This window comes from Gallinula chloropus, assembly GCF_964237585.1.
Source record: "Gallinula chloropus genome assembly, chromosome: 12".
Lineage (NCBI taxonomy): Eukaryota > Metazoa > Chordata > Aves > Gruiformes > Rallidae > Gallinula > Gallinula chloropus.
In genome coordinates, this window is record NC_140097.1 from 9,594,209 (window position 1) to 9,831,099 (window position 236,891).

Genomic DNA, 236,891 nt, shown 5'->3' on the forward strand with positions numbered 1-236,891 from the left:
AACTCACTCATGTTCTTCAAGAAGTTTCTGTACTTCTGTAACTAGAGTGTACACAGTTTGTATTATTCAAAGCTCCTACAGCAGCCCCATGAATATTATATTATTATTCTAAAATTAACTTTTACGTGCGTTTTACAGCAAGACAGTTGAGAAAAGAATATATAAATAGAGTTTAGTCCAGATATAGTAACCTCTTCTGAACATGTTTTGGAGACACCCAAAACATCTTGGGAGGAAAAAAAATAATTATTTACAAAAACCATGGCTTACAGAAAGCTTTAACAAATATTCTTAGCAGAGCACTGAAACCCAGTGCTTAATCATCACAAGAAATTAGCATTTCTTACTGACGTTTTGCAATAAACTGAAGACTAAAAATAATGCAGAAACTGTGAACCACAACATCCATTTCTGTGTAAATGCTATAGGTACAGTGATTGATTCTGATCTGACTAGCCTTATTGATTACCTATGGTAAGAATACAAGATTGGTCTTGGCCAGTTCTGTGGCTGCAAAACTTTGTCCATAGGTTTCTAAAAAACCAAAAAAAATCACCAAAATATCAAACATTCAACACCAAAACATCTTCCTGAACTAGTGGGCAAATTAGTTACAAGAAGTAACCATCCTCTTCAGAGCTTTGCTTTTTCCATTCTTACCACCCTACCAGTACAATTGTATCTATAAAGCAGCGTACAGCACGGACAAGTAGGATTTAATGATCCACTTAAAACCCAGAAGTGGAAGTGTGGCTGACACTTAATCTACCGTTTATTTACTCTAGCTCAAACCCAGGAAAGCAGTGTGGTAGCATTCAGCTCTGCCTTTGTTCACAGTAATATCATAAGCATGTGCTTAACTTGAATCACGTCATTGCTCTCATCCTGGATTTAATTGCTGCCTGACTGCAGATACTTTCCAGAATAATGTCTTTATGTCAGTTGTTGAGATTTATATGCACAGACTCAATGGACCAACTCCACACTTCTCCCTCAGTAATGCCAGTGGAGGGAAACGGTCACCGGAGACATCTGCACACTAGAAGGACTCTTCCTATCCCTCTGACAGCCACACACCCTGACTATCAAACTTCAACTACCCTGACAAGCTCTTTCTGGTGCAAGCAGTCCCTTCCCGTGCAAGCAGCAGCCTGGGGAAGAACAACAGTTCTGCCCTGCATTCAGTGCTGGAAAACCAGGCACACCCAAAAAGCTTCATTGCACACGCCAAGATAAAGGTCAAACAAGCTCATATTACTCAGTCCAAGCAGTATCTGTTCTTCTGATTGTATATTTATCTCTTGCTTTGACTATATTATCTTATTCCTTTTACAAACTAAGAAGCATAAAGCAAATGAGGGCTTATTTCATACCTAAAAGATCTGGGTGGCAATCAGCTTTTTGTTCAAGATATCTAACTGCCATAGCCTTTCAGAAAAAAGAGTGATAAAAGATGAAACCTAGATATGTGAGCGATCTCTCTGATGCCTGAAGTCCAGCCTTAACCATCTTCATCTGTTTCCCAAGAAAGAGCAACAATTATCTGTCCTTACTGAAGATGCAGTGTTTGATCTGTGCTGTGAAGAGGCACAAAAGCATATTTAGATTGTATCACACAGGCAGTACAAAGCTTAACATGAAAAGTACTTTCCACCAAAATCACTGCTGCTGTTAGCTATCCTTTAGGAGATACCAGAGATGTGCCCTGTGTTGCAGAAAACATAGAATGTAATTTAGCTTGTGCATCAATGCGCATATAAACTCAAATTAAGTGGATCACATCCTGCACTGACTTCCTGCCACATTGGGTGTTGTGGTTTAACCCAGCCAGCAGCTAGAACAACCATACACCAGCTGGTCACTCCCCTCCAACAGTAGGATGGGGGAGAGAATCAAAAAGGAAAAGTAAAATTCACAAGTTCAGATGAAGTCAGTTCAATAGGACAGAAAAAACATGATGATGATAGTAACAACCGAGACTATACAAAATGAGGGATGCACAGCACAATTGCTCACCACCCAAAGATAATGCTCAGCTAGGTCCCAAACTGTGCTGCCTCCCAACTAAGCTCTCCAGTTATACATGGAGCATGATGTCATATGGGATGGAATACCCCCTTGGTCAGCTTGGGTCAGTCATGCCCCCTCCCAGGTCCTTGTGCACCCCCAGCCTTCTGGTTGGCAGGACACTGTGAGAAGTCCTTTACTGCTTGGCAACAGCTAAGCCATCAGTGTGTTATCAACATTATTCTCATTCTAAATTCCAACTACGAGCAGCTAGGAAGAACATTAACTCTACCCCAGTGAAACCAGAGCACTGATTACCATTAACTGTATTATAACTGGAGTCAAGCTGAACTGAATGCAGATTCACACTGCTGACTGCTATGATACATAGACTGTGAAGGTAAAGGAACAGCTCAGCATGCCTTCATATCTCTATTTCTTTGAATTTCACAACAACAAAGTGTTTTTTTCTTTAATATCCTAAATAGCAAACAACTATTTGTTGGAGCCCATAAGATCTATTTTATTTCAGTACCATGGTGTTCAGATCTATTTACCCAAAATGACTGTTAACTATACCCTTTACTAAAGTATAAAGCAGTCAACTGTAGTCACGTACCAAAAGAATAGGGAGTAATAATCCTCCCTCAGTTCTGGCCTGTGCAGGCTGGACACTCAGTTCCTGTAACATTTCCCTTGTAAATCAAATTGTTCTTTCCTATGTAACTTAAATTTCTGTGTATCTAAAAAACAGACAAAAGAATTTAAGCCTTGGGAAATAATTTCCAGATTTATTGAATACACATTTCTCTCTGCACAAAAATAATTAAAACATTCAAGTATTATTCAAAGTGCACAAGAAATGGTGTAAAAACATTATATGCAAGGCATTAATTCTCTTATAGCTTCATCTGAATATGCTTCCTTATATGCTCAGACTTTTTCAGCTACATAATTACATTCTTAATTCTTAGCAAAAACTGTATCTGCAGTTATCCATTAAATAATTTTCAATTTTTAAATGGCAATTTAGGAAGAAAGATGAAAGCCTTTGTCCTTTGCAAGACCAGAAGGGACTAGACTGCATACTTGGGTATTTGACTTCTGGCACAACGTTTATGCAATCATACTGCTTCAACTAATGAAACACATGACTCTGCATTGCCATGCGACTTCCACTTGATAGAATGTAGTATGACATCAATGGCAAAAATGTCCAATTTTCCCAATAAGGCTATAAACTGATTATGCAGTAGAACAGGTCTGAAACATTTGCCAAACCCCTCCACAAAACACAGGAGTTCAGGTTTATGCTTAAGCGTTTCACTGTAAACTCTGAAGTGCAAACAAATAGAAATTCAGATCAGTCCTCTTAGAACGGGGAAAGTCTGGTTTGGACGTAGAGGGATTTTTCATTTCTTCACAAAGAGAACCTAGAAGAAACTAGACCCTACAGACACACAGCTGTTGTCAGCTGTACTTCTGAACATAATTCAAAGATGAAAAAACAGCAATTGTCCCTTACTGGACCAGTAACCTCTTCTGCTACTCCTGTTACTGTGCATATTTCCTTACATATGTCACCAAGCAGAGAGATGTTGGAGGAAACCTCCTCCCTCTCTCACTCCTGGAGTCACTGGCACAAACCTCCTGTGCCATTAGCTAAGCCTCCATGGGGGAAACAAGAGTCCATACTCCACCCCTAGCAAGAGAGGTGTTGGAATCTGAAAACTGTGGCCAAGATGTGAGCCTTTTCCCTTCATAGGTATAAGCTCCAGAGTGGTACAAACGCCTGTGTCCACCTGTCACGCTTTTGACCCCGGAGACCATGAGTTCAGCCTCCAGTACATGTTGACTGCCCAGGAATAGGTGGCTGCCCTGTGTTACGTGTGGATTTTCATTGCAAGACCCGTGTCAGCCTGGCACTGTTCACAAACCACCAATGCTGTTCTATCCTGATGACTGCTTCATTGCTGTGACTCTGATGATGAATGAGCAGTAAACATGCCACAAAATTAATTCAACCCTATGGCGGAGTATCGTGAGAAGCTGTTACAAAAATAGACTCATTCTTATTACAGCTTTAAGACTGATAGGTAAATCTCATTCACAAAAGGAAACTGTAATGACATGAACATAAATGTTAATGTGAGGTTCAAATGCAATTTTAAATATTTATCTTACAGAGGTAAACAGCCACAGTGAATATCTGAAGAGTAAACACACATTAAATCAATTCAAGTGCTTGCAAACTAATCTACTCTCAATTGCGTTTACTTAAAGGCAAAGAGTCTACATTGCCAAGAACACAGACAATCATTGACATCAAGACACTTGAAAAGTGTCAGCCTTTTGTAGGGAGGTGTATTCAACAGGTCATCTCTCTGCCCAGCAATCCGATTTCCTGGACCCTCTCATCACTAATTCTCAGGACATTTTCTTGTCTTTAAACTTGGGATTGAACATTTTTCCCAAGACTGCACAGAGGTGCCAAAACAAACAAACCAAACAACAAATAAAGAATGCTCCAAACTTCTCCCTGCTGTCTTTGAGATGGAAGAGAGTTCAAAAAGCAAAAATGTGGATCCACATTTGTACACCATTTTTGTTTCCATCATCAAAATCTTGGACTAGAACCCAGTGGCAGCATTTGATCTAAACCCCAGGAAATTCCCACAGGCTAAGGAAACACTGTGTGTTTCAATGGTTTTGACTTATTATTTTGATGGACAAATAGCCAAATGTTTCATAACTTACACCTCTGGAAACATGTATTTTTTACCTTAGGTTTTTCTGAGCTGTAGTTCTGGCACACAGGTGAAATACAGCAGAAAGTTTCATAAAGTGTGATAGTCTTCTGATTTAGCAAAACTGACAAATGTGGGGATAAGTCACCACTGAAGACAGTGAGACCTTCTGAAACCTCTACTTCACTTTCCTAAGCAAGCATGCAATGTTATCTTTCAAATATAACAGGAATTGCTGGGCACAGGAGTGGGCCATGGGGGACACCATTACCTTCATAAAGTAATGCTTATATTTTGCATACAGTAAAACCAGTGAGGTTAAAAGATGTACTAAGAAGAAAAAAAAAAAGCAGCTAGGGATTTTCAGACTGCTCCCTCCATGTTATCCATAACATGCTTTATGTGTCACTACTTAAAACTACAGAATAGAAGCGAAGCCTTAATACCTGTCTAATTTAAGTTAATACTTTGGACTTCTTTTTAGCACAAGCACCTTTTAAACTTCCAGAATCAATCCAGACATTGTCGGTATCTCTCTCTTCGCACACTTTCAGAGCTACACACTGCCTACAAAAGAATAATTATGATGTTCAAAGAAGACCAGTTAGAGCTCTTTGTAGTCCTTCAGTATGAGGAGGAAGATCTGGAAACAAAGATATCTAATTTTCATCTGCATAATTTAATTATACAACAATTCTTAGGTTAAACAAGTCTTGTATAAACATAATGCACTCTTATTTGTAGGGAATTCCCTTGGTTTAGTTAAGCAATTGCTTTTCTAATTCTTGAGGTATCATTAAAACCTTCCTAATTTGAACAGAAACAGATGTGTATCGTAATACCATTGTCAAATGTAACCCTTGATACTACAGTAAATAAATGAGGGAAAAAATTGTATTTTCCTCATGTGCTGCTTAATTACTTGTTATGAAGAGGAAATAACTGCTAATGACAAAATTAAAGGTTTCAAGATGTAATTTTATTAGGCTATGAGCATATCAGCACATAGCTTGGCTCACAGCAACATTTGTCAAGGTGATTTCCCATCCACAGGGAGCATAACATATTTTTAAAGGAAAAGAATCTAAAACCCTAGTATATTATTTGATCTTGGTCACTTCATAAAACAGCAGGAGATTCCTCAGCTATAATACTAAATGATGCCCGGATATGGAGACCATTGGCAGTTTGAACTCAAGATGAAGGCAGTTAATGGACCAACATCAGATGTTCTTAGATCATGAAGATGCTTATTTTACAGGATGTTATTATGCTAATAGATTGTAAAAGAGCTTGCAGGTACCTGGCTTTAATGTGTTTACCCCTGAAGACCATCCAAAACCCGCTTGGTAGGCAATACTCATGAATTATTACAGACCCAAAAAACAATTACTGTGTTATCATCTGTTTCAGCTTTCAGGTTCATTACAGTAAATGTACATACAGTAAAAACAGTGAGCAATCTAGTAGAAAATAGATCACTTACAAAGAGAGAATACGATAATGAAAGAATGATTAGATAAAATTAGGTAAAATTAAAGTCAGATAAATTAAACAAACAGATGCTTCCACCCCAAAAACAAAAAATAAGAGGTCTTTTAGCCTACAAAGTGTTTTCATAAGCATGGGGCTGAACAGCAGCCACTGGAGTTTATACTGAATTCAGCAAGTCACTTTTTCCCTGCGACCAGCCATGTCAGAAGTCAGTACCTTGGAGCCACCAGCAATGCCACCTCCCCTTTCTCCTTCCCATCTGTTTTTCTTGCATATGAGAAAAGGAAAACAGAATAAGATATACAGATCAACCCAGGTTGGCAGGCATCTCTGGAGAAACCAATCCAAATCAAAGCCTCTTAGCATCTGTTTACCAGGTCCCTTGGGGCAGTGAATCTCACTTGAAAATACCTGCCTGAGGACACGTAGCCTTCACGCTGTGACAAGGCCTGGGCCTCCTTAGACAGACATATGCTTCCCGTTCGCCTGCCACATTACTCTTAAATTAAGAGGTACAGGTCTTGTCAGGCACGGAGATGTGGTACATATCAGAGTTAGCAGGTACTTGCTCTGGTTGCAGACGGTGTCATTTTAACAACAGGTTTTTCTAAAACAAGTCTGAGGGTACCGTACAGCAGCCTGCTGCAGCAGGAACTGAGCTCAAAAGGCAGTGCTTGGCAGCGGATGCAGGTCCTGATACAGCCTCACTAGGCACAATTTATGGCTATAATTTTAAAATTAAAGTAATACAAAGCACTGAACTGAAAAGAGCTCAATTAACATGCATGAGGCCAAACTTCCTGCTGATATAATTTCTTCAACTTCAGTGGAACCAGAACAGAAGTGAATCTGGCTCATTATTTCCTATTCTTCTGAAGACATACAGATGATAGTATCTGTTATACCATTATCAGAGCACGGAAGGAGCTCTGCTATAGTGACCACTAATGCAGCATGCTGGGGAAAAAGATAAATGCTATTTCTTGCTTCCAAACAATGAACAGGGAGATTGTATCTGCTCTCACATAAGCTAATATTTCGGATAAGCCCTTACACTACACCATGATATGTGACATATTCTGACTAAACATAGGCAAGCCATGGATACAGTCTTCTACCAAAGCAAATGAAAGATTTCAAATACTGTTCTCAGGCAAAAGTAAAGAAACATAAAATTTAGTTCAAATCCCACTGCAGATGTGGGCAGTCTTGCTGCTAGTGATGGGTTTCTTCTCATGGTTCAGGCTTACCCAGGTATTTCATGACAAATCTCACACATTCCATTTTTTTAATTCTCATTTCAAAACTGTAGCCTGTTTTTCCTGTGCTAGGGTTAGGATTTAACAGACTGTCTTGGTTTGCTGATATTTACTAAGCTGTATGCCAGGCTTTCTAAAAAGAGATGAACTTGCCCTTTTAGGTCTTTTTCTGCACACTTGTTCCCTATACCTGCCCCACAAACTGAGAGTCACAAATAAAGAAGCATTTCCTATGCACTGGGACACCCAAAGGTATTGAAAACCTGTTACTCTGTGCTCTTATCTTTGGATTTTTTTTTCTTTCACTTATGCAAACATTGCCACAGAGGGCTAACCTGTGAACAAACACTGTAGTCAGCCAGGCTCAATGTCCTTCTAGCACTTAGTCCTTTTACTTTCCAGCAGTAGCAACCCAAGAGATTTCATTAGTCTCATTCTACTCTAGTCAAACATTCCCACTGAGGAACAGCAACTAATTAAGCACATGAAGATTAATGAAAAATATAAGAAGAAAAGATACTGCAGTTGTTAAATTTAAAATAGCTCCTGTGCCACTATTTAAAAAGTTATATATCAAATTTCATTACAGCCTCATTTGAAGAAACGTTAAGAATTAATATTAACAGCAAATCTTCATTACTTAGGTAGTCACTAGCAGCTTCAAGGCCAAATACCAGCAGTGTGATACCTTCATTTATTTGTATGAAAAATAAAAAACAGTGGCAACGCTGGACCGGAAAGATGAAAGTCTCTCTCAAGACATTCCCTGAGAAAACAGGCACTGATAGATCACAGTGAGTCAGATTTCACAGGTAGGTCATGTCCGGCCATCTGCTAATAGCATCACAGAGTATTATCAATTGAGACAGCAGGCACAGTTGCCTGATGAGACAGTACATAGCTATATAGCCACATTAGAAGAATTAGCCAGGACACGTCAATTTGGTAACCTTACTGTAATGAAATGATAGATGACCAACTGGTGGGAAAGGCCATAGCTTCCTGGGTGCGTGCAGAATTACCTTCCGAATCAAAGCTGACACTAAGTAAGACAGGAACATCTCTCCTCAGGTGGAAAAAGCCTTCAAGGAAGCCTAGGCTCTTGAAATAAATGTATAAATGTAAGCTCAGGAGAAACAGAACTGCAAAGAAAATCTTTGTGTTTAAGGAATCTCAATGTGTCCTGAAGTGGTTCTTCCTATAGCTTTTTGACAGGCAAAGCGACATCCTCTTCTTGCTAAAAGTGGCTTAAAAGAGTAAAGGAGATTTGCTTATGATTAAATGCACCACTGCCCAACAAGTAATGGCATTTACATAAATAAGTTGTCATTACTGGTGCTCTCCTGTCTCATAGATAAGTCCAATGTATATTTCCAAGTGTATGCATCCACAGATTTAAAACATCTTTGCTATGGACAAGGTGCTACCCAAACATTGCAGTTCATTTATTCAACTCATCTGCTTCTTAATTCCCTCATGCTGCATTTTCATCGGAAAACTAAAAGCCAGCCTGTTTAAAATGTTTTATTACATTCTAGCCTTCAGATCCCAGCTTCCTTGAAGCCAAAAGAAGCTTGGGATTTTGGATTAGGACATTGTTTTGCCATGGGATCTAACATGCAGCTATGGATTCCATCACATGTTGCTTCAGCCTTTACCAGAATTTGACCCTTTAGTGAAGCCACACATCAGCAAAAACTCTGTTACTCATTATCCCCACCAAATATCTTCCTATCCCCATGAATTAAGCTGCAATTGCTTTTCTCCCACCTTTGGAATATGCTACAACTGATACATGAATGGCTTGTTTCCTTGTTTCATATCCCAGCCCGAATCTGTTTGCATTAGAAAACTTATTTTCTCACAATTATGAAGGGGCAATGTCTGACCCTAATTCTCCTGGGAGAGAATTCTGGCTGCCTTAGAATGCATAGCGAGATAGAAGTACCACAGACACTGCTGTCATGGAATATTCAAAGGCTGCTCCTAAGACATTTTTGCAGCAAGCCCATAAAAATGCCTGTGATATTTCTGCTTAAATGGGTAAGAAAAAGGAATGCTTCCTGCATGAGCTGGAAATATGAAGGGATAATTAAATCAGCTCTCGATCCTGAAACAACACAGTAATGGTTTCTCTCTCCCTCAAATACACAAAATTCAAGCTGGGCTGACCTGATTACTGAGCCCAGGATATCAAAAGAAATGACCCAATGGAAGAAGAAACCTCCTGAACAACAGGAGATAAAGCTGATACATTGTAGGCTCCTCAGGAAACCTGTGTGATAGGTGCCACATACCCCCAAGTCATGCCCAGATCATCGCACACATCCTTTGAAACCTGTTTGTTGCCAACAGTTTTCTTTAGGAGCCGACTACCTGTTGGGTACCCAGAGAGGGCCCTGTGCATTCACCACAAGAAGCTGCAGCTCCGAGTTAGCCTGGAAGAAGAAAATGGCCATACACATGGCCAAATGTAGATTTCTATTTTATTCTTTTAGGTGACAGAAGGAATACCAGGCTTCTAAATCCATTTGTCACACCCATGAGGAACACTGAACTACCCCGGTGTTCATTAAACACAGTTCTCCATACTGAGCTTTGCTTCTGCTCAGGAGAATGACAGTAAAAACAGCAGTCTATTTTGGAACATATTTTACTCTGAGCTCACTGGGGTCAGCAGCAAACCTGTCCCTTCAGGAAGCCTTATTTTGCTTCTAAGGAGCTTGAATTGTTACTGTTGAAACTCTTGAAGGTCTGTTTCCTTCTATTAAGTCAGCAGTACAGGAGACTCACCTGGCATTACAAAACTTCAGCTGGCCTTGTTGTTCTTAGACTCTGTAGGACTAACACTGTTTACACTTGTTGCAACCAAAGTCAGGATAGACCAAGCTCAAAACCAACAAAAAGATGTCAGTCTTCAACAACCACTTCCCAGACTAAAAGTTCAAGTATACACCTGTTAAATCTGTGATGTGCATTAGCAGAGAAAGTCTATCCTATCAGGTCATGTCATTTGCTTAGGGAGATTTTTATTTTCTTCCACCAGATTAGACCCAGACCATAACCATGCAAATAACAGACATGCAAAGGGACTTTGCTCCTCGTGCTGTGAACGACATTAAAACACTAGTAACAGCAGCATTGGCAGGCTTTTGAAGAGATGCATACTTTTCTTAAACATTGCATTTCAACCTTCTAAGTGTTAGATTTGCCCCTCCAGCTCACTTTCATACACAAAAAGATCTAAGAGAGATGTCCATAAAATTGCTTGAAGGAACTTCCTGGACAATGTTACGCAGATCAAATAGACTCTTCAGCCTTGGGATCCAGCAAATATGAAATTTCTTGCTATATGGTAAAAGAAAAAGAAAAAACAACCCAGAACAGGAAAAAAACCCCAACAAATCACACAAAAAAAAAATCTCAAACCCACTACACACACACACACACAACCACCTTGCCCTTTTTTCCAGTTACACAAGCATGTTTATGCCTGGGTTTTTTTTTTTTTTTGTCTACCTTGTTCAGATTCAGCCCCTCTGCCCACATTGATACAACCGTGCTGCACACCAATGCTGGTGTTGTGCACAGCCCTGTGTTACCTTCTTATGGAGGAGAAAAATTACCATGAGGGTACAGCCACAAATCTGTGACTGAGTATTGTGTGTGCTGGTTATCAAGGTATCTTTATTATCACTAAGCAGTTAAATATTGACCATGAAGTTGAGCAAGGGCACAAATGCTTTATCTAAATTACCTGTGATCAACTGGTTTGGGGAAGTTGCTGAAGATAAAGTAGTCTACAGGGCTTACATGAAATCAGCCCACATACAAACTCATCTGCTGTGGAGCTATCAGCAAAACCCTCCAAGACAGATTGCAGTCTGATGGCCCAGGACTTATGTGCTTTGTAACTGGTTTATTGAAACACACATCCAGATACATTACCGAGGAACACTACCAACGTGCCGTTACTTACACGGAAAAAGGGCTGTATCAGCCTCTCCTCTCTCCTCTAAAATCATGAGGAAGAGCAAAGACGACAGGAGTGGACACAAGATCCTGAAGTCATGCCACACAGCAGGAATTCAACTTTACTCTGGAGAAATAAAGGGCAGTGCAGATTCCTAACAGTCCCAGTTACCTGTCTTCAGGACATTGCATCACCCCAGCAGGTATCCATACCACGAGATTGCCAGGCACCAGATAAACCAGGGAGGGGATGGCACCATCACCATTTAGTAGTAGAGTTAAAACCTACAGAAATTGATTATATTTTTCCTAATCTGACTTTTTCCTACCCATGTCTGCACACCACACATACATATACATCAGGGCCAGAGCAGCCAAAGTGGAAAATAAAGTAGTGAAGAGGAAAAGAAAGAAGCAGCAAAGAGTTTGGAGGGGGCTTTGTCTGCCCTTAAAGTAGATGTCATGACCAGCCCTCAGTGAATGCCACCAGCAGTGCACTGAAACTCCTCATGCAGCCTGTCCCCAGCTGCTAGCACAGAGCCAGAGACGTATGGGAAGAAGACATGGCACAACACTACATCACATCCAAGGGTGAGAAGCACACAGGGAGAAAGCATCTACAAGCATCTCACTTCTGATCCATGCAGTCATGGTCTAGTTTACTCATTGGCCTGATTTGCAGATGTGAGATTTAAAAGACAGAACAGATCAGCTTTCAGTAGGCATGCTGAGCTGTGCTGAAAGGTCAGACCCCTCCCAGCAGCATCCCTGGAGGAATGGCCACTAGGCTGGATGGACCGCTGTGCTGCTTCAGCCTCACAGCTCCCATGAAAATGACAGAGGGAAGCAGAGCACTCCAGTTACCATGGCATCCCCCACAGCAGTGTTCCAAACCTTACATTAACGATTTTGGAGTCTGATGTTTATATGCTTAGTTTAAAAGTGTAATGATTAGGAGCTGACAGGATTACACCAGAGTAAAAGAGAAGCATTTTGCCTCGAGGCTTTCTTTAGAAATTAGACATATCACTTTTAAATATCTAGCATTTTAGTGTACCTTTGAGATGTTTCTGCTCTAGTAAGGCATCTCAAAAGCCCAGGAAGATGAAGATCCAAATCTTCAACATTTTGATGGTAGGTGGAAACAGGGAGGTTGGTGTCCCAAGGAAATGGTTTGGGGCTAATGTATGGAATCACTTCGTAATTCAGGCTAATAAGACTATTATAACAGCTCTTAAATCTCCATGCCATTTGGTTGATAAAGTAGTAGTATCCCTGGGCAGATTGAGGACAACAGCAAACATTCTTTAAATTAAAGGGAAAGCAAGCTGAGCAAGATGCGACCCAAATAGCTGACTGGCAGTGTACAGGCAGCATTTCTTGTCCAAGCCTCAGGGAATTTGCCAGGCACTGTTCAAACATGCACTGCTGCTCCAGCAGGATGCAGAGGCCCTGGAACGAGAGGCACAGTGTTCATGGTTGCAGCTTCATGGACTTTTTGCTCAGGACCTCTTATTGTAACTGAGCCTGACAGACAAAACAAGGACCAAGCAGAAGATGCTAAAAATTACAGTTACAGCTGATGTTGCTTAAATGTTTAATTGTCACCATTATGGCTTCAACTTATTTTTGAAAGTAAGTTTCCCATAATTATTTCAAGGCTTTGGCCTAATTCCAGTGCAGACTTTAATGGGACTCATTCTGACAAGATATAGGATATTGTCCCAATAGAATCTCATTTGGATATGGGCCACCTGCAATTACCAATGAGCAGAGCTGTGCAAGATTAAAAGCACAGGCAGTATAACTTCTACCTTGTGTCCCAGGCTCTATGGATTTGTTACTCATCCAGCCTGTCCATCTGGGGAGCAAACAGCATGTACTCCTTGATGAGAAACTCTGGCCAACCGACCAGCTGTGAAAAAAATAGATTACTCTTGTCATTTTTTTCTCCTAGGTAATTTGCAGGGAGTAAAAATATAATTTCTTTGAAGGTTTGCAGTTAAAAGAAGATCCAAGGGATGGGTCTTATTTATATTTAAAGTCGACCACACTTTTATTTGCTAAATCCAATTTTGGAGATATATTGCTGATAGAACAGTTTGCCCTGTCATTTGGGACACAGGAAAAGTGAATTTCTATTATTCAGAGTACTGTCAAAGCCACAATGGCTGTTAAAGGAAAGAGTTCCTTATAAATGCACTACTGCACTATATGAGAGAAAGAGACATTATTAGAAAGGTACTAAGAAAATGATGGGGGAAAAAAAAAATAAAAAATCAGATGTTCCTGCTGCACCCAGGAAAGTGAACAGACAGATCTTGTCTTATTCAAAGGATTTTGTGCAAAATTCCATGGTGGGTCTGAAATTTTAAGTGACCTAGCACTGCTTTTAAAAGGCAGATTGCAAGTAACAGACTAAATGGCATTATAATATGAAAATTATACATTTTGGCTTATATTCAGTTGTAGTCACAGGTCTATCAGATAGCAGCTCAGATATCATGCTCACTAACAGATTTACTGTTGAGCTCAAGAAGCTGAGGGTTTTGCTGTAGCCTCTAAGACTTTCTCTAGAAAAACATCACAAGGGGCTGCCAGAAAAGCAACCTTTCCTGCAACAGAGAGAATACAAGCAAGTCCAGATAGCACTGTAGGTTTGAAAAGTATACAAGGGATTTTGGCTCTGTGTTTTTTTAGACCTTGAATCTGTTAAGACAAGACTAGTTAGATATGCATGTAAGGCTACTGGTCTTAAAATTTCCTCCAACACGCTGTCCTAACTACCAAATGATTTTAGGAAGTTACTGGTGATTAGCAGGACTTACTAGCCAGCAGCTGTCCTAAACTCTACCAGCCAGTTACGTACAGATTTAGGTCTATCAGTGGAAGAATCACCCTCTCAGGGACACTGGTTCTGTGCACGTAAATCATGTCATACACTTGAGAGCAGTGAATATAGTACAACCCCAAACTACATCATGAGAAGTAAAATGCTTTTATATCATCCTGTCATTCCCCACCACCTGCCACAGTTCCAAAATTTAAAAAAAAAAGTATATCCTATTGCTTTTTTTATACCTAAAGGAATATAAAAATTGCAGAAAAGCATTCTGAGAGAGAGGAAAGAAAGAAAAAGGAGAGAAAGGAAAAAATACCATTCTCCTTTATGATTCCCCTATTATCTCTGCTCCACATGGTATAAACAGCCTTCCTTTCCATGTGTACTGCACTTCCGATACGAGGTAATGGAAAGAGATGGATCTCAGTAATTAGGAGGAGAGAGAAGCCACAACAGGAGTATCAGCTCTTGCTGTGTGTAATACAGCAATCGCTAACCTGACCTGACTGGCAGAGGTCATGCAGAAGGTATGACTCCTGGGCTGTCTGATGCCTCTGACTTTAAGCACCAAACTCCCCCAGATAAGCCAGAGCTAGTCAGAACAGCATCTTCAATGTTAAAAGGAGAGAGCAGAACAGATGTGTTTCCCCGATTGAGAAAAATCTCTGATAACAGCTGAGCTGTCAAAAGGAGATGATGGCAGGGAACCTGTGCTACAAGCAACTGTACAGACTACTTACTCCTATGATGTCAAAGATGGAGCATCTCAGGGGACAGCACTTATCCAGCATATGCAGTACCAAAACATCGACACGTGCTTCTGTAGACATGACCTCAAGAAATTAAACTGCTTCCCATTCTTGTATTCAGAATTACCTTTGATCTAAGGAAATAGGAGAAACATGCCAAGAAGCATTTCTTATCTTGCCTTTAACATTTGTCTCTTTCAATTTATCATAAAGAAAACCAACACAATTCCTGGTGGCAGAGTGAAGTCAGATGGACCAGTTCACCTTTTAAACCTCAGCCAGACTTGATTCAAGTCAACTTTCAGCAGAGATACCAATGAAAAACACCTACAAACAACATCGAAGTTAGTGGTAAAAATCCTACCATTTTCAAGCACTTTTCACCCCAAACAGTTCTCCCATTCTTCTAGTTTTCCATGGATGCATAAAAGCAGGATGGATACACCCAAAGATATGCGTTGCAGTAGGCAAATCCAACACGTTTCCTCAATAGAGGAGTTCCATAAAGCAGAACAAATCCTAAGGCTTTGTATAGTAAACACAGCCTCAGCTTCAAAATGCACTTATACATACCAGTCATCCTCGGACCAGTCTTATGCTGTATTAAATTTAAAAATGCCTACAGATAAAGAGCCACCCTCCACTTGGGGAAATTCAACAGCATTTTCTAGAAAAAAATAACGATATAATTTTACTATCTTGAAGTCAATATGATTAAAATGCATGCAGTTACATATAAGTAGTCACCCCGATGGAAGTCAGTCCAAATAAGTGTTTATGGCAATTTTTTTTTTTAAAAAAAGAAAAGAACAAGACAACAATGTATGTTAATGAACATAAATTTTTCTGTTCTGAAGCACCAAATTTTACAGGTCTGGCCATCTAGAGAAGTAGATACATACACAGAGAGATAAATGGATATCTGAAAAATATCTATACATGTACATATGACATATACATCTTTCCTACCCAATATTTCAAGTGTATTCTTATCAATGATTTATCTTAACTAGAAGACAAAATATTTTCCATTCAGGATATAAACAGCTGTGGGGAACATTATAAAATACTGACTTGATATAACCTTTGGGTTCTTTTGACTGCACTGAAATATATCCAGTAGCCACTATCTCTACCACAAAGAGGGTCTGACACTGGATTAGGAGCCATTTAAGCCTGAAAAATTAGTCTTTATCAGGTCTGTGCACAGGAGTAAGTGTCACATAATGAAGGCAACAGGATTCAACTGCGCAGGACTGTGTTTTAAGTAAAATGGACAGAAGGCAACATGCCCAAAACCTACAGCGCTCTGCTACTACATGAGATAGGAGATATTTAGCCACATATTCTGCTGGCATACGGCCACTGACTTGGAGTCAAAGCAGTCATAGCAGTACAAAATCTGCTGACAATTAGCCATATTGATACACAGAGAAATATGTTGACATGAATACACACACACAAGCTTATTCCTCACACAGCTTCCAGATCACTCGTCTTGTGGGTACAAAAAGATACATGCTCATTTTTTATACAGTACATTTGAAGTTTGAGCTACAAAAAGATTCCTGCATGTGAACGTATGGGTACATTTCCTCTGAGTGGAGAGGTATGTCAGGAGAATATGATTTCACAGCCAGATCTGTAGCAACCACCCTGGAGATAACCCCAGAGGCAGATCCACAGCCAGCTGTTCGGAGTTCACAAAGAATTCAGGCAATAAGCCAGAGCCAAGCCCAGATGCTGCTATTGGGAACTTTCCAAAGCTTTACATCTGGATCCCACTTCTGCCAAATGCCCCATCTGCCTACGAGGTGATAAATTCCACCTCTCAGAGGACAAGTAGCAAGAGAACACAGCAGGGAAAAGGAGTGCCAATGGCACCAAATCGATAAGAGGGACAGTTAAAACTTGGTTGGAATTTTAAAAAGTATTTTCTCAGTATTGTCCTGTCCCACATTTCTACATCACTCTTCCACAAAGGGCCAAGTACTGCTTCATCATGACCTTCACATTCAGGAGGCCTAAAACAACAAGGCATATGCAAAGTGAGCAAGGGTATTACAAACAGTTTGTGGGGGGAGGTTCCCCCCAGGATAAAGAGAAGGCACAGGTAAGTCTGAAGAGTATACAGAAATGAGTCCCACATGGAAGCATCAGTACACGATGCTGCCAAGGGACAGGACTTTCTTTGAGAAAGGTTGTAGTTTTTAGAAAGAAAGGTTTTTCAGCAGAAAGAATGAATCCTCCTAAAGCTGGAATTGTTTTTACTCATGAACAGCAGGACAACACATCAGATTTTTGCCGTGGAGGACAGTATCATCACAGCAGGAAAAGAGGAAGAATTCAGTTCATGAGAAGTCAGAGGACTGTAGTCTGTTTCTGAAAATGCACAGCAAGGAGAGATTTACAAAAAAAAATAATAATGTGGAAACAGTTTAACATGCTTAAAGTTTCTATTGCACCCCTTTTAGGCACTTTCTCCTTCAAAACTGGCAGCAGCTCAGTTCCTTCTGAATTTCACAGAATCGTCAGCTCCTCTCACACTAAACTGCAGAAAACTCAGCTTGGGGTGGGATCCTCAGTGAAAAGAACTTTTCTGAAAAAAATCTATAGCATTATTTAACTCAAAGCCTTTGTAGCATCACTATTGTGAACGGCAACAGTTTGTACACAACCCTAGAAAACCACAATTATTTTTCAATGAGGTTAAGCATTTGAGAAAAGCTTACATGGCATGCAAACTTAAAAAGGAATTAAGGGCCAAAGTAGAAAACTACAGAGCTGTAGCACAGGCAAAGATCTTAGACTCGGTGATAAGGCAAAGAACAGAAGACTACTCGGACAGGCTTGCACATTGAAAGGTCCAAGAGGATTTCTAAAGGGGAGGTCATGGTCAGCAAAGCTTTTGTGAACATAACAATAAAAAGCTGTTGGGACTGAAGGTAGAAATCAAGGTAGCTGACTCCATGAATGCTTTTTATACCGTATTATATAACACTAGTATAGAGAGATGAGTAAGTATGGTGATGACGGCACAATTCACAGACAGGAAAATGAGCTCAGTACTACATCTAAGGTCAGCAGTTAGGAATAGATGGGTACAATTTGCAAAGAAGTGCCTTGTGCTGCAATCTGGCTTTGTGCAGGGCCCAATTAATAAAAAGCACATAGCAGCAGCAGCGCTGTACAGGCTGCAACTGAGTCTACTTCCCCTCTGTACATTCATAGGTGGCTGAAGCATTTAGCAATCCTGGAAAGACAGACACAAAAGCAGCTATATATTTAAAGAAAAAATAATTGGCAAGCCTGTGTCATACCCAATGATAATTTAACATTAAATACCATTGAGAACATAGTACTGCTTACAGGCTAATCATATTAATAACCCTTTGTGCAAGGTACCATGTAAACAGAATAAATATCATCCCCTGCTCCAAAGGCCTTATAACTGTGAGACAAAATAGAAAATACATGACACAGTGGGACTGACATTTCAAGAAGATAAAAGCCAAATAGCTAACATACTAAATAGACCACAGTGAGAATGATCCAGAGAACAAAGGTAAACAAAAACTGAAAACCAAACAAGGGGCTGGCAGCTAGAAGTTATGGAAGCAACCAAGGCTGAGATCTAAACACAACTGCAAACAAGCAACCAAGGAAATCTTCTCAGAAAGTTCCCGTAGAAGAGGTAGAAAAGGGTCCTAAAGGCAGGAGCTAAAACAAGAAAAAGAAATGTAGATACATATATATGCACGTGTGCATATTGACATATATAAACAGATGGAAAGAATTAGACTTTCCTGGAGACTGCATCAGAGCAGTGAGCTCACAGAGGCTGTGGGTAGGGCAGTGAGGAGCCATTCTACACTTTGCTGACTCCTGTGAGGCTGAACTCTCAAACTGCTACACAGGGTGCTGTGTGGAACCACTCACCCTTGGTCCATGCAGGCACAGGCTGAAGGCTGTGGCCCATCCACAGCTGATGGCATCTCTCCAACCCCTCTGCCAGCCCTCCCTCCCTTTCTCCACATACACATATTTGTCTTTGCTGCCAACAAGCACATCTGATCTAGTGGAAAGAAATAACCACTTCTCCACCATGGTGCCCACAGGAAACACAAACACCAAGTATCTCAGGTACAAACATCATCATCTTCATTAAAAAATTAATCAAATGTTCTTCTTTAAAAACAGGACATAAACCAATCCACAAGTACAAGGTTAAAATATACTATTTTTAATGAAACTGAAGCTCTGAACAGAAATATGAGTAACATTGCCCCTGTGGGACCAGTTCTGGTTTCTCCCAAAAAAAAAAAGAATTAAGAGCAGTGTTCCTCACTTATTGGCAATTTGGGGAGTTTTGTAGTTTGGGGTTTTTTTAGTCATTTGTAATATCACAAGAAGGGTAGACACAGAAGGACTGGTGGCACATCCAGTACCACTAATTGTGTCTTTAATCTAAATTACCCACTAGCAGCATGTTGCAATGCTCCTTAACTTTGCCCAGCATTCTTTAATATGGCACAGCACCAGCCTCAGTTCTGGCAGGGAGGGTTTGCCTCAGACACACTGGATACCTACACACTTATACAGCTTGACCTTTCCAACGGAACTGCCACCTCTTCCTAGGGAAGGATTAGAAAGATCCAACAAGCTACCTTCAGAAACAAGATGGACTTGAGCTTTGCAGCCAGATCAGGGCACAAGGCACACAGCTCGTGGCAGAAATGAGGTGTGTGTCCCTGCCCGACATTCACCTCCATTACAAGAGGAATGAAAGGAAGTAGTGAGTAAGAAAGAGTCCCTGGTGACAGTAAATGAGATGGAATAAAACAGTGTTAATGTGACTTGTGCTATTGTGATGCTAGATGAAGTTTCAGATTCCCAAGTGCACATCTTGATATAATCCCGCTGAAGTCATGGCACCCCTGACACCTGCCAGTGTCATGTTAAAGCCAAAAGGAATAAAAATTAGTCTTTTAGAATCACTTTCTACAATATACAAGCTATTCAAGTTGTCTTCAACCTACTCCTGGCACACTTCAGCTTTCTCTCACACGATACCTTTCTTGCAGTTTGTTACGACTTGGAGCTACATATAGGAAGGGACCTAAATTTCCCACACAAGAAACGATGGCTGGATCGTCCAGTTCCCAGGATGGGGAGAAGCAGTCGGGAATGCAATTCAGAGCTGGCAGCCTGTAGGTGGGAAACTCTATATGCCAGCCCATAAAGCAGCACGGAACTGATGTGACTTAATCCTGCTCCTCCTGAGGGATTAGGCACCTCACTCAGGGTTGCCAGAAGCATTTATGACACCTTCAGTTTCACGGCCATGAACCTACACCAGAATTTTGATACCTAAATTGTCCTTCTCAGACGGGAGCAGGGATCAGCCTTAAATCACTGTGCAGGTGGTTGCTACAGACACTGTCTCCACTAAATACACAAGCTGGGATGATTAAAGCAATAGGAGATTGGCAGCAGTGGATCAGAATCTGCCACACCTTAATGATTACCTGGCATTTCTCCAATACTTTTGACTAATACTCTGACTAATTCAGCTTTACAATGCAGTGATCTAAGAGAGTGGGAACAGCACTGGACTTGGAGCACAGAATCATGGCTTTTTACTATTTAATACAGCTAGATTCCCTCAAGTCCTTCTGGTTTGGGGGACTACTATAGAAGATTTTTGGCCCTAATAGTTGTTCCAGTGTTGAAAGCCAAAGATTTACGTGCATTAAAATATATATATAAATAAAATAAAAATCTTTCAGAAAGCAGCAACACCACAGCATGTTGCCAAAAAAAGCAGATCTGCTTACTGCCATGGCTGGAACGCATTTCTGCAAAGGACTGAGCACCACTTTGATTTAACAGAAGAGCGATGCTGCATTCCCTTTATCAGCCAGTGCAAGATTAATGCCTTCTGATGTGAGACTACGGCACACCAGAGAGAACTGACTGACAGGAGCATTAACTAATGTTTGTAACATGATGGTTTTACAATCAGTACCCTCGTATCTTTTTAACCAAGGGCTCCCATAAAGCAGTAGGCAACACCACGTGTCAATTTATTGAGCTTCCAAAGCCTAAATTCAGAATTGAGCTGTTCAGGCACACATAGGACATTTGATAGACTGTACATAGAAGACGAGCACTTATAATTACTGTTATGGAATTGCACAAACTGAGAGGAATTATTGCCTTTTAATGGAAAGGCACAGCACTATGGAACTAGGGGGGTTCCAAATTTTCCTGAGATTATCTGAGAACACTGGTTTATTTGTGTCATTTTCTAACAGAACACATTAAGTTGGTACAAAATCCTACCCCTTTACCAACCAGTAGGCATCTCAATTTACAGTAAACTCAAATATGGTTTACAAGCAGGAAGCCAAAATTCCAGCTTTGATATGTCCTTTACTGTAAAACTGAAATGGAGACATTTTTAGGTTAGAGATGAAAGAAAACAATGTGCTTGTAGACTCAGGCTCAATTCTAAGCAAAAGTAAAATAAAAACCAACAAAATTAATATTCTGAAGCCTGTGAACTCTACAGAGATGAAGACTTATCATTTATCCATTGCTGGTTTAAAAATTTAAGACACATGCCCAGCTTCAGCAAGACTAACATCAAAACTATTTCTACTTTTCCTCATCACCAATGCAGATTAATTCATTAAGAACTAAGCAAAGACCATCAATCTAACTTCCAGGTAATCAATAGAGTCCTATAGGTTCAAACTGACCCATCTCTATTTTCACTGGAAAACAATTAGTGGGTTGAGTGTTATTAGAGTATATTGGACCAATTCCGATAGAGATGTAATGAATGGAATTAAACTGATTTAATTAACACCTGCACATTGAAAGACATACAGAACAGGCCCAGCCAGAAATCTACCAGAAGTGTGATCCCAACCTGAACCTTCTTTTCAAGCTGTTCTCTGGGAAGACAACTCTGATCCCTTGGTTCCCATCTCTGCCCAGTTTGCTCTGCAGCTCCCCCTTGATCTGTGCAGTCTGAGAGGCTTTGCAGAGATCCGACTGTGAAGAAGGGCCCCTCTGCTGTGCTCTCACCTCTGAGAGGTGAGAGGTGGCAGGGAATTAATATGGAAATACAGCCAGTCAGATCAGTCTCACAGGACAGCATGCAACCTTGCTACAGTTCAGCCTACTGGCTGCTGTCCAGGTTCTGTGTTTGAAGAATTGTTATTATTCTTTTTCTTAAATCCTTTGCCCTCTTTATGGGTTCATAACAGAAATAAGTAGGCATCACTAAATTCTGCTGTAATCTTAGTTCACAACTAACATTATGGCAACCTGAACCCTGTAAGAGCTGCAGAACCCAAGACAAGCCATGCAAAGAATGCAACAGAAATTGCAGGAGAAAGTAGAGAACTTAAGCCATGGAACCTACATCCTTGCTCAGGTGACACTGCTTCAGTTCTATACATTTAAGGTTTCATCTCCCCATCTACAATGATTTTTTTCAGATATGTTCTCTGTGTCACAGCCAGATGATTTCATTTTGAGTTAATTTCTCATTCACATCCAGTTGTCTTTTTTGTTTGTTCATACATTAATAGTAAAGCAGGTTAAAAAAAATAAAGTAGGTTTATTTGACAGCAATGCATTCATTCTTTTTAAACTCGAAATACTGACACAGCTGAAGCAGCTACCTCACATCTCCAGGTTCCAGCAGACTAATAGAAGGACTAATAACCAGCCCACAAATCATTTCTATGCCTGTGAACACGTTAAATACAGGGTGGTTTTGTTCTGTGCAAAAGAATCTTTGTATTATCATCCTGTTTCTCCTTAAGACTTTTCTGCTGCTGCTTTTATGTTTCACTTCAGGTGGGGAGAAAAAATTAACAGATTTCTGTTCATCTTTTTCTCTATAGCCACAGTTCAGGAGTGGCAATAGAGCAGATAATGCATTTGACCTTGGGGGAGTGGTACGGGCCTCGGGGCACCATGCTCTTGTGCTCTCTTCCTTTCTTTGGGACCCTGCAAGTGATGGACAGAGGATTATGAGGAGATGAAAAGATTCCTTTTAAGTTTCCATTAAAATTAACTGATCAGACTCTGTCATCTGTGGGGTCTTGCTCTTCCTCTTCTTACACTCTCCCTGCTGTGGGAATGAAACTCTGCAAAGAGAACAAAAGTGCCACTCAATTCATCTGAAAGGAGTTCTCTGAAATGGCAAGCTGTTAATGTACATACCAAAGATCATCTCCCATTGTGCTTGTCAACCAGTTTGCCAATCATTTAAGCTAACATTATCTTTTTGCTTTATCTTAAAAGGCTGTGAGTTGCCATGACAAGTCCGGAAAAAATCTTAAATGCTTCTTCATCTGGAGGAAGATAATTGATGACATGTTAAACTTGGGTCTATAAAGGCTAAGTACCAATTCCTGCCTGTCTCATGACAGCGAGGTATGGACACTTGGGAAAAGAGCTCTGCAGAATTCAGACAAAACCTGGCTACAAAAGAAGAGCGAAAGAAGCCTTCAGAAGTTTGCATCAGGAATACTCTCATCAACAACCAATACCTGGAGCCCTACTGTGGTAAAAGACAGACCTAAGGGCAACATTTCCAAACAACTCATTCTGATGGGTAGGACAAAAAACAAACTCAATGCATCCACTGCAGAAACGAGTTATACAAGAAGGACAGACAGTATAAAAAAAGCAGCAGATAAATATTATACATCAAGACAGTCAACGTTTTGTGTGAGGGTCGCTATCTTTAGGTGAAGCTTTTAAAATGATGAAGTCCTGATTTGCATTAGGGCACACAGACAAGACTTCATACACCATTGGCCATAGCAGTTGAAGTGTTGGCATTGGAAATCTTTTGGTGACTGAAGGAGATGCTTATGATTAAGTCCTTTCAGGGTGGAACAATAAGTGATATTTTCTGCAGGAAAGGGGCAGGAGGTAGAGGAACAAGAGGAAAAAAGACCAGCTGATAAGCTAGATATCTCTGTGAAAAATAAATTTATTGCTACAATTTTTTTTTTAATCTCACCATCGCCATTTGAAATGCATGCTTCCCATGCAAAGGTGCAATCCAGTATAAATCTGGTGAAGACTATGCTCAGATCAATATTCATTTAGATTGCAAAAAGGTGTCATGACCTAGAAAGCTCTAAAATTACAACTGCTGTGAATAGAGGAATGTCCATTTGCAGACTCTTAGATTATGTTATCTAGTACCTGATAGCAAAGATGTTGAGTAATCTACAATGTTTGGGAACTTCTGCTATCTTTATATTATATTTGGCAGATGAGCTATAATACTTGAATACATGCATGCACACTGTTCATGCAAAAAGTGTTCAAGCTGAGGGAATTTTTGGACACTGAAGATTCTTTCTCTTCCTTTTTTACATACATATACACTACCTGGAAATGCACAAGACCATGCCTTTGAAAGTGCTGGGATTCCTTTGTAGCTAAGGCAGAAAATTTCTACTCAGAGTTACTAGCTCTTTAGGGAATACCTTCCTTTAAATTATCTCTTCTTCCTTTCATCAAGATCATTAATTGCATGTGTATTTGCAGTGCTATCTGCGACAGGTGTTGTCACATCTTTGCCCAACTCATTTGATTAATTGCCTCCAAAGCATGCCTCTGGCTAGGGGGCATGCCACCTTTTACTACAATCCCTGCCAGTCACCAGCAATTTATTTGTCACATGTACATACACAGCCCTAGCTAAGAACAGCAAGGATCCATGGTACCATGCCCATCTCATTCAATTAATTGCTTCAGTGGCAAGCCCCTGGCCAGGACAAATTTGGATAACTGTAGTGTTGAGTGACCCATGCAAACATCTTCCACATACATACTAAATCCATTTACTGGATTTACCACTCACCCATTTTCTGTCACCATACACCCCAGTCCTTGCCACTCATTTGAAGGTTAAATATCACATGTACAAGCTTGGCTCCAGCTGCTGATCCTGGACTCTGCCCTTTGCCCAATGTTCTGGGGCTAGAATATGCTTGGCGAGATATGGGTCTTCTGAGACCTGAATAGATTTCATTGGGTGGAAAGTATCAGCATTAAGCAGCTCCATGGTATTAGAAACATCATGTCAAATTCGTATTTTGTGGAACTTCCATTCCTTGTTGTTTCAGAATGCCCAGATAGATGCATCTTGCACTGAGTAGAGTCACCAAGAACTTCCCCTTGCACACCATACAGAGGATACAGAAGTCAGGATCAGGAGCTCTGGAAGCTCCAGCTCAATAAATGGCATGTGTCACTCAGGCCAATAAAAGTATTAAGTCAGAGTATACATGCCCATGGTTTCCAATACAAAAGACTGACACTATAACTGCAGTTGTGAGCAATGTCTATGTATCTGTGTATGAGGATACAGAGAGAATGTACTGCTACAAGTTCACAGATGCAGGAAATAGATGATGGGATCCCCTCAGCAGAGTCCCAACTTCACAAAACCAATGGGAGAGCCACAACTGTCATTAACCACACCAGGAATCCATCTTAGTCTGGCATACTTAACTGGTTGTACAACGTCAGAGTTGCAACTGGTACACATCACTTCTAATTTCTTCATAATAATGATTAATCACTAAACTCTCCCTCCCTCAAAAGTTACCCAGTAATGAAAAAACGTCATGAGAACAGGATTATAAATGCGTCTGATAAACAATTCAGCCTGACTGCCAGTGATTATGAGTTTATAACACATTACTTAACTTCAATCTCTACATTAGCGTCAGTCAGAAACATCTTAAGTATTAGGGCAAGTAATTTATGGAGCAGGAAGTAACATTTGAGAAAAAAAAACAATACTGAGAAAATCCTGTCGGTCTGGCATGGGTGAGTTGGTGCTGTAACAGAGAGGGACCTGCTGCATGAGCCCTTCATCTGTGATAGTTACACCCTGCATCTCTTCAGTCACAGAAGCACATGTGCTATACAGAGTCTGAATCAGGTAGAAGCTACACGGAGAGCAGTTATTCTCCAGGTTCACAAAAAAAAAAAATCACACAAAAGCTCAGCTATACCCTGGCCATTCTTCATTTAAGTCACCCACAGCGCCATGTGTGCACAGCAGATTTATACACCAGTTAAGCAACTGCTGTTCATTCTGGATGCAGGACCACGCTCAGACTAACTACTGCAGTATAGCTGTATGCATTGGGAATGATACTATGATTTCTCTGGATATCAGCCACATTTATGGAGCCTTATTTATTGATCCACCGAAGGTTTCTGATACAGTTGGCCGCACATTTTTGTTACAGCAATTTAAGCATGACACAGATTTTACTGTAGCTTTGTTTAGCAGCAATATAATTGGTCACTGCGTATTATGGGGGAGCCGGTGTTGCAACAGCTCTGCTGATTCTGAGCTGCAAGGAAAGGATGTTCTACCCCCCCTCCCCAGGTAGTTGGCCTAGTATCTTTCCCAAGCATGACATATTCACCTGCCACAATCTGCATGATTCCCCTGAAAAGTTTGTGATAAACACTGTCACTCATATTTTTGAATGGAGCCTGACCTCAGCTTGCAGCCTGGGCATACTAAGGGACAACACCACAACAGCAAAGACACCCTCTCTGCCTCTGCGATTTGGAGCTACATCAGGACTTGGAGGCCCCCAGTATAATCTTCAGATTCTCCCCAAATGCCCCAAGATCACCCATTACTTAGTTTTGCTGTCTCCCTAACCCTCATCCTAGCAGGTATCTTATTCTAGGACTGGCAGAGGGATGTGCAAACTCCCATACAAACTTCAGTAAGTGATCTTACTTCAGGTGACAGCAGTCTGTGTTAATACATATGTTGTATTTTAAAAAGTACATATATGAAATGAAAGAGTTCCTTCCATCAAAAGATGCATTTCCTGCTTTCCTTACTGTGCTTCCCAACTACCTCCAAAAGCAGAGTACTACACAAGAGAATCTCCTTAACAGAAAAACTGCATAGTATAACACAAGTTCCTAGCTAACATAGCAGTTCTGGTCTCAGAAGGCTTGCAAGCTGCACGCAGAGGGGAGAAGCCATGGCAGGACCATTACAGCTCCAGCATCTGGAAAAGGAATGAAGTCACCATTGCCAGGCATCATAAGACACCAGAGGTCTTAGTAAAGGGCATGGCTTGAACCAACTACTCAGCCAGGGAATGGAAGGGAAGGAGCACATCGGAATGGTTCTGGCAGGCCCTTTACCCACAGGGCACTGCAAGCAAGAACAGCCCTTCATTTTCCTCAGAGCTCAGCTCAACATTTGAAAAATGATCGTAATCAGCTCTTTTATTTCAGGGGCTATCTGATCACCTAGCAGAGCTAACAAAGAATTTGCTATCCTCCCAACTGAGCAGATGTACTTGAGTTATTAAGATTCCTTTACCTACAATCCCTGAAGCCTCAGAGATGAGCTGTAATATGTAGGGTACAGTGAAGAATTTTCTTCCTCAGGCACCCACATGTTCCTGGGTGCTGCAGGCACAGGTGGGAGGCTTACCCCTCTTTCTCTGCCTGTAACACATCTGCTTTTTCTAAAGGCTAAACTTTTCAGTCTAACTAAAATCACTGGGCTGAAAGTACAGACACGTCAGTGAAAGGTAGTGATGCCTGTAAGTACAGAATTTACTCAATATTTAAGATGATACAGTGCCCTCACGTCACCTTTAACCCTATGATGACAATATCTTAATAAGCATGCATAGCAGATTAAACTTGAAGTTCAGCAAGAAATACCATGGTATCTCTAAATTGAGCAGTTAACTCAATTTTTCCTGTGGAATATAAAATAAATTTTACTTTAAATGCTGTATAGCACTCCAAGATTAGTCTCAGATCACCTTCCCTCAAAATTCCTTTGCAGCAGTGATGAATTGCAAAACTGTTCCTCCACAATGCCAAGAATATAGGGAGACCACCTCTCCCATCCCAACAGATCCTGGAATTCCTTGATGGAACTGTAGACACAGTGATTTGTGTTAGTGTTGTAACACACGTGGCCAGAAGCTCTTATAAACTTACATGTTTTGCCCCCCTCCATGAAAACAGCTTTCAAATTATTCCATATCCTCAAAGAAAGCTGCTGTTAGTTTCCACTCTGCAGTATGTTTTGTTTCCATTCCAGTTCATCTAGGATGATATTTCCATTCCTTATATAAAACAGTGGAGCTGATCTCCCTTTTAGATTCTGATTAAAGACACTGGAATGGATTCCCTGTACGCTTACACACAAAATGGCTTAGGTCCCATTCCAAATTATATGTACTTACTGAAATGGGATCCAAAAAATGGATTGAACTTGAGATCACACATTTATATTAATTTTAATGTTCTCAAGATTAGTCAGAATTTTTTAAGCAAATCATTCATTTACTTGGATCCCTGTTTCACATTAGAGAGTATGGTTGTACTGGGATTTTAAATCAATTTTTGAGTCCTTTTCTACCGAGGATTAAGCTTGATGATTAAAGGGACTTTATGTTAATTTCAATAAAATTTTGCTTCCCTTTTCATTTACTGTTTTATCAATCAGTAAGAGAATTTTGTAGAGTTTCAGAGCTCAGCTCTTGAGATCTAACAACAGCTTCTCAGTAGGCTGTTTTTTCACCCTTTCACACTGACTATGATAGAGGACTTGAGCAACGATCTCTCTCCCCTTTGACACTAACCCGCTGGAAGGCCCCTAATGTCCTCTTCCCACCCCACTGTTCTCACTAAATATATTTTGACAAAAGATCAGGAAGGTGAATGACCATCACATCACTGTGGTGCTGTGGGTTACCCTCATGGCTGCTAAAGAGAACAAATACAAATCACGGTCTACAAGCAAAAGCCAAGAATAACTCACAGGCAGCACTGCTGGTGCCTTTAGAAAGCTTTTCACACGATAATGAAAATCCTAGATACTGATAGACAACATAGGAGAACAACAAACTATAATTCCAGCCCCAAGCTACAGCAATTATTACCAGAGTTTGCATTATGATAGCCCTGGAAGCCCCAGCCTAAAAAAGTTATATAAGAAAGGGCAATAAAAGGCTCCAGGGTCATAAAACTCATTCCCTACCCCAAGGCAGCAACAACATGCCTAGCCATTCCTCTGAAGTGTTTGTCTTGCCTGTTCAATAACTCTGCCCCCCTCACTCTAGATCTGCACAGTCAAAAAAGACCAGTCTCTTCACCACAACAGCTAATAGTTGAGAAAAAGAACAGAATGAAGGCAGAATTCATTCCTCCCTTGCTACTGAGGAGCAAGAGGGTCCTGCCAGAAGTGTAGCCCCAAATCCTTGAGATTAGTGGCTGTCTCAGCACAAGGGAAAAAGGTATCCTCCTCATTAGATAGCAAGCCAAAATACAGCCCTGCACATCAGAACTATGTACTCTGTGTGCACTTAACAGCCTCCAACTTCAGCAATGTCCTCCCAGGCTAGGATCTGCGCTCAGTTCACAAGGCACTGGGCCTCCATAGTCCTTTACAACACTGGGTGCACAGCTTACAACACAAAGCAGAGACTGGTGAAGCAAAACATGAGTCCACCTGAAAAGTCCTAGGGAAAGAGTAAACAACAAGGCTGGTCCAGAGAGCAAAAGCTACAAAGAAGGCTTTTCACCTCACTGGGAAAGATGAAAAGAGAGTGTTGGACATCAAAGAGCGCAAAGCAGTTTGGCCTTATACACAGAGGGATGAGCTAATAGCCTTTAAAAATAAGAACACACATTTGTCCTAACTCTAACTGTAATCAGCTCTGTGATGCAGGGCCAGCAACCTCCCCACGCAGCACCCTTCCTTTTCCATCTCTTGCTGGCTTCATCAGTTCCTCCAGGAACAGTCTCCCAGTACACATTCCCAGTATGCCATCCCATGTGGTCATGGGCTCAGCTGGGACTCTGTTCCCTATTTTCATGTAATTAATCCAAACAAAACCAAGATAAGCAGTGACTGCTTTTGACAGAATAGAGGAATTTTCTCTACATTGAGGTAATAATAATTTCCTACTTATTTTCTTGGCAATTTTCTTTGCTTAAAGATTAGATTTTGCTAATCACAAGAGAAATATTCACAAACACCCAACATTTTGTGAGACAAAAATTAAATTAAAACCTTCCTTTCAATGAAAACTGATGGATTTACAAATTGGTTTCATCACAGTAAGTTCCATTTTCACCAAAAACACCTACTACGGGCATAAAATACCATCCAGTTCCAAACACAATACCAGCTTTGCAGACAAAGAACTCAAGGTCAAGCTAGAGGTCAAATATCTCAACAAGTGGTGAGGGTTGAAAAAATACTCTTAGCCTTGTGATGCCCTCCATAGCATCTTGCTCCTGCACCACCTCATACCTCTTTGCTCAGTACCTGTATTGACTGACATCACTTATATTGAAAACAACCATGGACAGAACATATCAAATCTGTTTCAATTCTCTCCCTCACACCTTTTTAAAGTAAGTCTATCAAAGAAACAAGTCCTTCTCTCTGTAGAACACAGAATTTTCCCCATCAGGTGACAGGTTAGATTTAATACTCAACATATGATTCAGCAGAGCCAGAAGAAGTAGCTGTTCAGTAGCAGAAATGGAAGAATTTCCAATTTTTATTCTGAGAAGCATAGCATTCCCTTCTTCCATAAGTTTTCCCAAAGAAAGTGTGCCTAGAAAAGAGATTTGAAGTAATTTTTTGAAAGGTTTTACAATCCCACAGAGTCCTATGTCTTTGGACTCATGCCAGCACTACTGAAGGATTACAGTGGATTCCAGACATTCATTCTTCATCATGCACATTGCTAATTCAAACAGGAGTGGTTTGCTCTTCCTGCTTCCAATGGACATTGCCAAGCAACAGCAACACATGAAATGTTTTTGCTTATGGGACGATGACAGGCTTTATCATTGTTAATAGTTCTCCTACCTCAAATCAAAGATCTCAATAAAAATCAGTGCTCACCTTCCTTGACTGGGTGTGGGTTTACTGGTATCTCAAATTAGATCTCCTGGATCTCAGCCTTTGGTTAGTGTTCCCCCAGACTTCACCCTAGATCTTCTTGGCACTTGTTATTCCTGCCAAGAGAATCACTCCCTCCATTCCACATCTTCACTCATAGCAAATAGGCAGAAGCTGTCAAGGGTTGGCAACAGGTCAGTAGTGCTCTCCTGCTCAGCAGGCTGGGAAGCTCCTCAATGGGAAGGTGCTGACAGGTTGTTCTTTCCTCACCCTCTCAGTTCTGCTTTGCCCAAGCCCTAACATCCTTGTAGTCACCGTATTCAGAACAGAATTAGGACCCTTCCTTATGCCCTGGCCTGTTTTATGTCCCAGGAAATTATCAGGCAAAAAATGACCCAGGTCTCTCCCACAGCAATACAACATCCTTTACACATGCATCAACATACCCTTAGACAATTCTTCTCCTTAAAATTAAACCTAGAGGGTGCTATGCTGATCTATTACTCATTCCTATTCTCCAATTCTCACTCAGGCTTACTATTTTGTAAGGAAAAAAGGGTATAGAAATTGCGTTGCCTTATTCTTTAGATAAGCAATGATCAGCAGTTTGATTAACATGGTTACTGCTCAGTACAGACTCCAGAGCTCCTTTGAGGCACGTGAGGGTGAAAGGTTTGAGGAACCCACTGGAATTAGCCTGGGTTTAAAAACTAGTTTACCATGCTGATGTGACTAATAAATGCACAGAAGCTTATGGCTTCTTTGCAGTTGTGAATGCAAAGAAGCTAGAGACCATCTTTATTATAACAGAGATATGAAAATCCTTTGTGTTCATCTAGGGTTTTGAGCTCAGCCCAAGCTGAAGCCAACAATATCTTTTTCATGGTACAGGGTTCTTAAGGTGCCTCTGAAGCTCTTATCAGATATTTCAGCACACAGTTATTGAGCACAGGTGCCAAAATACTAGAGTACTTCCATCTCTGTCTGCACTCCTTGATGGAAGAAAACAGGTTCTCTGCTCTGTGCCACTGCTGCCATCCAGAGCCAGCAGGAATGGCTGTTTTTCAAAAGCCTGACTCCAGCAGCAGGATCTCTGCTCACATTTCATGCTGCAGAGTCGCTGGATTTCAGTTGCTGCATTTGCAATGCCATCCTTTCTGCCTTTAAACAAATTGACCATTAGAGAACATCCTTTGTGAAAACAACTCAGAGAATGCTGGCACTTTGAATGTTATGCTGGAGGATGGGAAATTTGTATCTTTTGATGGAACAAAGTCATTGGTTTTACTTTGCTGTCGCTTTTTGTTAAGCATGTGTCCGGCTTCATTTACATGCCTGTCAACATCCCTTTTCCCTTGCTTACAAACACTGAGGCCAATACCACAGAGCTCACACTGGAAATGGAAACACAAGGATGCATCTCTCTCTATTTTTACACTTATAGCCCCCGTGTCAGCACCAGTGGGCAGCCAAAAGAATACCCATAAATTTTAGCTATGACAGACACTTAAGGACCAGCTTCTCTGCATTTGGTGCCAAAAAGATTCAGACTTAGTTTTCTAAATAAACAAGGCAGTCTTTTCCATGCACTCAGAGTTGAGGGGCCGGGAGGGGTGGGGGGTGGGATATGCATCCAGCATTTTACTGCTGGATCCATTACAAGAGCCCTGTCCACTACAGTCTGTTCCCTTCTACTTTCTTAATTAAGACAGTTTCACAGCAAGCTCTCTGGCATGAAATTTTCTGCCAACAAACGTCAGAAAGACACAGCATGTTAGTTGTACAGGTTGGATTTAGTGCCCAAAGATGTCAGAGCTATACTTGTGACCAGAGCAGACACTGGTCTCAGCATTCACAGAACTGCACTTGCAGCAGAGGATGGTCACCAGAAATCAAGGAAAGGAGACCCTTTGCAGTAACATTACACCAGGACAAGGACCTGTATAGAATTTAAACACAACGAAAAGGTTTTTCCATGTATGATGTGATGCAGAAGAGAACCTGATAACATGCAAGTACTGCACCAGCCTAACCCAGGTGATGTCATTGAGGTTACTCAATCCACCATCTGCTGCAGCTTCACCAATACCTGCCACTGCTCAGAATGGTCCTGCAGAGTAGGACCCCAGATGAACCCCAGTTCATCTACTCGAACTCTTAACAGCATCAGCACTCTTAAAACGAACAGGATTATTTAAAACCAAAAATAAATATTAATAAAGCAGGCAGAACTCAGCCCATAAGGGCTTCAAAAAACATTAAGTATTTTTAGGCATTAGTATGGGGGCTGTTGTATCAAACTGCTGAACGCAGGAAAGGCATTCACTCACTTCACAAAATGACTGCCTGTCGCAGTCATTTTAGACTTATTTGACAGAGTTACTGGTAGAATCAGATTTTGCTAAATTCAGCAGGGAATCTCGCTTTGTTTGCAACTTTAAAACATCGGCACCTCCTAGACAAGTTACTACTAGAAGTGCAATTCAAATTTATTTTTGTACATCTCAGTCTAATAGTGGAAAATACATCAGGCCTATTTAACAGCAGGCAGAATTATTTTTGGTATGATTTTCAAGGGCTGTATTTTGTATTTGCACAGTGATGCCCTCAAAGATGAGTATTTAGTATTTTAAAATTGCACCCTGTGTCTACATGAGAAACAGCCAGGGTGTACACCTGTGCCTTAACTCAGGGCAAACTCCCACTTCATTAAGATGCACATTCCCTTTGAGAAGAAAGGTGTTGGGATGGGATTCACCAGGTGGCACTGTTACACATAATTTAACACTTTTAACAGGACAGGTATACTTTTTGATTTGGGAACTGGTTACATCTTTATTAGTTTTTCCAGTGAAGTTTCCATCTAGAGAGCAGGAAAAAGAGGAAAGCTCCTCCGAAGTCTAGGAAGTTTTCTTTGCTTTAATCTCTCTCACAGGAGGCAGCAGTTGAAGCAGAAGTTGAGGTGTGCAATGGAAACACTAGGAGACATCACACATTTAGACCATTTCTGTTTCAAGAACAAGATGTACATTTGAATAAATCTCACATCACTTTGAGTACAGCCAACATCTCTATTAGTTGCCAAAAGGGAGTCAACTCCCAAATATTCCTGAGTGACAAAACCTTCATATCTCTGATGCCCACAATGTTCAGAAGCAGTTATTAAAAAAAAAAAGAAAGAAAATTGTTAAGTATCTAATACTACTGTTTCTTGGCTGTAGCACCAGCAAGTCTACTGGTCTTAACACAAGAAACTTAGGGATACTACTTGAGCTCTACCCTTTTCTCCTGCCCTTGTATTTTTTCTTGAGTTAACTGCAGTCCAGGTCCAATAGATGATCAGAAAGGATTTCCTTTCATTATAATTGCTCCTTGGCTTGGTGCCCTCTATCCATAAGTATTCCTGCTGTTAGATGCCCCAAGAGGGATGCATTGATCTGTTGATCCTCACCAAGAAAGAGTTAAGCATTAGGAGAAGCCATCTAACACCAAGGAAAACAAATTTTCTTCTGTTTTACCATACAAGTTATCAACCTACAGTGGGAATTGAAGTTTTTCTCCTGGACACTACAGAAAGAGACTGTACTTCCAAAGATATGTCTACTCCTTCCAGTTAGCATTTGCCTTTTCAACTCATGTCCATTTATAAAGTTAAGTCTCTGGCACCAAAAAGAGCATCAACACTACACACAAGCTGCCCATTTGGGAATGTACTCTCCATTACCAAGATTCCAGTGACCTTCACAGGACATGGCTGACTTCCACGCCTGTGAGTTACTCCGATAGGAAACTAATATATGCCATTTGAAGGCAGCATGAAAGCTAAAGAAACCAGCAGAGAAAACTCAGAGACTGATTTCAGATGGGCTCATAGAGACTTTTAGTATGGCAGGACACGCTGGGCTATTCTCTCAATAAAACAATACCATCTGCCTTCCCCCTTTAAAAATTAAAATTCAAATGAAAGCGTAATTCTGACTGTTTCAGCCTTTATCAAACTCAACTGTTCAGCACAGCATTAAATAGTATGAAATAAGGACTCTTGGAGGACTGTGCATACTGCATGAAAGCATTCATTAAGTCTAAGTTATGGTTACTTCTGCTGTCAAGTCAACAATGCACAATCAGTGGTGGCTAAAATTTTAGGCTGGTACGTTAGACTAACAAACAGCTTTTTAGCCTATATAAATTCTGTTTCCTGCTAATGAGGACAAATTATATGCCACCATAGGATTAATTCCTTTCTTTGCACTAAACAAAATAACAGGAAGAAACTTCTTGCAGATAAGCTTTGTAAAAAGTTGTGATTTTTGCTATGAGCAGCACTTCTGTCTTCAGCACAAGAGCATACAAAGATGGGGCAAAGGCAACGACTAGATTTGGATTCAAACACATCCAGACTTTGAAGGCAAAGAACAAAAAAGACATTCAAATTCACATCTATACATGACTCTGAAAGGGCCACATGTTTGTTGCATAAAGATACGGAGTCACATGACAATGAGGCATCTCTGAAGCTTAGGGTGCACTGAATCCAAGTTTTATGACCAGGACCATCTAAGTTAGGAGACCATCTAGTTAGGAGAGTCACCCAACAGTATCACAGACCATCTTCCTAGTTCACAGGCTGCTCCTTGCTGGCTTGACAAAAGCCAACTCAGTATCATCCAAATCAGCATGGCAAAACAACATCCCCATCTCATTTCCTGCTGACTGTATCATCACCACCACTTCATGCCAGGCACAAAACCTTGTCTCTCCCACCGGGCTTGCCACAACCAACCACCACTGTGTCTCTTGTAATTCTACTGATATCTGTCGAGCCAACACCTCAGACTATATTCTTTATTTTCTACTTCAGCATCCCAACAAGCCCAGAGAAATTCCCAGTGAACAGCCCACCTTCCCTCTGCTGTGATGCACACAAACAAGTCGGGTGCCAGCATAGCCTGACAGGTACCTCATGCTCTAACTACAACTATAGAGTTCATCACAGAGACTCTTCATCTGCCCACATCCAGCTGCTGCACCCTCTCTTCTATTCCTATTACCTTTTGAGCCAGTTCCTTTGTATTTCAGTACCTAGCAGAGCAGAACATTAGCCCAATACAGACACTACCTCACTGCCATGAATGCTGCTAGTAAGAGTCTCGATGTTTTGGTGAAAGAACAGACTACTAGACTAGCAATGTATCCAAAAAAACTTTAAGTAAATCAAATCAATGTAGAACACCAGTAATAAGAGATCCTAAATACAAATTAAATACATAGCATATATTCCAAGACTGCAGTGATACAGTTTTACATTACCTAACTTTATGTTATCACTTTAATACTAGCTATGTCATTAATGTACCATGTTTATATTGCACTCGGTGTCTTCCAGACAGGATTGCTAGCACTGAGAGCTGAATTTCCACAGATTTTTCAAGTTTATCTAGAAATTGTAAGGTACATGGTATTTAGAGCAAGAATTAGGAACACCACTGGCCACATCACCATGGATCACACGAAGAGCATATAACTCCTCACATAGGACAAAGCTTATGCCTGAGGGACGAAACAAGAATCACACAAACATCTTAAAGTCAATGTGCTCCCTCAGGATCACTAAAACAAACAGAAAAAAAACAAAATCATGTTTTTCAGTCAAGACCATGCAACTGAATCAAGACAAAATGGCCCATTACCCCAGTAGACCTGTACTTATCTGGTGGGCAAAGAACCCCAGAAAACAAGCTCTACACAAGGGCAGCAAAGCACACAAGTCAAATTGTAGAGAAAAGAAAGGCTGGCTTTCCATGTAAAAGATGATAAATCCTGCTGAAAGTCACTTACAAGAAAAACCACAAATAGAATAAACCTACCTTAACCTTGCTTTGAACCAGAACAAAGGTTAAAGTTTACACAAAGCAGCCCAACAACAGCTTCAAACTTCATCCTGTGATAGTAACACTCCTGTTCCTCTCCAGAATGAAAAACACCTGAAGGCATTAGGTTGATAAAGGGAGTTTAACCTCTGACCTTCAGCCTGTGTGCTCCTGGGAAATGTAGTTAAGTGCCAAAGTCTATGAATCAGAGTGAATTACAGAATGTGATTTGCATGCAAGAGAAGCAATGAATTACTTGATGCCTTGTGTTATAAAAGATTAAACCAAGTGTTTTCAGGTGAAAGGACTCAGATCTTTGGGTTATTGCCAGAGGCTAAATTCCTTCTACAAAGTCAAATTAACCTCAGCCCAGGTGAGGGAGTTGGGATAGAGTTATCTTAGCAAGTGGCTCCATAAACTTTGCCATGCTTATTGTTATATTTGAAAGGAAGTTCTACAGCCTGAACTGTGTAGTCTTAAATATTTCATAGCAAGTCTTCTAATATTTTCAACTAAAAGATATATTTTTATCCATCTTTCCCATTTCTCCGGGAGCGAGCCTGCCAGTCACAGTTGATTCCAGATTTCCCAGTGCCTCAGAAGGATGTCATCCCCTTCATTCCAAACCAAATCCTTTCTAGCATTTCAGAAGACTAAAATAAAATGATCTACTCACAGTTTGAGCTATAATAGTTCTGAATAATTTATAGGCAGAAAGAGATGGAGAAGAGATGTACAGCATATGACTGATCATATTAGCATAGTACAGCCAGATAAAATGTTTTCCAGCAGAAAGGCGGTTTAGTTGCATCTTTGTAAATTATACTCTGAAAACTGAACAAGCAATCACTTTCAAAATGTAAACATTTCTAATGAAAGTGCTCTGTGTGAGAGTAGCTTCTCCTACCTTATTGCATAAAGTAGATACTGATTATTTTTCCCACAAAAGCAGAAAAGAACTATTTGACTGTTTGTCAAAATTCCCATTTGATTAGGGGAAGGTGCACTGTGGTATGGGTCTGAGAGGCATGAATTCAGGTCTCACCTATCCAGCTCACTGGTCTTTCAGAGGCAGCGATGGATGGGGCATCCTGCTGAAAGTCAGAAGACAAGTTTTGTTTCCCAGTCCCAAAGTGATCCTAGACAAGACACTTGTCCTGTGAAAATGCTATGGTCTTCACAATATAACATTAGACTTCTATGGCTTAAAAATCAACAAGATATGAAAAATTTGCTAAGTTTAGTGAGATGAAAAATAAAAGGTACCTGGTACTTGTTCTAGCATGAAAGAATTAGTGATTTGCCCAGATAATTACATATAATTACCTATTCTCATTAACAAAACACATGAACTCTCGCAAACAAAACCCACAACACTTGTCTATCTCCATGTGCCTTTCTAGGCTGGCATCCCCATTAGTAATAGCAATTTCCCAACATATACCTACTATAGACAGTACTAGGAGGTGAGTAGGTCCCTGGGGATCAGAATAGTCCCTTGCTCTTCTACCACAGCTTCATAAATGGGACATTTAGAGTTTAAAAGGCTCAGCAGATGAGGCAAATCTCACCGTTTGACTCTAAAATGTTCCCTGATTGTTTCATTAGTGGAAAGCCTCCCACTGGGAGAGAAGAAGTAGTTGTGAATGAGGAAGACTGCTTGTCCTGTACAAGTACAGAAAACTACAAGGGAAGAAGTTGATGTGAAAAAAATGAGTGAAATGGCTGAAACAAGACAAGAAGGAGCACACTATCATTCACATGTTACTGTGTGCCCTCTGCTCCCTAATAGCATCAATCACAATGGTCACTGGAGTGTACACGGTGGAAACAATATCGTTAGACACTATGAGAAGCCTTTCTACCATTGTGTCAGACACCTGAGAGAGGAAATAGCACAAGAGCCACTTGACCAATTCCCTGGGAAGGGTAAAAAGCACTGCCTTTAAAATTTAGTTCAAAGTGACTGCTCTTCCATTTCTTTCTTCTGAAGCTGCTTAACTGGGAAGTGACAGCTTCCTCACCCTCATCCTCATCCTGAGCCCCACTTGCACAGTGAACTCTGGCAGGAAATAAAGGTGCTCAGCTCCTATTTGGACAAGGCTGGTATGTCTTAGTAACCCCACAAAGCAGGCTGTATCGCTGTCACGTCTTAGCTGGTCCCTGTGTAGGGCACTGGCTAATGGAAAACAGCAAGAGAAGCGCTCTTGTGCCTCTGTAATAGCAAAAAACACAAGTCAAACTTAGCAAGTCACAAGGAAAAGTAAATCCAAAATTGATATTCAACTTTTCAGAGACTTTTTACATCCAAGGAGGTCTCTTCTAATCACCTCTGATACTTCTTATTTTTCAGGAATCCTAGACACTGCCATGAGGAAATGGGTAATTGATTGGGGCCTCAAGATTTAATGTATTCACTGAACCTTGGTCTACTAACAGCTCATATTCATCTCAATAAGAATTGAATCAGCAGGTCACACCATGCCACCAGGATAATTACAGGCAGAATGTATGAGATTTTTAAAATCCACTATTTTTTATGTAGTTTTATTTTATATCAAGCATGAATGACAAGGAAGGTCCAAAAGGTTATAGCAAATGCTCAGCACAATAAATGGACAGCAGAATACTATGATATTCAGACTCATTCCTGCTATCTTTAGTGAGTCAAAACACAGTTATTTTCAGTGGGAAGATTGATTTTTTCAGAGGGGTTTTTTGCCCAAATAACAACTGCGAGATTTGGCCCTATTCACATCTGAACCCAGAGGCACTTCATTACAATTTATAGTGAAACTCAGAGAGCAAATACACATTTAAAAGTATTTATAAAAGCAATCACTTCTACAGTCCACAATTTCCACACTTCAATTTGGATCTTATTTCTTCACATTTTGTTATTTACTTAGTAATTTCTGTTTATCCAAGAGTGCACTGCTCAGATGTAATATCTTGCTTTCAGCAAGGCCCTGCTTCTTACCCAATTTTTCACAGCTAAGTTCACTGGAGTAGAAGAAGGTCAATAAGGGACTCTCAAAAATCTCAATATATAATGGAATTATTTTATGCATTTTTTTACTTGATGGTGTGAAGGATTGATGCTACCAGAGTCAGATAGACACACTGGAAACAGATGTTGAAGGCAAACCCTTCTGGCTCCCTGGTCTCTGGGTGCTGGCCATTGGCCAAATGATAGAACTCTTGTTCATCCACACGAGGAACAGCTCATTTACTGAGCACCTATACTCACTAAGCTACCTCTCCAGCCTAACTACTCTGACATTTCTGTGTCAGAGTTAGGTACCTACATGACTTTGCTGAATCATGACCAGGATCAACACTGCAGCAGCTCTTGTGGAGCAGCTGGTAAGGGCTGACATTTCCATTGTGCGCATTGTTAGCATACAAGCAGGAGAGACGATGTTGTCAAAGCATTAGGAGCCAGGCAGAGCCTCCTAATATTACCAGGCACTCTCAGATACTATGGAAAAAGAGCTTACTCCTGAAGAACAGTGTTTGTTATAACTTGAACTTTAATGTAGGCAGATAAAATTGTGTTTAATGACAGGCGAGCTGAAAGGAGGTAAATCCTACAAGAATCAGAGCTCTACTGACAAGAAGTCACACTTAGTAAACTATTAGTTAAACTATTCCTTACAGTTGTGTTAAAATATGGTCTAGTTTTTTACTGAAGAGCAGTATAGACTAAATTACGCAGGTGAAAGGTAAGTGATGAAGTAAGAATAAATCAGGAGAAATTATCAGTAAATCGGGAGGAGAACAGCTTCTTAACAGCTGGTTAACAGTAACTCTCAATGAGTCCTGTCCATTGATGCCAGGTAAAATAAAAACATTCCTGTAATCTTTCTTCATCCAGAAAAATCCTTGCTTATCCAGTCTTTGGTATTTCTGAAGGAAAGATAGTCTTTTGCACATAGAATCTGCAAGAACTACAGTCAACACTGACATGTTTAAGGCTAATATTGAGACAATTATTTTGATTCTTTGTGCAGCTGAAGACTCAAAACATACCATACTTCTTTTTAATATAAAGATTTTTCAAGGTCCTTCCAGCATGCAAGTATAGCACTTCTTTTGATTTATCCTGTCTGGACAAAGTAACAGAATGATGACCACATTTAGAGGATTAAAGGTAGGACTTTGATGTTACTGTAATAGATTTAATGGAGCTGAGGGAACACTATGCAGAACTCCTGCTTGCTACCCTTTTTGCTATAGCTGAACAGCCTTCTCTACTGAAGTGCTGAACAGTTTATTCTTTCTTGGGACTTTAAATAAACAGGTGGGAATTAAAATTCCAAGAGACTGAGTTCCAATAGAAAAGTACTTTTGAATGTACACTTAAATCCAGCCTCTGAAAAACTTAAGAATGCATTTTTTAGACATCACTATTATGTGTACACTTTGCTGATGTTTCCAAAAGAATTTGTGTTTCTCACTCGACTCAGTTTCTTACTGCCACACAAAGATGCACCCACGAGCTGACAGATGCCTGCAGTACTGGAGTGGTATCAGTAATGACTCCATGGCTGGGGAGGTTACACTTTAATGGGAACACAGCCCCTTTTGCACTAATGACACAGCAGTCCCTGTAATGGAGCATCATATACCTCATAGTCATGGGTACCACAAAAGAATACCACAGTCCCTCTCAGGACAGCTAAGGATTATTCAACTGGTGTCTTGATAAGGAAAGGCAGGCACAGTAAGTGGGACAGCATGGGAGGGATATGGAGATAGACAGACTAAAAGACCGAAGTCTCTTACTGCCTCAGACTAACAGCAATGGCTGTTTCAATCTGAAAACTATGCATATCCCCATGCCATAGGAACAAGGGTTGTATAATGAGATGACATCTATGATGCTGTGATTGCCATAAACAATCAAAAGAGGTAATGAGATACAGAAAAACAGAGCAGCAAGGTTTATAATTGGGACCCCTGAAGTCTCTTAAGTCACTGAAAGAAATGAAGGAGACCTGCAGTAATGTGAAAACCCTACATAATTTGACTACATCACAGGGACCAAGAGGAATTCCTAATGAGGACAGGAAAGCCTGGCCAGCTTTTCTCCTAAAGAGTGCATCATCTGCATTATTATAATCTGTCATTTGTTCACAGTTAAGCCAGAATAGCCAAATTTCCTTTGAATATTCCTTCTTCCCAAAAAGACTACCAACATTGTTTCTATGCCTTGGTTAGAGTTTAAAGCCATGCCTGTTCTCTGTATGCTTTCAGAGATTCATTATAATTTATTATCTTACTTCAAGTGTTTATCATTTATTTGTACTAACAGTCCAATTCTGTGATGTAAACTTGTGTGTGACATTACTGCAGCTGATGGTAGGAATTCAGCACTCCACTGTATTAGCTGAATCTGCAGCCATGTGAGTGAGAAAAAATAATCCTCTTCCTTTTGTACCTCTAAATGGAATGACCACCAAATAAACCTCTTGCTATGCCTGGAAAAAAATAAAAACAATAAATTACATTGAGCTTTCACTACAGGTTGATGTATAATGTAAATGACAAGTTCTCTACAAATAAACACCACACTATGCATTCCCACTGTGTTGGATGCTTTACTCAAGACATGGTCTCCCGAAACCATTTAGTTGACAATGTCTGCTGAAAGTTCAGTGTAGAGTAAACTTCAGCTTGTATGGAGATTTAATAACCATGCACCTCATATACCTTGGAACCTCATACCTCATATATGGTATGAGGTTCTCCTCCAGAAGATACCATATATAATAAAAAATAAAGTTCAAGAATAATTTCTCTGAAACTCTTCACAGCTATTGTTCACTCCTATGTCCACAGTATGTGTGTGCAGGGCATCACACATCTGGGAGGACAGCCACTTACCACATTGATTCACTGCACATTTTTTACACTTTCAAAGTGCACATGCATGTGTATCCCATGGGACAGTGCTTCCATACGCCTAAAAATATCAGATAAACATTACACTTTCCAAAAGTTCATCAAGATTTTGGCAGCAGCAGATGATGGATGTATCTAAGAGCACGCAATATAGTTCTGTTCACATGCCAATGACCTCTAGTAAATAAGCCCTAATGCCTGGGCATATTAGCACAAAGGTAGCAAAATATCAGTGAGGTCATTCTGCTTGAGACCTGTGTTGGTCTGCACTTGTGCAGGCTGAACATCTGCATTTTGCTCAGTAGAAACCCAGGCTCCAGCAGAAGGTGACAGTCCCCATTCCCTGCAGAAGGAGGGGTCTCCACTCATAAGTTGCAACTCAGCTGGACTACTGCCAGCAGTTCAAAATCAGCCCACCTTCCTTTGCTATATATGCTGCAATTGCTAGCACATGCCCTTGGCTGCTACCAGCGAGTTAGGCCAGTATGATTTGTTGCCTTTTTTTTTTTTCTGAGATATCTTTTAACAGTTTTAATCCTAAAACTTGTCCTTTCTCTCCTTATACTGCAATTTTGGGGTGCCTACTCTAAAATTGCCATGTGTGTGGAATACTACAGTGAACAGTGGTGATTAAACATAAACAAACCCTGTAGTTTGGTTCAAAAGTTCAGCTACAATTTGAATGCTTTGGAGTAAAAAGTGATAAAAGAGCAGAGGAAAAAAAAAGTGGGAGAATATAGGATGAAAAATGCAGTTGAGTGGAGGAAAGAGAAAGTTGTAAATGAGCATAGAAGCAATTTAATTACCATATACAGCACACTTGTCAAATGCTACATTTCCCTGCTTTGATGTCTGATCTACAGAGGAAAGCTGTTTGCTGTTCCTTCCAAGGCAGTTTGGTTTTGCTTTAGTGATTCAGCAGATACCATTGGATCCTTTGCTCTGGACTTCTGCCAAATGTAGCCCAGAGAATTTCACCAGTTGATTCCTGCACAGAGCTCAATAACTTCTTGTTGAACTGGAGCACGTCTTTTAGGAAGACATCTGTTCCTGACTGGATCCATAGGTGAGTTGTTTCAATTACTAATTTCCCTTGCTGTTAAAAAATTTGCACTTTATTTCCCATTTGAATTTGCCAACCTTTGTTGTAACAGTCACAGGTTTGTACCCTGATGACAGCTCATCTATCAGTTCAGCATTAGACAATTCATATGTGCCAACACAGTTATTGGGAAAGGGACAATTCTGTCTTTGGAAAGACTTTCCTTTAGAGGGGGCAAGAAAAACAACCTTTAATAAAAATTCCTCAGGAAGAAAAACAGCCTTTAATAAAATCTCCTCTGTAACTAAAGAGTGAATCACAAACTACAGGGAGAAACGATACAGGGAGCAATCAGTAATAGCACTAGAAGCTGGAGTGACAAGCTTGAATGTGTGCAGCCTGAAAGGCAGCTGCTCAAGCAAAACTAGAACACCCTCCCAATGATTTTTTAATGACTCAGCGGTCCTGTGTTGGACTCTGCAAATCACCCCTAAAATTGAAGAGATGAGGTGCCCAAATTGTCTATCACCCAGAGAAAGTTACTGTAGCAAAAAGTTCCTGTAGTTACTTCTTAATGACAGAAAAAGGGACTTTCAGAGTTGGTGACTTGCTACTTTTAACTCCAAGCCAAAGTGTGTTGCTGCTTGGGAATATACAAACACCCCTAGCACCAACACCAGAACAAAGAGTAGCATCAGGAACAGGGGAGTCACTACCTATGGACTCAGCACCAATAAGTGCAACTCAGCTTGCTGAGGAAAACAGTCGTGTGATCTTTTGTAGGTTTAATCTACTGCTGGCAAAGGGGCTTGGCTGAAGAACACCACCTTGCTAAAGCTGGCTCTGCAGAACAAGGGAGTTTCACCAAAACAGTCACCCTTCAGGGACACAGGTGACTTTAATGTATGTCCACCTTCTGAATCCACAAGGACACAATGCAACTATGAGAAATATTAGTGTGCTAATTGTGCCAAATGCCATAGAGGAAAGAGAATAGAGAACTACCTTGGGGGAGGGAAACACATTTTTTATAAGATTAAGTTACTGGGAGGAAGGAAATTTGTATCAGGACAGCAGAATCTTGTCTATACCCTCTAGGGTCTCACCATCTTTATTTTCCCAGTTCTCTATGTGCTAAATGCTTTCTTAAAACCTACCTGGAAATCCATGCATCCATCTCTTTACTCACTTGCAAGCTCCGCATTATCTTTCTCCTTCTTACTATATAAATATATATCTCTACAGTATGCATGTATGTATGTGCTAGTTTAATTGCAGTCAGTACAGCATTCACTTTTTATGACAGAGGGTGATTTCTTGCATTCTCTATCTTACAAACACTCCTTCTCTCCATTTGAGTTTTATTTCAAACCCACCTTCTTTTCCAGGTAGAATTGTTTTGTATTGCACGGATGGAAATGTCTGAAGGAAACAGAAAGGCTGTTATTTCCAGAACCACGTAGCAAGCTGACCCAATGTCAACCAACACTCCCTGTACGTTCCTCTATTCTGACATGCTTAATCTGTGAAATTTAAATGCACACGTGAGATGAAACAGCACTTTTTGACCTCACATGGAGAGCAGACAAAGAAAAAGTGTTTTTCAGCCAAAACAGTTCACTTTTTACTCTGTGTATCAGGCATGAAATTAAAAATCACCAGAGCCATGTTTCAAGAACGAAGTTCAAGTTTTCTTGCATGCATCTACAGTCTTGTTTATGAGAGAGTGGCAGGTACATCACTGAGCACTGGAAGGGCTTGAATCAATATATGCTTCTGACTGACAGATGGTCAACCATATAACACAAAAGTACTCCACAAAGAGCCTCCTAGAAATTTTACCATAGCAGCTAAATGCTTTTCAGGTTCATGTGGAAAAACAAAATGGAAAGGCCAAATGTGAAAAGCTGCGTATGAGCCGATTACTGCTCTCTTCTCTGTGGAAACTCTCTCCAGAGGTATGGTGGGACAGGTAGTACATGAGCTGGATTGCAAGCAAACTGTTAACTTCACCCCCCCACCACCACCACCTTTGAAACACCAAAACAGGATGAATGGCTATCATACTGCAATTTAGCTTCTGCTCAGAGCACTTGTCAGATTGTGCTGGCTGACCCAGATTCAATTACGGACAAGCTGGCTTCCAGGAAGATTCACCATGAAGTCCAAATCAGTAATGTCAGATGAAAGGTCAGCAGTGGGAAGCCAAGGCTGATGAATGGCAGGCAAATACTGACAAGCACCGTATGTGCTTGTTTTATGATGGGCTGAAGGGGGTTTATGGACCAAGACAGAACATGACAATGCTGATCATAACCAGGGGAAAAAATATGCTGATCACAATTGCCAAGGCAGAAGGGCTCAACACTTTCAGTATTTCTTTAGCAAAAGCACAGGCACCAGTAGAAATGTGTTGGACTGACTTTGCAGGTGGTTCGGTTGAGCTACCAGCTATAACCAAACCAGCAACACAACATCATCAATGCAAGATGGTAAATGACTTCATTTCTTGAAATATAGAGTGTAAGCTGCTAGGCTCTGACTAAATGATTGCACCATCATTTTTATTTTTGTTTTCAGATTTGAGATGCAGGTATCAATCTTATTTCAAACACAGAAAGATCATCTAGAGATGGAAAGAGAGGAAAAAAAGGTAGCATGTTTGCCTATGTGCAGCAAATACCTACAAAAGGGATGCTTGTGCAAGTGCCACTTGCTGGCTAACCCTCTCAAGACATTAACTGCAAATAAGTACCAATGCAGTGGCAAAATGAGGAAAGGCATAGGATGTTTGAACAGAAAGGACGTGTCTTTGGAGAGAAAAAAAGGTGTAAAATAAAAGACACACAGCACCAAAAGCAGAATGGCCTAAATAATGAGACTTGCTAACCAAAGAAATGTTTTGGAAAAGTTTACAAATAGCCCCAATGCTGTTGAAGTTATGCTCTAGATTAGGACTGTATTGTATTATGTGTGGGTAAAGTACAAGAAACTGATTTAAAACACACAGATGTTCTCTCCCCACTCAGTGCATCTGCAGCTGTTAGGCTCCCTCAATTCTGGAGTGCATCCTCATCAGCAAGTTTTTCTTTTTCCCAGACACACACTGACCTAGAAGAAAATTCTCAGATACACTGTGTGCTGCTGTGTACCTACATTGGTTTTCTTTTATGATTTGTAAACTTGATTTAGAGAAGAAAAACAGTTGATTTGTGAAACTTGTAATTTAGCCATCTCACACCAAAACCAAGTGGAGGGCTTTCTCAGTGTAGGAATCTGTTCCTTTGTCTCAGCTCTCAGTTCTGCTGACCAACAGAAGCTGTGACACACTTCTTCCTTTTCATTTCTACACAATGGTCACACTGGGCTGCAGAGGCAGTTACCATTCTTCCAAATTTTAAAAAATACCTAACAAAATTTGCTTACTAATTGTCATTATGTCTCATAGAACCTGGTCCTTTTGTGGTTGCACTTGTGTGAATACTTTTACATTCAAATTTTAGATGAAAGCAGTTTACAATCTAAATTAAGAAGCCCAGCTGGGATAAGGTAATCATATACAATGATGTTATCAGCTCTAAACATTGCACCTACAGCAGGTCTGGAATGGGAATCCTCTTGAATACCTTTGAGTTTTGTGGGAGTAGGAATTTCATTATTAAAACCAACCAGCAATTGTTCTATTTCCATAGATGCTTTTCCTATCAATGGGGATGCTTTTCATAGCATAGAGGGTTCACAGCTCCCTTTTGCTGACCTATTCATCTGCCCTAGAGCTGCACTCACCTATGGGAGAAAAAAGGGTTCTGACATTTCTATCTTCACTCCAGCAACAGGGATTGCTTATATCAGGCTACTGAGTCAAATAGAAAATTATCTTTTAATTTAGATATTCCCTGCCCTGATCAGTGCCATGAATCTAATATGACAGTATCCACAGTCATGTACTCTCATAGAATCTTCTGAGTTGGAAGGCACCCATAAGGATCAAATCCAACTCCTTGCCCCACACAAGGCCAGACAAGTCAGAGAATGAGAGTCTAGAAAACAAAGGCAGCAACCTGCCTTTGAAAAAATATGAAAAACAGGTAGAAGAAGAGAGATTCAGCAACAAATAATTGAAATCCACCCTTAAGATAAGGACCAAACCAAAATTCAAACCACAACTGGCCAGTTTTGAATTTGGAACCCTTGTTCAAATGTAGTTTTTCAGTTTTAACGTTGCTTGCCAGTTCCTGAATTGTTCTCACTATGGCTATAACATTATCATAGAGCCATTGCCATTCCTACAAAATAATTTCAAGCTCATGGGCTCCAGGTGGCTCCCAGACTGATTTTGTGGAGTCACATCCATGCATACCCATAGACTCTCGCATACCTCACGAATTAATTCCAAAGGTACAAGGCAGCACCTATTTTTACAAAAGTTAAAAGACAGTCAAGCTTGGCAAATTATGTAGCTTACTAAATCTTTAGTTAAGATTCCTAGTGTGTATGCTATTATTATTATTATTATTATTATTATTATTATTATTATTATGACTGCTACTGTTATTATTGCTACTGTTATTATTACCATTACTACTATTACCATTATTATCATCATTATCACTATCACTGCTGCTGTTGTTGTTGATATTTTAATTATTGTTGTTATTATTATTGCCTATCACTACTAATTCTGATGCCCTGGCAATACTTAGAGGCTCCATTCCAGCAGAGCTGTGCTGTGTTAGCCTCTATACACATTTGTAAGCAGCTCAGCCTGGCCCAAAGGACATTGAACCAGAATTCTGGATCTTTCAAGGTCTGTCCTTCTCCTGTATTACCTTGGTTTCACATTTCACTTTGCATTGGCTATTCCATCATTTTTCAAACCTTTCTGGTTATTCTACCTGTCAAGGAAATGTGCATTAGCCTTCAACAGGAAAAGGCCGTGTACCTGTAAGTGAAAAGCAATTAAGTCAATAATGAAAACAGTCAAGGTTTGTGTAGCTCTGTCAGAAAAATGAGAGATTTATTAATGGTACATTGGCTGTGGAAGAGAAACCTTAACTCCTGTTTAGTTAACTTGTATATGCTTTGTACGCATTTTGCTTTTGTAAGAACTGGGGAATTAAACTGTATTAATAGATGCCTATTAAGAGGGCAAGTTTGTGTTCATGGAACCTTTGACCCACCAATCAATATTCACTAGTCCCAACTACACATTGATATAAATGGAGCGCGAGCTTTTTCTGTTGCAGTGAGAGAGCACTTGCACTTATGAGCTGTGAAGGTTTAAATAGGTTTTCAGCAGGTGGGGAAGAGAGCATGAGCAAGGTCATCTACAAGATGCAGGAGTATGTTTGAATTTTGTAGATTTGTATCAAATAGGTCAAAAAATAACCTGCTGTGGGCAAACTGAGTGCTTGAAGATAGTGGAAATCTGGATCCTAGGATTAATCTCTTAGGAACTAACTTGTCATTGCCATTCCCAGGCTATTTTGCCCAGCATCCACAGCAACACAGCAACTTTATAGCACATTCTCCCTCCAGTTTAGCTCACAGTATAGCTCTGTACTAACAAAGTTATACATCTTTTAGCTCTGGAAGATAGCCTGCATATTTTACACCCTTGTGATGACTCACAGGCATCTGAAATGTTTTCATTCCTTCTGTCTAGCAAAGGAAATATAAACAGCCTAATCCTTTCCTAGTTACCTTTCAAGTCCTAGTAGTGGGTGACAGGTAAGGGCTTGCTAGAGATGAGGAGGAAAAGACTGAGGTGCACTGCTTACTGTATTCTTTTACCACTGGAAAATCTCATGGAAGAGGAGGAATCCTGAATGCAAACCAGAGCAGTCTTGAAATCTCTCTGACTCATTGCAAGTCTCGTAAGTATCAAGATATCTCAAAAAAACCCAGTGCAAATACGGCCTAGAGCCACCTCTCCCTTTCTGCATTTGATTTCCTTTCGGATTTTATTATTGCACTCATGTCATGGTTTCACCCCAGCTGAAGTAAGCACCACGCAACCGCTCGCTCACCTCTCCTCCCACAAATGGGGTGGGGAGAATGGAAAAAACCCCCTCATGGAGATAAAGACAGTTTAATAAGGTAACAAATAAGAGGGAAAAAATAATAACAACAGCAATAATATTATAATAAAATAAGTGATGCAAAAATGCAATTGCTCACCACCCATGTGAAAAAAAACCACCAACAACAAAACCACAAGAAATACCAATGCCCAGTGAGTTTCCAAGCAGCGATACCACATCCCAGTTCACTTCCCCAGTTCAGTACAGAGCATGATGTTCTGTGTTAGGGAATATCCCATGGGCCAGCCCAGGTCATCTGTCCTGGCTGTGCTCTGCCAGCTCCTTGTGCCCTTGGCAGGGTGTGAGAGGCTGGGAAGTCCTTCACTTAGTGTTAAGCACTACAACTACCTAGCAACGACTCCAAACATCAGTCTGTGATCAACGTTATTCTCATACTACATCCAAAACACAGCACCGTACAAGCTACTAGGAAGAAAATTAACTCTATCCCAGGAAAAACAGGACAGCTGGCATAAAGGAACAGGGATATGATGCTGAAGTATTTGTTACAATCCATGAGCACTTGAAATTAGAGCTGACTAATAAATAAAGTGGCACGGGCAGATTTCAGGTAAGCATATCTGATTTAGAGACTACAATGCTATGCACAGAAATACCCTTGATTAGTAGACATCTCAATTTAGTAGCTGCCTACTTACAGCACAGTTTATAACAGACTTAGCCTTCATTCATTAGCTGCTCTTGTTTAGTACAATATTTGCTCCTTTATCACACACACCTTTAAGCAAAGCTGCAGGGGAAAGCAATTAAATGCAATCGAAGCAGTGCCTTCTAAACAAAGATATACAGGATGTTCCCTCTGCTAACATAGCTGAAGGCCATGATTATAACTTATAACTAAACAAATGCCCATATGTATGACACTACAAGCTCTGAATCATAATGTGCAGGTAATGAAACCGTACAATCCTTATTTATGCAATGAAACAAGCTGTTACTTTTACTGCAGCTAGATAAACCCTTCTTCTGTGCTGTGTGCAGGTGCAGCTCCCAGCAAGTCAAGCAGGATTTGCAAATGCACCACAGTGGCAGGTGAGGACTGCTGCCTTAAGAATGCATTTGGGTTTTAAGCCTTCATACTGACAAGAGACACCACATTGTCCTAAATGCTTATAACCAAGCAGTGCAAACTGGTTTGAAAACATTTTGTAAAGAAAACACAGACCTACAATACGTTTTTACCCTGCCCTTGCCCCACTAGTTACCTGTAAAAGAAAATGTTCGGTCTCCTTTGTAAAGCATTTTGAGTTCAAGGGATGCCAGGTGCTAAGTACTGCAATATTAACAAGCAGTTAATTGCATTACTACAAATTCACTGTCATTAACAACCACAAAAATTATTATTATGAAGAGTGATACGTTGAATTGGGTGCAGCTGCCTATCCTGCTGAGCTATCTCCTGCTTACAGCTACCAAAAGGCATGGAAAGTTCCCTAAAAGGCCTTTTCTGTTACTAAATTAGGGAACAAGTAGAAAGATTACTGTCTCTGCACTGTAGCCACAAAACATGTAACTAGAAGAAGACAGAAAAAGTGTCGGTGGGTTTTCTCAGCTGCTGTGTGTGTGGCAGGCGGGCTCCCTGCGCACTGGCTTGGGATGTGCAAGGAATAACTTCATGATCCTTTTGTAAGTCTTTGGCCAGAACCATCTGCTTCCTCACAGCAGCTTAGAATGTCATCTTGTGTTACTGTCCTTGAGTATAGTCAGCACTATACCCTTGTATTACACCCTCGTCCATCCCCATTTCTATGGCTGGTACTTTAATCCCAACACTTTTCTGAGGTTAACTTTAACTTCAGTTTCTGCAGAACACATGTCATGAGGAATTAATACTGTTGCATTTAGCAATTCAATTAATAAAAAATATTAAAATTACAGTAGTAATGAGTGAAAAACTATTTAAATCTTTAGCAGTGTCAAAACTCCCTAATTTCAGTAAAAATATGCAACCTTAATGAATTAATATTAACCCTGGTGCCTGAGAGCAAAATTTGTATTCTTTGCCATCCAATCACAACTCTGCTCTCGGCCTAACCAGTTATTAATAATTTCTCCGCTGGTGATGAGGGTTATTGTGTAATTTTATTTCATCAATTTCTAGGAGAGCAAAGAGGATATGTAGTTTGCTTCCATTTTTCATCTCTAAAGACATGGGCAAATTATCTGTGGATGCAGAATTTGAGCTTATGACATCTAAATAAATCATTTTCTCCTGTAGAAGCGATAGTAAACAAAAGTCAAATTCCTATTGATCTTCACCTCACATTGCCCATATTGGATCACAGAATTGGCTTCCAGAATCTGAGTGTGAAATACATATTCTTTTAGCATTATGATTGTAGAGCTAAGCTTGAATTTAGACAGCAACAAAGCATATGTCACAGTTACCTGTCAGCATATGTTGATGGTTTGAATAAAGCTCTAGAGGTGTCAGCTGCTCTACTCTTCATGACAGCCAGGCAGACCCCACAACGCTGTGGCTGTGCAGTGTGTCAATTATTTAACACATATAACACAAAATGTTTGCTATGAGGATTGCCCTGCTCCTGGCACAATGTGATGTGACTTCCTGCTAGACCCACATGTTCTTGGTAAAGCTCTCCATCTTTCAGGGAGAAAGGCTTGGAACAACATGAGGATCAGTTGGGAGGCAATGGAGCAGCCAGGAACATGGCTTAAAAAGCAATCTCCAAGTCATCACATACCTAAAATAAAAGGAGATTCTATGTTGGATTGCTGAAGTAACAGCATTTTAGGAGATGAATAGTGATGTTCTTTTGCAAACCAATGCTCAGAACCCAATCTGCAAAAAACATTCACTGCCCAAAAATAATCCTTTATACATTTTATTCCAAATAAAATACTGTTCTCAAATACAGGACGATAGATGTGCATGTTCTGGTGATAGCAAAAGAAAGTGAGAATACCAAACGTACCTTGTTAAAGGAGACAATTTCAGACAGTAAGACATTCTGGAACTGCTGATATCTAAGGTAGGACCTAATGCTGCAGCACATGATTCTGTTTTGCCACAGAGCCTTCGCTGAATTTAGTAGCTGCACAGGAAGAGATTACAGGATCTGATTTAGTTGCATCAAGATTTTTTAAAATATAGATGAAAACACATTGAGTAGAAATGCCAAAATCCATTATGAAGTCTTAGTAGTGGTAAATGCAAATGGTGGAAAGTGTGTTTTGGAATATTCCTCACACTTCTTCGGATGATGGGTGGCAAAAATATCTATTTGGCACAAAAGGAAATTAATAGAAAACCCCCCCTTTTTTTTTTTAAATACTTTTAATTAGAACTCAACATTTCCAAAGCACAGGAAATGTTTCAAATACAGTCATCTAGATTCTTTTCAGTAGGAAATTTCCCACTGGTAGTCATGGAAGCAAGCCTGGACCCTAAATTTACAGAACATTTGCATTCTTCATTTTAGTAATTGCACAAAGTTCATCTGTGTGGCTGAATGACATCAAGCAGCCATGAGAATGTAGCAACCAAACAGAACCAATGCCAGGTAAGTCTGGCACATTTTGCATGATTAACACTACTACAATATACAGAGAGCAGCTTTGCCAGTTCCTTCAGACTCCCTCCTCTTCCCCTCAAAAGGAAAAAAACCTTAAATACTCAGGAAGGGACAACAGGCTGGTGAACCAAGACACTTGAGTAAAAGATCTCGGGCACCAGACTTTTAGCTACACAAACCAGCTGTCATGTATCAAAGTCAAGATGTATTGAGGCAAGAAACACCCAAAGGGATAGGTAGTGTTTTAAGCATGGAAGAATGAACAGCCCGCAGACACGTGTGCTGTATGTAACAGTGTTTCTGAGCTGGGGGAACTGGAGTCATGTACATAATTTGCCAATCTTAAATGTGAGCAGTGCTTTGCCCTCCATGTGAAGCAATGTACTTTCACAGGTTTTATCTTCTGTAAATATGTTGGACCTTCAGTGAGATTTGCAGGACACTGCTTCCCTCCAATGGTTCTGTACTTCACCTATACAGCACCCAGGGATTAGTTTTCTTAAGCAGCCTTACAACTTGTTCCATGACCTGACTCCAATGAAATTAATTCTACAGCCCTTTTTAACTTAATCCAACAAAGCCTACTCATCCCAACGTGGACTCATGGATCATTTTAATACATACATTTACACTAGTAAAATTAGTATTATTAATATAAATTAAATGAGAACCATACCACTTATTTTATACAGAACAGAGATAGAATAATTAAGGCCAGTGAGCATTAGAATTGTACAAAATATCTTTGAATATTAAATCTGATGTAGGTCACAGTTGATGTAAGAAAAATTTACTTTCTTTGTGATTCATTTTACATAAGTAATTTTTTATTTCCACATACTTAAATACATATGTGGAGAATGGTTTATAAAATATCACATTGTTAAATCCCCCCTGAGTGAAAATTAAAATCCTTAACAACAGACACAGGTTTCACTTCCTTAACCTACCTACACACCTGCACGGCTCCACTCCGCCACTACCCTTTCTCATAGAGGCTACCTTACATTTTTACTGCAGTGACAAAGACCTTTGGCAGAGCACTATGTCTCTGTGTCATCAGAAATGCCAAAGTGTGATAACAAGGAACTCTTCCATCCAGTATTTAGTACAAACTCAATTCACAGAGCGTTGAGTTCTTTTTTAGCTGTACCCATCTCCCTTGGAGTTGCTGCAGCTTTTCCAGTGTGTCTGTATCCCACATCTACAGAAAAAGAAAAAAAAAACCCAACAACCTACAACCCTTTTTTAATCTGGACTTTTTTCTCCTCATTTTTAAGGCACAAGCATGCCTTCACTACCTGTCCTTCCAATTACCTCTCCTTTCCTTCTCCAAGAGACCAACTGAAGAACACCTCCTACTTCAATACCAGCAAGGGCAGTCACAGTCAGGGGCTGAAAGATGAAGCATCTTTGTAGCACAAAATAATATCCTTGGCCACCTTAAACTTCAGGAAGCACAAGGAACAATAGAAAATTATAAATTATCCTAAACAAAAATCCAAATACATGGAAGAAGTAAGAATTCACAAAGTTAATGGAGCTTTATAAGCTCAAAGTGTTGTTCCATTCTGACTGTCAAAAAGGCTAAAACTGGGTACAAAATTTTATTCAAAATCCATTTTCATTTCATGTTAATTCCTAAACTAGCAGTGGATTTATTTTAATGGGTTTTCAGATAAATTGCCACAAGAAGTTTTACTGAATTTTCTGTATAAGGTAAAGGCTGAACTTTTCATTTAAACTCAAGCACAGATCCTAACCATAAAATCACCACGAGCACTTCTGGAAATCTCTACGGACAGATTTACTGGTGTGGCAAAACTCATACTGCTACACCAAAACTAACAGAGCCAAGGAAATCATTATGTACTTGAAACAGTTTTCTGCATAAACTGCAGCATCTTTGTGAGAAGTGGAACTAGAAACGTCCTTTATCTTAAAGCTTTTGCTGGGAGAAATTACTATGAAATATGTTTTTCTGAAACCAAAAGGCAAGTGCAAATATCTAGTAATTGGTATATCACAAGTCCATGGTAAGAAAGAGGGTTTCCTTGTCAAGAACTGTACAAAATAACAGCTGTGTTTAAATTAGGGACAGATACCTTTCAGCAAAAAAGGTAGCCTGTGATTGCAGGGGTAGAAAACATTCACCTGACAGATTAATTATTTGTGAAGCTACAGCAGAATGAACGGATTAATACGCAGAGCTCTCTATCTCTACACTTCTGTAACGGTCACATTAAGTAAATTCCATTTCCCTGAAAAGATTCAGACTTACTGAAAGGTCTTTTTGTACTTATAAATGTGTCAACAAGAGACTGGGAGGTAAGGGTTTCTAAGAGGTATTACTGAAATGTATATTTGATAATGAAATTTGCTGGTTAAATTAGCCAAGGTATAAAGGACTAATGGGCTTAATCTACCATTCAAAGCAGCACACTCTTCCAGCTGTAACAAAGATATGATGGATGCTTTCTAGAATGGTGTGTCACAAGTACCAAGGACAGAGATGAATTTGCCTGTTTGCAAGTGAGATATTTTTACGAATACTTTTTGCCATGAGCATAAACTCTTCTCTTTGACAAACCAATCCCAGTTACCACATTCACCAGTTGTAAAATAAATAAATACATAAATGCATAAATCTTTTATCTGGATCATTGCATCTCGTCCACTTCAGGAATCCTGTACTGGATGTTCAAGGGTCACCAATCACTCACATCACAAGGTACTGCTACTGTTCTGATTCCTAACAGCATTATTGAATAAATAGAAAACATGTCCATTCTGAACATTTGGATACTTTCGATTTGTACTGAAATTAATTATATTTTAAGATTTGCAATTAAGGTGAGAATTCACAGACTTCTGGGAGCTCTTCAGAATGTATACTTTGGGAATTTTATGTCCCACATATTAATATAAATCAAACTCAAAGCTTCTACTTACCAAAATGACTTCAGATCAATCTTATTAATAGTTGATTAGCCATACCAGCTAAGCAGTTGCAACTCAGTGCTACTTATTACACTGAAGAACAGCTCTGTCTGAAAGTGGAAATCAAGATCTCCAGGATTAAAAACCGCAGAACATTGGGGAAGCCGTTTGACCAGCACTCCTTTATACAGCCAGATTATCTGATGAGTGATTTATAAGGAATGATTTGAGGGTCAGAAATGTGTCATGTGCTATCCTGGTATGCTATTTAATATGCATATCACTTCTGTTACCTTGGGTCATTGTTTACGAAAAGGAAAAAAACCTAGTGTGATGTAGCTAAATGCTAATGGTATATTTATGCAAATACAACCTTCTCATTAAACTTCTCACCAAGCAAGATGAATTACAGTTCATTCTCAACTTGAGACAAATGATAAAATATCAGAATATTTTACAGTTTTGCAATTATTTTCACCTGGCAGAACCCAATCTAAAGGGATGATGTGAATTAGTGGAGGGCTCTGGGACAGAGTTTCTTTAAGTAAATACATCCCATATTTCTGCAAAGAATTACCTCACATTTCAGAGTTCTACATGAAATGAAAAAAAATCCTTAAACTTTACTAGTATGTTAATGGACTTCATCTTCCAAATAGGTGCCAGATTTATATTTCTCCTTATGAAACACAACAAGTCCTTTCAGATTCCTTCTGAGGTGAAAAGAATTAATGTTCATTTCTGGAAGTGTGAGAAATTATGCTTTATCTGTAAATATAATATCTTTAGAGATTCTAGTGTGAAATTAATACATCACCACTACACAAAATGCATAATTCATGAACTGATATGCAGTCAGATGTAGCAGCCATGAAAACTGAGGCATCTGCAAATCATCATCATACACCTGGAAAACAAGGGATGTCAATAATCCCCAAGGTGGATTTTTTTTTTTAAAGTAAAAAGAATTCACTGCCTCTACCTCTTATCTTTACATTGTAAGATTAAAAAATTGAAATAATACTTAGAAAATAAGATAGAAAGCCTTTTTTGAGAACATCCAACAAAATCATCATCATGTATAAATAGGAAGCAAATGAGTTGCTACAGACTCTAGAAAACAAACAGCTATGTACCATGAATGCAATTATGGCACCATCTCTTGGAGAATAGTGGGGGCATACATTCAAACAATGATGTAGCTTCTAAGTGTTGCTGAGAGCAGAATTTGGGAAATCTACAGTGGCCAAATCAGGAGGTAGTGAGACACAATGTAGGCAGACCCTCAAAAATTCCCATTTACTTGGAGTCCTTTGTTGTGGACCTGAGCGCAGAGGGCAAAGGCTCCTCCCCCTGCACATTTGGGAGGTGATGGATCACAGATAGGGTCACCAAGGGCAGATTGCAGGGGTGGGAGACCAGGGATGTGTCGAACAGATACAAAGCAGCAGCAGGAGCAGCAATATTGGTATTGTGCTCTTTTCTTCTCAAGCTTTTCAGACTTCACCTACATCGACAATTTCAAGGATAGAATGGGGAGAGCACTTCACATTTGCTGTCAGCTTAGATCCTTAGCTTCTTTTCTAAAACTGCCCAGGAATGCTTTCCCTCCTGCCACATAGGATGAGGATTACTGTGTTGTGGGCAACTGCTAGGCAGAAATTTGAGTAACTTTGCTACCACACGCAAAGCATGTTTCTTTGAATCAGACCCATGCATTTATGATATATCAATGTAAGAATTACATTGTAAATATACATTATTTGAATTATTGTTCTGTACCAGGAATACTTAATTATGCATTGTGAGGAATTGTAAGTTTAAAAGAAATAATTTTTAAATAGAAAAGAATCTTAATTATATATCCTAGGGGCTGCTGATGCTAAGGAATACTACTGTTCTAGACAAAGTGCCAAAAAAAATAAGATCTTTGCTGAATTCCACTTGATTAAGATTACTCACTATTGCAACGTTTCCTTCTTGGGTTTTACCAACTTCAAATATTCAAATATTTATTCTGGTAAGATACTAAACTCCAAGTTTTTCTAATGCTCTATTTAACTTCTATAACTGTCCTAATCACAGTACTTCTAAGGTGTCCTCAAGGGTCTTATTCATGGCAAGTGCTCAGCTCTGACAACGCAACTGATCAGGGGCTGGGAAGCTGGAACTGATATTTGAGGTGGGCTTCAGGACTAACCAAAGGAGAACATGTCTTGTCCTGCAGGCCCTATTAACTCCTCAGTGGCAGTCTCCCCAGGGCTGAATCTGGAAAAGCTCCATCTAGAAACAATCAACCCCGGAGTGACACAGCTACAACATGCAACATTATCCTTTAAAATGCAGTCTGAGAGACTGCTTTCTTCTGGGCAGATGCACAGTCTCTATGTGAGGGTGACTGAAGCCATGGAACATACAACACACACTACAGAAGCAAAAAAAGCAGCATGTAAATTTGTGTATTACCTTAATTGTCAGTAATTTAAATGATGCAAAGCTAGATATCCTGAATATAATTTTATGAACAAAAAAAAAAGAAAAAAATCCAAACCAAGCCAGAACCTGTAGAACATATTTACTCAGAGAAGGAACTGAATAGTTTTGAGAGAGAGTGTGGAAAAGGTGCTTGGTGTGATGTAGGGGATATCACAGCCACAGACTGAAAATGAGGAAACAAAAATGCCTTGCATCTGCCATGGCTGGAGTGCCAGGCACTCCTGTTTGTCACAGCAGGAGAAACAGGAAAAGCCAGTGCAAAATGCCTCTTGGTTTTGTAGCTCTTCATAGAGATCTCTCTCACGTTTCAGCTCTGTGCCAATGGCCCCACATAACCATTCAAAGAATGGCCAGAAAGGCAATTGACTTTGTTGACTGACCCTCAGAGTATTCCCCCAAAGCATTCCTACTCATCCTTAGGGGAAAATACTGATACAATTTGTAACTTCTTGCACAGAAGCCACAGGAGACAGAAACCTCACTCTCCTCTCAAAGACCTCAGGCTATCTCCAGAAAAACCCTTTCTCACGTCCACTGAGCCTGATCTGGCTTTGCTCGCCAGCTGCCATTCACTAGTCTAATGACTTCAAGCAGCCCCAAAGCCTGTCAGCCAGGCACTGGCGAGCAGCCTTCCTTGCAGATTATACATTCCCCCAGGAAAGGGGACACTTCCAGTGCGCCCTGAAGCTGCTGCAGTCCTGAGCGGACAGCACAACCTCTGTGGGCACTGGCAGACATGTCATGGGAGGTGTGTTTTCACTAAGGAATGTCAGCAGAAGTTGGATTGCTCCAGGGTACTTGTGGCATAAAAGCCAGCCTTTATGCCACCTTCACATGCAGCCACAAATGAGGGTCTGGCTCTTTGCATGGGACTGAAACATAAAAAGGATCTTTTGAAAAGCTCCAAGAGCAAAGAAGCATTTTGTACTGGCTTGTCCTGTTCCCCCTGCTGTGATCTCCACACATTGGCATGCTGGCCGTGACAGATGCAAAGCATTTTGTGTTCCTTCACTCTCATTTTGCAGTGGTGGCACACTCCAGAGAAACACTGCGAATGTACGAATCGATGACTCTCGAATAGCCAGCTCCTCCTCGGAGCAGATGTCCCACAAACTTGTCACTGCACGTGGCAGGATGTCTTTACAAGGAAAGTTGTCTAGTTGCTTTTACTTGTTTTAAATAAAGAATTAGCAGTACAAGCTGCACATAAGGTTTGAGGAGTGATCAGGACTTGGTACCATTAGATAAGAATAACTTACCAGGCATCTTTAAGTAATAAATAAGTACACATGGTGTAACACTTAGCTGTTTTTTAATGCCTATACAAGATCAGGTCTTAATCCCATATGCATGAAATTGAACGGATATACAACTTTACTCTTAAGAAAAAAAGAAGACAGGACTTCTTGGAATCTAGTCTGCTCCTCATGTGCCCTGGATAGCCGAAACCAGGACACCATAGAAGCCACCACACCGCCATAATCCCATTACATAATTTTGGCTTAAAAGGCATTACAATTATTTTTGCCCCCACATCTCTCACAGGAAAGCTGTTCCAGAATTTTAGTTCATCAACAGCTAAAAATGTCCTTCTAGTTTCCAAATTTAATTGTATTCATGATTGCTTTATACTCATTTGTCCTTTTGCCAACATTGCTCTTTCACTTCAGCACTTCTTTTGCTTCCTCAGTCATTTCCCATACATGAGCTTGCAACTTATGAGTCTCCAAATGCATGACCTTGCACCACGCAGCAGTGAATTTCATTTGATATTGACTACTCCAGGTCCTAAGTTCATCCAGTTCTTCCTATCTGACAGGCTGCTCCTATTCATAGTTCTGTCATCCATATATTTTATGAGTACATATCTCCTTCTTGGGCCAATGATATCAACAAAAATGAGAAAAAAAAAAAGTGAGATGACCAGTCCTTAAAAATTGTACCTACCCCTTCAGCTAAAACTTTCCAGTGTCTCCTGCAGTTCTCAGACCTTTACATCATTCTTTACTCACTCTGCAACTTTCTTCCTGATGAGTATTATCTCTAATTTCCCTAAGAGATGCCAAATCACATACACAACTACAGTCCAGCTACAGGAGTCCAATTGAATTGTGTTACATAGAAAATGAGTTATCTTATCAAAGATGTCCCCACGGATTTATCCTCAATGTATTCCATCAAATCAGTGCTGAGCAGTGGCCAAAAAGGCAAGTTGCTGAAAGACTGTTTGCTAAAACACCAGGTGCTGTGTTTTTTATCCAGCCCAGTTCACCTTCATTGCTCATAATCCAAACCTCTATTAGAGGCAAATGTGACGCCCGTGCCAATGTTTGCCACTGCTGAGATAAACTAAATTCCATCATCGCTTGGACCTGAGTAACCCTATTTATCTCAGCAGCTACCCAGGAGCAGAGAACCTCCCCATCTTCCCTGTCTCCAGACTGACATTGTATCAAGGTGCTGCATATCCCATAGTAGTCAGAAAATTACATCTTTAGCAGTAAGCTCTGAAAAGAACAAAAAGTTCAGTCAGAGAAGGGACAAGGTAAAAAATTATCTCTTTTCCCGGGTTTGTAGCAACAATTCATAAAGAAACAATAAACACATTTTTACATCATCAGGATGTTGTTGGTATTCAGGACTCCTGTGAAAAGTTATCTCCTGAACTATGATGGTTTTATTTGTCCTAGGTACATTTGTTTCTTTGGGATACTTCTTTTTGGGAAGAATTTGGAAATACAGAGGAAGGTGATAATGAAATGTAGAATTACTGCACACAGTGACTGGCATGCCAAATTCTTCTGCTCAGTGGCATAGCCCCCTGAGCTGAGAAGATGCTCCATCTCTACAAGCACTCTCATGTGTACTCCAAGCTTCTACACAAACCAGGGCAAACACAAAAGAAGTCAAAGAGACTGAAAAACTTTTCCTATTTTAGCAATTAACTCCCAAAAGCCTATTTGTCTATGGTTACTATGCATGTCACTTTATTCATAACTCCTAATGATGAAGGCATACAATCTACACTAGCAGAGTTCTGCTAAAACTCTATGAAAACTCAAAGCCATCCTATGCTTTCACCTCAGAAATGGCTTCTCCACGGCTAACCCACAGTCCTTAGTTCATTAGTTTAAAATGAAGGTTAGAGCAATTCTAGCTATGCTGCCTTTTTTCTTTAAGAGGAATCTGTTAAAGTCATAAACAATTCATGCTTTGGAAGGGAAAGATGTATTTGTATCACATTGTCTACGAAGTCTCTGCAAGTGAGTATACAAACTTCCAAAATGCATGTCACGTTCATTCCAGTAGGTTTGAGTTTGTTCATGCTCTCCTCATGACAGAAGAATTTGTCAGCTCCCTCTTAGAACTGTATAGAAATATTTGGTTTAACTTGTTAAAAACAAATCTAGTGAGAATGTGTTGAAGACATGGCCCCTGTCCTTTCCACTGCTTACAACAGAAATGGAGCTGACTGTATCAGAAAGAGGAACACAACTTCAATCTTACCCAAGTTGGAGTTTAGGATATCCAACTGCTCAGTCATAACACAGGAAATGTTAATTTATATTTCAGGGCAAAGATACAAACTAAAGGCTATAGTCAGTTAAATTCTGGAATATACTGTATTACACAGAAATGTAAGACTTTAGGTCAAATACTCCCTAACAAACAGTACTCAAAATCTTCCTCTCAATTTTTGTGACATTTTTTATTCTTGCTTCACATGGAATATCCTAAGGTATCAAGTTCCTTCAAGTTTTCTGAAAATCAACAGCAGGGTGGAGAACAGATGTTATCCGTGCTGCCCTTAGTGAAAGGTGGGAAGAATTATTCCTTTTCTTTGGCAGGGGCTGGGCTACTACACGCTTACTGGCTGTCCACTCAGCACATCTACTGCAATGGACACACCACAGCACATACTTACTTTTCTGGCTGCTGAGCAGAAAAAGCACACGGATGACTGAGCACATGTGGGAGCTCTGCACTGGGGGAAGAAGTTTTTAGGAAAACAGAAACTGGCTGAGATACAGGAAAAGTAAATGTAGGAATGTGAAAATACAGAAGAAAAGTGGTGGTGTTTTTTTTAAGGAGAAATAGAGGAAGTTGAGGTGATCAGACTAGAGGAACAGATCTGTGTGAAGACTTTTGTTGACAGGACAATTTCATAAAGCCAAAATGGGGAACAACACTGCATGGAATCCAATGCCTCAGCCCAAAGGAAATCATCAAAAACAGCAGATGCTCTTTGTTTCTCGAAACTGGTACTTGGGTTTGTAGGTTTATAATCTGTATTCCAAATGTGCAAAACTTTATAGTTGAAAGTACTCATATTTCTGAAAAACCCAACATTCATTTAAAAGGATTAATTTAAGAGATATCACAACAGACACACTTACTTGCAGTGCTTAAACCCTAACAATGTGAATGCTAAATAAATGAAAAACAGTACCAAAACACTAAACGAAAACCAGAGAAGTTGGATGAGCCATGTCAAACTATATATTGAGTTCTTTTTCTGTCTTGTCAGTACGAATAAAATGAAAACTGGGAAGCATATAAAAGCCCACAGTAAACAGAATGAATAAAGGCTCTGTTTATCCTGTCTCAGCACAAAAGAACGCAGGAAATGTCAGGATAGAAGAGAGCATTTTGACCTATCACAACCAATACCTTGCCGTCTAATACTTCATGCTACTTCACAGGTAATAATCTACGGCATTCTACTTCATTGTACAATCTATGTGATGGAGAGATGAAGAAATTCCTGTGAGTCCAGAAAGCCATTGGTTTTAACCCTGAATCACGAGGCTGCTTATGAAATTGCAATTTTTATTCTTGTCTACGCAAGTTATTAGAACTTCTTAGTCATGATAAACTACCTGCCTTAAGAACATCCCAGTAATAGCAAATTGCGGTGGTTAAAATTTTATGGTACACATATACATCACAATCAAGCCGATAAAGGCCATCAGTTCATTTCAGAGGTGAAATCCTCTGCAAGTACTGAGACTGGTGCAGAGATGGTTTTATTCTGAGAAGAGCGTGAAGCTGGTTTCATTCCAGACTAAGAACACTATCGTCCGATTTACAATAGATAATGTGCTGAGTGCATAATATAGAAAATGTAGAATGATTTCTTAAGAAACCATTGGCAACTTAATTGTATTATAAAAATCAATAGTTTATCATTTAATGGCTTTACTGGACAGAGAAGAGTGGCTATGCAATTTAAAGTTCCCAGCGGTCATCCAGAGGCTGTTTTTCTTTAATCCTTTTCAAAAATTCCCTGAATCAAAGAGACATTAGACATAGTCTCCTTCTACACTGTAAAGCTGAAACAAAACAAACCACAGATAAGTATAGTTTGGGGTGTCTGAAGACGATAATTACTATAAAGCACAATAGCAGGTGCAAAGAGAACTTTTTTCACTTTAATATAATTTGCCAAACTTAAGCACAGATTGCTTCACTACTATAGCAAACCATGGCAGGTTTTCACTTTTCCTATACACTTTCATTGTTATTACTTAACTTTAATGAACTACTCTGAAGGAAAGAAGGGCATTAGCATATTTATTGCATAAAGCTGGTAAGTCTTTCAGTTAAAGGAATTTATTGCCTTTTCTCAGATGTTATCACATTTATATTATCTGTAAACAGATACCAGTTGCCCCATATTAAACCAAACAAAGCAAAAAAAAAAAAAAAGGAACAAATTAATAGTCTTTTTAGCTCTGTGCTCGTTGTCTTTCTACATCCAATGCTGCCTAACTAGTTAGGCATTCCCATCAAATACATCTTCATGATCTTCAGGGTTTAAATGCCTGCTCTGAACTGAAATTTGGCCAACCAATCACGAGTGGATTCCTATAAAGTCTGACAAGTCATAAGTAGACAATTTTCCAGTTTCGAGTATTACTCTCTGAGAACTCAGTGGTTTCTGGAGTGGTGAAGCACATTTATTTCCCAGAATGAGTATGATCTTTTGTACACTTCATGAACAGAATCAGTCTGGTGATAGTAGGATACTGATGTCTTCAGTCTCATCTCAGCACTGTCCAGTGTGGTGTAAAGAAAAGACAGACGCAGAAGAAATGCCTCCGCAGCTTTCCCATCCCTACTGCAGGTGCATCCAGCCCCTTGAAACTCCCTTTGACCATGGTCCTCCCTAGAGTCCTTTTCCAAGCCTGAGAAACAAGATTTGCATTAACAACTTGTATTAAAAGTGAGAGGAAACTTGATGTCCAGTCTTGGAAGCACCCACTACAGAAATTAGCCAACTATGGTTTTCGTTACTGTCCACAATCCTCAAATAAGAGTTCTTACAGAATCTCTGTCAATTAAGTGTTTGTGGGGCTTAGGAAAACAGCTTGTGAGTTCATTCTCAATTTTAACATATTTACCCAAGACCTGTCTCCCAATTGCTGTGTTTTCTGAATCAAAGGTGTTACTCCTACTGAAAGAAAAGCCTTAAACTGATGAAGAGATTATATACATCTCACAGACAAATTATTGTGCTCTAGAAGTTGAAATAAATGCAGCCAGGATAACTAATGAATTCCACTCTTGTATTTATTTGAACAGTATTTGTATCAGAAGATCGCTGTACAAATGAAAATGAGACAAAATTCAGGCTCCATGTACATGGCTGAAGGAGGAAGCATTCTGCAGGAAAATTTTCAAAGCTCCACAAACAGAAGCGATACAATGGTGACCACGCAGTTGAATTACCCTGCATGACATAATCTTGGCAAACATGCCTGTAGGAAGGTCACTGGCTGAGGAGGAATGCTCAAAGGAAATGAAGACTGGTCTGGCACTGGAGTAAATATGCCTCAGCTCCACAGCAGCTGTTACCAAGTGAAGGCTAAGCAGGCAGCAAGGCACACCGTGTCTCCTTTCATTTAAGTCAAGAATGGCAAAAGGGATCTACAGAAAATTTCATAGGATGGCTGTGTGACTTCTTTCTTACCTTAATTAGTATTTATAACACTCTCAAAACATAACATAGCATTTTACAAAATACATTCTGAACTAGAAAGATGAGAGATTTCCAGACTACATAAACTGACAGTCTAAAGAGGCATAAACCAAACCAAACCAGAACAATACAACACAGAAAAGACTGGCATGGGAGCTGAAGTGGAGCTTTACACAGAAGGGAAGGGAGCCCACCTGCAATGTATCATCTGGATGGCTGGTCCAAGTCTGAGCCATAGTATATGATATGGCAAAGTCAGGAATGGATGAAGGAAATACTCAATACAGTACTATTCCTATCTATCTATCTACAATCCTATAATATGAACATAAATTCAAGCTATGTCAGTGGGGTACTTTGAAAATGGCTGGGTTTAATATCACACATCAAATATCTGGTGTACATTGAATACTCTCATAAATTAAATCAATTCAATTCCCAGCATGACACTACTAACATCTTGGTATTTTAATTTAAGACAGGAGACCTAGCCACACCTTGTGCTTGGGACATTTATGAGAAGGCGGCATGTCCATGTGTTCCAATTTCCCACTCCAAGATACAATAAAAATCTCTTCCCTAAAATATATTGTACCATGTAAGAGGTTAGGTTCAGAACATAGAAATGATGTATTATAAGATAAATGTATATGAGTTCTTAGTTTTCCCCAAATTATGACCCAGGCACTTGCTGAAGATTCATCATGCCTTTCCTGGGCTTTAGTAGATGTGCACTGCATAGCGGCATAAAATGTTTAGCCAAATTAAAATGCATAACCCAGAAGCTCAGGTACTAACCACAGCTGATCTACAGATACAACCTTAAAGTTTAAGTCAGTGTAACAAACATGTCAATTGTCTAATCACTACTTTTACAGTCTTTCCTATATGCCATAATTCCAAAACAGACCATGGGAGTACAATGGACTCTGGCCATATAGACAAGTGAAATATAATGACACAAGGTTCCTTGCTATTTTTACATTACCTGCAATTTTGGAGTCATAGTGTCTGCACAAAATGGTATTTCTTTTCTGTAAAACTGGAACAAACAGATGGGAAAACTTTCAATATGTCTAAACCCAGCTTTCTCTAGCAGCTGGCAAAGGAGACTTGTGCAGCCTATTTTTGCCCTGAGCAGGCAGGTAGCTGCTCCCGCACATTACACTTACAGCTGGATGCTTTGTGTACCTTCATAACTTCAGGTTGTTCAGCCTGAATCTGTTTTTAACTGGAATTTCTCAGCTTCTCATATATTAGGATAACTCCTGTTACAAAAGATTTGGGCTTTTTCAATAGTTCCATGTAACAAATTTCAAGATGACTTCAGGTTAAACCATATATAGTGAAGTATGTAGTTTCTGTTGGCTACAGAAGTCCCCAATAGCCTCTTAACCTTTCTTTTGCTATCATCACCTCTCTTTTGTCCCTGTTCTATTAACTGTTTCTATTTCATAACATGTAGCTCAGCTCTAGTATTATTGTTTTCCTTATCTGTAGTACTCATGAACTCTAATCAGTGTAATCCAGCATATGATAAAACTACAGTGGATCTGATTTCTTTGAAAATCCCAAACTAAAATGAGAAAGCTAAATAAATCTTATAATTGATTTAACTCATTCCCCTCTTTTGCAAAACCATGATAATACCTTTCAGGAGCAAAAGCAAGGAAGGAAGACATGGCAAGGCCCATCAATGGTTCAGGACTTGCAGTTCACCTAATGCTGGGATGGGTTATGGGGTTCTTAGTTTTCTTTGTAGAAACATTAAGACACACTTTGAGAAAGGAAAAGGTATTAAATTACTTTTTTGTTAAAAGGTTATAAAGTTTCACAAAAAAACGCTGTGATCAAACCCACAGTCACTTCAAGGAAAGATCTTTGACTACTATCACATTAGAAAATCCAGGATCAAAATTGGTTCCCTGTGACTTTCTTCCCTGAGGTTTTTGAAGCCGTAAGGAGGTGTTTGCTTGTCTTCAACAGCGATGTTGAACTAACAGGGCTGTCCTTCTCATTTCCTTCTCCTAGAGAACAATGGCAGACCTGCAAGTCCCTTCTAATCTCTTAAAAAACAATTACTTTGGTGTGGCTGCTGCAGCTCAGAGCTGCATACATCCTTCTCAAAAAAAGCCTTCACAACAAAGCCTTAAGGAGTAAATGACAAACTTGTTTCACGAGTTCTCAGCAGGATTTGCACTCCTAACACCTCCACAGGCCCCGGGTGACACAGCACCGTTTCACATGAATGTCCTCTGTCCTGGGTGCCCCGAGGGACACCCTGCGAGGGGGACACCCTGCGAGGGGGCCAGCGCAGCTGTCGGGGCCAGCTTTTATTCAATCAGTGGCCACAGGCACTCCGACTACCACCGGGAGAAGAGTACTCCCCCGCACCCCTGAAAAGCTGCCTCCACTACAACCCGAACTCGCGGGCAAGGGCTACACGCAGGTGAGGGCCGCCCGTCATGATTGATGGCTCGAGCCACGCCCCGTGCGCCGCCATTTCAATCGGTTACCGCCCTGCCTCCGCCTCCGGCGAGATCCGGGTCCGCCCTCCTCGTAGGGAGGGCTCGTCCCCAGGCACCCTCGCACAGGTGAGACCCGGCGGGGGTCTGAGCTCTTCCGGCCGAGCGGCCCCGATTCCTCTGTGCGACCGGTTGGGATGTGACGGAGCGGGGGGGGGCCGGGCCAGCCCCAACCTCAGCGGCGGGGGAGCCGGCCGGGCGCTGGGGAAGCGGCCTGGGCGGTGCAGGGAAAGGGGGGGGTGCTGGTGTTTGAATTGTGGGGTCTTGTGTCAAAACGTTTTGCGAGGTGATTTTAATAAAAGTAAAAAGGTTTCTTTAAAAAACCCGAATTCTTCCCAGTTCTGCGAGTTGTATGTAGGGGCTATGCTGCTTTTCACACAGGAACACCGGTAGGCTTGGTGTAGCTTATTAATGGTCTTTCTGCCCATTTATTATGTTAACTTGCATTTTGAGAAAATATATAGCAGTGTTACAAACCCAGCTTTAAATATTCAATCTGTGGAATTCATTTGTCTGGAAGATACTAAAACCCTTCATCAGTGATGAACTGCTTTCTCTGGTGTGTCCCAGCCTACCATAAATCAGCCCTGGCTTTGGGCCCACGATGGTGAGTTATATGTATGAACAGTCTTGGGTCTACGCCTATGTTCCCTGCCAAAAATAGTGGGTTTGTTTCACTTTTCAATGCAAATTAATTTTGCTTCACACTTTTGACTTTGAAATAGAAAATCTTAAGTAAACACAGATTTTTTTAGCACTGGGTTGTTGATCAGATAAATCCTATACTTACGTAAATAGACTCGTTTAAGTCAAGGGACTAGCCATGGCTACAAAGGTTTTTAGGACTGCACAAGTCTGTCTATCCCTGTCACACATTGGGATAGGACAGTGGTTAGTATTAAGTAATACAAAGAAGCATGAGGTTCTGTTTGAGTTAATCACTCTTTGCAAATTCACTGTTTGTGAAATACTTTTTTGCTTGTGACTTGCTAGTCACCAATTGTTTGAATTGTGGGGCTACACAAACAAAAATAATGTTGAAATACTGAATCTGAAACATTCTAGTTTGAAGAAAAATTATATATACGGAGATGTCATCGGATGGAGGTATTTTTTGAGGTCCTAAGTGGTTTGCGTGAATGGAGGAATGAGAGGGCCCTTTGGACTGCTGCTACTTGATTTTTTGGTGTAGGCACATCATTAATGATCAAAGTCAGTGCACAAATCAGGACCTCACAAGGTAAATCCTGATAGGAATCTCTTCTCAAGTGTATTTCATTGTCATTTAACCTTATGAATGATGTTCTTGATGGTTTGTCATTGACTGACACATTAAGCCTTTATTTCCAGTTGGACAGATGTATAAAGCACGTGGTTCAGTGCAATAAAAAAAATAAGTTTGATCTGTTACTGAAACATGAGGGAACTGGTGCTTTATGGCATTCTATAAAAATGTCATAAAATATCTATTTATTTGACAAATATGCGAAGAATTGAGGACTTGTATTTCAAGATACTGTTGGTTTTTCTAAAATAGTCCCTCTGGATTTCAAGCGCTTTTGACTTTTAGAATGTCTGGAGAGGCTAGGAGGAAGAAAGACTAAAAGGGGAAAAATACTGCAACTATCAATTTTCCAGGCTGTTCTCTTGTTCTTAAGCACAGGTTAACTATGTGTAGGTTACTGTAACTAAACAAATAATACTTCATGTGTAATGAAAGCACTTCTGAATATTATCTCAGTAATTACATGTTAATTATGTTATTCACCTAGTGTTTTATTAGCTACAAATCTTAATAGCAATGGTAATTTCTGGTTTTCATTTCTGGTAACTTAATGGAAATAGGGAAGGTACAATATGTGTGCAAAAAATGTGTTGCAGTATCACTTGCAGTGTTTTTATGGAAAGCAAAATGATGTTTCACTGATACGTTTACAGTATTCACCTTTGTAGTATGAATGAGTTGTTCTGACACAAATGCTTACAAACTTTGGGTCTAGTTTACCTTTCACTAAAGTTAGGAAGAGCCAACTATCTTTTTATGGGTTTGATAGTTACAAGGGTCATCAGTTTCAAGAGTCTGTATAAAATATGTTCTGGGAGTTAGTAAATAAACTAGCTCAACCATATGTATGTCAGTTAGAAAAACAATCTGCATTGGTGACAAATTTAAAGCCATATTGTAAGAGAGAACTTTATTTGGCTGGTTGAAGTTTGAAGATTTTTAGTCATGAGATTTTTGCATCCTTCACTATTTTTTCATCATCCCATGGGGGGGTGGTTCTATTTCGTTTTACTGTTGCATACTTCTTAGATGTTATCTCTTTGTATATATCTACCCTTTCTGTCATCCATTAGCATACTGAATGAGAACTTTGCAGTTCAGACACCTCTACTTTAAAGTGACAAATTAATTAGTAGCAGAAGGGGGGTTTTGTGTGATATAGATGTGTGTCTTCAGTGTTTTACCAGTGTGTGTATGTTTTTCTGTGCTCAGAGTTAACTGAGAACTATTTCCATACAATGCAGTGTGCAGATAAATTAGTGATGTCAAGGCAAAGCTAATAAGCAGTGCTGAGAGGCAAAGTGTATTAGCACAGTATTGAACCCAAGTTAATATATCTACGTGGCTTCCACTCCCTTCACAGTGTATGCAGAGCTGTTTGCATCTTCTTTCAAACCTATGTCGTGTGCTATCAGTGGACTGGCTTTAAGGAAAGCCAGTTCTGCTTTGGGAGAAACCAATGAGGAAAACAAGGTATTAAATTTTATGGCCTACATGTAATTCTGATGACAGCAGTGTCTGCAAATACTGTAGCTGTCCACCATGCTGAGTAGCTTTAGCCTTTCCATCCTGACAGATGGTGTAGTAATGAACTTACTGCACGTTAAGATATAGCATGATTATAGTCAGCATAAGACTTCTGACCAGAATATTAGTACTAGTCTCTGAAAGAGATGAGTTATTCCTGTCAGTCTCAGGGCTTTGTACTTTCTGTACAGTGAGTCTTGCATTGGGCTCCCTCACATTTATTTTGTGTTAATCTTTTTCCCTGAGATGCGGTAAGGCAAACAGAACTGTAAGTTAGAGTTGTGTTAGGTAGGTGGTGCTTGGCAGATCTGGAGCTGTTTTTTAAAGCAAAAAAAGTAAATGAAACAGCTTTGCTCCAAGGAAAACACAGGGTCTTCACACCTCCTTCACTTAAAGAATAATAAATAAAAACTGTGGACTGGTGAGACACTTAATCCTGGAAGGACAAGTGCCCGACCCTGCAAGTTACAGCAGTAGACTTACTGTAAATGTGTGCTGTAGGAGGGCATGGCTTCTGCCTCTCTTTGACTGCTGGTTCTTCACATTTAGCTCTGGCAAAGTGAATCAAAACAGTAGGTCATCCTGTGATTAGTTCCATGTTCCATTCCTTCTCACCAAGGCATGAATCCTGCAATTTTGAGTAGTTCTGGCTTGTTTAAAGGTTGTCTGTAATAGCAGAGATAGAGCTGACAACCAAGTGAGTGGTGATTTCCACAAGGATTTCTCTCTGTGAAGTGAATATATACAGAAGGAAGAAAGAATATGCTTGCTTTAGAAGTGTGTTCTTTAAAAGGCATTTCCAAAATGTCTCGCTCATAATCTAGAATAGCTCAATAAAGCTATTCATCTAGTCATTCTTAAAAATATATGCTAACTGAAGAAGTGAGAAGTCTGTGTAGAAAATGGTCCAAAGTGCAGAGAGTAATGCAGCTGGTGTACTAGATGTGCAGTGGCAGTATTCAAGTAATATAATCAAAATGCTAAGTGCATTTTTTGATAAGCCTGTTGCAAATACTGTGGTTTCTGAATTTAATTTTCCTTATAATTGAAAAGTTTAAAGTGAACTAATGTTTCTGAAAACAGGTTTGGATACATTGCTAATATTTGGGGCTTTTACCATTTTTATTTACAGACAACTGTAGGAATAAAAATAAGTGTTGCTGATTAAAATTGTGGTTAAAAATCAACAGATTTCATTGCATTTTTCTAAAGTAATGATTACATACTTTTAAAAATAGAATGCTGATTTAATCCTTTAATTGTGTACATTCTTTCTGAATTCATGCAGGTTCCCACAGGGGTTGCAACTAGATGATCTTCAAGGTACCTTCCAACTCTAACCATTCCCATTGTCACTGAATTTCTAATCAATTTGCAGTCATAGCTTTTTTCATAAAATTTCTTTTTGTCACTTTCTGGTTGTGAAAGCTGGACTGTTTTTTGAGAAGTTACACCTATAATCTCCTAGTCAGCATATTGGTTTTAACCATTATGTAAATGGTATCAGGCTCATAGAAAATCCAGTAATTAAAAATAATTTACTACTTTAAGTGGTCTGTGCCTCAAGTGAAGCAATGAACGTAAAGTATGTCAGATAAACAAGACAGCCTTGTGAAAGGATTTGTCTGTGGGTTCACAAGCACTTTCAGTTCTTCCAGTGAAGGTTCATGTTTTCTCCTGACTGGTTCCACTTGTCTGTGGAAGTTGACAACTACTTTTTATATTCAGGGTGCCATCACTTTCTGTTGACTTCAGGTGAAATTGCAGACGCATAACATGATCAAAGGGATGTGGAAGGCTTCCAGTATCCGTCCCTTCACTTTCTGTGGTTCTGATTATCCAACTGCAGGCACCTCTTAATTCACACTGACTTCAGCAGCCCTCAAATAACTGAAGCGCTTGGTTTGAGTTGTGTACTAATCATCCTCAAAGAAGACTGCTGAATGAAAGAAGATAATTTGTCTCAGAAGTCTCTGCCAAATATCTCTAGATAGAGTGGTTTCTCTTGCAGCTGTTCCATATGTTTCTCTCATTCTATATTCAATATTAATCTTCTTTTTGATGGTGTCTGTTTTCCAGTGGGCACTCAATAACAATAATACAAAAAAATGTGTATTAAAGTTGATTTCCAACCATTCTCAAAGCATGAGAAAGCCTTCATTGTTAAAAATAAGGCCTGACATAAAATTGCTAGGTTTACTTGAAATGTAAGGAAAGGCAGCCTTGAGTACTTGATGCATGAAGAGAATGCTTTCCAAGACAGCATCAATATTAATATTTTTTTGATCTTAATTCCTTTGTGGTAGCACTGTGATACAGTTGATATACATTCTGTACTCATGAAAACTATTTCATAATAGTATTCGTATCTTTAGAAAAGTGGTTGGGTTTTCATTATGGGGTTTTTTTGCATGTCAAAGCCTGTATAAAGTTTTTTGGTTTGTGTTTTTTAGGATGGTCTATATGTATCTTTACTGATTGAGAAGCTGAAATTAATTTTTGCTTAAGAAATCTGGAAAATGTTCAAAAACCAGTATCAGGTAAAACAGAAATAGCTTTATTTTTTCACCCTCTTTCATTTCACCTCTGAGAACTCAATTAAAATGGGAGGGGAGGGGAAGGGCAGGGCAGGTGGTGTCTGTGGCAAGAAGTCCAGGTACAGAATTGGTTTGGAATGTCTCATTATTTGGTGTTTTTATGGAAATACTATAAGATAGTGGGTAGCTGCTGTTACCAAGAGCTTTGTGTCTACTTTGACCCTTGTGGTCCAGGGAAGGCATGCCATCTACTCCCAAACTCTTAAGGTATAGTCAGAAAAGGAGGGTTGCTTTATTCTCTTGGTTCAGCACAGTGTTGTGACAACACTAGTCACATCACTTACAAACCTTATCCTTCTCACTGTTTCCTGACTCTCCTTTTCACCATGCATTGCCTCCCCTTCTCCAGAGGTGATAAAGCCTGCCCCCCCCACGAGCCTATGGCTAGACTCTTTGATGCCTGATAAGGCACACGCTGTATTTAAGGCAGGGGCGTTCATACCATGCAGGGGCATTCATAACCTTTTTCCAGTATTTTCTGATGCCTCATGAAGGCTGCAGCATGAGTGCAGCCCTTGGGTTTTTACAGTGATACTGGTAGGATCAGATCTACTACAAGGCCACTTAAGTCATCCCAGAAAAGACAGTAGATGTTTGAGTTTCCCTGGTTGTTTGGTCTAATCATGATGGAATTTGCTAACTAGCAGCAAAGTTTCTGGGAAATGTCTTTGACATACATATGTAGACAAGGCCAAACATATTCACACATGTAAACAGGTTGTGAAAACTTCCACAGGAAATCAGACACAACATCCAATCTGTAATAATTTTTAGTTTTTAGAGGTATGTTTTAAAACTTACTTTAATTTGGTGAATTGTAGAAATAAACCATTTCCAACTATAACTTACTTTTAGCCTACATGTTTTTAAAATTTTTTACAGTAATTTTGCTTTTTAGAGAATAACATTATAAATAAAATAATTTAAAATATTCCACAATATTCCATCAAATTTATGTTCTGATCCTTTAGTAAAGCCAAATAGTGACTATATGGATTATTCTGTTAGAGTAGTCTAGAAGCTCTTGTTAATATTCTGCTGACTATGGTAACAGTCTGATGTGGGGAGGAGTTGTTCTTATGCATTCATCTTGACCATTGATTATACAGTGCTAAACATTGGGTTGGATAATGTATCCTTAAACCATTTTATCACAGGGTGGCCCATGTGTTGAAATATTCAGTGCTCAAGGCAAGAACCCAGGAGCAAAATGGAAGATTTTTGGCAATCCATCAGCTATATGGAAAGTAAGTTTTTAAAGAAACTTATAAAATCTGGAGTATAAAACAGAAGAATGTGAATGAAGCTTAAAATTAGAAGGTAATGAGGGCTTTGACCTGACAGTGGAGTTGTCACTTGCAGTTCTGTCATTATGACAGACTAAATGACTACTTTAATTAGTTCTTTACGTGTTCTTGCAGACTAGGTTGGTCACAGCATAATTTTGTAGTTAAATATTTAGGAAGTGATTTCTCTATTCTGGTAACTAATGGGTTGTGTTGGGCCTATTGGTTTGTGAGTCCTGTTCATCAACATTACTTGTTTATAAAGCAAGTGAGTAAAGGATATATTTCTATGGATTATATTATCATATTTGAACTACTGTCATTCTTGCAGTGCTCTGCCATTTGTGATTTTTAAAAATAAGTAATTTTGCATGTTAGTAGCATAGTTGGCTGTGAGAAGAATTATTCTAACAGAGTGCTTATGTTTGTTTATTGTTCCTTTTTGAAGGAATATGATAAAGAAGTAAAAGGCTTTGTTTTTGTACTTGAAGGAAGCAGTCAAATCAACAAAATGCAGCTACCAAAGGAAACTAGACAAACTTGTAAGTATCAAAGAATTAAATGTCTGTGATGCTCTCATTATTAAATCAGACTTGTGTTGGAATGTGAAACATTATTCTCCCTTATTTGGGCATAATTCAACATTAGCCAAGTGTTTTTTTCATTATCTTTCTAGTAGCTCAGTTACTTTAACAGGGCATTTCTATACCTTTTACTTAATTCTAAGTGCTGTAGGGAAGATCCTTGTTGATAGGTGTTTTCATAGTGCTGTGTAACTGATCCTGCTACAAGCTGATGTCTGGCAAATAACTTCTGACTCCATTCAGCACTCCCTAAACAGTAAATTTATTGGCATTAGAGAATGTGATACAGGTTGCTGACCCCTTTCTTGTTTTACTTTAAAAGTATTTATGCTTCTGTGTACAAGAACATTTACCTAAATTTCAGCTGTGTTTAACCATTCTTTGATGAGCAGTGTAGAACAAGTTTCTCCAGGTTGTCTATTACTCGTACCAGAATAAACAAGAATCAGAGCAGTCTGTGTTTCTTAGGCCATACAGCAATCATCATCATTTATGCCTTAAACTCCACTGCAAGATACTGTACCTTATAAGGCTTGTAGTTATGAATTGAGCTGGTTTAGAATTACCTGCTTGCTTTTTGGAAAAAAAAATTGAGATGGTAATTTTAGTCAAATGTAACAGGAATCTTCTAGTATGCTTCTCATACAGGGTATGTAGTTACAATTCACTTTTTTCAAACAAATGCAAAAGATAAATAAGAAAGTGTATAGCCTGCTCATGTGCTGAGGCCTTGAAGATTAATCTGATTTTATAGAAGAAATTTACTGTCTCAATATAATAAATGCTAGTCTAATGTATCTTTCTGAGAAATCCAACTTTGTTTATTGCCACTGTTACAATAAACTGTTACAGACTAAAATGAGGATTGAGAATTAGTGCTGTGGGTTATCACTGCTAAGAATAGTCTGGTTATGAATTTACTTCAGCTAGTGCTGCAGTACTACAGTCAAATTTCCATCTGTTACCATGTTGTCTTTCTCTGTCTCTTCCTCTCTTGAGGTGTATGTACCTCAATTATTTCATTTATGTCAAGTATACAGTCTCCCAGTTGTACTGTAATCTTTCAATACTTTTCCAAAATAAAAGATGTTATATATTAAAATATAATTTGAAATTTTAGTGTCATTTGACCCACAAAAGAAGGAAGTTCTGAATTGGCGTTCTTTAGAAGAGGAGCTAATGTTGCTGTGGAGTCTTGTTAAGTCAATGAGTAGCAACCTGTGCTGTCCCTGGTGGAATAGCTAAAAAAACAACATATGGTTCACTTCAGACAGCTTTGTACTATCTTTTTTCCCTTGATAGGGAGCTGTGTGAATCCTGAAAGATTTCTTGTGCTTGTTCCCTAAGTTAAGCTCATTTACTTTTGTTCTAAAAATCGGAGGCCTCCATTGAGCTTTGTTGTCATGGTCTGAATCCCATGAAAGAAAAAAAAAAAACCCAAAGGGTTTTTGAATTTTAGTGAGGTGCACATTGTCAGAAACACGTGTGCAAGCTTCATGACTATATGATAATCTTCATAGGAAAGTATTACTTCATTTTGTAATCTGTACGGGATATTTGGTGCCTACATGGTCTTGGAACACAAGAATTGCAAATAAAAAAAAAGTTCCTTTTTTTCCTGAGCATTCCATCAAAGCCACAGGTGAGACTTTTAAACTCACAATTCTATTGCAGTTTGAATTGGTTTTCTTGTGTTCATATGTAGTGTGAACCTTTGGAAATAGTGATGAAGGAGCATATCTGTGTGGTACAAAATTTAAATGCTCGATAGTCAAATGTGTATCTGCCTGTACAAAGCACATGTATTTAATTATTCTTCTTGTTTCTAGTGGGACTGGTCCAGCGATTTCTGACACTTCAGATTTTTGTGCCATTGGGACGAGACTTCTCTACTGAGTTACTGTAAGATGCATAAAATTTCCTTGAATACTTCATGTAGAGTGAATGCCTGATTGCAGCCATTAATTGTGGTGGCAGGTTTTGTATTAAAGCATGGTGACTCATCAAGTTAATAAGAGATAGTTAAGCTAATGAGATCATTTGCTGGATGCTTTGAATACTGACATTCTTTTGAAGACAGAACAAACTCTAAAAATCTTGAAGATGGTGAAAAATCTGAAGAAATGAGTTATGAATTTATCAAACATTAAAATACCTGGTCCATGAGGGTTTCTTGAAAGTTTGCAAGAGATTTATAAATAACTATTCCAGGGATGTTTTTCAGGGCAAGAAGAAATACATATTCAAAAAATGGGAGAGAAATAAACAACCAAACAAAAAGCTAGGATGACAAATGGAGTCCTCAATCAGTGTAATTATGTCCATACTATAAGGAGAGATATAGCTGCAACAGACTGTTTTCATTAGTTCAGTGTGGAATCATAGAATGCTTTGGGTTGAAAGGGACCTCAAAGATCATCTAGTTCAACTCCCCTGCCATGGGCAGAGACACCTTCACTACATCAGGTTGCCCAAAGCCCCATTCAACCTGGCCTTAAACACTTCCAGGGATGGGGCTTCCAAAACCTCACTGGGCAACCTGTGCCAGGGCCTCACCACCCTCATAGTAAAGAATTTATTCCCAACATCTAATCTAAACCCACCCTCTTTCAGCTTGAAGCCATTGCTCCGTGTCTTATGCCTACACTCCCTGCTCTCGATGCAGCGCAGAACACCGTTGGCCGCCTGAGCTGCTGGCATGTCCTGACGGCTCATGTTAAGCTTTTCATCAATCAGCACCCCCAAGTCCTTGTCCTCAGGGCTGCTCTCAATCCATTCTCCACCCAGCCTGTAGTTGTGCTTGCGATTGCACTGACCAACATGATTTAATAGAGTTGGGCGGTTGTCCTTGGACAGTATTTCACCCCTAGTGGCACCAGCTGTTTGACCAGCACAACCCATTCAGCTTTGTAGCCAGTACAACATCAAAGATTTGGATTAACAAAAGAAACATGCCATTGGGAATCCTGCAAGAAGGGATGGTTGAATGGTATGCAATTCAGCTGAGTAAAGTCAGTGCAGAATTTTATTGTTTGGTCTTTCCTTAGCTTTACATTCATCTGTACCTATAGCTGTCAGTGTTTCTTGATTGTCTGAAGTCTCTTGCTTCTAGAGTAGGGGGAAACAACTATTGTAGGTTTAAGTCAAAGATGACAAAATGAGATGCTGAGAAGCTATCATTCCATCTATACTTTAGTAGAGATAGGGTGTTCATTGTGATGTGAATAACCTATTTCATTAAATTAGGATGGCGTGCTATTATATGCTGCTGGGTAATTCTGGTTTTTCCTGTGCCTTCATGTCAGTAGAGTCATATTGTAATATTTTGTTATTTCTACAGAGAATACACTAGTGTAAATTGAGTGATATTTATTAACATTTCTCAGTAGATTTATAACAATCCATGCAGGTATTCCAGTCTCAGTGGTTTGTGAGTTAGTGGACATTTATAACCTACATCCTGTTGGTAATGTTATATGTTCCTCTGTGACAGGCTTAATTTCCAACATGATTTATAGAATCTGAACATTGAGAAAATCTTCAAAGGATAAATTAACTTATTTAGCACAGATTTTTATCAGAGAACTTTTTTGCTTCTCCACAGAACGTGGAAATTTGAAAGAACACAGCTCAAAATACTTGTTTTAAAGGCAATTTTGACTTCATATATCAAAATCTTGGTGCAGCGAATATAAAATTTTTTAAAGTGAGAAACTGTAGGCAGGAAAGCTGGTAGTTGTTGAGGAGATCAGAAAGCTGAAGGTTCACAAGCAACTTCCCTTTCTCTGTAAGTTCTGTTCCTATCACAGCTATTAGCCGTTTTCTTTTGTTTTCCTTTCAAGGTTCTTCTCTTTATTTCTTACCTCACTTTGAATTTTTTTTTTGCTTAGGTATTAAGGTGTATCTAAACAAGCACAGGTGACATTAAAGCTGCCCTTTATTTTTTTTCCCTGCAACAATGTTGCAAAGAGTGTGGCAAATCAGAGTCTTTTCTGTTCTTTGATGGATTCCCTGAGTGTAGCTCTGGTTACACTTTCTGCTTCTGTGGTTTTAATTGCTGCATTGTTTCTAAAAGTGCATCACAGAAGGGACAAAACAAACAGGATTTGTTCATTTATACAGTAAACAGAATGAAAGCATATAGACTTGCTTCCCGTAGGCTTTCTGCAGACAGATGGCAGAGACTTAGTTACAGGTATAGGAATTCAGTATGTATTGAGTTTGGTTCTTTTGTGTGTTTTTCTCACCCATTTTTAGCTCTTAACAAGAACCTGTTTCTCCACTTTTATTCTCATTTTATTTTTTTCATCACTTGCAGGGTAACTGAGCACTCTTAATTTTCTACCGTTTCTCCCACCTTTTTTTTTCCCTTTTCTTTCAGCTTGGATCAGGACTTTGTATTTTCTTCCTCTTTTTTTCCCATTCCCACTACTACTGTGTCCCTCTAGTTCTATAATATTCTTATGCACTTCTATACATTTAAATACATGTATTTTGTATTTTTATATATATAGTTTATGTCAACACACATTATATTACTATATTTACTATATTTAAATAGCTTAACTTTTATATTTCACTTGTTTCTTTTTTTTCTTTTTGTCAACTTTCCTGATTCTAAATCTGATAAAGCCTGATACAAACTGTAACTCACTCTACTTCATCACCACAGACTCTGAAATCACTACACTGAAGAGAAGGCATCTCACTTAATACATTACCATAGACTTTTAATAAAAGGATAGATGTTAAATTCTGTGTAACTGTTTCATTATTTAAGTAATTAAGTTGTAATCAAATCATGCTCATTCTGATAATTACGTGAGTTCATCAATGCATTCAAAGTAACTGGAACTGCTTAAAGGTATATAGGCCTAAAAAGTGCAATCTCATTTGTTCCTCATTGAGTGCAACTGTATGCAGAAGTTGATTAAACCTCTTTAAGAATAAATTTACTATTAAGCTTTGTATTAGATACCTGTAAACTCCATTAAGACTTGCAAAATAAGTACTATATTTTATCCTAGGAGACTCATGATAATTCAGTAAATAATAAAGACAAGTCCTTCTTGCTTCATATGACTGCCATTCAGTTCTTTTCAGATACTTTGAAAGGAATCTCTTGCTTGTTTATGGACAGAATATTGATTGTGCTGGTGCTTCCTGGAGTTTAATGTTCCAAGATAGTTTCTTACATAATCTGACTACTTACAACTGAATCTTAGAGTAGCTTCAAGTGAAAATTTATAGCATACCAAGTCATCAAATTTACTTTATGCAAAAAACACTTTGGCAACTTCTATAATAGCTGCACATGATGCTTCATGGAGCATTTCTTCCTCTCCCATTTTGCACAGAGATAGAAATATTAATTTAGATTTAGCTTCACCCTCTCTTTTGCATTCTGTTCAGTGATTGATCTGATCAGCAAACAAGGCCATCCATCACTGCTGGCATCAGCAGAGCTAAACCTTCTAACATTTGCTATCAACCGGTCATGCAAGATTCTTGTCATAAATACTGGATGTGAAAAAAACTGTTTAAATTAGCTGGGTTGCCTTTTCTTTGGAAGAAATTTCAGTAGAATTTCAGATACTTAGTTAGGTGGAGTGATTAGATACTGCCACATCAACAATCAATGTATTGAATCACATAAAAATGTGTAAATCATTTGTGGATTAAAAATTTGGTGAGGCATAATAAAATCACAACTAAGGCAGGAAGCATGTAATTTATACAGCCTCTTTAAGGCAAATAATAGCTAAGCTGTTAGCAATGCTGAACATAGCCATCTGTTGAAAATGTAGTAGCCAGTTGTTAAATCTTCAGTAATACAGGTTTTGCAATGTTTCTGGAAAAGCAAAAGTAACTCAATTTGAAAAACTGGTATGTAAAAGAGAACAGCATCTTGCCTGTATTGGCATTCTTGTTTTAAGTCCCAATGTATGGACACATGCAGGTGATAGCACTTTGTCAAACACACGAACATTCATTCTTAGTAAATACTGTAATGCCAGTCATTGTCATACTTTATTTCTGATATGTTTATTTTCAGTGTTAGGTATCACATGAAATTCGTACCTCTGTGTTGTAATTTTTACAGCAAAGGAGTAGAGCTGTTGATGTGAGAAAAAGACCCTCAAGTTGTACCATACCCTCAAAAAAAAAAAAAAAAACAAACTAAAAAAACAGAGGTCTGAGGTATGAACAGGGATTGGAAGCTCTATTTCTGGTTATGTACTGAAATAAGACCTGGTCTTGTTTGAGTCTGTAGGTTTCTCAACCTTTTTTCTCCCCTGTTCTCTCATACAAGTTATGTCAGTATTGTTTATCAATTTGTATTGAAAGTATATTATAAAGAGTTAAACAATTAATTGTTGTAGGATACTTTTAAATATGCAAAGTGATAAAAATAGGAATTATAGTAAATCTGGTAGCAGATCAAGTTTGTTTACATCAATATGCAGGCAAGTGTGTGCCAATAGTACAGATTTAATATTTGATATATTATCCTATCACAGAAGAGAGGTCAGTTTAGGGAGATTGCCTTTTTGATGAATAACAGAAGTTTCCCAGTTTTGCGTTTTGACATTCAGACAGGACATAAGATAGTAACAATAAAATGTGTTCAAACTAATATGTTCAGCCACTCAAAATATTCTCCAAAGGAGGTCAGTATTATCTGTCATGGGTAGGGCACTGGGGGATTTTTTTTGACACAAGGAAACTAAGTCACAGAAATGATAAAGTGATTCAAAAAGGTTAGTGGCAGCACCAGGTACAGTGCTTACTGATCCATCGCTGCAGCTCTTCAGTCATGCTGTTTATCTCAGTGACAGCCAACTCCATGGTGCTTCAAACTACTGCTTTAAACCTTTGGATAGTAATCGGCTGTAAATCATATGTATGTAACATACTTTGTAACAGCGGGGGGGGGTTGAGATCTCCCATAAGGTCCTGTCACCTCTGACATGAAAACCCAGATAGCAAAAATACACACAGTCAGTGCTAGCAGCTAGAAACATATGTCTGTAGCTCAGGGCTTGGTGTCTGATATTAATGTGCCATGGGACTCTGCCTTGTTGCCACTTCCTAGAATTACCCACCACCTTATGGACCATCCTGCTAGCATGAGTGTGCTGAGGATCACAGCATGGTTGCTCATTCACTTTAATGTGAACTGTGTCTCTCTGTTCTTCATAATGCTTCAACCTTTTTTTAAGGCTCAGCTGGCGAAGTGTTTATCAACAGGTTTGCTCAGTTAGTATCCCACTGTTCATAGTCAGATTAGTTTTGCTTGCTGCTGGCCTTCAGCTCCAGAAGGCATCAATGCTCATTGCATTCTGAGGGGAACACAGAAGGCTTTAGAAATATTTATATTAATAAGGAATGATTTTTTTTTAAAAGAGACTAATCTTACAATATGTACTGTGTTGAGTTATCACTTTATCAGATGGATTGCTTTATAACCTTATTTATGTTTCAGTTTAAAACCTTTGTATTTAACATCTAGCTTGATTAGGGGTTCTTTACTTGTTAAAATTGATCAGAGTTAAGGCAGATGCTTGCTTTTTGTTCACATATGTTTTTTGCTGGGGAAAACTTTAGAAAGCATGGGAATAATCAAATACAGCTGGTAGGTATTAGCTTTAAAAATTCAGCATTTTCTGTACAGGATTAGCATGACTTGAAACCAGTTGTAGCTTATTTTCACTCTCTGAGGAGTGATGGTTATGATCGTACATAGAAGCTTAGTGGGTTTATAGTACAGAGATGCTCTTGATTTATTGGATGAATGGGAACTCTGGTGTTTCAAACCCTGGAACATACCTGATAAGGCTTAAGGAGTTTTCTGTTAAAGTTTAGCTAGTTATATATAGCTGTATCTGCAGGGGAAAAGGGCTTAAAATGTCCACATTCCTAAAGTAGTTAGTTGTTGCTAAGACATTTTATTGCAAGGCTTGTGGACAGCACAGGAGAATTTTTATGCCATATTTCTTATTTCAAACAGTTGATTCTGTAAATACAAGTTTATTGCTTTCAAATTTTTAATAACCAGAGCATATTAGATTTTACATGCATAGCTAATTTATTCATGACACCATAATAGCTTGAATTTATGTGAATTACATGCTATCATAATTAGTCATCATTTTAGCTTTGACAGAGGTAGGATAAATTATTCATGTTAATCTAAAGACCCATCATGTTTTCAGATACAGAACAATCAAAATATGAATCTTGGTTAGTCTTGCAAAACTTTGTCCTGCTTCTAATTTAACAGGTTATTCTTAGATGCTAATTCTATCATGTACTTTTGCAGTACTTGAAGATTTTAGGTAGAGACTGAAGGGAAACTTGATTGAACAGGTTTAGCTGGAGATGTTATTTGACATTCTGATGTTTAGTAGTATGAGGCCTGCTCCCGTTGTGAAGCAGGAGTGAAGTACAGAAGTTTTCTTAAAAGTATTGGGATGTGTTAGATGCCATCATTTACCAAGGAGATAAACTCACATATCTGAAAATAAAAATTTTTAAATAACTCTTTCAGTCATCACTTTGCTAGAGTACCAATGGCTGGCAATTTAGGAAAGAGATTTAAAAGAAAAAAAGAAAAAAATCCTGTTAACAGGTTGTCTTGCTTCAAGATATAAAAAAAGAATTCATGCAGTTACTGTAGAACTGATAACAAAATACACAGTCCTGGATTAAAATTGTGTTGCCAGTTAGATTAGCCACTTGCCCAGAAAGAATCTTGATATTTTTTCCACTTGGCAGGATCAATCTGTAACCCTTATTCTACAAATATTTCTAATTTCTCACATTTGATGATATTCTTTGCTTCTGCAGCTATAAAACTGTTCAAAGTCATTTGATGTCAATAATTTCATTGCTTGTTCAATTAACCAGTATAAAAAATCAGACATGAAGAAAGACTTTTTCTTCTGTTGATGTAGAATGTGTGAGCTTGCACACATAACTTTCTGCTTGTTGAAGGAATCTTTTTATCCTTGCCCCCAGAACTTCAAAAATACACACTTCTTGTTCTTTTTTTTTTAATTAGAATATGCTGGAGTTGTAATTACATTGAGGATGTAAGGAGACTGTCAGTGTGGTATCATAATCTACTTGAGTTAACCCCTCAGAATTTCCTTTTAGTTGACTAGAAGCCAGATAGTTACTGTTTGCCTTCACGTGACTGTTTATGTCTAAATAAATCACCTTTTTTTATTTGCTCACATTATAGACAGTTGCATTTGCATAATGATCTTGGTGTAGAGGTTTTAATCTTTGACCCTTTAAGGAAAGAAACTGAAGTAATGGTGGAGCCACCCCTTTTCTTGCTGTTTGAAGAGATAAGGCAGAAGGATCGTTTGCCATAACAGCTGTCTTGGTTGTGAGCTGACATAGAGCAATAGTGATGTTATATAAGAAGAGTTAATGAGGTACACAGTGACTCAAGGGTTTCCAACTTATGCAACAGCTCTCTCCATACTGATATTTCCCTGTATGTGCAATTCCTGTTTTAGAGACATCAGTAAGACTTCAGAAATTCAGAGTAAATGCCTCATGAAGTTTCATCTGGTTTGAGATGTATTCTTGATAGGAGGTGCAACTACTTACATTTCAGCTTGCTTTCTGGAAATGCTTGCTCACATATGGTAGGATGTGCAGCCATTGAACTGCATGACCCACTCTGACTGGATACCTGCAAGCTGTCCTGTGTTGCTAGCTACCTAAGAGTTAGGGTATGGCACTGCTAAAAATGAGGAGTAAAGCAAGCTACTGAAACAGGCAGCTGAATGCACGTAGCAGTAAATGCTCCACAATACAAATATAGAGGTGGATTCTGCAAGAAATTAAAACTGGGAGGATGGGAACTGTTTTCTGTACCTTTATTCTTAGCTTAACTGGGTATGATCCTTTCAAGGGGGAAAAAAATGCCATATAATTGATTCAAATTAGGATAGATGATTCCTTGTACTTGTTCAGTCATGTCTTTACAGGCAGGCTTTCACCATGAGCTTGGTACAGTTGGTAACATTTTCCTAAATCTTGCCACTAACATTTAGATATTTTGTTTTAGGTTGGTACACAAGCTGATTTTGGGCTTGTATTGCAGTTGTAGTGTCTGCAAATGAACAGCTAGTGTAATTGGGGTTTTATAAGTGCAGTTACAGGCACTCTTACATTGTGTATCACAATACCTTCAGTTCAGTAGGCTGCCTCCTCTGTACATTTCCTTCTTTTTTTCCACTAGTCAGTTCAGCCCAAGATAAAAAACATTCTTTTTCTGTGTTGCAATATTTCTGTGTAAATTTCAAAATGCCCTGAAAGTATTTTCACCAGAACTGCTTTATCTTTGTTTAAATATATCTTGGATCTGATGGGAGAGAGGCTTTGTTTTAAGTTTTAACTTTATAGGAAGTGAGTCTATTTTAATCTAATGAATAGAATAAATCTTATCACAGTGTTAGATGGTGTCCTGGTGATATTACAGAAAAATTACTTTCAGGACTTTCTAGAGAGTAAATTGATCCACCAACTGAAATATACCTAAGAGTAGCGTGACATGAAGTAAAATTAATCCTGTTTGTTTGGTAGGGAGGGTTTGTTAGTCAGGATCTTCATATGCCTCGTAAAGTAAATGCATGGTCTGGTGTTAGCAAGAAAACTTAGGTTTGCCTTTTTTAAAGGGCAGACCTTTTAGCAATTCTTTGTAATTAAAATAAATGTTTTAAATGTGAGGAATATGGCTGTACTTGAGAACTGCTACTTATAGCAGGTGCGAGCATAACTTTTTGTTTGTCTTTGTAAACGTGAAAGGACAGATTGTGTCTTTAGCTGAATAGCTGAATTCATGGAAGAAAAAAAGTAGAAAGAATAACAGCCAATAAACTAAAGAGCCAGGAGAGTTAGTTGCAGGGATAAGGAACTGCATTACAAGGGTAATTCATTTAGATTTGTGAAAAGAAGTAGGCACTAAACTTTCAACATATTAATACTCACTGGAGTACCTTGTATTGAGCAAATTAAAAACTATTTTCTAGAATTATGGTTTTCTAAATGATTTGGCACAGTTAGCCATGCTTCAGAGGACCATATTACCATGCCTTAAAAGAGAATTTACTAAATACTTGAAAATAAGAGAAAGATGAACTCATTTGCAAACCAAGGATATTAAAATATTGATAGAAGTTCCTACAATACTGTGAATGTTAATGACCACTTCCAGAAATATTTTTTTAACCTGTAGAATTTTAAGAGTAGCTAAACTTAAACAACAGATTATTCTTGATCAGTGACAAGACCAGGTCATTCTTTCAGTGGGAGAGTTGATGGCAAATATGTTGATACTGTGTAAGGAGAGCCCGAGAATCACCAGTTGTTCATAACGGCTCCTATTTGGAAATGTATTCTAGCTACTAGATTTGATGATTCGTGTTTTATACCTGCCACTGGTATCTCTGCCTCTATAAGGATACTGTTTAGGATGGGGTTTTTTTCCTGAATTCTTTCTCAAAAAAAAAAAAACAAACCCAAACATTATCATCAGAAAATTCTGGTATATGAAAGTAAAGCTGGTTCTTCAAGGCTTGTTTTTTAGGTGACATCAGTCTTCCTCTTTTCTTATTCTGCAGAGATTTGGTTGATTTTCAGTACAAGTAGGTCTGGTTTTATGAGGCTAGAATATAGTGCCCCCGATTTCAGATGTTCAGGCAGCCAGTTCAATAATGTAGTATCGATTCACAAGTAGCACATAAAACAAAACATACATGAAGTACAGACTGCTCCTGAATAAGGTAACTTAGGAATCTGTGTGGAAAATCAGCTGATCATTGTTATTCCTTTAGGTTTTTGTCTTTCAAATGGAGATGATGATACTATCTAATGTTTCTGAAGCTTATACTTCTTTATAGGTGAAAATGGCAATACATTTGCTGGGTACTAATATACAAACACTAATAGTTACGCTTTACCAGGGAGTTCTATCTAGATTTTCACCAGGATACTAAGATTTCCATTAATAATAACCTCTATGGGAGTTGCTCTTTGCTTAGCAACATCAATGAAATACCTTCTTTCATGTTTGGTAAACTTGCAGTTTAAGTCATTTGTAAGGAGAAAAACACTTTCATTTTAAGAACAAGCAGGCCTGATAAATGAAGCGTCCCTTCAACAGTCGGACATCATTTTTTCTGAGTTCATTTTAAGCCCTGAATTGAACATTAACAAATGGTTATAAATTATTATACATACAGAAGCAAAGTGAATAGGTAATCTGAGAAGATGAGTTTATCTGTACTGTTGGGTAGTTGCTACCATTTACTTGCAATCTCACTATAGTTGCCATTGTGAAGAGAATAGTCAATCAAAGTTGAAGATATAAAATAAAATTGAAAATTGAATTGGAAGGTAATTTTACTTTCAAATGGTTTGCAAATGTAGATGTTAAGTGTGAAATGAATGCAGTTAATGACCATAGCTGGGAGAGTTATGCACCTGCTGATCACAGGAATATTATTATAAATGAGGTTGATTTTCCTGTTGACTACCTCATTTTTCTCAACATGGTCTCATTACTTTTCTATCACATGTCTGACCCTTAGATATAAATACTCAAGCACAGACATAATAAAAATACATTAACTCCTATATAGATTTTTAAATGCATCTTGGAAAATCAAGATATGTGCTGCAGCTGTTTCTTGCTTTTGTGGGTTTAACATAGGTCATGCTTTTTGATAACAGGAAGAAAAAAGGTTGCGTTTCATCACAAGTACTCGAGTCATTTTGCAAGTGAGTTCTAATTGTTCTAATTCCCGTTCTCTGAATTACTTCTGAGACCCTTGTTTTAGTTTTATTTTCCAAGAAGCAGTGTAACTGAAGTCCTGAAGTTACACCAACTCTCAAAAAATTATCTTCTCCCAGGGAAGAAATTATATTTTATATAATTTTGGTACCATCTTCATTCTACAATTTTGTCTCTTCTTCAAATGTTTCACTTTTGCCTGTAGAATATAAATATTTTTTATTGTTTTAAATTTATTTACTGAAATATTAAACTTCCTTAGGTATGGTTATAACTATATATCTTTGCTGCTGCTTTACTGCATACGTACCATCACAAAAAAAAACATTTTATTTTAGACATATATGACAGTCTGATATAAATGCATGTGCTGTTACCTAAATGAATGTGTTTTGTATTGCACTTTGCAATCTAAGTGAGCTATACACTTACTAATGGCTTTTTTATTGCTAAGGTACCCAACGTTTTTCAGGAGGGAGAAAGATAAAACTTTTCCTATAAGATAAATAATAACATTTAAACATATTGAACTAATACTATAAAGTGAACTAAAGTTTTTATTGCCAGTTGTTTGGAGATATGCAAGAAGATATGCTTCTGCTGCTTTGTCACAGCATCACTTAGAGCAACATTCTCCATTGGGAATTTTGCAGTTTGAGTTGCAGCAGGAACAGAATTTTGTTTCATCTCTCAGGTTACCACAACTACCTGGTTCCTCAGTGCAGTTGCACTTCTCTACATGTAACCAGAAGATCTAAAGGAGTTTCAGGCAACTGCTATTCCAATTCTCTCATGTTCTTTGGTGCCTTAATTTCTTAGCACTTCAAGATTGGGAACAGAGCAGGGAGTTTCTGCAAACTGCATCCTTAGGTTTTTCATCAGGGTTTATATGAGAAGCAAAGTGACGGATGGAACTCAGCCTTGATCTGGGACACAGGCTTAGTTACGCAGCCAACTCGATGATGATCTTAGAATAACTATTTCATATCTTGCTTAAATTTCTTCGAAGTAGGATCAAGGCCAGAATGCTAGCATTGTAAGACACTTCGAGTCTGGTGATGAAATCACTGTTCAAGGATGTGATAGTATTATTCATCCATCCATACATGTGCAGCTGATACTGAAATCTGCAATGTCAAGTACTACCAGTGGTGAATATGATGTTCTTTCCACTACACAGTAATGAGTCCTGCCTTGAAATGAAGGTTGCTTTTGAGAACAACTGCTAATCTTTCAAAATTAAACAGCTAGTAGACTCTTCCACTTTTTTTTGATTTGCCCACCCATGTTATGATGATTAATAGATTAAAGATGAGATTGTCTGTAAGGGACAGCAAAGAACCAACGAGTTTTGGAAAGCTGGTGGACTTTCTGCTTGCTTTGCATGCGTAATAGTCTTGATAACTATGGGAAAACAAGAAGCCACTCTTGTGCTTTTCACCGCCTGTATTAGTGAAGCTTTTTGATGTTTACATATTTCCAGGAAAATTTTTTGTTGTCCTTGGTTGAACTCTCAAATTACAAAAAAGAGCTCAAGTAGGTAACTTGCTCTAGAGTTAATCTCCTTCCAAGGTTACCTAAGGAATCTGAAGAGCATTTCAGGGTGTTTACCTGCGAATTCTGTGTTACAGTGTTTCATTAGCTAAGCTACAGGTAGTCCTTATGAAAAGTGTTTTCAGTAATAATAAAATAAAAAATCATCTACTGGGCAGTCTCACAATTTTAATGTAAAATCCAGTGTTTAAATGTAATGATTCTGAGTAATTATCTTTAACAACACCAAGTAGTGACAGGAAGTTGTTAGTTGTAATTATTTGTCATCTTCTCAGAGGGGCTGCTAATTAGAGAGAAATACCCATCTGTTAGAAGAAGGCTTGTTCATAAATAATGGGTAAATTAATCATTATTTCCTCATACAGGCTGCAATCTTTAAAAGTAATGTCTGTTCTCCGGTACACTAAGGTAGGACTGCTGGGGGATATCAAGGTTGTGCTGTGTTGTGGATTAACCCCAGTAAGTAGCTCAGCCATGCCAGCTGCTCTCTCCCTCCCTACAGTGCGATGTAGGAGAGAATCACAAGGGTAAATGTGGAAAAACTCATGGGTTGAGTTAAAGACAGTTTATTAGGTAAAGCAAAAGATGTATAGGCAACCAAAGCTAAATAAGGCACCTGCTACTTCCCCTTTCAAGAAGTGCAGGACTTCATCCCATGTGACAGTTACCTGGGAAGATAAACACCTTAACTCTGAACTTCTCCACAGCTTTCATCATTGAGCATGATGCCACATGGGCTGGAGTATCCCTTTGATTGTTGGGGTCAGCTGTCCCAGCTGTGTCTCCTCCTTGTGCACTCCCAGCCAACTCGCTGGGCATAACAGCCCTTGGCTCAACAGGAGTGGAAACAACCCTGTGTTACCTAAACTGTTTCTAGCACAAACCCAAACCACAGACCCATACTAGTTGCTATGAAGAAAATTAACTCTACCACAGCTAAAAACAGCACATCAGCCTACAAGACTTGAAGGAAACAGAACATAAAAATAAGCCTCTTTATCTCTTTAAAGAAAATCTAATCTTTGTTATGGCTGTGGTCTGAATCTATTAGGAATGTTCAAATTCAGTGTCGCTGGTGTCACTGTGAGATGACCTGAATAAACTTCTGTATTATAATTCACATTGAAAGATATGTGCTCAGGAAGTAAAACAGACAGACAATGTCTTGTGTCTATCTTTAAGCTGACAAAGACTCTATATAAAATGGCAGAGGCGTTTTTAGGAAAAGGAAGCAAATAATGTTTTTCTAGTTAGCAGGTGACAATGTGTCCCGAGATAACACAAGCTTAAGGGGCAGAAACAAGTGTGATTATTAAAGGCTACTGGGTTCTCACTTTGTGCAAATTGAATTCTTTCATAGTCTGAAGGGCTATGGAAATCTAGCAAAGGGTGTAGACTGTTGAAATAAAATTAGCATGTAAAGTGATTTTATATATGCAGGAATATAGCCACCAAGTTTGAATATGAGAAAGAAATCTCATTACTCATCTTGTAAAAGAAGTAATTCTTAAATTCCATATTTGCTATCACTGACATAAAGGTTCTGCATATGAATAGTGTTTTTTTATTATTGCCCAAAGACACTGTGTTATTGAATTGACAAGATCTGTTCCATTCTCTCCTGCTTTTTTCTTTTATAGGATAACTGATTTAGGAAATATTAAAAGAAGATTGTATTTATCAACAGTCCACAAGGAGTTGTCTGTAACCCCTCTGCATGCAAAAATTCCTCTGTTTACAATCAAGCGCAAAGTAGTAGGTATCTTGGGAATGTTCCTTGAACTGTGGTTGAGCACACTTTTTGTATCAGGAATGTTCTAAGTTTATAGACCTGTTGAAACCACTGGTTTCAAATTCAGTTCCTGCCAGTTCAAGCTACGTGTGTACGTCCCCTGCACCAGATGGTATCAGAACTGCTTGTTCTTTTAGCTTTCTTCTAACATTAGTTCATTCCCCGTTTTCCAAGATTAATGCTGTTTGTGTTTCCCTCACTTGTGCTGTCTGTTCAGCCTCTGCAAAGTTCTCTGTGTCCCTGATGCTTCTTTGTTCTAGCGCTTTGGTTCATGTGTACCTTCTCCTTTTATTATGGTCACTGGAGCTGCAGGTAAATTGCAGCTGATGGCTAATTTCATCTGCTTCAGGTTCTTCCAGTTTCTGGTATATATAAATCAACATATGAGTCAAACATGAAAGTAAAACAATAGCCATCATCTTCTCCCTATTCCCTTCTTCTGGGCCCAGCCACATTGTATGGTGATACGATGTATGTCAGGATACAAAACCTGATGGTTGCCATACAACCTTGTGAAGACTTAAATCTCAAAAACTGCTTTAGAAAATCATTTGGAGATATGAATAGCTAGATTTCAAATATTTTAAGATACAAGTATGCAGCAAGAGAACTAGGTAACAGTACACCAGGCAGCTGTTGATTTAAGGCTAGACACGAGAGAGAGTATTTGGAAAAAGACCTGTAAAGTTAGAACTTTAAGATAGTTCAGTTGAAGGCAGCTGGAATAAATTTAGATTTCAGGAGTTTTTTGTGTTGTAGGAAGAAGGGGTTGGATTTTTCTCAAGTGGATATGCATCAGATCATACCCCTGAAGTTGTCATTAATTCAGGACCCACTGAAAGGAAACTATTTTTCTTCAGTATAAATTCAGTTAGTTGGTCTTGGTGTCAGGCTAGAACAAATGTTTTAGGATTAAAGTATACCTTAATGTACACCATGTTAATTTCAATCAGAATATGAGCTTCAGTTATGTATTTTAATTTAGGCAATAAAGCATTACTTGGAGATCTAAGTGCTCTGATCAGTTATAATGATGAAATATTTTAATTCCCTTAACACTTGACCAACCCTAAAGAGTAGGTCTGTATTGCTCAGTATACCTGTCGTCCTTTAAATGGTTATCTGCCTTTTAATTGTTGCTTTTACTTAAAGGAGGAAATTTGCTGCTTTCAGTGATTAGAAAGATCTTTTTTATGGCTCTAATAGTTTATCTTATTGTATGCACAAGCTGATCATTATTATCAGTAAAATTGATTGTGAAAAGGATATAGTATGTTGTTTGTTCCATCAGTACATCAGTTTACGTTTTCATATGTTAATTTCCCGTGTTGCATTCTTACAAATGATGCTGTTTTCCCACCTCAGTAATAGAAATATCAGTTATAAACAGATACTGCATTTTCTGTTCCAATTCTTGGTATCTTCAAAGCAAGTATTCCTCTTCCAAATTTCCAGACGTAGGAGCTGAATAGTAATGTATGCATCAAAATTTAATCTCAAAAAAAAATTACTAATTGGCATTTAGAAGCTAGTACTTTTTCCTTGATTTTGTCAGGAGATGAGGCATGTACAATCACAATGTCTTGGTATTCTTCTCCTTTAATAGAACTGCAACCTATTGGTCAACTAAATTTTACACATGACTAATCATATCAAATATATTACAGTTCTGCAAATTTCATTAAAATGGTTACATTTCTCCTCAAGGCCATCTCTGTTTATTTCCCAGTTATAGAAGATGTGTTAGCATCACATCATCCATCATTACATATCTGAATTGACGAGGAGAATTGTTAGGAACACTAGAACTATGAACATACATGATTATAAACATCAGAGGCTCTAAATGGAAAACAGAAAGCCACAAAGCTAACATATTTTGTTACTTGTTCTGCTTGTGGTATTATTGTGGTTTTATATGAAACTTCTATTTTCTAGGAGGGTAATGGAATTGCAATATGGTTCACATGAAAAATAAATACTTGTAACTGCACTTAAGTTGCAGTACTACTGAGTAACAATTTTTAGTCCCTCAGAAAACCTTCAGCAAATGTACTTTCTTGCAAGTTAGCTGCTAACCTTATTGTTAACAAAGCTCACTTGGGCTGGCAGACATTATGTCAGGTGTACTGATTTGTTTGTATACATAATCATAAGTGCAAATACAGCAAAATGTTATGTATTGTGAATTACAGCCTGTGAGAATCTAGTGCTGCACAGAGACTTCGTTTATAGAGAACTACACACTAATACTCTTCTGCAATGATTATTGTTTGGGTTTTATTAAAGAGTCTTGTTTCTCTTTTCTAGTGGTGCAATATGTGTATTGATTTGGTAGCATTCACCAGTGAAATATTCAGAGGAGCAGTCTTCCAATCTTTGGATGGAATTAGTGTTTCAGCAAACTGTAAACTGAGAAAGATCTTCACTTTAAAATCCAAGCCTCAAGATACAGCTGAGGAAGATGGTGTGTGATAATTACTATGTAGTCTTAGTCATAACTGTTCACATTATAAAATCAAAAGCTTCTTAGTCATCAGGTTGGCAGTTGGAAAGGTGACATGATTTCCTGAAAATTAAAGTGGTGGTACAGCATATTAATTCTGCTAATGTTGGACTTCAGGTAACTAATTAATTGTACATGTACTCCTCTTTAGAAGTATTTTATTGAAGAAATTCTGGGAAGATTTATCAATTAGAGAGCTTGTTTTAATGAGGGTATCTTATGCTGATAAAAATGGTGTTTTGGCCAAGAAGAGAGTGTCTGAAAGGAAGAAGAAATATTTAAATGTAGCAGCATTTGTTGTTTGTTTTCTTCATTTTGGATGTCAGCAGCTGATGAGGTATTTATTCTTTAAATAATCCAAGAGAAAACTGTAACAAAACAGTATTCTATAAGACAGAGATATGAACTATCACAAACACCTCTTTGTTATCTCTAGTCAGTTTATCCTGATGTTTCCTTGTTCATTGAGAAAGCAGTATTCTTGGTGAGCTGAAAAATGAGAGATTATTTTTGTAATAGGGCAGGATACTGGTTAAAGATTTACCAGTCTCCAAACTAGCATCATAATTCTGAATCATTATTTTCCAAAGGGGAGAACTTCATTCCTTTCCGATATTTGCAGTAATAGGGGAGGAATTGCAAAAGATCAGCTAGCACCTTCTTATTTTAGAGGAAGCTTAGGCACAGTTCAGCTTCAGTTTCATTCAAATTTTCATTTTGTGGCTTTTAAAGAACACAGATGAAAAAAGATTTTTGATTTCTGAAGGAGGGATAGTTACCAGTATTGTAAGTGTAACAAAATATATCTTCCTTTTGGAAAACCCAAACCAGCACGGGTTTGTTTTGGTTTGGGTTTTTTTCTTGGTAAGGTTGGAAGAAATATTAATTAGAAAAATTACTACAGAGAGAATCTGGCAAATTCTCAGTGGAAACTGCAGTTAGAGACCTCACTGGCTTAAATTTCATTTAATTCTACTGGTACATTGTCCTCTTCCATTTTAAATAGTTATTGAAGTGTGTGTAAATGTTCTAAATTAGTTCAAAAATTCTAAATTGTAGCTAACATAATGAGTAGACAGCTTTAATAAACTATATGCATGGTAAAATGTTTCACTTTTAATTACTGGATTATCAATTCTATTATTATTAAACAGCTGGTGGGCATTAGTATTTTCTGTATGCTTATGAATTTCCTTATCTAGGCAAGTCTTAAAATTACATTACAGCTCAAGGTTTGGCTGTATTAAAATTACTCTATACTTCATACCCAATTACAGAAAAAAAAGGCTAGGGTGTTTTTTTGTTGTTATTAATTAACTTTTAGTTAATAATCATGATTTGATAATTTTATTTTCCTCTTGTGATTGGACCAGTTATTTGAGCTCCACTGAATGCAATGACATTGCAGCTCGTAGTGAGGGTCAAGTTCTTTGCTCAATCCTCCTTGGTAGAGGAAGTAGTGATTTCAAGGTGCCGTATGTGTTACTGTTTCTTAGTAGCTCATATACCATGTGTTTCATGTCCTTAAAATTATAGCAAGTGTAAAGGAGAAACCACATATACTAAGAAAATATTTTTGTATGAGTTCATTGAGATAGAAGAGAAAAGAATTAATCTTCTCTGCCCCATGATAGTGAGGCGCACAAGCTTGATATATACCTAGTTTCTGGTTTCCATAGTAATCCCAAGGTTACGTATGAGGTTTTTATCACTAAGTATTGTCTTATAGTGGTAAATGATGTTCCAGCTTGGTGGAAAAAAAATGGTTCCTAGCATTTATCTTAGTTAAATAAATATGCCCAGTACTGAAATATAACATGGGACATTTAAATTTTTCTGTTCGGATCTCAGTACTTGATCCATTATTCATGTTGGGTTTGGGGTTATGTTTTCCTTTTCTTATTCTTGGAAAAAGAGGCTAATATTCATTAACTTAGTAGATTCAAGTTTTACAAGGTTTGGAATGACTTGGCATCAAAACATCAGGAATAGTTCTTACTCAGGATACATTTCTTCATAGAGAATAACCATTATAAACCCAGTCTATATTAGTATCTTCCAGTCTTGGTATCTAAAGGGAAAGCAGAGACAATCAGATCGCATTCTACTAGTGCTTGATGGCACAAGAATAGATAAATTGACAGCTTTTTAGTTTATCATGAAACTGTAATGGTGTCCAAAGTTTGGAATCAATGCTTGTCAAATTCTTTATTGGCGTATACAGGATATCTCTATTTGCTCCTCTAGTCTCGTGACTCTTAATATCTTTTTCAGGGGTTCATTTTGTCTGCAAATCAGTATACCAATATTAGAAGTAAGTTGTAATAAAAAGCAACAAAATGTATTTTGTGATTTTGCTGCTTCACTTTCCAAATCAAAGTCTTTATACTATAGCTATTCTAGTTATTGGTGCATATTTCTTAGTTTAAATGTATTAATTTTTTTTCCCCAAAATAATACACAGTATAAGTTTCTTTTCTCGAAAGTCAACAATCCCAGCAAATTTTTCAAGTTACCATAATGTATTAAACTGTTATAACCATATGAACTAAAATATATGTAACCTAACAAACAATATAAGTCAAACTTAATTCAGTTGTATCATCTGAGTGAAGCTCACAGGGTTTTTGTATTCCAGATACGTGTGGTGTTCCATTTATGCCATATGAGCCCACAGAAGTTATTCCTCGGGCCTGCCAGCTAAATACAGATGTACCACAAGTTACACAATTGCTGAACCTGACTAAAATTCACAAGGCAGAAATAAAATGCAGGAGACACCCAGCAACAGGAGAAGAAACAGGTATTCTGTTGTATTAAAACACATTTTATATGGTCTATACATATGTGTACAAATAACAGGTCTTTTTGGGGAAAGCGCATGTTAAGAGTTCCAGTGTCTTAAGATAAAACATGGCAACTCTTGCATGGCTGTTATATCTGAGCACTTAGACACATTTCTGTTCTATAGTTTGAGATATATGTGCAGACTAAAACATTCTAATTCAAGGGTGATATTTATACAATTTTTGAGGATGTCTTCTGAGTGTAGTTATTACACTTCTTTTTAAAGTATGTGCTCATGAACGAAACTCTTTTAAGACTGTATAGTGTAGTATAGTCTCTTCAGCTTATACTTGAGAGAGGAAATCTTGTCTTATTGGTGTCTTGGAGTTATTTTAATGTTTATGTAAGCTGTAAGATGAGAACAGGTGTAATTTAAACTTTGACGGCATTATGTAGAAAAGATTTGTTAAAGAAGCAAGGCAGTCATGTGCCAAGGTAGAAGCTATTGACTTGGATAAAACCTAATAGACAGAAAGGAAACAAAGCATCAGATTTTAAATCTTTATTATAGCTGCAGGCTAACAGCAGGAGGCCTCAAAGTTTTTTGTTCTTGGCACTGTATCTTTTATTGTAGATAGAAATAATCTTAAAAGAGAATTGAATCATGTGGGAGTAAGTTCTTCATATGATAGAGTTACTAGGTTAGTAAAGAGTGGGACATCAGACAGTTTTAAAAGTGTACGATTAGCTGTTCTTTAGGGATTGCCCAACGTGCAGGGAACCTTATATTTTGTTAAACAAAGTTTCAGATTAGTACTTTTATTTCTTGTGGCAAATATTTTGAAAAATTGAGCTGTGGATCACTGTACTAGGTAAGCATGATAGCATTCAAAATCTAGCTCTGATAAAGGATTGTGCATTGGGCAGAAATGTTAACTACAGTTAAGCTTTAAAGTGTCAAAATCAGATGACTTTAGAAAGGAAGGTTATCATCACTGTACATATAGCTCGGTGGAATTCTCAGATTAATATTAGCCACATTTTTAAAAAACTGAGATACTGGTATCTCATATGAATTAGCTGTATTTTATATGAAATAGGAAAAGGAATCAAGCCTTTAAATCAGTTTTGCATTATTATCTGAAATACTTTATACATTATTAGTTAAATGATCTCAGAAAAGATTTTGCAGACACAATTGTTAGAGAGGGAAGCAGCGTGAATGAAAAACTGTCATGAAGACTTGCTGAAAACACTAAAAATTGGCATAAGGGAATTTATAAATTAACTAGTGGTACAAAGCTAAGTAGAAGCTGTTTTTCCTATCTCATTGCACAAAAGCAAGACATGATTTGATGTGATACTGCAGTTGAAAATTAAGAAACAATAACAGAAAATACTGTGTTACACAGAATATGATTAAAGCATGGAATCCACTGCTACAATAACCTGGTGAAGTAAAGAAATTTGTGTGATTCCAAAATCAGTTGTTGTGTATGAGTAAGAGTAATGTCAGTGCTTTTGTATTTAGTACCAGCAAAAGTATGAATGAAAAATTTCATCTCATACTTCTAGGATTTACCAGATTTACTCTAAGAACTGTGTTGAAGACAGATTATTTCATAAATCCCTACTGAAAGTACCTTGTGCCATTTCTGAAGCATTTGGGTTTGCCTATTGTTTGAAACTGGATTGGCCTCTTCTACAATGCCACTTCCTGCAATTTATATTTAAATTGGCAAGCCTGTCTGTGTAAGATTTATAAGCCAAGAATCAGTAGAAACATAAATGTAGAAGCAAATAACAAGGTTTGAATGTTAAAGTTGCTTAAACAGACTTAGGTCACAAAATTGGCTGGTCCTTTCTAAAGCTGTTACGTTGTTTTAAAGCTGTTCATTGCTTCCTACCTGCAGTAAAGTCAACAGCAAAATTTCACTAAAGCCAAATGTCTTTACAGTCCTTAATGTTTTGATGGAAAATAATGAATATCCTTTAGAACAATATTATAAAAAGATAGATCACATTTAAGTAACAGCAATAAAATGAAACATAAATTGTTTGTGTTCGTTAATGGAACTCTGCAGTTGTAAAATTTTACATAAACAGTTGTGATCTTTAAAGAGTGATCTTTAAAATATAACTTAAGGCAACTATGTAAAGAATGAAATAAAATTTTCAGCTATTGCCAGGTTTTATTGTGGCTGGACAAAATCAGGTTATTTTTAAATCAGTTGTTGAGTTTTGGAGACATCAGCTACATTTCCAATGAGGAAATAAATCATAAAAGCCATATTTTTCACTGGCAGGATATTTTATTGATTGGAATTCTAAACACAGCAAAAATATAATTTTTTTACTCCCAGGATATTACTAGTTTTGTAAATCCAGTTGCACATAACTAATCTGTACTCTCCTCTATTTTTAAAATTATTCTGTGGATCCATTTGCAACAGTAAATATCCTGGAATATGTGCAAGCACCTCTTAAAAAGGAGGGTTATAATGGATTTTAAAATGAGAATATTTTGTATGCTCTGATTCATGTCCTTCATGGAGAAGTGATAATTTCACCCCTTTTAAAATGTCGAAGTGATTGTTATTTTCAGCTTAAACTTAGGAAGTATGTAAACGTCCTACTGCTACAGCTTAGAAAAACACAAGTGAAATCTCTTTATAGGCACTCTTTACTCTTTTGTTACATTATTGTTGTGAATCACAGGACTGAGACTTTAATTTGGCCCATATAATAATTACGAAGTCTTACTGAAGGTTTTCTTTTTTTTCCTTACTGTGTAAAACCTTTTCAGTCATTGATTCATCATAGTAAAACAGGGTAGTTGAAGATCTTTTGAGAAGAAAGTAGGTCTGAAGTAGCTTAGAAGTGGGTCTGAAAAAGCAAATTAGATAAAGAATCCGTTTCCAATACATCTTCATCAGTGTAGGCAATGTTAGAAGTGGTGCTGTAGGCAAGGAAGATACATTTTTATTCCACTGGTTTTAGTACTTTCTCAGTCTTAAGGATTCTCATCTTTGGGGCTTGAACTCAGTAAATAATAATTTCCACCATTTCTGTGAAAACATTCTGGAAATACACGTGAAAAGTATTGAGTAAAGCAATAAGATAAATTACATGGAACCATAACTACTGCTGAAGTTTAGTACTATAAAAGACAGGACTATTACAAGCAACAGCAGTATTTAAGGTGCAGTGTCTCATGAAATTCTAAACAAAAATAAATTTTGAAAGTCATATTTATTTGAGAACAACCTTCATGATATGAAATGCTTCAGAAAATACTTTAACTTCTTTTCTTCTACTTTTACCGGTACATGAAAAAAAATAAATCCCAACTCAAAGACTTTTAACATCTTCACTGAGCTACCATGCTGATGCTTTTTCAGGGTAACTTTTGTTCTCTCTTGATATAACTCATTAGTAATGTCAGTCTTCATCAGCAGCTGAAATGAATGGGAGGGGGTTTCAATTCTTGCTTAGAGTAAGACCCTTTATACATTTACTGATGTAATTATTCAGCTTTTTTCCTACATACAAGTACCTTTTTTGCAATATTAAAAGGCAAATAATATTTTTAGAGTCCTGTTGACATACAAGTAGTCGAGCCAAAGTTTTGTTGTGAAGTTTGACTGCAAGTTTGCTTCCAGAGGAAACTCTGGAATTTAGTTTCTGGATGACTGCATTAAAAAAAATAAATCATTATTTCTTGTCAGGGTTGTCAAACTACAAGGGGCTGTAAAACTTAAATGAGTACAACGGTGGGAATGATACATCTAAACGGGAGAATGAATGTTCATTTAAAAAATGCTTTCGGTTTTATTGTCTGGACTACAAAGATATGTAACCCTTTGGTATATATAGTAAAACAATTAATGATAATATCCCTGACCTGCATGAAAACGAAATGCCTTCAGTTTAAGGTTTAGTCTTGATTTTTAATCCCATCTTATAAAAATAGCATATGTTATTACAGACATGCTTTACAAATTCCAGAAATTTGTCGTCTTGAAAATGCAAGTTTGGGTATGTTTAAGTACATTTTAATTGGAAAGTGTTCCTTTTATATACTAAACTTTTTGTTTATTCGCTAATCAAAAGCCCAAATTATTTTTAGCATCCTCTTTTAATTACACATATTATTTCATTATGCCATCAACACGCTGTTATATGTAGATGTAGGTAATTAATTGCAGTCAATTAATGTGTTCATAAACAGAGATTTTCATGCAAATCAGTTTTTATAATTGGAGTTAACAACATCCCAAGGTAGTCTGCAAATTAAAGAAATTGATGTTAAACCAAGACAGGTCATCTAATCTTGTGAAATGACAGCTGTTAGCAGCAACCAAATGTCACATCAGGAAAAAGGGAAGAAAGTAATGGCACAAAATGACTTCTTTTGGGCTTCTGAGTACAGTAAATTGTGACGTTTGGTGCGTAATGCATGATCTTTTTTCATTTCTTTAATGCTACTGGAAATAAAGCTGATCATGAATTTAAGATTAAATAATTCTATGAAAAATACATAGGAGAAATCAACAATTTTTTTCTATTCTTTACTGGTTTATGAAGATACCAAATCTCAAAAGTGAGATGGCAATTTAATACTGAAGTTGTAGCCAGAAAAAATCTTCAGACATTGGAAATTTTAACCATAAATTAACCCTTTTTATCAGCTCTGGAAAGGAGAATTGACTGACTGACAATCTTGGAGAATTTTGTTTTGTTTTGTTTTTAAAGTGGAAAGCAGGTATTGCATTAACCTTGGCAACCCTGCTGATAAAGTTCATACAGGTCACCGGTGCGATCTGTTCTAGGGAACCTGCTTTGGCAGAGGGGTTTGACTGGATGAACTTTGGAGGTCCCTTCCAACCCCTACAATTCTGCGAATCAGTGCATAACTAATTTATACTCTTTCAGTTTTTTTTCTCAGATCACTCACCTGTGTTCCATATTTACTTTGTTTGGCTTCCAGACTGGTTGTCATTTTATGTGCTTGAAAAAAATCATAAAAATATGTTTACATTTTAAACAATTTTGAAAAGTAGTGAAGGGGGTAGAAGACTTCACAGAAATATGTTGTTTGCAATATTAGGGCTCAGTGCTGCTAATACAGTAAATTCAGTAATTTCAAAAAGCCAGCTAAGCTTAAATAGTTATTCTGAGTTGTGAGTGATACCTTGACAGTTTTGCCTATTTTCTTGTGTTATTTATCTATTATTTACTAATTAGAGTTGTTTTTCATTTCTCTCACAAGTTAAGTTTTTCATTGACATTCTAAAGAAATCATACAACAGATTTTTTTTTTATGAAGATCCCCTTTGACAGAAATAACTTCAAAGGAAGGAAATTAGAAATAGTTCTATATAATAGGCCAAAAGTTTCTTGCTTGTGTGTTGAAACTTTTATAAAATGTGTGTCTGGTATTCCTACATATTTCTGGGGATTATGCTATAATGGAACATATTTTTTATGTATCATTAGTATTAATAATTCTTTTATTTAAGTTTATTTGGAAAATATTTGTTCTTTGAAGTAGTGTAATTTTAAATTAAAAACCCTATTATTTTTCTTAGGTAGCTTGGCTAATAGAGAACAAGGCAATACACACAGCAGTAAAACTCAGGATGTATCACATATTGCATTTGGAACAAAGATCCTTGGGCCACCTCCATCTTCAAACAAAAGGGTCAGTACAAGGATTTCTGGAGAGGTGAAGAGACTTAAGTTACAAAACCGCTGCCACTTACACAAATTAAGAGATTGAGAAGCAGAGGAGTCCCACGCTAAAAGGTGTTTTCAGAACCAATGTGAGGCTGTGTCTGAGTTTGGTCCTGGGCCCCCAGTGTGAGAGAGATACTATAATATCTAGTGGAGGACAAGTAAAATGCTTGAGCGGCCCAGAATAGCCACAGATTTCACTGCCTTTTTATGGTGATTTTTTTTTCCTTTTGTTTGCCTTGTTTTCCTTTCTTCCAGTAGGAAAAAAAAACCCAAAACAAAAACCTCCACTGTCTGTTGGTAGGCTGTAAAGACTGGAGATACCACACAGAACTGTACCTACCCTAAACTTTGCTGAAAAGATAGTATTGAGGAAAAAAAACAAGATTTGGAAACTTGTATTTGAAAATTGAGTTTAAATCAAAATGTATGTTTGCCTCTAACTGTTTTGAAAGCTGCTACATTTTTATCTTTCATTAAGAAAATAATGTCTTTCAAGGTAACAAAGGTCTTGGGTAGCAAAAGTAATAGATCATGCCGACTTCAGAGTTCGGGAAGGGGAACTGAACCCATACAAGACATTGAGAGATTGGAGCTATCGTTCTCACCATGTGATGATCAAGGAGGCAAAACAAATACTCACCAAACAGCTAAAGATGTATGTCAAAATGGTAAGAGCATAAGACAAAGAGTTCACCAAGTTCCAAAATTTTCACAGGATAAACACCTATTCTGCTTTCCCCCATGCTGTGTATATAGCTGGGCTACTGCAGTGGTTCTTGATTATTTTGCAGACTTTTGCAAGCCTGTTTTTATGGTTTGCCCTCCTTCTGTAACTAGTGTTAAATTTTTACCATTGTGACTGACTGATTCCTGCTGCCCTACAGAATTCCCATGTTGTTGGGAAGATGTTTGTGTCCCAAGATAAAACTCTGTATGGTGTTTTTCCATGCCTCAAGTAAGAAAATCACACAATGTGAATGTTAACCCACATTTCATAAGTCTCTGGGTTCCATTTCAGACCCTGCAATTCAGACTCAGAAAACCTCTGGGAATGGAAGAGCAGATTTTCAGCTTGCTTCAACACAAGGACCAACAGCAGACATGAACAGTCATAGAAGATTATGTCTGAAAAATGCAGCCAAAACCACGTGGGAGATAACCAGTGGTATAGTGCTCGTTTTATGTTGGTTTACAGTTGTGTGGTGTGGGGGAACTATCTGTTGTAAATTTGAAAGGACTCAAAAGCAGTTCACATAAAATATAAATGTCTGTGTTGTGGGGGATTATGGAAATCAAACACCCTGCAACAGAATTGCTTTTGAGCATTGATAAAGATTTGCAGGATTAAGCAGAGTACCAGAGCAGTGAATGAATAAAAAAAGAAAAATTCCATGTTGTCATGATTAAAAGGAAAGAACTAAAAATAATTTATTCTTTAAATCCCTATTAAATTTAACACTAAAGACTCCAAACATCAAACGTATGAGATACTTTGTTTGTCCCAGATAAGGGTTTAGGATAACAATTATGGTACCTATATAATATCAGGGGGGTTTGGTGGTTTGGTTTCTTTTAAGTTGTGGTGATTATTTTTTTCCTCTTACAGAAAGACACCTCACCTTATGGGGTTTTTTTACTTTCACACTTAGCTACCAAAAGGTGTGGATATTTTTGTCATACAGGGTCAATTGAGTTGCTTTGCATGTGTCAGGAAAAGGCATTACTGTGGGGAAAATAGCCCTTGTCTCTATGAAAAAGTAGTGTTACTTTCTTTTAAAAGGCATGGCTGTGAACTTGTAAAGCAGGCAGACTACTCAAATCTGCTCAAAATTGACCAAAGACATTTTCCCTCACATTGTGAGATGTTTCCATCTTGTTTAAACTTAAAGATGTTTAGAAGCAATTATATGCTATGACAACATCAGTAATCCATAATTGCTATTATGGCTTTCATAATTTGACTGAAACAGATGCAGGATGCTAAGGCAAGTAGAGCCTTCTGCAGAATTGTTAAATTACTTCCTATTTAGTTGAATTTTGAGGATTCTGAGGCAGGAATCACTGTCTTATTTATTCTTCATCTATAACACCAGGGCCTCTATCTAGTGGTAGAATTTCAGAAAAAATAAATCAACACGTGTTATTTTATGTAAATAAAAGTGATAGAAAAAGACAGAGCACTGTAGACTGGCATGTCTAAATGCCCAATTGTAAATTCAGAAGCAGCAACTGTGTATAAACACTGCTATTTTACTGTTTGTGAGAACGAGAACTGTTTCTATATAGTCTTAATTGTGTGTACAGGCAGAGAAAGGCACCATGAGATCTTCTAAGCTACAATTCTCCAAACCTTTTTTTTCCCCCCCCATATTTTCATTGCTTGGCACTTGCAGCTCAGCTGGCAGCTTTCAGTTTATTTGCAATGCATGAAAACATCTAACCATGAGTAGATGACTTAGTGGTCCCTTTATCTTGTACTACTTGATTCATATGTGTTAAAGAGTTTCCTATAGGCAGCCTCTTCATCAAGGAAAGTCCTCTGCTTTGCCTGCACTTCTTCCAAAGAGCAAGCTTACCTGGTTTCAGCCTCCCCATTTATACTTTGGGCAAAACAAGTTGAATCAACAATAATCTATCATAGGCTACTCTTATCACCAGGAATTTAGTAGTATTGAGCCCCATGGTAATCCTGGGACAGTACTGCACCTTGTCTGCCATTAGCTTGAGTAAGTAGTAGTTTAAATTTCTTGGAGGGAGGGCAGCATTTGCAAGTAATTGCTCTTATCACCTTCGAGGTTAGTCACTGCTATTTATAATAATATCTTTTAGATTTATTAGAGACCTCAGATCAGCACGTCTTCTGTGGCAGATGTGCAGTACCTGTACCGAGGTAAACTGGTTTTAGGCAAGGGAAAAAACAAAATGAGGGAGCATTGTTTATAGCTCTCCAATCTTATTTAGGCAATGCTGAAATTTTCATTAAAATGTTAGGCTGCAATTAGAAGCTTTAGCATAAGTCTGACTGTGTAGAAGAACTAATTAGATGTTTAGGTGATCATTCTTGCATTTATCTTGTTCGCTGCAGTGTTGTGATTACATAGTAATTTGCATATTTTGCTAAGAAGATGCTCCAAATTGTTCATTACAATTGACATGGAAATGCTAAATTAAAAAGAAATTTCAGTATAGTTTGTGGTGGAGAGATAATGGGATTTGGTCTGGTCCAAAACACCCCATATCTTTCACTTGTAGACTGTTAACAGCATGCTGCACTGACTACAGGTTACAGAAGTTGTGGGACTCCATTGCTAGCATAGAATGGCATCTTAAAGCCTTACAGGCTTTTCTGTCTTCCCCCTGCCTATTTCATTAAGCACTGAGGTATACAAACTAATATTTGTATTTAGCTTATTATTGAACCAAGTATTTTCCTTCAGTATCTCTGGAAACTAAAGTTGTTATTACAGAGATTAGACTAAAAAAGCAGAATATTCAGGCTGAAGCTTATACAGCCACTAAATCTTGTAAAATAGTTCCTTGTTCTTCTGAAATATCTTTGATCAGGTGAAGCCATTGATTCAGAATGGTGAGTCAAGTCATGTGTAAGAAGATTTTTGGGTGTTTGTGCCAGAGTTTATACTTCTGCCTCCTCTCCTCTAAGCACTTGACAAAAACTATTACTTAAGATTTCTATTTATATTTTGATACTTAAATCAAAATTGACTTAAAATCACAAAACCCAGATGGCTTAATGCTTTCTTTTTGCTTCAGAATTAATTATAAGTTTCTATCTATCTATTTACCTTTGTGAATTAAAAAGCAACATCCACCTGTTCTAAAGTACTAAAGGAGTATATGTTATACATCTTGATCTTAGTCAAGCCACTGCCATTGAAATCTAGTAGAATGAGTCCATATTACACAGGAGAAGGGTGGGTGCTGGGCTGGTCAGAAGAGTTAGAGTCCTAAGGTAGGAACAAATGCAAAAACTCCAAAAATTTTCTTAGGTAGGTTTTGAAGATATTTTTTGTTTTGAAAAGTGCAGCAAGTTGAAAATTTTAATATTGTTGCTTTAAAACCCCACAAATTATAAGGCTATTTTTAAAGCTTTGAATAATTTCAGACATTTCTTGAAGCTCTTTTAAAGCTAGTCCAAAATATTTGTAGAATAAATGACACTACTTGTTCATCTTGCAAGTCTTTTGTTAATTAAAAGCAAAGTGAGATTTCTATATATTTACAAAACAGTTTTTAATGTTGTAAACCAGCATGGTGATAGAATATGAAAAGATTTTACCTCAGAAGCCTATGTGGTTCTGTGTATAGCTGGTCTTCATGTAGAGAGTGAAAAATTATATCTACTGGAACAAGGAACTGCAAGCCATGGATCTACAAGACATGTTAAGTCCCTGCTTTTCACTTGTCCCTAGAACAAGGTACTATTTAGGATATTAGCTGGAGTTTGGTAACTTTACTAGCTATCTTCAGCAAACTGGAAGAATCACAGCAACCTAGGAAGAAGACAGCTGCTTCTCCTAGTGTTCTTGTTGGTTTTTTGCCTACTTTTATGGTGGTTCACACTTCCTCACATCTCCCCCAAACTGCTGAATCTGTCTGAAGGGATAATTACCTCTACCAAAACTAAAAAGAGTAGAATTCCATAGTAAGCTTAGTGTGGTCTGTGACAGCAAGCATTTTATTACTGCAGTGTGACTTTATTATTACGTTTTTAGTATTTTTTTTATTGAGCCTTTTTTAATACGGTTGGTGGTAACTTTGTTTTATGGAGCCAGAAGGTTTCAAGATCTAGTGAATAATCCACACCACAGTACCTTTAATGAAGATAAGGGAGTATTGCATACTTGAGCAATTCTCCTTTTCTCAGATGCTATTTGAGATTGGTTTTAATCAATCAAATTGACATTTTTTTCTATACCATCATTCCAAACAGTAAAATATAAGTTAACAATAAGAGTGTAAAAATGGCCTTTTCATGTTTATCTGGTGCATTCAATCTTTAAATCCATTTCTGTAGTTTATTGTTTGTTTTAAAATTGGCAGATTAGTGCTGCCTGTATTCAGGGAAACTTGGTGCAACGGATATCTTCATACATTTTTCATGTCACGCTATTTTTCTTCAGAGCTGTAGTTTGAAATTGAGATTTAAACCATAAGTTCTGTACGTAAAAGAAAGTGTAGAATTTCAGCAATAAAGAAACAGCAGATTGTAGTATGAACTTTCCACCAGCAATGTGTGATATTTTTTAAATGTCGGCCACAATAGATGCCTATAGAAAAAGATCAATAGCCAAATTTAATAAAATTATGTTTTCCTAGAATGAAATTCAGTGAAACAGTTTCAAATCTTTAACAGCTGAATGGTTTCAGATTTCCAAATTGCAGGCTTGCATATTGTACATCGTAGCTTGTGGATTTTTTGGCTGTCATTTGGAAATGTTTTGATTAACATTGCCTCACTTAGGAAGCAGCCTGATCTTTTTGTTGCATCCTCATTACTCTTCCAGCTATATAAATCTGATAAACAGAATGTCTCTCTATTAGAAAAGCTTACTCTGCTGTAAAACTTCCAGAGGAAAAGAGAGTGATCAGGGTACAACACAACTTACATGTTTGGCATTAAAATTAATGTTGTATGTTTCAGATGAATGTGTGTTTCCAGAAAGTTCCACTGAGACTGTTCAGGTGGATAGGAGTGAGCAGTTCGTAACTACTGCGGATTCAGCCTGCCATAAGTCAACGTCACCACAGGAAGCCTCTGTTCAACATCACAGCAAGGAAGCAAGTGATCACCAAGTGAATAATAAAGAGATTTTCACATTTTCATCAAGACCTCGATCAGCTCCTCATGGGAAGTCTCCAAATGTGTCACCAGAATCTTGCATTTTCCCTTTGGATTTGCAGCAAGACAGTAATGCAGTACACAGGAAAACCCAAAGTGAAGATAACTTTCAAGGAACTGACAGCAGTGAAGAGGTAGGCCACTTTGTGCATTTAATTCTTGTTACTCTGTATCCTAAAACTCCTAGGATGAGATTTTGTCTTCAGTCTAGACAGAGAGAATAAATCATCTTTTCCACATACACCTACAGGTAGATTTGTCTTTGTCAGGTTGCTGTGTCTAACTGGATACAGGAGGGAAAATGCAGGGATAGCCTCTGTAACAAGCGGAACCTGATTCTCTGTCAGCCCCTGTGCTAACAGAGAGGTGTGAGTACCATGCATCATTACAACAGAAAAGATTTTGGGAAAGCCTGCATCATATATTTGAGCAAGATCCAAGTTCGTTATGGTTGAGCAATAGTGCAGTAAATAAAGCTTCCTTGTGCCTTTTGAAACTAACAGTAAGCAGGGAACATTTTGCTCACCAACACTGTCAGAAGTGAATTAAGAAATTTCAGTTTTTTAATGTCACTTGATTGGTATTCCTGCTTGAGCTGTGTCAGCATCACCAGCTGTAATTCTTTTGCAATGTGGAAATTTTTCTGAGATAGTGAAAGAAAAATATTTTTTGACAAATGTATCAACTGATACTATATAGAAATACACCAAACTTTGATCATGCTGAATAGTTACATTGTGTCATTACAGTAATTGCTAACAGTGTCTACCTTTATGAACATTCTAATGTATTTCATTTTTAATTATGAAATGGGCTTCTTGGTATTCTAATCTGTTGCTCGTCAATGAGAAATAAAATACAACCAGGTTACATAATAGCAAGGTGGACTGAACTGAACAGAAATACTGCTCTGTCGTCTGTATTTCTGAGAAACCAAATTTCTGTTGCTATGTATAGGAAACACAACTTTTCATGGGCTGGTTTTTTTTTTTCCATAGTTGTGGGGTTTTCCTGTTATCCAGGGCAGTGTGTTATTTATTGACATAAATCTGTAAGACTTTATTATTTCAAACAAAGTTCCAGAATTCCAGAGTTAAGCAAGACAATAATTCATGAGCAGAGCTGTATGGAATACTATTCTAAAGATAATACGGGACTGTTTGGATTTCAAATAATTTCTTTGTTTGTTATGCTCATGAAATGCCAGAGAGGTTCCTGTAGAAGCTAGGTTAGGAAAATATTTCCATAACACAAGAATTGTGGAAGCTTTCCAGCACTTTAGTCATTTACTCAGCTTCAATAGTTTCCAATTTGATTGCCATTTTTATTCTTTTGGGGAGAGGGGGTGTATTAAAGCCCTTTGTAAAGGTATCTCTCCAAAGCAGGGCAGAAACAGCAAATGAAAACTTCCAAAGAGGTACAAACAGTAAAGGCCATGCTGTAAGTGAATAAAAAGAAAGTGTCTTTCAAAACACGGTGTGTATGACATACTTAAATCATGAACGATAAAACAGGAAAAAAATCTATAAATTAATCAAAAGCTAAATTAATCATCGAGCACTGCTGGTGCTGAAGCCTTTACTGAAGGAGATTGCTAACCTTCCATCCTGTTGTCCTACCCCAGAGATCCAGTGCCAAGCACACAAAGAGAAAGCAGGTACTCCAGCTTTTACAGCACAGCATTGGGGCACAGTATTAATGGCCATTCTAGATGGCTGATGCAAGAGAGACTGATAGAAGATCCCTATTATCTTTTTAAAAATTTAAGACTTTATATAAACTAAGGAACTTTTCTTTGACTGTGTGCCAGAGGTGTGCTGGGGAACAGCCTTTGTTTTATTCATAATCTTTGGATATAAGCTACATTAAATAGTATCAGCACTGCAGCTGGAAATACATTAGACTTACAAAGCTAGAAGATAAGTACATTAAACAAATCTAAAGCATGCTAACAAATTATCAAGAGAGGTTTTTTTCTCAGTCTAACTACTACATTAGTAATTCATAGTTAAGCCTTTCTTTCATGTGAAAGAAGTCACTGAACCAACAAATTACTTAGCATTCATATTTTGCCCATATTCATCCACTTCCTTGTACAGATACATTCTGTGTTGCTTCTTGAAGTCAGCTTTGTACTGATAGTCTGGATACACATTTAATATTCAGATTCCTCTATTTTGCATTACTGAAGTAAACTAAAAAGGAGTTTTATTTCCAGCACTGAAAATACAGTGAAGAGGATCCTGGAAGAACCATGATAGCTGAACATAACTGCTAACTTAACAGTATCTGTTTTAGCAGAGTTTAAGGTATCTTTGCAAAATTACAAAGAATCTTTAGCCCAGCCTCAATGTGTTTCACTGTTGATTTCACTTATATGACAAAATATTTGACTAAGTTAAGCTGACTCTTGCAATGCCTGTTGAAAACCATGTTAATCTTACAGGGTGAGATAAGCCACATTGTTACAGGTTTTGTAACAAAGATATGCATAATAACTGTGCTGGAATTATATGGTTTGTGTAACTTTTGGCTTTTGGGGAGGAAATGTTTTAACCTGCTCACTGAAATTGTTCAATGCTGTTGTTCAATTATCAGAGTCAAGTAATCAGTAAAGGATAAAAATCTAAGCTTCTCTTGGAACCACTCACTGTCAAGTGACTTACTTTGTAATGATATCAATGTCCACGCTTTCAGCTCAAATTTCTGTCAGAGCCTTTGTATAATTAAACTTGTCATGGCAGCATTTACTGACTCTGTCAAACCCAGAGCAAGACCAAGAACTCTTGCTGTTTGCAGAGTTGTGTGGCTGTGGCAGGTGTGACCATGTGTCACAGAGGCCTATCCAAAATACTGGGTTTAGCGTAACTGGTAAGTTCGTCGGTGCAGCCTTCAGTGAGAGTTTTTCAGTCCTTATATAATTCAAGGAATAAGACAACAGCTGATAGATCATGTCACTCTGATACCTCAGTATTTAAGCTCAGTGTACAAAGGGACTATATCCCACCTGCTTCTGGTAGGTGGCCCTCTACAGTCATTACAATGATCTTCTTAAAATTACAACCCAGCAAGAGCAATCAGTTTTATGTATCCAGAACTGTCCATGTGCATGTTCTTTCAGGGAATACAATACAGTGAAATTGCTCATTCCTCAGGAAGATCATTCTCATCTTCAGTTTACATATGCTGCATTATATTAGGCAAACTTAACGGGTATTTCTGAGACCATTTCATGATTTAGTACTTAATAAATTATTCCAGAACTTAAATATGTGTGGTTGAAAGGGCATGTAAAGGTAGGAGGGAATCTAAGCTTCAGATAAATCTGCTATCCATTTCTCTCGAATGTGTGGGGAAAAGCAGTATTTTCTTTAGTAATCTTCCATTTTAAGTTAACATGGCTCAATATGAGTTTCCAGTACAGATTTTAAGGTAATTTATGCCATAAAAAAAATCCATGAAGATGAAGGAAATACAGATTTTTATTTCAAGGAAATTACTCAATGTACTGAATACGATACTCAGTGATATTACCAGAGGTGAGCAAAGTGATCTCAGCAGGAGTTATTTTGTCTACGTATAAGTTGTTTGCAGTGTAAAAATATAGAATAATAATAATTCAATGGAAAGATATCGTTGTTGTGGGCTCTTTTCTTACTTCTGGTTTACAGCTGTAACATATCTTTTTGAAATTAAGATTATCATGTGACACTCAGGTTTGGGAGGTTACCAGCGTTCTAAATTTGAGCTGACATTTAGAAAAGTATAATCCTGTATCCCTCTCCTCTTCTTCCTACTTCTCACTACTTGAGATGTAAGAAAATGTTTATCATATACTCAGCTGGCTGCCAAGAAGAGCAGCTGGTTTTCAGAATCCTTGCAAATGTAGAATTACTCAGCAGAGATCAAAGAGCCATTTTGAAATGTTAAGATTATGTAAAACTATTGCGTGATGATGAGAGGGAGTCACTCTTATTTTGTTTCCTAAATTTAGGATGACAACAGTGAGTTTATCCAGGGTGCTGAGAACCAAGGAACATCTGATTCAGCAGGTTTTAAAGAGATCCCATCACTGACGATATCACTGAGAAAAGAACACTGGAAGAATAAGGGGCACAGCGAACATAACCTTAAAGAGACCTTCTTACCAAAACCACAGAGTTCCACTGTGAGAGAAACAGATTCTGTTAGCTCTCTGAAAAGCTTAAAGCCTACCTTTTCTCTTTCCCCAACTGGAAGTAAATCTGAATTCTTTAAAGTAATTCCAAATGAATCTGAAAAAACTGAAAGATATGAAGGAGTTCCTGGTCAATTTAAAAGGTCTGTCGATATAAAGTCTCTCCAGAAAATCTCAAGTGAAAATTCCTGTCTGACAACACAGACTCGTGTAAGTGATTTTTATGGTTGTATAGAGAATCTGTATTAGATATACCCATTTGCATGAAGTGAGAAATAATACATCTTCCATCCAGCTATATTCTGATTTCGTCATAACAATATTTACTGAGCTCAGTCTGTTGAAAGTTGATGTCATAGGGTTTTGTGGCACACAAAATAGTACTCCAAATAAAACAGAATCACAGACATTTATGGGTAAAAAGAGATGGCGTTGAGCAGCTCACATTTTGGAAATACATGAGTTAGAAAGCAGTTTGTGGCTTAAAGATTATAGAGGAAAATTGGCAGACTTTGAATTGATATATTAACAAGTGACCACAGAAAGAGCACTAATCTAGGTACTTCATAGACTCTGTGACAGCCTTGAAAAATAATAAATTATGGGATTGAGAGCCAGCAGTAAGGCTGTGTCATAGGGTAAATTGCCAGGCTAGTAAAGGAATTGTTACATTCAGCAAAGTGTTGTTTTGTTCCTAGTTTTTTTTCTTCCTGGATTGCCCTTATGGAAACATGCAGTAATTCAAAGAACAAGTTTGTCTGAAGCTAATTATGTTCTTAAATTTCTCTTAATAGCTAATTCTTGTATTTTCAGCTTATAATGAAGAGCTTTGAATTGTGCTTTGAATCAGGAACTGGAGCTTAAGAATCAAGTGCATTCTGTAAATCACAAATGAGACAGTGTGTGACTGTTACATGTTTTTTGATAGAATTCTTTTGGGCTTTGAGTTACAGCAGATCCATATCTTTTAACACGTGACCTCTTCTCTAAATATGTTGTAAAGCACATTAGATTTATTCCTGAGCATCTTAGAGTGGAACAAGCCAAACTTCTTCCTCAGGCTTCAGAGATATCTTTTTCAGAAGTCAGCTAATACCTTACGAGCCTAAAGAGTTACATAGCCAGCATCTTCTGTCCAGCAGCAGTCAGTCATAAACGGCTAGGGGAGGAAAAGCCAGTGACAAAGAAAGCATCCAGCGGTACCTCGCCAGCATGCCCTGCAGGCTTCCTTCCAGCAGTCCACAGCTTAGCAGTTTATTCAGGGAAAAGTGTTGTCTTTGTGGTAAATAACTGGTGGTGGAATTTTTTTTGAGCAGTTGCTCATTGTGTCAATATGGCCTTTGCCTTGTGACGGTGAATTTCAGAGTTTAACTGCTTTTTGTTTTTTTTCCTTTTTAATACATTATTTCATTCCTGGTGCTTTCTCATTCTTGTGTTCATGATAAGAAACAATGAATAATCTTTATTATTATTACTTGTTAAGTAAGTGCGATAATATTTACTATTTGATGACTATACATCATCCAAATTGTTTTTTCTACAGGTCAAGGACTTCTGTGTGGTATTTAGTTCCAGGATTGCTCTTTTGTGACATTTTTTACCCAAGGATGTTGAATCTAGCTATTGCATGATCATTTATATAGTAGCATTTTTTGGATAGCAGTGTCTTATACCAGGTGCTACACACTGCTGGGGACCAGAAGAATAGATGCTTCTCTTTTTTGTGGCTCTATGAAGCAGTTATGGAAAAATTAACTTACAGTAATGTCTTGCAATGTGACATATACCTCATTTGCATAAAGGAAATGGACATCTTCCATCATTATTATGTTTCTTGTCCTGGTAACTTTTCCTATCTGCTATAAGATATCAGAGTCACCATTGCACCTGGAGAGAAGTAATGTCACTCTGCTGTGGGAATTTTAGCCGGTAGCAATTCTGTTACTTGTTGAAGCAGTTAATTTTGGCTCTCTGATTTAACAACATCTGTGAAAGGGGAAGCAGGAGTGACTATTTCTGTGGGACGAGGGTGCTGCTGCTGGGACAGAGTCATTGTGCAGAACAGTTCTACCTACCTGCTTTTGGCTGATGAGGATGGACTGTGCTGCAGCTAAATGGGGATACAGAAATCTGGGCATTGGGCTAAGAGCAGCAATCCAAACTGGGCATGAGATGAAAGAACAGCATCTAGGAAAGCATCTGTTCAGCTTTTCTGTGTATCTTTGGTAGGGAAATGTGCATACTGCAATGCCAGTGATGCTTCAGTGCTGCTTTTGTGAAATGAGTCTCTCTTAGTACTGGTGTAGGGGATGGGTTTTATGTGTCTCTCAGTCCTGTGAGATGTGATTGAGGGTTCTAGAAATCTCTTCCCATATTCTGCAAGTAGCTTACTGGATTGTGTAATGGCCTTGAACTTTTTCTGATAAAAACAGAACATCCCTTTCCATTAAGGGTCCAGAGACTGGTTTCCCTTGGGAAGGCAGCAGATTAGGGGAAGCAAGGGGAATGAAATGCAATAATGCAGCTGAAATCCAGAAGCAGTGCTGAGACCTTGTGGTGATGAAAAATATCAGTGGCTGGTGATCTTAAACAGAATAGAAAGAAAACTTTTTTTAAAAGGCACAGAAAATCCTACCAATAGCAGCATTTGTAGCTGGTGTTGTGCTGATGTAGTTAGGAACACTGAGAGGGTGATTGGGCACTGGAACAAGCTCCCCAGGGAAGCGATCATAGCACCGAGCTTAACTGAGTTCAAGAAGCATCTGGATGATGCACCCAGTCCCAGGCTCTGACTTGGCTGGTCCTGTTTGGAGCCAGGAGTTGGACTCAATTGTCCTTATGGGTCCTTTCCAACTCAGGAGATTCTGTGATATGTTTTATGTATTTATTATCTGGAAAATATGTTAGAATTGCCACTAGTGATGTAGAAAATGTGGAAGAATGCAATGCATGTGTTTTTCTGTTTTGGGATGAATATATGCTTCTGTAATTTTTAGTTATAGAAAACTGGATAATCTGTTTCTCTGTTTTTCTGTATGTGTTAATACCAGAGTGTCTGCCTATAAGTGCATAATTATATTATTTTACATTTTACATTCTCTTTCCCTCCCACTTTTATCCATAGGTTATTTTTTTCTAGTTTCTAGTAACTTCACATTTGTGTGATTAAATGGATTCCCCCCTTGTTTCCTAATTGTGTTCAGTTTTGGAAAATTGTTTTGCTTAAAACTCAGCTATGTTTATTACTAACCATAACTGTAATCTGTGCATAACAAAGGGAATATGTTGATTACTTTCCTAAAAGATGTTATCAGTTTTATTGCAATGATCAACTTTTTCCTGTAACTAAATACAAACTACATATGTGGATTACAGTTCAATTTTTAAACTGATATATTTCACAACTTTTTTTTGTGATACTTTGTTTCAAAAAATGAAGGAAAAGAGCTGTCATTTCCCCTCTCCTCCATAGTTGCTTACTAAATTAGACAATAGGGCTGTTACCACACTGCACATGTAAACGTGTCACGTGTAATTTATTGCTTGTGAGGATTGTTTGTGAGAACAAAGCCTCTTATCAATGTATAGAAACTCAGGAGTGACAGACTTTTGTTTCATTGCTACAAAATATAAATTGAAAGTATCTGTCAGATTTAGCTCTCATACTTGATTTGATCAAGTCATAAAACTTTCCCATCCAGAAATCTTTTCTTGGAGCTCTGTACTTGTCCACAGTCAAAATTGGAAGCCAGATTTGAGTGCTGCCGATGGCCTTTTAAGCAGTGTTTATATCAGAACGTATGTTCACCTGGCACTTGTAGAATAGAGTAAAATATGTATTTTTATTAATTGTCATTAATATTTTCAATCATTTCAAAATTACTATAATAAGCTATTTGAATCTGCTCATTTTCTGACCATCTGCACATGTAAAGCTTTCTTTTCTATTTGCTGGAACAGTTTTGCAGGAAGAAACTAGTGTTCTAGGTACCTACAGGCTTCAAGAAAAGAAGTGGTGACATAAAATACTAAATACACTGGTACAGCACTGGAGAGTTTTTTTGTTGGCTGTGGGCATGTAATTATTTTGTTTCACTGTTCATTGTTTCAAGAATTATATATGAAAGAATACTTTTGTATGAAAAGGTGTTAGAGTGAGAGTTTAGAGAAGTAGTCTCTTCTAATCTGCTCATATGGGGGACTGGTAAAGAGAAAAAAACTGCTTAACCAACTCTTCCTGCAATCAATTTGCTAGCTACTTAATACACTTTAAGGACCTGGTTACTTGTAATGTTTTATTCATGTTTTAATAGAGTTCTCTATTATTAAGTTCAAATATTTTTAATTAAGAAGGAAGTACAGCCCTCTGGGTAATATTGCGAGCATGTAGATAGCTGGTAATTAAAGTTTTCAGCACATATAACTACATTCAAACAATTCTGAGTAAATCATTTGAACGTAGAAGAATGCAATTGTCATTATATATGAAAAATATTCTTTAAACAACAGGTTTTGTCAATCTAGTACAAGTTTTAAGTGCATAATAAAAATACTTTATCATAAAGAGAGGATATTCAGAAAGACAAAATAAGATTTTAATTACTAAAAGAAATATGAAATTTTAGACAAATGTACAAGTATTGCAAAATTGGTTCTTAAAGCAAAAGTTTCTTCTAAATTACAGAGTTAACTTAATCTCAAATTCAATTTTCAAATTCTCTTATTGGAAACTAGTTAAGACATTATAATATCTATACTAAAAACCCTCTGTGAAGAGGGTTTTTTGTAGTAGTCATCTGAAGCTACAGAATAAATAGTCCAAAATATTTATCCTTTATTACAAGGAGTTTATTGTACAGGAAGTTAAAGACAGAAAGATGTCATGAAATCTCCTTTCTAAGTATGGAATTTCTAGAGTGACACCACTGCAAGAAAAGCAAATAGAGTGAATATTTCAAATAAGGTGAGGAAAAAAAGCAGCAAATGTTTTCAGTTATTTTATAGAAATTCCAAAAATCTATACAACTTCCTTCATAGATGTAAAGGAAAAGACAGCCAAGGTTGGCCAATGTTTTGCCTTTATTAGAAGAAAATAAGAAAAATGTTTTCCAATGCTTAGTGCTTTTATTCTGCATAGCACTAGTTCCTCTTGTCATTGTAATGACTGCATACAATTTTTTTGGTGTATGAGGTAAGAAAGATAAGCCAAAGACTCTCTTATAATAATCAAATATATGCAGAAGGCTTCTATATAGGAAAATTAAGAGGAACTCATCATCAGTTAGATCAATATAAGTTATAGAAGCTATAGATCTGATAGAATACTGATACATCAGAGAAAAGCAGACTTTCCAGCTGTAACATAGCAAGCTTCATATGGAGGGGACAAATAGTTAATAGTAACTGAGTTGTTAATTTATGGTTAGTAAGGGTCTAGAGAAAACATCATGTATTATTTTAGGATTAAAAATGACAGTAATAATCACATTATTCAGGAATGACGCTTGGACCTCAAAAGCCAGAGGTAAAAAAAGGGATGGCAGCTGTGCTTAATTTCTGTCATCTTATACTTTGTAGAAAATGGCAGACTGAGTTTATCTATACCAAAAATCCCATTTCATGTGATATATTTACCTCTGATTGTCAGCTTGCAGTCAGCCTTCCCATCAAAGGTAGTTTTACTTCATTATTTCAGTGCTAATTTTCTTTTTGACCAGTTATTTGCAATAGGTGGCTACAAGTGAAATCCATCATGGTAGTCAGAATGAAACATCAGAAATACATGGCAGAGTTGCTGCTGCCAAAAACTTGTTGGGCAGCAATCTTTACTGAATTGTACTTAATTTCTTAACTAGAATCAAAATAACAAGTATTATTTAATATACTATTGAGGTAATGACTGTTGATTTCTTTTATGGCAGCCATGAAGAAATAAAACTATGCTACATGGTTTTTTTCTAAAACTCTTTTTGCAAAGCCTGAGCTGAAATCAAGTTTCTATTCATTGCATGATGCCATTGCAGGTATTATTAAAAAAGAAGGTTTTCTCCATCTGTCCTTGATCCAATATTCCGTTCCAGTATGCACTGTATTGCACGTCCTGTACTTGGATCAACACTGTGGATGAATCTATGAGCATATCCCCAGTTAAACTTCTGGAGAGGAAATAAGTAATGTAGTATCCTTCATTATCTGCTTTTGCTCTGATCCAAGGACAAAAAAAGCTGGCAGGAAAGGGGATCAGACAGACAATAATGCTTTTCTGATTCCCAGAAAATATATTTTTATTAAGGTATAAACCAGTAAAAAGTACTGTGTGTCACTAAAAAACTTCCTGGTTCAGCAATGATGTAATTAATCTTTCTAGTGCAAGTGAGCACTTTGCATGTGAAATGCTGAGCAACATATGTGAAAATCTAGGACATATACATACCTTTTTGCATGATTTCCTTAAAATAAAGGAATCAAAGTCCAATATATATCATCTTCTGTGGGGTGTATACAACCTCTGTGGAGCTGATTAATTGAACCTATATAATATTTTATTAATCACGTATATTCATGAGTGGCTTTTAAAGCAAATGCCATGTTTCTGTGTTGTTTGTTTGCTTGAAGGTACTGAATGTTGCTCTACTATTTCTCTTCCTAAGCTGAAGCTGCAGTTCAAGTTTTCCTGTGTCTCAGGTGTGACCAATTCATGATTACAACCCAGATAGAAGACCTAGATACGTGTTTCTATCCATAGGAAGAAAGCAGAGGAGGTTGTAGTAGTAATTCCACTGTGTAATATTTGAGTGTGTTTTCTGGTGGTAAGGTGACTTTTGTACCTCCAGAAGACACGCTCAGGCTGAATTTCATAGCAGGAAACACTAGCAATTTCATCTCACTAGTGCTGCTAACTTGTGTGTGTGTTCTTGAGGTCTTTGGTTACCCCGTACCTCTCCACACACAGGCTGCAAGACTGGAGAACTGCTTTGTAATTCCATTCAGAACAGAAAGTAGAGGCCTCAAGTGTTAGACCTGTTCCTTTGTGAAACAGCAGTCTGTGTGGAACCCTAAAGGAAGTTTTTCTTTAAGGAGGAGTTCTTTAAGCAAAGATGATGCCACAAGAGGTTGAATGAACTTGAACAATTTTATAGTGAGGTGTTGTGTGAGGCAATGTGTGAAGCATGAGTGCAAACTGCAAAATCCTTAATACATGGGTTTAGCCTGTTGACCAATTTTGTTATAACAACATGAGTTACATTAACAATTCAAACAATGAATATAAAGAAAAATTAAAATATAGTGATGTTTATTTTAAAATGTATAAGCTAGCAAGTTACCAAAATAATTTTTAAAATTTAGTGCTGATGTGTAGCTTTCCAGAGGAATTTTTTGCTGTGCTTGACAGATAACTAAATGTTTTGTTGGTGGTGTTTATGATACTACGATAACTGTGTGATTGGGCTTATTTCAAGATTTGCATTTAACGATTAAGCAATTTTAGCTGCTGAATTTTTGAACTTCTGAAAAGCTGATTTTATCTTTTTGTAATTGCAGTGAAACAGCAACTTCACCAAACACCCCGGATCCAAACTACAGTGTGTAGCAGTGTTTGCATTCTTCCTCCTTCCTGTGATCATGTGTAAATATGCTTCATGCTCATAGCTGGACAGAAATCTGTTAACTAATCTTTTCTAATAAACATATTGTTTCTCTTTTAATTTTGGAACTTCACTTGAAGATTACCAAAGAGATTTTCCAAGGTATCCAGTTTCATACATACATCCTGTTCCAGGATCCTGTTTGTATTGTTGACTTTTCTATTTTATTTCACAGGAGTATGACTGGAAAACCTACCAGTCAAATAGACTGAGTCCATCTGAACTACAGATGCTGGCCAGCATGAAGAGAGAACAAAATGAAGAATTAAAGGACACTGGGATTTCGCATGGGCTGAGCGCATCACAGATAGACAACTGCAATGTTAGCATAAGTACAAGCAGTGATGATACAACAACCTGGAACTCTTGCTTCCCACCAGTAAGTCAAACCCACAGTATTTTCTTTACATAGTTTCTATCACTTCTGAGAGTTTGGGGTCTTGAATTTTAAAATTTCTTTGAGAAGCTTTGAAATTTAAGGTATCGTTATCAAATGCTTTTTTAGAACTTAATGAGTACAAGACACAACCAAAACACATGCACTTCCAGCAGGTTCTAGAGTGCCACTGTGGACAAAGAGCAACTCTATTTTATGTATATATTCCTTCCTAGAATCCTGAATAATCACGTAGGCTGTACAGCTTGTCACAATAGTGGCTGAAAACCTGCAGGTGTGTGATATAGTACTTAAAAATAGTTCCAAAATGAATGAAACCCAGATATACCAGTCAGCAACTGCATTCCAGTGTGAGTAATGGAAAATAATTGCTTCTCACGATAAAGTCTCATTACTGAAAAGCTAACTGTTTAAGGGACTGAAGCAGAAGAACAGCAGCAAAAAGCTGCAGTAGTTCCAAGCACTTAGTATGTGATCCTTCTGTATTTTGCACCTTGTATCCTCCTTTGTCCTGGCACAGAATGGTACAAAATCACACACAGCTGCACTACGTGACAGAACACTGTTGTAAGGAGCAGGGGAGTATTTGTTACACTCCACCGAAGAATATTGAGTGTATGAAATCACAGAATAACATTTCAGCAACTACATAAAGGTATTTGCAGGAGCTGCTGTAAAACTAGATAACCTTATACTCCATTTATACCTCAGCAACACAGTTCTTATTTTATTATAGGTGAAACAATAATAAATAATGAATGTGGCTTGAGTGAAGCACACGGTACAGCTCTCAGACAGATGCAAAGTTAGAAGAGGAAACACTGCTGTGTTTTCCCAGTGTAATCTATCTTAAATACTCTCAAATGAGATCTGCAGGGCCCACACAGAGGCCTGGGGTAACAATCTTCCATAGTGACTGATCAGCACTCTGTTGGAACTTTGTTGTATGCTGGTAGATGAGGTTTTCAGTGAGAAGAGATGCATTGATAACTGGGTAATTGTACAAGTAAGAACTTGCTTTACAGTATTTTGCAGGGTATCAGAGAAGCATTAGTTGGTTTTGACTATTTGAGATACATCAACTTCACACGTTCAGTTGATTTTGTCATATTTCCAGTGTGTTTTCTCAGTGTTCACTAAATAATCAAACATCACCTAAATCTGCAAGACTGGAAAAATGGAATTCAATTAAATAAAGAGAATAGCAGTCTTATTAATTTTTTAGTAGTTTAATTATAAGGAAATTGATAAGAATATTTAGATGTGCCCGGGTTGGTTAATGAACTTTTGAAGTAAAAACTACTGCTCCTGCTGGAGCAGTGAAGCACAATGTGATTGCAGAGACAGTTCTTTGATCTTACTGCCTTGATCAACCTCTGTGTCTTTAGACTACGCTAAAAAAGTGTATGGATATAATAGGTTAGTTATTTAAATTGTAATTTAATATCACTGTAGTTTTTCATAATGGTCTTTTGTGACCATCCCTTTCTTCATAAATCAAGTGCAAAAAGTTACATACTTGTCTTTGAGAGAGACATTTTCAAATTTCATTCAGCTGACCGAAGTGTCAGTGGCCTTAAACATACAGCTTGTCAGATTTCTCCTCTGTGTCTTGGACAGTTGGCATTGAGGTTTTAAGGTTTAATGGCAAGAACCTCATTCCTAGGCTGAGTTAATTAAGCAAACCTAATCTTTCTCAGATAAGGACTAACCACTTAGTCCCTCCCTACAAAAAACCTGCTGAAATTCAGCTTTTGACGTCTTCCCTACCCTTGTACCTCTGCCTTTATACAGAGCGGCCCTCTGTACCAGCACAATGTCACTTAGTCCATGGCAACTGTGATTAAGTTTTCCTTTCTGAAATAACTGTCACAACACCAGCTATTCACAGATGTGGTACAAGTTTTTGGAGTATGGACTTGAGTGTTTAACCCTGCTTCATCTAATTCTGTTCCTGTATTTGGGAAAATGTGGAGTAGTCACATGAGGGTGATAGTTCCTTTTCTAGGCTTTTGGTATCTAAGCAGGTTATAAACAGCATTTACTAGGGAAGGTGATTTAATCATCCCCAGTGGTTTAACACAGAAGCTTTCCTAACAGTAATTGGAGTAAATTTTGGTATACTGGTGTTAAATTTTAGTATATTTTTATATGCCTGCAGTGTTTCAGAAAAGAATAGAAGTGCTGTGCCAGTTTTTAAATGGGAAGTTGAAATGAAGAAGTTAATGTAGGACAGTTATTCTGATCTCATTGTCAAAACAGTGACAAATCTGTTGTGGGATTCAGTTAACAGAGATTTAAAGGGTGGTAATATGGCAATGATAGTCAAGATCATTGTATAGAAAATATGTCCTATGCAAAAAAATCTAATTTTCTTGCTAAAGTTATACTTGATAAGGGAACTGCTTACATGTAACATGCCAAGGCCATTGCAAATATCTGTTTTAAAATGAGCAGCATAACATATCAATAATTCACATTTTGAATGAATTTAGAACTGGTTAATTGCCAAATACCAAAGCATTCAGGAGGGAATTACCTGTGAGCAGAGTATATTCAGAGTCACCGGCTTCACAGTTCATTCAGTTATAGATCTGATGTTGTGCAGCGTGGTTTTTTTATTGGTGATCTACAGTGTAAGAGCCTGTGACATACACGTGGTCATCAGTTCATCTAATTCTTCCTACTGACTTTCAAATCTATAAATCTGACAGATAATTTCATATAGCTGTTTTCAGTGAATCCCCACCCACAGCATTTACACATGCCCTAAATGTGTTACTGCACATTTACACAGGTAATGGACATTCCTGAGAGATCAAAATGCAGCTTAGTTGATTAGAACACATTCAAAGGTTGTTCCTCCTGGATTTCAGTCTTCTGCCATGCATCATCTTGATGCAAGACCTAAAATGAGTAAAATTGCTTCTTCAGCTTATTTTTTTTTACCAGTGAGTGTTCATATATAGAAGGAATATACATATATATATTATATAACAATATGTATCTGTAGAATAAAAGCAAACATGCTTTTATGTCACGGATTGTGTATACCACTCTCACTTGAGATGACTGAAGAGAACTTGCAAATGATCATTCTTTCCAAAACCAGATGTAAGAACTGCAAGAAAGTTTGTATATACCTGTAGCCATCTTCATTTGTGTAGGCAAATGATTTTAGCAGTGCAGTATATAGAGAAGAAATAGAAATAATCCTCATATTGTTGTTTGAGAAACTAAGGACAGCTTGAAATTCTTGCAGTGATTAAACTTTCATGCTTACATGTGTTTCCAGGTTGTATCTTTCAGATTATTTAAATCTGTAGTATCTATTGCTTTCTCTTATGTTCCTCAAAGATAAGTAAGAAGCATTTTTACTCCAAATTTTTGTTCATTTTATACATTTTTGTCCTTTAGTTGAATCTATGGCAACAGCACCACCAGAAGGCAGCTTTTTTGTGTATCTTTCATTTTGAAATATCAGTTTGTAAGGCAGGGCAGGATATAATCATGTTAGATAGTGAACTTATGTATCAAAGAAATATTTTATATATAAACCACATTTTCAGTGATTTTTTTTTTATCACTTGCCATTGTTAGTCTGATTTCCCAGACGTTGAAAACTCTCAATTTACTGACTCTAATGAAACTCAGAAACCCTTCTGAATGCGAAGGCACATAGATCAATCATATTGCTAAGTTGCGGTTAGAACAGATGTCCTTAAACAACTATAAAACAGATATACTAAAACTGTATTTTATAATCTGTGATCTTTTACCAAGAACTGAATATATGCTGTCAGAAGGAATCGTTGAAATGTAAGTTGTTTAGCAGCTGCTGTAAACTATGACAGCCAGAAAGGAATAAAATAGCTTTGAATATTATACATTACCCAGCATAGCTATCAGTTATAAATATGAAAAACCCATTTTAAAATGGATTTACTTTGAAGGGGAATTGTAAACCCTTGTAAAATGTGTGTGGGGCACAGTTCCAAATCAATAATATGTGTATGTGGAACTAAATATTTTTAAAGGCTTTATTTGATCATATCTTACCTGAATGTTTTCTTAAATCTAAGGCCTATAAAATTCTGTGTTAGAAGAGAATTCAGGATATCTTCTTACTTATGGTCCCTGATTCTGTTAGAAATGCAGAGGAGAAGGAAGATTCTCCAAGATTGCTCTTAGATACATCCTAGAATCTTGTAGTGATATAATGTTCCATTGGCAGACTCCAGCATATGCTCACTGCTAAGTCTTGTCTTTCAAGTAAGGAAGAGAAGATTACTTGTTGCCCAAGCAACTTCCTAAATAGAAATATCTGCAAAATATCTGAAAGGATGCTTTCAGGTTCATACCCAATTTGTGGAAGGTCTTCTGGCCTCCTTTGTAATGATTCAGAAAAGAAAGCCACTTAACACAGAAATGGTCTGGCAGAACTGAAGTCTGACAGACAAGAGAAGTGATATTTAAACCCGGAATTATTCCAACAGAGAGCTCAGTTTGACAACCCCTGGAGGGATCTGTTCACATCAAGTCAAATTGCAAAACTGAGGCAGACTATTCTTTACTATGAAATGAGCCTAAAAATTATTTAGACAGATATTCTGGTTCATAGACCAACTAATTCACTTTCTGTCTCATCCTCAGTCTTCCACTAGCCATCATTCGGGAACTACACTATCCACCGCCAGGCAGTGACTCATATTTGGCAGCAATTAGGATGTCATTCATCCTGAGCATATATTTTACAACATCCCTCCCTACTTCCTGAAGCCATGAGAACATACTCATTTTTATATTGATTTCTGTAAAAAAGCAATTGCTTTCATGATGCTTAGTGTTTATTTTCAGCATTTAATGTACTAAGTTATACAAGTATTGTTAATGTATGCTTGTGTTTTCACTTCTTTTGCATTTGCATTAGTGATTGTTTAGAACTGGTTTTGAGGTGTGTGATAATGGCAAGGGGGGGGTCTCTTCTAGAACTACAACATACATACTGAGAGAAATTGTATTTCTGAATCATCGTACCAGTTTATGAATATTTATCTTTCTTGCAAATAACTGTTTTTAATGCCATAAACCAAATGTAGTTTAAAACCTTTGGGGAACATTCCTAAAATGGGTAGGTAAGATTTGAAGACTATGCAAAATTACCATATTTTGTATGAATATTCATACAGTCCACCGTCAGCTATTTATGAACAGCTTAATCCAGGTTTCAGATTGGGAAAATGAAGCATATGTGCTTCAACAACCTTCATTTGGGACTGCTAAAATAGTTGTTAATGGTGCTTCTGAGGAGAGAGAAACCATGTCTGCGAGCCCTGTTAGCTCTGGCTCACTGTAGTCTTAAGAATGGTTGGTTCTGCACAGATCCAACTAAGAATCCATGCACTGTGCTTCCTATACTTGTATGATCCATGTATCATCTGTTAAGCTGTACTTTTGCAGAGGTAGGATCTGAATATACCATTTAAATTTCACAGATAAGAGGAAAGACCGTAACATTCTAGTATCAGAAGCTGCAAGTGTGTATACTTGTAAAGATTTCTTTTGTACTTCTAAACATTCAGCAAGAATATTTGCAAAGTTCTTTTTCTCACTATTATTTTTTGTTTTCCACAGCCCGTCAGTCAGGAGCATCACTATCAGAAGGAAATGAGCCCTCTCTCTCCTTCCAACCCACGGTAAGATTCGATTCATAGCCTAGGCAGCAAGGATTCAGTTAGAGTGTTCTGAATATTAAATGTGACATTCTTTGATTTAATCTTAAATCTCTTTTCAGTTGCAACCTTCTCTCAGAGGGCTTTAGTATTGCCATTTTAGTCACTGTCTGCAGTTTGTCTGTGTTGTCCTGGAGTGCAGAACTGAATTCTGCATGTTTTGGATGAACCACTGTGTAAAGTAGCTGACGTAGGCCTTGCTCCTATGCCCATTTTGATGTGTGATTCAGCAAGTCTGACACACATGTACCTCTTTCTTTCTCCCTCTCTGCTTTTAAGGCATAGAACTGGAATACTGTATGACTGTTGGTGTCAGGGAATCCATTTGTTGCAAACGATTTTGATGTTGCTATTTAGAAAGGACTTTTCAATAGATAGCCCAGTCAGGAGAGGGTGAGACAGTACTGTGGGGATGGTTCAGAGGGATCCTGTGTACAACACACTTTGGCTGTTAAGTTTTTAACTTGACCTGCTTTATCTGGAATCCCTGTGACTGGAACGTAAGGTGATACTGGGGACTGAAGACAAGGGGAGAAGGTGATACTGGAGAGAAATAATCAAATTGAGACAATCAAAATTAGTTGTGCGGTCTTAGATCTGCCTTGTACCTGTGAAACTCCAGCATCACTTTGCCAGTTTTTTAACAGCCTGAACAAGAGGCATATCTATTTCAAAAAGTAGTCCCGTTTCATTTTCACTTGGTGTGATTAATGTGGATCTTGCATGCTGAAGTTTTAGCTGGACAATCTATGTGTGTTGGCTGGGATAAGAGGAGCAGACATTTCAGATACTGCTTCTTTTATCTTTTATCAACAGTCTGAAGTGTCTTATAGTGTACTGCCAGTCAGTTGAGCAGGATAATATGCATTTCTCCTTACGCAGATGCTTTCAGTCACTTGTCTCACTTGTCATCCACGTTTTTATTATCTTCTTGTTAGATTTTATGAAGTGAGCACTATGAAACTTGCTGTGCAAGTTCACCCAGACACATCAGTTATTGCAACATGCAGCCATATGCTTCCTTGTACACACAATATATTACTAGAATTAAAATATAATCCTAGATTCCTGTTCCCTTGCACATGTAAATCAAATTGCTCATGCTGGTCCAGAAAAGCAGCACCCAAGGCAGAGAAGTTATCTGTCTATTCTTACAAAGTGTTACAATGGCTGAAGTGGACAAACACAATTGACTGTAGTCCACAGAGTAAGATATCAGGTACCTTATGACTGACACTTTGTCAAGGACTCTTGATTGCAGAATCAATTTATAATTCTGATGGCATTAGAATTGCCTATATTTTAGCACAAGCTACAGTGTTTGTAGTCTTTTTCCCCGTATATTGGTTGAGTCAGGTTTTATTAAGTTATTTTTATGCATGTGCTAAAGCAATTTGGTACTCAGTACATTTTATATACTGAAAAACAGAATAAACACCATTATCTGTAAAAATAAAGCCTTTCATCATATCAAGTTAATACGATCAACAATGAAAAGTTGTATTTCCATATAATAAAATTTAAACCAAAATAGTATAAATTATGACTTAGTTCTTATGCTCTTTTAATCCAGTACACACAGTAGACTTAAATTTCTCTAGAAATCATTTTCGAGAAATGCAGGCAAAGTATTCATAAAATACCTGACTTCCAAGTGCCTCATAAATTCAGTAGCCCTTGTGAACTGCCAGAAAAGCATTATTGGGCTGTAAATACAGAAGATGACAAAATTATGAGGTCAGTTTGCATCATGATATAAAAACTGGAGATGATGTGACTTGAATACCATTATTCACATCATTACCTTTCATTTATCATGGAAAACTCTGTAATGTTTTTCACAGAGGGTGTGTACCTAAATGAGGGGGAGATAAAAATAATGGTAATTCTATAACCTAGTTCCTAAACAGTTTTTAAAGCCAAATTTAACAAGTATAATGTGTGAGCAACTGGAAAATGTCTACATCTTTCTAAGCCTGCTGTAGCTATATAGGGGAACACCCAGAGTATTGGAAAACTTGGTATGTCCTATGTAGATGAGTGGGTGAATGCCATGGCATGGAGGCATTTGTGATGCACTTACTGAAACAACAAATAGTTTGCTGTAAAGAGTGATAAAGAATTTGACAGGTCTCGAGTAACTTTAAAAAAGTATAGCAGTGATATTTTATGGGAAATGAAGAGAAAGCAATGTGGAAGCTATTGTCCAGTAAATGTAGCTTCTGTCCATAACAAGATAAAAGAACAAGCCAGGAAAGAAAGCGCCTGTGAAGATAATGGAAATGCAGTCAATAAAAAGACCCAGCCAGGCTCATTTTCCATTGGTTCCACTGGGTAAAGGTCATAAGTCTGCCAAGAATATTGCTACTGCGATACAAATCACCTCCACATCATGCTGCTTTGCAAGGCGTACAACCAGTTAATGAAAGGAGACAGGCTGGCTGCAGAGGCTGCAGAGCCAGATGAGCAAGATGATGTGCAGTGTTTCAAGCCGTAGCTATGCACTTCCCACTGAGTGATGTGCTGTGTGGTCCTAGCTGAACTTCAGAATAGCTTTCTTCTCTCAGAATAAGAAGCTGTAACTATCTGTGTTAGAACTTTCTCCAGTGCAGGGGCTGGGAATTGCTATGTACCCTGCAACACACAGGGTTGACTCCTTAAGCATCTGTCCTCCAAAATATTTGTGTATCATAGAAAGTTTGTAACCTTTATTAAAGGAAATGTTGAAAGAAAAATAAGTATTCTAGAGGAACTTCAGCCATACCAAACTGCAAAATGTGGAACTGCTGTCTGAAAAAGATCACTTGAGCCTAATTGTATGAATAGATTTTCTGAACTTGGAATCATAGAATCGTAGAATGCTCTGAGTTGAAAGGAACCTCAAAGATCATCTAGTTCCAACCCCCAACTTCTACAGAGGCTCTCCAGGAAATTTGTTTCTGATTGAAGCTGGTTTTTCCATCATTGAGAGATGATTTTTTTTTTTTACAAGTTGAAACCTATCTTTATAAGCATTGCCTCACCAGATCGTCTATTGGCATCCTACTTAACTCTTCCCAAGCTACCAAATAAAATTTGTTCCTCTGAAGTTCAAATAGCTGTTCCCCAGAAACAGCACTAAAGTAGGAAATGAGCATTTCAGCATTTCATTGGGTAGCCTTTTGCAAGAAATATATTTTAGTTCAGTAGTTTCATTCAAAATGTACAGAGACAAATTTCCAGTTAGTTTTTACCCAGACATTTAACTCTACATGCTGAAAAAAATGCATTCCCATCATAAGTTGGGGCAAAGAGATTTGATAATAGTAAATGCCTGATTTGGACTATAGCCAAGGAGAATGTAAGGTCAGCACAAACAGCATTCTATGCGAAAGTCTATTGATCAGTGGTCTCAAACCAGACGAGGGGTGATCAAGCTGTTTCATTCACAAATTAAAATAATTGTTAAACTGAAGTTTAATTTGTTGTCTCTATGTTCACAGCTCTAAATCAAAATCAGGTTCAATTTACCCTTTCCAAAGTCATCTTCTCTGTGACACTCTGACCTCCTTCCACGGAGAATATTCTCTCTGTATGTTTTGCTGTGAAAAATGAGCATTATGTTTGCTCTGAAGCAGTAGGATTCAGGACCTTAAGCCAGTCCCATAGATAAATTGCAAAGTAAAATGAGGTTTATCTGCTCTGTGCATGCAAGTCAGTTGCTTTTTCAGTGGGAATTTTTTGTGTTTAAGTTCCATTAGTGGAAACTAAGGTGCATATGAGGTCCTGAAAACTTTAAGTAAATACTTCATATCATTGATTTTCCTAAAATTGCTGAATGGAAATATGATGCAACTGGGCTAACAGTTTGTGTAGATTTATGTTTTTATCTGTAAAAAGTGTCACCACTGTACCATGGTTTAAGTCCTTTGTAGCTTCACCACTTCTGGATGTGATATAAAGTTCCTTGTATCTATAATTGGCAGATAAGGGCCCACAGTCTTTGACAGATGATTAATAGTCACTGACCTCACTTCACATGGGCTCGCTAGGGGCTGATTAAAGCCAGCTGTCTTGTCATTGTACCCTGTACGCGTTACATTGGACTGATCAGAATGTCATCATTCTTCTTTCCTCTACTATCAAAAAACAAACCCCCAGAACCACGGCCAAGCAAACACAAATAGACCAAATGAAAAAAACCCTCAACAATCAAAAAAAGTACCTCTACCAGAAAAAGAAGGACATGTTCTCTCACCAATTATGTTGTAGATTTGAGGTTTAGCACAAAAGAAATGTTTTGTTGATGTGGAGACTAACCTGTTTGAGGAGGACATTAGCTATAAATTTTACAGGAGCAGAACCTATATCCTTAATTACTCCTTTATCAATGTGATTTTCATTTTGTTGTAATGATACACAGGCACAGTCATTCAGATAATTAATCATGAAATAAACATGTTCATTTAAATATTGTCTAACTTCAAACTTGATTGTTTGGGACATTATGGTATATTAGTTAAATATAATGAACCCCTCTTTCGACGCATAACTCTGACCACTCTGTTGATTTTGGGAAGTAAATTATTTCTTTCACTTTTTTTACAAGTTTCTGCTAGTAGAGGTGCTTTTTGTAGAATCTGTTGTTGCCATAAATAGTGTCGTTATTATAGCACCTGAAATTTGCATAATGCATCGATGATGGAGCACAAGAACACATCCACTGCAAACTCTCATGTATTAAAAATATGTTCTGCTTTGAGACAGCCATTCAAGTGCTCTCACCTGTCCCAGATGAAAACTAAACATCTCAATAGCTGACACATGTGTTGTTATACCACTGAGAGATTCAGTAAGATTAAACTCACCTACGCTGTGGTGCAGTAAAAGGATTGTAGCTATAACATGTATTTGCACTTCACCAGGACTTCAACATGCTTGCTGTGAAATACAGACACCACAGGTCTTTGTCTCCTGTATTTCCAAGCAAAGGCTTAAATAGCAGAACAACTTAAGAATTACATTTAAAGATTGAGTTTTGCAAACAAAGAACCATATTTATTTTTATGATTCATTACAAGATCAAAGTCATACAACTCCATTACTGCTGCAAAACAGACAATATTGCGTTATGAAGTATTATAAAATTACACAAGAGTTGTCAAAATAAGTGAACAAGAACAATGTATCACAAAATGTACTTTGGTTTTTCATTGTACTTGTTCAGTTACTTTACTCATCCACAAAATAGAGTAATTTGCAGTAGGTCCCCCAGTCGTTAATCTGAATTAGCAAAGTTCTGCTGCATTTGTCAGGTTATAATATGCATGAAAAAGAACATGACAAAAGAAGCAAATGGCACAGGAAACATCTAATTTAAAGGTTAAATTTTTTAATCATGATGGTTAAAGCTTAGCTGCAGAAAGGTTGTTGAGAATCAAGTGGCTAACACGTAAAAGCTTGTTAAAATAGTCTGAAAATGGCTTTCCCTTGTATGGGAATCTGAGAACATGAAAACATGGCAGTATATACACTAAGTTTTTTAATATAAATTGTGGCAAATGCTTTCAGACATGCTATTGCATCTCTGTTAATACAAGGTAGTTCATAAGTTGCTGGGGGGGGGGTGGGGGGGTGGTAGCTTCAGGTCTTCCTGAGAACATCTTTCATTGGTTCCATCCTTTTTCTGAATATTCCTGAGCCACTCAGTGATGTCTGACCATGCTTATATGTACAGGTGGAGAACAGGCAGTAAAAGATTTTATGTGACTCTCAGATCCCTTGGATTGAAAGGAAGAGATAGGTGTTAGCTTGTACCAAGTCCAGATTCTCTTGACAGAGTGCTGCAGTCTGTCCTTCAGAACTCAGCTGAACTGTTGCTGTTGTGCTTTGCCAGTGTGTCCTCTTCCAGCATCACCAGTGTTTGCACATGACAATATACTTTGGTCCAGCCACAAGCCAGTTTCTGAGGCCTGAGTCCAACTCCTGACAATTCTTAGAGCATTGGGATTTTAGGGTTGTTCCCAGGGCGGGCAAGCTTCCAAATGAGTTTGTACTAGTTGTATTGTTCTATTTTCTGGAGAGAAGCTTGCTGCCAGTAACCAGCCCTCATCTGTGGAAATGCGTATTTATTCCTCCATCCTCCTTCTGCACTGGAAGCTTATTTAAATACAGACAAATCAGACTCTCTGACTTCCATACCATATGCATACAAGTTTCTTACAGAGCACAGTTGTCTGGGTTTCCACACCTTCCTTCCTTTCTATTCCGGTATCATTTGTGCAGAAGTGTTGGTTTTGATTCCTTTATGGTTTTGACATTTGTTGGTGACAAAACTTGATGGTTTTGAAGAATTAGACTGAGGTAGCATACTTCTCACTTTGTAATAATGATTAAGTTTCCAGGTTCATGCTGTACCATTCATTGCATTAATATACTAAAAGGTCAGAGTTTTCTTGTGGGTATTTTTTTGACTTTTCTGAAAAAGAAAGGTAGCTTTCACAGGCTAGGAACATCCAACAGCATCACCTTTATCAAGTTTGATAATATTAAAGTTAGTGCTCTGTTGAGTCGTGTCCCTCCATTGATTTTTAAAAGCCCTCTGGCTCCATGTCATCCATTAAAAGTTAAATGGGATGCAGTCTACATCCAGGATGGGCAGAGCAATAGGATGTTGTTGGTGGCTGGCTGTGGAGAAAAGGAATTACATTAATTGCAGCAATATGCATGAGGTATTAGATTCCAGTGTTGCCTGAACTGGTAGAATATTAAAATGCAAATTTAAAAATGAACTGTTTATTTAATTGTTAAAAATATGTAAAAAAAAAAAAAAGGCAGCATGCCCTACTTAACAGACACTTCATTAAATGTGAAAATCCATTGGATTCACTGATGAACAAGTATCTGATGTAGATATTAGAATTTATTTGCTTAAGATTAGATTTATATGAAAGGGTTTTAACACACCTTTGCAAATTCATTACTTTCAATTTATACAGCTGATCTTCTGATAAATGAATCAAAGCTGGCAAAGAAGAGCAAGTATTTTATTTAAAATATATAATAAACCAGTTTTTCTCTACTGATGTCATGTATATTGCTAGTGAATATTGAGACTATAATCTAGCCAGCAAGCTAACATGGTGATGAACTATAGATTTGGTCTTTAAATAAGCTCCACTGTTATTGTTGTGTAACAGAAGAAGTTTCATGTATTTAACTGAATTGACCAAAGAGCACAATACATTAATTACTAAGCTGTTAAGCCTCCAAATTCAGGTCATCTGTATATTTAGACTGATGCAGATTGTTGTGTATGTTTTTAATAACCTGCATAAATTTATCATTTGAACTCTGGTAATGAAAAAAAAATGGTATAGCAATAACAGGTCAAACTTTCAGCTAATACCAGTCAGCACGATTATGCTGCACGCACTTGTAGTACCACCTTATGCTATGTAAGTATCTTGTTTAATAAGTAGAATTCACATTTCCTTTGTTATCCTTGAATCTAATCAAGGCTGAACCCATAAGCCAGTTCATTGAACAGATTTAAGACTAAGAGGAGCAGATTCGAGTCTTTCATGCACAGTTGCACTCGTGCTTTTTATGATCTCTTTTTTAGTTACTACTTCATTGAAAATTAAATCCATTAGTTTTTAAGGAGCCCTCTCTGCCTGCATTAGAAGGATGCTACTTGGCTGGCTGGACTTGCTCAAGTGGTTTGGAGGAAGGGAAAAGTCATTCCGTAAATATGCTCATGGTTTTCTAAATCTTAGTGCTAGCAAAAAAAGAAAGTTCTGGTAAGGCATAGAGTAAATGAAGATATTATGTATTAGGGATGGAATGAATCTGTCACTTTGACGGATTGTGAGGCAAAGAACAGATTAACAGATTACTCATAGTCAGAATGCAGCTCACTGTGAAAAATGTGCAGGAAATGGTAACTGTTGGTTTGTGCTGATTTAATGATATTTTGAAACTACAATAACACTCCAGGAGAATAATGCAATGTAGCTCATGGCTTGCATTTTTTTTAATCATCAACCTTTTGCCAGATTGCCTTTAAATGCTTGGGAAGTTTCTTCTTAAAATAGAGCTTTCAATTCATGCAAAGTCATATGGGCACCTATATTTATGTTGTTTTTCCAGATGTTTTTTTTTAATGTACATTAAAATGTGCATTCAGAAATCCTTGATTTGTATTTATAAGCATTCCCTGTATTCTTTTGGTAGTATATCATCTTCTTCTTCTGTATACTCATTCAGATTTCCATTATAAAGATACTGGTTTTCCCACCTGGAGCTGAGCAGCACTGAACAGTTATTGATGTATAAATTAATATTGAATGTTTCTTGGTTTATGGCATATTTATGTAAGAACTTTAAAAATGTTCAAAAGTTGAAATTATTCAAAGCATTTTAGGTGCAATAATGGACCATTTAAGGCTGAAATGACTTCACAGTTATTACAGATACGTAGATTGCCAGGACGTTGAAATTTGATTTCAAATTTTTCCAAATATGATTGTATCTATATGTAACACAAGGACATCTTGCTGCTAATAGCCTATGAAAGACCTTGCTTCACTGCTGAAACTATTACTGAAGGGTTTATTTCTATAGAAATACTAAAATATTCAGATCTGCTAATCTAAAGTAGCCTAACAAGTAATAAGTGCTCCAAAAAAGACATAGCATGGCATGCATGAGGGTTCTTACAAAGCTGGGTGAATTTATTCATTTATCTCAGAACTGTTAGTCTCTAGCAACCAGCCTTAAATAGATATAATTAAAAATCCAAACAAGAGAGAAAAATAGGTCTTCATCTTAGCTAAATTGGATATTTAGCCTATTCTGAACCATACTTTTGATATGAGCTGGCACTTTGCATTCAGTGGATCATAAGGCCTTCACCACTTTGAGCATTTACAGCAGAATTTGCTTCAAGTAGTATTAAATATTTCTAATGCAACAGAAGTATATGCTGAGATCTCATCTGATAGTTGCACAAGCTGTCAAGAATCAGTCTTTTTTTCCTTAAAATATTTCTATACTCTTGATTCATACATTGGCATTCTCTGGTCCTCCACAGAGTTCATCAAATTATCCACTGTAAAAAAAAAAAAAATAGTTCAGCGAATGTTCTCCTGTTGTTGTCACTCAGGAATAAGCCCATTCTCCTCTAGTATTCATAAAGATTTACTAAGTAGTTTATGCAGTAGTTTATTAAATACAATCTTTTGTGTCCTTTATTAATTGTACTTTTCAGGTACATAGTCTGTCAATGTGATCTGTTCTTAAGGGTGCAAAACTGATCTTGTTTTTTTCATTCCCTGATTTGCTATAAAGTTTGTTGGGTGTTTTTTTCATTTTTTAAGTATGCTGCCAAGCTGACCACATAATTTGAATATACTTTTTAATTACCATATAGATATTGGACAAAACCATACTAAAACTTTGAAGATAAGATAAGAATGGGGATTAAATTATCCCATTGGTTTAAGTAATACAAATTAAATCTGATCCAAGAAAAACATGATGAAGTAGGCTATATCAATTCACAGGAATGTTACAAATCTTTACCCTAAGTGATTTTAAATTTCCTCAGTCCAGTCAGTAGAATAGGCTAAAGAGCAAATATATGTTAAAAAATTTATGTTCAGTAAGATTTAAATCAAACCACTCTGAATCTTCATATTTCTCTTGGTCATAATTTTGATAAACTGTCATTGATAAGTGCTAATTATTAAAGCATCACTAATTTTCTCAATAGATTTTATTAACGGATGCCATTGTCTACAAAATTTAATATAATGTCATAAAACTAAAAACACAATGTTCATAAGTCCAAAAGATTCTTTTGCTTTCCCTCACAGTTCAGGGATCATGATATGTGATAGTTATTTGCTGAAAATATTTTTTTAAGAAAAGACCATAAAACCACAAGATTTTTTAAAATTACTTTCCATTCCAAAAGATAGCTTTGAGTAATTTCAGTGTAAGTATTAATGGGGCATTATACTTTGAATGTGTGTGAAAGCTACTCTAAGCCTTCAAACAGTGCAGCTCACAATGTCAAAACGCCATACTTAGCATTCCACGTTGTTATCAGCAAAGATCTAGATAGTTTATTGCATGCTGATTGTATTGATTACAGCTGGAAGCATTGATAGCATAAATAGTCTTTAATTAGTCAGAATGTGTGACTAGCTTTTCTGTTTTAAGATTAAATTCTTTAAGAAGCTTCCCAAAAAATATTACAGTCTGAATAAAAACACAATAAATGGGCCAATGTCTGCACTTCTCAGCCCATTTCCAATTTCTCAAACTTCATCTTTCAGAAAGACCTTACAGAGATGAGACTTCAAACTAAAATTCATAAATTTCCTGAATAATGAGAAGTATTAATTTAACAGAAGTACTGTTTTAATGACACATGATTACCTCCCTCCCTCGATGTTCTCTAAATGAATTGTCTCTTTCTTTTCCATTGGAGGTAATTGACCTTATTATCTTTCATTTCTTCTTACTTCCATCCTCTCTGCTTTCCAGGAAATTCTCTGATACATATTTTACATGAAAAACACATATCTTTAAACTTCTGGTTTGTACCAGACCTGTAGAACTATGTATATACTCTAAAGCTTCTTTACTTTTCTAAATCCATTTGTAGGTCTGAGTGAGATCATTCTCTTTAGAAGCAAGCACTCTTTTTCCTCTGTCCTTGTGGCACTTGTGCTACAGGAGGCTTTCTAGCAGAAACACTTTAGTTCTTCTCCGGATGTCAAATGTCAGTGTCTCTTTAAAAAGCTGTAGTGAATTAGGAAGAAATGGTACCGTGGGAAGCCAAGATGTAGATTAGCACTAACACTTCTGCATTGCCTTCTCTTAATCACCTCTGTTTTTCCAAGAGGTTGCCTTTGCTGACACTGTGTTTCCGTGAAATTGTAAAGAGTCAGGTAAGTGATACCACTTTGTACACTCTGGCCAGAAGTTTTAGGTTCATGGTGGCTGGTTCTGAGTCAGCACAAACCACACATGCAAGCAGCAAAAATGGAAAATATATTCTACCATGTCAGTGGATATCATAGCAGGCCTTTAACTGCTATTCCTAAAAACATTTGAAGCTTTTGTGTAAACAGAGCCTTTGACTGTGTTCAGGGAGTGCAAATATGGTAAGAGAGAGCTAATAGTGAGATGTCCAGGGAAGCGTAAAGCTGCGTGAATTAGTTGTACCAGTTCTCAGTGGCATTAGCTGAACAGCAGAAAGGGAGAAAGATTGGTTGTAAAGTTGGCCATATATGTGGAAGTAATATGATGGTATAAAAAAATTTTGAAGTATGTTTTTTACATATTAAAATGATGGAAAATTCAATATCTTTTCCTTTAAATCTGATATCCTGCTTGCTGGATTTCTACACCAGCAGTTCTGTTTCCTGAGGCAGAAAATTAGTTTTTTCCATTCTGACTGCAAACAGATAGGGGTTGTCCCCTGATTCACCCCAGGTTACACGTACATGCCAACAGGAGATGATGTGGAATCAGTAACCAGTCCAGAAGTAGCAGAAAAACTAACCAAAAATAAAAAAGCCATTGGTGTGTTTTAGCAATTATAACACATGACTGAGCCTTGCCAAATCTCTCTGTCCAGAAGCAAATCTTGCATGAGATCACAGGACTTTTCAGAAAGAAGTGCATTATCTGTTTACTTGGTGTTGGACAATTGAGTTGAGACAATTGCAGCCTGACAATGTAAATAAACATGTCAAGCTTTGGAAAATTTCATCCCTTCTAGAGGAAGCCATGGATTCTGAAGTTACCTCTACAGCTCTGGCTAATCTTCCCGGCTTCCAGCACAAGTTTGCATGCATTATGTTGAAACAGCCATGGCCCGTAGTAAGTAGGATTGACCAAAGTTAATTTACTCTGTAAAGCTGCGCTGTTCACACCAGCATGAAGCATACAGAGTGAATTTAAAGACCCCTTTTTCCTTCAGTTCCCCTTGCCTTGCAATGAAGTAGGTTGGTCAAAAAGGATGGAACTGGTTATATCAAAGTGAAATGATATCCTGAGGGTCCCTCAAATTCTGTGTTCAAGTGTTAACTTGCAATTATTTAGTCTAATTACTGGTTACATGGAAGCTTTAATGTGTTTAAACTTTTAACTGTTGAAGAGGAGAGATGGGAACTTACAGAAGCATCAGCTTTGTACACTGTACAAAAATTAGTTTCATGCATGAAAAGAATTACAAGATGTGGTCACCTACACAAGGAATGCCTTAACTTTGTGAACTAGATGTGTCCTTCCAGGGCTATCTTTCTCAGATTGGTAGTATAATATGAGACAGATTTTGATAAAAAACAAAATCTCCAGCTCAGTTTGCAATAAAAAGCATTAACAATAAAACCAAATCCTTTGAAGTGATTTTTAATAATAGAAAGAGTTAGAACAAATATAAACATGAAATGTGCTTTTATGAATGATATTTTGACTTGTATTTTTCAGAGATTGGTTGAATGTGTTCAGTCCCCCAATCGTTTCTGGAAGCCAACAACTGGAAGAGCACACTAAATCTTCAACAAATCAGAGTGTTCCAGGTAGGAAATTATGAACAAAGTGAAAAGGACCTGGGTAGAAAGACATTTCTAAATGCTGTTTCTGTAGCACTGCCCTTCTATAGTTCTCTATGCTGTTACATTTTGGCTCCTAGTTCTCTTAATTTATTCTGACCTCAAGATAGCTGTTTTCCATGCAGTATTATGTGCCTCCGATAGAAGAGTAACTTATGGAGTTGCAGTTTCCTAATAGTCAGGCTCAATACAGATTAGTTCATAAAACATGCATCTTACTTGTTTAAAATATGGAATTTTTGCTAGTGGGGATGGTAAACCTATGAAGGAATGTAAAGACTAAACAACCTTGTTTCAGAAGCACAATTACATTCACATGATACTTCTCTCTCATGAAGAAAAATTTCAGATTTAGCATTAAATGAAATCTCAGTGTAATTTCCTGAGCAGAGACTCTTGTCACAACCTAAAGTGCCACAGGTTTTTGTTTATTAATCGTGTTTGTTTAGAAAATGGCAAAGAACTTAGCTGAAACTGGAAAGTCAACAACAATAAAATAAAACAAATACCTTGTTTTCTTCAAATGCCCTTTTTTCTCATCATTGTCTTAGGAAACAGAGTAGATACCTTCATTTTTCTTCAAGTCTGGGGAATTCAATGTGAAATCTCATAAATCTGGCCTGTGTATTTTGGCTGCCCGAGGGATGAAGATGTCTTGGTGATTTACTGTCTAAAATAGATTATGCCCCTCAAATTGGAAATGTTTTCATAGATGTATATTTGCGATTGTTTATGACAGCAAAATAGAATTTTACTGTCAGGAGGGGACCTTGCTTTGAAGAATCAAATAATATGTTTTGTTAAGGGTCCTAAGTAAGCCAAAGAGAATTGGACAGGAATCCTTGAGTAAGAGGCGTGTTGGATATAAATTTGTGATAGGTATCTCGGAACGTTTTTATGTTAGTATTATGAAATTCAAGGCTTGCTGCAGTAAAGCTAGGATTTCTGTAAATTTTAAAAAACAAAAATAAAAAACAAGTATACTTTAATTTTTTAATTTCTTCTGTTCACTAGAATTTCCAAAATGTTTAGTGAATTATTCCTAAACCCATTTTCCCTTACTTTGCCAGCTGACAATATGCAGCATCTTCGAGCAACTCCAAACCTTCCTTTCTGATTGTTTACAGTCTTTGGAAAATAATCTCCTTGTGCTATTATATTGAGAGAAAACTGCCATGGTTTTGATCACATAGGAGATACACTCAAGCTAAACACAGATCTTAGGACATGATGTGCCTGTGTGTGAGAATGCCAGGCCATGTAACACACGCCTATCGGATTAGATTGTACTCACCAAATACAAGAATCTCTGGGTTTTCATAGACACTTTGGTTTAAAGCTAGTACTAGCTGATAGACTAGCTGATTTAGAGTATCTTTTTTTGAAGGAGATGCTAAATAGGTCTTGTTCTGTCATATGTCTCTAGCACTTTGCAAAACAACTTTTTTTTTTCCCCCGTAATCACTTCACTTGGGGTTAGTTAGTTGTGTGACAAAAGAGCTCCTTTATTACTGGCAATTAAGTGCCAGATCTGATCAACAAACTCAATGCTGAAATTTGTTCAGGAAAATTCTGTTGCCCTACTCGCTTTCTTTATTTTTTTTTAAAATATCACATTAGAAAATAAGTTCTTTCTCATGTTGGGAAGTGAATTAAGTGTCACAAGATTATTTTTTGTTTCTATTAATTTTTCCAGTATTCCAAGTATCTCAGGTTAACAAAAGCATATTATCAGTACTGAAAAGCTACAGTGAGTCATAATGTATTAATTTTATCTAAAAGTATCATTTAAAAAATAGTATAACATTAGTGTGTTAATAGTATATATAAAATCCTTTAATTCTTATATTTAGGAAAAAAATCTTTATGTTGGAGCATAACTTTGGGGACAAAAGGTGATTCATTTCTAAGATAGCATTTTACTGTATAGTTCATTTCTTAATGTTTGCACCATCCATGGTACATAGTTAAATGGGGAGTTGTAATGAGAAGTAGTCTTCTATTCAACAGTCAAGAGGAAAATTTAGACTCATAATTTTTCATAGATTTTTTTTTCCCCTTATTGAGCATTGATATTTCAGATTTATAGATAATTCCATTTATCATGACAAAAGAAGTCATGCAAGAAACTTTCCACAGTAAGTTACAAAGGCAGAGTCATCAATTCTCTGGAACTTATTGTATCTTGTTACCTGTCTTAAGATTATGCTCTAGGAACCACAGCACTGAACAGTCTTTCTTGGACTACAGCTGTTGACAAGAGTCATATGGTCACCCTGCAGCACAGAATTACAGTATAGATTTGAGGACTGTAGTTCAATGTTCAAGGATCATATCAAAGAAAATACTAGCAATGTTCTTTTTCAGCATCCTTTATGCTGACAGCTGATCCAGTGCGGTTGACTTATATCAGGGTCAGAGTATGATCCATGTATCTTCAAGGGATAATATTAAAACCCAGAATATATTTCTGTGAAGAGGGAAAGTATTAATATTTGTTCTCCAGGCTGTCATGACTATGTAAACGATGTTAACATAATCCAGATCAAATAACAACACAGTTAATTCTGCATTTCAGAGGTTGGAAAAAGCTGCCCCATTCCTTGTTATCCAGGTTTAGACATGTTGAGCAAAGGCCTTTTCTCCATAACAACAGCTGCCTTGCTTTCACTGGGGCAGCATTTCATTTAATATGGCATTCAGAGGTTCTGTCTGTCTTCGATCTTCTTTCAGCTCAGAAAAAAAAAATACTCCAACTTGAGTTTTAATTTAAAATCAAGCTATTCTCTAACCTAAAACATTGTCTAATTTTATAGTGATTTAAGAACAAAAGCTTTGATTTTCCTTTCACATAATATTTGCACTAAACTGCCAAGAGGTGCTTTTTTTTCATGCAATCCTGAGCAATGTCAACCCCACAAGTGTGGATGGTGGCAGCATAAGCAGCTATGGAAATTTTCATTGGAAGTGATGATTTCATCAGTTACCTTGTCTATGGGCAGTTCATTCCTAAGTATGGTCAGGTTGTGCACAATATAACATTTGAAAGTAGAAAGATGCCTTCTAATACAACCATTGTATGTTAGTTGAGCCTTACAGACTAATGTCACTTAATTTAATTGGTACTTCGTTTTGAGAAGTAGAACAACAGAAATGAGGTTTTCGGGAGTTTGGGGGTTTTTTTCATTTGTTCAGAATTGACTATTCCATGCTACCATTGCAACAAATCCATTGCAACATCTAGACATGCCTTAAGATGCACTTGGGGATATTGTGGGATGCAAAAAGAAAGAAGCCTTATTTTAAAAACAAGATACATCTAGAAAACTAAGTTGTTTTCTTGATGACATGAAAATACACGCAGGAAATTATTGCTGTAAAGGTATAAATCTAGGTAGTCCTGGATGCAATCTGATTCTGATTGGGTATGAATTCAAGGCATGCACAAAAGAGTCTGAAGGATTTCTTGTTCCTAATTCAAACCAGAGAGTACGTTGAGAAGCCAGTTCTGAGGTAGATGGGGAAGGAGATTTAAGCTTAGAGAACAAAAGAGAGTAATTTTGAAGAGAGGCAGAGGCAAAGAAAAGCAAAATAATAAAAGGAAGAATCACAAATGTAAGGCTATGTGAGGGAATGAGGCATGAATACCTTTTCTTGTTTACTATGGTCTCAAGTGCAGAAAAAGACGTTCAGTTCTGCGCCTTCTCTCTGCATAATTTTTCACAAGAGCCATCCAAACAAAGTACCTCACTTAGCTGCATTTAGCTTACCAGGCCTGATGAAGTGCCCACAGCACGGAGGTCAGCAGTTTAGCTTTACCTTTGTACCTTTCCTTACAGTAAGAGACAATCCCTGTCTGACAGCCTTTGTTAATGCTACTGAGGAACAAAAATTAAATCCCTTCCCAAACGATGAAGCGCGCGCTGCTTCTGTATGCGTTAAACGCACCAACCTACTTTCTGGTCTCCAGATAATGTAACCTATATATCGTTGTGTGATCCTGGCTGTAAATAGGTTCTGAGTGTTGTGAAACTGCTGCTGTTAGCATAACAGGCCATTACTTATTATGAAGTGTTAGGGCATACAAAGCATTCGGCTTGCATTAGCAGTCTGGGAACCAGGTGAACATTTATGATGAAATTCGAGATACAGATTGCCTTCAACTGTGAGTTATTCCCTATCAAAAAGCTATAGATCATATAACAGATTTAGCTTATATGAAAGATAGACAAGTTTAGGAAAGGAGCTACAATATATAAAGCACCTGTAATAAAGTCTGTATGGCTTTATCAGTGTATTTTAGGCTTAAGGATTCATTTCTGTTACCTGAAAACATTCTTTCATTTTACATAACCTCTGAAAACCAAGATTTAAATTTTTTGTTGTCTGAATGAATCTTATTTTCTGTCTGGTATTGAAAATTCTTTTGTACAGATTTGCCTATACTGGACATCTAGGTGACATCTTGGATATCAGACATTCATATTTATTCTTACAGGCCTTAAGACACTGGCTGCCTTGGTTTGTACTAAAACGTTATTCTTTAAAAGAAATATCACTTAGAAATACTTTGTTCCACAATCAGTAAAGGTACTTCTGGTGAACTGCTCCATTGGACTTCTGTAGAGTGCAGTTGTTAAGCAAACTCTGACTGTCGTAATTTCATCTCAGCTAAATACAGGTGTTCAGAAATACAATAAAAACATGAATTGCTGTTATCTTGAAGATAACAGTTCAGAATTCAAAAGATTATACACTTTAACGAAAAATTCTGTCAAATCTTGCAGACGTGGTGTTGTCTAAGTGAACAAGAATGATTTATTCTTACTTTTCACACTCAACACAGGTGAAGATGACCTCAGTGCTGAAGAAGATGAGGAATTTTTGACTCTTCTGTATGATCCATGTCTGAACTGTTACTTTGATCCGAATTCTGGGAAGTACTATGAATTGGCATAGTCGGATCATAATAGGATATCGATTTGTATTCAAAGTAGGTCTATCTTTTAACTGTTTGCAAAATGTAACTGAGTCTGTAATTTATCATGCAATTTAAAACTCGAATTAAACAGTAGTTTTTCAAATTAATATATTTTCAATAATGTCTTATTTTTATAGTTTTGTATTAAGTTGTAATGCAGTGGAAAATCACATAACATAAAAGTTCCTTATGTCTGAGACATTTATTTGTTAGTCTAATTTATTTCCAATATTCAAAGGTTCTGTATAGAAACAATTGAAGTTGAATCATGAGGGTTTGTGGTGTTCAGCTGTGAGCTGTGGTTTTACTCAAATAAAATAAGTTTTTTCCATTACTTGCTTACCATGTGTTTTTAATTTGTTCTGAGCGATCTTCTTTGTACTCTACAGCACACACTGTGATGTTCAAAGGCCTCTCTTTCATAAGCCCAGTCTCTCCCTTTAGTCACCAGCAAAAGCAGTATTTTCCTTACCTTCAAGAAATTCTCTTCTGTTGCATATTATGGTAATGGGACAAGTCAGAGCTGTAGCACAGTGTGTACGGCACGGTGTGCTTTAAGGTGTGTGCATGGGCAGTTGATACATCCAGACCACAACAGTAAACATGGCAGGCTCTGAGACTACCAGCTACTGTCTGCTTCACTGATGTAATTTATCAGGGGACTGAAGAGCAGTAAGAGTGATTGTTTCAACACTCAAGAATGGGACCCTTGTTTCATGTAAGGTGAGAAAGTGTGTGTGTGATTCATATTAGAAGCTGTGCTCAGAGTCCAGGTCTTGTGTGTTTGGATTAGTTTTTCCATTACACCTTGCAATAAAAGAACGTAATTTATTTAAGCCATCTGTATTGGTGAAGTTACCAGTGAGGGTCCTAAAGTCCCAAGTTAGAGATTTAAATTGCTTGCATCACTCTGCTTTTTTTTTTTCCAGTGGTACATAAAACCTCCCTATTGACCATGGAGAAAGACTATAGATATAAACCAAATCACACATAGCCTTTGAAAATAAAATTGACATATGAAATTAATAAAATCCTGTGCATAGTGCTGCTCTGTCTGCTCTGAAAACCAGTTAACCCCATCCTGGTGTTTCTGCATTGCCATGGCTGTTACTTGGCTCTGATCCGTGCCCGGCGTTTCCAGCCCCAGAGCTCGGGAGGTTCTGCGACACTGCGCAGTGCTGCTTGGCACTACCAACCCCCAGCCAACAGGACACTCACTTAAAGGGTACATAAAGCATTCAAAAATCAGCTGCCTGTTGTTGAAGAAAAGGTGTGGGGCAGGGGTTGCCCATGAAACAACAAGTCCAAGGAGCTGTGTTGGAATGGTGTTGCATGAGTGGAACAGCTTTGGAGCCCACCAGTTCGGTAGGTAATGGCTTTCTGGAGACAGTTGAAGGGAATGTCAAAATCCCAGGGTAAACGTGATCTATAGGCATTTCTGGTGATTCTTGTGCTGAGTTTCTGCTTGATTATATCCAGTGCTATTCCGCCGTAATTATTTGCAAGCTGATTACTTAGTGAATTTTTAAGAATAATGTATTTGAATGTCATAAAGTGCGCTTAGTAAGCTCACTGGCAAGTGATTTAAAATGATATGTCTGTAAATTATTTGTAATTATGGATCGCAGTTAATGAATATCCCAGGATCAATTGGAAATGCAGTTGTTAATAGCGGCTTGGCATAAGATCAGATTGTGTATTTGGCTTCTGTGGCAGGTACAAACATATCATCACAAATTGATTCAAGTAAGAGTAGCACTGAAATCCACAGGAAGACAGAATCTGTGTTGAGATAATTTACTTACCCTGCCATAGCCTGTTTCTCCCAGAAAGATTTGTACCTGTTCCGGCTAATGCCATAATCAGTTTAAAAGTTCAATGAAATCATAATTTTGACCTTCACAAATCAGATGCTAGCTTGTACATGCTTGTGCATATCTAACCAATTTCTTTTTTAGCATCATTTAGTGATAAGGACCGTGCTCCTTGTATCTGTAGCAAGGGCTATTTAAATTGCATCGTTAATTTTCCTTTCACAGCCCCGTGTCTCACAGGAGTGGCCAGATGTCCTAGGGCACCACAGTGAATCCAGACCAGCCTACTGATGCTGCTGAGACAACAACTCACCTGGGGAGAAAAAAGCAATGCCAAAAGCAGTGGACATCCAAAGCTTGAGCAAAAGGGAGTCCTCGGAGACTCCACACTCGCATCCCCACCTTCAATGGGAGAAGGAGGCAGGAAGGTTCAAGGTGAGTCTGTTGCTCCAGACAGGTTCATAAGGGAGTCCAGATACCCTCAGTTTTCCTGTCACCGGCACAGTTGTATTGAACAGGTAAGTCCTGCCTTTTCAAAATCAGCAGTTTGGGGTCTTTGCCCTTTGTGTTCTCGTTAGTAGCTTTATGGCTTCAACATCAATGGGAACTGATTGTCATAATGCCGTGAGCGACGCCTGTGAGGTGAGCGGTGTGAAAGGCTTAGTTACGAGGGCCCTTAAGTTTTCCTCACAGTGCTTTTCTTAATGATCATCCTGTGAACCTAGGACTAAAGCACTGCTGGCACGCAGCAGGCTTTTTGTTTAGCTAATTTGTCAAAGCCTGCATTTGTGGCAAGTGATGAAGGATGCAGAGATTTGCTCCTAGCTCTCGTGCAATGTTTCGGTCCATGAGAAGCACATGGTTCTCACTAGAGCATGCTTTTCGACAGATAGAGACCCATGTCAGGGCATAAAGTATCATGTTAATGAAACTGCAGGGATTTATTTCTACAGACCCAGCAGCAATTTATGCTTTTTGGGAACAGAAATGTTGAAATGCGGTAAATTTTAGTAAGGCTTCATTAGCGTTTCTTGGATGTGCACTGAAAACAGAGGAACTGAAGACTGGAGTCCACACTTCCCAAGTCGATCAATTGGTCTCTCAGGCCTTTCTATGTTGCTTACACACATGAGGTGTGACTAACATCTCTGCTTTGTTTCCAGTCACTAAAAACACTGTCAACTCGCTATACAATGGTTCAGGGAGAAGAAGGCATCTTTAAAACCCTTTCTAGCCATAGCCCCAAGTGCTGTGTTTGTGTGTCACTGGAATGATTCTCCCCATTTCTCTCATTCCTTTTGCCTTAGGTCCATTAGGTTTTTCTCCAAAGGTTTAGGTTTTTAGGTTTTCTCCAAAGCCCACCCAACTAACCAGGTTTCAGCCTTTAGATCTCCATGGGCTTGAAGCAGCGTCAAGTTGCAGGTCACAGACAACCTGGTGCAGGTGAGCATGAGCACAGACACCTCCAAGCAGCTGCTTGGACTTTGTAATGTCTGATATCACAGTACTGTCACTCGTACCCATGTGCTGCGTGCACATGGGAGCCTCATTATGCCAAACAAAGAACACGCTCTGTCCTAAGGAGCTTACAGTAGGACATCAATATTGATTTTTTTCCCCTCTGCTGCCGTGGTTACTAGGTTAAAAAAAAACATGAAAAGCCATGCTTTATTCTTCACATACCCTCCAGCCATAAAGCATTCTGTTCAGGGCTGTATCCTCGAAACTTTGGGTCAGACAGGAAGCTTGCACAGGCTGAAACATCCTTGAAAACAATTCTGCATAATATGTTTCATATTCAAGTTTTTTTTCCACAGTATTACTTTATTTTAGAAAAGGGCTTATTTTTTTTTTAAGCAATGGACTACATGCAAAACGAAGACAACCCAGTCTGTCTTTCCTATGTGGTATTGCTGATAATCACCACTTTTCTCGTGGTTACTATAGTAACTTGGCATCCTTATCTGCCACCTTTTTTGGCACCTTGGAAAAAAAACTATTTAAATTCAGTTCCCTGATAAACTGAAAGCTTGGCTTCACGATACCCATGGGAGTACGTAAGTGTAACAACAATACTTGTCATTTTTTCTTATTCGGTGTTTAACTAGCTTGTTAGCAGCTGTACAGGCAGCTCTAGCCATGATGTCTGGGGATCCTGCTGCAGGCATTATAACCAGTGCAAACGCCCTGGATGAAACCCCAGAAACAGCCATGCTCTCCCAAGGGGTCACATGCAGCAGCCCACGATGCGAAGACCTGAGCAGGATTTTGCTCTTATGCCACTCTAAAAGCAGTTCTGTTTCCAAGCTTTGACAGTTTTCAAGAGGAAAAGTAATCTGCAGTCATTGAACTACATGGTGAGAATTATTATGAAGGTTCCTGTGGTAAATCAGTAGTGAATCAACAACCTTGTGATGCTTTTAATCCCTTTACAAGTGTGTGCCATCCAGTCTGCATGACAGATGAGTGTGAACCCAGGCCGGGGATGCTGGAGAGCTGGGACATGTTTCTGGAGGTGAGTTCAAGGCCAACGCAAACACCAAGTGCCCCAGCTGAGCGCGGGTCCCCAGCAGTTCCGCCTCTTCTGTCACTCTAAGGGCACCAAAATTGTGTTTGTGATAAAGGCATTTTTCTAATTCTGTCAAAATGTGGCCCAAATACATCCCTCTGCTTGCACAGCCCCTGTGTTGGTGCCCTTAAACCTCTCTGCACGCAAGTACACTGGCAGAGAAAAGGAGAGTTGACACCTGAACAGCTGGTGTGCGCTCCCGGCCATCGGGCACCGCAGTCCAGCGTGTCTGCAGAGGGGCTGAATATCTGCTGAAGCCAAACCATTTGATGATCTGTCCCTGCAGCCATGGCCTCTTCAGCAGATCTCGGGCCCTTCCTTTTGTTCCCATGCTCTTTTGCCAAGAGTTGGGCAGGTTTGAAAGGTATGTGGTTGTAAAACAAGAGAGGAAAAATGCCATCAAGAGCTGTTAAATAAAAAGCGATTTCATTTCTGCAGGGTGGCTGGAATGTTTGTGGGTCTGACAGCACGTCCCCCTCCCACTCCTCATAGTATCTTTCCCTGGCTGCTGCCTTTCCTCTGTGCTGGCCAGGTACTGCCCTGGTAAAATACTCTTCACAAAGGAAACCAGCTAGGCTCCTGGTACAGCTGTTACTACACCGGTACTACTGCTGTACTTCAAACAATGTTTACATGACGCTGCTTTAGGGGCTTTAGGTATTAAAAAGTTTATTGTTGGATGATTGTGCATTTTATCTGTGTGGGAGACCAAAAAACCTTAGGTCACACAAATTACAAACGTCGTTCTGGAGCACTGCATATTTATTAGGCCATCTGCTACCGCAGTGCTCAAGGCAAAAATCTTCATACAGGCAATCTATTCACAGCTACTGTTTTACCACCTGACGTGCAAAATATCAAGGCTCTGGATGCATTTATTATTGTGCTGAGTAATTTTCTAATGAATTCCTAAAGCTTGGGAAATGTCCCATGCAAGAGTTTCCTTTACGTTAGGCTGCTGGTTTCTCACCAGGGCTTGAGAGGGGCCTCTGAGAAGGAATCCTATTGTGTCCGTAGGTTTGTTGTGCTGAGAACGTGCCTAGGTGGCACTGCATTTTCTTTCTAACCTCAGTGAGATGGATTTTGGCTGTAGGGCCTGGTGGGTACCTGCATGGCTTTCGTGTGTATCCAGGTAAAGCCCAATTAAAAATAGCTGTTGCTCACCCAAGAAAGATTAAAAAAAAAAAGTAAAATAGCTCTCAGAAACAGCCAGTTCCAAAGCAACACCAATGTCTGGGTGAGCCACTGATGTTCACAAGGAAACCAGATGATGATCCAGCTTTTGGGCTGCTTCTTTTTTCCTTTCTAGTAACCAGAGAGCCTCCATGACACATAGACAGCCCCAATCCAAGAGTAGCTCACAGCCTGGGCATCTCTGCCCCTTTGTGGCACAAGCGTCTTTACCCAAACACGTCCCCATGTCCTCTGGGACAGAGCCAGGATCGGACCAACTTCTACACTAAAAATCACCCTCGGTGCTGTTCAGAGATACGCAGACCCCACAGCATAGCAGTGAGAAAGTTTTGGCACCACTTGGATGGACAGCGTTACTTTTCCAGGTACCATTCTCTCCATTCCAGCCCAATTTTCTACCCCATTCTCCTACCTGCAGCCATAAATCCCTTGAAGCAGGGACAGCTGCCCTGCTCTCCTTCCTACGCCGAGTCCACCAGTGTTTCATGTCACCAGGCAACACTGCTACTGCACTTATGCTTTTCCAATTAATGTGCAATACTCGGTGGTGAATGATGGGGATGAAGCAAAAGGGCTAAGAAAAGCAATGAAAGGTTAAGTTGGTAAAACACAGGCATGCCATCTGCATGCACACACAGACAGCCCTGCACTCAGCTGTCTGTACGCAGCACACCGTGCTGCTGGGACAGGGCAGAGGAAACCAGAGGCTATGTGAGAGCTCAGCAGCCATGAAGGGTTCCCACCCCCTCATCCCCCCTCAGCAAGTCACTGGTGTCCTGTGATGCCTCACAGTTCCCCACACACTTCAGGGGTCCCAGGGCACCCAGACCCACAGCTGCCTTCTCTGGAGCAATACCAAGGGGAGCAGAGCCAAACATCTGCCTTGCTGAGAGGCTCCTAGACACAAGCCCAGTGCAGCGTTCCCTGAGCAGCCATGACAGAGGTTATTCAGACTCTCTTACAGCAGCAGACCCTTCCCCTGCTCTGTGCACACACAAGGCTGGGACTCTACACTCGACTCTGTGCCAAATACTGAGACTCCTCTATCTTCACGCTGAAACAGCTTCGTCCTGCCCGTGGGTGTCTGCGCTGGAGGTGAGTGCCTGGCAGCTATTGTGCAGTTGATGCATTACTTTACAGTGCCCTGCTCTCTCAGGGTGCATTATGCCTTGTTTAGTACGGTCTGTAAATCCTCACGTGCCAATGGAAGGAATCGTCTGATCGGTCTGTAAGGTGCTCAAAGGACACATCTTTTACTGACATCTTCTGTTAACTTCCAGCTCGTGAGCAAAGCCAACACAAGCCAGGTGCCGAGACACCCGAGAGGAGCACGTCAGCTCGCATCGATCCATCACTCCATCTCCTGCTGTGACTTCCCCTCCAGAGCCACCTGCAAGCCACGCACGCAGACAGAAGGTATTTATGCCTCCCTCCAAGTGAGACATGGGGATTGATATTACTTTGTGCACTGATCATGTTGAATGTAATCGTGGGAACACTTTGGCACTGTTAGAAGTTAACGATGCATTGTTTTAAGTGTGAGAGAGACGTTTACAGCAAAATTTATAGCTGGAGTTGCAACACTGAACCCCAGGCAGAGTCTTGGCGGTGCTGAGCCACGGCAGTGATGCCATTGCCCATGGCAGGGCAGCCGTGCTCAGCCCCGGCAAGACTGGTAGTCCAGGGGAGCTGCTGCCCTGGCCTTGCTCCCTGGGACACGCTGTACCCCTCCTCGGGCTCTGTTGTCCCCAACCCCATTCACATGCACCCCAGGACACCCACAGCCCAGCAATCCCAGGCCACAGGCATTCACCAGTTCCTGCACAAATGGCCCCAGTGCATCCAGAGCAGCACAGAGAAACAAAGGTAACAGGGTAATTCATGAACTTCCTTCCCCATGCTGGCTTTCTGACGCCTCCAGCTCTGCAACCCTCTGAGCTGCAAACTCAGTGCCATGAGATTAAAGTGTACAGCTGTGTGACATGTTATAAACCTCATAAATACGAATTGGCAAGGGCCCTTAACAGCGAAAGACTTTGCACAAAATCTTCAGGCACTATTTCAATCTCAGGGCTCCTTCCATTGCCATGGATATGTGGTGCCGTTAGGAAACGCTGACTGAATTATAACCTTCTATTCTTCTAAGGAATCGTTGGGGGGGTTTCTATCTATCTGCAACAAGGTTTTATTTTGACCCAATCACGAACACAAAAAGCGTAAGAGAGAGCAGCGATGGCATAGTGTGCTTTGGAAAAATACACTAGGAAAACAGCTATTAATTTGGAGGCTATTTCAAAGCTAGTGGCTAATTATTATTCTGCTGGATTCTTGTCTTCCACTGGTGAGTTTAGGCTGGTGAACAGCCCCTTTCCTTTGCAGTGCTGATGTTTCTCTTCCCCAGCGTTACCACGTTCCCACTCAGAAGGAACGGCTGTGCTTTTGGCTTGGAATTTTTCTTCCACATTTTTGACAATTGTTTTTTATGCCTCGAATAAATCACCATAACACATTATAAAGTCAAGCACACTCAATGCCTGTGAATAGTTAAGTTACTGTTGTGCAATAGCCCATAACCATATTTTAAAGCGGTTACAGCCTTTTATCAAGCCCATGTATTGGCGTATTTTTCTAACTGGATTACTGAGCATACTCTAACAACTCTTAAACAGCTCTCATGGACTATCATGTAAATCCTTCTTAATTCACGGTTTATTGATCACAGTGGTTCTGGGTGAGCATCTGGTGCCAATTCCCTCCCGTGGGCAGCGTGCCACCTGCTACCATGGAAATTCCCAAAGTGTGCTGCAGACCACCACCAAGCCGTGGAGGTCATGCTGTTTGCAGTGGGTTGATGAACAAAACAGCCCCCAGCCAAGCAGGCAGAAGCCCCTTAGTCCTACTGGCATCCTACAAGCTCAGAGGAAAAGCCCTGGGTTTGTGTGGGACAAGGGAGCGGGAGTGCCCCATCCCCATGAGCAGGAGGGCCAGGTCCTGGGGAGATGGGAGGTGACACCAAACACTTGGGGTCATTTGTGGCTCTAACCAGCCCAATGGCACCTGTGTCCCCAAACCTCCTGGGCATCCCAAATCAGCATATAGCATCGCCCAGGACGTCATTTCTTCAGTGCAATCTGCAGTCAGCGTGGGTGGAAGGGGGTTATTTTGCTCACTTTATGGGCTGATTTACAGCTTGTTTACTTGGATGCCTCACCCACATTGCTAATGCTGTAATTAAACCTTGTTAAAGTGCTCAGGCCTCCTTCAGGGATGCGGTGTAAGGTTTTTTCTCCCCTGTAAAGATGATTATTATATGGGGGAAAAAGCCACATGGTGAGGAAGGGTGTCAGGCAGGCTTGGTTGTAATAAATACATACCTAGCCAGCACAGGATGTTTAGTCCTAAATCAAATTGTACATTAAAAGTGGAAACTGCTGAGATTGGTGTTTACCTGTGAAACCAAAATTACTTTGTGAAGAAAATAACTCTAGGCACTAGCTCTCAAAAAAAGCAGTTGTGATCCTTCATTAAACAGAGCCGAGGCATTGCTGTAAAGTGCACCATCAGCACACTGTGTGGGTCAGTGTGGGGGGGTTCTCCATGGCAGATGCACATCAGTGGGCTCTATGTGTGTACATACCCCATAGAGCTCTACCCCACATTTTTCTGTCACGTTGCCTTCCAAGTTTAAGGTCTTCTAGGAGATAAAGAACCTTGTGAAGTAATGTTAGATCTGGCAAAACAGGGCACAAGGGAGGAATCCTACTACCAGAAAAGGCTGATGAGTTCAGGGAATTAGTGGGGGAAAAATGAAAATTATATTAATAATAGTTGTTTATTGCCTGCACCCAGGCACCAAGCACCCTAATGAGCTGAGTACGGAGGCACATGCTTACCCTGGCCTGCCTAGCAGAAGCCCTTCCCCTGACTTTAAAGCAGCTTCAGTTCAACTTAACTCAGCACCAGGGTTCTCTGTTCAGAGGCAGATCCAGCAGCTACTGCCAGGAGAGAGCATCTGCAGGTGTGTCTCTGTACAGATACTGGCACAGCAAGGTGTGTGTGAGCAGCGGTGGGCTAGGCAGGAGAGCTGTTCAGATGCATGTGCAGCATGGGAGGGGAGGTGTCAGTGGCCCCACAGCAGCAGGAAACCCCACTATGTCAAGCAAGGATGAATTTAAGGCTCTGGCATGGCCAGGGAGCTGCTCACTGTTTGCCTGAACCCTCTGTCCTCTGCAGACACGGAGCCGGGAACAGGGCAGTGTTGGTGGCCCCTTCCTGTAAGTCTCCTCCAGTGTTGCATCATGAGACAGCTCTTCCAGGAACGGTCTCCTCGCCTCCGAGCTTTATGACTGAGGAATGCTGGAAGCTCACCAACAGATCACTTGGATGTGGGCTTGTTTCAGCCAACCCTGTCCGAAAGCAGAGTCCTTCTTGAAATAGCAGGCGCTCCGCACGGAAGAGTGGTTTGAGGCCAGATCTGAGAGGGTCACTTGAAGAGCAAAGATGCTGACAAGCCTTAGGGAAACAATTTGATGTGAACTGTGTGTGCAGTGTGGCCATACGGAGTGTTGCTCTCCAACACCCATCACTTGAAGTGCCGGGACATCAGTTAAGACACTGTCAAGCTGCCAGTGTATAAAAGTTACTGTTTTGGGGCATGGATGGCATCAGATGAGGCAATACGAGCATCTTCAGTCTGGATTAGCACTTTCCCCTCCCGTGGATGACAGAGGTGTGGTGTGAGAGACCCTTGGCAGCCCTGAAGCCTCAATTCTTGCTGCTCCACTTCTCCATGCAGCTCCTGGATGGACACTCAGGGACTGTCAGAGGTGAGAAGAAAAAGGAGGGGGGGGGGAATCCAGATTTTACTTGTGGAACTGCATGAAAAAATTTCTTTGAGTTTTTCAGGCAATTAGCCAGCAGTACCAGATGGCAGGTGGAACCGTTCCTAAAACTGAACTGGTCGAGGTGCTGCCCTACATAGAAGTTAATGGATATTAAAGCCACAGAGTTTTCAAAGAAATGCAGACAGAAGTACAGGCAGTTTGCAACCTGCCTGGCACAGCTACACATTATATGTGTGTGTGTGTGCACTGATTAAGAAGGGCCATTAGCTTTGGCACCAGCTCTCTGGAGTCAAACACAGGAGACCAGCTGTAAGGAGCACCCAGGAGTGAGCTTTTGGATGCTCCAGAAGTGCCATTTATTGATGGGCAAACAGCATCTTGCACTGTCTCAGTCACGAGGGGATATCCTTAACGTGTGTTACACAAGTGCCCCTCATGTTTGGGCAGTCTGGCCTGAAAACCTCTGGAGCAGTGGGCACCTTTGCAGCTTTTACTATTTTCTTTAGTAGCATCAGCCATTCCCTCTGGCACCAAACTGTGTGATGGCTTTGAACTGCACTGCTGATGAACATCCTCTTGTGTACAGCAAACCTGCTGGGAAAACACAAACTACTGAAATATAGCAGGCAGAAGAAAGACTTTTCACTCTCTGAGACCATGAACCTTGAACTTTTGATGTGTTTCCACTGTAAAGGATGCTGGAGCTCCAGCACCGGGCTTCCTGCTCTCTCTGTCACCTCCTTCAGAAAGTGAGGAAGACAACCTCAGCCTCTCACTCATCAAATCCCTTAGTGTACTTATCTTAACCAAGAGTAAAGGCTAAATAAACACATCTAAACAACTGAAAAGCACGTCAACAGCCAACTTCAAAATAAAAAGCAGTGAAGTGTGAAATTATACCTTTTATTCCATAAATCTCCAGCAACCAGCACAGTTCTGTAACTTGCATCACGCTTTAATACTGGCAGAGTTTAACACACCATGCAAACTCCATAAAGTAATTACATTTCATCTCAACAAAGAAACAAAATCCCAGCTCGTTCAACCCCCTCTGTCTGAGGAAGGATTATAGGCATCTCGGTGCGTGTCGATTTTTCCTGGTGATAAATCCAAAGCAGGTCACCAGTGGCATGGCAATGTGGGTTCCCAAGGCAGCTGATTCATGGGGAGAAATAGAGATTTTTATTTGGTGTCCTTCCAGCCAGTGTCACCTGGCTTTCTGAAATTTCCTGAGGCTTATCCTCTATTTAAAAGAAGCTTAAAAACGCAGGAGTTACCCTTTTGCCTGTTTCAGCACATGGCAGTTGCCCCTCTGTCAGTTGGCGATGTGCTCCACACCCAATTCCCACTCAGCTTTCCAAGAGTTACTTCATTTTGCAATAAATGGAGTTATGTGGGTGATGGTGGCGATGATGATGGAAAGCCAGCAGAAGACAGTCACAGGTCCACAACTTGCAACACCAACCATCAAGCCCTAGGAGTTCAGGCCCTCCAGACCCATGAGTCAGGTTGGAAATATTTGTCATCAGAGCATTTGTTGGCTGCCCTTCTGAAAAAACAAGGGTATGGCTGTGTGCAACAAACCACAATTAGCTTATCTGTTAGCTGCCCTCAAATAAAGCCTCCAAACTTTAATTAGCTATTGTGATTAAATGCAATTGAAACCCTCAGAGCAAGTCAACATGGACTGCAGGCACTGACTCCCAAAGCCCTAGCACAAACACATGCAGGAATGGGCGACTGTTTGTGATGGCAAGAGAAGGCTTCTCCCTACCAGGCACAAAGCCATGCGGCACCGAGGACTTTCTGCCATCCCTGGCTCAGCTGCTACAACCAGGTGACGTGAGAGGGGACGCCTGGCAAAGCAAACAGGATGCAGTGGCCTCCTGAAGGATGGGGACAAGAGGCTTAAGTGTCCTAAAAGGGCAGGCAAACACAAACTGCACGTGAGCACGTTGCTGTAGTTGAGCCTTGTGCATGGAGAGAGAGAAGGGAAAGCCATCGTGATTGCTGAGAGAGAGAGAAGGTGACACTGGGCAGGAGCAGCGGGAAGGATTAAATTATGCTGAGGATCACCTGAACACAGAGTGGGCTTGGTGGAAGACATAAAATTTGATGAGAAATTTTTTGTATCAAAAAGTTCATGACCTTTCTACGAGACAATGAGCAATGGAAGACCAGAAGGAGGCAAAAACCTGAAGGTAAGTGCTGGTCAAGTTACACGGGGCAAAGAACTTGATACTATGATCAATTATGATAAAACAGGCAAGAAAAAACTAGAAAGGTCTCTGAGAGGCCGGAAAATGTCACTGGGGTGGGGAGCAGCAAGTAGGTGAGCAGCAAGCAAGAAAAATCAGGTTTCTATACACAAACCTGAGCCAGGTCCCTTGTTCCAGCTCTGGTCATTTATTTTTGCCCTTTAGACTTTTCAAAAAGCTGACATTATGCTCTAACTGTAACAGCCCCAAATCATTCCTCCTAATGGCACCTGTATTCAGATTTATATTCTGTGGTGAGCTGGAGTAAAAGGAGGGTTGCAATAGACGCCCCGTGGCACGCCGGGCACCGCCGCTCAGTGTGTGTATGGCACCGAGAAAAACCCAGCAGGTGGAGAAGAGTTCCCCGAGTTATTTCCTATTCTCTGTCTGGCAATAAAGACACGGTTACACCGGGTGGTAACTCTTAGCAGATGGTGACTTTTTAAAGTTGATTGCTGTATAAATGATACTTTCTGAGTTTGTTCCTTTTAATTCAGGTTCTCAGTAGTGTGTTCAAATGTCAGGGAGCATCGTGTTTCTATCTTTTATTTCCTTTGTGAGCAGAAACCTTCTTAAAGAAGTCTAGGAATTACAGCTTGGGAGGAAAGGTAGGCTCTCTTGGTAAGTGATCTGCTTTACAAACGGTGCAGCATGCAATAAAAACAGTAGATGCAAAAGGCCCCACCGGTTTTGCTCTCAGTGGAGAGTTTTAATTTCTATTGCACTTTTTAAAGAGACACTTTGTCAGCGCTGCAATGGTTTACTGGGTTGGTGAAGTCCATTAGCAGCACAGAGGCAGGATTTCCTCCACTGCAAGGACAGGGAGGTTGGAGGGAAGGTATCTAATTAATCCGCTAATACTGTAGACAAACATAAATATTAGGACAGCAGAATGAGTACCTTACTCAGCCCCCTGCTGCTTTGCAGTCCGGAGCTGGGGTAGCTGTGTGCCAGACCCCCACAGCACGCAGAGTTTTGGGGCTGCACGTGACCCAGACTGGCAGACACAGGTTTAAGGCTGCACTTTAGCACAAACCAGGTTCAGGGAGACCAGAGCCAACGACATACTTCGGCCCCAGCTGCAAGTCTGAAGCCTGTGCAACAGCACCCGAAGGCGAGAGGGGTGTCATGCTGCTCCGAGGTATCCTGCACCCCTGGCTGGTGGGCTTTCCTGCTTCTCCTCCCTTCTTTAATCATCTGAGCAAGGTGATAGTCTGCTGGCACGATGGTTCTGAAGAGCTATGCCTGCACCTGGGAGCTGCATCTGGAAAACGTTCCTGGTTTTCTTTCAATCCTTCAGACACCTGTGGATAAAGTGAGTATGGAGCGTGTATATCTTGTCTTTTTAATTGTATTATGGCTGGAAATCAGATCCCCCCACCTAATCCTTGTAGCAAGGGAGGCTGTTCAGAGCACTGAGGGCTGCTTAAAACCAAATTCACTTGCCACCCCAAAGAGGAGCCCCCCGCAAGGACGACTGGCTCTGAGCCAGCCACCAAAGGGGTATCTGTCAACAACTGGGATCTATTTTACTGCAATTTGCTGCCCCCGCTGCCAGTGCTGGGTGCCAGCAGCCCCCACACAGCCTCGCTGTGTGCACCAAACCCAGCCTGCACAAGCTTGTGCTGGGGGGGTCATAAAGAGACAAATGATAACCCCCCCAAAGGCCTTCTGAGAGCCAGTCAGCATTCTAGGGTCTTCCACATCACCCCACAGGGCTTCCTGCAGGGCTGGGAGAGCAACCAAGGACTCAGTGTCTGCCCCTCCCCCCCCCCCAAATTACATCTCCACGCTCAATGTCACCGCATGTCCCACTGCTGCTCGCTGCGTGAGGCAGCCCATAATGGCTCACTCTGCCTAATTACAGCAAATAGTGGCAGTTTTGGAGCATTCAGATGATGCATCCCCACAGTCCTGCTCCACTGTCACCGATGAGCAGATCTGGCCAGCCAAGTGCCACAGTTACCATGTGGTCCCTCCAATATTGCTTCACAGTGGCACCCAAATATCAGAACCAGCCAGAAATCAGCTCACCCCCTGGCCCAGGGCTGAGGACTGCTGCCTCCTGCGAGCTCTGGGATAAAATACAGGTGCTGAATAGGTGAAAGCGCCTGTGTGATTCGTGCCATTGCAGCCCCTTGCCACCCCGGGACAGGCCCTGAGGCTGCTGTGCCAGAATTGGTGCATCATAGCAAACAGGGAAGGAGGATTCTAATCTGCCCTCTACACCTTGCCACCCTCAGAGTCTGTCTTAGCTCATTTATTTACTGCACCTCACTGGCAAAAAAGGAAAGACATCTCCTGGCCAGAGGGAAATGTCCCAATTAAAAAGCGAACGATGCAGTAAAACAGCAGAGCGTTCTTGAGAGCAGCGGTAAAAGTGGCCACCTCTTGTCCTCAATTTATGCTGCTCCCATCGCCCTGGGCATTATATTCCTGCTGACAAGGATCAGTTTAACCCCTGCCTGCAACCTAATAAAAAGCTGGTGCGGTGGAAGCGTGCATAATCCTTCTTCACTCTCTTAGGTCTGGGTGCAATAAAAAAACTTCTGGTGCTGCTCAGTGGCTGCAGCCGCTGCCTGGAATAAATAACTCCCTGCCCGATGCCAGCAGTGAGAAGTGCATCAGGCCACAGTCTTCTTGGGCCTTCCTCCCTTTGTACCACCGCAGCCCAGGGTGAGCAAATCACTTCAAAATACATAAAAATGCCAGAATTGCTGTGTGGGTCAGACTAAAGGGTCTGAAATAACTCAGGAGGCCATGGCCTGCGGCGAGGAGCCAGTGAGCCCATCCGCTCCTCCTCTCCCACAGCCGTGGGGCACCCCCAGCACATCCATAAGGGCAGTGCTGTGCTCCCCCCCAGTCCTTCAGCAAGGAAAAGGAAGCAGTCCCAAAGGTTCTGCCATCAGTGAACAGCGGGATCTTCCCCTCTCTCGCCCTTAATTGAGGGAATCGTGCTGCAGCGCTGCATTCTGCTCCGCTACGCTTTTTAATGAAATCACTGCCTGTGTGTAAGAAACAAATTTAATGATATGATACTAATAGGGTTAGAAATTTCCCATGCAAATATTAATAATTTATATCTACTTTCATTTTTTTAATACTGCTTGTGCTCTGGAACAAGACGACTGAGGTCTCCCAGCTCCTCACGCAGATCTTGTCTGGAGAGGGCACAGTCCTTATCGGGCTGGAGACAGAGGTCCCCAGCACCAGGTTGCTGGAGGCACAAATTAGCATTTGGGAATCAGGGCCTGGCCTGCAACCCTATTTCAAAGGAGAGACAGCACTTAAAGCAGGAGCAGCACTTGCATGGCACCAACTGGCAACAGGACACCACTGCAAGTTTGGTGCTGCCCTCCTCCCTCCTCCCCTTGGGCATCTCTGTGACACCCACACCGGGAGCCGGGGCTGCTGATCAGATCTGCAACGAACCTGGGCAAAGCTGCAGCCCAGGGGGTACAGCTCACCCCAGGCGCCCATCTGTGATCTGAGGCAGCCAGCAGCAAAAGGAGCAACCCCTGGGCTGCAGAGCCAGAGGGGGCCGAGGCCTGAGGGGGAGGATTTTTTTTTTTATACAAGTAAGGAGGGATTTGTGATAAACATCTGCTTTTTCAGCAGTAAGAAAAAGTATCTGCAAGGAAGGGCAGTGGCTGGGGCCCCGCGGGGTCGGAAGAGAAGCGCATTCCCTCGGACAGGCGTAATTGCTGCAATTCAGAATGCTAAAAACGCAAAATTAGGAATAATCAATGGCTGTTTATGATCTGTGTCTATACTGTGAATTCAGCTAATATGGAGTAATTACACTCCGCTAATTCCTGGTATTTGTCATCGTTGGGCTGCAGAACAGTCCTGCGAAACAATAAAACCAGATTGGCTGCGCTGGGCCGACCGGCCGGGGGCTGAGCACTGCGCGGGCTAATTTCTCTTTTAATGGTAAAAGCGGTTATGATTTCCTTTATTTATTTTCCTCTCCTAGCAGCAAAGCCGGCGTCAGCGGACTGTGCCGAGCGCTGCCAGCGCTGCGGCGGGCGCAGCGGATGCGCTACACAACAGCACCCCCAATAGCCGGCACGGGGAGAGAGATACCGGTACGTACACTCACCGAACACCAACCACCCTTCTCCCCTGAAACGGTGGGTTTCACCTTTTTTGTCCAATATTGTTGTATCACCCTTCCTGTCAAACTCTGCCCTCATGTATTTCTTCTTCCTGCCCATCTGGCACAAGGTAACCCCGACAGCATGTCACCCAGATGTGCGGGCTGCGCTTGGTCCCCGAGATGCTGCTGAAACCTCTGGGATGGGTCATCGGTTTGCTGGCATCATTCACCCTTCGGTCAATGAAGACCTGCTGTTTACTGACCTAAGCAGAAGTGGGAGAGCAGGGGTGAGTACTGGTGCGGCGTGCTTTATCGGTGGGTGAAGAAACCCCATGGCAGCACAGGCAGGAAGGTGCAGGCTGTGGGAGCAACCCTCACCCTCCTGCACACAGCGTGCAGGAGATGCAGATGGTGATTAACACTAGATGAACCGAGAGGTAAAAGACTTTTTCCTTTTGAAGGCGCTATGATCTGTATCTGTGGTATGTGGGTGAGCCCAGCACGAGCAGTCAGAAACCATCAGAGCCACAGCACTTCTCATGGCAACTTCTGCAAAGTGGCAGTAGCCAAAGCTCTCTTAGGAGCAGCAGAACTTGTGATTAAACTACCCCAGTGAGCACCTTGCAAAGCAGAGCATCCCTGCAGGGCCTGCGGAGCCCTGCAGACAAGGGGTCTTCAGGGGTAACCCCCCCAGTGCTGAGCTCCTGTAGGAAACTGCTCCTCAGAGGGACAATCCTGCAGCCACTGGGATTTTTGGGGGGAAAAAAAAATCCCAAATAGCTCCCCACCACCCACTGAGGTCCCACATGGGACCCATGTAGCAGGCACAAAGAGGGAGGAGAAAGAAGAGGAGGAGAGCAGCTCCTCGCCTGCCAGCTCACTCCTGCTGTTCCTACCATGGTGCTCATCGCAGTGCGGTGACTTTGCACCACAGATTATTCATTCCCCAGCCTGGCAGCTTTTTGATACCACATACATTATTTCTTTTTTTTTTTTTTTTTTTTGTAATTTCTCTTTCTCTGTATCACACAGAAGCCTCCCTGGGGGAGCCTGCAGATGAGCCTGATGTAATTCCATTGCACTGCACAAGTTAATGATTTGCCCGGTTCCCAGCACTTGATGCATTCACTAGTATTACGCGTGATTTAAAAGCGCCTCTTCCGTGCGCCACGGTGGATGGACACAGCCTGGGCTGCTGCAGGGCACGGGGACAGGACACAGCTTGGGCTGCGCCACAGCCACATCCCACGAGGGAAGCGCACGGCTCCCCATCCTTTCCTGTGGTTTCAGGGAAACAAACGTACAGTTGCAAAGAGCAGAAGCACTGCACTCAAGCTCTCTTTGTTGGGATGGCAAGGCCTCTGGCCCCAATGCTGGGGTTTTTTAGCTTGTTTCCAGCCACATCTCCATCTCCACAGAGGACCTCAGATCCCTTGAAGCAGGAGGAGAAATTCATCACAAAACAGGCATCCCCCAGTGTGCTACAAGCCCCATGCCATGGGCCAGCTCCTGTGTGGGCAGGAAGCAGGGAGACGAAGAAGAGACGCATGCTGCAGCACGCCAGGGCTTGGGGCGCTTTGTTATTGAGCAGAGCCAGTTATTGCCAGCAGCTAAACAAACTAATAGGAAGGATATTTCCCCGGAGAGGGAGGAGGTTTCTGATTTAGACTGTGCTGTTTAAGCCCAGGCTCTTACTGCAGCTAAAATTTCCTTCCGAGGGCAATAATTATCCCAATGCAAAGCCCAGGCCTGTGTTTGCTTTGCTGCTCCCTGTCTGGAAGGATTCGGCGTAGAAGCTGTGATTTCCTCTGGTGCACAACCCAGCACCCCCTGCACCAGGGCCGCATTCTGCACCCCATGCCCAGCACTGTAGGGGGGAGGCAAAGAAAAGCTCAGCACACGGTTTTCTGCAGAGAGCACCCTCAGGTATTAAGCTAATTACTGGGGAGCAGTGCTGGTCCTGCTGGGGCTCTGCTTCAGCCCTTCTCAAGCAGCAGTCCCAAAGGCAGCTCTGCCACTGCTGGCCCTGTGCCTCCTCCGTTTGCCTCTTGGATGAAAATTGCTTTAAAAAGCTCCAGGAGAAGCTGTTTTGTCCCTCTGAGTGATGGGAATGGAAAAGAAAAAGGAAAAAGGAATGGGAACGCTTTTGGTTCTGGCTGCCAGGTAAACGAGGTTCAGCTTTGGAAAATGTATAGGGCTTCTCATGCTAACTGCAGAGCAGGAGTCTCCAAGGAGTGATTTCTTCCTTCAGAAACATAATAATAACAATAAATTATTAAAAAGGCCTAAATCTATATCTACAGTTAACTCAGGACTCCTTCAGAGTTCAGGACTGTTGCTGGATAAATAAACGTGCATCTGAGCAGGGAACCTCCAGCCCCTTGCAAAGGAGAGGCAGCCAGGCAGCACTCAAGGCCAGCCCACACACACATGTGGTGCAGCCAGGCAGAAAACCAGCCAGATGGGGTTATTCCGGATTTAGCCCACGCAGGGGCACAGCAGTCCCAGCTTTGCGCCCACCCACTGCCCCCCATATCAGACATGATGCGCTGGGTCAGTGCAAATGCAGAGGGTCAGGTTGGTGCCCACCCTGGGAGAGGTTCTTCCTCCTCTGATAACGGCAGGACGCAAGCACCGAAGCGGAGAACACCTCCAAAGGAAACACACGAGTTCACAGCCACACAGGAACGACTTTTTGGTTTCGTTCCCCTCCCCTGAGACAGCTGCTCCCACCCCCTACGCCCCATGGGGCGGCACGCTGGGCAGCAAGATAAGGCTCGGGGAGGTGCCGTGAGTCACGGAGGGCAGGGACGGGACAGGCTGGGCAGCCTGCACCACCACACTGCCGGACACATGGTGCCCCAGCTCCCCGGAATGCCCCGGTGCCCACACCGCCTGCAGAGAGGGACGGCACGCCCAGGACACTGACGGGTACGTAGGCTTGTCCGGTCCCCGCTGCTGCGCGGAGGTGGGGTTGGTAGAGCATGGCTGCAAGAGTCGCTGCATGGCTGCAGCATTTCTCCTCTGACTTGTGGGCAGGTTAGAGGGTTGCTCGGGATGGAGTTGTTCTTCTTCGTAGCGCAGAGGGGAAAGGGAACCCCCACGCACTGGCCCACGTTCTGTGGGGTGCGGCTGTGCCAGTTGCAAAGGCAGAATTAACGACTTACCTGTGTTAACAGCAGGGGTTAAACCTGCATTTCCACCCGTGACGGGATATGTGGGGTGTGATGCACAGCCCAGGTCAAAGAAAGACCTTTATCCATCATGGCTCAGGAAGAATTGCGGGGTGTTCTCAGTGCAGTGTTCCAGCACACAACCCGACTGTGGGGACATCTCCCCAGCATCAGTCGGGTGCCCTCAGGGTGCTGGCACCCAGGTCTTTGCAAGCTGCCCAAAATGCATTTCAGGCTCTCCCATTGGTGCAGTTACTAAAAACCAGAGCCCTTTGCTGAGCCTTCCCAGCAGTGGGACTGCCCCCAGGGCCCACACATCCCCTCTGCTTTTGGCCCTGAGCAGCACCTCTTCCCAGCAAACAGCTAGCTGCCAGCCCTGAACACCAACACTGGTGTCCCTCCTTTTGCCCTGGGGTTTTGGCATGGGCCAACCTGCAATCCCCAGCACAGGGATGCCCACTGAGCTGCCGGCCACCATTCCCACACCTGATCGTTCCTCTCTACCTCTCACTGCTGCTGCAATTCTGGATGCACTGCTTGGGGGAACCTCACTGGAGAGGCAAGCTCATTGTGATTTAGTTTCGGGCTCAGTGAGATGTACAGAGAACCGGACAAGTGGTTGCCAATGACAAATAGAAGAACAAGCCACCAAGTCAGTAGCAGCCATTGATGGATGATGTTCCTCCAGCAGCTGCAAGCAGCTGAGTGCAGGACAGGACCATGCCTGCCCCAGAGCAGGCAGTGGGCAGGGATGCACCTGCAGCAGGTACTAAAAGTCACCTGTGCCCTTGGCACTGGCCCCACGGCCCGGCTTCCCCAGGGGCACGTCAAGGTGACACGTCCACTTTGGCTGCAGTCCTATTCCCAGATGGGGCTTGGCCACCATGGCCAGCCCCACAGCCCTGCCCATCTCCATGTGCATCCCGTTTGCCTTCCGTTTCAGGATCAGGGCCTCACCCTGGTTAACTATTGACTTGTGCTGGGGGCAGTGTCACCATAAGATGCCCTCGCCAGCAGTTTGGTGGGTGCAGCAACTGGCTAAGCATTTTTATGGCTGAGAGATTTACAATGCCTTTGACAAATAGTGCTTTCCCATTAAGTAACTTGACAAAGCTCAGGTGGATTGACTCCTTTGAAGACTAAAAATGGCTTTGAGGTATCTGTCACAGAATCACAGAATCACAAGGTTGGAAGACACCTTTGAAGATCATCGAGTCCAACCATTCCCATCCTAAGCTAAACCATATCCCTAAGTACCTCATCTACCCTTTTTTTATGTGGTGGCACCAGCCCTGGACACAGGGTGGATGTATGCCCACCCACCACCAGCCTCTGTCTGCACCCCTGTGTTTAGTTTTGCAGGAAGACCCTGACTATTAGAGTGGTGACTCATTAGGTGTGGGCACGGGTGACATCTGGCAGACAGCTTCTCTGGAGCCGCATCCCCACCCCTACCAAACTGATGGTGAGGGACCTGCTGGGAGAGAGGGGGGCGTATGGGGCTCAAAAGCAGTAAGAAAAACCAAAAAACAACAAGGCCAGAATTGTCTAGGGAAGAGAAAAGTTTTCCTCCAATGCTGGGAGGAAACAGGAACACTCACCTGCCACATCCTGGAAAACCCACGAGGGCAGGGATCTGCCGCAGTTTCTTCTTGGCAGCAGTAACTCAGCAGGCTCGGGGTGGAGTCTTGGCCTTACAGTGCCATGGAGCTCTTTAGCAATATTTGTCCGACAACCTTTTTGTTCCTGGAATGGGTTTAAAGCAAATATGTTTCAGGTTTATTAGACAAATAACTCGGTTTATCACCCACCACAGTTCCTTCCTTTCTCTATGTCCTACGAGTGGGGCTCTGGCAGATGCCAAAGGACAGCCATCTTTTTAATCCAGCACAATCTTGGCACCAAAAATAAATAAATCTATCCAAACAATTAAAAGATAATATAATACAAACCCCAGGACAGGGCTACCCACTTGTAATGCAATCAGGTTCCAGGAATTCCACCACCCAGGGACTTTGCCCAATAAATTTTACCTGGTATTAAGGTGAAGATAAATAGCCCAAATAAATAAATGACTTCCCTAAAGCAGTAGGGTTTATTGGTTTATTTTTCCATTTCTCTCCCTCTGCAACAAAATCAATATGTGCATAGAAAAAAAAAAAAGCAAATTTGGCAAAAGAGAGCCCTGTGCAGCAAGCCCCAGAGAGGCCAGTGTCCCCAGCATCCACAGGGACCAGGCAGGCATGCTCTGCAAACCTGGGTCTGCGTCTGAACCTTCACCAGCTCCAGGCTCCACTCATGCCATTTGGAGGGGAGCAACAGGCTCCAAAAACAAACCCATACCAATTATGTGGAGTTGCCAAAGGGGATTTTCCAGACTGTTCTTCTACCCCCCCTCACCAGGGCTGAGGATCCAGGTCAGGGTAGCCACTCCCTGTACTTCAAAAGGAAAACAAGCAGAAAGGAGCAAAAGGCAAGAGCCTGGGGCTGTCCCAACCTGATCCAGCCACGGGCAGCATTTGCCCTCCAAAAACATTAAACTGTCTGTTTTCAGGTCTGTGGCCCTTCTACCAGCCCAGTGAGGGGTTTGTTCATGCCAGCTCTGACATGAGTCTAAAACCCATTTCAGGGATATGTGCCAGGGGGGCTGGCATGGGCCAGGACAAGGTGGCATGAGGAAAGGCTGTGGGCACCGCAGACCCCCTGTGCCACCTCCTGCTGAGACAGATCCCTGCTCAGGGCCACTCACCCCAGGAGGGATACCTGCAGAGAGAATGCTGCTGGGAAGCACGCGTGCTTAGCCCATGCCCTATCCAATACACGTTGCCTCGATACGCCAGGGGACACAAAAACCTTCCAAGGCTTCCTCTAAAATGCAGGTAAGCCACGAGGCCACTCTCCCTGGGAAGCTGCTAGACCCCACCAGAGCAGCCCCTTGCCACAGCCTCACGGCAGACTCGGGTGCAGTGGAGGGTCCTCGTGGGCAGCAGCGCTGAGCTCCAGCTTCAGAGAGCTGAAACCTCACTGCCAGGCTACCATTGCAGCTGGGCATGGCCACCCTGGCCAGCTGCAGACTCCCTCGGGGTCACAAGCCAAGCAGCAGCTTGCCTCCTGCAGTGCAGGTCGGCTTTCTAGCAGTCCCCCGGGTACAGGGAAGCATCCTGCTTAGGGGGGATGCCAGGAGCACCCCACCACAGTGTCCAAGGGAAGATGCATCCCACCTGGGGTGCCCAAGGAGGGGGGGAATGCTGCATGGTCAATCGTGTGGCAACGGACATTTTCCTGAACTCAAACCTTGGGAGGGAACCCAGAGCAGGGCTGGGCAGGAGACAAAGCTCTCCTCTCCTTCCTTGTGACGCAGCAGCCTGAAATCAGCTTTCAGCCCAGCCCTGCTACAACCCGTTTCTCTTTATTTACCTTTCAAGCAGGAAAAGGCACCCTCAGCATGGCTCTTTCACAAATTTTCTATGCCAAGCCTCACTGAAGGGCTTCTTCAGTTAACATCAGGCTCTTTAACTCTGAATGCATCTCCCAGGTGACAACTTGCCTTAGGACGCGGGTGGTTTCCAGGACAGACGTTCATCAGGCTGCATCCCTGAATTACAAAGGTAGGAGTGGGTCCCCAGCACCCCAGGATCCCAGTGCATGGGGTGGCAGGGGACCATCCCATCCTTAGGGCTTGGCAGCAGGAGGGAGGGAGGCAGATGGACTCGCTCAGGTAGGAAATACTTTACTCCCTAAATTACAACCACTCCCCATTCGCGTGGGTGAAGACACTGAGGGATTTGGACAAGTGGAAACATTTCTGTTCTTAAGTCAAGTGTCCCCAAACTTGTCTCCTTTCTCCTTCTGGTTTTAAGGAGGACAAGCTTGTTCCCACAGATTCCTCTGATGGGGCAGGACCAAATTGCAGCTTGTCCTCAGACAGCATTTTGCAGCCCCTAATGTTTGAAACCTGGCTTTGCATAATCCCAGGAGGAAATGCCGCAAGGCTGTGACTAAACATGTGCTCCTTGAGCTCATCACAATAGAAAGTGTGACCCAGTACTGAGAAAACGACCTGCAACAGGAGCGCAGAGGGCAGTGGACAGGCACAGTGAAGAGTTTAGAGACTTAAAAAAGGCAGTGAGCTCCATGGGTGCAGCCAGCTTCACAGGATGGGAGCCAGGGCTTCAGCATCAGGGTGGGAGCAAGCACATGAGCCCATCAGGAATGTATACGTCTTTGGTGACCTCTTAGTGGAACTATGCCTGAACAATGCAATTATGTTTTTAATCTACTATCTGCCTGGCTTGGGTGGTTACAGGTATGCTTTATGGTATTTCCTTCTTTGTCCTCAGGGTAACTCGTGACCATCGGCCACCCCCTTGGTTGTTCTCTCTCATCACCAGCATGCGAGTGGCAAGTAAGGAGGGAGACAGTGGTTTACTTTTCTCTGCCCTTTTCTCTACAGCTCTTTATGCCTTCTCCTCATTTCCATGACCCCTTCAAGCCCAGCTACCCTGACCTTCCCCTGCCAGGGCCATGGGAAAGGGCCTTTGTATAAGCATCAGGTTTTAAAAAGATTTGTGTAGATTTCCGTCTGTTGTGTTTTTCCCAGTGAAACCCTCTGTGGCTGAGAAGAGATGGCTATTGAGATGTGCCTAGTTCCATAAGAGCCATTCAGCTGCAATATAAGTATATTTTCCCACTCTCTTTCCATGCAGGACTGGAACGTTTTGCTCTGATGAGCGCTGCTTTAAAGCCAAATGCCAATCACAATTGTATTAGCAGCTGCTCGACTGTAGCTAGTGACTAATTGGGGGATAGCAACCTTCCCAGTGCTGGGAACGTAAGAAATATGTGGATTTACATAGCTTTCTGACTAATTATCAGATTTACTTTAATGCAGACAGAAATAGGAATAGTGCCTCCCAGTAGAAGGGTAATGCCTGTCTGAGCATCGTCACACGCTCTAGAGATATTAATTAAAAGATCAGAGTCCTTTTAGAGGATGAAGAAAGGAGTGGTAGCTGCCTTCCCATGCCACACAAGTGCTGGCTGTCACCCCGTGCCTGGTAACCTTGGGATATCACAGACCAAGTCCCCACGAAGCCAGAGGGACGGTCTGATCCCCAGCCCACACCGCTGCAGCTCTCACCTGGCTCCTCTCCACCCCTGGCAGGCGTGATCCGGTACACGGCTCTGCTGGTCACACTGCTGGGCACATGGTTCATCGTGGAGACCTACTTCAATCATGGATGGAAAGTCATCAGCCTGCGGAGCTGGCTCGGTGAGGCTCAGCGAGGGAGGGTGTGGGTAGCCCCATCCTGAGGCAGACCCCAGAGCTCCAGGCAGCTGCCACAGATATTTGCACTTGCAGTCCCAAGCCAAGGCTGTAGCCACCAGCTCTGCCCATCAGGGCAGGGAGGGGACAGCGTGGTGGGAAGCTGCACCAGGGCATATGGCTCCCAGGGTGCTTGCAGCCGCGGGGAGAGGTCCTGGTGAGCCGGTGCCTGAACAGCTGCTCCTGGCTTGGGGAAGAGCCCACAGCTCTCTGGGGTGTCTAACCCTCCTGCTTTGTACCCACAGGTGCCACCAAGCAGCCCAGCAGTGAGTACCGCTCTCAACTTCATCTCCATCACACACCACCACTCCAGGAACAGGCTGCCCAGCACTGTGACAGGCTGCCCAGGGGGGGTGTGGAGTCTCCCTTTCTGGAGATATTCAAGGCCCATCTGGACACTGACCTGTGCAATATGTCCTGGGGAACCTGCTTTGGCAGGAGGGTTGGACTTGATGATCTCTAGAGGTCCCTTCCAACCCCTACAATTCTGTGATGGTGGAAGCTCAATAGCTGCCCTCGAGAACCCAAGGCAAAAATCCCACCTTCCCAAACACAGGGGAATTTCATTCCTGTGCACAGCAGCAGTGTCTTTGGTGGGCTCTGCAAGCACACAGCATCAGCTGTGGTGTCCCATGGCTCACACCCAGTGCTATGGCCAGTTCATCCCACCCCACCTCAAGCCTCAGCACTGTAAATCTCAAACAATAAGGTGGTCCCAGCCCCAGGACAAACCTTGTTCATGCAAAAAAATCCAGTATAGGTGTTGCCCCTTTAGTGGGTGACTTTGAGCCAGTGCCAGCCATGCTCAGCCCCTCAGGGACATGGCCCATGTCCCCCCATAGGGCCAACCCCATGGCTTCCAGCTCCACTCCTCTCTCACAGGTGAGCAGCTGCCCCAGCACAAGTGTGGGAACAAGAAGAGCTGCCCTCACTACCATTTTGCCTTCAAGATCACCAGCGGGGCTGCAAACGTGGTGGGACCCTCCATCTGCTTCAACAATGAGATGTAAGCAGCACACAGTGGGGATGGGGCAGCCATGGCTGACCTGGGCTTGACTCAAGCCAGTTTGGCTTCTGCCAAGCACATCTGTAACCAACACAGTGCCCTAGTGGTTAGAAAAGATTGGAAATAGTTTTGTTTGCTGCCACTGCTGGGGATCTTTTGCTGCCTGCAGTCACTCTGCCCCATCACAGTTTTAGTGGCACCAGCACCTCCAGGGCATCCTGCTTTCCTTTCCAGCCTCATGAGCAGCACGAAGAACAACATTGGCAGAGGCCTGAACATTGCTGTGGTGAATGGTAAGTCACTAACCCTCCTCTCCCCACGCCCAGGGTCCCTCCCCCAGCAGGGAACAGGCCACTGGGCACCCCATCCCAGGCCCCATGGCTGAGCCAAAAGCACATCAGTCTGGTGTTACATGGGGTGCAGAGCCACAGTTCTGGCTGCAAGCACCACCAAGGTGGGAAATCAACCCGCTGGGGCTGTGCAAACGGCTCCGTGAACTCCATCCACCGAGCAACACATTAGCCAGCACAGAAAACACAGCACACTGAGGGATGGGAAAAGCACTTTGCAGCAGGAACCTGAAGCTGGTGGCCAGGCAAAGCCTTGAGCCATCCCAGTGCAAACTCACCAGGCTCTGTTTTGAACCTTCCAGGAACAGGCGGGCAGCTCCTGAAAGCAGACGTATTCGACATGTACTCCGGAGGTAAGCGTGGTCGCTTTGCTGCTTGGCAGGTTCCAGCCAGGGCTCACACCAGCCCTGCTGGCTGTTCAGGCTGCTCCTCTGCCACGTGCTTAATGATAAAGTCTAGTGGACTTTGACCAGGGTTGCCAGCTTGTGAGGTAAAGCTCAGCCTTCCCCCAGGCCATCGAGCCTGGAGTCTTCCTAATGCATCCACGTCCCAGGTTGGCTTCTTACTCCTTTTATGTGCATTTGATAGCTGGGAAAAGCCTGATTCCACTAAACTGAACAAACCAGGACACTTGAGACCAGCGAGGGGCTGCCCTCCCAGGTCAGGCAGTTACACCAATCCTGAGATTTTGCAACTTTGGGTTCAGTTTTTGAGTGCTGGGGGTGGCTGAGCTTCCCTGCCCTTCGCAGGGGGATAAATGAGGAGCGCAGGGTCCGGCAGGCAAGATGTGGTCCCCAGGCACACAGAGCAGAGCTCAGGGGCAGCAGGGACCACATCCCTGCACCTTCCAGCTTCAAACAATCTTCCTAACAGCAGCAAGAAGATGCCCTGAGCTGGGGCAGCACCCACTCACAGGATGCTGTAAATCCCACCACTGTTGCAGAGCTGCTACTGAAACACTCCAGAGTCCTGGCAGGACTCCTTGAAAACCACGTGCTAACACCACCCTTTAAGATCCTTTTGATTCACTCTTTGCTGTTTGAGCCTTTTCAGGGATCCATCACCCTGTCTTTTTGGGTTTGCAGCCTATTCTTAGTAACTGCAGAGTTTTAAGGAGAAGAACCAATACCATGAGATTTCAGGCTGGGTTTGGGAGCCAGGACGCGGTGGGATAGACACCGGGAAGGAGACCGCAGTCGTCTCCTGTGCCACTAGATGGGGCGTTGGAGACGAGCATCCCTCGGATGCTGGATGAGGAATAACTCCCACAGCCCAGCCGAAGGCAGGAAGACAGGGCAGGCAGCTCTGGGGTCGGGGGAGCTCGTTTCTGGTGTTGGGAAGTAAAGTCACATAACTCGATTTGCGGTTAGCAAGCAAACTTTAGGGGCAAATTCTCCCCTGCAGTTGTTCTGCTGGCAAGAGGAAAGGGAGAGCCCAGGTGGGAACACAAGATGGGGAATGCAGCATCTGGGAGGGAGTTCATCCTTCCCCAGAGCCATGAGCCCACACCCCAGCCAGCACCAGCACAGCCCAGTTACATCCCACCCACCCAGAGGAGGCTCCCCCATCTGCCACGCAGCAGCTCCTGCTATAATGCCTTTTTCTTCTCCTAATTCTCTTCTCTCCCAGACATTAACAAACTGGATACCTTCCTCCAAGGGATCAAGCACGGCAGCATCGTGCTGACAGCCAGCTACGATGACCCTGCCACAAAGTGAGTTTGGCCCTGGGAGCAACACCTGACTCCCCAAAAGCCTGCAGCTGGGGCGAGCTGGAGGTGCTGCCGCTGCCAGCAGCAGAGAGGGGACAGGAGGGGACAGCCACCTGGCACCACACTAACACCTCCTTACCCTCCTTCAGGATGAATGACAAAGTACGAGCACGTTTCGTGGAGCTGGGGAGCAGCAATGTGACCAAACTGGGATTCCGGGACAACTGGGTCTTCTTGGGAGCAAAAGGGATGAATGACAAGAGCCCCTTTGAAAAGGTACACAGCCCTTCCCTGCCACCAGCTCCAGAGGCTCCCATCCTCTTCACAGCACCTCCTGAGCCACATCTCACCTACCTCTGCCCAAGATGTGGGCCAGAGATGTTATCCCCCAGCTTGAGCCAAAGCACAAGCTTCACCATGCTGCAAACTCACCAACCTCCTCATCCATCTCTCTTTTTCTTTTTCCCTGCAGCACATCAAAAATGATAAGAAGACAAATAAATATGATGGCTGGCCTGAGCTGCTGGAGATGGAGGGCTGTATCCCCAGGAAGATGGACTAGCATCAAGCCCCCAGCCTGCTACTGTGGCAAGACCAGTCCCACAGGGACACCAGCTTCACTGTGAGGACCCCAGACCCATCACACTGACCTCAGCCCCACACCACCCAGTCACACAGCCCAGCCCTGCTCCCAGGGACTGGCTGTTTCACAGCAGGGGCTGTGCAGGGCTGGGAGATGAGCCGTACAAGTGTCTGCAGAGCAAATGCCTGGCCAGGTTTCAGCCAAGCTGTCCTCACCTATGCATCAGTTTGGGGTATTTTATTTTTCTGTCTTTAAACCAGAAACTTTGTAAAAGGGTTTTTTTCAGATTTCTTAAATAAGATATCTGCTTATAAAGCATTACCTTCTCACTTCCATCTTCAGGTATAACCCATGCTCTCCCATGCAGGCACAGCATGCCACATCCTCTGCCACCAGCCAGGCATGACCATTGCACCACACGTGGGTGCTCCCCCTCCCCACACAGCACAGGGCAAAGTCATCCCTGGGGATGCTCAGGCCTTGGTGCTTTCCCACACGGAACTCCTGCCAAGGTCCCACTGTCTTTTACAGCCTCAAGGCCACAGGGAGGGCTGACATTGTCAGGCCAAAGCATTCCCATCACCTGGTTGCATCTTTCCTGGGTTAATCCAAGCTAAATCCTCCATGGCACATCCCCTCACAAATGTCAGGACCACACCAGGGATGTGCCAGTCGAACTTTGCCCTCAGGGAGGGATGTGTGTGCAAGTTTCTCAGGCAGCTGAACTTTTGCAGCGTAACCAATAGGTGGGAGCCTTTCACCGGGAGAGCCAGAGCAAGAGCCGGGCTGGAGAGATGCAACACACCCGGGCTGGCACCTCACCGCAGCCACCACACACCTGCTTCGCTCCGGGAGCTGCACCCCAACCTGGGGGCAGCTGACAGGGTCGGGAGAGGAGAGATCTCTGCCCAAATGCAGGCCGGCAAAGCCCCACAGACCACCTTCCAGGGTGGTTCCCATGTTGCTCCCCAGCACCGAGGAGGTCCTGGGGAAGCACGTATCCCCTGCTCATGCCTGGGTGCATCCACCAAAGCACCGCCTGTACCCAAAACCTGTCTGAGTGAAGCCCTGCTGAGATCAGATAAGCTGCACGGGTGATGGCCCAGGCTTCCCTGTCATCAGACAGGGACAAATTTGCATCACACACAGACTTTAATTTCCTATGATTGTATCAGAGTCTTTCCCATTCTTTAAAGCAGAGCAGGAGTTCTGCAGAACGTGAGGGTGGAACATTTCGGCTGGGGGGGCTCAGAGCTGTGCAGGGTAACAGGTGGTCCCTGTACCCCTGTCCCTAACAACAGGTTTGCCCCAGCACAGCCCCTGCACCGGCAGTTCACATCAGTTAGCCATGCCCTGGGCCACCCTAGGGAGCAGAAATGAGGAGGAATAGGCCAGGAAGAGACACAGCCTGTCCTGTGCCAGCCACCTTCAGGGATGAAACCCTGTATCCAAAACCCAGCACCACCATCTAAAACCAGTGAGGCAACCGGTTGTCCCTAACAAAGGAACTCCCCAAATAAATTGTGTAACGCCCATAAGAACTTCCAAAGTGAAAACTGACACAAACTCCCCAAACAGCCATCACAGAGGAATGCCCCAATAGCTGCATTATCCCAGCTTACCCTCCCACGCTCTTAACATGCACCTGACCGTGCTGGGGTGGGTGGGGGGGGAAGCCTCTGCCATAAATTGATCCCTAAATCTGCTGCAACAGCGACAGTTAATCCCAGGCGCTGAATCATCCCTACCTATGGCAGCAGAGAGAAAGAACACAACTTCACAGACACAACAGCCCTCACATCACACAGCCCTGACGCATAAATATGCCAACTATTTTAAGCCCCCTCAAAGGATCTAGATCTGCTTGTAAGCCAAACTGCAAACAGCCCGAGAGCTGCAGAGGAGGCTGTGTGGGGTAAACGAGCTTGCAGCATCAGCTACAGCCCAGAAAACCACCATCCTGTTTGTCAGCCACAGGAAACGCTTCCTAGCCCTTCACAATGCACATTAAAAACCTGGTTTCAAGCCAAAACAAAGGTAATTTATGTTTCAGCACGCTACAGACAGTTAAAACTAGCTCTAAATCCATTGCTGTGTGGTTACTAACCTACATCGTTGTTTTCAATAAATAAGGAGGGCTGAAAGTACAAACCCTGTGCAGGGACCTTAACCAGCAGCCAGTGGTTTGAGGAGCCATTCCTGCCAAAGTCACCGTGTCCCCATAAATAAACTGGTGAAGTCCGGGTGTCAGGGATATAAATATGCCTTCAGGAATCAAATTTAACTTGCTTGTTTTTTAGAGTGATCTCCAAAGGGCAGTGGGTGCAGAGCCAGCAATCCCCAAATGAGATTTCTGTAGCGCTCTGGCATTTTAAAAGCCGTATTACTGCAGAGACAGGCACCTACCTGGCTGGGTTTCCCAGTGCTGCATCCCCCCGAGACTTCAGCAAACACCAGCCCTGACCTGCCCGGCCTCCCAGGATGCAGTTCCGAGTAACCTGGGCTCACCTGGGGACCACGATGGGCTCCAGCAGCGAACGTGCAGCCTGGGGAGTTCGCAGAAGCAAAGTTTGCAAAATCCAGTGCTGCAGCAGGAGCCAAGAGCCAGGATACTCATGGGTAGCACAGGAATAATCCTGCCTTATTTTTGAGGGTACAGATTTGTTTCGGCAAAGCACCAAAGCAGCAGCTAGTAAGGGTGCCAGAGGCGAGGAGCGGTGGGTGCCGGGGTCCCGCAGCCGGGCGAATCCGCGTCCTGTGACATCTTGCCCTGTCAAGTGCAATTACTGTAATCTTCCACAGCCTCTCAAAATGCGGATCCCGGCTTAGAAACCGGGCATCCGCAGCATGAAAGCTGCCTTTGTGCCTGGGCAGAGCCTGGGCGCAAGCCAGCTGTTAGGTGCACCAAGAAAATGAGTTCTCCACGTGCTGGGAGAAGGGAGGAAAAACAAGCTTTCCCGCCCGACCCTGCTGCAGACGGGCTGGATTTCACCCGCATTTCCCCGCAGCGCCCGCCGAGGGGCCGGGAGCCGCACGGCTGCGCATCCCCCCGGGAGTAACGGGGACGGTGACCACGGGGAGCCAGCCGGTCCTGCACCCCGGGCACGGCCGACACGTCGCACCATGGGGACGGCTCACGGGAAAAAGGTAACAGGGCAGCTTCACTCAGGGCTGCTGAAGCGGTTGGCGGGATGATGAAGGAGGCACCATCTGCTCACGTGTTGCTTGTTTTGCCCCGTACGTGCTAAGGCAGCTGATGTGATGGCAGTGAGGGATTAGAGGGGAAGAGACCTGCTCCTGGGTGTCTTGTCAGGGCTGGATTAAGTAATTCCACCTGATGGGTTTAGCATCAGGGCCTGCTGTGCTTTCGGGACAGCGAGCAGGAGATCAGAGCATTGCATTAGGACTGGAAAAGTTTGGCTTTTAGGGAGAAATATCAGGCTCACTCCAAGCACGTCTGTCAGTCTGCAAGCTGTATCCCACAGGTGCAATGCAGAGCAAGCCCTAAGTATTTCTTGGCCTGTGAATTGCCACCAACTTCCTCCTGGGACAGGGAGGAGCCAGGCCAGGTCCCACAGGACCCACATGCATCTCCCTCTCCTCTAAATCCTTCTGGGAGAGCTCCCAGACAGCTCCAAAAGGAAACAGGGCTTTAAGGAGCCAGAGCCACGTGGAGGCAGCTTGAGACAGTTGTGCTAAGAATGCTGTTGGATATCATTTTGCTTCCACATCTGATGACATCAGTGGCTAGAGATGCATCACCACTATTCAGTTGTGATGCCCTGACATGGTATTAGGCTGCTGGAACTTCTCTCCCAGCTCCAAGAGAAACACACTCACACCCCGTTCTAGTCAGTAACATCTATTGCTATAGGGACCCTGCGACCCTTTGCCCCACGAGGGACCCTGCATGCTGTGCACACATCCAAAGCAGGTGCCTTGCAGAAGTTTGAAAATCCACTGGGCTGTCTTCCAAAACCAGAGCTAGACACTGTTGTGGGCCAAAAATGCCGAAAAGAAATCCACTGGTCAGTGATATCAAAAGCCAGAAGGAAAACTGGGGGTGATAGGGGATGGGCAAGCATCTGCTTATCTTTCTTTTGGAATTCAGAGAAGTGCTGAGGACAGGAGGTGCTGCTCCCAGCCAGCCCTCTGTTTCTCCAGCACCCACCCATAGCAGCCATGGTCAGGGTGGTGGCACACAGCTCAGGGCTGTGATGGCACACCCAGGAGGAGCCGCGCTCGGCCTGCAGCTAATCCCCAGACCTTTGCCCACGTGGCCACAACCTTCAGGTGTTGGTGTGTTTGCAGGGGCATTACTGGAAGCAGGGGACTAAGCTGGTTAGGTCAGGCTTGGCTCAGTGCCACCCAGTTCAGCCCCACTGCGTTCAGAGCCATCTATGCCAGCCAGCCGACCCCCAGGCTGGGTGCCTTTTGGATGGCCTCCCCCACTGCTCCCTCTTTCCGAAACACAGCAGCCCCAATGCCTGGCACTGAACGGCCTGGCTTTGAAGTGCTCCAGAAAGCTCAGGGTCTCCCATCACATCAGCTCACCTTCAGCTTGCTGGCAGCTCTAGAAAGCTCCGAGACAGCTCTACTGTCATAGGCACCAGGAGGTCAGATATTTCACTCCCCTTTCAGCCTCCCAAGTGTTGCCTGAGTTGACAGAAGCCAGTGCCACCACTCAGCTAGCACCGAGCAGGGACATCGTGGTGGCTCAGGGTTGGTGCTGTACCCTTAGGCTGAAGCTGCTGAGGAATGGGGAAAAAAAAACAAGAGACAGTTCCTGCTGTATTTCCAGGGTGGGCACGAACAGCGGGCCCCAGCTCCCCCCCAGGGACCAGGCTGGGTCAAGGTGGTGGGCAGGAAAGCTCTTTCCCTCAGCCTGTGTAGAACCAGCCTTGGGCAGGCCAGGGGCTGTGCCAGGTACAATCCCATCCACCTGCTGCATCCCGGAGGAGACCCACATGGGAGCACCGAGCAGGAGGAAGGCTCGGCACCCCTCGCCAGCACTGCCTGCATTAGCAGTCTCCACAGCACCCCTTTTAAGCTTAGACCAGAGCAGCACTCCAAGGGGATTACAGTAGTGGATTGTGGAGTGGAAGGCACTCCCCAGTTCCACAACAAAAGGGGCCGGAAAGGCTGCCAGCGTGGCTCCAAGGACATTTCTACTTTCAAAGGCTGCAGCTGCTCCCAAAAAACCTGTTCTGGTATCACCACTGTCCCGCGGGTACAAACCAACAGCGGGACTCCAGCAGGATGCAATCCCCTGCCAGGGCACCCTTCACTTCAAGGCAAGGCCTTTGACAGGGCTGCTATGGAGCCAGGACCTATTCCCTGCCGATTCCTCTGCTCTGCAGAACTCCAGCCTGGCTGAGCACAGGAACATCCCTCTAACCACAGCAAGCCACTTTTAAATAATCCCACAAGCGCAGCATCCCCGGGAGCAGCAGCTCCCCAGGGTGCCCAGGCAGATGCTCCCAGTGCCCCAGGGAGCAGGATGGTGGTTTCCAGGCACCTGCACCTTTGCTCCTCCTCTCCCCAGTTCCTCAAGGCAGGGTTTCCTGGCGGCTGTTTCCCCAGGGAAAGTTTTCTGTCCCCAAATTCCCAAGAGTGTCAGTTTACAGTAATGTCAGATGAGCAGAGATTAGCCCTGCCACCGAGCTGGAGCTTTGCTCCGTGGCCGCTTTGAAACAACACGAGGCAGCACGCCAGGGAGAGAGGATCTGCTTGTTCAGGCAGACCACAGCATCTGGCTGCCCATGCTGAAAACAAGGGCTCTTAGAGCATCCTTTAGAACTCCTCTGAGTGTTGCAAAAGGATGGGACCAGCATTTCTGGGAGCTGCTGGGGGATTCCCTCATGAACACAACTCACCTCACTGGTAAGGGCATCACACAGCCTGGCCAGAGAAGTGCTTTCACTCATGTCCCAGCTCACATGGGACCCACTCTCTGGTCTTTCACCCACCTCCATTTCAGGACACGCAGTGAGTTCCCCAGCTGTCCCAGCACAGCTTGCCCAGAGCACAGATCTATTTCAGACAGACTTTGGCTTCTGCCAACCAGCTTCACCAGCACACTTTGCTGCACTTCATGGAGCTTTCTCACCACCAAATCACAAATTTACCAAACAGAGGAGGTGAAGGCTACAAAAATCAACACTTTAGAATAAAAAGCAAGTCCTAAAAAGTCCCACTGCAAAAGGTGGGGGGGGGGGGGGGGAATAATGCACTTGTTCTGCCCCTCATTAGCAGGAGGAGGATCTCAAACAGGTAGGCAAGAGCCACTGCCCTTCCACCAGCTCCAGGGTCATAACAACAGGGTCACGTTCTGACTAAATGTCTCTGCAGAAATCACTTATCCTGGCTGCCAAGAGAATGGTCTCATTTTTAAAAAGGCATCTGTTTGCTGCTCACAGATGCAGGGAGAAAGTAAGAGATGAAAAGTTGTGATTTTCTGCATTTTCTACACATTTTGAAGGAGGCAGAAAGCAGCAGTCATTGTCCCAGCATCACTTAACACTGAGCAAGGGACTCCTCCCTTCCCCAGATCCCCTCATACAGGTGCACACCTGAAAGCAGGCATCACAGTACCAACCCTGCCAGTTCAGCTCCACATGCACACGTCCTGCTTGGAATCATCCCAGCACCAGGTCCACACACAGAGGTCCATCTACAGCAGCATCCACCACGCTCAGCACCATCACTTTTCTTCATTAGCACCCACTGCAAAAAAGACATGGTCCAGCAGGGAGCAGAGCTCCAAAATGCCAAGGCAACAGCTAAAGGGACATTTTTCACAGTCTATGATATTAAATGAAAGATCCAGATTGACCAAAATCTAGTTCTTACCATTCAAGAGCTTAGAAACTCTTACCAGACTACAAAAATGCTGGGCCCTTGTTTGGGAAAACACAGGAGCAAGTGAAGCAAACAAGAGGAGCCTGTGTCTGTGGCTGGCAGAGGAGAGGTTTATAACGAGAAAGAAAAAGGCTGTTTCATGCCAGTGCAGCAGAGCACAGGGAAGAAAATGCCATGAAGGGACCAGCATGGTGGCTGTCCAGGTACAGAGGCAGTGATAACACAGAGCCAAAGGAGGCAGCCCCAGGACCTGCCATCACCACCATCTTCCTGTGCAGCTGGAACTGAACTCACTTCAAAAACAAGATGAGCAAATTGCTCCCAGAAGGGATGGAAGAGCCCAACCACAGAAAGAGAAAGAGGCATGAAACACAGCAGCTTGTGGCACCCAGGAGAAGCTCCGTGGCCCAGCAGTCCCTCTCACCCGAGGGGACACTATAGGGACACAGCCCTCTGAGGCAGTGGGCTGGGACACCGCTGCTCCATCCTGCTCTGCAGACCTGCAGGCACAGCAGGGTTTCCCTGGCTTTCCCTGGTAGCTGCTTCAGAAAGCCGGCAGCCAGTGTCCCTGCCAGCTCTTTCAAAGCATCCCCGTGCCTGGGCAGCACAGGAGCCCCCAAAGGACCCTGCCTGGAACAGCGGCCATCCCCCCTCACCGGCCAGGGCTGCCACTCAGCTTTCAGCTAAGGGGGTAGCAGGTGCCAAGGCCCATGAGCAGAACAAGTCCCTCTGACAGCCACTGAATGCCACCAGTTGTTTGGTGGCACTGGCCCCAGGAGCAAATCCAAAAATCAAATGACAACTGGAAAACACAATGTTTCAGTGTCCTGGAGCATTGTGCTGCTCAGGGAGAAGGATTTGCTGGATGCTGCCTGCAATAAGCCTCAGTTCATCAGGACAGGAACAAGAGCTGATGACTTTGCACACCAGAAAAGCCCAAAGAGCCCTATGAGAGTGGGGAGATCATTAATGAAATGCTCATTTCTAGGCAAAAGTAACATACACACAGAAGATATCAGCTTGGGCTACTGAGACAGCAAACACCTGTAAGTCCTCTCATCCACCTGACACAGCATAGCCCAGAATGGGAGAACTGGTCCACAGTTGGCCCCAAAGCCTCCAAAGCAGCCCCCTATTCTACCTCTTCTTCAGCCTTTTAAAGTTCCTCATGCAGTAACATCTGGGGACTCTAATTAAAGTGCTCCAGGCTTTGTAGCTTTCAAAGAAAGTAAAATAAAACACTGCAGCCTCCCAGCCCTTAGAAGCCAAACAGATTGCAGTGGGTTGCTCTAGCTCCTGGAAAGAGAACAGAGTTTTATTTCTTACCTTTTTGTTATAAGTACCCAGACACACAGGTAAAGCAGCTCCAACAGCTACCACAACACTCTCCCTACCCCCAGAGAGGCTGACAGCTTCATCAGAAGGCATATATGGGCTCGGAGCAGGGAGGGAACCAATTTGGACACAGCTGCCTCAGTTTAAGGCTTTTCCCTCCCCTACCTGCACTGCTACCAGCTGCACCCTTCATCATGGTGCAAACCCAGCTGCCAGGATACCCACAGCAGCTCTCTAGACAGCTGACCTTGCCCTGAAGCAGCACAGGGCTGTGCACACAAGTGCAGGACATGCAGCCCCCCATGCCAACAAGGTAACAGGGTACATGTCACCAGTTTGTGCATGAGAAGCTGTCATACAGGGGGTTGATCTGTGCAGAGCCTGGCCAGCACCAGCCAACACTGCCTGCAGCATCCAGGGCTGTGAGGGAGCCAGGGAGGAGGGCTCAGGCTGAAGGGAGGTAGTCGATGCGCTCATGGGGAGCCCGGGAAGGTAACTGCATGAGAAATGCAGCAGCTGCCAGGTCTGGGATGGCTCAGTGGTCCTCGAATAAAAATGAATTAAAGCAATTAAAGACTTCACTGCTTTGCCCTGCTCTAGGGGCTTGTTTGAGCAGTGCCTGCTGCCTCCTCGAACCCTGTAATAACAGAGACGCTTCACCTCTTCCATCGCTGCCTCCTCCATTTGCAGCCTGGCAAGTGGCATCTCATCCCAGGAACAGCCAAACCTCCTCTGGCCCTTTCCCTTGGGGTCCCCCCACACAAGACCCAGCTGCCCTTGGCACATGCTGCCCACAGGGAACAGCCACGGCCGCTCTGCCTCGCCACCTGGCTACTGGCAGTGCTAGTGGCTGCTGGGGAGTTTCTGCTCTCATTTTTCCCAAACCCCATTTTTCCAAATTAAGGACCAGCTCTAGTGACCCTGGCCAGGAAAGAGCACACTATGGTGTCATTAGAAGAACAGATTTCTGATGGCAGCACCATCCTTGGCCCCTAACACATAGTCCCTGGTTGGGAAATGGAGTAACGGTGCCGCTGCAGCCGGGTGGCACTCGGACAGCATGGCACCCTGCCAGAAATAAATATTGTTCCTGTTATTCATATGGCATTAGACTCCATTTTCACAAAACACCGTTCTTCAAGGTGCTTTAGAGCATCTTAGTGGTCTCTCTGCAGCATGACAGCAATTCTCTACAAAACTGCTGGAGCCCTTTTGTGCCAGTGACTGATGCCGTCAGCAGCTTCCCCAGAGATGATGGAGCACATTTACATCATCACTGGTACCATACCTACAACACAGGGCAGAAATAAACTCCTGAGACAGGTAAAAAAGGGTTTATCCATAGCGACAGCTGAGCTGCTGCCAACAGCACTGAGGTGGGCTGTTCAGGTATTGCCAACAGAGAGCAGGACGAGAATTTCACTCTGTCCCAGCAGGCAACAGCGTTATGTGTTCTGCACATAGCAGGGGACCAAATTAAAAAGCACTGAACTGCCAGTGAGGATTTCCTCAGGACCAAGGGAGAACAGCAGGTCCATTGGCACCATGCTGATGGACAGATGTGGTGCTCCGGTTTGTGCTGGGCAGCTGCCGAGAGCCTCCCCAGCCCCTCTGCAGGCAGATGCTGGGCTTCACAGTCAGCTTGAGTGCTGACAAATGAGCCTTGTGCACTGGCTGCTGTGGGGCTGAGCCCCGTCACTGGTGGCAGGAAATACTCAGCTGAGGTCTGGCCCGTCATGCTCCATCTCCCCAGCCACAGCACCCTGTGCAGCTGGGGAGCAGCATCTGCTTCAGCCTGGGCATAGAGTTCGTCAGAGCTCCCTGAGGCTGGCAGCTATGGTGAGCTCCCATTCCCATGCTGCTGTTTCCTTGCTTTTGCTCTTTTGGCACTTTTTCCTGTGAAATGGGATTCACTCTGCTGGTTTTCACAGCTGCAGCAAGGCTGTGCTCGCCTTCTGAGGCCAGCCCCACCGGGAGGGTTTCAGGAGGGAGTGGGCAGAGCCAGGCAGAGGTCAGCGCAGCACTCATCTGTGTCAGATTGTGTTTTCGTTATGAATAAAACAACACCAAGCACTATTTGAAGCATTTGCAATTTTCCACTCGACCAGGCAGCAAAGTGGCCACCTGGCTTGTGCGGCTCAGGAGCTCCCAGAACAGGAGCCTGACCCTGCACCCAGACGGAGAGCCCAACCTCCTTCTGCAAGCCTAAATTTACAAATTGTCGTTGTCAAACCCCCCCCCCACCCCAATGTTGCTTGGTCACCTCCATGAGAGTGGCTGTAAGCATCCACCCCCAGCTCTGCTTTAGCCCAAGGAACACCACAGAGGTCAAAAGACCAGTGATGAAACGTTACACCAATAACTTGATATTTCTTAAAGCCCTTTGCAATACGATAGGGAAATCAGCTATGGATGTGGCCAGGGACCAGGAGTAACACAAGCTTCACAGCTTCACTTGAAAAACCTGCTCGGCCCCAGGCAGGTGTGTGGGGACAAGGGGAGCAGAGAGGCACAGGGAGCGATGGGGCTGGGTGCTGGGCTGCTGCTGGGGTGGTTTGGAGGGCTTGATGGGCATTCAGCCAAGAGCCAGTTCGGCTCTCCCCCTGCTAAGACCCCTTCCCGTGACAAAGGCAGCGCCACAGCAGCAGATTTCAGAGCTGCTGGCTCAGGAGCACCGGGATGTGCCTGGACACCAAATCCTGGGTGCCTGCCAGTCCTGACTGCAAAACCTGCCAGAATAACAGTGTCCCATAATGAGCTGGGAGCAGAGGAATGTGCACGGTCAAGCTCCCTGCTGGGGAGTAACCCTCCCCAACCCAGCACCGCTCTGCCCCTGCAAGAGAGAGACACCCATGGTTTCTTGCCACAGCCCTGATAGCAGCTACATCGCAACCAGCACCAGGAAGGCAGTTCCAGAGACAGGGTGTTGTTGTTCACCAGTTTCCCTAGCTCCCAAGAAATTTCAGGAATTCATCCAAACTACAGCACTTCCTCTGGACAAGGCCAGTGAGGAATTAGCTCGTGCCCTGCTGAGAAGGACCTGGGTGTCATGGTGGATGAGAAACTTAACATGAGCCAGCAGTGTGCTCTTGCAGCTGGGAAGGCCAGTGGTATCCTGGGCTCCATTAGAAGTGGGGTGAACAGGAAGGACAGGGAAGGGATTGTCCCTCTCTACTCTGCCCTCGTGAGGCCCCATCTGGAGTCCTGTGTCCAGATCTGGGGCCCCCAATACAAGAAAGATGTAGAACTGTTGTAGAGGGTTCAGAGGAGGCCATGAAGATGATCAGAGGGCTGGAGCAGCTCCCCTACAAAGAGAGGCTGAGGGAACTGGGCTTGTTCAGCCTGGGGAAGAGAAGGCTGCGGGGGGACCTCATTGCAGCCTTCCAGTCCCTGAAGGGAACATACAAACAGGAGGGGAATCAACTTTTTAAAAGGGCAGACACTGGTAGGACAAGGGGGAATGGATTGAAGCTAAAGGAGGGAAGGTTTAGATTAGATATTAGGGGGAAGTTTTTTACAAAGAGAGTGGTGAGGTGCTGGAACAGGCTGCCCAGAGAGGTGGCGGATGCCCCATCCCTGGAGGTGTTCTAGGCCAGGTTGGATGGGGCCCTGGGCAACCTTGTGTGGCTCCTGGCCTGGAGGTTGGTGGACTTGCCTGTGGCAGAGGGGTTGGAATTCTATGATTCTTGGGGTCCCTTCCAACCCATGCCATTCTATGATTCTATGATTCTATGATTCTATGATTAGGCACTGGAGAATCCTGCTTGTTTTGTTTCCCCCTTAGCAAGAAAATGGTGTCATCTGGCCCAACATGCCCACCAGCTTGCTGAGCCAAATAAGCCTCGATGCTTATTTGAGCAAATGGGGAGCAAATTGCATTGCAGCAAAACAATTGCGCTGGCAGATGTCTGTGTGCTGACATCACAGGTGGGAAAAAGTCTTACTAAAAAGTTTCTTCCAGTGGGTGGTTCCACTGAGGTCTCCAGGCCAGTCCCAGTTGCTGCAGATGAGCACAGACAGACCAAAACTCAGCAAGAACACGGGCAATGTAGCAATAGCTTAGATCATATCTCCATCTCCAGGAGCATGTAAGAGATGTTTTCACAGAAAGCACAGGGGGGAAGCGAGAAGGTATTTGGGGCTCACTGAAAGCAGGGGTAAAGTACCACTTGTCTAACCTCTAAATCGTATGTTTTGCGGCTTCATCACACACAGAAGTGCTGAGTTTTATCTGCCAACCATCAATGCCTTGTTCCAGATCATGACAACTTCTCTTAAAGCCTCTGGGTTAAGCAGTAAGGCTGTTTTACTCGATGGCTGTGTTCATTCACTCGACACCCATGTCAGCAGCTGCTACAGCAGCTCCTAGACAAAGTACCTTTCCCTGAGCCCATCTACACCCAAATAAGTTGGGCAGCTTCCAACCCTGCCAATGGTGCCTCCCTCCCAAAACCAGGTCTGTGGGAGAGTCACATCAGTTCTCAGCCTGGGTGGCATTTTGCCCACTTTAATACCTCTTTATCACCACGATCTGATTGCAGCAATTTCTTGCCTAATTTATTAGCTCAGGCTTTGACTGTAGTGCAATATAGATGCTGTGATAGCACACCTTAATGGCACCTGTATTGATCTGACCCTGCCTGAAGCCATCCTCCTCACCCTTCCCGTGGCTCTGACCACTCCAATGGCTCATTTCCCTAAGCGCTTTGCTCAAAGCACAAACATGGTCCAAAATTACTGGCTATCAATTTTGCTGCAAGTAAATATTAGAGCACCCACGTGTAGGACAAGTAACAGTGATTAATGGTTTCCAGGGCGGCTGGCTTTCAGCTGCAGGAGCACTGCGCTCCCCAAGCCGGGAGCTGCGGAGGAGGATGCTTGCTTAGAGCCAGCGGTTCAGAGCAGCCCCGGACCTGTGAAGCCACCTCCAGGAATTTGCTGGGGGAAGTCTTCTGCATCAGAGCTGGGGCCAGGAATGGTCCCTGCCCAGGGTGTCTGGAAGTAGCATAGAACAGTAAAAGAACAATGTGAGACTACTGAGTATTTACACTTTACATTGCTTTGCTGCATTTAACCCCACCTAACAGCCAGGCTAATGCAGCCAAAGCGTAGGTGTGCTCACTGACAGGGTTGAAGCAGGCTGGCCGTCCCCAGCAGGAGCAGTTCTGGAGGTTGGAAGTGGTACTTACTCCCATCAGCAGTGGTTCCAGGATCCTCCTCTCTTGCTGGAGAAGCTCTCTGTCTGGGCCTGTCACATACTGGATGCTGCTACCGATGGCAGTACCCGGCAGGTTTGGGGCAGTTCCTCCTCTGTTCGGCTGGCACACTTTGCATCCGTCCTGGTCACCTGCAGCAGGGCACAGTGCTACCATCCCATGCCAGATTTTATTTCTACCTCTTACTCAGGGCAAGATGCAATCACACTGCATGCAGAGGTGATTTTCACATGGAAACAGGAGGGTTTAGGAAATCACAGGCTGGTTTAACCCATTTAATGCAGTACACCTTCTCTACCAGAGCCCTCGCTGTGACAAAAGAAACCCTCTAACTCCTGGAGTACCCATCCCCATGCCCAGCTGGGTCAGGGACAGAGACCCATCCCCTGCTTTGTCCCATGGGGAGAAGACAAAAGTCTTTATCATCTGGGCAGTCATTAACTCCCTGGTGTGAGCCAGGAAGGTGCAAGAACCCGTCCGGCTCCACAAACACGCTAATGGCATGAGCGGAGATTAGCAGGAGTGTGTTCCCACCAGAGAGGTGACAGGGTATCGGGGACCAGGCAGTGCTCTCACCAGTTTACACATACTCTGCCCTTGGCTTTGCCACCACCAAGGTCACCATCACAGTGCAACCAGCATGACTTCCTAGGTTGTAGTTGGATTGCATGAAGTTTCTGCTGGGGGCCAGGGCACACAGAACAGGAGGGAGGTCCGGGCTGCCCAGCCAGTCCCCATCGCAGGCAGCACTTCAGCCAACATCTAGCATTAACCCAGCAGAGAAAATGTTTAACCAGCCTCCAAGGCTTCCCTGTAGCAGGAGGTGAAACACTGTCCACCTTCAAGTCCCAGCCCTGGGTGACTTCAGCAGGGCCAGAATTTTGTCTGCAGATTGCGAGCCCGGTGCCGACCGGCAGCGATGCTGCACTCCCAGCCCAGTGCTGAGAGCAGAGATTTAATAAAGATACAGGCAGGCAGGGCTAGGCAGAGCTGTCTGCTCTGTAATTCACTGCTTGCATCACGGGTCCTCAGAGCTGCAGCCAGACGGACAGCGAGCCTGTCCCGGCGGCAGCGTTATCTCGCCGTCACTGTGCTCGTGTCGGGCTGGATGTGTTACACAACAGAAACGCCAGTAGTTGTGCTGGGTACTCACTTGACATGTCTGGGGGTTTTAAATACACAGGAGACGTGTTCACACAAGAAAGCTCCTGGTGCCACAGCAACTGGCGAGAGAAATGACAGGCAGCAGCCCAATCACTCACAAAGTGACGCAGCAGCAGCTAAAAGTCCGTCTTAAGGTGCAGCCCCAGTACCACGGGCCCAGCTGTGGGTCCCCCAGAGCATCATCCCCTTCCCAGTGCTCATGAATTCACCACACCAGTGATAGAGTCAGCAGAGAGTTATCTTCCCTTTAGGTGCACGCTGAATGAAAAACTCACATCACTTCCTCAGCAGCGCAGGGGCCGAGTCCCAAGAAACGAGCCCTCTACAGCCGCATGTGCCACAGAGCCATGCTGGGGCCACCCAGCTCTTCCGCCAGCTCCTGGCACAGGGACTCCCCTGGGCTTGCTCTTCTGGGGGTGACACCTCCAAACAAGACCCCCTGCCTGCAAAAACCCCTGCAGCATTCACAGCAACAGGGGGCCGTGCTGGGCACAGGCGACACTGTGAGTGATGCTGGGATGGATGAGCTCCCCACGTCACCTTCTCCTGGGACATGATGCCACCTCATAAGAAACATGGGGGGAGGTGGGCAGTTGGCAAATGATGCAACTCCTTGTCTGAAGGAGCCACTCCAGATAAATATCACCCAGCAATCAACTGCCTTCACACAATAACCTTCAGGGAGCTACAGAGGGAATACAAAGGCTTTTTGTTAATCCCAAAGACTAGGAGCACAGGGCAAGATTGCTTACTAATTTAGATAGCAGAGAGAATTGTTGTGCAAGGAAGTCCTGGAAAAACAGCTTGGCTATGGAAAGTCCTTTTGTTCAGGATGGGGGGTCCTAAGCACCCCACAAACCCACTTCCCTGCAGAGAGGAGCCCAGATGTGCAGCTGATCAGGCAGTAGGGCACATCAGACAGAAATATGACCAGAAAATTTTTCTTGCCTTTTTCCATTATGTTTTACTCAGTCAAAAGCAGGTGCTGGTGGAGCACAGCCCCCTTCCACTGCCACCTCTGCCAGCTGTAACCACCCTGACTGTGCAGTGCAAAGAGGATTTAAACTGGTGCTCCTTCCCCCTTTGACACACCTCCAGTGAACTCGCAGCCTGTGTAAGGGTGACCCAAGAGGAGAAACCCACATGTGCAGCCATCTCTTTTTCAGTTGGAAGTTGAGGCAAATCTTTTCTTTGAGTCTACAGCAAGCATCCAGGCTATGGGGGAAGGGGCAGTGTGAGAGGAATCTGCACGGCCATGAAAAGCCCATGGGGCACGTGGGCTGCAAGGCAGGTTGCAGTCTGAGCAGACAAAATGCACAGCCTCCCCACTTAAAGCCCTCTCCTCTGCCTCAGCCTTGGTCTAGGGGCAATATCTGTATGGGACCTTGAAAACCCTGCCCGTGCCTAACCCACGGCTGGTTGGGCTGGGCTCACCACACACACACACAAGCACACGTACGCACATACCACACTCAGGGGAATGTGGACCAGCCTGCCCATCATCTCCTGCACTTGATGCTCCATGTCAATTAAATGTAACAGCTCCTGGCCAGGAGGTAAAAAAGATTAAGTTAATAATTTTTGAATGTCAGTAGCAAATGACTGGCAACTCCTCTGACATTTCACCTCCTGTAAGAGAGCAATACCTGTGCACTCCTTTCCCATTTCTCTCTCTTTCCTTCCAGAAAGAATATTCCCTTCAGTCCAAGCATCCGAGTGGAAGCGGGAAGCCTGGGAGCAGCAGCTCCGGTGAGTGCCAGCAGCCAGCACTGCTCCATGGAGGCTTTGGGAGGCAAGCTGGGAGAGGCTGGGGCTCCTCTTCACACCCAGCGCTGCTGAGCCCTTGGCTGGAAAACATGGCTGGGATGGGGGATACAATGCTGGGATGTGGAGAGGAGCAAAATGCAGAGAGGTGAAAACAAGTGACTAAGCAGCCCCATGCCTGCAGCATCACGGCCCCTTCCTCCAGCCCTTCCCAGGGATGGGAATGTCAGGCCAAGATGTGGCGGTGCCTGTGTGTGCACCCCTGAGTGCAGGGGTGTGGGAAGGTGGCTGGTACCAGCACCACAGTGGTGTCCCCCCAGCTTCCCGTATCACCCTTCTCTCAGTGGAAATGGTTTTGTCCCATCCCTGGCCACTTCCTAGGACCAAAACAACAGGCAACTGCTGCCTAGCCGGGGGTGACCTGAGCTGAGCCAGACCACAACACCCATCCAAAAGCCAAAGGAGCTGCTGGGGTAGTTTAACTCCTTCTTCTCCCTCAACTTTGCAGCCTCTGGTTTCCCAGGCCATGACAATTCAGGGATGGTCAACACAGTACCTCCAGACACAGCAAGGATGGGGATGAGGGGCCCAATCCAGGCAGTGGCGGCTGCATCCCAGCTGGATAGACCCAGGGCAGCAGGAGCCCAGGGCAATGATGCAGCAGCCTTGATGCCACCAGGATGCCCGGTGACCCCCATGCAGGGGTTGCTTCTCCCTCCTGCAGCCCACAGGGTACAGCAGCTGTTCCCCCAGGACCGTGCAGCAGTTGGTAGATGACGGGGTGTTGCAACACGCTGGGGAATAATCACGATAACTCGAGCGGTTGCCCTGGTGCCGGGCTTGGCTGTTGCAGTGGTTGCTAAAGAGAGTGGGCGTGCGGCTTCCTCTGGGGCGATCTGATTTCTCCGGGAGAATGGTTAAGGCACGCTCAGGAGACACCGTCCTCCGTGGAGCAGGGACACAACCTCGCTGCCGGCAGCAGCGGCCGTGCTGAGTGGGCTGCTCAGGCGCTTGGGCACGCACAGAACTGTTTGCTTTTGGAGGGGGGTGGGGTGGGGTGGAATTATTAGCTTGTTCCTCCGTCCTGGGAAAACATCATCTGGCAACGAAGAGGAAAGGCAGCAAGTTTTCAGGGCAGCAGAAAGACCTTTGGGATCAGCACCCAGGAGTGGGTAAGGCCATCGGCTGCTGCTGGCCAAGCTCCAGCCCTTGGTGGGGTCCCCGTGGGGTGACAGGAGTGACAGAGAGGGAGCGCCAGCACAGCAGCCGCCTCCACGTGACACTTCGTTCCCCGCTCCTGCCAGACAGACCTGGCAGGAGCCAGGCAGCTTCGTCGGACCCAGCCAAAAAGTCATGCAGGCGCGAGCGCAGCCAGGCAGAAGCAGCAACCTCAGCCCCATGTCGTGGGGTGTGGGGCAGCACCTGCCCCCCGGGCTCCCCAGGGCCACACTGCGGAAATCAGGTAAGCCCAGAGCCCCCCTGAGCTGTCCTGAGGGGTCCCCGCGTCTCTGCCCGCTCCCCCCGCAGGGACAGGCTGCTGGTGGGGTTACCCTGCGCTGCGTACACTTTTAGTGCAGGTGACTTTGGACCCTGTTTTAAATTTTATTTGAGATATTATGTTCCCTTAATACTTCAGTAGCTGGTTTAGAGGCTGCCCTTCTGCTTCAGCCCTTCAAAACAGACCCATGTCCCACAAGAAATTCCCCAAGCAAACCCATGCTGTGATTAAACCCTCCTCGGAGAGGCTTCGGGCTGGACAGGGGGCACTTGCTGATAACAATCCCTGCAAATCAATGTGGGAGGATTTTCTCTGTATTCAACAAAATACCTTTGAGCTACCTTAAAACATTCATTAATGATTGATGCGCGTCTATCATGGGCAGGCAACAGCACAGGGAAAACATTTGATGAGATATTAAAACTAAGTTTTCCACTGCTGTGAAAGCCTGCTCAGCATCTGCCACCACCTGACAAAACTAACCAAGCCACTCCATGCGCCACTTGCAAAAGGCACTGGGCTGACATCCCCAGAGTGGGATCCCAGCCTTGTTATCTTTGCTTATCGCAGTCCAGGGTAATTAAATGAAATGATTAACCAGCACACCTAACCCTGCCTGCCCGCAGGCAGAGGGGAGCTTGCTGCTGCCTGACTGCACAAGCATTTCCAGCATGTGCACATCAGGCAGTCCAGCTAGCCCCAAACCTGCCAGGATTTCTTTCTTCTGAGCATGTGAGCAGGAGTGTGAAGCTCAGCAGGGACAGTGGTGACATCCAGGGTCCTCTACATTTGGGGTGATTGCAGCCAGTGGTGGGTGAGCAGCCTGGGCTCAGCCCTGTGCCCCCCTTAGGTGGCCGCGGTGCTGGTATAAATGGGGGTCCTGGCCCCACGTCTGCAGTGCCAGCACGGTGCTCAGCAAGGGCAGGCAGCACTGGGGCTACTGGCTGCACAGGGGAGGTTAGGGATGCTGGTGGGCAGCACAGGCTCCACTGATGGAAGAACACTGGCTGTACTAGTGGGGAGCACTGGCGGTACTGGTGGGCAGCCCCATCCCCTGCATGCGCTCAGCGGAGAGGCAGAGGCAGGAGTGGCAACGCGTGGCAGTGGGGCCAGGAGCTGCCCCAGTTTACATTTCCATTGGGGTTTTCTTTCCCTGTCCAACCCTGCGACCTTGTGGGGTTTATTCCTGAATGCCAGGGCTCAGCAGAGGCGAGAAGACCCAGGGTATGCGCTCCTGCTGCCCCCAGGCAGCCACCCGATAGCTGGGAACCGCTTCGACAGCGGCCACATCGAGTTACAGTCACCCTATTGCATTATAAATACCAGAATTAGCCTTGCTTAATTATTTAAAACCAAAGATTAAAAGCAGACAAAGGCTCTTTGCCTCCTCTCTGGAGCACGCGTATCATCTATCAGTGATACGGTCGCCTGGTGACAAGCAAGGAGGAGCGTGCCAGGTCTATCGGTATGAGACGAGATGCTTCCCAGCTGCTGGCACAGCAGCAACCAGAGGAGAGGGAAGTCAAAAATCACGGTGACAATGGGAGCCAGTACCATCTCATTCAGGGAGGGTAACAATTAACATCTGCCGATCTTTGGGCTAGCATCATTATTATTATCATCATCATCATCATTAACATCATCACCATCATCATTAACATCGTCACCTTTCGTCACCAAGGCATTAAACCACAACAGGCATTAAGCTCTTGCAAAGGAAGGGCAGGTATTTTGTTCTGTGCTCAGCTGTGTAACAGCCACACGTGGGTGAGTTGGGGTGCTGAGGTGTGTTTTGTGGGCTTCACCTGCAGACACCTGCTTGCCTAGGGGCATCCAGTTGGTGCGAGCCCAAAGCCTGGCCTCTGCATCAGGCAGCACCTGCATCTCCCCTGCTAGAGCCAGCAGTGCCTGGGTGCCTCCTTCTGCCCTGAGCCTACAGACCACACGGGAAGTGGTTTTCAAAAGCAAGTGCCCAGCTTTGCTCATCCTCCCAGCAGCAGATCCTCCCCAGTGGGGTCACACACCTGAAAACTGCTCTCACCACACAGAGCTTTGGGGCTCACAGACACCCACGTGCACTTGCTTCCCTGCCCCATGACGCCGACCCGGCTACTGCACGATTCTCAAATACAACTCATTAACAACAGGAAAATAATGCAAATTAGCAAATACCATGAATTCAAGAAGCCCAAGCCAAACTTCGAGGTTAGTTCTTTGTAGGATTTAACACGCAGCATGACCGCTTCTGCCATTACAGTCTCCTGGGTAAACCTGTAGGGCCAAACTCCAGCACCACTTCAGCCTGTGGAAGGGTATTGAGTGGAAGTTCGTGGTCTAAAATGAAAAAAAATCATATTAATTTTTGGTTAAGAAGTAGAAATGTATGTGTGCCAGTGCTTATAAGAACTCAGGCTAATTTAAAGATCCCATGCCTCTCCTCTACATGCAAACCCTTGCTGGGGGGTGAGGACAGGCTCGCTCCTGTCAGCCTTTCCAGGGAAAGAAAGGCTCCCCAGGAGCAGATGCCATCAGGGATCACAGCCCAGAAAAGCAAACATTATCCCCCAAGATTACAGTTAAATATGTCAGAAACTCTCATGACTTCACAGGCTCAGGTTACTGGCGTAAATAGCTTTAAACAAGTTCTGCTGACCAGACTGAGTGTGTTGGGTTTGCAGTCACTTTGCAGGACAGCCCTTCATTAATCTGTCAGTGTCTTAAAATGATACATTCCACCAGGCATCCAGAAAAACAGGGGTTCTTCTCTGTAGCCTCAGTTTTAAGTTTTCTGCCCAGGAACTGGTCCTTTGGGTCAGTGGTTTTACAAACCCACACCCATGGCTCTGACCCTGGGCATCCTGGGGCTTTTGCCCAGTCTCATCCTGTCTACCAAATAACAGGGTTTGCCCACAGAATTAAAAGTAACAATGTCTTCTGAGCTTGGATCCCATTCCCAGAATAATACCCACTGCCTGTTTTCACATGGATGGCATTTCAGAGATGCCTGTGCTCTTCTCAGAAAGGAATTTCCATACAATATTTTTAATTAGAGCAGTTTGGGCACGATCTGCCTCTATCACCAAATCTCTCCCGAGATGTTCCAGCTGGAAAATCAGCTCTCAAATGGCGCAGACAGGGGAAATAAAAGACTGTGAATGAGGTTTGCTTTACAGATTTCAGCTAAACTCTGACCTGTGCTGCAGGAGAGCAGAGCTCTTCTCAAGAGCTTTGAGAGTTAAAGATGCTGAGAGCCAGCATTGCATGGGGCAGGGCACACTGAGGAGCCAGGCTGCTGCCTACAGTGCTCAAGGAAGAGAAACTCAGTTTGCAGCTGGTGTGGAAAAGGGCCAAGGGCCACACAGGGGAAGGGCAAGCAGGTTGCAGTGGGGCAGGACGTCAAGGAGAGCTTGGCAAAGCAAAAGTCAAGGGGAGGAGGTGTTTCACATGAAACCCAGCAAAAAGCAGCGAGCGCCGGTGTCCTGCTGCACCCTCCATTCTCCTTTACAGTCACAAGTGGGGAGGTGCTGGGTAAGAGCCCAGGTCCCCACGCTGCACCTTCCCAAACCCGACAGCTCCGGATTAATTTTCGTTTCAATCTCTTTTGGTTTTCCCTTTGTGAATCATGGCTGGAGCCAGGCAGGCAGCTGTAAACAGAGTCGCACCCCACGGCTTTACCTGCCCTTTCCCGGGCCGTTAATCCCCTTAACATTCCTGGGGATTATTTCCATCCCGCCAGGACGGGGATGCGGCTGCCAGCGGCGGCACAGGGAGCAGCGCACAGCCCGCGGTCCCAGCGCAGAGGGGCTCGCAGGGCAACCCACCCCCTCTGGGAAGGGCATCCCCTCCGAGTGAGGGGAAAACAAAAAGCAGCAGCAGCAAAGGGAGGTGTAGCTCAGCTCCAGCCACGGCTGAGCCCCCCATGCCCGATGCTTGTCGCTGGGCATGAGCCAGTTCTCCTCCTCTTCCTCCTCCTCTTTAGGACCAGGCTAAAACCTCTCTCCTTGCCCTAGGCAGCACAAAAGCCACTCAACACCCTGAGCCATTCAACACCAAAACCCACTGTGTTTTACGCTCCTAGTAGAGTATATTTAACATATTCTTTACAAATTATGGTTTTCAAAGGCATTTGATGCTGTACTAAAACTGCCTGATATACTGTTCCCCAAAAGGCTGGTGTTGAGCATCAGGAGTGGAAACAATTTGCCCCAGAATTGTGGACTGATCATCTTAGCACAAGTGTCTAAGGAATTGAGGCATTTATAAGCATTTCCAGGCATCCTGAGCAGGAATTTGGGCTCAGCTTTAGGTCAGAACAGACCAAGATACCAAAATATCATTTTTCTCTTCCAGCCAGTCCCTTGCCCTGGCCCAGGAGAGTGGTCTGTCTCTGGGCCATCTCACAGATGCTGAATGTGTTCTGCAGGCAATCCTAGAAAACTACTCAAGACTCAAGACAGGGAGCTGGTTTCACAGCCACAGTTGGGAGAGGAGGTAACGCCATGGTTGAAGTCCAACTACCTGCCAGTGGCCCTGGCCTCCTCCTCCAGGCAGTCTTGGTTTTTACTTACAGGGAAGTCACCCAGAAACGTACCTTTCCTAGAAAGCCTCAGCCTTCTACAAATGAGGAAAGGGAAAATATTGAAAAGCAAGCAAAGGCTGGAGTATGTCGAAGCAAACACGGCTGCTTTTCCTAAGCAACACTCCAAAGCAGATCAATTCAAAAGGTCATGCTGTCTTTCTGAGTACAGCAGAGGGTATTAACATTCACATGTATTTTTTTTGTTTATATCTTGCCAAGAAGAATATAAAAATGTCTAACACCTTTTGCTGATTTATGATGGTGGCCAAGGAGGTGCCAGAGCTGAGCCTTGTTCATTGATGTACGGCTGAATCATGCAAAACCAGACATCCTGCTGTAAATCCACTGCAGAGACCTGCCTTGATTTATACCTCCAGCACTATAAATAATGACAAAAAGCGGCCTGATAGCAGTCTGTCTCCCCATACATGGCCATGAATTACATCAGGTCTTGAAGATGATAGATCTACTCCACAAGAAACATTTTGCACCAGGTCCCTATCTGCCAACCTGCAGGAGACAGGATGCCCTGTCCTTACTGCCAGCATAACCCACTCCCAGCATAACCCAAGCTTTGTGCACCAATATTTTTATATTCTCTTTTTTTTTTTCTCAATAGAAATAGACATTTCCTTGATTTGTGGAATCACAGAATCATTAAGGTTGGAAAAAACCTCCGAGATCATCTAGCTCAACCGTCCCTCTACCACATTTGTTCCAGACTAAGGTCTTCTGAAGGTTTAATGTGCTGTTCTTGTAGTGAGGTTCAAGGTTCCTTACAGTTCTGGTCAGGGACAAGGTGAGGGCTTTGACTTTGTCCCTGGGACAGTAGTATGGACCCCTACTGGACGCCAAACCCTAGAGGTCGGTGTCCACACAGCCCTCTGCTGTGAAAACCAATCTCAGAGCTGCCTGCTGTGTCCTGGCCCCTGCAGTATTGTTCAGGCAAACTGAACTCATTGTGAAGACTTCTGCATGCTGATTTAACAGCTGCCTGGCCAGAAATGCTCCCAGTCAGCTTCAGTTCCTCCCACTCCTTCCCTCCCAGCATTTTCTTCATTTCTACGAGTTTCAGGGCAAAGTTCCCCATCTGCACTCAATAAATAGGTTGATAAATTGCTGCTTCTTTGCAAGCCTCAGCCACACAGCATTGGATTGCTGCAGTCTGGAAATGACTGTCTTAGCCAGTTCAGAACCTCCAGGCTCACTGTGGTGCTCCCCCAAAACGCTGCACAAGCAGCAGGTCCCCCAAGGCAGGGAGGGGCCCTTCCCTGATCACCTGGGGTGTCTGGGGGGTGGGAACACCACAAGACCAAACTGAAGGGCTGGATGACACTGTGCAATAGCACTGTATGCTACTGGATGTTAGCCCTGGGTAGATGTGGGGACAGCCTGTACTAAGAGAATCTCTGAGGATCTGGGGCTTGGGGGTAGGGAAGAAGGGACTTCCACTCCTGAGATGCAAAAGGAATCTCATTCCTCATGGATTCAGGGGAAAACAGTACTTTGTAAGTAGCAGAGATGCACAGTGCTTCAGGAGCTAGTGCAGCAAAGCAGCAGGGCCCAAGAGCTACTTGGTACAGAAAACTCCACCAAAGTCACTAGAGTTAAGCCATTTACAGCATTCAGGTTAGCTGTTCAGACTTGGTTGGCCATGTAAATCCTTCCATGCTCGCTGCTCACTGCATTATCCCCTAGCAGAGCACGGGAGGTGGATTAAAGATGGGCAAATCCAAGATCAATACACCCTAGCCCTTCTCCTGCCATGTGGCAGGATTTGGTACCCAGCACACAAAGAAAGAAGAAGCTCTGGGTCTAAACAACAGCACAGGTACAGTGAGAGAAGGTGACAGGACAATACAGTGACACTGAGACTGTTAGTATAGCTGTCCAAAAATGGAGTTTCCTTTAAAAACACCTGGTATTTTATTTAAGTTACTCCATGGAGAGCCTTTTTTGTTTGAAGAATGAAGGCATTGCTTTGCCATTTGAAATGGGGACTCATCCATTTCATTCATGCCAAAACAAACCTTTGCTTTTGTACCTTCTTTCCTCATCTTTTGTCTGCCTTCTGTGAAAAAAAGACCAAAAAAGGGGAAGAAGCAGAAGGAAAAAAAAAAAACAAAGCAATTTTACCCTAGTGAAAACCTGACATGTTTTCTCATTGTTCTAACTCTGACTTTCATCTAACAAAAATTAGCCATGAAACTTAACCCTTGGCTGTTCTTCAGTCTCTGCTTCTCTCTGGAAGGCAGCACTGGTTTTAACTCTGTGGAGTCCAGCTCTGCAGGACTTTGTGTCAGCCTGGCACTTGCCATCAAACACCAAACCACAGCACCTTCCCTTCTGCCAGCAGTGATGTATGATCCTAGAGGAGAATAATTCGATACAAGAAATCACTGGTTCCAGCTTCCAAGCATCCTTTAAATATGTGCCGAACTATCCACCCCAATTACACTCATGTAATGGGCTCTGATTTGTTTTCCTTTGTTCCCAAAGCAGTAGGGCACTGGCCACACTAACATTCAATGAGAAGTTGCCTGATACTGAATCATTCCTTCAGCAGTATTATTCCTTACACAATTCTGTTTGATTGCAATCCACTTTACATTTGATAAGCACTTACTGACTGTGAAAGAATGACCCAGCCTGCTTTCTCTTGCCTTTTCCTCATTGATTTTTTTTTTTCCCTTTTAAAAGGGTTTTATTCCTTTTATACATGAGATTGCAGCAGGAGAGAGAGGCAGCATTACCGAGCAACTGTTTTCCTCGCGGCTCCACCAACCCGTGTAACTTCACAGTAGGCCCATAAAAATACTGTAATAACGAGACCCTTACAGACATGGAGCTGCCTACACCCTTTTCCTGGCACTTTTTGTTCTTACTGGTAAACTTCCAAATTGCTCAAGTGAATAGTCAGGAATAAATTGTTCTTTCTGAGCCCCTGATTAGACCGTACACTGAATAATTGTAGGCAGCCCCACTGTGCTCCGCATTTAAAGACACAGCCCACCACACACAGTTTGTCTTACAAACTTGGGCTTTGCACTCTTTTTGTATAGGGTTTTCTTTTGTAAAGAAGAAACTCAAAGCAGTTAGAAAATACCAAGAGTGAACATACCCTGTGGTATGCCTGAAACCCAAGCTGCCATCACCCCCAGAACAGTGGGCTCTTGCTCTTACACCCGCAACACTCAAATTGTGACAGCACCACCACATGCTGCCTGGGAAAATTACACTGCTCTTGGCATGGGGCTCAATCCTGACCACTGGGCCAGCAGGATATCAGCAAAATCCTTGACAAGAGGTTTCGGGTTCTGGATACAGCAGCACTTCCTCACGCCTGTATTTCAGAAACCCCCAAAATCCCACAGCATCCCCTTGTGCCAAGGGACCGACCTCCTCAGCCAGGACGACCAAAGCAGTAGCTCAGCACAGTCTGCATCCATGGCTGTTTCCAGCCTTAGTTAGACCTATCTTGCATTAATTAATCCTTGGCACTAAATGCTGCAGCTACTGAAGCGAGCGTCTGGCAAGTAATTTAAGTGATCCAATTAATACGTGTCTCATCAACAACATAAAGGGAATATGTTTTTTTTAAGAACTCTAAAACTCCTGCAGCAGCACAGGGACACACACTGACATGGGTGTGGAGCAGCTGGGGCAGGCACTCTGTCTTCTCTGTTCCCACACATCAGCAGGGTGAGACTCCTCATGCAGACACGTCTCTCTTCTTCCAGCCTCGATGTACACTGAAATACAGCGGGAGCGACCAGATGGTGGGAATATCCTGACTCACCCAGACTACATAGATGGAAACCCAGACCTCATCAAGCCTAAAAAGCTCCTAAATCCTGTAAAAGCCTCCAAGAGCCACCAAGAGCTGCACAGAGAGCTGCTGATGAACCACAAAAGGTAAGAGGAGGTCGCTGGAGTGGTCAGAGAGGAGCACAGCAGCCGAGGCTCAAGTGCCAGCCAGAGCCTGCATGTTGGCAGGGCATGATAAATCCCTCCCCCTGTGAACTCACACAGCATAAAACTTGCTGTAGCCCTTTCCTCTGACACAAGTCTCTTTTAAAACAAAAGCAGGATGCAAAGCCCCCTGCTCTGCCATCGGCTCACACTCCTCGGAGCTGCCTGCTGTTTCCACCCACCTTGAGCCACAAGCACGGGGAGATGTGAGGCATCCACACAGTCCCTTTTTCTCGGTGTGTTCTCCCTGACCCTGTTTTTGATATCTCTGTCACCAACTTGCCAACCCCCTGGCAAGGTACAGCATTCCCATGTGCTTTAAGGTCAACCCAGAGGTAGCAAGAGGTGCAGACTGGACCCAGCCATTGAAAGCTGGGATTGCCTCAGTGTGAGATCTTCTGTACAAGGAAAAAACTGATCACTGTGTCCCTAAAAATCAAATGAGTAAAGATAGGCTAGAATTCACATTCCTGATTTCCTACCCTATCCCCCCAATTTAATTCTTTGGGGCTATGGATGCAATATCAGGATAATGACACCAGGGACTGAGAACCTATAACCACACCATTCCTTTGCGGCATCTGAACATCTGTGCAATAAAAGCATATTCCATTCAGAGCCTTTTTAGCACAGCAAGGGATCTGCTGGCTTTATATTGACGTTTGCTGAATGCCCTGAGATGCTCTGACATGATAGCACTTTGACCATGTAATTAAAAGGAGCACAGCCCCTGTTCAACAGGCCCACGGTCATTATGAGAGCCAGACACATGTATTAATTCAGCAAGCAAGCAAGCCTGCCAGCAGGGTACATTAATCAATACTGGCACTGCCTGGGCTTGGGTTTGATTTGATTTTCAGTGCATCAGAAGAATTGCAGGGACTGTGCCCACACCATTCCCTAGCACCAAGGCAGGGCTAACTGTACTGGCCAGATACTTTTAGAGCTCTCTGGTTTGAGAGTGACTGTATCCTGACTAGTGATGCTGCTCAGTTTAAAGGCTCACCCACCAGCACTGGCTTTGGTCTCACAGAATGTTAGTGCAGTCTGACCACGGCAGAGCAGAGCATCAGGGAAATCCTGCAACAGAAGCAGCAGAGATGAATGGCAGCAGGCAGGGTATAGACCCCATGGCACCGGGCTGAGCTGAACTTCAAACTGGCACATACAAAGTGCATCGTCACTTTGTACTCAAGTCCTGTGCCCACCACCGTGCCATATCCCCATGTGCCACTAGACAATACCAGGAGGCAGCCCCATTGTAGCCATCCTGCAACTCCTCTCCACCCTCAGTTCAGTCCTGTACATCTCAGGCATCAAGTTAAACCTGCTTCAGCTCTGACTACCCAAACATTTTCCAGCAAATATGTGAAACAAGCCTTACTGCAAACAATAACCCTTCATTGCTGGTTTCTTGTTACTCTTGATCCACCAGTTTTGCTTCCTGCTACATTACTACTGCGTGAGGGGAGAAGGGAAGAGAGGAGGATCTACAACTTGTTCCTGTCCCTCCTTTGCTGTTGTTTTTTTCCCCTGTAAGCAGCAGGGAAAGGCAACTCAAATCAGAAGCTTGTGCAGCAAAACCCTTATCTTAGTCAACACCTCTGGGTACCAACAACACAGGCTGATTACATTGAAGAGTAGTAACAAATCCACAGGCAATATTGCAAGCTGTGTCCCCAGCAAGCCAAGGTGGGTTTTCTCTCTCTCAAACCTTGGAAAAGCATCTCTGCAGTGGCTGGGTTCTTCCTGACTTGACAAAAACATCACAAAAGCTCTGGGGCCAGTGCTATGGCTACCTTCACTGGTGCTGCCATGAACCACCATAAAGCAAAAGGCAGAAATAACAGTAATGTAATAATAATATTCTGAAATTCGCTTGGAAAACTTCTTTTATCTCTTCACCATGTCCCCTTTCCCCTTAACCCAGCCCTCCCAGGACAGGGCTTGGAGCAGCCCCACTTCAGCAGAGATGCTTCAGATGGCTGGAGGGTAATGGGGTGGCTGGAGGGGAACCCCCCCTGAAGGGGAACCATGTGCCCGCGCTCCGGCATCCAGGAAAAAAGGGCATTTGGCCTCTTGACCTAAACTCTCCATGTCACCGGGGTGATCGCTGGCCCAGCTCTGCTGCAGAGCTGGGAGGCAAGTGGGAGGGAAGGAGCTGCCGGGACAATTCCTGCAGCCCTATGACTACCCCTGCTGGTGGGAAAAAAATCGTCATCATTTAACGCAGCCGGCTCCCTCTCTGACATCATTCCGACCAGTAACAGGAGGAGCCAACCAAAGGCCCAATGTCCATCCCCGGACCACAAGGCTGTAGCACCTCAATGTAACTTCCCGCTCCACAAGCCCCACACATGGACCACAAGCGCTGTGCCCAACCAAGGCAGGCAGCCCACCCACTCCCCAGCAGTAGGGTGCTCCCCTAACACCCTCAAAGCCTTGTGCATACATTAGTGGACCAGGAACAGCTTGTGGATCAGGTCTCCCATGTTTCCATTAAGGACCAAGAAGAGTTTTGGGATGGTCAGGCTGGCAGTGGTTATACCCTGGGGTGCAGGTGCTCCAAACCTTAATTTTCTACGTTTTTACAGAGGCCTGGGTGTGGAGAGCAAGCCAGAGCTGCAGCGGGTACTCGAGCACCGACGGCGAAACCAGCTCATCAGGCAGAAGAAGGAAGAGGAGGAGGCAAAGAAATTGCAGTCTCCTTTTGAAAAAGAGCTTCTAAAGAGGCACCAGAGGCTGGACCAGGTAGTTTTTGGTCATCCCCGGTACATCCTTCACTGCTGCCCCATGCAGCTGCAGCACCCTCCCCTCATCCTGACAGTGGGATTCACTTGGTTCATACCGCTTTTCCCAGGAGCCCAACATCATGCACTAATGGCCCCTGGGTCCCCTCTGGATCCCACACAATGTCCATGGAGCATGCTTTCCAGTTGCAGCACCCACCACATGGGTGCTCAGGACCCTGGGGTGCAACATGAGAGGCTGAAGACATACTGGAAGGCACAAACCCTGCTGCAATCACACCCAAGCTGCTTTTGGGAGTGGTGGCTGGAATGCACTCTGGCCAAAAATATACCTGGGGAGAGCAATATTCAGCGTGGATGCTTGTCAGCAGCAGAGCCATGCCCCGGGCGCTCTCTGAGTCTGCCCTTTTACCCAAATCCACTGCAAGCAGGACGTCTGCTTGTTGCCACTGAAAAGAAAGTCACTCCCCATCCTACCTGCCAGCAGTTGCACTGCAAATGGATTAAACTAGTTTATTTAATGAGGTACAGGACAGGTCCCTTGCAACAATACCGCCAAGTCAAGATGACTTGCAAATCAAAGCTCAGCACTCTCAGGCAAGAACAAGGATATGAAATAAGGTGGGTTAGGGACAGATCCGTAAAGACTTCACATATAAAAGTGGGGCAGTACCAAGACTTACTCACCATTAAATGACAGCCTAATGATGCAAGCCTTTCCCAGGCATGCAGGCCTCCTTTGCTGGGAAGGATTCAAATCTCCTTCCTCCTCCATGCCAGGTCTGAAGTGAAATGCTGCCCTGGTTTGCTGATGAAGATGTTCCTACCTGGAGGGGGGAAAAATAATATAAGAATAAATAGTGCTTCAGTTGGCCAGCAAAAGAGACTCAGGGTGAACATGGCTCTGGTGTCATGGTTTGGAAAACAGGAGCGCCAATGTGTATGCTACACACTCATTCAGCTCTGGGCAATAACTGGACACCCAGCTATAATGAAGCCCTCTCTTCTAGTGTAGCTAATGCACTGTTGTCCTTTAGCATGCAGTGATAACCCTGACTCTTCTTCCTTACAGCTGGAGAAAGAGCAGGAGAAGCAGGAAGACCACGCGCCGGAGTTCATTAAAGTCAAGGAGAACCTGAGAAGAACATCGACGGTGACTGGGGACGAGAAAGCAGCATAGCTCCTGCCAAAAGGAGCTAACACATACACACTGACATCTCTGCACATGGTGGACATTCACAGCTGCATCGCTGGGGCTGCTTATGGTTATTAACACTTGCTCCAGTAGAAGGCTCAGAAAAGGTTTCCCCAGCCCAGGAAGGGATCACTGTGGGACAGGTACAGGATTCACTGAAGAAGTTCTCACATGAGGAGGTGCAGAAAGAAATTGCTGTTCCCCCCCCCCAGACTGTGGGTGCATGCTAACCTCCAGCTAACTCGTGGTTAACCCTTGAGACACAGCAACTGTTGAAGCCAGGGAAGCCTGTGGAGGGATGTTTTGGGGGATCCCTGCTTCTTCCTGGGGGCAGGCTTGCTAGGCACGGGGTGATGGGAGGGTGATTGCAGCTCTGGGGAACCTCCAGGAAACCCAGTGTGTAACTAGAAGGGACAATGTGCACGTTACTGAGGACAGCCCAGGTGACTAGAGTGGCTTTCCAGGGGCACTGGTATCACACCAGTGTGTGAGCCAAGCCTGGCTGAGGCTGCGTGTCCCAGCAGCTCCCCTGTGCTATTAGAAAAAGCAACCTCCACGTGCCCATATCAAGGCAGTACAGGCAGGTGCAACTGTTCATCACAAGCATCCATAAACTGCATCTCAAACCTGTCTGAAAACAGCTATCTAGGCAGCTCCATGGCTGGGCAGAAAATACCTTAGACTATAACATGAACCCCCCAAGCAGGAGGCAAATGCTCCATGCAGAAAGCAAAGGCTGGGTGTTTTCTGCACGGGCATCCATGGAAGCATGCAGTGACCAGGCAGCAGACCTCTGGGGATGTAGTAGACAGACAAACTGCTGCTTGTCCCTGGATTACTGAGCTTCAAACCCTCACCCAAGCAGCTGAGCATGTGCTACTCCAGGAACCCACAAAAATGTCCTGTGGTAGGGAGGTGGTGATGTGGGAACATCACACTGATGTCAGGCTGCTGTCCTGGTCACCCTGCATGCAGCTGGCATCCATAATAGGCACCAGGGGCTACATGGCACAGAGGTACTGACACAAAACTATTTGCTGGTACTTCTCATCCCCTTTTCCAGAAGCCAGAGTTGCCTCGTTTCAGTTGCCACCTTGCAAAGCTAACGATCTTCTTGCTGACACAGCAAAGCAAGTGTGTGTTTGCACCACGTATGGACAGAGGCTACCACATTTATGGGACTCCCATGCCCTGAGGTGTCCACATCTAGAGCTAAAATTGCTCCTTCAGGAAGATCTTAGCTTCTTGCCCCTCACATCAGCCCTGACACAAAACCTAAACAGAGTAACTCACCGAGACTGCCTTGGAGCAGTGGTTCTTGAACAGCAAGCTTCCATGCACCTACTCAGCTAGGAAGGTGCTGCCTGGTTAAACAGTAACAGTTATCCACATAGTCAGTGGATCCATGTGTAAATGAAGGGGAAACTGGGCATTTATCACATATTTATTAAAAAGTTCCTAATCTATTCCCCAATCTCCCTGGTCCAGTGGGGTGGTTCACCTCAGAGGGCCGTTGCTCAGCCTGGCAGCTTGAGTAAAACATCTGAATTGCCTCGTGTGTCAAGAGCAGTGGTAGAGGTACAGGGCTTCTGCGACAGGCTGGACTATAAAAGCCCTTAACCCGGTTCCAGTCCCTCAGCCCTAGCTCTGTGGCAGCTTTTCAGCCTCTTGCTCACCCTAAACAAGATTTCATTTCAGAAATCCAGTGCATATGGTCACTATGGGTCAAACAAAGATCTGAAAGGATCTACTACGTCCTTTCCAACTCTGGAGCTTTTCATCCAGGTTATGATTAAAACCTTGAGGAACAAGAAGCATTTTTTTCAGGAGGAAGAAAAGCCAAATTTCTTCAAGAAAAAAAAAAAAAAAAGACGTTGCTAAGGATGCTTGTACACAGCTGTAAAGCACCCTGCATGATATTCCATAGATAACACCTTCTAAATAGTAAGCCAGAATTACTGTGCTGGGGTTTTGTGAGGGGTTATGACACAGATTAAGTAACCTTGATCAAAGAGCTCAAAAAAAAAAAAAACATTCAGCAAATTAATTAGTAATTTTGCCACAGATGGAAATACACTCCAGGAGAGGCAATCTGTCACTCCATATGCACCAGTGAAATCAGTGTTATCAGCTCACCCAGGCTGGGACAGGGGCATTTCTGCAAGTCCTTGGGTGGGAGCCATCCGGTGAGGTCTGGGTAAGCTGATGAGCACTCAGATCAGCAAGGTGGAAAATATTTTGCTTGCAGTCTTCTTGAGCATGCAAGTATTACCTGGGGAAACAAGAAATAAACATCAAGGCTATTTATCACTATCAATATCACTCCCTTGGACGTGCTGTCCTCTGAGCACAGAGAAGGGCTGCATGCCAGAGTGGCCCGTGATTGCTAAGGGGCGTCTGGATCATTTCCAGCAGGTGTCCAAAAGGGAAAGGGAGGGCCAGGTCACACTGTCCTAACTTGGGCTGAGCTAACAGAGCCACAGGAGACCCTTCCAGTGGTGGAGAGACAGCAGGAAGCCCTGACCTGGCTGCCCTCAGCACCCTTTGGGCCGTGAGCTGGGACCCAGCCGCACACCGGCCCACCAAACTGGCCACATGCAGCTGGTACTGGGAGCTGCCATGGGACCAGGACAGGCAGGAGCATCCCCACAGCACACAGCAGGGCACATGAACCTTCATCCCCAGCAAGAGCTGCAGGGTCCAGCCCTATGTGACAGCACATGGGAAATGATGATTTTACTGTTCAAGCATCGGCTTAAGAATCAGAGGATTTCCCAGCACAGCTCTTCTCACCCTGGGAATGGGTCACCAACTGCCTCCCTGGCTGGGCTTCAACAGCGTGGAGATGGCACCTGAAAAACATCAGTGTAGGCATCACCAGGAAGATTTTGAGGTATCTTTGTGTCTCTCTCTCTTTTAAATGAATTCCTCCCTATGACCCTATACCACATTCCTGCATAAACGTGGCATATCCCTAAGACACAGATTCTCAGAGTACTGGTGGAAGGTGATTTTTGCACTGTGTACGTTGCCTCTGTGGTGTACAGTCGATATTTTGTGTTGGTGTTTGTACCTTTTTATAAAGACACATGTTATGCAACTCTACTTAGTTAACTCACGCTGTTTAATGGGGACGCTTCTGAAGAAATAAGCTGAACGATGATGGGGTGTGTTGCTCTTTTCCACAAGGAACTGAAAATGCTCCGAGGATACAAACAAACAGGCAACAGCCAAATAAACTGATTGAACATAAAAATCAGTGAGGTCTGACAGCAGCTCCTTTGTTAGCACTATGTTAACTTACCCACGAGCTCTCTCCATCATCCGCGCCCAGTGCTGCAGCCACTTCTTATCCTCACACTCCATCAGAATTTCCTGAAAGTTCAAGGGCACAGAAATTGTGGAACCAGGCATTGTGCACTGAAACTTCCACATGTGAGATTTCCAACTGGCTGCAGGTGCCCACCTGCCTGGCATGGTGAGACCCACAAAGCCAAGGAAACACGCTGCCCTTGGATTTCTACTTAGAACTCAGTTCTGACCTGAAAGGTTATCCTCACACTAGTGAGCTCACTTCATTATTTTCAAACATCTTTAAAGTGTTTTAGCAGCAACTAAATACCACAGATTAAATAGATAAAAAGAGAAGATGCTTCATATGTGCAGACCTCACAAACCATGTGTCCCCAAGAGCCAGGACTAAAACCGAACGCAGCAAAGCAGATGAAAAGGACTTTGCTGCCTCACTAGAGATACCCTTAACTGCAGGGATGCCAACTCCCCACTCAGAACAAGGCAGAGTTGGTGCTTGGATGCATCCCTCTGATACCAGCTATGCTGGGGTTGCCACACTGGGAGTTACATGGCATTCAGACCCACCTCACCCTGCGGCACTGATGTGGGCAGTCAGCTCATCCTCAGGGATGAGGGCTCATTGGCTGAACCTGTTCTTCAGGTTGGGTTTCCGAAAGGTCTTCCCACCTTGTTGCCAGTATAACAATAGTTTGCTTATTGTCCTACTATCGTGGGTCCTGTGCTCCATTTCCTGGCACAAACCACACAAAGGGAAACATCTTTGCTGGAAAGCCTGCCTGAATACAAGCCTGCATGCACACCAGGCTGTGAACAGGCTCAGGGACAGGCTTCTGCCAACCTGTCATCCCTCAGCCTTCCTTCAGGAGACCCGACCCCGCTAGCTGAACAGCAAACAGCACTGGCATAGAATCCAAGGGACGGGCATGAATCTGTGCCAGTGGAGGTTTAGGTTGGATGCTAGGAAGAGGTTCTTCACTGAGAGGGTGGTCAGGCACCGCAACAGGCTCCCCAGGGAAGCAATCACAGCACACAGCTTGGCTGAGTTCAAGAAGTGGGATCCTTATGGGTCCCTTCCAGCTCAGGAGATTTTATGAGCCTAAGGCTGAGCGGTTCTGACTCCAGCAGAAGAAAACAGCGGAGCAACCAGAGAAAGCCCATGGATAACCTCAGAAAGATGCTACTGCTGCTGGTAATCCCGAGTCACCATAGGTCATGATGCTGTGCAATACAGACTGAGATACCAAACAGCAAGTCCATAAGACACCTTGTTGCTCTGGGAGGGTGATGGAGCCATGCAGCACCTTTAATCTGCCAGGCACATCCCTAATGCAACACCCAGTGCCCATGAGCACACTCGTTGTCAGCTGTTCTGATTTATTGTTGCTCCCCATGGCTGCTGGGCTTGGGTCATATAAGGTGAAGTTTAAAATTATAGTTACGCAAAACTACACCTGATTTCCCATCCTTTGTTTAACTTTCCCTGGTAAAGCAATTCTGCGGGCCTGGTGAATCCCACTCGTTTCACCCCCTTCCCTAACAAAGCGACTTCCAGTGAGAGAAGTGGGTCTGCAGCAGCAGCACTGATGAAATGGGCAGGAGGGGGCTCCTCTCCTGTCAGGATTGTACTCCTGTAGCTGGGGGGATTCGACTTGTCAGCCCCTGCCCACCAGGCACCAGGACAGAGTACAGCAGGGACAAAGTCAGGACGGTCAGAGATGAAGGCAGCACAGGCAATGAAAGCAGCACACACCCCATGGCAGCCTCCCTCTGCCCCCAGCACAGCACAGCCTGCCGGGCACATCCCGGGGCTCCTGCCTTGCACCCCAAACTGCAGGGAGGGCTGAGGGCAGTGCCATAACCATGCCGGGAAAACCCTGAGCAAGTAAACTCCACAGGCTGTGAGTAGCGAGAGCCCGAGGGGTGCTACCCTCCATCCAGAGCAAGATACACAGTACTGGGACGGAGACAGGGTGCTGCTGGGGTGGCACAGCTGAGAGGGCAGCCTCCAACACGCAACTAACCTAAAGTCAGACCAGAAAAACGACGTCGCTTGTTAAACCGCAGCGGCGGCTCCAGCCCCCCCGGCACTGGGAGCTGCGGGATGTTGCGCCTGGCAGGCGCAGAGGCCGCTGTCGGCAGAGGTCGGCGGTGTCGCGCCATCGCGCACACGCAGAAACACCCAGGGCCGAGTCCAGCTCCCTTGGTCCCGGGGACAAGGTCCCTGCGGCGGGGACGCCGGGAGCACGGCCCAGGGAGGTAGGCAGCAGCCAGACGGCTCCCCAAAAGACGCCTGGGACGAGGTACGTGGTGGGGGGGGTTGTGTTTGCACGTAGCGGACAGACACACACAGATTTGTCTCACGGAAGAGGGAGCTGGCGGCTGAGCCATCCGGTGCTGCGGCGCTTCCTGGGACGGCTCAAGGGCAGGTCTGGATTACTCCAGAGCGCGCTGCTATTAGGCTTTTATCCCCTCCAAAACAGTGAGACACCCTGAAATAAAGGTGCGAGTATCAGATAAACAAGACTGAAGACCTATCTGCAAGAGTTTCTGGAGTTTACGTTTCCTACACTATTAAAAACAGCTCAGAAAGTCAGCCCCTCTTCAAGGGAAAAAAACTGCTTTGTTTTTCCACGTAACAGGCTTCCTTTTAAACTATTACCCTGCAACAACACGGGGATGGCAAGGTTAGGAGTTAATGTAAAGCCGAGCCCGGTGGGAAGCGGGACGGAGGCAGCAGGAGCAGAGCTGCCAGCGCAGATCCGGGAGCACCCCAGCCAGCACCCCTGGGCTAGGGAGCAGCACCCAGCGTGGGGGGAACGGGCCAGGGCCAGAAACTCCCTTAAACGTTAACATTAATTAAACATTCATATCTGGGATATTCCAACTTCACAAGAAAATACTGGGGGGCAGCCTGGCGAAAGGAAAAGATTTGGCGTTTAGAGCAGTATCAAACCCCCCGCATTTTGAGCCCTTTAAAGCACCCTGGATTTTCTCTGTCCTTATTGCACTGAGGATGAGGCAGTGCCCAACATTCATGCAACCCCTGTTTGTTTGTTTTTTGTAAACTAACATGGAAACGTGCCACTTCATGTACAAAGTGCACTCCTACAGCGGCTGTGCTGAGCGCAGCGCCCTGCAATAGCTGCAGCACTTTGGGAGCCATGCCCCAGGCTGCCTGCGCAGGTACATCTTGGCCAACCTACTGAAACCAACTGTTCCCCGCTGCACCCAGCACCTTTATCTGCCACCCACTGAAGGGGTGCTGGCACCTAACGAGCCCCATCCCTTCCCAGAGCAGCTCAGCCTCCAGCATGGCTCTGCTAGGGACCGGCAAGTACTCGCAGGGCTCGATCCTCGGCAGCGTGAATCCTGACCTCGCCAGCGAGAGGCAAACGGCCTCCTTCAGCGTGGAGAAGCTCACGGCCTGGCTGGATGGCGGCATCGAGTGCACTCGGATGCGGAGGGCGGTGGGTGAGTGAGCCTGACGAGGTTGCTGGCTGTGGGCCGGTATGGAGCGTGGCTACGTCCCTGTTGCTTCTGCTCCTCCTTTGCATGGTGGGTTCGTGCCCCCGGGTATTTGTTTATCACCCACCTGTTAAAAAAGTGGGTGAGTGGGGTTGGAGCCCCTGCTTGCGTAAATCAATACCGCTCCCCCGCAGGCACTCCTGCTGACTGAAGCTTCTCCCCTTCCCTGCTCCCATCCCCTCCATCTCTGGGGAGACTGGTTAAACTGGAATATAAGGACTGAGGGTGATGCAGATGGACATCTCTGTGCGAGGGGGATGCGTGCAGGGGCCAGGGTGATGCACACCCTGTGTGAACCACAGCCAGGGACCCTCCTCGGCACATGGAGCTCATCCAGGTGGGGAATTCCTTGTGTGGGCTGGCTGGGGCAGGCTGAGCTGCTCCCATTTGCAATGGGTGTGGTGAAAAAAAATCACCATGTGAGAGAAGAGACAGATTTTAAAAGAAAAAAAGCAAGCTCTTCTGTCTCTGTAACCGTCCCCATGCGACACCCGTACCAAATAAAAAGGCCTCTGGGATCACACACTTCACAGTGCGACTGAGTTCAGTAGAACCTTAACTGTGCTGGACTCAAAGGTTTCCAGGCAAAAAGGGAGCAGCAGGAGCACGCAGGCTGACACAGAAGGAGCAAACGCAAGAGTCAGTTTGCAGTGCCACAAAGGGACAGTAAAGTCCCGAGCCAAGTGCTGGTGCTGACTGAGGTTCACACCAGCAGCTCCAGCTATTAACAATCCCCTGGTTAACCCTGGGCAATATGGGGCGAACTGTGGCTCTTGCAGCCATCACCTCTGACACCTGGCCACGGGACAGTGCCTTACCCAGCAGGTTCCCCATTCCCAGCTCACAGGCCCCTCTCCCAGGCCCACTCACTTCCCCTCCTCCTTCCCCAAACACATCGCTTCCCAGAGTTAGGCAGTCAGGCTAAAGAGTCATGGCATCGGCACGCGTGACACCAGTCCTGCCCACACCGCCAGAGCGGGGCTGGAGGCACCGCCTGCACCCCCAGCCCCCGAGAGCCAACTGCTCTGTGTGTTGCTTTGCAGTCGAAGCCATCGAGAGCGACCCCGTGTTTAGCAGAGAAAACCAGTACTTCCAGAGCCAGAACGAGCGGTACGAGGCAGCAGTCAGGAAGGCCGTTCATCTCCAGAAAAAGATGCATGAAATGGGATGGACGGAGAACGGGCCTGAATTTAAGCACATTATCAGGTGATTTTTTTAATTTATTTTTTTTTTTAAACCTACAACTAATCTGGTGTTCAGATCTCTGTGTGACAACAAGAATCAGCTTCAACAATGGCTGGGAAAGGCCAACAGCTGTCAGGGAGGGTTTGGATACAAATGTGCTAGAGGTTTCTACTCAAGCAGCATGCTCAGGAAGAGGGAAAATGATGGTAGAGGACAGGGAACCTCTCAAAGAGCAGCACATGGGTACAGGGTGATAGATCAGAGCAGTGCACATCCCCAGCATTCCACTTCAGCAAGCACCTTACTCGTGCTACAGCTCTCACACTACCCCTTGGCTGTTTTTAAATGCGTAACCAGGGTTAAAAGGGGTGCTGTTTCTGCTGTGTTACTGATTTCCAGATAAACTAATTAAAAGTTACACTTTATCTGTGTAGAAAACCCATGGCAGGGAGGAGGGGGACACCAACAAAAGAAGAAAACCTTAGTTTGTAGGTAAATGAAATATTTTTCACAATCCTTTCCTTGATAAAAATCTCTTTAACACTTTGCATGGGGTTAAGCTCCACATTTTTTCACTGTAATTGCTGGCCCCTCTTTCTTTCCCCCTTTGCTAAATAAAAGCAGCAGCAGCAAACTGCTCGGTGCACGCTGTTAGCTCGGGGGGGTTACATGCCCAGTAAAAAGTGTATGTTCAGAAGCATCATCCCAAAGGGCAATGCCTGCACCTCACACATCACTGCTGCCACACAAAGACACTTTCCAGTATTTAATCATATGAAGGATTATAATTCTTTATGCTAAGCTCTTCGCTGCCTACTGCGAGCAGGACTGATAAAAAGGGGAACTCTTCCATCAAAAGCTGTTGGGCCTGATCATTATATTCCCAGTAACAAGCAGCTCTCCTCCCTCAGAAGAAAAAAAAATAAAGAAAGAAAAAAAAGAAATCCCAGCAGATTTTAAAAACCTGGACAAAACTGCACAGCCTCCCCCAGCCAGGCTGGCTTTTATCAGCCCCCCTGATGCTGCAGGCTCTGCAGGACCAGAGCTGCACTGCCAGGGCTGCTGGATTAGGAGCAGAGCCTGGCAGGACACCTCTTTTCTTGTGAAAACACCAGGTGAGGAGCAGGCTCTTACTGTGCAGCTCCCGGTGCCAGGCACGGTGAAGCGCTCATGCACATTTGTAAGCCAGCTTTCTTTAAAAGTAACGTTATTTCTGGATGGGCTGCCAAGGGGTTCATTAAGTCTCTTCTCTGTTAATCAAAGTAATTGCCCTTTAACGTCTTTGTTCATATTATCCTCCCCCCCACCACTTCTGCAGCACGGCTGATTCTCTCGCAGGGCCAGTATAAAAGAAAGGGCAGAGTCATCTGTTAAAAATAAAAGGTATCTCTCTGGAATGAGATGCTCACTAGAGCCCTGCAGTAAAGCAACGTGCTAACAGCCACACAAAGCTACCAAGACCAGCACCGCCACTTATTTTTAGGTGTACTTACGTCTATGAGGTGATTCAACCATGTTCTGAGGAACCCCAGGAAGAGGGCCTGTATTCCTCCTGTTTCCTTAGGATTTCTTGCACACACACACAAACCCCCCAACCTTAAACCAAATGAGTTTCTGATTTGAACCATGGTGCTTACTGTACCCAAGTTCCCATACACAGCATCTGGAACAGTTGCTTTTAGGATGTCCACAGCTCTGGCAGCACCAAAGGACCTGACCAGACAATAAATCAGAAGTTACTGCTTATCTTTTCCACAAGAACAAAATAAAACTCAAGTCAGGCCAAATCTCCATGAACCCTGGTGTGGTTCACTGGCAGCAAATACCAGGGAGCAGTACAGCAACAAACCCAACACATTGAGGCATTTTCTCCAGAACAGGGAGGGGACAGTTCGGGAAATCCAGGTCTCAGATGCCTGCATACACAATTCAGCCCAGGCAGTGCATTGCCAGGATCTGGGCATGTTAGGGTAGGGTGGTGGGGTTTTTAACTCAGCCTTAAATCATGGGCATAGGGACTTAAATCATGGCATAGGGAAAAAAAATCTTGCAAAGTAAAACAAAGATACAAAGGGCTCACAAGCTAGCGGAGCCACAGGAGCTTTTGGAGCTGAGCTGTGTATTTAGCTCAGCATCTGCTACTCAGACAGTTCTTCCAAGAGCAAGTGAAATAATGAGCAAACAACACTTAAGCAAACTGCGTTATGAAAGAAGGAACAAAGCCAGCCCAGAAAAGCACCTCTTCTGCAATACTGTGCTGATGCTGGACATTGGGTAAGGTAGAACAATGTAGAAATCAAAAGGCAGCAGGTAGTACTGGCTGGTGACTGCTGCAGCATCACTGCCTCATTCATCGCATCCCTGGAACTTCCTCCGTGTGAAAACACCCCGTGTGCCTTCTCCGCAGGGCTGTAGCGGGAGACATCGCGTTTCTCCTTCACCGCGTCTTCATGAGAAGTATTTCAGTGCTGGGCTCTGACAAACAGATCGCCACGTGGATTCCTCTTGCCACCCAGTATCAGCTTATTGGAAGTTATGCCCAGACAGAGCTGGGGCACGGTAAGGCTGCACTGAAAACACAGCATCTCCGCAGGACAAAAGGCCCTGGCCCACGTTCTCTCAGGGGAATTGGAGTTCCAGCTGCCCGTGTGTTACTGCAGCAGGCGTGGCTGGGGGCGGAAATGTCACCTGCATGTTAGGGGTTGATGTCCTCGGTGTTCCTCTGCAAGCTGCAGATGCATTGCCTTTGGCTTTGCCAATGTGGAAGAAATAACAGGGGTGAAAGCTGGTGGTTAGATACCAGGCCATCGCCATCGGCGGAGGGGATCAGCCAGGCAGCTTGCCCAAGTCGATGGCTGTCACCACGACCCAGGCAGCTTGCCAGACTACCACATAGCTCAAGAGATCTTTGCAGGCAATGGTGTGGGGTCACCATCCCGTGGTTACCATCAAGAGGGTAATCCACAAAACCCTGGCAATACCCACACCGACCTCACGGGATCCTCTGCTCTCTCCACCCTTGTGATCCACCAGGAGATTTTATCTTTTTTTGTTTTTTAAGGAACTTACCTTCAGGGTTTGGAAACAACAGCAGTCTTTGATATCACTACGCAGGAGTTTATACTGAACACACCGAAGATCTCTGCCATGAAGTGGTGGCCCGGAGACAGTAAGTACCACAGAGAGTATTTTGGGTTTCCTCATTTGCCTCCATCAGTTACTCGGTGTGCTCTGCTCAAGCTCTGTGCTTGAGGGCCCAAGCAGAGGACTTCAGTAAGAGAAGCACACACCGAGAGGCAAGTAAGATGCCAAAGGGTTTTGTACAAGTTCAAAGGCCAGAAGTGAGCCACCATCATCTATCAAAAGCCCTCGGCTGGCAGGGCTGGGGAGCTTCGCTCAGGGAAACTTCTGCCTCTGCAGGAACCAATCTTCTCTTCTTTGTAATTAGTACTCAGACGACCAAAAACTGCAGGGAAGTCATCAGCATAAAGGATTCAAGTGTGAATTTCACAGCTCCCTTCAGGAATGTCTTTCACAGAAAATAGCTGGAGTTACTCTCCCAGCCACTTCCCACTCCCTCAGCATTGCATGAACTTTAACTACTTAGTTAAAACTGTTCATCCAAGCCTGACAGGCAGCAACAGAGGCAGAAGGATGACAACTTCTGAGAGCCAAGAGCAGGCTTAGAGCAGAGATTTAGGCAATCTCCAGCTTCCAGCAGCTCTGGATCACACCTACGCTGACCCATGTTAGCGAGACCTAACACACACTTAGCACTGAGCGCTGGTAACTGTGGAAATGTTTGTGCTGTACCTCATCTTAAGGGAATGGGGCTGTTTTTCTTCTCACAGTGGGCAGGTCAGCGACCCACACGGTGGTCTTTGCTCAGCTGTACATCCACGGGAAGTGCTACGGTGTGCATCCCTTCATCGTGCAGATACGCAGCCTTCGGGACCATTCACTCTGCCCAGGTAAATGACTCCAGACAGTGCAGTACACAGGCAGATGCTCTGCCCATTTTGCCTTTAAAGGGTATCTAAAGCATTGGGCCCAGGGATAGCGAGCACCAAGGCAGACACCCAAGGCACAGCCATTATTAACCCCAACCTTTCCACCTGAAGGAGAACTTACTGCATCGTAAGCCCCCTTCTTAACCAGAAGCCTGGCCTGCTCTGCCCACTTCTACATTAACACCTCCATTCTGACCCCAGCCAGCGCCAGTAACAGACTGATTGCCAGGAGGCATTGAAATGCCTGTTCCATCCCTCAGGCAAGATCACCCATGCTGGGGAAGAAGCAGAGCTCAAAGTGTCCTTCTTTAAGATCCCCATCCTGCTGCAAAAAGGGGAGGAAAAAAGTTAAATGGAAGTAAGCAGGCCATGTTTTCTCCCACTACAGGCATAATTGCAGGAGACATTGGTCCCAAAATGAGTTTTGAGCATGCTGACAATGGCTTCCTCATGCTGCAGAACGTGCGTGTCCCCAGGGAGAACATGCTGAACAAGTTTTGTGAGGTACGTGTGGACTCGCGTCACATCTCAGACATGCCACCCAACTCTCACTGCACAGCCAGAGAGATGACAGGGACATGCTTAAATTTAGGACAGAAATCTTCCCTCGAGGTCTCCATGAGCCTCTGCAGTTTTATCATCACAGGCAGAAGTTACCTGAATCCCAAATGTAACTGTGTCAGGAATTCCATGTTCAGAGGCTGGGGCTCACAGGGCCGCCAGAAGCCGCCGGAGTTCGTCTCTTCAGATGGATGTGTTTCACCCACCACACATAAAAATATTTCAGCTTGCATTCAATTAAGGATTTCAATGTCCATTTTATTCTGCACATAGAGATTACACAGCCATCCTAGTGTTGAAGAAGGTGGCCTGTAACATCCTCTCTCTCCCCTAAGGTTCATCCAGACGGCTCCTACGTAAGGCGGGGGTCACAGCAGATTAATTACTTCACGATGACCACCGTGCGCATTTCCCTCATCACAAGCGAAGTGGTGCTGCCTCTCATGAAAGCCTGCACCATCGCCATCCGATACTCTGTGGTTCGCCGGCAGTCCAAGCTACAGCCTGGGTAACACCACACAAATCCACAGCGCTGGGAAGGGGATCATCTTCGCCCCCCCCCACCACCACACACACACACACCAGTCTGTAGTTCTAAGTTCCATCTTATCTCACAGCACATTGCTGGTTTATTTCCTGGCCCAGAGAGGGTATTACAAACACGCTTCCCCGTTATTTACATTGAGCATCAGTCAAAGTACAAGAGAATGTTTACAGTTCTTCCTGAGACAAGTTTCAGAGTTTGAGCAGCTCAGAGGTTCACTCAGTTTTCTTACGTCTGGCCTTCCCGTGTAACCCCGTAACTCAGCAGAACCCAGGCAAAGCAGAGAAGCTGCTGAATTGTTACTTCATAGCATCCTGCTAGTGGGAGCAACATTAAAATAGCTCCCAACATCCGCAGTTCTGCTGCCCTCACTGAATGCTGTTAGCCCAGTAAGAGCCCTGTAATGTTTAGACAGACACTCTGATTTGAATGGGTTTCAAACATTTCCGCTTAAACCTCCTTTCAAAGCAAGACGATCCTAAGGAGACCAGGGCTTGGTTCAAACACAACCCAAACACAAGAGCACAGCATGCTGAGCTACTCTAATAACCACTTCCAGCGTTTGAAGTCCTAACTGTACTAACCACAGCAGAAGCTGTAAGGAACAGCTAAAAAAAGCTCAGAAAGCTTAAAATAATTCCGACTCAAATATTTCCAGAGAAACCTATTGGCACCCAGGGCCACAAAGATCCAGTTTGAAAAGCAAATGTTTTTCAGGGTTCGGTGCCACCACCCTGCCTACGCCACCTACCGACTTGCTGTCCTTGAAGGCTTCAGCCTCATCCCCTCACACAGTCCCCATCCCTGCTCTGTACCAATTGATCACACAGAGACTCTCCCACTCTGTTAGGCAGGTTCACCAACACTACAGAAAAGTCTTTGCTCTGAGTCAGGGCTGTTTTTCTATGGCTTAGCAAGCTGGGCAGGTTTGCTGCTGCTACATCAGCTCTGCTCTGTCCACATACTGCTCCCTGACAATGAAAAGCACTGGTTTTCATTAGGCAGTAGGTAAATAACAGTAGCTATGTCTGTGCCTGTGCTTCCCCTACTTCATCAACTTTCTTCCAACAGGGAAGAAGAAGCGAAAATCCTCGACTACCAGACTCAGCAAGAGAAATTGCTGCCCCAGCTGGCAGCAGCCTATGCCTTTCATTCCACCAGCGACTACCTGCAGAAGCTCTACGACAAGTGCTACAGCGAGATCCAGAAGAAGAACTTCGACATGCTGCCAGAGGTGAGCCACAGCAGGATGCCCTCCTACAGCTGGTTTGCATTTCTCATCTCTGAAAATGTTTCAGCAAACTGGACAAGACGTTCCTCTCACCGCTAGGTAACTGGAGAAAGAGGAAGCACCGAGAGATCAAATGGCTTGTCCTAGGTTCACAACCAGTCAGCAGCAGCATTTGCTTTACTGCCCCAAATTTTTGGCTTTGGGGACTATCGCAGAGTATAAAGTCCTTGAAAAGCAGGGACATTTATAAAAACCTTGCTCCAGGTAGCTGGTGGCACAAAGTGTTATTTCACAACTGCACCTACAAACACAGATGCCGATAGCCACTCCTGAGCCAGAACCAAAAATGTGACTTTTTCGACAGACCATAAGATTTTGCAATGAACACACACTCTGGACAAGGGCAGCCAAGGCCACTGGTGGTTGAGAGAAACCCAAAACTGCACAAACTGACCACAACTCATGGTCACATGAGTCCACGACCCTAAACTCGTGCCCAGCAAAAACTGAAGGCCAGGTTCAGGGCGCTAGGTGCTGCACCAGCAGGCAAAAGAGGATCTGGCAGGGATTTCACAGCCAGAAATTGGACAAAGCTAAAAAAGAAAACTTCTCTGAGAGCTGCTTTAGATCACTTTCACCATTAACTCTTTTCCTTTTCTTTTTTTTTTCCTTAAAACAGCTCCATGCCCTTTCCTCGGGCTTTAAAGCCATTGTTACTCAGTACTGCACTTCAGCAGTGGAGATCTGCCTGCGGGCATGCGGGGGACACGGTTACTCCTTGCTGAGTGGACTTCCTTCCTTGTACACAAAAATACTTGCCTCTTGTATTTATGAAGGGGAAAACACCATTTTGCTCCTGCAAACTGCCAGGTAACAATTCAGATTTGTTCATCTGAAAAGCCTGCTCTCCCGTTTACTCAGCCTCTACTACTTCTTCCCCAAAACCAGTAAAACCAGCTACTCCTTTCTCCCAGCGCCTTCTAAAAATACAACTCAGGACATAAACTATTCATGTCTTCTGTCTAACAGGCATGGAGGTGCGTGGGAATCGATTTTCTCTTCTATTTTTGGTTTGGGGGTGTACACAGGTGCTGTTCTGCATAACCTCATTTCCCTCTTTGCCCGGTAGCACAGCAGCAGCACTGCTGTTCAAGCTTTGTGGCTTGTTTTTTGAAGCAGCCTATGTGAAGCGATGTCGATTCAGAGATGTAAAGCAAGGTTGATTCAGAGAAGGCAAAGTTACTGGATTCTGAAAGCAGCTGAGTCGTGCTCCAAGAACACTGCTTTCCTCAGAGCACACAGGCTGGTGATTACCTGGAGTAGATGAAACAGAGAAAGAAACCACGCTGCTTGAACTTTGAGTAATGTGTGGTTTTACTAGGAGGAGAAAAGAGCACACTTCCCAGGGACAGGGGTGCTGCCACACAGCTCTGTGCTTGCATGCACAGACTTCTACACTCGTGACTGCCTCTTCTTCCAAGATTAATCACAAGGTCAAGAGAAATGCTCTAACATTTTACTTCCAGACCTGGTCAGTCTAGGTTAGGTCATACCAGAGGTGACAAAACCAGCGTGGGAGTGGAGAATCCTCCTTGGATGCATGTTCAGCTCCAAGAAAGGGTGTCTCACATTTGTTAACACAAGGAGACTGTGCATTGGGATCACAGAGGGTAAGACCAAACCACCATTAGACTCAGGCTGCGAAGCTGATAATGTATCTAATCACCACGCTGCTGAGATTGCTAATAGCCACAGTGAGTTTCTTCCTAAAATCTCATCACTACAGATTGCTGTAGCATTAAATATGGTGGACAGGCTACCCCTGAGACTCCTCACAGATCAGGTTATTGTGAGTAACATGCAAAACAAAAGGCCATTACTTGTTCAAGTCCACTCCAGACCACCGATGGATGGGTCACACCTCGCTGCTCCTCACCTGAGCCCGTTTTACTTCTTGCATAACCATTTGCTGCGTGTGGATCACCACCACAGCCTGCTCTGACCATTACCCTCTTCCCAGGTTCCTGATTAAGTGCTTCATGGCAGCCAGGGCTGGCCAGCCCGTTCCACCATCTGTCACTTATCTGGCTGCAGAGAAGCTGGGGAAGTGTCCAGCCAGGAACAAGTTGGATTTTCTCCATCCAGATATTTACACTGAGGCCTATCAGCACACAGCAATCAGGTCAGTATGGAGGATGGGAGACAAGGTTTGTCTCTTTGACATCAGAAATGTGCTAAGAGCTCAGCTTCTGCCTTGCTTTAAAGGGAGGTAACAGAAGTTACACAAGAATTTTCACCATCTGCTCTTGAAAGAGAAAGGGAAGACTCACACAGGCTTAACAGCCATGTCAGATGTTCAGCATGAAGCTTTCATATTCAGAACAGCAGAAGTGTTTAAGCCAAGCCACGTGCTACCTAACAGCTATATTCCATACAGCTGATTCTATACCGAGCTGATGGCACTATTGAAGCAAGTCCCAGAGCACTGAGCTGCCATCCAGTAAAACCTTTCAGCTACCAGACCCTGTGCAGCTCTATACAGAAAGCTAAAGTGTCACACCCCTGAGAAACACCACAGCAAGCACAGCCCATAGTCACATACAGGGGGTATATAAGTTCTGTCTGCAGCCTTCCAACTACACATTCATCTACTCAACACAAATAAAAATGGTATCACGAGCGGTCTCATTAGTATAATGAGCATATTTATGGCCTATATAATTGTCAACTCTGAAAATCAGATGAACAGACAGACAACCCTGCTGTCATCCCGACTGATGTGACACCAGAGCCATTCTTCTACAGCTTCTGTGTCGGAGGGAGCAGGATTGGGATGCCTGCATAGAAAAACAGAAATATAATGTAATGTCAATCCACTATTACTATCACTTTATTTCATTTTGCAAACTCCCTTACACACACACCTCCCAAGAAAAACTCAGCAGACCCACAGTAAACTACCCTGGGAGCTGAGAAGGCAGAAATCCATCAGTACCAGGGTGCTCTGGCTGCTTCTCCCAGTTTGTACTTGGATTTCACATCATCCCAGTTTGCTCATGCTGAGCGTAGATAAATTCAAATGTCAGAAATGCCACTTTGCCATACGGTCACACACGAGCCCGAGTACGGAATGAGTGCATGAAGGCTGTTACACTCACATACAATATGCTTTTCTGATTTTCCAGACTCATAAGCAGCACAGCAGCTAAACTGCAGGACCTGATGCAGTCAGGAGTCAAAAAGCACGATGCGTGGAACCAGTGCACAGTGCAGCTGGTGCAGGCTGCAGAGGTTAGTGAGATCTATCTGCTGCTTTGGTGTTTGTGATAGGATATGCAACAGACACAGCACGATTAGCCTAAAGTCTTAGTGCTCTTAATTGTTTTCTGTTAGTACCCAGGGCACCACTGGGGTAGAAAAACTGTAGTAAGAAGCAATTCCTAATGTGAAGAATTTGCCATCTGAATAGGGCAGGCAGAAAAAGACTAGAGGGACTAGAGATGGAGAAACACAAACAAACATTCATGGTTACACTGCCACTACCAGCAGAATCAGACCTCCCATCTCCTGCAACTAGAACTCACCATCTCCATGCTTACTTTTTGGTAAGAATCCAGCGTTTCTGGCTCTCAGATGTTAAGCCTCCCCAAAACCACCCCACTGAAAGCTGGTGGAGTCACAGCAAGGGTGAAACGTGCCTGGTATTTCTTATATCTGCCGCTCCCACAAGGAAAGATAACTGGAGGGAAAAGCAGTGATAAGTGCAACGTTAATTACTGCTGAAAGAAAAACCAAATCAGCAAAGTCAAATTAGTAAGAGACACAAAAACAATTCCCAGTTCATACAGATTAGGCAACCGACATGCCTTCAGCTGAAACAGGATTAAGACAGCAGCAGTCATTCCCCAAACAGGAGTTAGTACAAAGCTAGGCAGAAAAGAAAGTAAGAGGGGAGAAAAGCCCTACATTTAAATGAAAACCAACCCCTGTGATACCTCAGCATCTCCAAAAAACAAAATTAAATGCAATTCCTTTACAATTACAGGGAAGGCCCTCCTTCCTTCCTTCCACCCTCAACTGAGGGCAGGAAGACTTTGAAACAGAGCCATGGCTTATTTTAACTTCATTCAGTTTTTAATGGAAAACATCTTGCTGTGACCTCAGAGAGCCACCCCCAAACAGACATGGATTTAGCAAGCAGCCCCTGAGAGGGAAAGAGGAACGCTGCACACACCTAAGTGTGGCGATACCATCTGGGTGATTTCATAGTAGGGAACAGCCCCCTTGTAGTCAGTCAGTTAGTCCCTGATGAGTCAAATGCTTTCTCAGGGACAGCTGAGATCCTTTCAGACCCATGGGAAGCGCTGACCCGCTCATACTGGTAAGCAGCCTTATAATCCCTCAGAGCCAGAACTCCCTGCCTAAGGGAGCAGGGACTTAGATCTCAGCAGCATTTGTTGTGGTCCCCTGTCTGCTGTGCATCACCCCCTGCTTTCAATAACACAGACTTCCTGCAACGTTGTTAGCTTGAAAAAGAGCAGAAAAACAGTGTAATTGCCTCAAAAATGAAGCAGAGCTCCTATAAACAGGGACTTCTTTTTTTGTTGTTACTTTCCTATTAATGTTTACATGTAAATATATTTTCAATGGAATGAAGCTGAAGCAAAGCATTCCTATTCAAAGAGTGCCTTTAGGAAAGGCTCTGACCCACACTCCCCACACACAAACCTGAACGAGCTGTTCTGTCCTGCACCCACTCAAATGGGTGGCCGAGGTCTCTGGACCGAAGAGCAGGGAAGGCAACGTGTCAGAGAAGGAGCTAGAATCCAGCTCTCCCTGACAGGTGAGGAGGAGAACCTAGACACAGGATTAGTCATAAATAAACTGTTTCTGAAGAGCTTAACATATGCAGAGAACTGGCTGTGGAGTCGCCTTCTCTGGAGATATTCAAGAGCCATCTGGATGCCTACCTGTGGGATCTGTCCTAAGGAACCTGCTTTGGCAGTGGGGTTGGACCTGATGATCTCTCAAGGTCCCTTCCAACCCCTACGATTCTGTGATTGTTGGTGGCAGTTGTGCTGCCAGATTCTTCTGAAAACCAGATCTGGTCCACCCCAAAACTTCTTAGGTACTTCAGGGAAAGGAAGTCACCCAAACCTCTTGAGTTTCCCGTATAACTTGAAAATCTTGATAGCCTGCTGCCTTCTTGGGGCATTTCTGTATTTACTTATTCCACACCTTCCTTGGAGACTCACTCAGACAAGTGGCACAGCAGCTATGTGAGCTGACACCTGCCAGCTCTCAGCCGGGCGTCTCAGACACCGTGTACAGACTCCACACGGGTTAATTGCCTGAGCAGGCACCCAGGTTCTCAGGCAGGTCCTGCAGTCCACACCGGCCTCCACACTGCTTGGCTGTGCCAGCAGGAAGAGCTGCAGTGCAGGTGTGCCATGCTTACACCCACAGTTGGGAGGAGAACCATACCACGGGGGAGCGAACCCACACAGATACAGACACCAACAACCACCCACAGTAACATGAGCACAACCAGTCACCCCCAGGAACAGGCGGAGTCGGCCTGCTTCATTTGCTCTGGAGCCCAGCTAACATTGCTGTAACTTGGCAGTTCCACACTCTGCTGGTGTCTGAGCCAGAAACCATCAGTTTACTCTTAAAGCCACAAAAGCAAGAGGTGAGCTTGGTTGTTGTTCTGTGACAGCAGATGGTTTCAGAGCTGAAGCCCTGTAGACGCTGAGCCCAACATACCATGAGCCCAAGGTCTTCAAGAAGAGTTACACACTGTCGATGTGTAACCACAATTCACTTGCTAGGGATTAACTGAAACACATTCCGAAGTGTTCCCATCAACAAACTCTTTGGGGTATTCATCAGAAACAGAGGAAGTACTACCTTGATTTCTGAAACAGTTTTCTAATTTACAAATCCTGCAGTGTTGACTGTTCAAGCCCCCAGTTCTCTCCTCTGCTGTCAGTGTAGGACATGAATGCAAAAGGCCCGCTCAGCCAGCAAACAAAGAATACAGACCAGAGCAGTGCCAGGGAAATGAAAAGGTTTTATATTCTTTGCAAGAATGTTTGAGTCACTTGGCCTACTAAAAGTGTTTGAGGTGCATTCACTGTTGATTGCATTTGTTTTCCAGGCTCACTGCCACTACATCGCTGTGAAGAACTTCACAGAAACTGTGGAGAAACTGGAGCCCAAGGCTGGCATCCAGAAGATTATGAAACATCTTTGTGACCTCTTTGCACTACACGGGATCTTCTCGAATGCAGGAGTCTTCTTGCACGACGGATACATATCCGGAGCTCAAATGGACATGGTCACAGCATCGTACCTGGACCTCCTGCCTGTCATTCGGTGAGCTGCTCCTGCACGAGGAGATACACAGCTATTGGGTTTGTCCCTGTGACAGATACAAAACAGTGCTGCTTGTACCTATGGCAACATCTCCAAAGTCAATTCACCTCACCCGCTTTCTATTTTCATTGCCTGGCAGCACTAGGAATTGATTGAAGCATCTACACGGAGCTTGTTTTCACAGCAAAACAGACCTAAGTGTCCAGCTCCTCTGTGATCTCTAAATTAAGGTTCTGTAACATGAAATCTTAAATTATAAATCAAAATTTCCCATTTGCAGTAGAGCAAAAGGAAGGAAAAACGTAGCCAGAGCAGCACTGGCAGGAGGCAGCCACAGCAAACTGATCACAGACTGCAAGATCTGCTTGAGCCACAGCTAATGCAGCCTACTCTGTTGCCATGGCTGAGTTGCGAGTGGTACCCAAACAATCCTGCCTACAGCTAGTTCAGATGCATCTGCTCAGTGTCACTTATTAAATAACTACACAACTTCTGAGATACACTTAAGTTTTTAACCTACCGCAACACTCACCAATGTTTGAAGGTTTTTTTTTACAAAGGGTTCATCTTTACCTACTCAGTGTTGTTGGTACTGAGAGGCAAGTTACTACTGTGTGTAAAATTCTACTTAAGTCACCTAGAGAGAAAGAAGAGTACACCATAAGCACGAGCTGAACAGGACTGAGCTGAACAGCAAGAATTTTCAGAGCTGAGCACAGAATTCAGGTTAAACAATAAGCTTAACATAAGGGTTTCAAAAAGTCTAACATAAACCGTTGGTGTCTCTGGAACTCACTGTGACTTCTCTGGGTTTAACACCCACTCCATTCCCTAGATGTGGGTTACCTGGGTAATTAAAGTCAGTTATTTACAATTAGGAGAAAGGAACCCAACACCTCCCAGTCTGTAACAAACCCTCCAGCCTTTCCCAAACCCCCAAACCGCCCTTCCCCAAAAGGAACTGGTAGATGCAGATGCCAACATTTGAGCAAACCGTTCTGCATCCCCATACCTGTGTTGTGGGGCACAGATGGCACGACTCGCTATACCCAGCACAATGGGAAGGAGGAGGAGGAAAAAGAAACCTTTTTGTTGTTATTGTTCTGACAGACACAAAGAGAATAGAAGACCTTGACATCCCATGATGAGCTAACAGAAATACTTACAGGTAGATGAAGGTTGGAGATCAGCAAAGCACTTCAACCTAGCAGCAACCTTGTTCCATTCTGTAAGACTAACATGTAAGAAAAACAAAACAGAGTATGTGAACCCTAAAAACAAAAGCAAGAACTGGCAGAGTTTGCTGAGAAAACATCTGACATTAGATTGGGCCCTCAATTAGGGAATTACAGACCAACCCCAGCTGACTACAAGAGCCTGCAAATACCCATTCAACACTTGAGACTGCTCAGGGCATTGGTAGAACGTGCCTCAGAGGAACCAAAACAAGCAGGACCTTCCCCACAGCATGGGCAGGGGGAAAAACTGGCACAAGCAGTTTAGACTGAGGAACTGGACAACTGACCTTCAAGTTCACCTTTGATTTATTTTCCTGCCTTACAAAGCAATACCTACTTCAGTAATATCAGTGTCATTCATCTACTCCTTAGGAAAGATGCTGTTCCACTGGTGGATGCTTTTGACTTCACAGATAAGAGCCTGAACTCTGCGCTGGGCAGTTACGACGGGCAGGTTTACCAGCGGCTGTACGAGTGGGCTCAGAAGTCACCGACCAACAAGCAGGTATGGACTCTGGGTTACAGCCAGGCAGGAACTGTTTGCTTTTAATAAAAATAATACAGATAAGAGATTAAAAGTAAGTCTTGTAAGAGCCTTTCATTCTTAGTATCTCAGTCTGAACAACGACCTGGGATGCTCCAATTATATGGCCTATAGTCTTCGCTCACACATTTAACCTAACGACAAAGGGCAGCCCGCAGAGCGCTGGGGTTGTACCAGGAAGCTGGACTGTCATGTGCCACCAATGTGGTTTTGGTACCATTGTACCAAAGAAACCAAAAGTCTGTTTACATAGCTCACTTATGATGGAACAACACTAGATGGCTGCGAGAGCCACTGACTGCAGGGTGTTTTCCAGACTCTGCTGCTTGTACTCGGGCAATACTTTAATAATATGTTTAAACAGAAAGAGTATAAATGTTAAACAAGGCAATTTCATCCTTCATGGGTTTTAGCACTTTACTTTCACTTCTTAATTCATCCATATTGTGGAGTAATGTGAAATTCTGCACAACGTAAATAGCTATTGCTCTGTTTGAAAACTCATTTTGCCTTAAGTGAGATTTTTACTGTGGCAATCAGCAACCCTTTGAAATTCTGCAGCTGAACATAAAATTTGCCTTCAGCAAACATTCAAGTTCAAGCATATTTTTTGAAGTTAAACAGTATGCTGCCCCATGTGGGATGAGTATTGTGCACTGGTTATAAAGGACAGCACACACTATAGGGAAAGAGATCTTGCACACAGCTGAAGTAGCTGGCCAGTTTGTTTTTGTACAAGAGTCTAGCTTTCACATTTCAGAGGTTTATTCTTGAAAAGAATTATAGCCTTTTCCTTCTTAATTACAATTTATTCCCCTCCATCTTCTGTTCCTGAACAGATAAGCCCAGCCTATGAGAGGTATTTGAAGCCACTTCTTCACAACACACTATCGAAATTATGAAGACTGTGATCCAAGCCATGGCAGCACGCTTCCTCCTGTTCTTTGTGCAGCAGTACATTTATGAAACACCGGTAATGACTAATCAGAATTAATAATCAGTTGCTTACTTGAAGCAGCAACAAGTCTGACAGAAGATCGTTAGCCAGCCATTTGCATTTCTTCAGCCAAACAACGCTGAGTGGTGCCCACTGCTATGAGGCGATCTGTCAAAAATACTCTAGGGTTTCCTGGTTTCTAACTTGAAGTATCCTGACAGCATCAATCTTTGCCAGCTGGCTTTCTTCTTCTATTTCTAAATCCACTGGATGATTAAGTGAAAAGACAAGGTTGGTTGTTTTTTTTTTAAAAAAAAAACCAACAGATTCTGAGCTCCCCCTCAGCGTGTTGTGACTGTACAGTGCCTTCCAAAAAAGCCAACAACAAACAAACAACCACCCAAACAACTCACTGAAGCACCCAAGGGAGGAGAAATTATGGTCCTTAGTTTCTAGGAACAACTTGTTCTCTTAGATCAAGAAGTGTATTAGAAAGTACATCTGTCTGGACAACTAAAACACTTGCCCAGCAGTGGAGTATTCCTGGCTAATGAAGATTCAGATAAAGCTGATGCCAACTCCAGTCTGCAGAATTTACTTTCCCATTAACAGAGCTGCTCATACTGTCTTCCTATAAATCTTGGGCTCCAATAAAGCGTATTATTTGGAATACTGCTTCTCTAATTATTATACTTCATAATTATGGAAAGGGCAGGCGGATCCAGGCCAGTCATTAATTGGCTAGCAAATGAAGTGTTGCAAAGAACATCTTGTGATTATAATTCAATGCCAGTTAACACAGATACTTCTTACCACACGTTATGGGAAAGAAACAACCACTTTTCCTGAGCTCAATCAGCTCAGCTTTTCTTCCCCCTCATTGGAAGAACAAAGCTCTTACTGCCTCTATTACAAAAGTCAAAACCCCTACAATGTACGAAGGGGGGAGACAAAATATGACAAACACATCCCTGAGACAGGCCTTCTGAGCAAGGGGTGGGATGAAGAGTTCCCACCTCAAGAATGCCATAGAAATCCAGACCCCCTTTTACATCCCCAAAGAGCAGCGGCAGGCACAGCCCAGAGAGCAAAGCCCTGTGGTAAGGGACACCTGAACAAGAACTTCACAGGAGAATGGGACCAAAACAAGTATCAACCCTCTTACTCCCAAAAGCATCCGAGTTACACCATAACCAGAAATTCTGTTAGTAACTATGAAAAGTGCCCACAATAAGCAGAAACAGCTAATCAAACCTGGGTAAAACCACAGGACTTGAGTGCTGTGACTCAAACATCACCAGAAACAGCACTCCACAGTTAAAATTATTTCTCTAGTGACTATATATATATATATCTTAGTGATAAACCAGACAACACTACTTAAACAGCTACAAGTATTTAGACTCTGCATATCCCTTTACCCAGTACAAATACATGCCATCCTTCCGTTAGTCATAATGCAGTTTTCAAAACACAAGCTTCTTCTATGATGCGGATGGCTGAATCAAGTGGTTAAGATAAAAAGGAACAAAGTACATCAGCAGTGGAGGAGAATGGAGCCCTACCAGAGCATCTGAACTACTCTGCAGAATGGAAAAGCAGGTTTTGGGTGGGTTTGGGTTTTTAACTTTTAGAATTCTAGAAGACAAACAGAAAAAAAAAAAAAAAACCAGAATAATATTTGGTATTTCACATTTTTATTAGCTTCTTGCTGGCAGGCATTACACTTGGGAATAATATTGCACCAGGCATTAAAAATATGAATTCTACCACAGGGACATTTTGCCTTTAGAATCCAATATAAATATTTCTAATCATATTTCCATGGCTACAGATAATATTTGGTTGCTTGATTTATATGCATAGAAAGAAACAGTTGTCATAACTGTAAGAAAGTGTACTTATCAAGTACTTTTAAAGGGTGGGATTTGTTTTCCTAGAATATTACAATACTGTTTATTGATTTAGAAACTAAATTAGTCTACATGATAGCAGCTTTTCCCCAACTGCATCTGAAATTCTGTTTGTTTCTTGCTCCCAGTATCATAGCATTAGATGGATTAGAAACCATTTAGACAGAGGTAATTTTAGCACTTTAAGTTGCGTCAGAGAATTGTGTTAATGACACAAAACACCCTATTGTACTAATTCTGGGACTCCCTCTTTCAAACAAAAAGGTGTCTTGACTGAACAGGCACATGCATGTTTTTTTGTGAACAGGACGAAAGGACAGAGCTGCTAGAGAACGTAACTCCTCCAGTCCTCACTGATAAACAATAAATAGTTGTATAAAAAAAAAAAAAAGAAAGAAAAAGCCCACATTGTTGCTTTAGTCAAAATCCAGACTCTCTCAGGTTTACTGTCCTGATGCAGTGCTAATGACTGAAGCGGCTCCTGTGGAGTCAGAATCAGTCATCTGTTTTCCGTGCCAGTCTGCAGAAAGTCCAGTTATGCTCCACTGTGTTTTCATTGGCACGCTCGCTCATATGATGAACCCTGGTGTTCCTGATCGTGAAGCCTTGCTTTGTGATGTACTCCATCAGATGGACCCGGAGCGACACTTCCTGGTGGTAATCGCACGGCCCGAAGGTGAAGGAAACCTGGCAGTCCCTGGTGTCCATCATATGCTTATTCCACTTGGTGAAGTGGTTTGAAATGCCTTCCAGTAACGAATGGACTTTCGTCGTGATAGTGAGCTGCGTGATGATTACAGCCACCGGGTTGGAGTACTTGGAAAGCTTCCGGGTGCTGGACAGCTCCACCACCTCCTCAAAGGTATCCACAGGATACAGCGGCTTGGGGTCATTAAGACACTGAATTAGCGGTTCGATCTGATAGAAGTCCGCTTCCTTCCGAAGTAGGTCGAACTCCTTGAAGTCCAGTGGCAAAGTGAGCTCTGAGGTCCTTAAAAAGTTAAGAACATAACGGAAAAGTGGTCCATCTCTGTCAATAAAGTAATTGCCCTGAGAGTCCCTGGCAGTGGGGAAGTCTCCCCTGAACATGGCCCCAAGCATTGAGTCAGGATATCTCGTTAGAGTTGTGAGGGATGTCGTGTACATGTGTCCACCCACATTTAGCGTGACTGGATCAGTCATCTAGAAAGAGAGAAATTGCAGAGTTGATCAAGCCACCACAAGAAGATTCAGTCACCTCACTGACACACACAGCAAACACCAGTTGGAAACTGCGGGCTCTGGAGAGTGAAGCTTCTCCCATTCGAAGCCTTTAAGCGGTGTTTAAACCCGAACAAATCCAAGCCACCTAGCAACAGGGCACAACTGGCAACTGGACAGGACTGCACTTGGCATTCAGAACACACGCTTCCAGAACGCTTTAGAAATCTGAACAACTGAGCTACTGTCACAGAAGCAAGTTTTGCATTTGGGCAACAAGTTTTTTCCTATTCTACAGATGAGGAAATGAGAACAGAGAGATTTCCTGAAGAACAAGTTAGTCTGAATGAGGCCCGTCAGTGTTCCTTACTTTCACAATCTGTCCCTCGTTCTAAAGCAAAAAAGAAAGAAGCCAAAAAACCAAAACAAAACACGTGGAAAATATCAGCTGAACAGGTTTTTAGCCACTCTCTCTCCCTCAAAAGAGGATGACAGTGCGAGTGTAGACACAGGACCAAGAGTTCACAATCAAAATAATCCATTCACTGGTTAAAGGCATCATTAAAACAAGCAAACAGAAAAGAACTTTTCAGCTTTTACCTCTAAAAAGAAATATTTATTAGCAAATTAGCATGCTGCATAGAAGAGAAGGAGCAGAGCACAAGCCAGTCTGCATCAGCTTCCAGATAGCACATGAGGAAGCAAGAGAGAAAGGAACATAAATCCCATCTGGCCACCAACCCTAACAACCAGGACTGAGGCCAGCCAGAAAAGCGAGACATATGCACGGCAGCAGAATGTTTAGAGAGAGGGAAGAGGAGAAAAACGAGATGCGTTTGTCTAGTTTGAAACAGGGTTTACAAGGAAAAATATTTTTCTTTATAAATGAAATTACAAAGTCCTTCAAATTACAGGCAGGGAGCACTTTCAGCCTTTGTGTGTTAGGAAAACAGTGACAAGTGAGCTTAAGGCATCAGTTAAGTACTCACTGATGATACCTAAAAAATAGTGCCTGAGCTCTCCCCACAAACAGGATGCACAGTGAAGCGCTACAGAGAACGTATGTTGTCGTAACACACACGACTGAAGCTCTGGATCTACACAAGCCAGATCTGGACAGATTCTTACTGCAGGATGTTGAAAGCCCAGTTGCACCACGCAGCGCACACTCACCATATATCCCCAGTCTCCATTATCCATCTGTTCAATTGCTTGAACCGTGGTATTCCAAGTTTAACAAAAGGCTGCTGAAAGGATACGCAGTTCACCTCTTGTTATCTCCCTGCAGGAAAAAGCACACACAAAAACACAAGACAAAAAACAAAACATGGCAGACCGTCAGTACCTACAAGAACAACAAGTGGAAAGCTTTCTAATCAAAAGCAGGCACTCTGCCAGGAGAGCATTCAGCTACAAAACCACATTAGCAGGAGAATCTACAAAGGAGCTTCTCTCTTCTTTTCCCTTCATGCTACCCACAGGGCTGCCTCCAGAGCACACAGGTAATCACTCCACCAGCTGTCTGACCACCCCAGTTTTGTTAAAAAACAAGCAGTGTGCCTCTGAGGATAACACACATCCCCAAACAGACTACCTTTCACCTGGGAAACTGTGAGCACACTGAGAGACAGATGTCCTTTTCCCAATTAAAAGAAGTTTATTTAGCCACCATTGAGGTCATACACGTGATCTGTTAATTTCACTCAAAATTCCCATGCTCCAGTTTCAGACTGCACAGAAGAATAAACCAAGCATGAAAGTCAATGAAGAGTAAGAAAAAAAAAAATCATCTCACTGCAGAATTAATAATTCAGTAGTGGAGAACTGCAATTGATAGCAAGAGCATTCACCTGCGGAGTACGAGCGGACTTCACAGACACATACACCTCTGTAGGGAGAAACCAGAGGGCATCAAGCACGCTGTCAGCAACGCTCCAACAAAAGCAATCTGAGAAGTGGCTCATGCCATGACTTCCCAGAAGATGCTGAACTGCTGACTTGCATAACAAGGGGACTCTCTCCATGTGAGTGCAGCAAGGGAAACCCACAGCCTGGGTTGTGCAACTCGAGGAGGCGGAAAGCAATGGCCCCAGACACCAGGGGAGGTTCTCCAAAAGCGGCCTGTTGACCATGTCAAGCAATGCCTGAGCAGAGAAGCCAGTCATCAGCAAGCCTTTATCCCTACCCAGAGCCTGCCTCTCTGCTAGAAGTGCTGAAAATTTAGGTCAGTCTGCTTTAAGTAGGGTACAGCTTCTCAGCTTTGTTTATTTTTACATCTCAAAGACCACACAGTTACAGAGACTTCTACTCCCATCTTCTTTACTAGCAAACTTCAGGGCATGTTCACCCAGCTAGATGATTTAGCTGAGCCTGAGCCCTATGTTCCAAAACAACTGAAGGTTCACAGTTAATTCCCAACCAAAAAGATTACTTGCCCTTCTCATTCCCAGCAAATGAGGTCGGTCTCTCTCACCACAGAACAAGCAGCACATCCCACCTCCCTGGGCTCTGCTACCCTGCCCTAACACACAGCCCAGGCACAACAGCATCAAGCCCAGCAGCACCTCAGCTGCATCTCAGATGTACGACAGAGCAGAAAGCATCAAGTCAGTATATGAAAACCATGAGGTCAGACACCAGAGGATGAAGGAGGTCTAAGATACCAAACTAGTCATACCAGGATCCTATTTTTACAAATTAGAGATGGAACATGCCTCAAGAGAGTACATTAAAGCACACCCCTCCGACAGCAGATAAACCTGGAATGCCAGCTCTTTTGCCAACCTCTGTAATTATTTTTTTTAACTGCTCACAAATCAAGAAATAAATTCATTCAGGTTGGGTTTTTTTTTCTTCATATGGAATTGTCATTCAAGTACAGCTCACTAACTTTTATGCACAGCCCAGACTTTTTAAATTCCAGCCCTTACAGGTGTTCTTCTGGTAACTATTACATGCCAGCTCATTAAAACAGTGGAGAAAGACTGGTACAGGATTGTGATATTTGAGGGAGACATTCACTTGTAAGTGAAATGGTGCAGCCAGATGGAAACTTCACTGGTAACCAGGACAGAAAAGGTTTGCAGTCTTAATAAAATTAACTGGAATTATATACTCAGAATGTTTTAAAGACAGACAGCTGTCCATCAGAGTTATTTAAACTGGTGGACAGATACTATGTCATTTTGGTCAGCACCTAAGCGCACGCTACAGATGAACTGAGGCTTTATCAGGAAAAGAAACAGATGATACTGCCTGTCTGTATGAGGACATGAAATAATCTTTGATCACAGCACTGACATGTAACACCAGAGTGAATGATTTATGAGAGCAATTAGCTGAAACAAACCCAGCCCTCAACATGTAAGTGGCATCAAGAAGTCTCACTGACCTTTGTGTAAGGACCCGGAATCACCAGGCACGCACCAACCTCCCTGGCAAAGGCAGCGCTGCAGCGAGATGCACAACAGGAGGGGATGATTCTGGGAAGCTGTACCAAAATGCCCGAGTGTGATAACAACTACCTGCTGCTTCCCTCATCAGCCTGGGAGCTCTGAATTTCCAGACACCTTCACAGGCAAAAAACAGTTCTGTTTAGGTCTATCCTGCAATAAGGACTAGCAAACCTTATCACAAGGGTGAGATGCACGCCCTTTGTGACATATTCCCTTTCAAGGATGCTTTAGATTTTTCCTGAATGAAATACAGTGATGCAGGGGTGGGGGTGGGCAGACACTCACTCCATCCATACCCCAGGATGGGCAGCATCAAGCCAGTTCTTGTCCCTGTGTCACACAACACCCGCACCCAAGGACAGCCTCGCTAACGTGTCTCCTCATGTCCAGAGGGCAGGTAACAGATGACATGCAGCCATATCCCAAGACAGCCTGCTTTTTAATAGCCATAATACTCCTCCAAGATGAAACTGAGTGAGCCAAACAGGACATCGCTCTGTGGTGAGAGCAGAAGTACACTGATTAGTCAAACCACAGTCCTGCTTTCGTTAAGATGCTTCTGCAAACGGGGAGATGTGCAGCGTTGACACAGTCATCACAGCTCCTGCTGCCATAGCTCAGCCCCAAGCACATCCAAAACTAGAAAGGCACAAGGAGAAGCAAGTGCCTTTGAAGAAAAGTGCCCAAGTCATCATTTTATATTTAACACATCAAATTGGATATCTGCATTTACACAACACTCACTCTCATGTCGTGTATTACAGCTCAGAGGACTAAAAGGCTATTTACCAGAAACACTGCAGCAACAGGTATCCCACCAACCTCAGCAGGGCTTCCCCCAGAACAGAGCTGCTCAGGCACAACCATTTTGCAAGCTGAAATTCAGAGAAAGCAAATGAAGGGCAGCTGGACACCTGCATCTGTGAACACACAGAGGACAGGACAGGGGATGCCAGCAACGCTGCCAAGTGTTTGCACTGCTGGGAACAATTGTATCAGGTCAAGGCCACAGGCTACGCACTGCACCTGGAGACAACCACTGCCCTGGTGTCATACACAGGTGCTTGGAGCAGGAGCAGAAACACATCTAACAGTTAAAAATCAGGAGGCACACACCACCTGATTTGATGGCTTTCACCTAGTTTTTTTTCCAATAAAAAGAGTTAAAGGGTTTTCTGGTGGTGCTAGTCTTTAATGGGCAGCTTGGTGCTGACATCACAACACAAGCTGTTTAACCTCAAGAGTTCCCTTCGATTTCTGAGTCAATACAGAGTTGACAGGAATTCTACAAACAGCAATTTAAAAATTAAAAAGAGCAATGCCAGGACTCTACTCACACAGATAAGTATACTTGGTATTTCAAGCTACCCACCCACTCAGCGAGCTCCCTGCCTCTCACATTCAGATCTCCAAAGATGAGAAAAAGAAACTCCTGACCTCAGCACAGCTACGCTGTACACGGACTGTCTCTCTATTCCCCAGCCAGTCATAACATTTGAGAGGCAAGTTTTCATTGTAAATCATTATTGGTGACTCACCTGAGCTGGCAGTAACGAGCCAGCACCAGCAGTGACTGTACTTCACCAAACCGTACAGCAAGACAACAGTCTGCAGAGCAAATGCCTGAGGAGCCAGCTCAACCAAGGGAGTGAGGAGCAGGCAAGCTCCTAAAACAACCTACTCCTGAATCTTCTGGCTATTCAGTAGATCAGCTTCACCAAAGCAAGCATCCATCACCTTCTACACATGTCAAGTTTATAATGACTAATACAGTTTATTGAAGATTAACTTAGGTCTTGCTTTTCTTAAGTTGCTTTTCACTAAACATTATTTTTCACTCCAGGCAGGAAGGAATAACACTCACACTAGCCACTCAGCATTTTCACTCCTTTATGTCTAATTGCTTCACTATACATTCCAAGCTCCTGAAGTTTCCTTCCCTCCCCCAAGGAGCTCTACCACATCCTGGCTTAAGCCCAGGTTCCAAACTTGAATTATTTTAAGTGCTACTTGTTTGAAATGCCCACATCACGCTATGACTTCAACCCTCCTCTCACGACATCCAGAAGAGGACACACATACCTAGCCTGGTCCTGCTGGCCCCGTGCTGCTGAAGGAACCCAGCACCCATGACAACGGTTAGGTTTTGTGTTATTGCTTCTGTGAAACTAACTGGCAGTCATCTGTGGGTGGAAACGCGTCTCCACAGTTCTGGAGGAAAGCAGGTGTCAGGAACACTGGGCCTGCACACACCAACAGGGCTCAGCACGTGCATGGACCAAAGAGCAAGAGCAAGATGGGGCAGAAATCCTCCCTGTGAGCCCAGCCCAGGGGGGCCCAGGCCTGCACCAGGAGCTGGGAAGTGCCGGCTTCCATCACAGAGGAGCCAGAGAGCTCCTGGTGGAAGAACTCTCCCCAGGATCACAATGATTCAGCAAAGATGCTGGAAATGAACCCAGACATTTTGCTTCCCCCCCTGCAAGTGACCCAAGAGTCCAGACCCTTACCCACATCCCAACCCAGTGTTCCAGTTCGTCTTCCTTCCCAGGTGTGGCAGAAAGACCCACTTGCTTCCCCACATGGGACAAGACCCACACATCCCACACCCTCCCAGCCAGAGATGACTGCCGGGCACCCCGGCTCCCACTCCAACACCCTCCTCGATCCTTTCCCCAGCCCAAAAGGGACCAGGACCCAAGCATCATCTGTCCCATCCCAAAGGTACCACCGGGACCCCAGCATTCTGCCTCGCAGCCCTCTCCCAGCACCGAAACGGCTCCGGGAGCCCAGCCCCTCACCCCCATCAGGGACGCGGCCACCCCGTCTTACCGCGCTCCCCCACAGCGGGCTCGAACACCCCGCCCCACACGAGCCCCGGGCGCCTGGCACCCCAGGCGCTGCCCCTGAACCAGGGCAAACCCCGGGCGCTCAGCCCCACTCCCCCCAGCCCCAAGGTGGAGGGGGTCAACCCGGCCCAGCACTCACGGGCGCAGCTCCCGGCGCTAAGGCAGAGCCCGGCGGGGACGACTCAAGGCGAGCCCGGAGTTCAGCCGCCGGTGCGGGCGGGGGCGGGGCGAGGGCGTGTCTTAACGAGGCCGCGCCCCGGGCCGCGCCCCCTCCGCTCGGTGTGGGGGAGGGGCGGGCGCCGCCGGGCCGCCAAGCGCCTCAGCGCCGCCCCCGTTCGCCTCAGGGCCGCCAGCCGGCTGGGCGCGCTCGGCGGCCGTGCGGCCCCGCGCCCAGCCGCAGCGTCACGGAGGGCGCCTGGCAGGGCCCA

General features: G+C 42.6%; 5 protein-coding genes and 1 long non-coding RNA gene across 8 annotated transcripts; 4 read left to right on the forward strand and 2 right to left on the reverse strand.

The window, feature by feature from the left end:
- Nucleotides 1–73,776: 73,776 nt before the first annotated feature.
- CFAP20DC (CFAP20 domain containing) lies at nucleotides 73,777–144,298 on the forward strand (the record flags this gene model as incomplete). The annotated part of the gene is made up of 16 exons (XM_084269828.1): nucleotides 73,777–73,797; nucleotides 75,012–75,101; nucleotides 75,589–75,682; nucleotides 77,554–77,626; nucleotides 91,733–91,847; nucleotides 94,195–94,351; nucleotides 97,029–97,193; nucleotides 102,769–102,905; nucleotides 103,413–103,584; nucleotides 103,935–104,081; nucleotides 108,579–108,910; nucleotides 112,771–113,163; nucleotides 120,775–120,978; nucleotides 126,631–126,692; nucleotides 139,215–139,306; nucleotides 144,186–144,298. The coding sequence occupies 16 exons, from the start codon at nucleotides 73,777–73,779 to the stop codon at nucleotides 144,296–144,298; spliced, it is 2,367 nt and encodes a 788-aa protein (XP_084125954.1).
- A 12,648-nt stretch (nucleotides 144,299–156,946) lies between these two features.
- On the reverse strand, nucleotides 156,947–171,260 carry LOC311196096. The gene is made up of 3 exons (XR_014617556.1): nucleotides 171,232–171,260; nucleotides 165,873–166,017; nucleotides 156,947–158,303 (listed from the first exon to the last, which is right to left on the reverse strand). It is a non-coding gene; the product is annotated as an uncharacterized lncRNA (long non-coding RNA).
- FAM3D (FAM3 metabolism regulating signaling molecule D) lies at nucleotides 167,804–173,565 on the forward strand. Its single transcript, XM_084269587.1, has 10 exons — nucleotides 167,804–167,879; nucleotides 168,612–168,676; nucleotides 169,436–169,543; nucleotides 169,843–169,863; nucleotides 170,480–170,603; nucleotides 170,838–170,896; nucleotides 171,256–171,306; nucleotides 172,583–172,667; nucleotides 172,814–172,940; nucleotides 173,137–173,565. The coding sequence occupies exons 2-10, from the start codon at nucleotides 168,664–168,666 to the stop codon at nucleotides 173,224–173,226; spliced, it is 678 nt and encodes a 225-aa protein (XP_084125713.1). The 5' UTR covers nucleotides 167,804–167,879; nucleotides 168,612–168,663; the 3' UTR covers nucleotides 173,227–173,565.
- A 2,805-nt stretch (nucleotides 173,566–176,370) lies between these two features.
- On the forward strand, nucleotides 176,371–203,566 carry FAM107A (family with sequence similarity 107 member A; the record flags this gene model as incomplete). Of its 2 annotated transcripts, XM_084269579.1 has the most annotated exons (5): nucleotides 176,371–176,394; nucleotides 189,509–189,572; nucleotides 199,405–199,579; nucleotides 202,231–202,387; nucleotides 203,459–203,566. In XM_084269579.1, the coding sequence occupies 5 exons, from the start codon at nucleotides 176,371–176,373 to the stop codon at nucleotides 203,564–203,566; spliced, it is 528 nt and encodes a 175-aa protein (XP_084125705.1). The 2 variants fall into 2 exon arrangements, with proteins under 2 accessions (XP_084125705.1, XP_084125704.1); XM_084269578.1 differs by lacking the exons at nucleotides 176,371–176,394; nucleotides 189,509–189,572 and adding an exon at nucleotides 190,941–191,049.
- Nucleotides 203,567–209,112: 5,546 nt separating this feature from the next.
- Nucleotides 209,113–227,719, forward strand: ACOX2 (acyl-CoA oxidase 2). 2 transcript variants are annotated; one of them, XM_084269699.1, is made up of 15 exons: nucleotides 209,113–209,196; nucleotides 210,190–210,367; nucleotides 211,465–211,627; nucleotides 214,014–214,165; nucleotides 214,668–214,775; nucleotides 215,458–215,577; nucleotides 216,005–216,120; nucleotides 216,513–216,685; nucleotides 217,793–217,955; nucleotides 218,632–218,822; nucleotides 219,973–220,134; nucleotides 221,138–221,243; nucleotides 224,113–224,330; nucleotides 225,941–226,073; nucleotides 226,952–227,719. In XM_084269699.1, the coding sequence occupies exons 2-15, from the start codon at nucleotides 210,208–210,210 to the stop codon at nucleotides 227,012–227,014; spliced, it is 2,028 nt and encodes a 675-aa protein (XP_084125825.1). In that variant the 5' UTR covers nucleotides 209,113–209,196; nucleotides 210,190–210,207; the 3' UTR covers nucleotides 227,015–227,719. The 2 variants fall into 2 exon arrangements, with proteins under 2 accessions (XP_084125825.1, XP_084125826.1); XM_084269700.1 differs by having other exon boundaries at nucleotides 209,139–209,196; nucleotides 210,195–210,367.
- A 550-nt stretch (nucleotides 227,720–228,269) lies between these two features.
- KCTD6 (potassium channel tetramerization domain containing 6) lies at nucleotides 228,270–231,362 on the reverse strand (the record flags this gene model as incomplete). Its single annotated transcript, XM_084269652.1, has 2 exons — nucleotides 228,270–230,144; nucleotides 231,336–231,362. The coding sequence occupies 2 exons, from the start codon at nucleotides 231,360–231,362 to the stop codon at nucleotides 229,458–229,460; spliced, it is 714 nt and encodes a 237-aa protein (XP_084125778.1). The 3' UTR covers nucleotides 228,270–229,457.
- Nucleotides 231,363–236,891: the final 5,529 nt, after the last annotated feature.

What these genes read in the sequence shown, in the direction of transcription:
- FAM3D (XM_084269587.1), top strand. An exon ending in TGCCACCAAGCAGCCCAGCA is followed by an intron (nt 169,864 to 170,479) that starts GTGAGTACCGCT and finishes CCTCTCTCACAG; the next exon opens with GTGAGCAGCTGCCCCAGCAC. An exon ending in ACAAGAGCCCCTTTGAAAAG is followed by an intron (nt 172,941 to 173,136) that starts GTACACAGCCCT and finishes TTTTCCCTGCAG; the next exon opens with CACATCAAAAATGATAAGAA.
- ACOX2 (XM_084269699.1), top strand. Translation starts at nt 210,208, where the DNA reads ATGGCTCTGCTAGGGACCGGCAAGTACTCGCAGGGCTCGATCCTCGGC. An exon ending in TGCTGAACAAGTTTTGTGAG is followed by an intron (nt 216,121 to 216,512) that starts GTACGTGTGGAC and finishes CTCTCCCCTAAG; the next exon opens with GTTCATCCAGACGGCTCCTA. An exon ending in GACCTCCTGCCTGTCATTCG is followed by an intron (nt 224,331 to 225,940) that starts GTGAGCTGCTCC and finishes TCTACTCCTTAG; the next exon opens with GAAAGATGCTGTTCCACTGG.